The sequence below is a fragment of the Trachypithecus francoisi genome, unplaced genomic scaffold, assembly GCF_009764315.1.
Source record: "Trachypithecus francoisi isolate TF-2019V2 unplaced genomic scaffold, Tfra_2.0 Lachesis_group11, whole genome shotgun sequence".
In the NCBI taxonomy this organism is placed as follows: Eukaryota; Metazoa; Chordata; class Mammalia; order Primates; family Cercopithecidae; genus Trachypithecus; species Trachypithecus francoisi.
The window spans coordinates 31,043,179-31,331,536 of NW_022681456.1; the positions used below are offsets into that span (position 1 = coordinate 31,043,179).

At 37.8% G+C, this 288,358-nt stretch overlaps 4 protein-coding genes across 9 annotated transcripts; 3 read left to right on the forward strand and 1 right to left on the reverse strand.

The window, feature by feature from the left end:
- The first annotated feature begins 12,290 nt into the window (after positions 1–12,290).
- Positions 12,291–13,659, forward strand: PMCH (pro-melanin concentrating hormone). The gene is made up of 3 exons (XM_033220879.1): positions 12,291–12,602; positions 12,952–13,150; positions 13,420–13,659. The coding sequence occupies exons 1-3, from the start codon at positions 12,354–12,356 to the stop codon at positions 13,467–13,469; spliced, it is 498 nt and encodes a 165-aa protein (XP_033076770.1). The 5' UTR covers positions 12,291–12,353; the 3' UTR covers positions 13,470–13,659.
- On the reverse strand, positions 12,604–93,942 carry PARPBP (PARP1 binding protein). The gene is given in 13 exon segments (XM_033220880.1): positions 12,604–14,170; positions 14,680–14,815; positions 36,533–36,611; positions 39,878–40,056; positions 42,977–43,160; positions 52,417–52,571; positions 54,017–54,187; positions 64,355–64,460; positions 66,808–66,846; positions 66,848–67,041; positions 70,138–70,371; positions 90,109–90,264; positions 93,832–93,942. Coding segments are annotated over 12 exon segments (1,971 nt in total). The 5' UTR covers positions 90,262–90,264; positions 93,832–93,942; the 3' UTR covers positions 12,604–13,829.
- A 26-nt stretch (positions 93,943–93,968) lies between these two features.
- On the forward strand, positions 93,969–141,430 carry NUP37 (nucleoporin 37). 2 transcript variants are annotated; one of them, XM_033220877.1, is made up of 10 exons: positions 93,969–94,058; positions 95,536–95,756; positions 101,846–101,970; positions 112,935–113,007; positions 114,881–114,975; positions 128,741–128,831; positions 137,449–137,630; positions 138,104–138,154; positions 140,486–140,579; positions 141,152–141,430. In XM_033220877.1, the coding sequence occupies exons 2-10, from the start codon at positions 95,601–95,603 to the stop codon at positions 141,263–141,265; spliced, it is 981 nt and encodes a 326-aa protein (XP_033076768.1). In that variant the 5' UTR covers positions 93,969–94,058; positions 95,536–95,600; the 3' UTR covers positions 141,266–141,430. The 2 variants fall into 2 exon arrangements, with proteins under 2 accessions (XP_033076768.1, XP_033076769.1); XM_033220878.1 differs by lacking the exon at positions 95,536–95,756 and having other exon boundaries at positions 93,987–94,058.
- A 12,146-nt stretch (positions 141,431–153,576) lies between these two features.
- WASHC3 (WASH complex subunit 3) lies at positions 153,577–200,629 on the forward strand. Of its 5 annotated transcripts, none has more exons than XR_004439648.1 (7): positions 153,577–153,694; positions 154,440–154,538; positions 167,157–167,222; positions 169,041–169,148; positions 173,272–173,382; positions 187,607–187,671; positions 200,379–200,628. XR_004439648.1 is itself a non-coding variant. In XM_033220883.1 (7 exons), the coding sequence occupies exons 1-7, from the start codon at positions 153,838–153,840 to the stop codon at positions 200,461–200,463; spliced, it is 585 nt and encodes a 194-aa protein (XP_033076774.1). In that variant the 5' UTR covers positions 153,676–153,837; the 3' UTR covers positions 200,464–200,629. The 5 variants fall into 5 exon arrangements, 4 of the variants coding, with proteins under 4 accessions (XP_033076774.1, XP_033076775.1, XP_033076772.1 ...); XM_033220883.1 differs by having other exon boundaries at positions 153,676–153,888; positions 200,379–200,629; XM_033220884.1 differs by having other exon boundaries at positions 153,676–153,888; positions 173,275–173,382; positions 200,379–200,629.
- The last annotated feature ends 87,729 nt before the right edge of the window (positions 200,630–288,358 follow it).

Below are 288,358 nucleotides of genomic sequence, written 5' to 3' on the forward strand. Positions count from 1 at the left end.
ACCTAAATGTACCACTTCTTAACTCTATAGTAGTATAATGTCTTAGGCCTTCATATTTACTCACCACTCACTCACTGACACTGAGAGCAACGTCCAGTCCTGCAAGCTCCATTCTCAGAAGTGGAAATTATATGTCATACCCCCTTCCATGTTAAAGAACTGCTAGGGCTTAACAGCATAAGCAAGACTTGATGATGTGAAAAGAGAAACAAAATCAAAATAATAATGGTAAAGTGCCAATCTTCATGGTTTATCTTCTGCAACTTTCTATGGAATGTCATCAGCAACATCAGTAGCAACAACATGAAAACACTTATTAGGCATCTGTATAACTTCAGATTATACAGGGATAACTACTGCTTGAATGAATTTGACAGCCTGATCGTTGCTTTTTAGGGAACACTCATATGTGCTCATGTCACAACGTATGAAGGACTTAAAGACAAAAAGATTGTCATCAACAAGAAAAACATAATTTTTGGCAACTTAACAGGACACATCATTTCTTTCCATCATTGGCAAGACCTTGGCTGAAATTCTTTTGGATCAGCTACTACTCAATGATGGCAACTGTGCTTCTTGAATAACTGTGGCTTTAAACCACAGGGCAACTGACATAATCTTTGCTCTATGTCAAAAATAAGAAAAATACCAAAAACAGTCTGAACAGAACTAAATTTATTGACTGCACTGAAATTTTAATGTTGCCTGCAGACCTGAACTATAAATTACTACCTAACTTTTTGTTCCTACGATTTGTCAGTCTTTAAGAAGATGGGACTGTACACGTTAGTCAATTAATCAACAGTCATTTAAACATCTACTATACAACCAGCACTATAGAGACTATAGTTATTTGTATGATTATCTACTTAATGACTGCTCTTCCATTAGAATACAAGCTCCATATAGAAAGGTGTTAGGCCATCGTGTTTATCCCTGAATCCCCAGTGCCTAGTAGAGTGCCTGGTATATATTATTAGAGGCAAAACAAACATCTGTTGAGCAAATAAAGGTACAGTATAAGAGAATTACAAGACACAATTCCTTACATTTCCCCACTGTGGATACAAAACATAAAATGATTATATCTTATTATCTAGCTCAATGTTCAGAGTTCCTACTGCTTGGAGCAGTGCTGTATAATAGAACTTTCTGTAATGATGAAAATGTTCTATATCTACACTGTCCAATATGGTAGCTACTAACCACATGTGGCACTGGAGCACTTGAAATGTGGCTAGTGCAACTACTCCATGCTACCCCATTCTTATCTTTTTCTACAAAGCCTCTGTTAATTTTTATTAAAAATTCAGTTAAAAATTTCTAGAGTTTCAAGTAGAGAATGGGGCCCTAACTTAGGTTTTGCCATTAAAATGTCCCTTTTCCCCACTACTCCCAAAATATACACAAATAAAAGATATTCAGTAAAGATGGTCAATAGGTTGCTTGCATGGAAATGCCACTTCTCTAAGTTGTAGTTAAAGAAGGGCAGAAGAGAGTTTAGCCATCTTTGGCTATCTAGAAAATCAACAGCATTTGAAGTACACAATATTAAAAGTTAGGATTATAAACTCAATCACTAATAATACAAATAAATCCATAGAAATATCTCCATAATAGTGAGACAAGCAGGCCACACTGCATCCCAAGCAATGCTATATAGCTAACGGGACTGTTACATTGCGGAACATTCATTCAATTATTCAATACTTTTTTTTGAAGACAGAGTCTCGCTCTGTCACCCAGGCTGGAGTGCAATGGCCTGATCACGACTCACTGCAACCTCCGCCTCCTGGATTCTAGTGATCCTCCTGCCACAGCCTATGAGTAGCTGGGACTACATGCGCATGCTACCATGACTGGCTGATTTTGGTCTTTTTAGTAGAGATGGGGTTTTGTCCTGCTGGCCAGACTGGTCTTGAATTCCTGACCTCAGGTGATCCACCTGCCTCAGCCTCCCAAAGTGCTGGGATTACAGGCGTGAGCCACCGTGTCCAGCCCAATACATATCTATTGAATGCTTACTGTGTGCTAAATACTGTTTAAAGCACTAGAGGTATAGCAATGAACAAACTGATATTAATAAAATTCCTGTCCTCATGGAGCTTACATTTTGGTGGATGGAGACAGCCAATGAACCAAGAAATAAGTAAAATATATAGCACACGGGGGATAAAAGTTATATGGATAAGTAAAAATCAATTGGTGGAGAGCAGGATGTAGTGAGGGAAAGGGCTGGTCAAGCAAGGCCTCACTGAAAAGATGACATTTGAGACAAGACTGGGAGGTTAAGAGGAACGCCAGGCAGATATCTGAGGAAAGAGAGTTTCGGGCAAGGAAACAGCAAGTTCAAGGAATTCGCATGTTCAGGCAACAGCAAATATGCCAATGTACCTCGGACTGAGTAAGCAAGTATAGGAGTGTTAAAGAAGAGATTAGAGATGGAAAGAGGGTACCAGATCAAGGAGAGGCTTGGAGATTACTGCATAAGGACGTTAAATGTAATCCTAAGAATAATGTGAAACCTGCTGAAGGTTTTTAATGAACAAATGAAGTGATCTGATTTGCGTTGTCAAAAGTCTACTCTGGATGCTAAATTTAAAAGAAACTATTGACAGTGGATGGCAAAGGTGGTGAGGGAATAAATGGAATAAAACAGAAAAAAAATACCCTGCCCTCAGCTTACATTCCAATTTTACATTTCAATGACCTGAAGCAGATACTGAATCTTACAAAGGTTTTTCTTAATTCAGTTAGTTATAAAATTACATACAACTCATTAACAGCTAATCTCACAGAGACCTGCAATGACAGCAAACAGTAGATAAGCAGGTGCTTCTGGTGGATATACACCAAGTTCATTCTGCATCGAGCAAGGTGAGAAACAGGAAGAGGCACACTAACTGGTTCTACTCACTTAAATCTCCAAAGAAGGGTGGATGTCTCTACAATCTGTTCAAGCAATTCTTGTGCCATTTCAAAGGTCTTGAGACTAATAAATCACTCTATCAACAAATGGAAGTCATGTTAATACAAGGCTATAGATTCATGATTTCTTCTCTGCGATTCACGTCACACAGAAACCTCTGGTTTTCCCAAAAATGTTAATAGAAATTTCACAGCAATTATTTTATTTTTTTTGAGACAGGGTCTTGATCTGCTGCCAAGGCTGGAATACATTAGTGTAATCATGGCTCACTACAACCTCAACCTCCTGGGCTCAAGTGATCCTCCCAGATCAGCCTCCCAAGTAGCTGGGACCACAGGTGCACATCAGTAGGCCTGCCATTTAAAAAAATTTTTTTTGTAAAGATGGGGCCTCACTTTATTGCCCAGGTTGGTCTTGAACTCCTGGACTGAAGTGGTCCTCCAGCCTCAGCCTCCCAAAGTGCTGGGACTACAGGCATGAGACCCTGCACCTGGCCCTGAAGCAATTACTATTATTATTATTAATTGAGACAGGGTCTTGCTCTGTTGCCCAGGTTGGAGTGCAGTGACACAGTCATGTCTTACCGCAGTCTTGACCTCCTGAGCTCAAGCGATCCTTCTGCCTCAGCTTCCTAAGTAGCTGGGACCACAGGCACGTGACACCATATCTGGCTTTTTTTTTTTTTTTTTTTTTTTTTGTAGAGACAGGGTCTCACCATGTTGCTGAAGCTGGTCTCAAACTCCTAGACTCAAGCAATTCTCCTGCCTAAGCCTCCCAAAGTCTTGGGATTACAGGTGTGAGCCACCACACCCAGCCTAGAGCAATTATTTTAAAACAACAGTAGCATCATTCAGAAAGGCCACATCTGGATTGGTTAAGAGCACAGACTCCTGGAACAGAGTGTCTGGGTTTCAATCTCACCACCACTTACTAGGTATATGACCTTGAGCAAGTGACAGTCTATACTCATAGGATTGTTGTGAGGACTAAGTTGGCTAAGGCACGACATGTGCTTGAGACAAAGCTTGGCACATAGAAAATGTTCAGTAGGCATTGCTTAACAAGTGTAATGATATTTATTGAATACTAATGTCATAGAAACTACTGGGTACTAACACCAATCCTCATAACAACCTTTGGAAATAGGTACTATTGGTATCTGCGCTTTTCAGGAGAGGAAGTAGGCACAGAGAGCTTAAACAGCATGATATATAGCATATAATACTGTTTTGCCTATCACATACTAGAGTTGATAATGTTTATACTTCTGGCAGGCCAAAAAATGGCCCCCAAAAGTATTCACACTGAATCCCTGGAAGCTGTGAATGCTACCTTTTAAAAAATATCTTACTATTTTTATAATTTCAACTTTTTAGATTCAGGGCATGCATGTGCATATTTATTACTTGAGTCACTCAAGTACTGAGCATAGTACCCAACAATTTTTCAGCCCCTACCCCCTGCCTCCCTTGCTCCCTCCTCTAGTAGTCCCCAGAGTCTACTGTTAGCACCTTTATGTCCACAAGTACCTGTTTCAAGCCCACTTATAAATGAGAACATGTGGTATTTGGTTTTGTTCCTGTGTTAATTTGCTTAGGATAATGGCTTCCAGCTGTATCCATGTTGCTAAAAAGGACATAATTTTGTTTCTTTCTATGGGTGCATAGTATTCCATGGTGTATAATACCACATTTTCTTTTTCCAGTCTGTTATTGATGGGCACCTAGATGATTCCATGTCTTTATTATGATGAATAGCGTTGTGATGAACACATGAGTACAGTCTTTTTAGTAGAACAATTTATTTTCTTTTGGATACATACCCAGTAATAGGATTGCTAGGTCAAATGGTAGTTCTGTTCCAAGTTCTTTGAGAAATCTGCAAACTGCTTTCCACAGGGGCTAAACTAATTTATATTCCCACCAACAGTGTATAAGCGTTCCTTTTTCTCTATAGCCTTGCCGGTATCTGTTGGTTTTTGACTTTTTAATAATACCCATTTTAACTGGTATAAGATGGCATGTCATTGTGGTTTTGATTTGCATTTCTCTAGTGATGTTGAGCATTTTTAAATGTTTGTTGGCTGCTTGTATGTCTTCTTTTGTGAAGTGTCTGTTCATGTATTTTGTCCACTTTTTAATGGGGCTGTTTGTTTTTTGCTTGTTCAACTGTTTTAAGTTTCTTATATATTCTGGATGTTAGAGCTTTGTTGGATGCATAGTTTGTGAATATTTTCTCCCATTTTGTAGGCTGTTTATTCTGTTGATAGTTTATTTTGCTGTGCAGAAGCTCTTTAGTTTAAGCAGGTCACACTTATCAATTTTTGGCTTTGCTGCAATTGCTTTTGAGGACTTAGTAATATGTTCTCTCCTAAGGCCAATCTCCAGAATGATGTTTCCTAGGTTTTCTTCTAGAATTCTTTTAATTTGAGGTCTTACACTTTAATACCTCTTGGGTTAATTTTTGTATATGGTGAAATATAGGGGTCTGGTTTCATTCTTTTGCATGTGACCAGTCAGCTATCCCAGAACCATTTATAGAATAAGAAGTCATTTTCCCATTGCCTATTTTTGTCAACTTTGATGAAGGTCAGGTGGCTGTAGGTGTGCAGCTTTATTTCTGGGTTCTCTGTGCTGTTCCATGGGTCTATGTGTTTCCGTTTTTGCACCAGTACCATGCTGTTTTGGTTACTGTAGCCTTATAGTATAGTTTGAAGTCAGGTAATTTGATGCTTCCAGCTTTGTTCTTTTGCTTAGGATTGCTTTGGCTATTTGGGCTTTTTGTTGTTGTTGTTGTTCCATATAAATTTTAGAAGTCTTTTCTAGTTTTGTGAAAAATGATATTGATAGCTTGATAGGAATAGCATTGGACTTGTAGATAGCTTTGGACAGTATGGCTATTTTAATGATATTGATTCTTCCAATCTATGAGCATGGAATAGTTTTCCATTGTGTCATCTAGGATTTCCTTCAGCAGTGTTTTGTAGTTCTCCTTGAGGAGATCTTTTACCTCTTTTGTTATATGTATCCTAGGTGTGTGTGTGTATCCGTGTCTATTGTAAATGGAATTGCATTCTTGATTTAGCTTTCAGCTTGAATGTTACTGGTGTATAGAAATGCCACAAACTACTCTATGTTAATTTTGTATCCTCATACTTTACTGAAGCTGCTTGAGTTTCAGGAGCCTTTTGTCAGAGTCTTTAGTTTCCTAAGTATCAAGTTATATCACCAGTGAAGACAGTTTGACTTTTTCTCCTATTTGCATGCCTTTTCTTTCTTTCTCTTGCCTGATTGCACTGGCAAGGACTTCCAGTACTATTTTGAACAGAAGTGGTGAGGGTGGGCATCCTTGTCTTATTCCAATCTCAAGGGGGATGATTCCAGTTATTGTCCATTCAATATGATGTTGTCTGTAGGTTTGTCAGATATGGCTCTTGTTTTTTGAGGTATGTATCTTCAATGCCTAGTTTTTTGAGGGTTTTTATCATGAAGGGATGTTGGGCTTTACTGAAAGCTTTTCCCGTGTCTATTGAGATGATCATATGGTTTTTATTCTTAATTCTGTGTATGTGGTGAATCATATTTATTGATTTGCATATGTCGAACCAACCTGCATCTCAGAAATGACACTTACTTGATCATGGTGAAGCAACTTTTCGATGTGCTGCTGGATTTGGTCTGCTAGTATTTTGTTGAGGGGTTTTGCATCTGTGTTCATCAGGGATATTGTCCTGTAGTTTTCTTTATTCAGTTTGAATGGTACCCTTAAAAGACTCTTAGCAGATGTGACTAAGGATCTTGAGACGAGGAGATAATCCTGGTGGGCCCTAAATGCCATCACATGAATCCTTATAAGAGAGGGGCAGAGGAATACTAGGAACAGATACAAGGAAGAGAAGGTCATTGAAGACAGAGTAGAGGATGCTAACACAAGAAAGTGAATGAGGAAGGGCTCTCCCCTAGAGCCTCTGGAGGAAGCACAGCCCTGTCCACACATTGATTTTGGGCTTTTGGTTTCCAGAACAATGAAAAATAAACTTCTGTTGCCTTAAGTCATCAAGTTTGTGGTAATCTGTCACAGCAGACCTAGGTAACAAATAAATACTCTATCATATTCTAGAACCTATCATACTTTCTACCATCTGTTCTCTTAATGAAAAAATAATTCATACATGTATTACATGTTTATTGAAAGGCTACTATGTGCCAGACTCTGTTCTTGATACTCTGTTCTTGATACAATCTCCCTCATTGGCATTAGGGCAGATGGACAATAAGCATGTAAACAAGATAATTTTAGACAGAAGCCCAGTGAGGAAAATAAAGGAGTGAAAGGAATAGGGAAAGAATGAGCAGGAAGGGGGCTCCTTTAGCTCATGGGGTCAAGGAAGCACTCTCAGAAACCATGATATTTGAGCTGAGCCTCACGATAATGAGTGATAAATGCTTAGATAAATAACAGGAGAAAGATGCTCCTGACACAGAATATCAAGGAAAAAGTCTTGAGTCAGAAATGATCTTGGCATATCATAAAAACAGAAGGCTGTATACAACTATTAAATTCCAGTGATCCTATTAAATTCCAGTTAATGATATGTATGTTGAAGTATTTAGTGAAAAGCATACTGATATATGCAGTATACTTTTAAATGAATTAAAAGAATAAGATGATTAATAAAGGGATGGAAGGATAGAAGTGAAACGTTAATGGTAAACTCTAGGTGAAAGTGTATGGGTTGTGTACTATAGAAATCTGAGAAGGAGTTTTAACTTTTCTTACATCTTTTGATAATTTATATAAGTGAGCAATCTTGGCTTTTACACTCATACAATTAGCCACTAAGAAATGATGATTCTCAGTAAGCCAATGGCCAATTGACATTTAATTTACCAGCGACACATAGCAAAGATGTGTTAATTGGAGCAAAGAGAACTTTAATAAAGTGACTTACAAATACGTAGTGTCAGCAGTAGTTCTACAGAAAAAGAAGATCATATTTGATATAAGCCTTTTGCCTTTGCAAGGTTTACTGAACCACCCAAACCTATCTAGCAATAGTTTTACCTCTCCAAAGTTCCCTTCTACTACTTGGGGACATTCCATTTTCAGCATCAATGAAAAAGAAGTCTGCTATGCTCCACTGCACATCACAGTAACCAATTTTTGTTTTTTTAAAAGTTATCATTAAAAAAATCGGAAACTATCTCCATAATTAAATGGTTATGGCAAAACCTCATAATGTTCAGAGGCTATGACAGTTTAAACAAAATAAAGCATTAACTTTTCTAAACCATCAAAATCATTTGGATTTGGTCCCAATTTTGAGTGAAGATCAGTCAAGCCAATTCCTCCGGCGGAAATGTAAAACAAAATACATAATTATTAATATTTATTACCCTCCCAGAACAAGGACTTTTTTTTTTTTTTTAGACAGTCTTGCTCCGTTGTCTAGGCTGGAGTGCAATGGCACTGTGTTGGCTCACTGCAACCTCCATCTCCCAGGTTCAAGCAATTCTCCTGCCTGAGCCTCTTAAGTAGCTAGGATTACAGGTGCCCACAACCATGCCAGGCTAATTTTTATATTTTTAGTAGAGATGGGGTTTCACCATGTTGGCCAGGCCGGTCACAAACTCCTGACCTCAGGTGATCCACCCACCTCGGCCTCCCAAAGTGCTGGGATTACAGGTGTGAGCCACTGCGTCCAGCCTAACAAGGACTTTTATAGATTAAACAGGCACATCCAAACCAGGTTCAAACCAAGGGAAACAAAGTAGGGCACAACTAACAATATTAAAAAGATAAGGAAGCTCTAAGATCAAAAAAGTCAAGGGATGTCAGAGTCCTTTGTTTATAATTATACTCACAAAACATTTACTGAGAAAGATCTTAATAGTCCCCGAGAAAATCAACAGTTAAGTCTACCTCAGATAAAATGTACTTAAGTGAAATAGAAATATTATACAATAATGTAAATTCCTAAAACAAACTAAAAAAGAAACAGAGAAGCTAAATGTTCCTACAGCTACTGAAGAAAGTAAATTAATTCTTAACAACAAAAATCCTACCAAGAAAACACCAAACCCAAAGTCTAACAAGAGAGAAAAGAAAGAAGGATAAATCTTGCCTCAAATGTATGAAATTAGTACAACTTTAATATCAAACCAGTCAATATAAAAAAGGAAAATTACAAATCAATCTTTCTTATTCATAAAAACGTAAAATGTACTAAATCAAATATTGCCAAACTGAAATCAATAATTTTTTTTTTTTTTTTGAGATGGAGTCTCGTTCTGTTGCCCAGGCTGGAGCACAGTAGCACGATCTCGGCTCACTGCAAGCTCTGCCTCCCGGGTTCAAGCCATTCTCCTGCCTCAGTCTCCCGAGTAGCTGGGACTGCAGGTGCCCGCCACCATGCCCGGCTAATTTTTTTTTGTATTTTTAGTAGGGATGGGGTTTCACCATGTTAGCCAGGATGGTCTTGATCTCCTGACCTTGTGACCCACCCACCTCCGCCTCCCGAAGTGCTAGGATTACAGACGTGAGCCACTACGCCCAGCCGAATCCAATAATTTAAAGGTTTCTTTCATGAACACATGGTTAGTTTAACATTAGAAAAATCTGTTAATATTTCTAAAGCCTGAAGGAGAAAATGATCTGGTCATCTCAATATATGCAAAAAATAGCATTCAATAATATTCAACAATTCATGATAAAAACTATTAGTAAGCCAGAAATAGAAAAGAACATCCTGTACTTTATAACAAGTATCTATAAGAAACCTACATCAAACATTATGCTCCATGGTGAAGCATTAAAATCATTACCTGTAAAATCAGTAACACTGCAAGGATATCTCTTATCTCCATTTTCAGTATTTACTGGAGGCTTTGGCCAGTGTGTATGAACACACGAACAGACACATAGACATGTAATCACAATATAGATGAACGGAGGAGAAAGAGATAAAATGCCATTATTATATCATTTATATCAATTGTCTTCATACAAAATTCCAAAGAATCTATACATTTATAAACTATTAAAAAGAAAAAAAAAAAGAGTTTGGAAAGTTTTTTCTGTTATCAAACTACTATGCAAAAGCCAAATGCACATGCACATACCAGCAATAATGTAAGAAATATCATTTTAAAAAATACAATTTATAATAACCAAAAATAAGAAATTCAATTAAAATGATAAAGAATTACAATTCTCTCAACAAAGGTATGCAAGACTTTTATGAAGAAAAGAAAATGTCATTAAAAGATTAGAGAAGAAAAAAAAGATTAAAGAAGATCCAAGCAAATATAGAAAAATGCCATGCTCATAGATAATAAATTACCTTCAGGATATCAATCCTTCTTCAAAATTAATCTTTAAAACCAATGTGATTATAGGTTGAGCATCCCAAATCTGAAAACCCCAAATCCAAAAATGCTCCAAAATCTGAAACTTCTTGAGCATTAACAATATGCTAAAAAAATTTATATTCACTGAAGCATTTCAGATTTCAGATTTTGGGATGCTTAACTGATATAATGCAAATGTTCCAAATTCTGAAAAAAAATCCCAAAATCCAAAAATACTTCTGGTCCTAAGTGTTTCAGATAAGGGATACCTAACTTGAACCTTAATATCCTGTCAAGTGTTCTTACAGAACTTGAAAAGCTGATTTTAAGATTTATATGGAAAATAAATGACTAAGAATACCTAAGGAACTGCTGAAAAAGAAAAACATGTGGGTGAGTAGAGGGCTGGGAAATTTGACCTACCAAGTATTAAAAATTATTTTAAAGTTATATTAATACTGTAGATTTGGCTGTGGAATAGAACATTCTGAAAGAAGCCCACACATATATAGAAATCTGATATACTGCAGAGATGGCACTGTAGATTAGTGCGGACAGGATGAATTCTTCGAGAAATACATAAGGACATTGGAAAAAGTAAAATTACATCTCTATCTTACATCATACACAAAATTACAGATGAATTACAAACCTAAACATGAAAGTCAAAATATTTAAACTTTTAGAAGAAAACATATGAAAACACATTAATAATCTAAGGATTGAGAAGGATTTCTTAAAAACAACACATTAAAAGTAGTTGCCATAAAGAAAAAAGAAAAAAATTTAACATCAAAATTAATCAGTTTGGTTCACCAAAAGACACCATAGAGGGGTTGAAAATATGTCACAAACCGAGAAAATAATTGCAATATATATAACTAACAATTAATATCCAGAATATATAAAGAACTCCCATAAATATATTAGAAAAAGGCAACCCAATAGAAAAATGGACAAAGCGAAAAAAAAAAAAAAAGCATTTAACATAAGAGGAAACATAAATGGCTCATAAACATATAGGAAGACACTTGACCTCTTTGGTAATTACGAAAATACAAATTAAAAGGACAATGAGATGCCTAAGAGTCAGCTAGGACATAGAACAATGGAAATTCTCATACCCTGTTTATCGGAGGCACAAATCGCACAAAACTATGTGGGAAAACATTTTGGCATTAGTAAAGCTGAACATATACATACTCCATGACTCAGCAATTCCATACTGAGAAATATACTCTAGAAAAATTCTTACATATATGTACCAGAAGACATATAAAAGAATGTATTATCTTACTTATTGGGGTCAAAATTAGAAATTAACTCTGAAATGTTTAATTAAAAGTCATACAATATACACTCATCATCCAAAAGTAATGTTTATGGGCACACAAATATTATTTTCATGGACTTATTCATTAATTGCTAAATTCATTAATAAATATTTGTACCTATTATTCTTTTGTAAATGCAGAGATAAAATACACCTGACAGGTCAATTTTTGATATAGCATGAATGGCTTTTTGTTCACACTGACAGGCATATGTACCTTAATCACCAAAGACTATATCAAGTATTTATAAAAGAAAATCCCTTTTGAGGATTATTTCAGTTTAATCAGGATTAAAAGGAAATAAAACTTTATCCTTATCATCCTTGAGTGAAATAACTTGAGTTTTAATATCTTTACTTAATCAGAAAATACATGGAAGGAAACAATAATATAGAGAGAGCCTGATGTCCTGTGGTCTTCTTTAATAACAACCCATTTTCAAGAGACTATAATCTACTCAACAGAAAGCATTCTACCAAGGATCTTAATCAGATGCTGAGAAAATTCACACTCAAAATAATGTGCCACTAAAACCAAAACAATAGGTATTAGCAGCTGCATAAAGGTTAGCCTCAATCTGTTGAGTCATTTCTAAAATGATGAAAAGTATAATTCTTTGAAGTACTTTTTATTCAAGCTGGAAAATATATAAAGATACAGAATCGTTTGCCAACCAGGCTGACTGAGAAATTTTTCATTTTCTTTCTTGTTTGACTGTATGCGAACATCAAACTAAGAATGGCAAAAATGAATCTTTCTTCCTACATATTAATACTAACTTTTTCTTTGTTTTCTCAAGGTATTTTACTTTCAGCATCCAAGTCCATAAGAAATTTAGACGATGACATGGTATTTAATACATTCAGCTTGGGGAAAGCCTTTCAGAAGGAAGACACTGCAGAAGAATCAGTTATTGCTCCTTCCCTGGAACAATATAAAAACGATGAGAGCAGTTTCATGAACGAAGAGGAAAACAAAATTTCAAAGGTAAGTGGCAATGTGACTTGTCATTTATTTCAATGAAAATTTAAATGATTCTTACAAATTCTCTGAAAAGTAAAACTAATACTTTTATAAACAGAAGTATATGCAGTCACAATATGCATTAGGACAACTGATGACATTTCTTACATGCCAGGTAGTTCTTCCATCCTGGAAAACCCTCTTATCTGAAAGTTTTTTTTTTTTCTCCTATAAATTTGCATCTAAGGTATTTTTAAAGAGTCAAAAACAGTGCAGAGCATCTTTGGATTGATCAACAAGAATATTATACAGTTGTATTAAAGTTCCACTCTGAATACGATAGCTAAAAAACAAATCAACCTTCTCTTTACAGAACACAGGCTCCAAACATAATTTCTTAAATCATGGTCTGCCACTGAATCTGGCTATAAAACCTTATCTTGCACTAAAAGGATCTGTAGCTTTTCCAGCTGAAAATGGAGTTCAGAATACTGAATCAACACAAGAAAAGAGAGAAATTGGGGATGAAGAAAACTCAGCTAAATTTCCTATAGGAAGGAGAGATTTTGACAGTGAGTAGTCTTTTCAAAATTCAATTCTACGTCCTACCACCATTAAACAGAACTCTGAGTTAAAGCGAATTTGGATGCAATCATAACAAAATCAAACAAGACCATGGCTCAATTACACCTGCCAAAAATGTGGGATTGAATAGCAATAATTAATTATTATCATTTTGGTTTACTCAGAATTAGTTATGCTAGATTCATTCTTTTTTCTTAATAAATTTTGTGTGATAATCATAGTCCTTTAAACAATTTAAACTTTCTTCTTCCTTCAGTGCTCAGATGTATGCTGGGAAGAGTCTACCGACCTTGTTGGCAAGTCTGATACCTGTTGGTCCACATCATCTTTTCAGAAGAAAATAAAAGCATTTAATTGTCAATGGGAGGAGAAGCCCCTAATGCTACTATAACTTGTCCATGTTAAATGTCTGTTTTAAAAGAAAGTAGTGTTAAGATGTATCAGTAACTGAAATGATATGCTTTTACTGTGCATTAAACTTTGTGAAAATTCTGCATAATTATGACTTACTAGTATTTTTAAACAATGCTTAACATACTAACCTTACATACACTGTAGACCAAAATAATAAATCATCATAATGTACACCTTGATCTCTTAAAAATTAAGCATGTCTTTGGTGAATGGTTTATAGATACATAAACCTAAAGCATAGAAGACACAAATTTATAGTCTAAAAAACTGAGTTAACTTTGCCTGGCCAGGAATCAACTTGTCCTTGGCAGTACATTTATTACTTTTTGCTACTTTAGCTAGTTTGCTGTACAATTTATTCTGTGAATCATTTGATTTCTTACGTATTTTAACATTTTTATATTGAGGTGGTTCATTTCCATTATCACAGAGAATATTTTCACCATCCAAATCCACCTGTTTCCTTTTTGAGCTTTTATTTCCTGTCTGACTAGTTGATTTTCTTGATACTTTTTCATTTTTACTTCTGTCCAGATGAACATTTCCAAAACTCTTTCCAATTGTTGATCTTCCAACAGATGAATTTACACCCTCTGTTATGCAAGATAAAAAGCGGAAAGGAATTATATAATATTTAGTATTAATATTCACGAGAAATTTACAATAAACTTTAAAAATGGCTAAAGAATATTCAAATGTTTATTTTTAAAGTAAAATAATGCTATAAATTATATGATTAACAAATACAGCTACATTACTATCCCATTACTTTTCATTTTACCATAGCACCTCTGAGTTAACCTTGGCCAGTAATCAACTTGTCAGCCCTACTAACAAATATTTGTTTGAATGCATGACATTTAATCCTTAAACATATGCTACAAATTACTTCTTAAATACATTTAGTTAAATCAAACTATGTCCTATTCCTATCCATAAATTTGTACTTAGATTTAACTTTTTAAATAAACTGAGGTCTTTACAAATATAACCTTTCACATTTCACAGTACTTTGCAAAAATAATCTAATCTTACTTAAGTTAAAACTAATTAGTAGACTAGAATTAAATTGTTATTTAATTGCATAAATAAGGTCAATTACCAGAAAGGTCATTTTCCATGTGAAGCACACACAAAGGCTTTGATGCTAAATTAACATTATTCCAATTATCCTTGCTTATTATGTAGTCATCTTTGTAAGTACAAGCAAATTGGGATCTAATTAAAGTTTGCTTCAGCTGGTAACAGAAAGAAAATATGCAATTTATTCATTATTTTATTTCTTCATCTAGATGGACACACACTCTATAGTAATCAAGGTATAAAAATTTCCCTTAGAAATTCTATTACTCATTGAGAACCTCTAACCTTTTATATTTCATAGTTTGCAAACTCATTCATTGCTATGGCTAGCATTTTTGTTCTTTTCCAAAATACTAGCTTTATGTATTTTTTTATTTTTATTTTTTGGTAACAGTTACAAAACAATCAATTTTAGACTCTCTGCAGGGCTTTGTTACACATTCCTGTGTCAGCGCTGCTTTGGAGCATCTTATTGTAAGTAAAATAACAATACAGGTGATACACATAATCATAGAAAAATACAAGTTCTTCATCCTAAGAAGAACACAACTCTTGGAAAAAATAGCATAAAATTCAGGAAATTAGGGAGGGAAGAAATGCTAAAACGAAGAAAAGAACTAGGTGAGGTCAATCAAAAACAGGAAACTAGCAAAGAAATAAACTACAAGATAAAACAAAATGATATAGGAAAGACATTATTTCTCGGGCATTTAGGAAAACAAGAAAGAGGATTCAATATATCATTCTAGAAAGATTTGACCAAGTGACTTAATGGTCAGAAATTCAAAATATACTCTTGCATTTATCTTCAAACATCAAATAGGAGGGCCTAACTTTCTACATAAATAGGAGAAAATTACAAAGATAAACTTAATTCTTGACCATTGAAAAGGATGCCAAAAAAAGTAGTTTTGGAAATGTATTCCACAAACATAAATCAGTGAGCTATTGGGGGATAGAAATTAATTTTAGAACAAAGTAGCTTATATAAATAATACCAATTTCAACAGTTACAGATGGTGTGTAATACCGTTCAGGTTTAATGGAGAGATGTCTCCAAATAGAAGTCGCCTGAAATCGTTTTATGAAATAGACAAAAGTTTCAAATACATAATTCAATAAAGATGACTTCAATAATTCAAAAATTTAACACTTCGAATGTAACTACATTACCCTGATTACCACTTACAGAGTATTTGTTGATACAGTCATGAAATCTAAAACAGCATGACTTTACATTATACATTCAGTAGTTGTATATTATGTTATATACTCAGAGATTGATGCATTAATTCACTCAGATGTTTGTAAAGATAATGGCAGTGAAATCTACTGACTACAGCTTAGAAAAGGTCAGAATAATCGCTTGTCCAGCTGCTTCATAAAAGCAAGTTTTATTAGGATGACACATTTTGTTTCTGACTAATGAGGTCTGTGACAGTCTCCATCTCCCAGATCACTAAAAATTATGTTTCATGTGCTTACATGAAGCATTAGACAATTGGAGTTTTACCTTCCATTTAAGCATAAAAATGTACAAAACTGAAAATAAACGTGAAAATATACAAGATCAAAAACTATTTTTTAAAAAGTTGAACAGAATGGACTCTCAAAAATGAATGGGACTACAACCCACTACCTTAATGAATCCCTATGAATGCAACACTTATTATATAGCTTCTGCCACAAGATGCCCTATATACAACTGAAGATTTTAGTTCTTTCTGGACTTTATTAATCCTATAACTACAGATTTAAAGCACTTGATAAACCTATTTAAATAAGTTTTATTAATAAAATTGACTCTATGTTATACTACATAATAGTAGCATTATCCATGAACTTTTATTTCCATCTGCAATACCAGTACTAACTGTTGACATTATCTTTTTACACGTTATTTTCACTTCACAAAAGTTATGGCTTATAGAGAATTATAAACTTATTGCTTATAAAGAGTTATAAAGAATATAGTAAGACCACGCAGGCAAATAGATGCTGAGTGGCTGGCTTGGATCACTCTTTGTACCCCAGTAGTGCTAGAGTTAGCTTGGGAGATGTTAGCTTCTCACTGCAAAACCTTCATGAGCACCACCCATAAAACATGCTAAATAAAAATATAATACTAAATAATAATTATATTATTTAGTACAGAAAACTAATGCTTCTTCAATCTCATGTTTAGCATGAATAAAAATTTCTTTAGAATGTTTCGTTACTTTTGTTAATTTTTAACATATAGTCTAGGTAAAAAAATCTTTGCTTGCTGTGCAAATAGTCACAAAATAAGTGTGATAGCTCTCCTTACAACTAGATTTCCTCATTTCAGGCTCCTCCATAGACAAATTCTAGAATCCTCAGTGACCACAGTAAAATTTCAGAAAACTACCATCACAGGCAATGGATTCCTGAAGTACTGAAAACAAATTCAGATGTAAAAGAAAAATAATTAATGACTTTTTCTACCATGAAAAATATTATTTATAAATGTATTAAAATATGAGAAATAAACACAACAGAATTCCCCCCTTTGTATATTGAGGGTTTTTTCTTTTCATAAATGATTATATGCAGATTTCCTTTTCCCTGTCCTGTAAAAAAATCACTTTTTTTTTAACCAATTACCACTTATTAAGTTCCAACTATGTGATAAGCACAGCGTATACTAGAAATTACTAGGATGGCTTCTACAACTTCAAAGACATTCTACTTATAAAATTTGCTATTGACAAACAGCTGGAAGGAATAACAAATAAATTGGATAATAGAATCAAGATTGAAAATATTTCAAAAGGCTAGAACCATAAGTAGAAAATAATAAGATGAAAATGGATGGAGATAAACAAAGTTCAGTATTTAAGTTCAAAAATATCAATTACAGATGTATAGGATGAGGAGAACCTGACTTAAAAACAACATATGTAAAAGACCTAGAGATTTAAATAGATACAAACTTGACGGAGCCAACAGTGTGATGTCCAACTAAGAAAACAGCACAAAAAGGTAAGATGACGTGACGGGAAAAGCGTCAGATTTGCAGTCAGAAGACCTGGCTTCTAATACTGGCCCTATTACTTATTAACTAGATAACTTTGGGGAAACCATTATACCTCTCACTTATCCACATACAATGGGAATATTTACCTCACAGAATTATCAGAATTGGATGCAGTTAACTTATGTCAAGGTTATATAGACTCCAGAAATCTATGCAGACACTATATCACTATCATCGTAATAACATGTAGGAAGAGGGTATTCTTGTAAGAAAAAGATCTGTTCAATTAGGTGTCTCAGAACCAGGCCAATTCTAAAATGATTCTAGGAATGCAGCTCAAGAAAATGAACTTACAAACAGCTTCTTCATTTTAATTATTTAAACAATGCAACCTATATTGGCTGATATTTATAACTTAAAAGAGACTGCTTTTCCTTTGTTCATAAATGCTGAATTTTTCTACACAAGATTAGTGGCTACATAGAACTGAGATTACTTCCTGTTGCAAATCTTCCAAATCTCTCTGTGTATTTGATCTGAAATCACGAATAAGCAAAACAATTCCCTCTTGAAAGTGCTTTTGAAGTACTAAACAACTAAGAATAATGTCCAGATTGACACATGGCTGTTAAAATCATTTCGTGTTCAAGTCACATGAGAGAAATGGATTGAAAGTGTGCCTTTGTAGAGTGATTTCCCCCCTTTGGAAAGATTTCTATCCACAGCATAATTGCAATGAACTTCACACTTGCCAAGAATTGGAAAAGTCCTTTTGCCACAAGCTCTTTTTAATTTGAAATTATTAGTAAGTTCCCCGTTTGAGGAAAATAGTACTTCACATAGGAAAGCCTGACTCCAGTTAAATTAAAATGAATGAGTCAAAACACTGAAAAGTCATAGACACTCTCAGAGTTAGCTGCACCAACAAGAAAATGAAAGTTCTGTACCCCCATTATATGATAAATAAATTAGCAAGTTTGAAAAAGGAAATTATTCAACATACCTAGTAAATATGTAACTAAAAATATTCTAAATTATCTTATTTTTACATTATCACATTTTCAAAAGAACAGAGATTTTATATCCTTAATGACATATTAATTTGTATATAAATCAAATAATCCATTTCTTCATTGGTGAAATTCCATTTACCCTGCTAAATAGCAGAAAAAGAATCTTTTTGACCTAAGTAGTAACATTATCGTTTTATGACCCTTCATCATAATTGCCATGCCTTTATTTACTCTTTGAAGATAGCATAAACACTGAAGTCTGACACCTGACTATAAACCCTTGCGCTGTTACTTACTAGCTGTATGGTCTGCAAAATGATGACTTCTAGAGTTGAGCAAGGATTAATTGGGATGAGGGATATAAAATATCTAGTATAAACATCAGACACTTAGTAGGTACTCAATAAATCCTGATCCCATTATTTCAGCTAAAACAAATTCAATTTTAATTCAGTTTAATACAAACATTCCTTTTTCATTCTAATGGAAAATGTTGTTCACTCCCTTACAGACTTTGCTGAATGTCACCTTCTCAAGGAGACTCCTACTTATGGCTATTTAAAACCTAAACACACACAAAGGAACCCCACTTTCCTTAGCCCCTGCCCCAGTTTTATTTCACTCCACAGCACTGATAACCTTCAAATATACCATATAATCCACTTGTTTGTTTTGTTTATTGTCTGCTTCTCCCAACTAAAATATAAACTCCATCAGCAGTAAAACCCTTACAGTTTGACAACTGATGGCCAGCTGTGGTCCTCCGGTTGCCATCCCCTCCTTACAAGGTGAGGAGTCCCCAGGGCTTCAGACATGCTCACCAGGAAACCATGACCGCCTTTATAGTTCCTGTTTCAGGGACCCCTCGGCACTGGGCTGGCACTGGCCTCTTCCTTTAGGTTCAAGAGCTGACTGTTTATGGCAAGCGTGATGGGCTGTGGGGTATATATACCTACTGGGAGAGTGTCCTTCAAAGTATGAAACAAAATCAGGGTTGAAGGGGCTTCAGGGTAGGCCAGTGGCTTCCATTTAGATTCTTGTATCTCAGCTGTACAAACATTTAGGGAAGTCTTGTCCTTTAGGGCAGGAAGCTTTATCTGTTTTTTTTTTTTTTCACTGATATATCTCCAGTGCCTAGGAGTGAACTTGGTATCCAGGAGGTACTTATTGTTTTTTGAATGAATTAATTAATGAAGTAAAATTACAACAGACTATAACAAGTATATGCAAGCAGAGCTATGAGGGAACAGAAGCCATGAGCAAGCAAAAGTTTGGAGGCGGAAAAAGAGAATAAACTCTATAAGGTAACCACATGATAATTGTGTGCTTGTATCAAAATACCACACGTAGCCCATAAAAATGTACTACTAGTATGTATCCAAAATAATTTTTAAAAAAGTAAGTAGACTTGAAAAGAACAGCTATATCACCCTAGGAACACAAGCTTTGAGGTAGAAAAATATGTTCAGAGTAAACTCTACTCTGTTCAATAGGGTAAAGAAACCAGTTGGTACAGAAACAAGAGAGAAATATATATGCAGAGAAAACCTAAATCACATTTAAGTACAAAGAACTATGCAGCTGAATTCCTTAAGCTGCTTAATATCCACCGTTTACTTTTGAGTTCTTAAATATTCTGCCTTTCTCTCTCATATACACATCCTTAAAATAAACTCCTACAAAAAAAATTACCCTATTCCTCCTACCATAAAAGGCATACTGTCCTTAATCTTCCCTGACATTATTTATTCACTGTTGTTCTTTTTTCGCAACTACCCTATACACATTCTCCTTTTTTTTTTTTTTTTTGAGACGGAGTCTCACTCTGTCACCCAAGCTGGAGTGCACTGGCCAGATCTCAGCTCACTGCAAGCTCCGCCTCCCAGGTTCACGCCATTCTCCTGCCTCAGCCTCCTGAGTAGCTGGGACTACAGGCGCCCGCCACCTCGCCCGGCTAGATTTTTTTTTTGTATTTTTTAGTAGAGACGGGGTTTCACCGTGTTAGCCAGGATGGTCTCGATCTCCTGACCTCGTGATCCGCCCGCCTCGGCCTCCCAAAGTGCTGGGATTACAGGCTTGAGCCACCGCGCCCGGCCTATACACATTCTCTTTACAACATCAAGGCAATTTAATACTTTCATCATCGGTTGTTTGAAATGCTCTATTTCATTCTCTCTGCCTATTCAAATCCTACTTATTCTAATCTCTTATTATTTCCTCCACTTAATATGGGTCTCTAGTTATTTCATTTAAGTATATCTTTAATCCATTAGAACTGCATTGTTTAATGTGCTAGCCATGTGTGGTTAATTAATTACAATTAAATAAAATTTAAAACCTAGTTCTTCAGTTGCAGTGGCCACATTTCAAGTGCTCAATGGCCACATGTGACTAGGACCTTCAGTAACGAACAGTACAAACACAGATCATTTCCATCACCACAGAAAGTTCTACTGGAGAGCACTGCTCTAGAACAAAGCTTTACAGTCTATATGCCCTGTGGCATATTCATGTGCTGCAGATGGATTCTCAAAGGACTCTGGGACATTTTGTAGTTTGCTGGGTCCACACATTTGGAACCCATATGCAACTTTATACTTGTAAAGGAAACCCTGCATTGGTTCACCCTCTCTTCTAAATGCTAGGTAGTAATCTGATGTGAACTGAGCTTTGGAAAGAATTATGATCAATATATCTTCAAATATTGTTTCTACCTTATTTTCTCCTCTCATTCTGGGACTCCAATTAGGCAAACGTTAGACTTTTTATCTGTGTCCTGCTCTTCTATTTTGCTTTTTTTTTCTCTCTTTTCTCTCCAGTTTGGATATCTTTTTTAACGTACCATCTTCAAGTCCACTTATCCTACCTAATGCTGTGTCTGGTTTTCTACTAACCACATCTAACAAGGTCTTAATTTTAGATGTTTTTACAATTCTGGAAAAACATTGTCTTTTTGTTCTATGTCATCGATTCTAATTCTCTGTTGGAATTCTCCATTTTTTCATATATTTTGACCATCTTTTCCTCCAATTAATTTTATAGGTTAATTTCTTTTGATTCCTTGCCAGTAAATTTCAATATCTGGATCATTTGTGGGTCTCCCTCTATTGTTAAATGTTTTCTCTTTATTAAAGAACAAATCATCTTGCCATTTCTCATGTCCAGTATAGTTTATTTCATGCTGGATATTGTACATAAAGGAACTCTAAAAGCTAACAGATGACCTCTTCCAGCAAGAAGAGTTCTCCTTTTCACTGTTAGGCAGACACAGTGAAAGACTGATAACCTCAATACAATCAAGGAATGAGCTGTTTCAGAGCTGGGTTGCACTTTTCATTAACTCACATTTGACTTCTGTTTTTTACCTTTTCCTCAGGTGTGTTCCTTCTAAGCTTTCAACTGAGAGCCTTGTAGGGATCTCTATCACCTCTGGCCTAAAATCTGGGGGATTCAGTCTGTTTTTCAGGGGTTTTCGCACTGTGTTCTGTGATCACCCACCCCACTTTATTTCCAAATATGGCAAATACCTTGAAAAAAAAGACCAGCCATGTGTCTGAGGCAGGTCCCACTTCTCAAGTGGAATCAAGGTGGTTTTAGTCTATTGTATTAACGCTCCCTACCCCCCACATAACTACAAAATCCAGAGTGTGTGTCCTAGGTAAAAATAACTGCATTTAGGACTCCTGAAGTTTCCAATTTGTTGACAGCCCCTCAAGACACCCAAACACTTTGGTGGTTTCTCTGTTCCTCAATAGAGTTCCTTTACATGGGCCAACACCAATCCTCAGCTCATATTCAAAAGTAGCAACAAATCCCAGGGAAGAAAATAGCTGACAATAGACTTCTCACATCAGAAGGATGTTATCCTGTCCAGATTTTTAATTTTTAAAAAATTATTTGATTATATAGCTCTCCTATATCTTTAAAATATATTTTTCCCAACTTACCTGCCTTTTATTGTTTTGCTGTTGTAGCGAGAATGGTGTTCTACCATGACGTACTATATCTTCAGTAAAAAAAGAAGTCTCCATGTCACAACTTGATTCTGTTCCTTCCTTATCTGACAGCATTTTATTTTCTCCTCAGAGTTACATTTTGAAAGTTGCATTTTTTTCTGTTATCCCTCACTTTTCCATAGCTTGAGGAACAGTAGAGGTAGAAGTTGAACTCATCTGAGGAGACAGGTAGTCTATGAAAATTTCTGGGTTCTGCACCCTAGGAGTTTATTAGGTATTGTATATACCAAAGGAAGTTTCACTTCATCTCACTAGGAGTGTATTTCAATCAAGTGGAAGGAAAACATTTGGATAATTTCCCCAATTCAGTAGGTAGAACTAGCGCCTTTATTTCTCCAGTGTGTAAATCCCAGGGTTCATTTTCCACATTTTGTCTATATTTCTCTTCCATTGCCACTTCTACTATTTCTCTAACGAATAAGAAAAAAAAAGAAGAAGAAGAAAGCACACCTTAGTTCTCAGTTTTGGAAATATTAGTGGTAATCCTCAGAATTTTGCTAATTCACTAGCTCTGTATCCGGGGACTAGGACTAAATAAACTTGCTAAATCATTCAATGCCTCTTCACTCTGAAATCTTCAGTTTCTTTCCCTGACCATCATCTTTTAAGCTTATTGCATCTGATTACATTATTCTTTCTTACTTGGTGCTGATTATTTTTATTAGTTTTTATTATTTTGTACTCATTTCAAGTATCAGGGGAAGAAAATTCTATTAGTTAAACTCAATCCATAATTTTAATTTAGATGTACTCAGAGTTTTCAAATACCATAGGGCTTAAGTTTGAATTTTCTAATACCATGGGGTTAAATAAAATAATTTTCTAATACCATGGGCATTGGACTACGACCTGGGTGTCTATGAAAATAAGTGAGTTCTAGCCAGTCCAGTTTTTTATACCAAGTCCTGACTTTCACTGTCCCAACTGTTCCATGTTAAAGGTACAGTATTTTCTTGATTAGCACACTTAAGTTATTGACTGGCTAAATGATGATTACTCAGACATTCATATAATATGCCGTAAACATTAGACTCAGAATAAGGCAAAGACCTGTATATATGACTTTTCATTTGTGCCTGATGTGCAAAATACTGCTAAACCAAGTTGTAAAGAATAAAACCAATTAATTTACAGGGATTTAAGGAAGTATCTCCTTGAAATCATTTAATAAAAAGGTATAAGGGTACTTATAATGACTTACTTAAAGTGCTTAATAAATTAAAAAGGAAATTAAAAAATTTCTTGAGGAGGGGGGCGGAGCAAGATGGCCGAATAGGAACAGCTCCAGTCTCCAACTCCCAGCGCGAGCGACACAGAAGACCGGTGATTTCTGCATTTTCAACTGAGGTACTGGGGTCATCTCTCTAGGGAGTGCCGGACAATCGTGCTGGTCAGCTGCTGCAGCCTGACCAACGTGAGCTGAAGCAGGGCGAGGCATCGCCTCACCTGGAAGCGCAAGGGGGAAGGGAATCCCTTTTCCTAGCCAGGGGAACTGAGACACACAACACCTGGAAAATCGGGTAACTCCCACCCCAATACTGCGCTTTAAGGAAACAGGCACACCAGGAGAATATATCCCACACCTGGCCGGGAGGGTCCCACGCCCACGGAGCCTCCCTCACTGCTAACACAGCAGTCTGCCGCGATCTATCCGCAAGGCAGCAGCGAGGCTGGGGGAGGGGCGCCCGCCATTGCTGAGGCTTAAGTAGGTAAACAAAGCCGCTGGGAAGCTCGAACTGGGTGGAGCTCACAGCAGCTCAAGGAAGGCTGCCTGTCTCTGTAGATTCTACCTCTGCGGACAGCGCACAGCTGCAGTCCATTAGGGGAAAGAGCGGGGGCGGTGCAGACGCGAACGACTCTGTCTGACAGCTTTGGGGAGAGCCGTGGATCTCCTAACGCGGAGGTTGAGATCTGAGAACGGACAGACTGCCTGCTCAGGTGGGTCCCTGACCCCTGAGTAGCCTAGCTGGGAGACATCCCCCACTAGGGGCAGTCTGACACCCCACACCCACACAGGGTGGCGTCACCCCTGAGAGGAAACTTCCAAAGAAAGAATCAGACAGGTACACTCGCTGTTCAGCAATATTCTATCTTCAGCAACCTCTGCTGCTGACACCCAGGCAAACAGGGTCTGGAGTGGACCTCAAGCAATCTCCAACAGACCAACAAGACAGTCCTTCTGACTGTCAGACGGAAAACTATCAAACAGGAAGGACACCTATACCAAAACCCCATCAGTACGTCACCATCATCAAAGTACAGAGACAGATAAAACCACAAAGATGGGGAAGAAGCAGGGCAGAAAAGCTGGAAATTCAAAAATAAGAGCGCATCTCCCCTGCAAAGGAGCGCAGCTCATCGCCAGCAACGGATCAAAGCTGGTCAGAGAATGACTTTGACGAGATGAGAGAAGAAGGCTTCAGTCCATCAAACCTCTCAGAGCTAAAGGAGGAATTACGTACCCAGCGCAAAGAAACTAAAAATCTGAAAAAAAAGTGGAAGAATTGACAGCTAGACTAATTAATGCAGAGAAGATCATAAACGAAATGACAGAGATGAAAACCATGACACGAGAAATACGTGACAAATGCACAAGCTTCAGTAACCGACTCGATCAACTGGAAGAAAGAGTATCAGCGATTGAGGATCAAATGAATGAAATGAAGCGAGAAGAGAAACCAAAAGAAAAAGAGAAAAAGAAATGAACAAAGCCTGCAAGAAGTATGGGATTATGTAAAAAGACCAAATCTACGTCTGATTGGGGTGCCTGAAAGTGAGGGGGAAAATGGAACCAAGTTGGAAAACACTCTTCAGGATATCATCCAGGAGAACTTCCCCAACCTAGTAGGGCAGGCCAACATTCAAATTCAGGAAATACAGAGAACGCCACAAAGATACTCCTCCAGAAGAGCAACTCCAAGACACATAATTGCCAGATTCACCAAAGTTGAAATGAAGGAAAAAATCTTAAGGGCAGCCAGAGAGAAAGGTCGGGTTACCCACAAAGGGAAGCCCATCAGAATAACAGCAGACCTCTCGGCAGAAACTCTACAAGCCAGAAGAGAGTGGGGGCCAATATTCAACGTTCTTAAAGAAAAGAATTTTCAACCAAGAATTTCATATCCAGCCAAACTAAGCTTCATCAGTGAAGGAGAAATAAAATCCTTTACAGATAAGCAAATGCTTAGAGATTTTGTCACCACCAGGCCTGCCTTACAAGAGACCCTGAAGGAAGCCCTAAACATGGAGAGGAACAACCGGTACCAGCCATTGCAAAAACATGCCAAAATGTAAAGACCATCGAGGCTAGGAAGAAACTGCATCAACTAACGAGCAAAAAACCAGTTAATATCATAATGACAGGATCAAGTTCACACATAACAATATTAACCTTAAATGTTAATGGACTAAATGCTCCAATTAAAAGACACAGACTGGCAAACTGGATAAAGAGTCAAGACCCATCAGTCTGCTGTATTCAGGAGACCCATCTCACATGCAGAGACATACATAGGCTCAAAATAAAGGGATGGAGGAAGATCTACCAAGCAAATGGAGAACAAAAAAAAGCAGGGGTTGCAATCCTAGTCTCTGATAAAACAGACTTTAAACCATCAAAGATCAAAAGAGACAAAGAAGGCCATTACATAATGGTAAAGGGATCAATTCAACAGGAAGAGCTAACTCTCCTAAATATATATGCACCCAATACAGGAGCACCCAGATTCATAAAGCAAGTCCTTAGAGACCTACAAAGAGACTTAGACTCCCATACAATAATAATGGGAGACTTCAACACTCCACTGTCAACATTAGACAGATCAACGAGACAGAAAGTTAACAAGGATATCCAGGAATTGAACTCATCTCTGCACCAAGCGGACCTAATAGACATCTATAGAACTCTCCACCCCAAATCAACAGAATACACATTCTTCTCAGCACCACATCGCACTTATTCCAAAATTGACCACATAATTGGAAGTAAAGCACTCCTCAGCAAATGTACAAGAACAGAAATTATAACAAACTGTCTCTCAGACCACAGTGCAATCAAACTAGAACTCAGGACTAAGAAACTCAATCAAAACCGCTCAACTACATGGAAACTGAACAACCTGCTCCTGAATGACTACTGGGTACATAACGAAATGAAAGCAGAAATAAAGATGTTCTTTGAAACCAATGAGAACAAAGATACAACATACCAGAATCTCTGGGACACATTTAAAGCAGTGTGTAGAGGGAAATTTACAGCACTAAATGCCCACAAGAGAAAGCAGGAGAGATCTAAAATTGACACTCTAACATCACAATTAAAAGAACTAGAGAGGCAAGAGCAAACACATTCAAAAGCTAGCAGAAGGCAAGAAATAACTAAGATCAGAGCAGAACTGAAGGAGATAGAGACACAAAAAACCCTCCAAAAAATCAATGAATCCAGGAGTTGTTTTTTGAAAAGATCAACAAAATTGACAGACCGCTAGCTAGACTAATAAAGAAGAAAAGAGAGAGGAATCAAATAGATGCAATAAAAAATGATAAAGGGGATATCACCACCGACCCCACAGAAATACAAACAACCATCAGAGAATACTATAAATGCCTCTACGCAAATCAACTAGAAAATCTAGAAGAAATGGATAATTTCCTGGACACTTACACTCTCCCAAGACTAAACCAGGAAGAAGTTGAATTCCTGAATAGACCAATAGCAGGCTCTGAAATTGAGGCAACAATTAATAGCCTACCCACCAAAAAAAGTCCAGGACCAGATGGATTCACAGCTGAATTCTACCAGAGGTACAAGGAGGAGCTGGTACCATTCCTTCTGAAACTATTCCAATCAATAGAAAAAGAGGGAATCCTCCCTAACTCTTTTTATGAGGCCAACATCATCCTGATACCAAAGCCTGGCAGAGACACAACAAAAAAAGAGAATTTTAGACCAATATCCCTGATGAACATCGATGCAAAAATCCTCAATAAAATACTGGCAAACCGGATTCAGCAGCACATCAAAAAGCTTATCCACCATGATCAAGTGGGCTTCATCCCTGGGATGCAAGGCTGGTTCAACATTCGCAAATCAATAAACGTAATCCAGCATATAAACAGAACCAAAGACAAGAACCACATGATTATCTCAATAGATGCAGAAAAGGCTTTTGACAAAATTCAACAGCCCTTTATGCTAAAAACGCTCAATAAATTTGGTATTGATGGAATGTACCTCAAAATAATAAGAGCTATTTATGACAAACCCACAGCTAATATCATACTGAATGGGCAAAAACTGGAAAAATTCCCTTTGAAAACTGGCACAAGACAGGGATGCCCTCTCTCCCCACTCCTATTCAACATAGTGTTGGAAGTTCTGGCTAGGGCAATCAGGCAAGAGAAAGAAATCAAGGGTATCCAGTTAGGAAAAGAAGAAGTCAAATTGTCCCTGTTTGCAGATGACATGATTGTATATTTAGAAAACCCCATTGTCTCAGCCCAAAATCTCCTTAAGCTGATAAGCAACTTCAGCAAAGTCTCAGGATACAAAATTAATGTGCAAAAATCACAAGCATTCTTATACACCAGTAACAGACAAGCAGAGAGCCAAATCAGGAATGAACTTCCATTCACAATTGCTTCAAAGAGAATAAAATACCTAGGAATCCAGCTTACAAGGGATGTAAAGGACCTCTTCAAGGAGAACTACAAACCAATGCTCAGTGAAATCAAAGAGGACACAAACAAATGGAAGAACATACCATGCTCATGGATAGGAAGAATCAATATTGTGAAAATGGCCATACTGCCCAAGGTGATTTATAGATTCAATGCCATCCCCATCAAGCTACCAATGACTTTCTTCACAGAATTGGAAAAAACGGCTTTAAAGTTCATATGGAACCAAAAAAGAGCCCGCATTGCCAAGACAATCCTAAGTCAAAGGGACAAAGCTGGAGGCATCATGCTACCTGACTTCAAACTATACTACAAGGCTACAGTAACCAAAACAGCATGGTACTGGTACCACAACAGAGATATAGACCAATGGAACAGAACAGAGTCCTCAGAAATAATACCACACATCTACAGCCATCTGATTTTTGACAAACCTGAGAGAAACAAGAAATGGGGAAAGGATTCCCTATTTAATAAATGGTGCTGGGAAAATTGGCTAGCCATAAGTAGAAAGCTGAAACTGGATCCTTTCCTTACCCCTTATACGAAAATTAATTCAAGATGGATTAGAGACTTAAATGTTAGACCTAATACCATAAAAACCCTAGAAGAAAATCTAGGTAGTACCATTCAGGACATAGGCATGGGCAAGGACTTCATGTCTAAAACACCAAAAGCAACGGCAGCAAAAGCAAAAATTGACACATGGGATCTAATTAAACTAAAGAGCTTTTGCACAGCTAAAGAAACTACCATCAGAGTGAACAGGCAACCTACAGAATGGGAGAAAATTTTTGCAACCTACTCATCTGACAAAGGGCTAATATCCAGAATCTACAAAGAACTCAAACAAATATACAAGAAAAAAACAAACAACCCCATCAAAAAGGGGAAAGGATATGAACAGACATTTCTCAAAAGAAGACATCCATACCGCCAACAGACACATGAAAAAATGCTCATCATCACTGGCCATCAGAGAAATGCAAATCAAAACCACAATGAGATACCATCTCACACCAGTTAGAATGGCAATCATTAAGAAGTCAGGAAACAACAGGTGTTGGAGAGGATGTGGAGAAATAGGAACACTTTTACACTGTTGGTGGGATTGTAAACTAGTTCAACCATTATGGAAAACAGTATGGCGATTCCTCAAGGATCTAGAACTAGATGTACCATATGACCCAGCCATCCCACTACTGGGTATATACCCAAAGGATTATAAATTACTCTACTACAAAGACACATGCACACGTATGTTTATTGCGGCACTATTCACAATAGCAAAGACTTGGAATCAACCCAAATGTCCATCTGTGACAGACTGGATTAAGAAAATGTGGCACATATACACCATGGAATACTATGCAGCCATCAAAAAGGATGAGTTTGCGTCCTTTGTAGGGACATGGATGCAGCTGGAAACCATCATTCTTAGCAAACTATCACAAGAGAGAAACCAAACACCGCATGTTCTCACTCATAGGTGGGAACTGAACAATGAGATCACTTGGACTTGGGAAGGGGAACATCACACACTGGGGCCTATCATGGGGAGGGGGGAGGAGGGAGGGATTGCATTGGGGAGTTATACATGATATAAACATCATGCACATGTACCCTAGAACTTAAAGTATAATAAAAAAATTAAAAATAAAAAATAAGAAAATTTCTTGAAACAAACGAAAATGGAAAGATAACATACCAAAACCTATGAGATACAGCAAAAGCAGTACTGAGAGAAAATTTTATAGCAATGAGCACCTACATCCAAAAACTAGAAAAACTTCAAATAAGCAACATAAATATGCATCTTATGGGATTAGAAAAGCAAGAGTAAACCAAAATTAAAATTAGTAGAAGAAAAGAAAAGGATTAAAAAAGATTAGAGCAGAAATAAATGAAATTGAAACCAGGAAACTACAAAATATCAAGGAAATGAAAAGTTAATTCTTTGAAAAGATAAACAAAATCAACAAACCTTTAGCTAGGCTAAGAAAAAAAGAGAGATGACTCAAATAAATAAAATCAGAAATTTTTTTATAAAGGAGATGTTACAACTAATATTGCAGAAATTCAAAGGGTCATTAGAGACCACTATGACCAACAAATGCCAATAAATTGGAAAACGTAGAAAAAATGGATAAATTCCTAGATGCATATATATAATCTACCAAGATTGAACCACAAAGAAATAAAAAACCTGAATAGATCAATAACAAGTAATGAGATAGAAGCTGTAATAAAAAATCTCCCAGCAGCTGGGCCCAGTGGCTCACACCTGTAATCCCAGCATTTGGGAGGCCGAGGTGGTTGGATCATTTGAGGTCAGGAGTTGGAGACTAGCCTGGCCAACATGGTGAAACCCCATCTCTACTAAAAATACAAAAACTAGCTGGGCGTGGTGATGGGTGCCTGTAATCCCAGTTACTTGGGAGGCTGAGACAGCAGGATCACTCAAACCCAGGAAGTTGCAGGGAGGCGAGATCACGCCACTGTACTCCAGCCTGGGCGAGAAAGGGAGACTCTATCTCAAAAAAGAAAGTATCCCAGCAAAGAAAAGCCCAGGGCCCAATGGCTTCAGTACTGAATTTTAGCAAACATTTAAAGAGAACTAATAGCAATCCTACTAAAACTATTCCAAAAATAGATAAGGAGAGACACTTTCAAACTCATTCTACAAGGACAGTATTACCAATACCAAAACCAAACAAAGAAAACTGTAGGCCAATATCTGTAATGAAAATTGATGCACACATCCTCTACAAAATACCAGCAAACCAAATTCAACAACATATTAAAAAGATCATTCACCACGACAAAGTAGGATTTATCCTAAGGATATAAGAATGGTTCAACATATGCAAATCAATCAATGTGATACATTATATCAACAGAATGATGGACAAAAATCATATGATCATTTCAACTGATGCTTACAAAGCATCTGATAAAATTCAACACCCCTTCATGATAAAAACCCTCGAAAGACTGGGTTTGGAAGAAACATATCTCAACACAATAAAGGCCAAATATGACAGACCCACAGTTACTATCATTCTGAATGGGGAAAAAAACCAGAAAGCCTTTCCTCTAAAATTGGGAACAACACAAGGATGTCTACTTTCACAAGTTGCTCAACATAGTACTGGAAGTCCTAGCTAGAGTAATCAGACAAGAGAAAGAAATAAAAGGCATCCAGATTAAAAAGGAAAAAGTCAAATTATCCTTGTTTGCAGATGATATGACCTTTAAATGGAGAAACCTAAAGACTCCACCAAAAAAACTATTAGAACTGATAAACAAATTCACTGAAGTTGCAGAATACAAAATCAACATACAAAAATCAGTAGCATTTATACATGCCAACAGCAAACACTCTGAAAAAGATATCACTCTGAAAATGATACCATTTACGGTAACAACAAATAAAATAAAATACCTAGAAAGAAACTTAAAGAAGTGAAAGATCTCTACAATGAAAACTATAAAACACTGATGCAAGAAATTGAAGTGGACACAAAAAATGGAAAGATTCCATGTTTACTGATTGGAAGAACCAATATTGTTAAAATATCCAGACTACCCAAAGCAATTTACAGACTCAACACAATCCCTATCAAAATACTAATAACATTCTTCACAGAAATAGAAAAAAAAAAATCCTAAAATTTACATGGAACCACAAAAGAGCCAGAATAGCCAAAGTCATCCTGATCAAAGAGAACAAAATTGGAGGAATCACACTTGAATTGTACTACAGAGCTACTGTAACCAAAACAGCATGATATTGGCAAAAAACCAGACACACAGAGAGCAATGAAACAGAAAAGAGAACTAGAACCAAAAAACTAAATCCACACATGTACAGTGAACTCACTTTCAACAAAGATTCCAAGAACACACAGTGAGGACAGGACAGTCTTAATAAATGGTGCTGGGAAAACTGGATATCCAAGTGCAGAAGAATGAAACTAGACCCCTATCACTCTCCACATATAAAAATCAAATCAAAATGGATTACTCTATAGATGTATAGACTCTATAAGTCTTAAATCTAAGACCTCAAGCTAGGAAACTACTAAAAGAAAACACTGAAGAAATTCTATAGGACATTGGTCTGGGCGAAGATTTCTTGAGTAATACCCCACAGGCAGTACCAACTAGAGCAAAAATGGACAAACGGGATCACATCAAGTTAAAAATCTTCTGCACAGCAAAAGAAACAGTGAACAAAGTGAAGAGACAACCTACGGAAGGGGAGAAAATATTTGTAAACTATCCCCCTTCACTGATCATCAGAGGAATCCAAAATAAAAAACTACAATGATATATCATCTCACCCCAGTTAAATTGGCTTATCTCTAAAAGACAGGCAATAACAAATGCTGTCAAAAATGTGGAGAAAAGGGAACCCTCGTACACTGTTGGTGGGAATGTAAGTCAATAAAACCACTATGGAGGAAAGTTTGGAGGTTCCTCAAAAACCTAAAAATAGAGCTACTATGCAATCCAGCAATCCCACTGCTGGGTGTATACCCAAAAGAAAGGAACTAACACATCAAAGAGATCTGCACTGCCATGTTTACTGCAGCACTGTTCACAATAGCCAAGACTTGGAAACAACCTAAGTGTCCATCAACTGAAGAATGGATAAAAAAATGTAGGCCACCTGTAATCCCAATACTCTGGGAAGCTGAGGTGGGTGGATCTCCTGAGCCCAGGAATTCATGAACAGGCTGGGCAACATAGTGAAACTCCATCTCTAGAAAAAAATACAAAAAATTAGTCGAGCATGGTGGTGCACACCTGTGGTCTCAGCTACTTGGGAGGCTGAGGTGGGACCAGTTGAGCTTGACAGTTCAAGGCTTCACTGAGCCATGATTGTGCCACTGCATGCCAGCCTGGGCGACAGAGTGAGAATCTGTCTCAAAAAAAAAAAAAAAAAAGTGGTACATATAAAAAATAGAGTAAAAAAAATAATGAAAAAACATAAATAAAAAGATCCTGTCATTTGCAACAACATGCAGCGAACTGGAGGACATTATGTTAAGTGAAATAAGCCAGTCACAAAAAGATAAACTTCCCATGTTCTCACTCATTTGTGGGAGCTAAAAATTAAAAACCTGAAATCATGGAGACAGAGTAGAATGATGGTTACCACAGGCTGGGAAAGGCATAGGGTTGGGAAGAGTGAGGATAGCTAATGGGTACAAAAATATAGATAGAATGAATAAAATCTAGTATTTCATAGCACAACAGGGTGACTATAATCAACAATAATTTATTATACATTTTTATAGAGTATAATTGGAATGCTCATAACATAAAGAAATGATAAATACTTGAAGTCATGGATATCCCATATAGCCTGATGTGATTATTACACATTCTACGCCTGTTATCAAAATATCTCATGTACCATAATATACACACCTATTATGTACCCATAAGAATTTTTAAAAATAAATAAAGTGCTTACAAATTGGGATAAGAAAGTGGCAGAAAACATTCGCTAAAGGGTCCTAACAAAACCAACAAAATCATGAAGGTTCAGGAAGAACCTCTGGTTTCCTTTGTGGGAAATTTATTTGACCATCATAAACAAGACTCCTGATACATTACAGTAGGAAATAAAAGTTGAGGACCTAAAATGAGTGTGTTCATGAACCATTTTCAAATTGGTTTCATAGACTTTTGTGATCATAGGAGCATCTATTTCTATTTAAGAATGAGGAAACTAAAATCTGAGTTAATTTACTCTGTATAATAATGACATGGATATTTCATAAGCAAGTACATCAAAATTCTAAGTTCTCTAATATTTTCTACCTTTGAAATGCTCATTTCAAGATATTTCCAGTGTAGATCACATATTCTTTCTGTGACTAAAAACCACTATATGACAAAAAAGCAAAAGTAACAGAGTAATAAGGTAATCAGCTGCTAAACTACTTTTCCATAAGAACTTTGGTAGTAAATATTGGCAGCATTTTTTGTTGTTCCAACAAATACTCTACATGGCTATGGTTCAGTTGTATACCTGGTTAAACTAATCATTTTCATACTTCATTTTATAAAGAGTATCGTAAAACATAAGCAATGCTTTCCTTTCTTGATTGCCATTTATTAATAGATTCAGAGCTGTACAGACTAAGCCAGCTCTACTGTTAAGTAATGGAAGCAATGCAATTATAACCTCATTAGTATTTAACCATGGTTTTCCAAACTGTTATAAAATATTTCATGGTAGTTATGAGATCTTGGATAAGTTGCCTTCTTACAATTTTGGTTTCTACATCTGTAAATGAGACTGCATTAGATGATCTCTGTTCTATTTCCCAAAACTTTCTGAATTCGTCTATACATTTCGTAGTAATTAGTTGAGCCTTAACATTTTCTTTAAAAAAAACTATCATTTCTCAGATAGTTTTTTTTCATTTTGATTTAATTTTAAGAAAATCCAATTGGATTGTTTATAACACCAAGGATAAAATGCTTGAGAGAATGGATACCCCATTCTCCATGATGTGATTATTATGCAATGCATGCTTATTTATGTATCCTATAAACATATACACCTACTATGTACCCACAGAAGTTACAAACAACAAAATTTAAAATAATAAAAGTAAATAAAAGAAAATAAAACTCTAAGCCCTTTCCTGGTAATATTTAACGTACTTCACTGTCAGTGATTTTTCCTTATGTGATGTCTTACATTCTTTTTTTTTTCAGATAGAGTCTCATTTTGTCGCCCAGGCTGGAGTGAAGTGGTGTGATCTCCACCTCCCAGGTTCAAGCGATTCTCTTGCCTCAGCTTCCCGAGTAGCTGGGATTACAGGTGCACGCCACCATGGCCGGCTAATTTCTGTATTTTTAGTAGAGATGGGGTTTCACCATGTTGGCCAGGCTGGTCTCAAACTACTGATCTCAAGTAACCTGCCTGCCTTGGCTTCCCAAAGTGCTGGGATTACAGGCGTGAGCCACCATGCCTGACCCACTTTCTTATTCTATTTGAAATGGAGACAGAGAAATTGAGTCCCCCAAAATATGACTTATTTTTAAATCAAAATATTAAAGTTTGTTAGTATCCCTAGCAAGAAAAAAAATTTTTTGATATGTTACATTTCTGTTTCTACCCAAGTCCAAAGGATAGATTTTAAAAATCTTATCCCTTGATTGCAAATACTTATATTAATATGACAAAGAATGGACAAATCTTATTCACAGGAAAATTTTATGAAACTCGATGTATTCCACAAGCATTAATTGCTAACAATTACTAATAACCAATAGAAAGAAAAGGTATTAATGAATAAACTAAACGGGTGTAGGGTATGTAGATGAAATAGGTATTAATTAAAAGCTTTGCTAATTTGAACTAAATTTCCAAACGAAAAAATAAAGGGCATACAAATTACCGTTCTCTTTTTTGTTGTATCAAGATGAATATTTGACAATTTAAGGATGATTATGTTTATATAAAAATTTTATTTAATGAATTAATGAATTCCCAACCATACCATAGTGTCTGGATCATAGTAGATACCCAATAAAAGTATGCTAAACAAATGAGTTAAAGCCAAATTTCCTTTTGAAAAATAAGGCCAATAAAAATTGCTTGAAAACCCATTATTGATTACTTACAGGCACAGATGTTTCATATGAGGACAAGAAAACTTAGTTCAAACTAAATGAAGAAAGAACAGGAACAGTTCTAGTCAAGAGCAATGTAAAATGCTCTCAGCTCAATCTATAATTAATTATATTCTGCATTATATCTTCAGACAGAGGCAATTTTAAAATCGCATATCTTGAGATTCAGTTTAAGATATAGAAATGTAAATGAGAAAGCCTTATCTTCTTTATTTTCCACATCACTCATTCAACAGATATTTATTCAACACTTACAATAGCAAGTGCTTATTTCTTTCCCTTTTTTAGGTCCAGTGATTAAGCAAACCAGAAACAGATTAGTGAAGACTGTATAAAAGGAAAGTCGCTGTATGTCAACTGTCATAACTCATTTTCCATTTAATTCCTATTGTGTCATGTACAATGTTTACAATATTTACAATACCCAGCTCAGCTGTAAATGTATTTATTTCTTCTAAAAATAAAACAGTGTTTGCTATTTTCATGCCATGCACTAAATTGTACCTTAATTTTTTTCTCTTGCATTGACTTACAGATGCGTTCTCTTAGGGGTTTTATCGAATTATTCACTTGTGTGGGAGACCTATGCCAAAAAAAAAAAAACAGCAAAAATTTATTGCTTTGTTTGGAATGTTTGTTTCCCTCCAAAATTCACAGTGAAACTTAATTCCCAATACAATATAGTTTTTCCTCAACTTATGATGGGGTTACCTCCAGATAAACTCATCACAAATTGAAAATACCATTAAGTCAAAAGTGCATTTAATACACCCAATCCACTGAATACCATAGCTTAGCCTAGCCTATCTTAAACATGGAATTAACTGGAATTAGTACATTGCAATATCTGTTGGGCAAAATCATCAGGCAACACAGTAGAGTATCAGTTGTTTACCATCATGATCATGTGGCTGAGTACTGTGGTTCACTGCTGCTTCCCAGAATCATGAGAGAATATTGGTCCGCATATTGCTAGCTCAGGAAAAGATCCAAATTCAAAATTAGAGGCCCAGTTTCTACTGCGTGTGTATAACTTTCACACAGTTGTAAAGTTGTGTGAATGTAAATCACAAGTCAAACCATCATAAGTTTGGGACCATCCATGGTGTTAAGAGGTGGGGCCTCAGGGTGATTAAATCATGAGGACTCTGCCTTCATGAACGGGATCAGTGCCCTTATGAAAGGGTTTGTGGGAGCAATTTTGCCCTTCAGTCTTCCCAGCCACATGAAAACCCAGCAAGAAAATACCATCTATGGTGCAGAGGCCCGCATCAGACACCAAATCTGCTGGTGCCTTGATCTTAGACTTGGGAAACAAATTTCAGTTATTTACAAACTATCTAGTCTGGAGTGTTTTGTTATAACAGCCTGAACAGATGAAGACACTTACAAACAAAAGTGGCTTTTAAACTACTACCTGCCCCTCCTCTACCCAAAAGCACAGTTATAGGATAAAGGACAACTAAATCTACTTGTTTATAATACAGCCATGTGCTGCATAACAACATTTTGGTCAACAACATGCCACATATTTGACAGTGATGCCATAACATTATAATGAAGGTCAAAAATTCCTATCACGTAAATACTTACTTTATGTTACTATTTCCTTATACTATTTAGTACAATAACATACTGTACAGGTTTGTAGCCTAGGTGTGTAATAGGCTATACCATCTAGGTTTGTGTAAGTACACTCTATAATGTTCACATGACAAAACTACCTAACGATGCCTTTATCAGAATGTATCCCCATCATTAAACAGTGCATAACTGTACTTTATAAAAGTGTCAGTATTTCTATTCTGAGAATCCTAAATATTAATGGTTTGCTTAGTTACTTAATCCAGTAACTAAACGTTACATGAGCTTCTACTATTTGTAAGGCACTATTTAAGATATTGTGAAGAATAGAAAGTTGACTCATTTATTGACCCTATATTCAGGCATCCTGAAGTCTAAGTAAGGAACATAAGAAATCCACATAACTGAAATTCAAAATAGTGCGGGAATTCAAGAGAAAAACATAGAAATAGGAAGGTCAGAGAAGGTAAAATGGAGGAGACCCACCCTATAGTTTTGGATTCAGACCAATTTGAATACCTTAATAAATTAATCCCTTTTGGCTTAACAGAGTCAGAGTTAGAACCCCCTTGACTCAAATGACTACTAAGCAAGAATAAAAGATTGGCTACCCTAAAAAAGAATAGTTGACAACCTTAAATTGATATACCTCATTGTCCTTAATTTTATCATTTCAGTGTAGACCACTGAAAATTTACTTTACCACAGACCAGTGTGCACAATGACAATTAGAAATGCGAATGCAGAATCCAAACTGCAAACAATAGCAATGTGTTCAGTGACATGATTAATTATAGAAAACTTTTTCTTTTCTTTCTTTTTTTTTTTTTTTTTTTTTAAGAGAACAGGGTCTTGCTCTGTCGCCCAGGAGAGAGTGCAGTGGTGCAATCATAGTTCACTGTGGCTTCGAGCAATCCTGGGCTCCCAAGTAGCTGGGACTACAAGTGTGCACCACCACACTGGATAATTCTTTTTTATTTTTGCAGAGATAGGATACTGAGGCATAGGAGAGAGTACATGAAGCAATCATGAAGCCAGATTTCAATAAAATAGCTCCAGTAGAAAATAGAAGAGATCAAACAGTAGGATAAGTTTGCGACAATTCTCTACAGTGTACTAAATACAATTTAAAATGGTTGTTCTAAAAATTTTAATGTTTCTCAAAGTGAACGTCCACTCAATTAAAAATATCAACAACCTACTCAATGACTGACCTAATCATTAAAACTGGAGAGCATCTGCTATAGATGAAACTGCATCACCCATATGTGTGTGTGTGTGTGTGTGTGTATGTGTATAATATATTATACACATACATATAGAAGCCTTAACTCCCAAATGTGACTGTATTTGGAGATATGGCTTTTAGGAGGTAATTAAGATTAAATGAGGTCACATGAGTGGGATCCGAATCTAATAGGACTGATGGCCTTATAAGAAGATGACAAAGAGATCTCTCTCCATGTGCTTCTACTAAGGAAGGACATGTAAGCACACAGCAAAAAGGCAGTCATCTGCAACCCAAGGGGAAAGCCCTCACCAGTCCTGACCATGCTGGCACCCTGATCTCCAGCTTCCAGCCCAAAGAGAAAATAGGTTTCTGTTGTTTAAGCTACCCAGTCTATAGTATTTTGTTATGCCAGCCTCAGTAGACGAAGACAGCATCAATGTCTTACACATAATACCAGCATTAATTTGGTAAATATTTTTCTTCATAATTTGAGGGAGAACCAGGAGCTGTCAATTCCAGTGTAAGTTTGGTGTATGTGCTCTCTCTTATTCTAGGCAGACTAGCAGTCCTGGGAGCATAGGCCTCAGGCTTTAGGAAAGACAGCCTTGCTAATTGCTAACATACCTCACTTGGGCAAATTACTTAATATCTCCCAAGTCTCTAATTCTTCACTTATAAAGTGGAGCCTCTAATTCTTCACTTAAGAACATGGTGGTTGGGAAGGCTAAAATAATTTAACTGAAAACATTTAGCAAAATTCTTGACACATAGCAAAGGAAATAAATATTTTTTCAAAGCAAAACAAGAACTAAAAACATTGAAACCAAAGACATCTCTCATGCTGTACTCTCATAAAATACTACTTATTTTATATATAACCTCTTTGAATTCAAATGTTCAATCTCTCTTTAATTAACTTTTATTTTCTTTCTTCACAATGTCTGTAGTTTCTAAGTTTCCTACCATAACCATATATTTCTTTTATAATTCTCCAGAGTTAACATTTATAATACAATAACTTCCACATTACTTACCTAAAAAGGGTAAGAATAGAAGTTCCATTATGATGAATTGTGTTTTCCTCATCATATAAAAGCTCTGCTTTGTTTTTGGTAGGAGCACTAGCTGCTTCTTCATCCAAAAGAACTAATAAGGTTTTCACAGTATCTCTGCCACAGTATGCAGTGCCATGGTTTATGGCATGAGATTTCGGCTAAGAAAAAAAATAATTTTAAGTAAATGTAATAATCACCCCAGCTGGGTGAATGGCCATACTTTTCAATTCCCTGTGGCACTGGCCTCTTTCATCTATTGTTAAAGTAATAAAACATCAGCTATAAGAAGTGGCTGTAAGACATGTGACCGTTTTTCCTTAAGCCATGCTATAATCAACTTTACCAATTCCAGATGCACAAAAATAATATCATCATCAGAAGACATTAGGTTCTGGTCAAAATAACATTAGGCTTCGAGTCAGAAAAATTTAGCCACTATCTAGCTATGTGACATCACCCCATGGCTCAACATCTCTATTTTTTCTCTCTTATGCCAAAGAAGTATGAGGTTTTGGCCATCTGAATACAGGCCTCATGGATGACTGTAAAGATCAAATGCAAAAATGAAAAGCTAGTTGACATTCATTCATTCAATAATCATTGATAAGTATATATTATGCCCCAAGCACTGTGTTTACAGCTAAGGCTCCAAAGGTGACAATTACTGCCTTCAAGGAACCCATAGTTTCCTTGATAAGATAAATAAGTAACTGACAATTGCATTACAGAGTGCTAAGTGCTATTTCCAATAAGTGTATGCACAGTGCAGTACGAGTACAAAAGAAGTGACCAATGTACCCTGGCATCAAAGATGATTCCATAGAGGAGGAGGCACTCAGAGTAAGAAGAGAGCATGGTACTTTCAGGGACCAGGTAGCATGGCATGGCTGAAGAATAAGGTAAAAGGGAGGAAGTGATATGAGATGAGCCTGGGAAACTTTGTATATCATGCTAAGAAGTTACAAGCCAGTCTGTTACAGAGGAAAAATCTCTTGCTTTATTAAGCAAGGAAGTAAAATGATCCTATTTAGATTTTAAAGAATCAACAATGGCAATGTGTAAAACATATTGTGAGATATGAATGTTATCAAATCTGGAGACAGGTCACAAATTAAAGACTACAGTAGACCAGTTTAGAAGTAGAGAGTTCTGAACTAAGATAGTAGTAATAGAGATAAAGCAGATTAAAAAGGGAAAGTTGAAAAAAACTTCATGACTAGATAGAATAAAATAAAATACATAATAATAAAATATTATCTATAGATATATGTAAGCACAAACTCTGAAGGCATTTCTGGCTGGATTTGATACCACCTTCTTAGTCATATATCCTGTATAGCTCTGGAGAAGGTGCTTGACCTCTCTACTTAAACTCCCTGACGAAATAGAGGCAATGATAATGCCTAACCCAGAGGGCTGGTGGACATTATACCTAGATATCAAAGCTACATCTTCTGGGACATCTGTTGGAAGCTGTGCCAGTTTCTTTGGCTTTCATCAGTATCGTCTTGGCCTTCTTTCTCTCTTGGCAGACTCGGGCTACCAGGTGAACTATAATGTATATAGCTCCACTGGAATTATAACAAATTGCCTATCACAATCTGGTGCTTCACACATATTTTTCATTAGTACCAGAGAATTCCGTATTGCTTAATAGTAACTTCATGAGTACTATTTGATCATATTTTTCAAAGATCTCTGATTTGGTTGAAAACACGAAATTAAGAACAAGACTTTTGGTATCTTTATTTCTTCTGCCAAGAAATGGAAACAATTGATGTTGTCAATTATTTGAGCTGACAGATCCTGATTGATATTTATAGTAATAACCTGGTTGTCATTTGAGCCAAACTATTCACCGGGAAGTGTTAACACCCATGAAACACACAGGGCAACAACCCTGAATCTACCCCACCTTCAAAGTAAATCTAAAAACAAGCATTGTTATAGAAAAATAGCTAAAAGTGGTCCTAGAGGGCTGTGAGTGAATGAATGAATGAATGATAAATAATAAAAATTAAGCAAAAGTCTTTCTTCATATACTGGCTACCATAATCACACCTAATAAAAAGGGGCTGTCAGAAAAATTGAAGAAACTGCAATAAATGAACTATACTACTCTAAAATTCTGTTCTAAAAACACAGTAGTCAATTTCTCTTATAATTCTGTGGGTTAGAATCTATTCTATTTAATTATCTGTGTAAAAAAATTAAGAATAAGTAAATGTTCTGGGAATATATGGTTTAAAAATTGCCAGGTACAGGTTTCAGTAGGCTGAGAATGGAGGTAGAAAATAAGGAGACAGAGATTTATAAAAGAAAAGTAAACTGCTGAATGGAAGCAATTTCTAACAGGACTGCTGTCCTAATACAAGGCTTGGTATTAAAGTCAGAAACAGAAAAAAAAGGCTCTTATTTTATGTCTGAGTAAATGGGAAAGTAATTGTTTATAAGAATATTTCGGCCAGGCGTGGTGGCTCACGCCTATAATCCCAGCACTTTGGGAGGCTGAGGTGGGCAGATCATGAGGTCAGGAGTTTGAGACTAGCCTGGCCAACATAGTGAAACCCCATCTCTACTAAAAATACAAAAAATTAGCCGGGCATGGTGGCAGGCGCCTGTAATTCCACCTACTCCGGAAGCTGAGGTGAGAGAATCGCTTGAACCCAGGAGGTGGAGGTTGCAGTGAGCTGAGATCGTGCCACTGCACTACAGCATGGGTTACAAGAGTGAAACTCCGTCTCAAAAAAGAAAAACAAGAATATTTATAGAAAAACACCATAAAACACCTTAATATCCATTAAGAATTATAAGTTTTTAGTACTAAAAGGGATACCAGAGATTACCCTATGCCTTATTTTAACAAATTCAGAAATTCAGCCCAAATATGTGATAATTTACCCAAGTTGAACATATAATCCTACATAATCCTATTGAGAAACTTACATTTTCAACATCATTTTAGAACACAGGAAACACACTCTTCTGACTTAAGTAGCAATAATAAACCATTTCTACAATAAATAGAAGAGATGATGATTTGTAAAAAAGGATAATGAAAAATAAAAAGCTCATTACCCGAGCAGGACTGATGTCAGTGGTGCTAACAGCTACAACACCTTCTTGAGAATTGATAATATTTTTAATCCTCAAATCCAAATCCTGAGCAACTTCCTCTATTGCTTTGTAAAAAGGATCCCTGCTGTTCCGGCCTTTAATCAGCTGCATTTTTATCACTGACAGTATTTGCCCCCCTGCAATGCTGAAAGTAGAAATAAGATTGCCTCTATAAAAGTATTGCAAATGACAATATGCTTACAGACTTGAAAATATAATTTTCAGACTTTATCAACCCTTTTCAAAGAATATAGCTTTGATCTTATAAATCAAACAGTTAAAGCATTTAAGAAAAAGATGAGGACCATTAGAAACAAAATTTAAAAGTTTGTCTAAAAGCAAGTAATTTCAATAAGTTTCTTCTTCCTTGATTTGAAAGCTGAAGGGAAATAATTTAGTTATATGTGAAATATAACAGGTTTGGAAGTGGTTGTATACATTCAAAATATTTAAAATACATACCTTTAGATACAACTAAAATAACAAAAACAGTTACCTCTCATCGAATACCTAGACTCTTACATTCATTTAATCTTAAAACCAATTCAGTAAGTTGGTATTATTATCCCTAAATCACAAATGAGAAAATTGAGTCCCATAAAGGTTAAATGGTTTGTCCAAGAACACATGGTGTTCTGTGTGAGGGAAGAGACAAGGAGGAAGGAAACTGATCTGAAAAAACATGATATTGCGTTCTAATAAGTAAAAGCTTATTATATGGAAGAGGAAACTAAGCAAGTTAGTACTGACCTAAAGCAAACAAGAAACTGGATCAACTATGGCCAATAGATAAGTATTTTTAAAAACCAGAAATTGATACTTCTTTATACCACACCTAAACCTGAGTTTGGGTTGCAGCTTCTGCTCTAAAGGACAAATGTGAGAAACATATAAGAGGAAGGATTCTGGTCCATTTTAAGGAAGAAATTAGGTGTGTCCAATAGAAGAGGATTCTCTTTTAAAGCCAGGCAATCCCATCCCTAGAGGTATCACTGGAAAGGCTGCACAATGCCAAATGAGAAACTGGTGTAGTCTGACTACAGACCTTGAAGTCAGGCTGCCTGAGCCCACATCACAGCTCTGCCACTTTCAACCTTGGGTATGCTATTGAACTTCTCTTTTGTAGAGGCATAAAGGAAATTATGAAATGAAGTTTTCACTCTCGCTGCCTTATTGCCAGATTGTATGTTTTACAGAAATGCCAGGTTCCCTAACAAGCTAGAAATATTTAAATAGCTGGTCCAGATAGAAGAGGAAAGTTAGAAGAAAACTGCAGAGAGACTTAGTGTATGATGACAATGTATTTTCCTGATCATCAGACTCATATCCAGCATTTGTTTAAAACATCAACTCCAGATCCCATCCTATGGAATTACAATCTCCAGAGAAGAGCACTGAATGTTTGCATTGTTTTAAAAGTACCACAGGTGATTCTTATGATTAGGCAAGGGTAAGAAAAAAGTCATGAAAAAATCAGCTCCTTGAGAAAGCAATCATATTTTACTAATCTTCATACTGTCAGTTTACATTTGGCACACAGAAGAGATGATTGATGTATGTTTGTTGAATAAATGAATACTATCACATGCAACAATCTAAAGTTTTTAATAGTAAGAGAAATGATATATATTTTACTATTCATATTATTATCTGCAATACAAAAGTACGTAGGCGGTGTCTACTTACACAATGGCATACTAGATACCCTGAAGAACATATCACTGAATAGACAAAAATCTTCAAGTACCACCCAATCTCTCCCTCAAAAAGAAACCAACCAGACCTGGCATGGTGAGTTGAAAGCTGTGCATAGTAAGCCGGCAGGATATCATCCTGAGGACAAACATCTCTAGTAACACTGTGATCAGGATACAAAGCTCGGGGCTAGCAGCAAGGTGGAATAGGACAAGCAGGGACTTTCACGTTCAGTCTGAACCTTTCAAGGGAGAATAAGCTCATATGGTTTTTACTAGATTTATTCTATGTATTTTATATTTTTGAAGCTTTTTTAAAAAAAATCCTTCTGTTTAGTAATGATACAGAAATCCAACTGCATTTTGTTTATTGGCCTTGTGTCCAGCAACTCTTACACTGTACTGCCAATTGTAATGATTTGCCTTTAGATTCTTGGAGTTTTCTATATAATTAGTCATATTATCATCAAATAGAATTTTATCTTTTCAATTGTTATATCTATTTCTTTTTGTCTTACTACACTGAATTGGACATCTCATGCTATGTTGAAAAGAAATGATGACAGCAGGTACTCTTGTCTTATTCTTAAGCAGAATGCTAAAACATTTTGACATTAACTAGGTTTTTATAGAAACACTTTTGTCAAATTAAAGCCCTTATTCTTAGTTTATTTTTACACTGAGGGATTCACCCTGTAGAGTGGGTATGTGTTTCCTATTTATCTCCCCATGCTGGCCAGTTTCTGGGCTAAAAGCTGGCTTCCCTTCTTGACTTGCCTCTTTGGCTTTCCTCCTTCACCTATTTTTGACCTGTATTTTCATTACATTTGCCTACTTACCAATGCATTTAAGAAGCATTTTTGAAATATACTATCCAACATTATTAATTATTTTCAATGGAAGAATCAATCTGGGGGCCTAGTCTGCCATACTTCTGTAATCAGAAGTCTGAGTAGACCCTAGGAATTCTTTCACATATATGAGGACTTCCTTTTTCAGCTGTGAACTGGATGAAATGTAGCCAAAATGAAAACATAATTAACATTATATGTTTTTCCTGGGAATTAACCTCTAATAGAAAAGAGTTTTGGGAAAGATTCAAATGGTTAATAAAATCTGCAAGTGTCTTAGTGCCAATTATAAGAGGAAAAAATATGCTTCAAATGATATTAGGAAAGTCACCTTTGACCTCTTTTTCTCATTCCTTCTACAAGACAAAAATGCTAAATTTTAAAGATGATGTAATTCACTGGCTGAATTGTATTTAGGAAAAAATAAGACTTGTATTTCAGAGACTTGCCAAGGTCAACATTTTGAACCCATGGCAAAATACCCCAAACAGTAGTGCTCTGACTATTACTATATACTCACTTCTAGAGCCACCATTAGGTTGGCTTCTAATATCTGTTCAGCAACACAGTGGCTTAATTCAAATCCTTGCTTCTAGAGCCTAGAAATTCCAGAAGTTTTAACTAAAATGACATGAGGATATTTATGCTGTTCACTGGCAATAAAAAATGAATAAAATCTTTCTCTTTAAGAGCTCACAAGTGATTATGGTACAATGAACTACTGAAAGTATAGACAAGTTTGAGTGGGGAAGTAGACAGAAGGAGGAGGTATTCAGGAGTGCTTCCCAGAAGATATATTATGGTGATTCTGGATAAACATTAATAGGAGAATTTAGATGAGAAAGAGGCAAACTGAGCTCCTAACTCCTAACTGCATCACACCAGTGCCCTAGGGCAGGAAGAGAAACACGAGGCTGCTGACGAAAAGCACAACCGAATCCCCAAGCTTGTACCAAAATAAAGTAACTGGAAGAGAACACTAAGCAATAATACAGGCAAATGATTGGTAATACTTTAATGTAATTACTGACTATCTTCAATTTCCTAAATAAAGTGACTACTTTTTCCATACCACACTCAAGAATTTGATAACTATTTGTTGAAGTAAATTTCACCTTTAAAAATTAAATGTAATTAAAGGTGCCACATAAAATGTATGAAAAGTATTTCTTAAATATTTTAAACAACAAAAATGTTAACATTAGGAGATTAGACTGAATAATTTCAATGAGATTTAACACTCCATACATGTATATTTAGTCCAATATAGTTATGTGCTGTATAATAACATTATGGTTAGCAACAGACCACATATACGATGGTAGTCCCATAATATTATAATGGAGCTGAAAAATTCCTATCGCCTAGTGATGTAACATCGTAGCATCATAGCTCAACATATCACTCACATGTTTGTGGTGATACCTGTGTAAACAAACCTACCGTGCTCCCAATCATATAATAGTATATAGTGCATATAATTATGTTTAATATGTAATACTTGGTCATTATAATAAATGACTATCTTACTGGTTTATGTATTTGCTATACCTTTTATCATTATTTTAGAGTGTACTCCTTCTACTTATTAAGAAAAAAAAAACACTAACTGTGAAATAGCCTCAGGCAGGTCCTTCAGGAGGTATTCCTGAAGAAGGTGTTGTGACTACAGGAGATGACACCTCCAGGGGTGTTATTGCTCCTGAAGATCTTCCAGTGGGACAAGATGTGGAGGTGGAAGACAGTCATATTGATAATCCTGACCCTGTATAGACCTAGGCTAATGTGTATGTTTGTGTCTTAATTTTAAACAAAAAAGTTTAAAAAGCAAAAAAAAAAAAAAAAAAAAATTTAAAGAGAGAAAAGCATATAGAATAAGGATACAGAGAAAAAACATTGTACAGCTGGACAATGTATTTGTGTTTTAAGCTAAGTGTTATTACAAGAGTCAAAAAAAGTTTCAAAATTTTAAAAAATTCAGTCAAAAAAGTTTAAAGTTCACAAAGTTAGAGCAAGCTAAGAGTAATTTATTCTTGAAGAAAGAAAAATTTGCTCTGTAAATTTAGTGTGGTCTAGGTTTATACTGTGTATAAAGTCTACAAGACTCAACTCATCCAGAGCAACTTCAAGTGCTGCAAACTCCAGTCATGCCAAGTACCCTATGCGTATCTATGTTTATGTTTTATACTGCATTCTGAACAGGACCTTTTCAATGTTTAGATATGCTTAGCCACACAAATACCATTGTGTTATAATTGTCTACAGTATCTGATACAGTTAACAGGCCATACAGGTTTGTAGCCTAGCAGCAACAGGCTATGCCAGATAGCCTGTGTGTGTGGCAAGCTATACCATCCAGGTTTGTGTAAGCACAGGCTATGATATTTGTACAATGATTAAATTGCCTAACAATGCATTTCTCAGAGCATATTCTCGTCGTGGTGCATGACAGTATAATGTAAATGTGCATTTGAAAGTTGTGTGATAAATGTGAAATACAGAATTTTCAACTTCTAAACAACAGGGAACTATTAATTGATATAACTTGAAACATCTCATTCAAGACATCTTTCAGGTGAAAGTACACTATGCATTTTATGGTGTCACCTACTGGCAAAGTGTAGAAATGCAGCCACCTATACCTAAGATGGCCTCATGAAAAGTTGGCAGTGGGGCGATGAGTGTAAGAATCAATTCTTTTTCTTTATTTCTTCCCAGTCTGTCTATCCCACCCTTCCTTGGGCTCAAAGATTACTGTAATTTTTCTATTTTAAAATAAGTAGTATAAACTTTTCCTTAGATACAAGAGCTAAATACATTTTTATCTCTAAGTTTTAAGGTTGAGAGAGACGAGGAGGATAAAGAGGCCAGAGTGAGAGATGGACAGGAGTGAGAGCATAGACAGTTTTGTGTATTATATTGAGGTTCCTGGAGTTTTATCCTGTACCAAATATGGAATCACTGAAAAGTTTTAATTATGGGAATAACATTTGCTGTTTCAGAAAAATCACTCTGGCAGCAATGAGGACGACAGGACAGGGCAACTTAAGACTGGAGGCAGAATAGACAACTCGGTGGCATATGAAAAGGTCCAGGCAACAAAGGATGAAAGTCTGAAACAGTGAACACTGGAAATAAAATAGTAGCTATAGGAAGAGATGAGGAGAAAGAACATAAAATATGTGAAGTAAGAAAAAGTGACGGATCTTACTGAGTGAATGCATTTAGGATATGCCCCAGATTCTTGTTTGGGAGCTGGAGAGAGACAGGCTTCATCACTTCAGGAGGAGAAGCAGTTTTGCAGAGAAAGATGAAAATTTAGTTTAGGATATATGAGTTGCCTGTGAGGCACCATCTTAAAGATAGCTGAGGATATGTTTCTGAAACTCAGGAAAGAGTTTCAAATTTCACTGAAATATAGATTTAGAAGAATTTGCATATATATAGTAGAAGAGGTCGGTGGAAAATAAGAGAATGACATCTCAGAAGTTATAGGAAAAAAAGAGTTCCAGTAGGAAATGACTAAATTTGGAGACTCAAAAGAGACCACAGACTATGACAATTAGAAGATCACAAGTGACCACTGGCAGAATAGCTTCAGTAGAGGGAAAAAGTGAAGGAGTATAAATCAGTCAAGTACAGACAATCAAATAAATATTGACTGTCTATTCTGGCAAAAATTGTGCTAGGCCTAGGGAATATTAGTGAAGAAAACCAATAAACTCTCACTGAGTTTACTGTCTATTGAGAAATATACATTAAATAATTACAAAGAGGGAATCAGAAAAATGGAAAGTATTTTCTTTAAGAATTTGAGCTGTAAATGGAAGGAGAAGGAACTGGAAGAAACAGAGAAGACAGTTTATTGTTTTTTTCTTATAAGCTTATAGACTGTGGCTAAAGTACTAGTAAACGGAGAGGTTGAAATTATAAGGTAAAATGAATAACCAGTGAAGCAATGTCCGAATGGGTTATCCACTTTCCCACCCACCATGTCTAGTTAACTCCTTCAAGTTCATCCTTCAAAATTAGGCTTAACTGTAACACCCATCCAGATAAGCATTCTTGACACCCTTATCCCTGGCTCCCACAAACCAGGTCAATTGCCCTTTCCTCTGTATACCTTCTATTAATATCTATTATGATATGCATAATGTATATGTTTTTAGTTTTTAATAATTTTACTTTTTTATTTATAGAATAAACCTATACCTACTACAGAACAAAAACAAATAAACAAATCACCACAAAAAAGAGAACAAAAATTGCTCAAGTGGACTATTCAGACACCCAATTGAAGACATTCACTATTTAGATACTCACTTCCTCAAGACCTTCTCTAAACGATACTTGTTCATTATAACCACATGGGATATCCAAAATAAACGGCTGCTAAGTTGAAGAAGTCTATTCCCTCACCCTGCATGCCTCTAAAATAAATATACTTCTACCCTGTTGACCACAACCAGAAATTCCTCCAAAAGGAATGTAATTATAACAAACCATATTGGATAGAACATACACATATATCTCTGCTCTTTCACGAAACTTCACTAAAATGACAAAAAAGCAAAAAACAAAAAAATTTCCATCTATGAAGAAAAAGAGAATGAGAGAGGAAACAACAGCTGATGAGAGTAGAGGCATTTCATGAAAGTACAAAAAAATGAAAACAGATGGTTGAGTCATAACTAACTACCCAGAATACAAAAGCTAAAACCTAAGTAACCGCTAAGAGGAACATCAGTAAGAAGTAAACTCAGAAATTAATCAGAAATTGAAGGCAGTACTGAAGGCTATGTAAAGATGGGGTTGAAAACAGAAAAGCTAGTTGACAGTCTCCATAAGGAATATTATACCCCCATTCTCTCTCTATTCTGAGCAGTCAGGCTAGCGCTTCTCTCCCACCTCAGCATGGGAAGCAGGACTGTTCTAAAGAAACTAAGAGAGGGTCCAGACCCAGGGGCAGCAGGACTAAAAACAAAGGAATTGAGTAAGTCTACATACGGAACCGTGAGACTCAGCATCAACCTGGACCTATCTCAAATCCCAGAATATTGCTAGCCAGATTTACAGCTTTCAGAGATTAAAAGATTCCTCTGTGGAAATTTTTGGGAAAGTTCCGAAGAAAAGATCTAAAGTTACTGACATTTGGAGAGTAAGTCCCCAACAAAAGAGCCAACTGGGCAGCATGCTATAAATAAGCCCACTATACAGAGCTACTAATCAGCTCTATACGGCCTCACTCTTAAATATGAAAGGACAGTTCAGAATCACCACACATTGTAGGAACACCTCTACCATGAAAGAGGGCAAAAGAAAGAAAGTAAAAAACAGAAAAGCATCCAATTTAGATAAAACAAAGACCATTCAGGAAGCAGATAACAATATTTTTACATTAAATATAATAATCTTAAGAGAAATAAATAAAACATGACATAAAATCATATACAATCAAATGTGAGACTAACATAAAAATATTTGCTTACCATTTACTTTTTCTGAGAAAGCTACTTGAGCAAAATAAGGGGTTTAACAATTAAAAGTAAAGTCATAAGAGTCAGGAAAGAGGCAGAGACTGTTTCACAAGGTGAGGATGAAGGTTCATGGTTGTCACTCTGACACAGGCCCAGCAAGCAAAAGCAAAGACTGAATAAAGACGACAGAGGATTCTCCAGAAGGAATATCTTCAAGGGCAAAAAACTGCAGATGACTGTAGTATCACTTGACTTTAACAAAATATATCTATATTGCCTTACCAAAAAAATTTTTTTAATTAAATATATAATATTTCAATAGAAATGGCCCCCAATATATTATCTGGAAGTTCAGAAGATGTCACTTATTTTGTCTCTAAGTTATTTTCAAAACCCTCTTCCAAGTTTACTTCTTTGTAATGGATATCCATATGAGAAGACAGAATGCAATTCAGAATAAAACCCTGAAAAAAATCCTTCTTAGAATCTTAGAATGGAATGAAGTTTCATGGAATAAGATATAGTCATTAACAGAATGGATGCCAGGGTCAGAACTGACTGTGTTCAGATCCCTACTCTGCTACTTAATATAACCTAGGGCAAATTACTCGATCCCTGTGTTTTAATTTCTTCACCTCTAAATTAGGGATAGTAATAGTATCTATCAAGTCAGGTTGTTGTAATGATCAAATGATAATCTAAGTAAAGAACTTAGCACAATGTCTGACATATAACAAGTGTTCAATAAATATCAGCTATTTTTATTATGTTTATTTATGTTACAGGATACCAACCAACTTGACAACGATCCACCATGATTGCTAGCAAATACAATCCACTTCTGCCCCCAAGACTTACTCACCACTTAATACACCAATATTATAAATGGGGGTCTATCAGATTTTTAAAAATCTCTTACCTCCAATGTCATATAAAAACAAATCCCAGCTGAACCAAAGATTTGCACATAAGAAAATGAAAAATAACAGAAAATAGAATAGGGATTTCATATCTTTGTTAATTTTCTTACTCATTCTTGATATCAGTTTCCTTTTTGGCTAAATACATACACAGAAATTATCTGTTTGCTCATTTCTAGTCTTCAAAAATCTATTTCATCTGATAAAAATAAATGCTAACTCTCTTCTCTAATCAATTTAGTATGGACATGACTTTTGACTTTGGCAGAAACTCAGAATCACGGGCAGAAATTTAGGAGGTAAGGTCATATGATTGTAATTTATTCATACAGATTTTGTTTCTTCTCCCCACCATTTGGTCTGATGCTTGGTCATTTCAATATCTCTTATTTCTACCCAATTCTATAAAGTTTTAAAGATAGATTAATAATATATTTGTAATATATCAAAAATCATTACCTTGGGTTTGGTATTTCTCCAAGAATCTCATCTAATTTGTCAATGAAATTAATAAAATTAGACAATCCCTTTACATGTGTCCTTAAAGGATCTGATGGTGGTGGTGCATAACCTTTCCCTCCAAGCTCTATTGTTCTAATAAATGACGTGGCCACCTACGAATTAAAACAAATGGATAAGTTATGTCCAGTGATTTATTAAATTAAAACTGTAATTTACTTCATAAAGCTAAGTAAATCTATATAATTCTGGGTATACAGTTAAAAGGGACGCACACTTTATGGCTCATGACACACGTTGAGTCAGAAGCAAATAACCAAAGAAACAAATGCCATGCAGAATTCATGCTAGCAAGTGTGGTGGCAATGACACCCAGCTACAGATTGAGACTGAGGAGCTGAGTTAGAGGACAAATTAAGAGTTAAAGTATATTGGCCGGGCGCGGTGGCTCAAGCCTGTAATCCCAGCACTTTGGGAGGCCGAGACGGGCGGATCACGAGGTCAGGAGATCGAGACCATCCTGGCTAACCCGGTGAAACCCCGTCTCTACTAAAAAATACAAAAAAATTAGCCGGGCGAGGTGGCGGACGCCTGTAGTCCCAGCTACTCGGGAGGCTGAGGCAGGAGAATGGCGTGAACCCGGGAGGCGGAGCTTGCAGTGAGCTGAGATCCGGCCACTGCACTCCAGCCTGGGCAACAGAGCGAGACTCTGTCTCAAAAAAAAAAAAAAAAAAGAGTTAAAGTATATTAATTACAATGTATTATTGACTATAAATAACTCATTTATGAATATATTCTAATATAGTTGACTACTAGCTATTGAAAATGTTATATGGAACAAGAGAATTTTTAGTGTCAACTGATCTGTTGTGTTAAACAGGTGAATTGTTTGGGCAATTTAACACTTCCAAACCTCAGCCTCTCTATTTGTAAAATAAAAATATAGATTAGATAATCACTAAGTCCTATCCAGCTTTCCCATCCTGGGATCATGTATAGTTCAAAAGGCTTGTCCTTACAATGATAAAAATACATATGTGATAGCTGTACATAAGAGTGTTTCAGTCAAAGATGAAATGTTCCAAGGTACATTTTAAGAAAGACAAATCCTGTGAAATGTCAGTAATTTAGGGGAAAGTTCCACGGTCAAATAAATTAGGAAACAACAGATTAAATAACAAGCTTAATTGGCTACAAGCAGATTTCTTTATGGCAGGACTTCCTCAGAGCTCTTATAGACAATCATGGACTATGTATAACGAACAAGGGTATATACTACTTCTAAACATTTTGCCCTTGGAAATATTTATTCAAAGAACATTTAACAGAAATGTTTTGACATTGGAAACATTTATTCACAGAGAATTTATCAGGGCCAGCACTATACATAACATATGTAAGGAAACACTGCTTTAGAGAAATTCTCCTTTACCAAACTTGAAGGATATGGTAAAAAATGAAAATACCATGGATTTTCAAATACAGAGGTAAAACATAAATTAACCACTTAAAAGTTGTTTCATCCTAGTTACAAGCATATTAGGATACATGGATCCACTGTGCAAGGAGTCTTAATTTTGAACCTGTCACACATCCATACCAAAAAGATAGACATTTGTTTCTCTCGAGCAGCATGTTTCAAATCAGTGAAGGCTTCTCTTCCTAGTCCTCTATCAGGAATATTGAGAATATGAGCCACAGCCAGGTCATTCTTTGAATTTACTAGCAGGTTTAAATATGAAAAGATGATTTTCCTTGCTAACAGCTGCACCTGTGCAATAAAATATTCAGTTAATTTCTTTATTGCAATTCTTCTAAATCCATAATCTTTTTCATATGCAGTAAAAATGTATATAATCATTCAATCACAATACCTCACTTAACTCTTTAGAAAAAGAGAACTGCCACATAAAAACAGGTTGGACAATCAATAAACTCCATCTCTCCCCAAATTCTTGACTGACTACCAAATTTGGCAGGCAGAGGGGAGACCTACAAAAATCCAGCTAAAAAAAAGCAGCAAAAGAAGACACAAGAACAGATATCAGCAATTGCATACCAACATAGAATGGAGAAAGAGTATTAAGTTGGAATTCAGGCAAGTCAGTTGCCCACTAGCACAAAAACACAATATTTCTCAGAAGAACATAAAGAAATCCAGTTGTTATAAAATATTACCTATAATATCCAGTTTTCATCCAAAAATCAATAAACGAAGAAAAAAGGTGTGACCCACTACTCAGGGTAAAAAGTAGTCAATAGAAATTGCCACTAAGAAGACCTAGATGCCGAGTTTAGCAGAAAAACATCAAGGCAGTTATTATGAATTATGTTCAAGATATTTAAAGGAAATATGTTCAATGAATTAAAAGAATATCTGTTATCAATAAATTAACAGAGGGAATGTCAACAGAAAAGTGGACAAAATAAATTCTGGAAATGAAAAGTACAATAAATAAAACAAAATTTGCTTGATGGGTTCAACGGCAACTTGGAGAGAGTAGAAGAAAGTACTGGTGAACTTATAGACAAACCAATAGCTATTACCAAATCTGAAAAACGAAAGAGAACAACAGCAACAAAAAAAGATGAAAGAACCAAAGGGATTTATGAGACAATTTAAGAAGTCAAATATACATGTAATTGGAATCCCTGAAGAGAAGTGAAAAGGGTAGAAAAACATATGAAGAAATTTTGTCCGAAAGCATCCCAAATTTAGTAGAAAACATTAATTTATAGATCGAATAAGCTATATAAGTAGGAAAACCAAACAACATGTATACAAACTCTGACAACCAAAAGTAAGAAAAAATCTTGAGTGCAGCCAGCACAAAATGACATATTACCTACAGAGGAACAATAATAAGGTTAACAAATCATCCAGAAGTATGTAGGCCAGATGATATTGGAACAGTATATTAAACATGCTGAGAAGCAATCTAAATTACTATACAATTACAATAATTAAGATACAGTAGTATTTACAAAAGAACACTCGGCTCAATGGAACAGAATAGGGTGCAGAAATAGACCAACATAAATAGAGCAATCTGATTTTTCACAAATGTGCAAAAGGAACAATGAAGAAAAGACAGTCTTTTCAATAATTGGTGTTGGAGCAATTGGTCATCCATATGCAAAACACATGAACTTCAACTTAAACTTCACACCTTTTATAAAAGTAAACTCAAAGTGGATCATAAGTCTATAAATGTATAATATAAACTATTAAACTTTTAAAAGAAAATGTAATAGAAATTATTCATGACCTGGAATAAGGCAGAGTTCTTACATAAGACATCAGAAGCACAATCAGAAAAGGAAAAAAAAAAAGATAAATTGGATTTCATCAAAATCAATTTCCTTTTTTTTTTGTTTTTGGAAACAGAGTCTTGCTGTTAGGCTGGAGTGCAGTAGCACAATCAGAGCACACTGCAACTTCAACCTCCCAGGCTTACGTGACTCTCCTGCTTCAGCCTCCCTAGTAGCTAGGATTACAGGCGTGTGCTATCGCAAGCAGCTAAACTTTTTTATTTTTTGTAGAGACAAGGTCCCACTATGCTGCCCAGGTTGGTGTTGAACTCCTGGGATCCAGTGATCCTTCCGCCTCGACCTCCCAAAGCACTGGGAATACAGGCGTGAGCCACCATGAGCAGCTCAAAATTAAATTTTTCGCATGGAATTTTCTTCCTATTTTTGCCTTCTCAACTACTTCCATCCCACCTTCTGCTCTAGAACCCTGTTTGTTTCTAATTCTTAAATGTTGTTCCCAAACTGTCCACTTGAAATCATCTTCTTGCCTACTCCTTCAGATAACAGACTCACAAACTCTAAACTCGATTCCTACCCAAAACACATGAAATTCAAAAATCCTTCAGTAATTTCAGTCACAACTAATGTCCCAGGAATTTATCATCTGTAAATGCTAAGAAAATATTTCTCTTATTAAAACTAAAATTTCATCATATTCAATCTAATCACATTTTAAATTTTTGAAGCATCAAAGAAACTAAAAAAGGCAGCAATAAAAAATTACAAACCCTTAGCAAGTCTCTTAAATAATTATTAAGCATATACATCTTAAAAGAAATTCAAAAGATAATATATTTTGACTATTTAAATTTCCATGTAGAAAACGATTCTTGAAACGTAGGAGGCAGTCAGGGTCAATTTAAAAGAAAAACTTCACTGGACAGGAAAGCATTGCTTTAAATATGGACTTGAGATAGAATTGAAGCAAAATTAATTACAAGAAAATAAAGTTTAAAGATTAACCATGAGAAAGATTTTTCCTTGCATATTAAGTATACTAACTCAATGTTTCCATTTCAGAGATGCTCCCTGATTCCCCAATCTAAAGTAGACATTCATGTATTCTCTTTCCAGCCATCCTGTGATAACTCTGCATATCACCCTATTATAATTCTCTGCATAGGTATTAACACTTCCTGATACTTTCCTTTTTAATATTTTTTTATGGAGACAATATTTCACTCTGTTGTCCAGGCTAATCTTGAACTCCTGGGCTCAAGTGACCCTCTTGCCTTGACCTCCCAAAGTGCTGGGATTACACGCATGAGCCACTGTGCCTAGCCACTTTCTGATAACGTTTCTTAATCCTCATATTACTTTATGAGTTCCATGAGAGCAAATCATGTGTCCTTAGATGCTAACGGAATGACTCGCATTATAGTAGGTAACCAATCTATTTTTGTTCTCAATGAGTTTTCATTCAATGAAACTCAATAGGTTCTCAATGAGTTTTCAATGATGAATGAAAGAAAAATCAATACATAAATTTGCCCTTTAAAAATTTCAAAATTAAAAATTTATTAAGAAAAACTTACCTAAGGCTGGGTGTGGTGGCTCACACCTGTAATCCCACCACACGGACACCAAGGCAGGTGGATAACTTGAGGCCAAGAGTTGAAGACCCACCTGGCCAACACAGCGAAACCCTGTCTCTGCTAAAAATACAAAATATTAGCTGAACGTGGTGGCACACACCTGTAATCCCAGCTACTCGGGAGGCTGTGGCACAAGAATCACTTGAACCTGGGAGGTGGAAGTTGCAGTGAGCCAAGATAGTGCTACTACACTCCAGCCTTGGTGACAGAATGAGACTGTTTCCAAAGGAAAAAAAAAACTTACCTGGGATAAAATAAATGCTTATATTTTTTATTATGGTGCCTTAAAAAGAAAGGTATTCTAAGGCACAACCAAATAAAAATAAGCTTTAAGGTTTCTCCTAAAATTTTATAAAATAAGGTATAATATAGTTTTCTGATTATATTTCTTTCTTTTTTTAATTTTTTTTATTTTGAGACGGTGTTTTGCTCTTGTTGCCCAGGCTGGAGTGCAATGACACGATCTCCGCTCACCACAATCTCAGCCTCCCAAGTTCAAGTGATTCTCCTGCCTCAGCCTCCCAAATAGCTGGGATTACAGGCATGTACCACCACGCCTGGCTAATTTTGTATTTTTAGTAGAGACGGGGTTTCTCCATGTTGGTCAGGCTGGTCTCAAACTCCCAAACTCAGGTGATCTGCCTGCCTTAGCCTCCCAAAATGCCGGGATTACAGGCATGAGCCACTGTGACCAGCCTCTGCTCATATTTCAAATGTCCTTTTATCTTTATTTTCACAGTAAATCACAATACAAGTAAATCAATTATACAAGTCTATAATATGAGTTTCCATTTTAACTTCACAGTGCAATAGTCTGTCTAAAACACAATTCTTTTTATTCCTTTGACATTTGGGAAGAATAACACAATTTACCAAAAATCAAAGCAGAGAAAAAGTGATATTCACACTGTAATCAGAAACTTTCCCTAAATTTAACTTAATGCAATCTCTATGTCACTGTGCTTCTGCTGTTCAAAAATAACAAGAACTTAACAAATATATATATACCTGATCCTAATTGGGTACAAAACCAGGGCTTAAGCTCTCACATCTACAACTTGCTCCTTAAGGTTAGCAAATTTTGTCCTTCTGATCTGTGATGTTAGGCAAACTTAAGGGAAAAACATCTTGGAGTCCTCACAGTTAGAGTGTTTCGTTTAACTCATGGCTGCAATTGGAAATCTATCCCTATCATTATGGTCAGATAACATGGTTGTTATGGTTTCCTTGCTCTTGTATTTACAAGTGAGTTTTAAAGAGGCTCCCTGGAAAAGCAGTCCACATAAGTACAGTTATGATGTCCAAGAGCAAGGGCCTAAATTGAAAAAATCCACAAGATTGAAGTCTTTACCAAGACACCAAAAATAAGGATACTGTTCTGTTTATTTGTTTAATAAACTGATTCTATCCATACCACAAAGTATTTGCAATGTTTGTTTAGAAGTTGGTCAATTTTATTTAAGCTTTCTGACAATTCCAAGTTTCTTTTCCTATCTCTTCTTACTGAGAGAGAGGCAGATATTCAACCTCAGTTTGAAGAAAGTCAGTTCTTCTAAGTTGAGAAGATTAACAATTTATACAGGGTCTTTTTTTAACTTTTGTTTGCCAATGCATAACTGCTTATATATACCGACAAAAAAAAAGTTGGACAAAAACTAAGATATTCAGATTTTTTTTTAAACTGATGATTTTCTTTTTTTTTTTTTTGGCCTTTATTCTATTATTCTCTTCATTACTTCAGAATTTTAAAAACAACGGTTTAGTACCTTAGGAAAAATAAAATGAAGTAAAATAAAATAAGGAAACAAAAATATTGTTTCTCAAATTCAATCCATTCACCTACTTGAAGACTCTGGTGTCGTATTAGTAAACACATTTGATGGTCAAAATATATCTTTGCAAGACTGCAGCCCAAAAATTCACATTAGGATTTTAATTAGAAATACATTGGCTACTGGCTGGACACGGTGGCTCATGCCTGTAATCTCAGCCTTTGGGAGGCCGAGGTGGGTGGACCACGAGTTCAGGAGTTCAAGACCAGCCTGGCCAACATGTGAAACCCCATCTGTACTAAAAATACAAAATTAGCCGGGCGTGGTGGCACGTGCCTGTAATCCCAGCTACTCAGAAGGCTAAGGCAGGAGAATTGCTTGAACCCAGGAGGTGGAGGTTGCAGTGAACTGAGAGCGCGTCACTGCACTCCAGCCTGGGCAACGGAGTGACGCTCTGTCTCGGAGAGGAAAAAAGAAATACATTGACTTCCAAAAAGACCTTGTAAAAAGAAAAATTAGAAACTGCAAGTAACAGAAGCATGGCTAAGAAGATGGCTGACAATTTAATACTCCTCAGAAAATCAAATCCATTAGTTGAACTAGTAGATAAAATTCTATTAGAAAATACAATCCAAGAAAGCAAAAGAGAGAAATTAGAGAATTAACACAATGAAACTATCAGTGTTGTTTAAATCAGGAAACTACATGCTTATAATCTTTAGTCACAGATATCCCTTTAAACTTTATAAGTTGAAGTTCCAAAAGCTTAATTCTTTTCATACATACAAATTAGTTCATTCCTCTTTAAGAAATACAGACATAACAACTATAATTTCCTCCCTATAGAACATACAGGATAGATCTTTAGCACATACAAGAGATCTTTAAGTGATCTACCCTCTTGATATACAAATGCACCGCTTAAGTGCCACTGAGAAAAGATCAGGCAATTTGGCAATCACTTTGTCAAGATTTGGGCATCGAGGGAAAAGAAAGGAAATGTAAGTGAAAAGTTAATTTCAAGCAAGAGAAATCTCTAAAAGGAACCAGGTCTGGGCAGGTGGGCTCGGATATTTTCTTGTACCAGAAAAGAGGAAAATGCTCGAAAAGTCTACTAGAGCATATAAAAAAGACACAAAAACCTGCTTGAAGCAGCTTCCTCTATTTTAGCATCAAAGATTAATAAGTGTAACTCATTTTATACTGAATAAATTCATGAATCCATATAATAGATACACAAAAGGGAATACTATAAAAGAATAAATATCTAATTTACTTATATTATATATAACTATTACACTAACCCCTAAACTGGTAGAGAATTAAGGAGTTACCCTGAGATTTTTAGAGAAGGAGTACTTCATCTCATTTGATAAGATAAAGTTTTACTGAGAAATGGCAATTAATTAATGTAAAGACATAACAGAATTAGAAGCTCACTATTCTATAAACACTACAGAAATAACTGATTCAAGCAGGGATCATCAATGCTTAAAACCATTAGATAAAAGGTTACTGGGAAACAGGATATTTATACAGTGCCAAAGTGTCACCTCACAGATCTTTGCTGACAGCAAAGGAAAAACTATATCTTTATACTGGAGAGACCTGGAAATTTAGGATAACCTGAGTTTGTTTCCCAATACGACAAAAAATGAAATACTCTGCATCAGTTAAGAAGTATTTCTTACGAAATACTAAACCAAAATCTAAGCAAGATTTTAGATGGCACTTCCAGTTTATTGGAAATACAGCAAATAGAGAAACAAGTTAAATAATACCACAAGGAATTAATCAGAAAATTTTTTTTAAAAAAGATTAGGGGAATTCTTCTAGAGTAAAAGAGTCTAAGGAGACATAAAACCATTTTGGGGACAAATGGAGAAATTTAAATATGGAAGTTAGTAAATGATATTTGAAAATACTTACTAAAGTTTTCTTATTTATTATAATTATATTGCAGTTGTCATTATTTTTAGGAAATGTATGCTAAGGAATTTTATGGATCCACATGTCAGCAACTTACTTTCAAATATGACAGAAAAAATATCAGATGCACATATAAAACACTTCATTAAATCTAGGAAGGAGACATACAGGTATTTGAGGGCACTGCTAAAATACATATTTTAAGTGCAATCTATTTAACATGGGACACATAGAGAATCTACCTCAGCAATGTTTGTCAAAAAATGAAGGCAATTCACCAAATGTTTTAACTTACTGGAGCAGGTGATTTTGGAAGTAAATGTATTCTAGACCTTTTATATATCATATTTCTAAAATATGTTGGCTGGGCACAGTGGCTCATGCCCATAATCCCAGCACTTTGGGAGACGGAGGCAGGAAGATCACCTGAGGTCAGGGGTTCAAAGTCAGCCTGGCCAACATGGTAAAACCTGGTCTCTACTAAAAATACAAAAATCAGCCAGGCGTGTGGCACACGCTTATAATTCCAGCTACTTGGGAGGCTGAGGTGGAAGGATCACTTGAACCCAGGAGGCAGAGGTTTCAGTGAGTGGAGATCATGCCACTGCACTTCAGCCTGGGCAACACAGTGAGCCTCTGCCTCAAAAAAGTAATAATAAGCAAAATAAATAAAATAAAAATAATTAAAATATGTTGAATATAATTTTACTTTTTTCAATACTCTTAAATTCTCATCTTGCCAATGTGATTTTATTAATCACAGAAACTTTGCCAGGAGTTAAACCCTGTAAAATATTTAAAAAGGTTTATTCTGAGCCAAATACGAGTGATCATGGTGTTACCGGCAGTCCTTGTTCTTAGAGCTCCCAAGATGGTGGTGGGCACTTCCAAGGTGGTGACAAGCCTCTTGTTCTCTGATCTGGGGTTCTTGGCCTCACAGATTCCAAGGAATGGAATCTTGGGCCATGCAGTGAGTGTTATAGCTCTATTAGAAGCCGTGGGTCACAGAAGAGAACCGTGGAACCCTGTGACTAGTGTTTAGCTCAATTGGGATGAACCTGGGTACTTAGCCATGCAGGAACAATGGCAAGCCTTTAGCCCAATCAGTAGCAGCAATGGGCGCCTTGCTAGATCAGGAGCACAGTGGACACCCTGCCAGATCCGGAGAGGTGGAAGTCAGCAACAGGTCTGCAACAGCGACAAACAGCAGTGGTGGATGGCGAGCAAAAGCTCAGCTCCAGCCATAACAAACATGGACCACAAGAGTGTGCAGTTGCAAGATTTAACAGAATGAATACAGAGCTCCCCTAAAATGGGAGGGGACCTAAAGGCGTTGCCGTTCCCTGCTTGAATGCCTGGGTTTATATTCCCATCTTGGTCCCTCCCACTGTGCTCTCAGGCTATAGATGATTGGCTATTTCTTTACCTCCTGTTTTAGCCTAATTAGCATTTTAGTGAGCTCCCTTTACTACCTGATTGGTCGAGTGTGAGCTAAGTTGCAAACCACGTGTTTAAAGGTGGATGTGGTCACATTCCCAGCTGGGCTTAGGAATTCTTAGTCGGCCTAGGAAATCCAGCTAGTCCTGTCTCTCAGTGGTCCGAGATGCAATCTCAAGAGATCTTGAGAACATGTGCCCAAGGTGGTTGGGTTATAGCTTGATTATATATGTTTTTTTGGTTTTTGTTTTTATTTTTGAGATGAGTCTTGCTCTGTCGCCCAGGCTGGAGTGCAGTGGTGTGATCTCAGCTCACTGTAACCTCCAGCTCCCTGGTGCAAGCAATTCCCCTGCCTCAGCCTCCTGAGTAGCTGGTGTTTGTATGTTTTAGAGAGACATAAGACATCAATCAGTACATGTGAGGTAAACATTGGTTCAGCCTGGAAAGGTGAGACAGCTTGAAATGGGGCTTACAGGTCATAGGTAGATTCAAAGATTTTCCGATTGGCAAGCAATTGGTTGAAAGAATTATTATCTAAAGACCTGGAATCAGTAGAAAGGAGTCGCTGGTTTAAGATATGGGATTGTAGGCCGGGCGTGGTGGCTCAAGCCTGTAATCCCAGCACTTTGGGAGGCTGAGACGGGCGGATCACGAGGTCAGGAGATCGAGACCATCCTGGCTAACATGATGAAACCCCGTCTCTACTAAAAAAATACAGAAAATTAGCCGGGCGAGGTGGCGGGCGCCTGTAGTCCCAGCTACTCGGGAGGCTGAGGCAGGAGAATGGCGTGAACCCGGGAGGCGGAGCTTGCAGTGAGCTGAGATCCGGCCACTGCACTCCAGCCTGGGTGACAGAGCGAGACTCTGTCTCAAAAAAAAAAAAAAAAAAAAGATATGGGATTGTGAAGACCAAGGTTCTTATTATGTAGATGAAGTCTCATAGATGGCCACCCTTAGAAACAATAGATGGCAAATGCTTCCTATTTAGACCTTTAAGAGGTGCCAGACTCTCAGTTATCTCTTCAGGATTTGGAGGGCCTGGAAGGGGAAAGATTTAGTTACATTAATAAAGATCCTTTACAAACGCAAATTTTCCTCCACAAAAGACAGCTTTGTAGGACCATTTCAAAATATGGCAAAGAAATGTATTTTGGGGTAAAATATTTTTATTTCCTTCTCTATCTGTCATGTGATATTATGCCAGAGTCAGGTTGGAAAGTAAACCACATTATAGAGGGTTAAATAAAACCCAACTGATGAGATGTCACAGTTTAGAAGGTATACTCCCCAGGCCCCTTAAATAGGAATTTGGGCAAGAGAGAAAAAAGTTCATAGTTTTGTTCCCATTTTGATAAGTACTACTACTACCGTTAGTGTGGTTACCACATATGATTAGGTACCCAGCATAGTGTTCAGTTGAAGGTAAATTATATTAAACCAAACTTGTATGTGGCACTACTTTTTGGTGGTTTATATGACAATCTCTATCATCCAAACTCCTGATATATGAGTTGTACTACAGCAAAGGGTATAGACCAGATTTTTCAGCTGAGCACATTCTCCCAAGGATCAACCATCTAAAAGAGTAAATGTGAAGTTTATCAAAGAGATTCAAAGAACTCTGACAAACTGGACCTTCAATTACTTTCCTGATACTTTGAATGATACCTATTTTTATTCAATGCCTGTTACTTTGGCCCCAAATCATAAAGACTCTTTTTTCACATTCTCACCAGCCTCCAATGTATTATTCTTTGTGAATACAGTTTTAAACAAATTAAAGATTTGTAAAAAAAAATTTTTACAAAGCATTAGTAACTTTTAGGTACTACCAAATTCAGTGATTTGAAAGGGATTATAGTCTGCTTGAATTTACTCACAGTTTATCAGTACCTTTTCATTATCCTGGTTGTATTTACTTGTTGGTGATGTTGGTATAGAAAGATCAGTTTCATCACCTACTGCATACTGTTTGCCAGACAGAAAATCCAGTAGTTGACTGTAGAAAATATAGGGTATTACTAATAAAATGCTGACTATAAAAATTACTTCACATAAAGCTCTACTCAGTGTCATTGATGTTTCAGTCCAGAGTATTACCTGACAATTGTTAGCAATCATTAGACATATAATTAAACTTCATAATGTAACTGTCCATGGGTTCTTCCTGTCTGCTATACAAATAAAGACCACATAACTGCAGCAAAGAAAAAGTTTAGGGTCAGGTACCATGGCTCACACCTGTAATCCTACCACTTTGTGAGGCCAAAGCAGGTGGATTGCTTGAGCCCAGGCGTTCAAGACCAGCCTGGGCAGCATGACGAAACTCTGTCTCTGCAAAAAATGCAAAAATTACAAAAATGTAGCTGGGCATGATGGCGTGTGCCTGTAGTCCCAGCTGCTTGAGAGGCTGAGGTGGGAGGATTACTTGAGCCCGGGAAGGCTGCAATGAGTTGTGACTGCACCGCTGCCCTCCAACCTGGGTGCTAGAGTGAGACCCTGTCTCAAAAAAAGAATTTAATAGGCACAAGGCTGGCCATGCCACGTGGGAGATAGAGTTAGTATTCAAACCAATCTCATCCAAAGCTCATAGGTTAGGGGGTTTTCAAAAGCAGTTTGGAAGAAGGGATGGGGGTGGCTAGGCTTGCTGCTGATTGGTTTGGGCAGAGAGGAAATAGGGGATCAAAGCTGTTGTCCTTCATGCTGAATTGCTTCTGGGTTGGTCCAGGTGGAGCCATGGGTGTCAGAAATGCAAAAAACCTGAAAAGATATCTCAAAAGGCCAACCTATCATAAAGGTGTTATCTGCTTTTGTTTCAGCTAAGGAAAATACGTCTTATAACAAATATATCTATATCAAATTATGTATTTAATTATAGCCTCATGCATCTGCTTCTGTTTAACCCCTGTTTTTTCTTTTTTTTTTTTTTTCACTGTTCTCCTACTTGGAAAATTACTAAGTACTTCATGATTTCTTTATCTAATATTTTTATTTGTGCTTTAAATATTTACTATGCTTAATTTTCAAGAGACTAATTTTGGTCTGAATTGGTCTACCATGTTGGGAACTTTTTAATTGCCATGAAAATGATTTGTTTTTAATAAATATCAGATGACATTACTCTGAAGTATTTATTTCAGTGTTATGCAATTACAAAGAAAAAAGTCCGCTTTTTATACTTTCATGTTGTATTTGAAAAATAAATTTCTTGGCCGGGCGCGGTGGCTCAAGCCTGTAATCCCAGCATTTTGGGAGGCCGAGACGGGCGGATCACGAGGTCAGGAGATCGAGACCATCCTGGCTAACACGGTGAAACTACTAAAAATACAAAAAAACTAGCCGGGCGAGGTGGCGGGCGCCTGTAGTCCCAGCTACTCGGGAGGCTGAGGCAGGAGAATGGCGTGAACCCGGGAGGCGGAGCTTGCAGTGAGCTGAGATCCGGCCACTGCACTCCAGCTCCGGCGACAGAGCGAGACTCCGTCTCAAAAAAAAAAAAAAAGAAAAAGAAATTTCTCTCATTTTTATCTGATAATTTTATAACCAGATAATAACTGTCACAGGAAAACAGTGAACAACTTGAATTGTCAGCTTATACAGGAGGAACTAGAACTAGCTCATAAAACTTACAAATGTTTAAACATACTACACAGTAAATAAATTCTTACCACATATGTAGAACATCAACAGATGAAATTTACAGTAACCGAGTAACTGCAACTACCAGCCTGCATCTCCTCCCTTTTGTGATTAATTTCATCATTACATCTCTGCTGGAAACCTTAAAAGAAATGTGGGTGCTCCCAGGGAGAACTGGAACCTTGATCTGGAATACTTTCCACCCATTCTGCAGTTTGAGAGTAACCTTATACCTGTCTCTTAAAACAGAAGATCCTAGACGGATTTAGACTATATCATGCCCTGCGTTTTTCAATCCAGTCTGAGTTTTCGAACAGGGGCTGACCTTTTTTATTCCACTCTAGCAATAAGCTTTCATCTGCATTCCTGAGAAGAGCCAGCACCTGCCCAACATCTAGGAAGAGGAGCAGGGAGACAGCAGAGCAAGGGATGCAGTTGGAAATAAAAGCATTCTTTGGTTTTTAGGAATAAAAAAGAAAGCTTTTTGATAAAGCAGGAGATGCAAATATTTACAAAAATAAAATCTAGCTCTGTATTTGGTAACCATGTGCCCACAAAAAAGGCATTTCTCTGAGATGCCTGGACTTCGGAGGTTTGCTGCTGGTTTTATATTAAACTGAAGCTCCTTGGGTCCCTGGTTCTTCTCAGCTTGGACAGTGAGTTGGTGCCAAGTGGCTTCTTCAGTGTTCTGAAGCAGGTGGCTTTCCCACTGTCTCAATTGCCCCATAGCAGCCGCCAGCTTCTTCAGGTTTCTTCTTCTGGACTGTGATGGGAATCCCAGGCAATCCCAAGTTTAGAGACCAGCTCCATGCTCAGAGGGATTCTCCCTTCTGTTGCTGCTGGGTCAATGAGGCTGACACTGGTGGATCTTCCCCAGGAACCAAGAGATCTGGCCTGGACAGCAGCAAGCTTCCTCTTTCCGAAGGTGGCTGTATAGTTGACCCCTGCCAGGTAGATCAGAAGGTCCAAAAAAGTGTGCAGGCATCGGGGACACACCTGCAGGACCCCATTCACTGATGTTGATGCATCTCCCAGCAGTTGCAGTCTCCAACTAAGGACCATTTCTGCAGAGGTGTTACATTTCATGAGCTTTCTCAAAGGTGGCCTTCTTATCACGAAAGAAGTTCAAGGTAAAAACCTACGCCTTCGGCTGCATTCTCCCCTGGGTGGTTGCAGCACCCTCTGCCATCCCCCCATCCCAGAGAGCCCAGCATCATGAAGCACCTGCGGCACCCCCACCCAGACCCAGGCCCATGCAGGTGCGCTGCCTTCTTCTTTTTTGTCACAGCCGTAGTTTTATGTTGAGGTGCTATTCTTGAATTTTCCCAAGTACCTAACATTTATATGTATTCAAGTTGCTGTCATTCCCCTCTAGTAGTTCTGTTCTGTTAGGCATGTGTGTTGTCAGTGAACTCACCCTTCTCTGGCTGCTGGAAACCCTTAAATCATGTGTTGTTTTCTTCATTAGCTTTTTGGGACTCAGATCTGACTGCTGAGGTAGCTTAAGTGGTGACCGTTCTACAAGTAATAGAAGTTGAAATGCTATCTATACTTACAGAGCTGCAGTGGACAAACAAATAGGCTACCAGTCATCTGCTGAGGCTAAGGAAGAGTCTTGTGTTCTCCTAAGCTTCACCAACAAGAAGTGAGCCCATCTATTCAGCTACCTCTTGGCCTGAGGGTCAGGAAATATGAGTGTACCCACAGAGGTCATTTGCTGACCTTCCCCCAAAAGACGTCCCACAGATCTCTGAGGCTAAGCTCTTTTCAGGATCAACCATTTCTGCTCCTCACCCCAGGTCTCTGATCCTGTCTTCCAGATACTTGCTCAGTTCAAGAGAAAGCAAGCCCTGTATCAAATCTCTCTGCTTAGACTCCAGTTACAATCTAAGGCCTTATATGCTCCAAGATGCCCATGGGCCCTGAATCCATTTTCCTTAGAAGAGGAATCATAAGTAGGGAGTGAAGAGGGCACACTGTTTAAGTGAACACATTCCCAAAATTGCCCTGACTTAGCTTTATCTTCATTCCTCATAATCCCTACCTTACTTCAGCTACAAATATGAAACAAAGAAACTTTATCAGGATTATGAAAATTCAGGATCATGACATTCAAAACTTTTGGAATATTCTAATATGTATCTTTAAGGACACTTTTAGCATAAATTGGGATTATATTTAGTACATTTTTGAGAAATCAATCTAGGGATATATTTTCCTGTCTACTTTTTCCCCACACTGGAAATTTCCCTAGAACAAACAATAGTATCAGAGATTAAGTTGTTGATCTTCCAGGGTTAAAATGCAGAACATTTTCTACTTCATCTACTACCATCTTAGCAGCTTCAATTTTACTCCTGGTGACATGATGACATTTGGAGAGAGTCTCCCGCATAGGCAACCTCGAACTTGTACCCTGATATATATCATACTATAACTTAACCTACTCAAATCAGGAAACTTATTAGAGGACTTAGACAAGGGCAAGGAATAGAAAGAAAACAATGAGTTCAAAGACCTCAGGTAGATTATGCTATCACTGGTTTTTAAGATCTTTGTTGTTCCTACAATCCAATACTGATATATGATTAAGCCTCTCTAAATCAACTATGTGAAAAACAGACAAAAATCATCTCTGTAAGCAAGCAAATAAGATACAGCTAAGGAAGAATTTTAAAAACTATCTTTACAAGTATCCTTACCATAGTGTGGTTGTACATGTGTGTGGATATGTTTTGAGGAAGCTATAACAAGGCAAAGGTTTTCATGATAGTTCAATAAGGCAAAGACAGCAAGCTGCCTGCCAATATCCACTCACCCTTTCTTCCCCAGTAACATAGCTTTTGTTTTTATTCTGGCAAGATATTACCCAGAATAAGATCTATATTCTCCGTCTTCCCTGCAGCTTGTTGCAGCCATGTGACTAACCTTTTGGCAATAAGATGAAAGAAAAAGCTATGTACCCTTAAGAGAAAAGCAAAGTGCTGTTCTTCCTTACTACTTCTTGGTGCAAGGAATACCAATATAATGAATATAATGGCTGGAGCTCCAACGTTCATCTTGGACCATAAAATGGTCTCGAGGGTAGGGACCAAGGACTAAAATGAGGGAGCAGAATGACAGAAAAAGTCCAGGTCTCAGATAACCATGGAGCTATCATATCAGTCCTGGTTGCGTATCTTTAGACATCTTACATAAAAGAGTTATACTTCTCTTTTCTCTAAATAACTATTGTAGTGGAGGTTTCTACTATAATCAGCTAAAACACTGTTCCCAAGTATTATATTGAAATATTTATAAAATAATTGAATATCTTATAAAATACAGTAAACATTTTCTTCTAATTCCAGCTACAGTTATTTATTGCCACTATTTATTACTTTATTGGCACTCAGTAAATATTCAAATAACCAAAAATATTTCCAACACTTTTAAAATAACTAGATATACCCAAATATATTCTAAAACAGTTTATAAAATCTAACATAGACAAAACCAAGCTGCAAGGGATACTACTCCATTTAATTATTAAATTTATACTCCATTTTAAAAAAATGCTTGTACAAAAACAGAATAGTCTATTATCTCATGCATATTGCATAATACTATTCTCATAAATGATACCTATATGTAGTAAAATAACATTATTAATCCATAGAAAAAGTCATACCAATCATTTACCCAACGTATGCCAAATGAACAGGTGCACATTAAATCAAGGAAGTGAAATACGAAAGCAATCTTTGACATGAATCAAAAAGAAATCATTTGGGACTAATTTCTTTGTTACAAATTTTTGGTCTAATTAGAAGCTATTCTTATAGCAACCAAATAACAATAACACAAGTCCAAGAAAATTTACCACCAAAATATTTCTTTCAAGTAATAAGTAGCTTTCAGGTAGCTAAATTTTCCCATTTCTAACATGATTCACAAAGCAAAAACATTACCAAGTTACTATAACTGGTGATACTATAATTCAAAATAAATAGAGCTAAATTTTAATTTGATTAAAATAGAATTGTTTAAAAAATACTTACAGGGCATATTGTGTTATTATTTTCACAATTAGAAGTCAAAATCCTACATTTTTTATAAACATCGATCAGATCTAACATATTACTATTCTCCAAGAAATCATCATAAATCTTCTTAATGTCCTCATAATGGTCAGTCACTTCCATATTTTCAACAGGTAAGTTCAATTTCTCATGGAGTAAGTATTTCCACGTCAATAAAACATCACTGAGAGAGACTGTAAATTCTCCACTGTGCTGAAAAAGATAATGCCAAAAAAAGAGATAAAGTTGGGTCCCAGAATATTCAATAACTTATAACTGCGATAAGAAATACAAACTAAATTTTGTTAAAGTCTACATTCAATTTTTGTGGGTTTGAAGAGAACACCCAAGTTGAACTATGAGACAATTTTGGAAACCAGATATAAAAGAAAAAGGTTTTCATGATTTTATAAAATATGAACAACTAAGGCAAGTTTGCACATGACAAAAATGGTAAATACATAGTCACTGTTATATTTCTTGAAATTCATCAACCTTCTTCTACCCATAGTGGATGGATAGGTGGGCAGTAAACTATACTTAAATAGTATTGATGGGGGAAAACTTTGTTTCTCTTTCGTTCCTTTTAGGTCTTTTGGCTAATCTATTTTTAATCTTGTATTTAAAATTCTCAGTGCCATAGTGAATTCCCACATAACATAATATTCCAAGGGTTTAGTCTTAAAATAAGGTCATAAAGATTAATTTTTTAAAATTATGTTTCATTACTATTACAAGGAAAGCAAAACATCAGTGCTAAAACTTTGAGCCATTGCTTCTCAGCCTTTTGGCTAAGACCAAGTGTAAAATCTTGAGCCACAGATTAATTTTGATTCTTCTCAGCTCATGGATACATGAAACTGTAACAAACAAGTGCTAAAAAGACACAGGTTTCTTTCTATAAGTTGTCAAGATGTTAGTAATTAGGCAAAATTATTCTTTCTTTCTCTTTTTTGACAGAGTTTCTGTTTTTCCCACAAGAAATAAAACAGATTATAACCTGGCTACAGTGACATATAGTTGCCTAAAGATCCACTAATGTTACCAACATGTTTGCATGCCAATATTTTATCTAACTATAAAGCTTTCTTTAAAGTCTTCAATATCTGCATAATAAGTTCTCTCAGTGAACAAGTTGAAGGGTTTTTTATTGATTCCATTCTGCTCCCTTATTAATGAAATTAATAATGATGCCATCCAAAAGCTGCCAGCCCTAATTCAGCAAAAATTAAATTCTAGCTACTCCTTTTATTTTTATTTATTTATCTTTTTTGAGACGGCGTATCACTCTGTCTCCCAGGCTGGAGTGCAGTAGTGCGACCTCAGCTCACTGCAAGCTCCGCCCCCCGGGTTGATGTCATTCGCCTACCTCAGCCTTCCAGTAGCTGGGACTACCAGGTGGCCCACCACTACGCCCTGCTAATTTTTTTGTATTTTTTTATTTTTATTTTTTATTATACTTTAAGTTCTAGGGTACATATGCATAACGTGCAGGTTTGTTATATATGTATACTTGTGCCATGTTGGTGTGCTGCACCCATCTACTCGTCAGCACCCATCAATTCACCATTTATATCATGTATAACTCCCAATGGAATCCCTCCCGCCTCCCCCCTCCCCATGATAGGCCCCAGTGTGTGATGTTCCCCTTCCCGAGTCCAAGTAATGTCATTGTTCAGTTCCCACCTATGAGTGAGAACATGCGGTGTTTGGTTTTCTCTTCTTGTGATAGTTTGCTAAGAATGATGGTTTCCAGCTGCATCCATGTCCCTACAAAGGACGCAAACTCATCCTTTTTTATGGCTGCATAGTATTCCATGGTGTATATGTGCCACATTTTCTTAATCCAGTCTGTCACAGATGGACATTTGGGTTGATTCCAAGTCTTTGCTATTGTGAATAGTGCCGCAATAAACATACGTGTGCATGTGTCTTTGTAGTAGAGTAATTTATAATCCTTTGGGTATATACCCAGTAGTGGGATGGCTGAGTCATATGGCACATCTAGTTCTAGATCCTTGAGGAATCGCCATACTGTTTTCCATAATGGTTGAACTAGTTTACAATCCCACCAACAGTGTAAAAGTGTTCCTATTTCTCCACATCCTCTCCAACACCTGTTGTTTCCTGACTTTTTAATGATTGCCATTCTAACTGGTGTGAGATGGTATCTCATTGTGGTTTTGATTTGCATTTCTCTGATGGCCAGTGATGATGAGCATTTTTTCATGTGTCTGTTGGCTGTATGGATGTCTTCTTTTGAGAAATGTCTGTTCAAGGCAACCTACAGAATGGGAGAAAATTTTTGCAACCTACTCATCTGACAAAGGGCTAATATCCAGAATCTACAAAGAACTCAAACAAATATACAAGAAAAAAACAACTCCATCAAAAAGTGGGGAAAGGATATGAACAGACATTTCTCAAAAGAAGACATCCATACAGCCAACAGACACATGAAAAAATGCTCATCATCACTCGCCATCAGAGAAATGCAAATCAAAACCACAATGAGACACCATCTCACACCAGTTAGAATGGCAATCATTAAGAAGTCAGGAAACAACAGGTGTTGGAGAGGATGTGGAGAAATAGGAACACTTTTACACTGTTGGTGGGATTGTAAACTAGTTCAACCATTATGGAAAACAGTATGGCGATTCCTTAAGGATCTAGAACTAGATGTGCCATATGACTCAGCCATCCCACTACTGGGTATATACCCAAAGGATTATAAATTACTCTACTACAAAGACACATGCACACGTAGGTTTATTGCGGCACTATTCACAATAGCAAAGACTTGGAATCAACCCAAATGTCCATCTCTGACAGACTGGATTAAGAAAATGTGGCACATATACACCATGGAATACTATGCAGCCATAAAAAAGGATGAGTTTGCGTCCTTTGTAGGGACATGGATGCAGCTGGAAACCATCATTCTTTTATTTTTTATTTTTTTTTTGAGACGGAGTCTCACTCTGTCGCCCAGGCTGGAGTGCAGTGGCCAGATCTCAGCTCACTGCAAGCTCCGCCGCCCGGGTTCACACCATTCTCCTGCCTCAGCCTCCCAAGTAGCTGGGACTACAGGCGCCCACCACCTCGCCTGGCTAGTTTTTTGTATTTTTTAGTAGAGACGGGGTTTCACAGTGTTAGCCAGGATAGTCTCGATCTCCTGACCTCGTGATCCACCCGTCTCGGCCTCCCAAAGTGCTGGGATTACAGGCTTGAGCCACCCCGCCCGGCCGAAACCATTATTCTTAGCAAACTATCACAAGAACAGAAAACCAAACACCGCATGTTCTCACTCATAGGTGGGAACTGAACAATGAGATCACTTGGACTCGGGAAGGGGAACATCACACACTGGGGCCTATCATGGGGAGGGGGGAGGAGGGAGGGATTGCATTGGGGAGTTATACATGATATAAACGTTATGCACATGTACCCTAGAACTTAAAGTATAATAAAAATAAATAAATAAATAAATAAATAAATAAATTTTAAAAAAGAGAAATGTCTGTTCATATCCTTTGTCCACTTTTTGATGGGGTTGTTTGTTTCTTGTAAATTTGTTTGAGTTCTTTGTAGATTCTGGATATGAGCCCTTTGTCAGATGAGTAGATTGCAAAAATTTTCTCCCATTCTGTAGGTTGCCTGTTCACTTTGATGGTAGTTTCTTTTGCTGTGCAGAAGCTCTTTAGTTTAATTAGATCCCATTTGTCAATTTTGGCTTTTGCTGCCATTGCTTTTGGTGTTTTAGACATGAAGTCCTTGCCCATGCCTATGTCCTGAATGGTACTACCTAGATTTTCTTCTAGGGTTTTGATGATATTAGGTCTAACATTTAAGTCTTTAATCCATCTTGAATTAATCTTCATATAAGGAGTAAGGAAAGGATCCAGTCTCAGCTTTCTACTTATGGCTAGCCAATTTTCCCAGCACCATTTATTAAATAGGGAATCCTTTCCCCATTTCTTGTTTCTCTCAGGTTTGTCAAAGATCAGATGGCTGTAGATGTGAGGTATTATTTCTGAGGACTCTGTTCTGTTCCATTGGTCTATATCTCTGTTTTGGTACCAGTACCATGCTGTTTTGGTTACTGTAGCCTTGTAGTATAGTTTGAAGTCAGGTAGCGTGATGCCTCCAGCTTTGTCCTTTTGACTTAGGATTGTCTTGGCAATGCGGGCTCTTTTTTGGTTCCATATGAACTTTAAAGCCGTTTTTTCCAATTCTGTGAAGAAAGTCATTGGTAGCTTGATGGGCATGGCATTGAATCTATAAATCACCTTGGGCAGTATGGCCATTTTCACGATATTGATTCTTCCTATCCATGAGCATGGTATGTTCTTCCATTTGTTTGTGTCCTCTTTGATTTCACTGAGCAGTGGTTTGTAGTTCTCCTTGAAGAGGTCCTTTACATCCCTTGTAAGTTGGATTCCTAGGTATTTTATTCTCTTTGAAGCAATTGTGAATGGAAGTTCATTCCTGATTTGGCTCTCTGTTTGTCTGTTACTGGTGTATAAGAATGCTTGTGATTTTTGCACATTAATTTTGTATCCTGAGACTTTGCTGAAGTTGCTTATCAGCTTAAGGAGATTTTGGGCTGAGACAATGGGGTTTTCTAAATATACAATCATGTCATCTGCAAACAGGGACAATTTGACTTCTTCTTTTCCTAACTGAATACCCTTGATTTCTTTCTCTTGCCTGATTGCCCTAGCCAGAACTTCCAACACTATGTTGAATAGGAGTGGTGAGAGAGGGCATCCCTGTCTTGTGCCAGTTTTCAAAGGGAATTTTTCCAGTTTTTGCCCATTCAGTATGATATTAGCTGTGGGTTTGTCATAAATAGCTCTCATTATTTTGAGGTACGTTCCATCAATACCGAATTTATTGAGCGTTTTTAGCATGAAGGGCTGTTGAATTTTGTCAAAAGCCTTTTCTGCATCTATTGAGATAATCATGTGGTTCTTGTCTTTGGTTCTGAACCCACAGAAATACAAACTACCATCAGAGAATACTGTAAACACCTCTACGCAAATCAACTAGAAAATCTAGAAGAAATGGATAATTTCCTGGACACTTACACTCTTCCAAGACTAAACCAGGAAGAAGTTGAATTCCTGAATAGACCAATTGCCTGAAATTGAGGCAACAATTAATAGCCTACCCACCAAAAAAAGTCCAGGACCAGATGGATTCACAGCTGAATTCTACCAGAGGTACAAGGAGGAGCTGGGACCATTCCTTCTGAAACTATTCCAATCAATTGAAAAAGAGGGAATCCTCCCTAACTCATTTTATGAGGCCAACATCATCCTGATACCAAAGCCTGGCAGAGACACAACAAAAAAAGAGAATTTTAGACCAATATCCCTGATGAACATCGATGCAAAAATCCTCAATAAAATACTGGCAAACCGGATTCAGCAGCACATCAAAAAGCTTATCCACCATGATCAAGTGGGCTTCATCCCTGGGATGCAAGGCTGGTTCAACATTCGCAAATCAATAAACGTAATCCAGCATATAAATTTTTTGTATTTTTTAGTAGAGACAGGATTTCACTGTGTTAGCCAGGATGGTCTTGATTTCCTGACCTCGCTATCCACCTGCCTCCACCTCCCAGAGTGCTGGGATTATAGGGTGAGCCACCGCGCCTGGCCAATTCTAACTACTTCTTTCTAATACACCATGAGTACTAAATATTTTTAAATATCTATATATGGTTTATGAAATGTAATACATTGCTGTCTTCCATAGTTAAGTTCCTTTAATATTTTAGTAGTTTCCACTAACACCAAGATCTATCCATTAATTGCATTTAAAGATGGGTGGGTATTGAACTGCGACTATAGTTCACTAGAACTAAACTACAATATAACCTTTACCCAACAAAAATAGAAAGAAATTAAGTACTCCTAAATATGATTTTCTATATATTTGACCCTTTTAAATCTGCATTTTTGTGCTTCCTATAATAATTAGCCACTGTTACTACTTACTATCCACATTTAAGACAAAGTGTCCAACTGCCTTAAAATAAGCAGCTCTCTACTCATCTATATAAACACAACTAAAAAAATTATCCTAATTGTCCTTAGTGCAGGGGCCTGTTGTGTCATATAAACGGAAATTAATTCTATTTCATGAAACTAGTTCAGTGAATAACCAAAAAAAAAAAAAAAAATCGGTAACTCTCAAACATTGGATCTACTCTCCAAATGTAGGACATATTTGTAATTTTCCAGCGTTGTAACAAAAACTGTACACTTATTCCCCAACCCCACAAAGGTTACACATCAGAAAATCTCCAAATGGTATTTAAATTAAATAAATCCAGTTATTTAGTTTTAAAACTAAACTGCTTTATCTCAAAAATTTCTAAAACTATTTTTAGTCTGACATCTTTCATGTTTAAAATAAGATTTTGTGTAATGTAAATGCACAACTTATTCTTACCCTTTTGACTATAACTAGTTAAAGTAAAACTATGCAAGCTCTTGATCTTGTGAGAAAAAGTTTTGACTAGATTAACAGTGTTTATACTGGGATTGTAAAAACATTTTAAATCCAAATAAAAATGCACTCCAGATATCAGTTTTCATGATCAGGTGCCCACCATGACAGCATATTCTATTATTCAAACCAGTAACAACTGATTGAGAGAGTCTGTGGTCAAATCAGAAAATATTTTGCTAGGAAAACATGCCAGCTGGCTAATATATGAAGGAAGTTCAAAATGTTCAGCACTTTAATTCTCTGATGGACATAAGGATTGTATTTCACAAGAATAAAATGAGAAAAGCAAGAGTTACACATTTTCCAAAGCATTTGTACTCTGTACATTATATCATATATTTCTAATAATTCAAAATTTTAAAACTTTACATTTTTAGTTGACTAGATGTTTTGTTGTCATTAGAGAAAAGATAGGTCTACTTAAGAGCACTAATGGGTTATGTGACCTTGGGTAAGATACTGAAACCCTTCAGTCAGTTTCCTTGGTTGTAAAATGAGATTACACAGATTAAATAACACCTGACAAATGACAGGTAATCAAAAATGTCAATTTCCTTTCTCTTCTCCTATTTAAAGTAAAATCATTGTTTTGAGGGGAAAGAGTGGTGATAAAATGTAATACAATTTTAAAAACCTGTTTCTTCTTGTTAGATCACAGTTACATCATTTTCAAATCTGACAGTCAATCACAGGTACTGTAACTGCTTTCCATAAAGGTATAAAATTAATACCTTCATCTGCTTTATGCAATGGAATATTGTAAGTTTCTCAATAAGACAATTTAAGGCAAAAAAAAAATAGCCTCTATTAACACAATTGTCAGTCAGATGAAAACTAAGAAGCTAATTCCAAAGAAAGCAAGCCAAAATATTACTTGCCACCTAACGAAGTCATATACATTTGCCATATAATGAAGTCAAAAGTCCTTAATGAATCTATAAAGGTTAAATCTTTAGGAGGAGGTTCCAAGATGGTGGAATAGGAACAGCTCCAGTCTACAGCTCCCAGCATGAGCAATGCAGAAGACGGGTGGTTTCTGCATTTCCAGCTGAGGTACCAGGTTCATCTCACTAGGGCTTGTTGGACAGTGGGTGCACAGCACAGAGTGTGAGCTGAAGCAGGGAGGGGCATCGCCTTACCCGGGAGGCGCAAGGGGTCGGGGAATTCCCTTTCTAGCCAAGGGAAGCCATGACAGAGGGTACCTGGAAAATTAGGACACTCTCACCCTAATACTGTGCTTTTCCAATGGTCTTAGCAAACTGCACACCAGGAGATTACATGCCACGCCTGGCTTGGAGGGTCCCAGGCCCACGAAGCCTCGCTCACTGCTAGCACATCAGTCTGAGATCGAACTGCAAGGCGGCAGCGAGAAATGGGCCGGGCGCGGTGGCTCAAGCCTGTAATCCCAGCACTTTGGGAGGCCGAGACGGGCGGATCACGAGGTCAGGAGATCGAAACCATCCTGGCTAACATGGTGAAACCCCGTCTCTACTAAAAAATACAAAAAACTAGCCGGGCGACATGGCGGGCGCCTGTAGTCCCAGCTGCTTGGGAGGCTGAGGCAGGAGAATGGCGTAAACCCAGGAGGCGGAGCTTGCAGTGAGCTGAGACCCGGCCACTGCACTCCAGCCTGGGCGGCAGAGCCAGACTCCGTCTCAAAAAAAAAAAAAAAAAAAAAAAAATTCCCGATTTAATAAATCGTGCTGGGAAAACTGGCTAGTCATATGTAGAAAGCTGAAACTGGATCCCTCCTTACACTTTATACAAAAATTAATTCAAGATGGATCAAAGACTTAAATGTTAGACCTAAAACCATAAAACCCCCAGAAGTAAACCTAGGCAATACTATTCAGGACATAGGCATGGGCAAGGACTTCATGACTAAAACACCAAAAGCAATGGCAACAAAAGCCAAAATTGACAAATGGGATTTAATTAAACTAAAGAGCTTCTGAACAGCAAAAGAAACTACCATCAGAGTGAACAAGCAACCTACAGAATGGGAGAAAATTTTTACAATCTACCCTTCTGACAACGGGCTAATATCCAGAATCTACAAAGAACTTAAACAAATTTACAAGAAAAAATCAAACAACCCCATCAAAAAGTGGGGAAAGGATATGAACAGACACTTTTCAAAAGAAGACATCCACGCAGCCAACAGACACATGGAAAAATGCTCATCATCACTGGTCATCAGAGAAATGCAAATCAAAACCACAATGAGATACCATCTCACACCAGTTAGAATGGCGATCATTAAAAAGTCAGGAAATAACAGGTGCTGGAGAGGATGTGGAGAAATAGGAACACTTTTACACTGTTGGTGGGACTGTAAACTATTTCAACCATTGTGGAAGACAGTGTGGCGATTCCTCAAGGATCTAGAACTAGAAATACCATTTGACCCAGCCATCCTATTACTGGGAATATACCCAAAGGATTATAAATCATGCTGCTATAAAGACACATGCACACATATGTTTATTGCAGCACTATTCACAATAGCAAAGACTTAGAACCAACCCAAATGTCCATCAATGATAGACTGGATTAAGAAAATGTGGACATATACACCATGGAATACTATGCAGCCATAAAAAAGGATGAGTTCATGCCCTTTGTAGGGACATGGATGAAGTTGGAAACCACTATTCTGAACAAACTATCGCAAGGACAAAAAACCAAACACTGCATGTTCTCACTCATAGGTGGGAACTGAACAATGAGAACACATGGACACAGGAAGGGGAACATCACAGACCGGGGCCTGTCATGGGGTAGGGGGATGGGGGAGGGATAGCATTAGGAGATGTACTTAATGTAAATGACAGTTAATGGGTACAGCATACCAACATGGCATATGTATACATATGTAACAAACCTACACATTGTGCACATGTACCCTAGAACTTAAAGTATAATAATAATAAAAAAAAATTAGCAGGCTAAAACTGCTAGAGAAGCACTGTATAATTCAAGCTAAAAAAATTTCCCCCTTAAAACACATGCTAAAAACCTAAAATGTAAAGGGTATTTTAATATATCTTTTCTTTTCTCCCACTTTAACAGTTAAGAAAAAACAAATATGCCATTAGATAGACTAACAACTCTACTAGGTATTCAAAAGCTTTACTGTAGTCAAATTCAGTTGTAAGAATTATACTTTAAGACTTATGTTCTTAAACTTCAGAGAATTAAAAACCTGTGTGGTGGCTCATGCCTGTAATCCCAGCACTTTGGGAGGCCAAGGCGGGTGGATTACGAGGTCAGGAGATGGAGACCATCCTGGCTAACACGGTGAAACCCCATCTCTACTAAAAATACAAAAAATTAGCCAGGCATGGTGGTGGGTACCTATAGTCCCAGCTACTCGGGAGGCTAAAGCAGGAGAATGGTGTCAACCCGGGAGGTGGAGTTTGTGGTGAGTGGAGATCGCGCCACTACACTCCAGCCTGGGCACAGAGCGAGACTCTGTCTCAAAAAAAAAAAAAAAAAAATGACAACAAAAGAGAAACCTAAATAGAGCTCAAACACAGGATAAAAAATATAAGCAATGGATATACACAACCAACTCTATCTACTTTTAACTACTATATGCTACTCATGAATGCACCTGCAGACATATACGTATGTTGTTTCATATCGTTGAGTGCTTGGAAGTCTGAGCACAGTTGAGGATGTCTAAGCTAACTCTATATGTGGAAAGTTGAAATAAAACTGAACTACAACCCACCACACCACTACACATGTGCACACACATAAAAGAACTGTGAAAAGCTCAGTTGCAACTCACCTCTTCTTTCCCACCCAGAGTCTGAACTTTCACACTGAATTAAGTGAATTAGCAAGTAGAAAATTAGCAAGTAGAGACACTGAGTGACTGCTACATAGACAAATCCTGAAGAAAAACTGATTTGGATTGAGTATTTCAGTATGTCAAAATTTCTACAATGAGGGTTAAATGTTTTTTCAGGGTATATTTCACTTAGCTTGTTGATATAATCTATTTATTTCTTTAGAAGTAATTCATAAATAAATGAAAGGAGGTGATTTGAATATAGTCTGATTCCAGAATAACAGCCTTCAATCACTATACAAGACTGATTCTGAAAAATGGCCTCAATTCCTCTCTCATTATTTTCCAGTGTATGGTCACCAAGGTTTAACCCTTAGCTAGTCTATTTATTCAATATTCTCAAACCCATCATTTATCTTAGCACTATTTCTTCACACTACTAAAGAAGAATGAATTAAAATAAAAATAGGCTATCTAGCTTAAGTGACTGAGTGAACAAGGCACATGCCAATACGACTAAGAGTATGAATGGGAAAGTAAGTTGAGAAAGCAAACAATGTGCTCTATTTAAAAACTGATGTGGGAGTGACTCTGTCTCAAAAAAAAAAATGATGTGGGAAACAGTACAGGGACATCAAGGTAAAGATGATCATACTAGATTTAAGACTCAGTAGAATGGTATCTCACATAAATGCAGGCAGAACAGTGTAAGGGAAATGCATCCAGTTAAAGTAGGTAAAATGGAGAAAAGGTAAAATTTGTAGGTAAAACTAGAAGATACTGAAAGAATTAAGATCACTCCAACCCCAAATTATGCCACCTGGTAAAATGAAAATCTAGGCTAAAAGTACTTGAAAAAACAGCAGGTGCAAAATGATCACTATGAACTTCCTTCTGTTTATTCAAAGCAGAAGACAAAATTCCCATGTGAAAGATATCCTCTTTATACAAGTAACAGTCTTATCATCAAGGAGTGTAAGCTGAGGTCCAGGGAAATCTATACAAACAAACATTATTAAACTAATCTTTATTTCCTGGCCACTATTACATCCAATTAAACACCCTAGGCCAAGTTCCTTTGCCTTGTCACATTTTCATTTTACTACTCTTTCTCTAATTCAGTATGTAAGTGCTCAACTCTAACTTGTCTTTTGGGCTTCATTTCCTTATGCATATTCCTGTGCCATGTAATACTCATATTAAATTTGTATGATTTTCTCCTGTTGATCTGTCTTATGTCAATTTAATTCTCAGGCCCAGCCAAAAAACCCTAAAAGGGTGGAGGTAAAATTTTGCCTCCCTTTGAGTACCAACAAAATTTATAACAAAGAGAATATCTAAACTACATATAGAAATATTCCAAATAAGAAAGAGGTCAGACACAGTGGCTCATGCCTGTAATTCCAGCACTTTGGGAGGCCGAGGTAGGCGGATCCCTTGGGCCCAGGAGTTCAAGACCAGCCTGGGCAACATGGAGAAACCCTGTCTCTATAAAAATAAAAGAATTAGCTGGGCATGGTGGTACATATCTGTAGTCTCAGCTCTTGGGAGGCTGAGGTAAAAGAATCACCTAAGCCTGGGGAGGTCGAGGTTGCAATGAACTATGATTGTGCCACTGCACTCCAGCCTGGGTGACAGAATGAGAGCCTACCTCACCACAAAAACAAAAACAAGAGACAAAAACAACTCAATAGTAAAATAAGAAAAGGATATGAACAGAAAATCTATGAGAATACCTACCTACTGGCCTCATAAAATGAGTTTGAAAGTGTTCCCTCTTCTGCATGCTTTTGGAATAGTTGAGAAGGATTGGTATTAGTTCTTTAAATGTTTGGTAGAATTCAGCAGTAAAGCCATTAGGTCCTGGGCTTTTCTTTAATAAAAGACTTCTTATTACTGATTCAATGTCCTTACTTTTTATTGGTCTATTCAGATTTCCTATTTCTTCATGATTTAGTCTTGGTAGATAGTACGTGTCAAGGAATTTATCCATCTCTTCTAGGTTATCCAATTTGTTGGCATACAAATTGTTCATAGCAGTCTTTTATGGCCTGTTTTATTTCTGTGGTATCAGTTATAATGTATCCTTTTTCATTTCTGATTTTTTTTTGTCTTGTCTTTTTTCTTCGTTTACCTAAAGGTTTGTTGATTTTGTTTATCTTGCAAAAAGCCAGCTCTTAGCTTCATTGATCTTTACTATTGGTTTTTTGGTCTCTATTTCATTTATTTCTGCTCTCATCTTTATTATTCCCTTCCTTCTGCTAAGTTTGGGCTTAGTGTATTGTTCTTTTCCTAGTTTCTTTTGGTTTAACATTAAGTTTATTAAAGATCTTTTTTTTTTTTTTAAATGTAGGTGTTTATTGCTGTAAGCTTTCCTCTTAGAATTGCTTTTGCTCCATCCCATAGGTTATGGTATGTTGTACTTCCATTTTTTTTAAGGTTTTTTAAATTTCCTTTTAATTCTTCGATTAAATGATTCTTCTTCGAATCATTGGTTAATTGCCACGTGTTTGTTAATTTTCCAAAATTCTTCCTGTTACAGATTTCTAGTTTCATACCACTGTAATCAGAATACTTGGTATGATTTCAATCTTCTTAAATTTGTTAAGACTTGTTTTGTGGGCTAACATATGATCTATCTTGAAGAATGTTCTGTGTGAACTAAGAACTCTTCCAAAAAAACGAAAAGGGAATACTTCCAAACTCATTTTATGAAACAAGCATGACCTGGATACCAAAGCCACACTAGGACACTATAAGAAAAAAAAAAAATTAGAGGACAATATCCATAATGAACACATGCAAAATTCCTCAACAAAATACTAGGAAGCCAAATTAAACAGCACATTAAAAGGATCACTCATGATGATAAAATCAGATTCATACCAGGGATGGTTCAACATACGCAAATCTATAAACAAAATATGGCACATAACAGAATGAAGGACCAAACACTATGATCATCTCAAAAGATACAGAAAAAAAATCTGACTAAATATCCTCTCATTATCAAAATTGTCAACACATTAGATATAAAAGAATATACTTCAACATGAGAAAGGCCATATATGACAAACTCACAGCTAACATCATACTTAATAGTGAAAAAGTTGAAAGCTTTCCCTCTAAGATCAGGAACAAGACAAGGATGCTTACTCTTCCCACTTCTATTCAACATAGTACTACAAGGTGTAGCCAGAGTGGTTAGGTAAGAAAAAGAAATAAAAGGCATCCAAGTTGGAAAGAAATAAGTGAAACTGTTCCCGTTTACAAATAACATGTTCTTATATATAGAAAACCATAAAGACTCCAACAAAAACTATAAGAATAAACAAATTGTGTAAAGTGGTAAGATAGAAAAATCAAAATACAAAAATCAGTATCACTTCAACACATTAAAAACAATCTGAAAAAGTAATCCAGAAAATCCCATTTACAATAGCTATAAAATACAAAATTTTTACAAATACATTTAACCAAGAAGATGAAAGATCTGCACACCGAAAACTATAAAACATGGATAAAATAAATTAAAGAAGATACAAATATATGGAAAGTTATCCCATATTGATGAACTGGAATAATCAACATTGTTAAAATGTCTATATTATCCAAAGCAATATACAGATTCAATGCAATTCCTATCAAAATTCCAATGCCATTTTTCACAGAAATAGAAAAAACAATTTTAAAATTTATATGGAACTACAACAGACCTCAAACAGTAAAAACATAGAAAAAACAATTTTAAAATTTATATGGAACTACAACAGACCCCAAACAGCAAAAACAATCTTGAGCAAAATGAAAAAAGCTGGAGGCATATACTACCTAACTTCAAAATATACTATAAAACTATGGTAATCCAAATAGCATGGTACTAGCATAAAAACATATGGCTAGACCAGTGGAAAAGAATTGAGAACCAAAATATATATCCACAGATTTACAGGCAATTGGTTTTCAAAAAAGGTACCAAGAACACCTAATGGGGAAAGAACAGTCTAATCAATAAATGTTGGACAACTGGGTATCTACCTGCAGAAGAATGAAATTAGACCTTTATCCCTTTTACAAAAATCAACTCAAAATGGATTTTTTCTTTTGAACTTTGAAATTCAGGAGTACATGTGCAGGTTTGTTATATAGGTAACTTCATGTCATAGGGGTTTCTTGTACAGATTTTTTTTTTTTTTTGAGACAGGGTCTCACTCTGTCACTATCTCCCAGGCTGGAATGCAATGGAGTGATTTCAGCTTACTGCAACCTCCACCTCCTGGGTTCAAATGATTCTTCCACCTCAGCCTCCCAAGTAGCTTGGATTACAGGCACATGCCATCATGGCCTGGCTAATTTGTATATTTTTAGTAGAGACGTGGGCTTCACCCTGTTGGCCAGGCTGGTCTCAAACTCCCGACCTCAGGCGATCTACCCCTCAGCCTCCCAAAGTGCTGGGATTACAGGTGCGAGCCACCGCGCCCAGCTGTAGATTAATTTGCCACCCAGGTATTAAGCCAAGTGCCCATTAGTTATTTTTCCTGATCCTCTCTCTTCTCTCACCCGTCACACTTCAGTAGGCCCCAGTACCTGTTATTCCCCTCTGTGTGTCCATTTGTTCTCATCATTTAGCTCCCACTTATAAATGAGAACATGTGGTATTTAGTTTTCTGTTCCTGCATTAGTTTGCTAAGGATAATGGTCTCTAGTTCCTTTTCCAACAAAGGACATGATCTCACTCCTTTTCACAGCTGCATAGTATTCCACGGTGTATATGTACCACATTTTCTTAACCCAGTCTATCATTAATGGTCATTTAGGTGGATTCCAAATCTTTGCTTCTGTCAATAGCACTGCAATAAACCTATGCATGCATATGTTTTTATGATAGAATGATTTATATTCCTTTGGGTTTATACCCAATAATGAGACTGCTAGGTTAAATGGTAGTTCCGTTTTTAGGTCTTCAAGGAATCCCCACACTGCGTTACACAATGGTTTAACTAATTTACACTCCCCCAACAGTGCATAAGTGTTCCTTTTTCTCCACAGTCTTGACGGTACCTGTTGTTTTTCTTTTGAGACAGAGTCTTGCTCCATCACACAGGCTGGAGTGCAGTGGTGCAATCTCAGCTCACTGCAACCTCTGCCTCCCGAGTTCCAGTGATTCTCATGCCTCAGCCTCCCAAGTAGCTGGGAATACAGGTGTATGCAACCACGCCCAGTTAAGTTTTGTATTTTTAGTAGAGATGGGGTTTCACCATGCTGGCCAGGCTCGTCTCAAACTCCTGACCTCAAGTGATTCGTCCACCTTGGCCTCCCAAACTGCTGGAATCATAGGCTTGAGCCACAGTGTCCAGTCACCTGTTACTTTTTGATTTTTTAATTATAGTCATTCGGCTGGTGTGAGATGCTATCTTATTGTGGTTTTCACTTGCATTTTTTTTAATGATCAGTGATATTTAGCTTTTTTCATATGCTTGTTTGCCACATGTATGTCTTCTTTTGAAAAGTGTCTGTTCATATCCTTTGCCCACTTCTTTTTTTTTATTTGTTTGTTTTTCCTGAGATGGAGTTTCATCCTCCTGTAGTCCCAGCTACTAGGGAGGCTGAGGTAGGAGAATGGCATGAACCCGACAGGCAGAGTTTGCAGTGAGCCAAGATCGATCTGCGCCACTGCACTCCAGCCTGGGAGACAGAGTGAGATACCATCTCAAAAAAATAAAAAGGGTGAACTCACAGAAGGAGAAAGACAATGATGGTTACTAGCTAATCTTCTGCCAATTTAAAAAACTACATTTTTAAAAAATTAAGTGATTTGTTTAAGGTCAGTCAGTCAAAAGGCTGAATTCGGCTGTGAACCCAAGCCAACTGACTCCCTAGCATTTACTCTTAGCCATAATACAAACTGCTCTGTTTTATTAACAACATATTTTGAATATTTTTCCATGTCAATAAATATACATGTACCTAAGCTATTTAATTATTGCACACTATTCTACTGGTGGTTTACAATGCTATATAGAACCAACCTTCAGGTGATATATGTATAGAATATTTCTAGTTTATTTCATTATTAAAAATGAATGTACTACAAAAAAAATACCTAAATGATCAAATAAGAATTTAAACAAATTTTTAAACATGGTAGCTGTCCAAAAAATAAAATGAAATACAATTTTTCTCTTTTATAATAAAATCTGACATCTAACATGGAAAGAGGGATAAAAAATGGCACCCTCTTCCATTGATGATATAAATGTAAATTCTTTTTTTTTTTTTCTCTTTTTTTGAGATAGGTTCTCACTCTGTTGCCCAGGCTAGAGTACACTGGCGTGATCTCAGCTCACGGCAAGCCTCAACCTCCCAGGCTCAAGTGATCTTCTCACCTCAGTCTACCAAGTAGCTGGGACTACAGACGCACTCCACCACATCTGGCTAATTTTTGTATTTTTTTGTAGACAGGAGGTTTTGCCATGTTGCCCAGGCTGGTCTTGAACTTCTGGGTTGAAGCGATCTGCCCATCCTGGACTCTCAGAGTGCTGTGATTACAGGTATGAGTCAGTGTGCCTAGCCCATAAATGTAAATTCTAACTGCCACATGCAAGATAAAAATGTGTCTATCATGTAACTACTTAAATAAGGAGCCTAAGGAACCTCTTGCTTGGTGCAAACATTTCATTTCAAGGCAAAACTGTTTGTAACACAAAAGAACTTCAGTCTAAAGATCCACCAATAAATAAAATGTAGCAGTCATATCAAAGGAACATGTGAGAGTGATAAAATAAATTAGATTAACTTTTCTGTCTATCAGTACCTGAAAAGATCTTGAAAATAATGTTGGATGAAATAAAGATACAGAAAGAACTGATACTGTTATAATTATATTTTATTTTATTTTTGAGGTGGAGTCTCACTCTGTAGGCCAGACTGGAGATACAGTGGCTCACTGCAACCTCTGCCTCCTGGGTGCAAGTGATAATCCTGCCTCAGCCTCCTGAGTAGCTGGGATTACAGGCGCCTGCCACTATGCCCGGCTAATTTTTGTATTTTTAGTAGAGACAAGGTTTCACCAAGTAGGCCAGGCTGGACTTGAACTCCTGACCTCACATGATCTGCCGGCCTCAGTCTCCCAAAGTGATGGGATTACAGGCGTGAGCCACCGCCCCCGGCCCCATCTGTTACAATTTTAAAACAGACACACCAACAGTGCAATATGGCTAACTTGATACACAGAAAAACTTCCTGATACAGAATACCTAAAATTACAGGAGAAAACAGAAAAATTTTTTAAAGCATGACTAAATAGTCTATAAAAGAGAAACTACAAAAGGTCAAAAACAAAGAGAAAGTGCCAATATAGAAGGGTAAGCAAAAGGTGGGGCTTGTGTTTGTTTCAAGGCATCTACTACTCCCTGGCACTCTAGAAACTGGTTTTCATAAACCCTGAGCGCAAAGTTTAAAGGACAAAGGAAAAGTCCAAGAAAGGTAGAAAGCTGAATCATAGACCCTTTCTGCTCACCCAGCCACATATAAGCCAAAGCCTTCTAAAGGCAACACTCTTAATATGTCTCCTAGAAAAACAATCTGCCCAGTGGAAGGCGTTGGTGAAGAGATTTGCCAATGAAGTGATTCTAGAAGTTATTCCAGTATTGCGCTTATCTCTCTGGGTCATCTTTGCTTTGATTTTTGCCTAATAATTAATTTCTGTTGAGGTAGGGGAGAATAATCATCTAACTTGGCAGAAAATTGAAGGTTCATTCCCTGGAGAGGGTGAAAAAGAGTCTCTAGATCAAAGAGTACAACTGAGGGGCTCAGCTTGATCTCTGATGAAGTCAACTGTCTGATGTCTGAGCATCATATTCTTCTTATGGCTATTAGTTTACATGTATTTGTATGATCCTCTACTTAATGTCTGCCTTATCTACTAGGTAATATGCTTCATGATGGCAGGAGTCAAGTCTGGTTTTGCTCATCGTTTTAACCCCAACACATATCACAATGCCTGGCATATAGTAGAAGTTCAAAAACAGAAAAAGAGAAAAAAGTAATTAGTGGAGGGAAGGAGATTAACATTTATTCAAACGGTTGTATTGGCCTTGTTACTGTTCCTGGAACATTACAGGCATAGTCCCACCTCAGGGCTGCTACACCTGCTCCTCCCTTTGCCTGAGATAGTCCCTTCCCATAAAAATCCCCATGGCTAATGACTTCCCCTCTTTCAAATCTTTGCTCAAATAGTACTTTCCAGGTAAGGCCTTCCCTGACCACCTTATTTCAAATTCCAACAACCCTTTCAGCCCAAACTCTGCATATTCCTTAGTTGTATCTGTTTTATTCTTTTCTGTATGTTTATTATGTACATATTAATAACACTATTATTAATAGCATTTATTATGTCCTAAAAGACTAAATATCTTACAGTACTAGCTATCTCTCCCTAGAAGGTTCACTCTATAAGAACAGAGACTTCTTTCATTACTGTATTCCCAATTTTTACAATGATGTCTAACACACAGTAAAAACTCAGTATTTGTTCAAAAAATGACTATATAAAGTAAAAAAACATTTTGTCATTGTTTCAGAGATTCAAAATTTATCTTAACATGCATTGTTTAAAATATGCAAAACTGCCAACTATTCTTGGGTAGAAAACACTATTCCTGTTTTAAGATTTTATACTTTTAAATTTTTAAGTGTTAAAATATTCTTCCTTTTTCAAAATGATGATCACAGTATATAGTAACTATTTTTTCTCAATGGCCTTATTTGCAAAAATGAGAAATGGTTAAAACCTGTCAGTGTCTAATAATTTTTTAGAAATTTTACTGGTCTATGGAATCTAAAAATCTGGAAACTACTGACATGTAAAATTAAAACAACTCATCAGAATATCATTTCAGTATCTAGTCCAACAGACCCCCTGAAACTAATTCTACCCTTCAAAAATCCTCTTCTCTAGTCAAGCCGGTATCTTTACCAATGTCAAACCATGACTTTGATTCCCCTGAACCCTTCTTCTGAACTGACTTTCCTCATCATGCCTCCTCTACAGCCTTCTCTTCCTTTATCTAAAATCCATCTAATATCACAAAGCCGTTCCTTACCACTCTATCCTACATTCATCCTTTTCTCATCTGAACACCTCCAACCCTTTAGCTAGGGCTTCATTCCAAACACTAGTCTGGCTCAAGCTACCTAAGTAAGAATCACTTTATGGAAATTTTTTAAAAGCAGTTTCCAGCATCTCAGTGCAGATCAGAATTTCCAGGATTGGGGTACAAGAGCCAATAGTTTTTAAAAGTTTAGGAAACAAAGAAAGTCTTATTAAATACAAATAATTTGACCACAATAATAGTTACATGTTTATCCTGTCTTCCTATTAAACAACAAATGTGCATGTCCCATGTATAATCATACATCATGAAGAGTCTAATTTTGAAATAATTCATTTCAAATTCAATTGTAACATTCTGACACAGATACACAGAGGCATTTGTGAAAATGGTGTATTATCATAGAAGGGCACATATTGTAAGGAAATTAATATTCTTAAGTTTATTCAAATGGGCAGCAATGAAATTTTGCTTTAAAAAAACAAGTTAACCTAAATATAGTTTACCAACCTGTTTGTTGTTCTCTGCCATAGAAAGCTGCAATGCCAAGAGCATGGAGTCTGCACCACATAACGTAGTTCTCTCAGAGTTACAAAGAGCACGCCAGTTCTTTCGAAACTCTTTAATCATATCCAGGACAGACTTCTGATTAAGCACAGCCATTATCTTAATGTAGGACAGAATACAAAGTTAAAGTATCTTATGTTAACTGGAAATTAACATTTAACATGTATAGGCAAGCACAGATAGAGAAAAATATATAGTGAATGAGAGGTCATTTGTATTTACCAAGATTGCTTTTAATTACATTTAGGAAAACAAAATAATACAATTTCTGCTCAATCATATTTCCCTTCCCTTTGGTTTCTTAAGCCAAACCTTTTGAAAGAACAAAATGCAGCCTTCAATTCTGAAAATTCACACAGACACAGACATGCAAATTTACTGCAAACTTATAATTACAAACATAACTAATTAAAGTTGTATTTAAATATATATATTTGTTTTGAGATAGGTAATATCTGATAAATTGGAAAAAAAAAAAAAAAAACCTAAAAAGCCAATTTCCTCCCATCTTACATTGTCCCAAAACAGGTGGCCTATTTTTCTACCTGTTTGAATCTGGACCAGCCTCGTGACTTGATTTAACCAATAGAATGTGGCAAGAATGACGCTGTGGGAGTTCTGAGCTTAGGCCTTAAGTGGTGTGTGCAGAAGTACTAATACAATAGGCCTGAATGCTATCCTTTGAAGCTGGAGTTCAGTCCGGGAACTTGGATTTCAGGAGCGTTTCCAGTAAGAATGGTTCACTGGGCTAAACTGTTCATTAAAACAATATAGTTTATGCTAAACACTTGCGAGTCTGGAATTTTGGTACATGTCAGACAGTGGATGCCTTTGCACTTAGCCCCCAATAAAAACCCTGGGCACGGAGTCTCTAATAAGCTTCCCTGGTAGATAATTCACATGTGTTGTCACAACCTGTTACTGGAGGAATTGTGTCCTGTGTGACCACCAGAGTATCACCTAGCAGTGTCCCACCCAAACTGCTGATCCACAGAATCAGAAGGAAAGGGTTATTTTAAAACCTTAACTTTTGAAATGGTTTGTTACACTATACTACATAAGCAATAAAATAACTAATATTTAGGAGCTTACTTGGTGGAGATACTTTTCAAAAGCTTAATATTGATTACCTCACTCAATTCTCACAAGTGTCCAATAAGACAGGTCTCTTATTATCCTCATTTTACCTAATATCCTCCATGTCACTCAGCTTGTAAATGGACAAACAGCATAAACTTAAGACGTCTAACTCTATAAGCTGTGTTCCTAAAGCATCATATTAAATAACTTCTCCTGATGCACACAAAAGCCTTTCAAAATAATTTGAGGCAGTGCCATTGTTTCATGTACCCAAGACTACACAAAGCATCCAATTCCTTTCTCTGAGTTTACAGACATGCCTGCTAAAAGTTTTTTTCCTACTTTAAGTACTCAAGTCTAGGCATACTCACATGCCCATCATCTTATTTTAGGCATTTTCCTGCACTCATTCCATTTCCTGACTTCTGCTATGCATTTCTTCTACTTTTATGTGGCATAAACAGAATCTTAGATGTTTACTGGCATCTTTGGTTTGTATAATCAAGAACAAAGACATATGCCACTTGCAAAATAATTGAATTATAGATACAATCTATGATGCAACTTAAAGATACAGGTAGAAAAATCAGAGATTAATTATTTACATAATGCAAATCCTAGTAAATAGCTAAGAGTTGTATTTCTCTTCAAAAAATCACCCTCATCTCTTGAAAGAAAAAAAAGTGAAGAAGTGTCAGCTTCAGTGACATGGTCACTTTGCCTGAAATAAATTTTTAGGAGTAAATTACTTACCGGTATTATCTAAAGGTCGTATTATGAGATTTGATTGCTATGAATGAAGACTCACTTGGGAATTAGACTATTCTGAAATGTGGCTCCACCACTTACTGGCTGCGAGATCTTGGCCAAGTTATATCACCTTTCCCTGTCTCAGCTTCCTCATAATGAAAATGAAAACCCTATCCCATAGGGTTTTATGACGAGTAAACAACATAAACACAAGTAAAGCTTTTAGAACAGTGCCTGGCATGTATAAAAGCACATTAACTATTATCACGCATTATGAGTTTCTAAGTTGTTTTGAGTTAAAAGTAAAAGAGCATTGGCCTGGCATGGTGGTTCACACCTGTAATCCCAGCACTTTGGGAAGCCGAGGCTCACCTGAGGTTAGGAATTTGAGACCAGGCTGGTCAACATGGTGAAACCATGTCTGCTAAAAATTAGTTGGGTGTGGTGGCACGTGCCCCAGCTACTCGGGAAGCTGAGACAGGAGAATTGCTTGAACCAGGGAAGCGGAGGTTGCAGTGAGCCAAGATAGCACTACTGCACTCCAGCCTAGGTGACAGAGTAAGACTCCGTCTTAAAAAAAAAAAGCATTACTATGGTGACAGAAAACCAAGAGTCTCATTCAGGGATCAGCTATTTCTAAAGGAACAAACAGTAAATATTTGAGGCAGGCACAACTACTCACTTTGAACTTCTAGTGTGAAAATAGCCACGGACATACATAAACAAGCAAATGAGCACAGCTGTGCTCCAATAAAACTTTTTTATGGACATTGAAATTTGAATTTCATGTAATTTTTACACATCACAAAACATTATTCATTTTTCCCCCAACCATATAAACATGTAAGACTCATTCTTAGCTAAGGAGCTGGCTGCACAAAAACAGGCAGCACAGCTAGTTTGCCAACCCCTGGTCTAGTCCCAGCTCTTCCTGTAGCTAGCTGGGTGAGGGAGCCTATGCGATAAGCCTTACACGTGATTGCCTAGGTCGAAGCATCATTACACAGAAATACTTGCCTTCCAGTCCCTTGTGAGGAGTCAATGAGACAATAAATATGCCAGCACTCTGAATGGCAGGCTGCACTATACAAGAAAAAAAAAACAGTAGCCAAAGGCAGCAGTGATAACACTTGTTTTTAAAAAACTGGATTCCAGCTGCTCTAGAGCAAAAACTGTGAGACAAAAAATTGTCACTGGGCAGGCAGTGTGAAATGGTTGAAAGAACTACATTTTCGAGTCAGATATCACTTCCAGGCTCCCCCATTTATGACCTGTAGTCCTTCGGTATTTAAAATCTCTAATGAGCATAAGTGTCTTCACCTGCAAAACCAGGAAGGGAATTCCTACCTCACAGAATGAGACGTCAGTGCAACGAGTACACAACCCACCTAGTGCCAGGCATTTAGTAGGTGCTCAATTAAAAAACTGCACTCAACATCATTATCAGTGTTAGAGTGCAAGTCCCAAAGGTTCCTTGGGAGGCTGTAACTAATCAGAAGTAGGAGAAAGTTGAGGTATTGGAGTCTGCGTGCATAGTGGGACTAGAATCCTGATTTCCTGTCGAACTAATGGAAGTTAAGCAGGCCTCTATGGGCCTGTCTTCCAAGCTGCAGACGAACCCTCAGGACCTTCCAGCTCCATCGCTAGATACTGTGAACTCCACCTACAGCCCCCAGGCCCAACCAGACTCGAGCGCGAAGTCACTGCACCATAATACTTCGGTCTCACAGCACTTTGCTACGACCGGGTATTATAGTGCAAAACACCCTCAAAAGCCACAGCCTGAAACATCACTTAAAAATGAGACAGTGCGGGTGGGGCAGACGCGAGATTTACCTGGTTGGGGTAGACCCGAAGACGTACGCTTCAGCTTGCAGAAAGCTCCCCCAAGGACTGCCCTCCCACGGCCGCCTCAGTCGCAGCCGAATACATTTCAAACCTCGCGGGAGACCTCGGGAGCCAATCGCTGCGCTCGCCCTCCGACCCGGAAGCAGAACCAGAGCGCGTCGCAGCAGCCCCCAACGAAGACCAGCTTGTCTCTGGTGGGTTCCCGGCGCTCTGCGGTGCGTATCGAGCGGGGAGCCCAAGAGGCCGCGATGCTTTTCTGCCGGCCGCCCAGCCCTACCTTTCTATCCCCGGAGTTTTTCCTTCCCACCTCGGGCCCCGGGAGGTGGGAGCGGGGTCTTGAGGAACTCGCCTGGTCCGGGGACAGGTGTCGGGGCTCATTGCAGGGAGTTATCTTGTTCTCTCCCTTCTTCTCTGCCCTTCTAGTTTTACAGGGGCAAGTCCTGCCGAACATGTATGGTGAGGCCCTGGGCACTGCTTTAATGAGCATTAGGTGTGGGAACTGCACAATATCCTGACCTCGAATCTCTTGCACTTCCTATACCTCTCTGCCTCCATGTCCATAACACTTGCTGGTCACCCTTAACGAGTCTCCAGTCCCGGATGTCCATTCCTAAGGTTACTAGTTTATAAGCGTCTCGAGGTGGGACTCATCTGATTCTCAGTAGATACTGTTAAGTTGCTTGATATGTTTGTTACTGAGCCCGTCTGTTTTCAGGACAACCCTTGTGTCGAATTTTTTAAAAAAACAAAAACTCTAAAACCCATAATTCTCCTGTGGGAATGCTACTTCCAGAGTGCACACTAGTCCTTGACGGTTAAAGTCTTGTGCCTAGTTTTAAGAATATTACTATTTTAAATTTTATTTTAAGTTCCAGGATACGTGTGCGGGACGTGTAGGTTTATTACAAAGGTAAACGTGTGCTATGGTGGTTTGCTACACTTGTCAACCCATCAGCTAAGTATTAAGCTCCACATGCATTAGCTCTTTATCCTGATGCTCTCCCTCCAGCCCCCCGAACATTTTTGTATCACAAATTTTGGCACTCCTTACAACAGATCGTGTATTTTGTATCTATTTATATTGTAGCCCTTTTCATGTTGAGTCATAACTATCGCTAAATTGTGGTCTCCTTTAAGCCAGAAGGCTGTTTTTTTCTTCATTAGCACTGGTTCTCCACACACAATGAAGTCTTCCAAATCCTGGCCCTGCTTACAAGCTTGGCAAGTTAGTTAACCTACTGAAGCTACAGTTTCTCCATCTGCAAAATGGAGACCAGAGGTAGTACCTGCCTTTAGATTTGCACAGATATTATATGTGGTCATGTCGGTAAAATCCTTAATGTGGCACCTACAAATAGTGGCTCATAAAAGTTACTCATTTTTATTAACATATTTGCTATTAAAATGATTCCATCTTCAGATGGAATACTTTTTGTTTTAGATAATCTAAACAGAACTTTATGGTGTTATTGTCTGCTAGAATCACAGATACGGGAAAAAGCTGTAGAGCCAATGTGAAACCATTAATAACTAGATTTAATATTTTTCCTTCAGTTTCTGTCCCTTGATAAGTACTTTAAATGTTTGTTTTGAGCTTTCTGTCTCATTGTAACACCACAACCTTATTTTGATGCATTTGCTTAATGACTAACACTTCGACCATTCTAATTGTACCTGTGCTGTAATCCACAGTTTCGTGACCTTGTCCAGTAGAAGGCTATTTAATTTTCACAACTGCTTGAATTTTGACATACAAGATGAAGCAAGATGCCTCAAGAAATGCTGCCTACACTGTGGATTGTGAAGATTATGTGCATGTGGTAGAATTTAATCCCTTTGAGAATGGGGATTCAGGAAACTTAATTGCATATGGTGGCAATAATTATGTGGTCATTGGCACGTGTACATTTCAGGTTAGTCTACAAAACCGCACCAAATGACAGTGAACATATTTCACTGATAAGAGAACTTACACAAACCAAATCTAAACTTTGAAACTGTATTGAGTTTGAATGTTAAAAAAAAAAAGATAACACCCATAGAGAAAGATGTTCCCAGTTATATGTGCCTGAGATTTATGTAAACATTATATAGATAGTGAAAAAGAATAGTATGAGACTTCTCTTTTGCTTCATGATCATTAAAGGAATATTCTGATAACTGAAGGCTATGATTAACTGAACAATGGTATGTACAGGAAAAAAAACAATATAAATGAGATCCAATTAATTACGGTTTTTCTACATCCTGCTTTGACATATGAAACCAGGTAATATTGAGAGCCTGGAAAATGATCTTCCAGGAGATTTTATAGCTTTTGTAATATTCAGCTTTCCTATTAGTATGCTGTCATACTTTTTGTGCATCTGACGTATGCAGAGTATGGAGTCTTATTAATTGAGAAGGCAGTTAAGCATAGCTATTAAGAGCGTGAATTCTAGAACTAGAATGCCTACATGTTTACTCCTGCTTTACTTACTTCTTACTAGCTATGAGACCTTGAATAAGATATTCAGCCTCTCCTGTAAACAAGAGGAAAACAATGCGCAAATTTTAGTATGTGTAAAATTCCGAGAGGGCATCTGACAACATTGTAATCCATATATGTGTTTTAGTTGTCATTGATATGGGCAGTGGTAACACTCTCAGATTTAATCACCAAAGTAACATTGCTTTGTGGTGAACATAAACCATGTTTTCTCAGAGGAAAACTAGTTTTACATGTAAGAGAGACTTTGAACAATGAAGGTTCAAGCGTCAGGACTATCTGGCTAATCCTTTGTCAGAATATTATTATTTTTATTATTATTATTATTATTATTATTTTTGAGACAGAGTCTTGCTTGGTTGCCCAGGCTGGAGTGCACTGGTGTGACCTCGGCTCACTACAGCCTTCATCTCCTGGGTTCAGTTGATTCTCCTGCCTCAGCCTCCTGAGTAGTTGGAATTACAGGCATGCGCCATCACACCCAGCTAATTTTTGTATTTTTAGTAGGGGCTTTCATGATGTTGGCCAGACTGGTCTCAAACTCCAGACCTCATGTCGTCCACCCACCTTGGCCTCCCAAAGTGCTGAGATTACAGGTGTGAGCCACCCTGCCTGGCCTATCAGAATATTATTAATAGAACTGTATTTCTCAAATTATAATTAATACGGTAATTTGGAAGTGTCCAATTTTCTAAGCTTTAAAGTAACTATCACTAAAGTGATATTATATCATTATAAATGTTATTTCCTCCTTTACTGAAAAGGCAATTCTGTATCTTTTGTTTTTTTTTTTTTGATTTGGAGTCTTGCTGTGTCACCCAGGTTGGAGTGCAGTGGTGTGATCTCTGCTCACTGCAACCTCTGCCTCCTGACTTCAAGCGATTATCCTGCCTCAGCCTCCTGAGTAGCTGGGATTACAGGCGCATGCCATCATGCCCAGCTAACTTTTTTGTATTTTTAGTAGAGACAGGGTTTCACCATGTTGGTCAGGCTGGTCTTGAACTCCTGACCTCATGATCTGCCTGCCTCAGCTTCCCAAAGTGCTGGGATTACAGGCGTGAGCCATCATGCCCAGCGGCAATTCTAAATCTTACAGTATTCTGACATCAGAAATGCAATTTGGCATTTTATAGCACAATAAATATATAAAGCTTTACAAATTGGAATATAGTCATATTTAAGAGGAAGTATGAATTAAAAGTTTCAGTTTGTTGCTGTCTGAGTAGAATATGACAGCTCCTAGGCTATTTCATACTGTCTCTTTGGGTGGGGGGTAGAAATTACTACCTTTTAGACTAAATATGACCCTCAGCCTCACTTACATGGACATGGTTTAGGATCATAAAAAGTTATATGATTAAAACAATGTTACATACTTGAAAAAGACTGAGGAAAAAGCATTTCTGTAATGCAGGCCACCAATGCACAAAAGAGTAAAGCAGCCTCCTACAGGTAAAACTAATTTTTACTTCATTACTTCTAAAGTTAATAACTGAACATAAAATTGTATTCAGAAACACTGAAAAATGTTTATCTCATTTATGATTAAGAAATGTTGAGAGAGAAAGTCAGTGGAGAACAAATTAGAAAAAGAGGCAAAGATGAGAGAGGGAGAAGATGGGAGAAAGAAGGAAAATGACAACGTGAGAAAAAAGAACTAGTATAAACATTTGTGTTCTGTTATGTTTTATGGTCACATGTATTGTCTCAGTTGACCCTCATACCTGAGAGATTAGCAATGTAGGTCTCATGCCCAAATTACTAAGGAAAAAATTAGATTTTTATTAATTTGGACAATAGTAAACACATTATATTCTGCACCAGACATTGGAAATACAATTAAGTAAGTCCATTTCAAAATAAATTATTGCTTTTCTTTGAAGTTATTTTTTATCTAGCTAAACACTGTTAAACATTATTACTATTCTGTTGTCATAGAACCTTCAAGTTCCATTGCACCCAGTTTCATGCCTCTTGTCTTGAGAGAAAACTAAGTAAAGGTAAATTAAGTGGAAAGATTTCCACATTCCTGTCAGAAAGATAATCCTTATTTTAAGGCTATTTAGAAAACGTTGTAGATACAGTGAATTTGAATTTCAGCAAAGCGTTTTTCAGAATCTCATGCGGTCCCTTTGATTATGATGGACGTATGAGCTTCTGCACGATAGTACTGTTAACTGGTGTCATGCATTTGTCAGATATTCCTTAAGTACATACTGGGTGCCAAGACATGAAAAAAGCAAGGACTGTATCCTTAAGGAAATATTTAAATATAAAGCAGAGCGATAAGAAAACTGCTATAAAAACCTTTGTTAAAGGGCAGAGGAGCATGAACATGTATGCTTGCCTAAATCAGTGTTCTCATCCAAGTTATACTAGAGGCTCAATTCACTAATGAAGACCCCTTGAATAGACTTAGAAATCTGCTATGTATTTTACACTTTTTAAAGTGTACACGTATCAAGTAGAACTAGCCACATTTCACGTGCTTCGTAAAGTCCTGTATGGCTAATGGCTACCATATCAGACAGCACAGTTCTCTCTGCATTTTCCTCTGTAAATTGACAATAATCTTTAATATAATATTCTTTAGTTCTCAGCAGTATATTATGATTCAGAGAAGATAATATATTTTAATACAAATTTCAGGGTAGTATCTAAATGTTTAAGACTGTGAAAGAGGTATTAGACTCAGAATGGTAAATGGATTTTATGTTATTTGTCACCTCTATTTGAGTGGACACAGTTGTTGCTTATAATGCTTTCAGGCTGAGGCTGAATCCGCTGCTTAGTGTGTCTTCACCTAGAGGAGATCAACTATGGCCAGATACTTGCCATCGTTAGTTTAGACTGACTTGGTGTGGTTCCAGAGATGGAACATGGAATAATGAGTAGAATTTACATGGAAACAGATTTTGGCTTAATGTGAAGAACTCTTCTAATAATTAAGAGTTATTCCGCAATTGAATAAACTTTCCAAAGAAGTAGCTAGTTCCCTCTCACTGGAAATGTTCAGAGAGAGAGGTTGTGTAAACTCAGATGCTTTCCTAGGGATTCAAGCATTGGGGGAAAGAATTGAACTAGAGAAACTTCACAGTCTTAACTTAACTGAAATTCTGTATTTGGCCTTAAATAGGTGTGGTAGGAGGGCCTGCCAGTTTCAAACCCTTATAATAGCACTTCCATCAACCTGGCTTTGCCCCAACCTCAAATATGCCGAAGCCTTGTATAATCATTTGTATTATAGCAAGTTTTCCAAAGTGTCTTAATTTCCTGCCTATACAATTCTGCTTACACCCCAAACTAAATCCAAAATAGCATTTGTCTCTGCCTATACCACACACACACCCTGGCCTTTTAGTTGGCTCAGTGGCAAACAGTGCTGCCAGGAAAAAAGGTTTCACTGGTAATACAAAAAGCCCAGGCTATACAGTCCCTGGGATTTCTTTATCCCCATGACCACCCAGTAATCCCGTATGTGATTTGGGTAACAAATTATAGGACCTGATTGTCAATAATATTATTACAGTAGCAAGATGATGTGTATTTACATGTAAAAACTTCATTTTTAAGAGACTGATTTGTCAAGTTTGGAAAAATAGATGTAATCCAAACTGTGAAATCAGCTATGATTAGGCTCCTAAACTTATTTTAAAATTGCTTAGTGGCTGCTGTCTTGGCATATCTGGCTGTTAGCTATACAACTATTATACACACAAATTACGAAGTAGTAAAATTTGACAATGTTTTTCTTTCCTTGATATGTGTATTGCTATTCTTTCATTTATGGAAAAACTTTTTGCTGTTAACTTTAAGTTCACCTGAAATTTGAAGTTATTTTCAAAGGGTATCTGAATTATATAGAGAAAGATGTGTAGTATATTTGTGAAATGACTTTACTAGGATCCCATAGTCTATCCTGGAAAAATCAGTGTATCTACTTGGATTTCATTCGAGTATACATTATAAAACTTTGCATTTAGATTCTGGGTGAATGGAATTCTTAGATCAGTAATTCCTATCAATATAGACATACGTATTTCATTAAATATCAAGTTTCACCTGCTAGATTTTTTTTCCCGATACTAAAAATAACTGTAGTTAACACACAAGATTTCTTGGACAAATTTGTCATGAAAATTTGGCGTTAGTCTCTAGACCCAATTCAGGTATTGATTTAAATAGCAGAACAATGATATACTTATTTTTAAAATTTCAAAAATTTTTTTATTTTTTTTCTTTTTTACCTTTCCTATGGTGCTGAGCAGTATTTTAATGCTTATAAAATATGTGTTATCCATAAAGGCATAAAGAATAATAAGATGAATCCCTATATACCTGCTGCCTATTTTAAGAAAAGGAACATTAGCAATTCTTTTGAGGCCCCCTAGGTATCCTTCCCTTACTCATGGTAGGTATTTTGCATGGCAGGGTTTTCTTTTTGTTTGTCTGTTTTTTCCTGCTTCCCCCTTAAGGGCCCTGGATCTATGCAGAGATCTCTGATCTGGCATCCTTCCTTGTCCTGGCACTAGGATTTGTCTCCTCTCTCTTGCAAACTGAAGCTTTAAATCATTGCATGTAGGCAGATGCCCTTATAACAGCTGCATACCTTGGTAGTTGTTTGCTTGTCTGTATTTGAATTTTTGCAGTGTTGTAATGGGAGAACTTTTCAGGTTATTGTCCCCATTGCCAGCAATGGATGGCTTGACTTTTAAAGTTGATTTTTTTTCTCACCTTCCCATGAAGATAAACTGAAATCATTTAAGTAGGGCTGAACTAGATAAATAAGCCAACTTTATTAAGCATTTATTCCCAGAATCAAATATCTAAAACTAACCAGATTATTTCTTACATATTCACTATTCATAGACTGTCCAGATGAATTATTTGTACCGTCTTACACACATATAATGCCACATGTAACACTACATGAACATTGTTGACTTTCATTGAGGTCTTTATGAGGTCCCAAAGTATTTTCCATGTAATCAAAATGTTCAGTGTATTTTTTTTAATATTGTCAGTAGATAATCCGGTTCTGGTAATTCATTTACCTAGAATATTTTGATTCTTTAGAGCATTCCATTTTCTTTGTTTTCTTTTTTTATAAAGTAGAGACAGGTCTCACTATGTTGCCCAGTCTGGTCTAAGACTCCTGAGCTCCAGCAATCCTTCCACCTCAGCCTCGCAAAGTGTTGGGATTATAGACGTGAGCCAACACGCCTGACCAAGCAGTCCCTTTTCATTGAACTTATTATGAAATGCCTCCTAAGATAAAGTAGAACATATTTACTGTTTGTTTCTAGTTGCCTTAGAGAGTTACTTTGTGAGGCTTAGACAACTTTGGATTTTTTTTTTTTAATTCAATGAACTAGTTAAATCTTAATACGTAATTTGCGTTTGAACTTTTCAAAAGCATAAACATAACCTTCTGATAAATTCATTATAATGAAATACAGAATATTATATTGTTTGTTCTCATTACTTACTAGAACATTTACTGTGTGTGCTTAGGAAGAAGAAGCAGACGTTGAAGGCATTCAGTATAAAACACTTCGAACATTTCACCATGGAGTCAGGGTCGATGGCATAGCTTGGAGCCCAGAGACTAGACTTGATTCACTGCCTCCAGTAATCAAGTAAGTTTAACAGTACCAAATGCATTCTTTACTAGTGTACTTTGATTGTGTTACATGATCTGAAGTCTGATGATAGATACTTTTTTCTCCATTTCCATTTTCCACAACCCAAGATATTAGATATTTTGATACTTGCTACTACTTAATAATTTAGGCTTATCATCTGAATTTGTAATTTAAAGATACAGCCATGACTGTGATTCTTTGACCATGTATTTGAGTCAAACTACAAAGCTTTTTACCTGAGATTCATCTGAATCAAGGTCTTTACAGATTGTTCACTGAATTTACAACTTAATTGAAAGTACAACTCTTAAAGTAACTAAATGTGGTTGAGATGTTAATGAGCTTTCCTTCCTCACACATAGGCCAAGATCACATTTTCTTGTCTAACAGTATGTAAATCTGTAGTTCTGGTCCTTGGACTTCAGTTTTTGTGAGTGTTTAAAAAGAATGATGGTTTTCTGAGAAAAAATCCTAGCAATGCCTGCTGAAACCCTCTTTACAGGGGCAAGAATATGTTAGGTTATTTAAGATTTGTTACAAAACACTAGCCTTGCCTCCTACAAATGTAAAATCTAAAAGATGTGTCTTTTTTTAGTAAACAGTACTTAGGAACTAAAAGTTATCAACTATTAAGCTAACTTCATTTTTTAAATTAAGGGATAATTTAGATACTCTGATATTCTTAGCTGTTAAGGGTACAGTTTGATCAGTTTTGACAAATGCATATTCTTGTATAACCCACACCCTATTCATGCACAGTGTTTCTGTCACCCAAGAAAGTTTCTTCATATTTCTTCCCAGTTAATCATTGTACCCCACTCCCTACAGAAGCAACCATTGATCCGATTTCTATTACCAGAAATCAGTTTTGCCTATTCTAGAACTTCATATAAGTGGAATCATACAGAATATTTTTTGTGTCTGGCTTGTTTTTGCAATTTTTCCACATTGTTATGTATACCAGTGCTTTTTAAGTAGTACTTCATTGCAGTGTATCAATAGACCATAGTCTGTTTATTCATTCTTCTATAAATGGGTACCAATATAGTTTCCAGACTTTATTTATTATTTTTTGCTGAATACTGCTTTGGGTGGTTATATGATTTAATTTATCTTAGGAGTAGAATTGCTGAGTCATAGGGTAGATATATGTTTAACATTTTAAGAAAGTGCCTGTTTCTAAAGTGGCTCTACCATTTTGTCTTTTCCCCAATAATCTAAGGGTGGTCTTCCTACTCTCCAACACTCATTCATTCATTTTGAGACAAGGTCTGGCTCTATTGCCCAGGCTGGAGTACAGTGGCACCATCTCCACTCACTGCAGTCTCTACCTCCCAGGCTCAAACCATCTTCCCACCTCAGCCTCCTCCTGAGTAGCTGGGACTATAGGTGCCCGTCATCATGCCTGGCTAATTTTGGTATTTTTTGTAGGGACAGGGATTTGCCTGTCCCTACAAACTGTTGCCCAGGCTGGCCTCAAACTCCTGAGCTCAGGCAATCCACCTGCCTCGGCCTCCCAAAGTGCTGGGATGATAGCGTCAACCACCATACCTGGCCTATTCTCCAATATTTACTATTGTAAATCTTTTTTTTTTTTTTAATACAGAGTCTCACTCTGTCACCCAGGCTGATAGCCAGACCCATGATCACAGCTCACTGCAGCCTCAACCTCCCTTGGCTCAGCCTCAACCCTCCCTCTTACCTCAGCCTCCCAAGTAGCTGGAACTACAGGCATGCACCACCACTCCCAGCTAAGTTTTTATGTTTTTTGCAGTGATGGGGTTTTGCCATGTTGCCCAGTCTGGTCTCGAGCACCCAGGCTTGAGCAGTTTACCCACCTTGACCTCCCAAAGTGTTAGGATTACAGGCATGAGCCACTGTGCCCAGCCTGTCTTTTTAATTTTAGCCATTCTAGTTGATGCCACAATGACATTTCCGTGATGACTGATGATGCTGACGCTTTTTTGGTGTATTCGTTTCTTCTATTAGAAATCATTGTGTGATTTCTTATAGGTTGTGAAGATGTTGCATGTTTTTCCCTAGAAGCCTGTACCAATATTTAGCTAACTTAGTTTTGAATAATCTACACAATAGCATTTGTCAGCATACGTAATGTCATTGCCAGCAGCTGGTGTGCTGTTAGTTTCCTTTTATATTAAAAGAAAGTGGTCACAATATCTAGACCTAAATGAGAACAAGTCTCTGATTCTTTAAATTTTGAAAGCTGTGGAAACAGTCTTTTTCCCTTGGTTTTAAGTTTTGTGATACTTTAACCTAGATATTCAGCTGTTGTATTCTATACTCTCCTTGTTGCTTGGTACTTGTTTTCCTGTCCTCTTTTTAGTGTATTTGCTGTGTTTCATCATTTCTGGTTGGTGTTTTTGTTTGGTTGGTTTTTTCTTATTTTTTGGTAAACTGTCTCAAGTCCTTTTTGGAACTATACAAATATCAGTAACAAATTCGAAAAACATTAGCAAGCCATTAATATTAGACTATTTTTAGAGCAAGATGACAGCACAATCTTGTTGTTTTCAAATAAATTATCTTTATTATAAAATAATAAATGCTCAATAGATAAAATTTAGAAAACACAGAAAATAAAAAGAAGAATGCCACCTGTACTCCCAGTACCCTTTTCATTTTTGTACATAATTGTACATAATTGTGATTATACTAGAGTAACTCTCTATACTTTTTTTACTTTACTTTTTTATAGTATTCTAAAATAAATAGTAGTCTGTCACTATGACTGAGGTATAACTCAGCATCTCTCTTATCATCATTAATTTTTATCTTACATTTAGAAACTCTTTATGATGGCTTATCATTAGCATGTAGTTGCCTTAAATTCTCTTTCTCCCTGCCTTTCTACTCTTTCCATCACTACTTGCTTTTCTTTTACAGTGGCCAGAGAATTCATTGTTCATCTTATTTCAGTTCTGTGAGATTTTCTGGTTCAGTTAAAGAAGGACTTAAATATCCCTAAAACAGCAAGGATTCAAAGAAAAGTGGAGCAACACAAGGCTGGCCATAAAGTTTTCTGGGTTTGTTTGTTTGGTTTTATTTAGATCCTACTAAGATTGTTAATTTTCTTTTTAAGTAAGTATTCTTTGATTACTGTAACTCCTCTGTTTGCTGACATTTTTACTGAACTTGGCCTCATTTTGCTATTAATACCTCTTTACAAACCCTCTTAGTTGGGATATTTCTTTTAACAACTTCCAAAATAGCTTTTATCTGTTTTAGAGATGACATTTTGAACAAAGTTTTGTTATAACTGAGGAAATCTACTGAAGGAGACCTCAACATGAGTGATATTATTGTGGCAAATTTGTGTAGAGTTTCCTATGAGCAAAGAAAGAATGAATTCCCAAAATATTAATGGGACAAATTCAAAGGAGAAGAATTAGGTAGAATAAGCTTTGTTTTACAGTTTTTTTCTTACCCTTTATTTGCATATATAAAATATAGCATACATGCTTAAACATACACATAGTATGTATTAGGGTTCTCTAGAGGGACAGAACGAATAGGATAGGTGTATATATGAAGGGGAGTTTATTAAGGAGTATTGATTCACATGATCACAAGATGAAGTCCCACAATAAGGCGTCTGCAAGCTGAGGAGCAAGGCAGCCAGTCGGAGTCCCAAAACCTCACAAGTAGGAAGACCAACAGTGCAGCCTTCAATTTGTGGCCTAAAGCCCAAGAGCCCCTGACAAACCACTGGTGTAAGCCTACGAGTCCAGAAGCTGAAGAACTTGAGTCTGATGTTCGAGGGCAGGAAGCATCCAACACAGGAGAAAGATGAAGGCTGGAAGACTTAAAACAAGTTAGCTCCATCCACCTCCATCTGTCTGTTTTTTCTAGTTGTGCTGGCAGCCAGTTGGATCATGCCCACCCACATTGTGGGTGTGTCTTTCTGAGGGTGGGTCTTCCCCTCCCACTCCACTGATTCAAATGTTAATCTCTTCTGGCAACACCCAGAAACACCCGGATACACCCAGAATCAGTACTTTGTATCCTTCAATCCGATCAAGTTGACACTTAATATTAACCAGCACAGAGTATATATGTGCATTGTAACATGTTTATTATAAACACTCATGTAATCATCACAGAGGTCAAGAGATAGGACGTTGCTAGCACTTGAGGTTGCCAGTGTGCCCTTCTCCAGTCAGCCTTCTTCTTTCCCCTTAAAGGCTATCAGTTTCATGTTTATTAGGATAATTATCTCCTTGCTTTTTTTTGTAGTTTTATCAGTTACTGATGCATCCCTAAGCAATATAGCTTAATTTTGCCTGCTTATGAACTTTCTTATGAATAGAATAATACTATATGTATTTTTTTGTCCTGCTTTGTTCACTTCATATTATATATATGAGAGTCATCCATGTTTCTACTTGTAGATCTAATTATTTATTACTATGTAGTATTTCATTGTGAGTCTATGACAGTTTATGCATTCTATTAATACTGTATTTCCCGTTTGGGGTTCTGAATGTGCTGTTTGAACATTACTGTGCATATATATCATAATGTACATGTGCACATTTTTTTTTTGAGACAGAGTCTACCCTTAATATACTTGAAACATACTTTTCCCCTAACAGCTGACACATATTTCTTCAGTGTTTCTTAGGCCTTTTGTTTCTCCTCCTTTTCTCCTTTTTTTTTCCTTGTCTTGTCTACTTGTGAAAGGTATGAAGAATGATTGGGGAGATGGACTGACAGGTCAACCAAAGGGAAGCTGACTAGCCTAGACAGGGGAATTTAAACTAAATTGGGCAAAGTTCTGATATCAAAGCTTGGGCATTAGCAACCTATCATACTATGTGTATACCAAATGCAGCATAGGAGGGGATTTAATTTTTTAGCGTGTTGCCATTGTTACCGAAACACAAGGGATTGGTCTAGGCCCTGTTGCGTACCACACAGAAAGCCAGTGACTAAGATAACGAGTATTGCAAGGGAAGAAGGCTTTATTCAGGTGCTGCAGTTGAGGAGACAGGAGATAAGTCTCAAATCCATCTCACTAACCCACTAAAATTAGGAATTTATACAGCAGGGAAGAAATGTAACTACATGTAGAAAGACAGGAATTGTAGGGTATAAGGAACCAATCATGACAAACGAGGGGTCTGGTGTCTCATTGTCCAGATGCAATGATCTGGTAAGTTTCAGCTCCTTTATACTATCTGGGAGGCCTGAAGGTCAGTTTCCTGAGAAAGGAACTCAGAGAAAACAAATAAAAGGCTTTAAGAACAGGAGAGTCAATCTCTGTAATTATCCCCAAACCGTAAACATTAGTTCTATGGGGAAGGTGGGCTAGTTTCACCATCAGGACCACAAAGTGGACCTGATTGGGTTTTGGCTCTCCCTGCTTTTTTTTGCTTTTTGCTGGACCTGTTATGTCCCAAATCAAAGCACCTATTTTTATAATGCGTTGTTAATTAAATATAGGTATTCATTAGGTTAAGTGACAGTAATGATAAGAGTGTACATTTGCATTTTAAAATGAGATTGATAGAGTTCTTTCATTTATTAATACAAAGGGCATTAGAAGTAAACTAATCCAGTCTCCTTTACTTTATTGAGGAGGAAACTGAGCCCTGAGTAGTTAAATGCCATCTTCAAGTTGCATAGCTAAAAAGTGGTAGAGCCACTACTAGGCTGACATGGTTAATCAAATGAAAATCTTGTTAAAATATGGCAGATTTTTAGGGGATAACTTGATACTCAACATCTGTTAAGCAATTTAATGAAACAGTCATCTATTTGTATACGATTTATGAGGGTGTATTTATTTCCCACTGTTGCCATAACAAATCACCACAAGCATGATAACTTAAAACAACAACAGAAATTTATTATCGCAGTTCTGGAGGCACATGTTCAAAATCACATTATCAGTGGGATTGGTTTATTAGGCTCTAAGGGAGAATTCATTCCATGCCTGCTTTCTAGATTCTGTTGGTGACCAGGAGTCCTTGACTTCCTTTGCCTTGTTGCATTTCTTTGCATTTCAATCTCTTACCCTTCATACCTCCTTCTCCTCTGTGTTTATCCTTTTTTGTGTTTCATTCATTGTTAAATTTAGGGCCCACCCTAGATCCAGGATGATCATCTCAGTATCCTTTAATTTAATCATGTTTGCAACACCGTATTTTCAAATAAAGCAGCACTTATAGTTACCAGGGGTTAGCACATAGACTTATCTTTTTGAGGACACTTTTTTTTTGTTTTTTTGTATTTTTGTTTTTTGAGAGGCAGTCTCGCTCTGTCACCCAGGCTGGAGTGCATTGGCGTGATCTCGGCTCACTGCAACCTCAACCTCCCAAGTTCAAGTGATTCTCCTGCCTCAGCCTCCAGAGTAGCTGGGATTACAGGTGCACATCACCATGCCCAGCTAACTTTTGTATTTTTAGTCGAGATGTGATTTCGCCATGTTGACCAGGCTGGTCTCAAACTGACCTCAAGTGATCTGCCCACCTCGGCCACCTGAAGTGCAAGGATTACAGGCGGGAGCCACTGTGCCCGGCCTGAGGGCACTTTTTAACCTGCTAAAGATAATATGGAATTCTTGCTGTTCAGACAGAGTTTCGCTCCTGTCACCCAGACTGGAGTGCAATGGCGTGATCTTGGCTCACTACAACCTCCGCCTCCCAGGCTCAAGAGATTTTCCTACCTCAGTCTCCCAAGTGGCTGGGACTACAGGCACACGCCACTGCACCCGGCTAATTGTTTTTTGTTTCTTTTTTTTTGTAGTGATGGAGTTTTGCCATGTTACCCAGGCTGGTCTGGAACACCTGGCTCAAGTAGTCTGCCCACTTTGGCCTCCCAAAGTGCTGGGATTACAGGCATAAGCCACTGTACCCGGCCATGGCATTCTTGTGCAATATATAAATATATAGAGGTGCAAAATAAACTGTATGCTAATGTAGTGCATGGTATCCCCTTTCATAAGAACCCTCACTAGACAACCAAGGAAACCAAAGACTGAAAACTACAAAACATTGCAGAAAGAAATGAAAGATACAAATAAATAGAAAGAAAACCTATGTTCATGGATTGAAAGATTTCATAGTGTTAAAGTGTCTATGCTACCCAAAGCTCTACAGAGTCAATGAAGTCCTTATCAATCTCTGTGGCACTTTTTACAGAAACAGAAAAACCATCCTACAATTCAAATGGAATCTCAAAGGATCCCAAATGACCAAAACAATCTTGAGAAAGCCGAAGGTCTCACACTTCTTTATTTCAAATCGTATTACAATGCTATACAGTAATCAAAACAGTATGGTACTGGCATAAAGATAAATATGCAGACCAATGGAACAGAGTGGAAAACTTAGGAAAAATACCTTCACATAGCCATCAAATGATCTTTGACAAAGGTTCCAAGACTACACAATGGGGAAAAGGATAGTCTCTTCAATAAATGCTGTTGAATAAACTGAGTATAATGCAGAATGATAAAATTGGACCTTGCACAAATGAGCTCAAAATGGGATCTAAACATAAGACCTGAAACTATAAAACTCCTAAAAGAAAAGATCTGGAAAAAGCTTTATGACCCTAGATTTGGCAGTTATTTCTTAGTTTTGATAACAAAAGTACAAGCAACAAAAGCAAAAATAGACAAATGAGACTAAATCAAACTTTAGTACATGGCAAGGGAAGTCAACAGAGTCAAAAGGTAACCCACAGAATGGGGTATTTGCAAGCCATATACCTAACAAGGGGTTAATATCCAGAATGTATACAAAAAACTGCCACAACTCAACCACAACAAAATAAATGATCCAATTTAGAAATGATTCAAAAAGACTTAAATAAACATTTCTCCAGAGAAGGTATATGAATGGCCAACAGGCATATGAAAAGATGTTCGACATCACTAATCATTAAAGAAATACAAATCAAAACCACATGAGAGGTTACCTCACATGTTAGGATTGCCACTACCAAAAAAGCAGAAAATAACAAATGCTGACCCAGGAAGTGGAGAAATTGGAACTCTTCTGTACTGTTGGTCAGTATGTAGCAATGGTGCAGCTGCTATGAAAAACATTCCAAAGGTTCCTCAGAAAATTAAAAATAGAATTACCTAATTACTCTGGCTAGGCTTCCAGTATTATTTTGAATATAAGTGGCAAAAATGGATGTCCTTTTCTTGTTTCTAGTCTTAAAAGAGAGACCACCATCTTTTCACCATTAAGAATGATGTTACTTGTGGGCTTGTCACAGGTGGCCTTTATTGTGATGCAGAATATTTTGTCTATACCTAATTTGTTGAGTTTTTATCAAGAAATAATGTTGTCTTTAGTCAAATTCCTTTTCTGCATCTGTTGCGATGATGTGGTTTTTGTCTTTCATCCTGTTAATAAAGTGAACCACATATATTTATTTGCATATGTTGAACATCGTTACATCCCAGGGATAAGTCCCACTTGATCATGGTGAATAATCTTTTTAATGTACTCTTGAATACAGTTTGCTAGTATTTTGCCAACATAGTACTTGAAGTCCTAGCCAGAGCAATTAGATATGAAAAAGAATTAAAAGGCATCCAAATAGGAAAGGAAGAAGTTAAATTGTCTGTTTCCTGATGCATGATCTTATATAGAGAAAAGCTAAAGACTCCACCAAAAAACTGTTAGAACTGATTAATGAATTCACTAAAGTTGCATGATACAAATCAACATTCAAAAATTGGTAACCTTTCTAATATACTAACAATGAACTATCTGAAAAAGAAATTAAGGTAATATGATTTACAAAAGCATCAAAATATCTTAGGAATAAATTTGAGGAGGTAAAAGATCTGTACACAGAAATGATAAACCATTGATGAAAGACATTGTTAAAAAGTTCTTACTCCTCAAAGCAATCCACAGATTCAATGCAGTGCCTACCTATCAAAACTCCAGTCATTCTTTACAGAAATAGAAAAATCAATTAAAAAATTTATGTGAAATCATAAAACACCCCAGATAGCCAAAGCAATTTTGAGCACAAAAGAACAAACCCGTAGGCATCACACTACCTGATTTCAAAATATATTGCAAAGCTGTGGTATTCAAGACAGCATAGTACTAACATAAAAAGAGATACCTCGACCAATAGAATAGGATAGAGAGCCCAGAAATAAATTCGTGCATTTATGGTCAATCAATTTTTTACAAAGATGCCAAGAACATACAATGAAGAAAGTACAGTGTCTTCAATGAATGATGTTGCAAAAAAATGGTACGTACACATGCAGAAGAATGAAATTAAACCGTTATCTCACCCCACGTGCAGAATCAACTGAAATTGGATTAAAGACTTAAACCTAAGACCTTAAACTGTAAAATGGCTAGAAGAAAACAGAAAAAGCTTCACAACATTAATCTCCACAACAGTGAATTTTTTGGATCTGACCCTAAAAGTACAGGAAACAAAAGCTAAACTAGGCAAGTCGAATTGTATTAAACTAAAGAGCTGCACAGCAAAGGAAACAACAGAGTGAAGATGCAACCTACAGATAGTGAGAAAATATTTGCAAATCATACATCTTGATAAGGGGCTAATATCAACAATATATAAGGAACTCAAATTACTCAATAACAAGAAAACAGTTATATTTAAAAATGGGCAAAGAACCTGAGTAGACATTTCTTGAAAGAAGACATGCTTTATTCCACTACCACTTTAATTTTTACCTCTGAGAAGACCTTGGACAAAGAATCATTCCCTGGTGGCTTTGATCTATTTTCTGTAACAACTCTTGACAAATTACTGGAAAGGGTGTAGTAGCAAAGGTCTACCAACACATCAGGATCTGTGGATTAAGAGCCTTTAGTTGAGAAAAAAATGGCTCACTGTAGTCAAACTAAAGAATGAATTTAGATCTGTGTATGATACTCTTTTTACCAAAGAATTGAAAATAAACTTTTGTTTTTCAGTATATAATTTGTATTTTTTTCTCAGCCATTGTCTCACATCCTGCGAATCTAGAAAATTTAGGATTAAAGGTAAACTAGTTTAAAAAGTGGTTATTGGCCGGGCGCAGTGGCTCATGCCTGTAATCCCAGCATTTTGGGAGGCCGAGGTGGGTGGATCACCTGAGGTCAGGAGTTTGAGACCAGCCTGGCCAACATGGTGAAACCCTGTCTCTACTAAAAATACAAAAACTAGCCATGTGTGGTGGAGGGCGCCTGTAATCCCAGCTACTTGGGAGGCTGAGGCAGGAGAATCTTTTGAACCTGGGAGGTGGAGGCTACAGTGAGCTGAGATCATACCACTGCACTCCAGCCTGGGCAACAAAGCAAGACTGTCAAAAAAAAAAAAAAAGGAGGGTTTGCTGCTTAGGTTTTGTTTTTTAATTTAATAATCCATTGATTAACTACTGAAAAACATGTTTTAAATGTTTAAAGTATACATAATACTCCAGCCTTTAGTAGGTATAAATGTATCAGCTTTTATAGTTATAAAAATAGTATACTTCATCTGATTTATTTGGAGGAATAGAAAAAACTAAGGATTAGGGATAACAGAAGAGGGCAAAGACTAAGGTAGATGTATAACAATATTTTTAATATCTCTTGTTGACCTGGCTAAAATGAAGATACTTTTTAAAATCCATCCTTTTTTGCTTTTAAGAAAACATTTAAAATTAAATTCAAGTGCTGATTTAATGTAAAATTCTATACTTTTATTATTGAAAAGGCAAATCCAGAATAGACTAACCTTTTGTATGTTCTCAAAATAAAATAATATGACTCCTACTTTCTGTGATGGCTGTATAATACTTTTTATAATAAAACCACAACAGTCTTCTTTCCCCCTCCATAAAAAGCATGATTATGAGTTATGATAAAAGCTTCAGTGACCTGGAGGGAAGGATGGGGGAGGGGGAGACCTTTCACTTACAAAGGCTGAAAATTGGTATATTTTTGTGTTTTTGCTTCCAGATTTTGTACTTCAGCTGCTGATATGAAAATTAGATTATTTACTTCAGATCTTCAAGATAAAAATGAATATAAGGTATGTTGACAACTGTCTAAATCTTTAGACTTTATTTTAAAACGTGTTTGTTTTTTGCTTTTTTAATTGGATTTATTCTAATTTAAAATGGCTTTTTATGGTCATCATTAAAGTATATAATTTAGGGTCTCATTTACTCTACTGTAGGTTATAGTAACTAGCTTACTATATTACTAAGAACTAGGTTCTTAATAATGACTGCAGGTTATAAATCTGATATCTCTTATTGAAATATTAGGTAGGAACAACAAATAAAGAACTAGAAACTTACAGTTGGATATAGTAGGAGTATGATAGACATGACCATTCATAGAGTAAGGGTTGAACTTCATGGGAACAAATGATCAGTACAGCATAGCACAGGCAGGATTCCAAAGTGGTTAAGAGCACAGACACAGAAGCCAGATTCCTTGCATTTAAACCCCAGTATTATTAATTAGTAATGTGTGACCTTGGTTGAGTAACCTAATCTCTTTGTGCTAATATCCTTACCTGTAAAATGTGGGTAATCATAGCAGCTGCCTTATAGGATTATGAGCATTGACTGAGCAAATTCATATAAAACGCTTAGAATAATGTTGGTACATAGTAAACGCCATATGTGTTTTCTGTTACTATAATAATGACCCTCAGATTGGGTTGAAATTGCATCATGTTTTCTTATAAGAATGGTATTGCCTTCTTGGCTTTCTAATAAGCCAAAATATGAATACTGTTATAAAACAAAGATAAATTATAAACCTTTCCAATCATTTAGAAAATAGTAAAAAAAAAAAATGCTGTAAGCTATTTACAATGGGCTTAATGTACTGTATGGATTGGTTAATTTAAGGCTGTACCAGAAATAACCAAGTATATAAATGGCACATAAAATTTTGACTTATCCATAGTTAATATGCTAGTTACAATACACATTAAACATTTACTATTAATTTAGTTCATCTTGTAGACTGTGACAGAAGCTTTGGAGAATGATTTGGAGGACCTGGGTTTGTTAAAGTTGCTCAGGAATGTTTGACCCAAATCCTTTTTTTCTTGTTTAATGTTATATTTCTACATAGTGAGCAGTACTATATATAACTGCTTTAATAACCTCAGAACTGAGATCAAATTTGAGTTTTTGGAAAGAAGGAAGGGTAGAAAGAATGATAACCATTAAAGTAATTATCTGACAGGCCTATTTAGCATTTCAACTGTGAAGATTTAGACAGATTGAGCCTTACCTGCTCACACAGTCCTCCACTGTGCAACTTCTCATTTGTTGCTTCTGTGTCAAGACGATTTTTTGTGTTTGTGATGACTATCAGCTTATAACAACCAGCTGTCTTCACTGCTGGCAGTCACATTGAGCGTGTAAATGAAGGCATTAGATGGGGAAGTCCATTCTGTGTATTTTTGTTAAGTAGTAGTGAGTATGCAGAACAACAGATAAAAGGTAAAAAGCCTAGAGGTACTCTACCTCAGTACCCTAAAAAGTACCCCTAAAGGTACCCTAAAAAAGTACCCCTCAGTACCCTAAAAAGTACCCCTAAAAAGTTTTCTAGCTCTAATTTTTATTTAGGCTTTATATAATAAGTGAGAAAGGAGGTGATATGAGGACAGGTACAATAAAAATGTGTGTGTGTTTTCGTAAGAAATGCATACTAGAAAAGAAAGACTAAGCTAATAGTGTGTTGAATGATCAATTTCTTTCCAAGATAAACCTTCCAGAAAAGTGGGTGTATAAATCATGCTTTAAAAATAGCAGATTGCTTAAGAAATATTTATAGAAAAACATGCAGTGAAAGCTTTTAAGGCAGTGAAGCAAAAATATTATGTAGGAATATTGTAGGTTATTTTTCTGTTTTCTTACTAAGCTTTATCTTTCTGTTAGGTTTTAGAGGGCCATACAGATTTCATTAATGGTTTGGTATTTGACCCCAAAGAAGGCCAAGAAATTGCAAGTGTGAGTGACGATCACTCCTGTAGGTATGTTGCTTATGTTACAACCACATTTTTAAATTGTCATTTTAATGAGAATTACATTTTTAAAATGAGAAAACAATGTGACTTTTATATAAACTCTGCAGAGTGTTGTAAAAGAAGCATACCTTATTTGAACTGTTGGTATGGCACACACATGAGTTTCAAAACCAGTGAGATGAGTCCTCATCGCCATTAATGAAAACTTCCCTTGCCTCCCATGGGTGTCTTTTATCTCTTATTTAAGATTTTCACATTTCTGAAATCCATATCTATATTGGGCTGGGCACAGTGCCACACGCCTATAATCCCAGCTCTTTGGGAGGCCAAGGTGGGAGGATCACCTGAGGTCAGGAGTTAACGACCAGCCTGACCAACATGGCAAAACTCCATTTCTACTAAACATACAAAAATTAGCCATGCATGGTAGTGCACACTTGTAATCCCAGCTACTTGAGGGGCTGAAGCAAGAGAATCGCTTGGGCCTGGGAGGCTGAGGTTGCAGTGAGCCAAGATTGTGCCACTGCACTCCAGCCTGGGTGACAGAGCGATACACCATCTCAAAAACACACACACACACACACACACACACACACACACAAACATATATTGGATCAAATTCTTCAATATTGGACAAGATGAGTAGGAGTAAAATGCAGTTGTCAAATTACTTCACAGATGTTGTATAAGTTAGTGTGTAATAATGAACTATGACTCTCATCTGCTTTGTAAGACTGATGGAAAATTTAGTGTTTTGATAAAATCAGTGGTTTCTACATAAGGTTTTTTTTTAGATACAATACATTTAACTATTATGTTCTTCTACCTCACCCTCTAATTTAGAACAGATGAGGTAGCTATAACATTTTAATAGTGCCTAAAGGTGGAGAATTTTACAAGTAAAGAACAAGATGAAAAGGAAGAATAGCAGGTGGAAATAAGCTGAGGAGTCAGGAGTGGAATGAGTGCATCAGTCATTGGAAGGGTGTCAGTTGCTTCATTTGCTTTAACAGCACTGAGGAAGAGAAAAACTGCTGCTCTGCTGTTTTGCATAATGTTTCATAAAACTCTGCCAAAATCCTTAGTATTTATTAGTACTTATGTACATATAAAACTATTAAATATGTATGAGTTCACATTAGAAGTAAAGCTGCTAGCTACTTTTTAAATTTTTAATCTTCTTAATATAGCTCATCTTTTTAAAGTGATAGAGTCATAGGCCATTATTCTTTATGTACTGTCTGTTAAAATTTTCATGTCAGAGATATGAAAGATTTATATGACATTAAGATTCTAGGGCCCCAAGTACTACAAAATCAAGTTTGTATAGTGACCTGAAGAGTAAATGGAATTGTTTTAAGATGAAAATTCAATCACTGGAAATAAATAATGGCATTTCAGCCCTTTAAAACGTAAGACTGTCCTAATCACAAGCATTTGGAATAATGAAACCTGCAAAGGGGGAAAATGAGTGTCTCTGCAAGCCAAGGAATCACCTCTGAATAGTGAACAAAAGCCAGAGAGACCTAGGATCACACTCAGCATCTATGTTTTTGTTGGTTTGTTTTCTTATGACTCAGTTTTTTTTGTACACTAGCAAAATTATCTAAAAATTTAGGGGACTCACATAGGGTGAATAACTTTTTATTTTGTGAAATATAATACTCTTTACTGCCTTCTACCATTATCATTTTATAAAAGAAAGGACATTATTACTCTAAAAAGTAGGAAAGGCATAACTAAAGAGTAAGTCTTTTCATTTAAATAAACTAATTTTTTAAAACCTCACTACATTGCTCCTAAGTTTCTCATTTTGCCAGACTGTGGTTGTTGATATTAGTGTTCAACAAATATTTGCTTTCCTTTCACCCTCCCATGAAAGGAGATTTTCCCACCTGATTGGCCCTACCTTTGTGAATTGTTTAGGCCAATGTAGCATTAACAGGTGTGACACAGCAGAAGCTTCAAATGTTTTGCCTGGCTTGACTTGACCTCCTGTGCTCTGTCATTTGCTATAAGATGAGCATGTCCTAGATAGCTACCGATCACAGAATGAGAAACACATGGAGCAGATATGGACCCATATGGCATTATGGAAACAGAGCTTCCCATAGACCCATGTGCAAGAAATGTATGCTTATTTTTGTAAACCACTGAGATTTTCGGGTTGATGCACATCAAAGTATTTTTAGATTTTACGGCTTAGTTCACCAACCAAAAATAAACAACTCTGATTGGTTATTAAAGCCAAACCTCTTAGGCCAAAACCTAAGCAATATAGGTAAGATTTTTTTAAAAAACGGAACACATATAAAAACAAATTTAAAATGAGAAAGAGTAGATAGTATCATACACTCTAATAACAAGAAAAGAAGGAATTCTGAGAGAACATATGTGATAATGTAAGATTCTTATAATATCACATATATTCTTACATTATCACATATGTGACAGACTATCATATGAGCAGTTCTACAACATGTATTCTGTACTGTAAAGAGCAGACTCAGTGCTTACTTAAAAAAAATTTAAATAACCTCAATATTTTGATCTATGCATGTTTTCTGATGTTTGACTTTGACATTTCAAAGAAAGACACGCTATTATAATCAGCTAGCAGAATTTTGCCCTAGGAACACTATTTTAAAACAATCTGTCACCTGAATAGGTTCATGAAATGTATGTGTTGTATTGAAAATTGCCAAATTATGAATCAAATAGAATAAAGAGTCATACTGTGAACCAAGGTACCTCTGATAATACAAAATGTTATTATGGAAGATGATAGATGACATTTTATCTAAGATTCCATCTAGTTTTACTAATCTGTCATCTGTGCAAGTTTATAAGAAAATTGAGTTCTCATTAAAGTCGGTCTTTATCAGTTCCAACGCTGCCTTTCTAACAAACGTTTTATATAATGCCTACCACACCTTTTTAAATGAAACTCACTGAAAATGTAGCCTTCCAAATATGTAAGTACAGAAAATTGTTATAGTCCCTTAATTTTATTATATATTTCTATAAAAGGAAAACCAATAGAATAATAATGCATTGTGTATAAGCTCAGATACAACTACATATGAAGACATAGTGAGGTAGTCTTTGTTATTCTTTACAACGAATAAGACTGAGTATCAGAAAAATTAGATAACACGAAAATGAAAGGCAGAGGCAAGGCAGTCAAGTTGCACAGTTGCAAGGATTTATGAGTTGTGTAGAGTATAATGTGAATAGTGCCACCTGGAGTTCTACAGTGTCATAGCCCTGAGCACATCTACAGTTGTAATAGAATGAAATTAAATCTCATAAGAGAAATAGGGAAATACAGGTAATCAAAATAGGAATAACATAGCAAGATAAATCATAGGATGTCAAGTTGGAAAAGTAAGGAAAGACAATATTCTTGCAAATCAGCTAGTTTTTATATGTACAGTATCAAAGTAATTCACTGTTATGCCATGGAATGAAATATTAATGAAGATTGCAGAAAATATCTCTTTTGAAATGTCCCTACTTTTTGGGATTTCTAAAGTTCACTCAGTCATTCAAAAGTCATATAAAATGACTAGCATCACTGGCTCTCATGTGCTAAATGTCTGTGGCACCCCAATAATTAGGACAACCAAAAATAGCCCCTTAGTTATTAGACCAACCCCTTGTTGAGGCACATTGGTTCAGATAATAATATGTGACCAGGCACTATCCTGAGCATTTTTTATGAATTTACTCATTTAATCCTCAAACACCTTATAGGATAGGTTATTTTAGTATTCCCCTTTTATAGCAGTCTGTCTCGTTAAGTACTGAAGTATACTGTTTCTACTTTAAGGTTCTCTAAGAGATTTTAGTCTTTTGGGGTTATTGAAAAAGCAAATGTTCCTATTACCTGTCCATTCTGATCAAAATCAAGCATTAGTTATGGCTTCATAAAATTGATAGAATTGTATTTAGAGTCATGTCTATAGAAGTGTTATCATCTTCTGCTGGTAAAGAATTTATCGCTTTTAAAGATACCTTTGACATCACACTCTAGTACCGATTCTTGAAATGAAGATGTTAGGTTCCTTCTTCATACCACATTAGCCCAGTTATTCAGATAAAAAAGAGGAGAAAATGCAGGCTGCCACAGAGAGCTGCATGGTATCAGTGATGCCTAAGTAACAGAGGGTTTGACTGCTGCTGAGAAACAGACTTTTCTGGAGGGTAGGGAAAGCTATTCTGGAGTAGGTTACTTTAAACTTTCACTAATAAGGTATTTTGTGGATTCGGCCATGCTTTGCTGCCGTAGAGGACATCACACAGCTTAGAAGAATGCTCTTCTGGTAGTAATAGAAGAGCCTAGAAGAATGCTCTTCTGGTAGTAAAAGAATGCTTTTCTGTGCCGGGTGCGGTGGCTCAAACCTGTAATCCCAGCACTTTGGGAGGCCGAGACGGGTGGATCACGAGGTCAGGAGGTCGAGACCATCCTGGCTAACATGGTGAAACCCCGTCTCTACAAAAAAATATAAAAAATTAGCCGGGCGAGGTGGCGGGCACCTGTAGTCCCAGCTACTCCGGAGGCTGAGGCAGGAGAATGGCGTAAACCCGGGAGGCGGAGCTTGCAGTGAGCTGAGATCCGGCCACTGCACTCCAACCTGGGCGACAGAGTGAGACTCCGTCTCAAAAAAAAAAAAAAAAAAAAAAAGAATGCTTTTCTGTATGAAAAGTATATATATACTTACTATTTCTGTAAGTATATATATTACAGAAAAGTATATATATACTTTTCTTACAGAAAAAGTAAGTATATATATACTTTTCTTACAGAAAAGTATATATATATACACACACTTACAGAAAAGTATATATCTTGATGAAGAAATATGTATCTTTATGAAAAAGGTGCCATTACTGAAACAAAAAGCAAGCGTCTGAGAGATGTGTTTAATAAAAGAAATTCCCAAGTAAAGCATGGAGTTTCTAGTCATTCAGCCTCATATTCTACACCATTTTCTTTATGATCCTTCATCATGTCTACCATATGCAAATGCACTCACATGCATATACATGTATATATAAAAATGTATATGTACACATATATACACAGGTTGATACAAATACTGATGCTTTATGTGTGTGTATGTGCATATGCACAGAAAAATATAAATACTTATGTTCATAGTTATGACCTAGTGCCATTGAAAGAAGGCTAAAATTATTATGGTATTTGAGAGGTAAAGAAGTGCATATTCATTTAGAAAAAATTATTATCTCTTCCTGCAAAAGAAGGTAAAAGTGTCATTTAAGTATTTAATGGGTTAAGCTTATTATTTTTTAAAACTCACTAATACAGAACATCTCATTTCCAGTCATTGCCAAATAACAGATGTTTTTGTATATTAGAAACAGTACCATTCTGTAAGAACAAGTCAGATCAACAAGTATTTATTAAACACATTTAGTATACCCAATATTTAGTACTTTGGGGGATACAAAAGAAATACAAGACCCAGCACTCACTGTAACTACAAAGGATATCAGGAGTAAATCCCATCCCTCCTCCTCATCCCTCAATAATCTTTTAAAATATTTGGTAAAAGTTTATGGTGAAAGAAAACTGATTTCTAGTAACCAGGGAATTTTTAGTTTAATAAAATATAGGTGTGCATATAATGTTCCATTCACTTTCCCTATAAGCCATGGAATATTTGTAGTTGTCATGTTCTAACTGGGATCACTTTTTAAAAGAATGAGAGAAGGGTGGCTTATAAAAAATAAAGAATAAGATAATAGGAATGTAACCAAATCACTGTATAAAGGAATACTAAATTACTTAAGCTATTCACTAAGCCAGTAAAATAGTTGTTTGAAAAATGTTACAAGAGGAAAAAGGATTTTTATCAAATTTGTTCAAGCTATGTGTTTTTCATATTACCTCTGTTTATGTACATTTGCAAGTCTTTAAGATCCGTAATTAAGGTGAAGTGTTCTTCCTCCACCCCTACCCCAATTGAGATCACAAAATATGCAATGTACTTAATAATAGTCCTTGTGGGAAACAGCAAAAAGGAAACTGAGAGCCTTCTGAAGGTAGGCCAGTGAAGCATTCTTTGGAAAGTAATCCACATCTCGGAGTGCATAAACCATGCCTGGGTACAAAGTATGATCAGAATAATTTACATGATTTATTATAGTGTTATAGTTAAAATTCAGGAAAAATTCCCTGCTTGTCTTCTAAAACTCACTCTAATTTTTTGTAACATTTTGAATCAAGATCAGTTATTGCATAGTTCTAACAAAAGCCTTGAGAAAGGGATAAAATGGACACTTTGTGTTGAGCGTGGTAATACTTTAGCTCCAGTGATAGAACATAGAGATTGTCTTTAAAAGAAGTCTCCAAAAATTATACTAAAACCTGTTTATCACTTTTGCAGACATTTTTAAATTCAATGCAATGAAATAGTGTGTTAATGAAAGACTGTAATAGAGTAGAAGTCAGTAAAGTGATGAAAAAGTTTTCTAAAACTTGACATGATCATTTACTGGTAAAATCACTCTCTAGTAGCCAATACTTTGTTCTTTTTTGTATGCCCTTGTAGATGAAATACAAAACAAGTACTTAATAAAATATACCACCAAATCAGTGACTATAGTAATTTAAGCTTGCTTTAGGTGGCCCTCATGTGGTTACAGTAAGTGGATTGTAAAATGGGAATCATATCCATAAACAGTTTCCAGATTTTGAAAGACCATTGATATGAATGATGGAGTACTTTCTCTTATTGATAGCTTTAGTATTCAGCATATAGTCAAATTTTAAGTTGTAAAGTTTATCAAAATTTTTCTTGGATAAAATGAAATGCTAATATTTCCTGGGTAGTGTTACTGTTGCTTGTGTTAAGGCTTATGTTAGTTAAAGAAAAAGCCCTTCTACTCTGAATTCCTTAAAGACGAAATCATTACACATGGTCTGTTTGAAAACTAACATATGGTATTTCTTTGCAGTTGAGTTTAATTTTTGAAGTTTATTTTTAAATGTGACAAAATTTCTCAATTTCCATCCTTCAAAAATTTATCTGTCTGTGTAAGTTAAATGAGATGTTAACAATTCTCCTCTGAGACAGCCTCAGTTTCTCACCTCTGTGATAATAAATTGTAGTTTCTGCTCAATTTGTTTACAATTACAAGAAATCAAAATGAAGAAACAGCATATAAATTGATAAGATTTTTACCCTCCCCAAAGCTTTGTGAAGATGTATAATAGATTAAATTTTGTGTGGTATAGTTTATTAGTGTTCTGTATGAAACAGGGCACCTCTTTCCTTCTCTCTCCACCCTCAAAGTACACACAACCTTTATTATCAACTCTGATTTTGACTTACTATTTTCAGTTATTGAGGGGTAAGATAATAAGCATGTACAATTATCTCATTTTCGCCCTCTTAAATCTTGCTCTGAAGTCAGTAAAACTTCTAATAATAATCTTTTATCATTAGTACTGCTAGTACATTAAAACTACTGCTACAGCTACTACTTGCTCAGTAGTCTCAGGTTTTAAAAAAAAAAAGAATTAATCTAATCTTATTTTCTAAATATATTTGGACACACATACTGAAAGTACCCTTTACAAAATTCTTACTTCCGACTATCCTGCTATTTTGTTGTCTCCACTTTTAAGGCTTTTGCCTAGCTGTCAAAGTTCTCCATAGTCTCAACCATAAACTGACAAAGTTTCTTTACCAGCTCTAACCTACCATACCCACCGTAAAGATTTGTCCATCTAATCTCTAGATGTGGGCTTTCACTTACATGGTTCCCCACCTCTGAACTCCTTTTGCACTTAAAATCTGATATTTTAGCACTTTGCAAAATGTTCCACTTTTCTTTCTAATTGTGTGCTCATTTACTAAGGAAACACACCATGGCTTCCCTACTTTGAATCATCTATAACCTGATTTACTTAGTAATTGATTGATTAGAACTAAGAGAAAATCCTAGTTTTGCTCAGTGAAAAATCTGTTTCTTGTCTAAGAATGTTGAGGATGCCTTTCCTGTACCAGTGACGTTGTAAAGTGCCTGCTAGTCCTTATAACTATATCTCTGTATTACTTTGTTCTTTCTTTCTTATTTAATTAATCAATACACAGATTCATGTGATCCAGTCATGTCTTTTAGAAAGATTATGGTTCATATTTTTTGCTTTACCAGTTAGGGCCAAATGGATACAGATGTGTCATTTAATGTCATCCGTTCCTTCTTTTGTGTTGTCAAAAACCATTTGGTAGTAGAAATTCCCTTCTGGAATGAATTCACTAGCAAACAATGAGCTGCCAAAAATGTTAAAAATGGAGAATGAACAATTAAACAGAGTATTACCCAGGAAATTTCCTTTTGAATCCTCAGACAGAACATCTTTCTTTACTAATGTCCATTTAAAAGACCTTTGAGAATATCTAGGATATCCCCAGTATGCCAACACCCAATTTATGGGACCTTTTTATTAATTAAATGGGACAATAACATTTAAATACCATATGGTAGAGATACTTAATCTTCTGCTGAAAAGCACTCGGCCTGAAATGGAGCAATAATTATAGCAATAAAATACTAAAAGTAAAATAATCGTAATTCATAATCTTAGATCTGGATAGCTCTCTATCCCATCATTTTACAGCTAAATCTAAGAGTTCTATTTAGGACCACAATGTTAGGAGGGATGGGGATGTTTATTATAATTATAGTTCAAATTAGATGAAAACTGTCATTTTATTTCACTTGAGGAGTGATGCTTTATTTACCTAGTTCCCATTTGATTTGGTCTGTATTGGCATCTTAATATGTCAGCACATAACTTTGCCATAAAAGCTTGTCCTTTTAAATTTCCCTTGCAAACATTTAAATATGTACATATGTATATTAATATAAATCCTAGGTTTTGTCTAAGGTAATTAAACCTGATAACATTTATTATGTACTTTTATACTTTGATAAGTGGTCTGTTATCTTTTCATATGCTTGATTATGTGTATTATGAAGGCTGTGGGGTTTTTTTTGGTTTTTGGTTTTTTTTTGAGACAGTCTCACTCTGTTTCCTGGGCTAGAGTATAGTGGCGAAATCTCAGCTTACTGCAACCTCTGCCTCCCAGATTCAAGCAATTCTCCTGCCTCAGCCTCCCGAGTAGTTGGGATTACAGGCGCCCACCAGCATGCCCAGCTAATTTTTGTATTTTTAGTAGAGACAGGGTTTCACCATATTGGTCAGACTGGTCTCGAACTCCTGACCTCAGGTGATCTGCCTGCCTCAGCCCCCCAAAGTGCTGGAATTACAGGTGTGAGCCACAGCGCCCGGCCGGCTGTGAGCTTTTAAAGCATTTCTCTTTCTGTGATGCACCACTTTCCTAAAAAGTGTGCTTCTGTGGTTATAACTGACTTTGCAATAGTAATAATTTTGGAAATATTAAAACCTGATTTTTCAGATTTTGAATTTTTTCTTTTATAGTAGAAATCCTGTTGTCTGACGTGGTCTAGACCAAAAGTTTCTTAGATAACAAAAAGTCAGTAAACTCAGGAAATCATTTTAAAAGAATGCCTGCTGCCTTATTTTAATATACGACCCATGTGTATTAAAAACCATTCGCCAGTCATTAGGCCAGTGCTTTTTTTCTTAGGTTATGAGTCCATTGATTGCCTTGGGACCACTTTTTTTGACATGAACCACAACCAAAATACAATGTCTTCAATGAAAATAACACTTAGAAAAGCAGTCTTAATTCAGAATACATCTAGATTTTTATTTTTATTATTTAATCTTTTCAAACTGTCACACATACCTAATTTGAGTGAGGTTTTTTTTTCTCTTTTAGAAACTTACCTTTAGTTGGCACTGACTTGGTTTCATTGAAATAGCTTTCACATTCATATTTTGTCAGTTTATATAAGATTATGTAATTACGTTAATAAGCATGGGTTTACATCACATACAACCAGTGGTTTGCTAAGCAAAGAAGCTATATTCCCTCTTCGTACACATATAACAAATGCACATGTGGGCATATTAGAAAATAGCCTTCTCATTCTTGTCACTTCTATAGAGGGAAAAAAAAAATCTGTCAGAGTCAGTTCAGAGAGATTCTACTGTAGACTGTGTTTACCACATTTTAAAACTTAGGCACATTTGTCCATACATAGATACATGAAAGTAAAATGCAAAAAAAAAGATGAGTTGAGAAATCTACCTTTCAAAATAAGACCACTTGAAAAGCTGTACCTGTTGCCATTCATACAAATAATTGTTTAAGACTGTTTTTGTCAGAGAATGAGAGAAAGTTTTGACTTTTTCCGCTGGTAATTGAATATGAGAGGGGAAAAGGAAATATGAGGTGCAGCCAACTTGGAAAGCTATTTGATGATAACTACCTGCTAAAGTTGAATGTATTTGTAAGCTGTGATCCAGCAATTCCATGCCTAGGTATATACCCAGCAAGTGTGTGTGTGTGTATGTGATCGTATGTGGGTATCTATATTCATTAAAAGACATGTGCAAGAAGGCTTATAGCAGCATTCTTGGTGATGACCAAAAATTGGAAACAACCTAAATGTCTGTCAGGAGTAGAATGAATACATACGTTGTTGTGTACTGCATTAATTGAAGACTGTATAAGGCATTAAGAAAAGACAAATTACAACAACATGCAACAAATGGTGGTAAATCTCACAAAACCTAATGATGAGTAAAAGAAATCAGACCAAGAAAACACGTAACATATGAATATGGACATCATTTTTATAATGTTCAAAAATAGGCAAAAGTAAGCACTAACATTTGAAGTCAGAAGAGTGGGTACCTTTTGTGAGAGAGCAAGGAAGTATGACTGGAAAGGGAGCACAAGACTTTTGGAGTCTTGGAAATACTCTGTTTCTTGATTTAGGTGCCATTCTTTTTGAGTGTCTTCTCTTCGAATTGTACATTTAAGATTTGTGTACTTTTATTATATATGATATACTTCAAAAATTTTATCCAAAGAAGTGACTATCTCATGTAAGTAATATTAACTGGATAAGGTATATAGTAAAGACACAGAAAAATGAGCTGAGCTCCACAAAACGATTTGAGAAGGGCTTAATTAAGGAATCTATCAAAAAGGAAAATAAGACTTAACAACTTAAATTGTCCCATCTGTAGCTAATTTAGTTAGGATAACTAGATTCAGCCCAGTTTGTTGTATTTTACATACTTAGTACTTGGATTGTGTAACCACTAAGAATTATTGAATAAGCATATAATTATAAACCATAAATCATTTTATCCCAATCCCTTGAAAACTAATCTCATTTTTAAGTCAGGTTTTTGTTTGTTTGTTTGTTTTCTTAAATGTCAGGCTTTGTTCAGGATAAAATACTGGTTAAAAATTAGGACGGGCGCGGTGGCTCATGCCTGTAATCCCAGCACTTTGGGAGGCTGAGGCGGGTGGATCACGAGGTCAGGAGATCGAGACCATCCTGGCTAACATGGTGAAACCCCATCTCTACTGAAAATACAAAAAAATTAGCCAGGTGTGGTGGCGGGCACCTGTAGTCTCAGCTACTCGGGAGGCTGAGGCAGAAAAATGGCATGAACCTGGGAGGTGAAGCTTGCAGTGAGCCGAGATCAGGCCACTACACTCCAGCCTGGGCGACAGAGCAAGACTCCGTCTCAAAAAAAAAAAAAAAAAAAATTAGGAAAACTTTGGTTCATTGGACAGGAATACACTTCATTAACTGACCAGTTTTTATTTAATATTTTTATCCATATTTTCTACCTCTTTTGTTTCCTTCATTTGGAAGAAAAAATCATGGAAATATTTTGGAATGTATTTACTCAATTTATATAATAGCCAACAAAACAAATACATATTAGAATAAGATCAAAAGAATGGAGGTTTTAAACCATCCTCTTATGTGACTTGCTGAATTTTCAAGACAAATTCCTACTATTTCAATAATGGTAAAATATATGCTAGCACAACACTTTATTTTGCAGAGGGCAATAGAGGAGAAATACTTAATCAGTTGCCATAATTAATAATATAATTCGTCGTGGGGAGTGAAACACAGTTGCATAAAGCCTTGCTAAATGTGATTTCTCTCTTCAATTAAATTGTAGTTGTTTCTCTTGTATAATAAATACAGATGAAAAGTATTGATTTGGCAAGAGAACAGTATGCTTCTAAATTGTTTAATCATTAAGATAATCATTTTGAAAAAATCTATGTTCGTTTATATGTAACTATGATATTTTAATATTCAGGGACCCAATAATTTCTACCAGGAAGAAGAGTATTTGAAGTAATGTGTTTTGGCACAGAATAGTAGCATTGTCCAATGTATATTCTGCTTTCTGTGAAATAAATTTTTGCCTACACGTTGAAAATAAATTCCTGAAATTGGCTAAACCTGTTTTATTGGTCTCTAATGAGATATGAACTATAAAACCTAGAAGAAAAATTCCAATGAATGAGTTCAGTTCTTTTTTTATTGTTGGTTTTTTGCTGTTGCTGTTGTTGTTGTTTTGAGACAGGGTCTCTGTCACCCAGGCTAGAGTGCAGAGGTGCAAACGTGGCACACTGCAGCCTCCACCTCCTGTGCTCAAGCAATCCTCCCACATCAGCCTGCCATTTCAGCCTCCCAAGTAATAGCTGGGGCTACAGGTGTGCACTACTGCGCCTGGCCAATTCTTGTGTGTTTTGTAGAGACGAAGTTTCACTGTATTTGCCAGGCTGGTCTTGAACTCCTGGGCTCAAGTGATCCTTCTGTCTCAGCCTCCCAAAGTGCTGGGATTACAGGCATGAGCCATGTTACTCAGTCAAGTTCAGTTCTTAAGGATCAGAATTATATGTGCACTTTGCCAGCCTCCCACCGACTTCTGTCGCCTGCTGTACTCTGTGCCACACTCTGTGCCAGTGCAAGGTTAACAGTAGCTGAGTATGGAGAATGAGCAGTGGGTGAGGGATAGCATTCTCATAACATAGTGCCATGACTGAGGATTCTGAGTCTTGATCTCCCTCTGCGATGGTAAAGCAATTGAAGTGGAGAGCCATGTTGGTGAGTAACCTGTTCCTTATTACTGTGAATTTGTTACTATTGAGGAAAGAGAGAACAGCAAGAACCAAATGCCTCTTCTTTCAACCCAGCTTTAATCATCAACCATGGCCAGCTTGGGGAGAGAAAACTGAAAAAATAAGCCAAATTACAAAAGGTATAAATAGGAAGTAGCCACTGGGTTGGAATCCTAAAGGTAGAAGGAATAAACAATATGGAAGATGGCCATGTTGCTACATTTACATAACTTCATATTAGCTTCTTTGTATGTTGTTTTGAAAATAAAAATACTCAGCATGCATGTGTGTGTGTTTGTAAGCACCTCAGTAGTAATTATCGTCAATTGAAATGACTACTGAAGTAGTCAACCTGATTAGTGACCTAGAAACCTCAAGATTTTGCCCACAAAATAAAGAGTATGTAAATAATTTAATTTGATTACCATGTAACAGTGTTGCTGTGATAGATGAATTAGAGGGAAAATGTGTGTTACTCTTTTGTCCATGATTGAGTATGGTAAAATTTAAATTCTTCATACTACTTTCATATTATTTAAAAGTGGTATTATAATTTTCTTTAAAAGATATACATTAAATTCAAATGTCTGTCTTATAATCTGTAGTTAATACCTTTGAATAAATTCATGGAAATTTAATTTTTTAGTAATGATATATCAAGAACAATTAACATTATACTGTTATTCTTCTATTAGGATTTGGAACTTGGAAGGCGTGCAAACAGCTCATTTTGTTCTACATTCTCCTGGCATGAGTGTATGCTGGCATCCTGAGGAGACTTTTAAGGTTATTGTTTATAATTTAACTCTCTTATCAAATTGAAAAGACATATAGAGATACAAGACATCACATACATCGAGGAGAAAGATCAATGATTTTTCCCATCTCAGAGGTACTAATCAGCACAAATGCATTTGGATTGTACTAATCAGCAAAAACGTATTTGGGTCAGTCTAGAAACCTGTACTGTAGAAGTTTCTCTATAATTGTTAAGATTTTTATTTGGCAGCCATCATCCATAATTGGCATTTATTCAAACTACACTTTTCCTGACCTTTAGTGGATTTCAGTGTAAAAACTGGTGTTCCAACAATCTAGTAGCAGTAGACAGGGATTTTTTTTGTTTTGGTTTTTCTTTTGTTTTTGCTTTTGTTTTTTTAAACAGGGTCTCTCTCTGTCACCCACGTTGGAGTGCAGTGGTGTGATCTTGGCTCATTGCAGCCTCTGCCTCCCAGACTCAAGCAATCCTCTTACCTCAGCCTCCCAAGTGGCTGGGACTATAGGCACGTACCACCACACCTGGCTAATTTTTTTGTATTTTTGGTAGGGCTGGGGTTTTGCCACGTTACCCAGGGTGCTCTCAAACTCCTGAGCTCAGATGATCCACTCACATCAGCCTCACAAAGTGCTGGGACTACAGGCATGAGCCACCATACCTGGCCCAGTAGGCAGTTTTTTTTTTTTTTTTAAGTTACATCATCCACCCTTGTGAGCCCTAGTGTGAACAAACATTAGTGGACGAAGGCAAATTTGTCTTAGCTACAGTAGTGTTCAATTCCTATTCAAGATAGAACTTTCTAAAATACTAAAAATATACTACAAGTTATTATTATCAACTACCCTTGATGCTGATTCATTGGGAAGATAGGAGCCATTAAACAAGAATTTTCTCATTTGCCAGTATCTTCTCTTCATCATCACTGTAGTTATTTTGTATGTTTCCCTAGAATCTGAGAAGTTACTACAGTCATCTTTCTTAAAGTTAATTCTTCATCTGTTCTCTAAAGTTCATGGCAGTTCTTTAGACTCCCATAGTCCTCTAATGTCTTCATTCTTCTTTTTTTTTTTTTTGAGACAGAGCCTGGCTGTCACCCATGCTGGAGTGCAGTGGCACAACCAACTGACCTTTAATCTGGTAGTTACCAAGCATGGCCAACTTGGGACCATGCTGGATATTTCATTTCCAGTAACTCTAGCATTCGTCATTCACTGCAACCTTCGTGTTGCGGACTCAGGTGATCCTCCCGTCTCAGCCTCCCGAAGTGCTGGAACTACAGGCATTCACCACTACACCCAGCTAATTTTTGTATTTTTTGTAGAAACAGAGTTTTACCATGTTACCCAAGCTGGTTTCAAACTCCTTGTCTCAAGCGATCTGCCCTCCTCAGCCTCCCAAATTGCTGGGACTACAGTTGTGAGCCACCACACTGGCCATCTTCATGCTTGTTCTCTGTCGACTCTGTTCTGTCCTCAAGTTTGCATGAGAAGATAAGTTTCACTAATCATAACAAGCACATAGTGCTTAAATATGACAGGTCCATAGTCAGCATTTCATTATGTTAGCTTATTTAGTCCTCATGGTAACATGAGATAAGCACTGTGATTATCCCCATTTTACAGATAAGGAAACTAAGGTGCAGAGAAATTAAATAAATTATCCAAGGTCACACAGCTAGTAAGTGGAAGAATTGGCATTTGAACTCATGCCTCCCAGCTCCATAGATCTTACTCTTAAAAATTCCCTTTTTCTACCTCCCCTTTAAATTTTAAACTATCTTACATCACACCTTTTATTTCTAAATGTTTGAATCCATCACTTGTACCTTTTAACTTCATTTCTTCTTTTCCCATCCTTTGGTCTAACACCGTAATCTCAGTCAGTCTCCACTATTCTCTCAGAAGGTACCAGGGATATTTTCAACACATCCCATGGCCTTTTCCTTCATTCTTATTCTCCAGCCAGTGTTTTACACTGCTGATCACCTCCTTCTTGAAATGCTAGTTTGATTTTTAAAGCCACATTATCTGAGTCCTTTTGAGCAACTTTGCATATATATTCCCTTTTTCTTTATACTCTGCCAACTTTTCTTTCACCATATATTTGTGAATTGCTTCAAGAGTTAATTCTCACTGCACTGTACCCTTTATTGTAATCGGGAATAAAAGAATGAATAAAGTCCCTGCTCTTAAGTTGTATACTGATGTATAAAGGAGAAAAACATGTAAATACAGCAACACAAATAAGTTTTAGAATAAAAAAATCTATTAAGTAGAATGATGACATAAAGAAGGATTAACCAAATCTTCTCACAGCTTTCACAGAGGAGATAATCCCCAGACTGTGTGTAAGTGTGTTCTCTGAACCCTGGGATTTCATGGAAATTTGTTTCAGGCCCATTGAGTCTTTTCATCAGTAGAATTATACTCTGCATATGTGCATGAGTGAAATGTTCTAACTTATTAAATTGATAGGTTTATTTCTGAGTCCAGTTCCTAAATTTTGTTTTATGCCTACATTGCTCCCCAAGAGCAGTCTACTTAAATTAAAACACAGTCTACTTAAATTAAAACACAGTCACAGTTTCTACCAAAATGTTAATATCACCATATATAACTACAATAAACTGCTTTGTAAAAACTATGACCTGCATGACAAATGAGAACATTTATTACAACTTCTATCCCAAAACTTACATCTTAATGCTTAATTTCTTGCTGTTATTTTTATCTCTTTCTTCCATATGCTTTAACTTAATTTCTGTTTTTCTCCTACTTATCACTGAAATTTCACCTTACCCCATCTCCTTTCTTTTATGATGTTTCCATGACTTCAGAATGTTTGAAAGTCCCTGTTCTAAATCACATAAACTCAGAATCCTAAAATCACCTTTAATTCCTTCTTTCCCTATACACAAACTATTCCAGGTCTTTTAATTTTTCCTTCATTTTTACTAACTCTAGCATTCTTCTCTTCATTAAGGTGCATTCTCCCACTTTCTGTTGTCACGCCTAACTTGCCAAGCCTTAGCTTGTTTCTAAAGTCTGTGGCTCTTTACTCTTTGATTCTTCTTGCCTACCGGACTAAGAGTCTTCGAATATCAGTTTCATCCTATCACTGCTAAACTCAGACACCTGGAATACAGAGACGTGGTTAAGAGTGTGGATTCTTCAGTTAACTGCCTGGAGTCAGATCCCAGTTTCACCACTTACTAGCTATGTGATCTCTGACAAGTTACTTAAACTTTCTCTTACTATCTTCACTTCATCTTATAAAATGGATATATAAGATTAAATGTGCTAACGTGTAAAATCCTTTAAAAAGCACATAGTAAGCACTCAGTCAATTTTAGCTACTGGTCATTGTTGATACTATCATTGCAGTGGTAACAAGCCCAATTGCTTTCAGTGCTCTGCCATTCGTTTTCAGTGCTCTACAATCGTTTCAGTGCTCTGCAAGCCCAGAATTGTTGGCCTCTTATGTTTGGCCTTGATGAAAATAAGGCAGCTAGAGAAGAGAGAGATGAGTTATTGATTACCTATCTCATAGAATGCTTATGAAAATCCCAAGAGATATAAACCACAAAAAAACCATAAAATCAGGAAAACACAAAACAAATGGCTAGAATTTAATAGTAAAATATACAAAAGTCAAGAGACCTCCAAAAACTAAGCTCCCAAATCCAATAAGCCTCAATAGGAGCTAGGATTTCAATGCATACTAATAACAGGACCAAGGATTTAGGATGTCACAGGATCAAATAATTGGGACTGAGGACATCTCAGTCTCTGCCCTAAGAAAAAAGAGGTTAAAGAGTAGCTAAATGTGACCAGGAGCAGTGGCTCACGCCAGTAATCCCAACACTTTGGGAGTCCGAGACAAGTGGATCACTTGAGCTCAGTAGTTGGAGACCAGCCTGGGCAACATGGTGAAACCTCATCTCTACTAAAAATGCAAACATTAGCCAGGTGTGGTGGTGCTCTACTGTAGCCTCAGCTACTCTGGAGGCTCAGGTGGGAGGATTGCTCATGCCAGGGAGGTCAAGGGTGCAGTGAGCACTTCAGCCTGGGCAACAGAATGAGACTCTATCTCAAAAAAAAAAAAAAAATGGCTACATGAAATAGATTTAACAACCAACATTTGTTGAATGCTTTCTATTTGCCAGGAACTGTACTAAGTACTTGACATGTATTCTCATTTAATCCCCACAAAACACTACAGGGACAGTACTAGTATTCTGTTTTGTAGATGAGAAAACCAAAGCACCAAAAGGTAAAGCATTTTGCCCAAGGTCACACAGTGACAGATTTGAACTCAATTTGGTTCAAATATGACAATGTTCTATGCCACTTAAAGTATTTCCCCCTTGGAAATTCACAGTGCATGGTGTTGTTTATAGTTCTGAAAATTCCTAAAGGAAAAATTCCCCATGTGCCATTTTTAGATTCAGCTACTCCCAAACTCACTTAATTTTTCTACCCTATCTGTTCTTTCACCCAAAAAAAGATTTATTGTCATAATTGAGCACAGTTATACAGACAGTAAATAACAAAAATTTTGTATTAGAAGTGAGTTTTTAATTTGACTTTAACCTGTAATAGCCAGTGTTTGTTGAGTGCCTGCTTTATGCCAAAACAGTTCTAAGTGCTTTATATTTACTAACTCCTGCCATTCTCCCAATAGTCCTATCAAGTAGATACTCTTATTAGCCCCTTCTTAGTGATAAGAACCTGAAACACAGAAAGGTAAGCAGTTTGCCCAAGATCTTACAGCTCCTGAAGGCAGAGCTGGGCCCCATCCAGGCAGTCTGGCTATAGAGGCTGCATACCTGCTTACCATGCTTTACTGCCCCTAGTACCTTCGGACCAGGCTCAGATAGTCTTAGCCCTTCCATAGTCCATGAGTTATACCTGAAATTCGCAAGATCTTTCAAGTCACTCTCAAAATATCAAATATTTTTACTAGGTCCTGGTAAATCTTCCTCATTCTCTTACCTTTTCTGATCCTTCCCCACTCCAGACCATAGCACACTAGACCACTCACCAGTCTTCAGCAGCCTAGCCTTGTAGCAAGGAACATGTGTGCACTGTAGTTAAACAGACCTGGATTCAAATCCAGGCTCCATCATGGGCTAGGGTTGATACCTTGAACAAGTCACATGAATCACTTTGAGCCTCGGTCTCATCTGAAAAATGGGATTAACGATAGTAATTTCCTCATACAGTGGCTTAGGGGATTAAATAAAGCAGACATGTAAAGCTCTTACCTCAGTGTTGTACTTGTTTTTGTTGTATGTTTGTCATTGACTTCATTGTATTTATTGTTAGTAGCATTAGTGTTATCTTAACATTTGCCTGTTCTTAAAGAATCATTTCTGTTTTCTGTTTGTTTTGTTTTTGAGGCAGGGTCTCACTCTGTGGCCCAGGCCGGAGGCAGCGGGACAATCATAGTTCACTGCAGTTTCTATTTCCCAGGCCCAAGTGATCCTCCTGCCTCAGCCTCCTGAGTGTCTGGGACTGCAAGCACTTGCCACCTCGCCTGGCTAATAAGAATAATTTCAAATTCCACTTCTTCTAAGACTACTGTAATTCCAAATCTTGTCTATATTCTGGAATAATTCCTTTTTGTACTCTAGAGCATTTTGCCTTAAATTATTGTCCGATTTTTTCATAATTCTCTTTTCTAGATAGAAAGTTTCTTGAGATCAAGGATTATGTCCTTTATCTTTGACTTCTGTTGGAATTAATACAGTGTTTTGTGTATGTTTGTATATAGTATATCGTCATTATTCACAGATTTTGCATTTTTGAATTTCCCTCCTCACTAAACTTTATTTGTAACCCCAAAATCAATACTGATAGCACTTCCTTAGTCGCAGACATACGCAGGGAGCACAGAACAACAAAAAGTTTGAGTCAGCTTATGTGCACTTGCTCAGCTTAGGTTGAACAAGGTGAACTCTGGCTTCTTATTTTAGCTTTCATACTGTAAATAGGTGTCTTTTCCTCATCAGTTTAGTGCCACATTTTTAACATTTTTGTACTTTTTGTAGGTAATTTTACTGTGTAAAATTTTGCTGTGTAAAATCATCCCCAAGCACAGTAATGTAGTGCTATCTAGTGTTCTAAGTGCAAGAAGGCTGTGATGTGCCTTATGAAGAAAATAAATGTGTTAGGTAAGGTTTGTTTAGGCATGAGTTATAGCGCTGTTCATGGTGAGGTTTATATTAATGAATCAGTTATATTAAGATATCTCTTTAAAAAGAAACACAGTTTTTAAAAGCTACATATTGATCAGTCGTCAAAAAGGTTGTGACCACAGGCTGGCAGGGAACCTAACTGTGTATTTCCCTAATGGTTCAGTATTCACTAATTGAGTGTTTGCAGCAACTTTATAACAACAAACTACCCTGAATAATTGACTATCCGTATGTGTGTTTAAAATAGATGCTCAGTAAAAGCCTGTTAGATGAATAGTAGAATAAATGATGTTTTATGTGTTTAGGAAAGTACAAAAGTACATTCTTTTTTTTTTTTTTTTTGAGACGGAGTCTTGCTCTGTCGCCCGGGCCGGAGTGCAGTGCCCGGACCTCAGCTCACTGCAAGCTCCGCCTCCCAGGTTCACGCCATTCTCCTGCCTCAGCCTCCCGAGTAGCTGGGACTACAGGCGCCTGCCACCTCGCCCGGCTAGTTTTTTGTATTTTTTAGTAGAGACGGGGTTTCACCGTGTTAGCCAGGATGGTCTCGATCTCCTGACCTCGTGATCCACCCGTCTCGGCCTCCCAAAGTGCTGGGATTACAGGCTTGAGCCACCGCGCCCGGCAAAAGTACATTCTTAAAGAACAATCACATTTTAGCGATACAGTAACTTTTTGACTCTGATATAATTATCCTCCATTTTACAGATAGGAAAGCTAACTCCAGGTTACTCAACAGATTAAAAGGTACAGCTCAGGATTTTTGATGCCAAATCCCACATTCTTACCAATCTACCATTACTACTTTACACCCTCAAGGATTTTTCAACTTAATAGAACCAGAATTAAAAGAACACTGTTTAAAAGTAAGAACTTGACAGAGATGTAGAGAGTGGAAAAGCATTTTATTCAGGCATCAACTACTCATGCACTTAGATACTTACAGCAATCTCATACCTTATCTCCCACAAATGGGTATACCAATGCCATGCTTCCTTGAGATTAAGAAAAATTTTTTCACATTTTATTGTTTTGTAAAATTGGAATTCACATTATAATTGTGCATTTGACAAAGTATTTCACACATAAAACTTATAAATGTATTAAACATCTTAAGTCAGTGGTATCTTAGAATAAAGGAAATAGTGAAGTAATAGCTACTATTTTTTTGAGTGGGTGGCTACTATTTGTCAAGCATTACATTGAGGTACTTTACACACATTACTATTTAATAATCACAACAATCCTGTAGCCATTCTTATCCTCCCATCTCCATTTTAGAAATGAGAAAGCTGCCAGTCACATGGCAGTCACTCAGCTTATAAGTGAAGGAAGCGGCCTGTCTGTGCTCTTTAACTCTGCTGCCCTGCCTTCCATTCTAGAAACAAACTTGAGTTGCGTAAGTATGCGTAACACATAAATGTCTGTCTCTCTTGAGAGATACATACTTAGGTATTCTTTCTAGACAACATAACTAACATACTTAAAAGTAACTTTTCCCAGAAGGAATTGTTAAATTGATCTCTTCTTAGTGACCATACATCATCACTTAAAATTCTACCAAATCTCAAACCTTCTTTTAAAAAAAAAAAAAAAAAAAAAGATGGAGTTTCGCTGTTGTTGCCCCGTCTGGAGTGCTGTGGCACGATCTCGGCTCACTGCAACCTCTGCCTCCCGGGTTCAAGCAGTTCTCCTGCCTCAGCCTCCTTAGTATCTAGGATTACAGACTCGTGCCACCCCACCCAGCTTTTTTTTTTTTTTTTTTTTTAGTGTAGGCGGGGTTTCACCATGTTGGCCAGGCTGATCTCAAACTCCTGACCTCAAGTGATCTGCCTGCCTCAGCCTCCCAAAGTGCTGGGATTATAGGTGTGAGCCACCACACCCAGCCAAATCTTGAATCATTTATCCTGCCAGTTTTCTCTAAGGTTTTTTATATTCTCTGGAGATTTTTACATAGCCTCTTACTTCCTTTATATTTGATCTGCCATCTGTAATATAGGTTGAGGATCCTTATCTGACATTCTTGGAACTAGAAGAGTTTCAGATTTTGGAATTTTTTGCATTTTGTAATATTTGCATATACATGAGAAATCTTGGGAATGGAACCCAAGTCTTGATATTCACTTATATTTCATGTATACCTTATACACATGACCTGAAGATAATTTTATATAACTTTTTAAAATAATTTTGTGCATGAAACAAAGTTTGTGTTAAGTGCTTATATGTGGAATTTTTCACTTGTGACATCATGTTGGCACTCAAAAAGTTTTAGTTTTTGGAGCATTGCAGATTTTCAGATGAGGAATGCTCAACCTGTATATTGCAAGTATTTACATTTTACCGTACAACAGTGAATCTCTGCTTACACTTCAGGTATAGTTAGTGAGTTGAGTGATTGAGTTTCTTTTTATTTTTCTGTCTTACAGCTAATGGTTGCAGAGAAGAATGGAACAATCCGATTTTATGATCTTTTGGCCCAACAGGCTATTTTATCTCTTGAATCAGAACAAGTGCCATTAATGTCAGCACACTGGTGCTTAAAAAACACCTTCAAAGTTGGAGCCGTTGCAGGAAATGATTGGTTAATTTGGGATATTACTCGGTCCAGGTACTTTCTTGATATGTTTGTCTATTACAAAAAAAAACAGGCATTAACTGTTGCTAAATGATCCACTCGTCCATCCTGTTATACCTGAGACTACACTGTCAAGCGAAAACAAGTCTCTCCTATAGAAGGCCAGAGCTATGGATTTTTATATAACATAAAGTTGCTATCCAGATTTACTCTGGGAGTAACCCAGAAAGGACAGTGCAAAAGAGGAAATCTTGGATCTGTGCAATGTTTACTTATATTGGAAAATAAGAAAAACACCGACCCTGTTGCATGATGGTTCCTTGCAGTGGTTCTAAGTCATGTCTTTATTGTATTTCATCTGTTTTAAGTGATTGCTTGTTTAGGATTTATTATAGTGTAAACACATTGGACATTCTGTCCTATAAAGAGAAAATACCATTTAAACCTTAAGTTCACCCACTTGAGTCTAACACATAATTCATAAAATGCAAAATATTATCTTTTAGTTATCCTCAAAATAAGAGACCTGTTCACATGGATCGAGCCTGCTTATTCAGGTAATGTACCATTTTTGTCAGAGCTGTGATTTGATCTTTTGACGTTGTTCTGTGCCACCACTGGGATACTTTTGTAGTTCTCTTCACTGAGTTTTTTTTTTCCCCTGATTGTTTTATAAGTGGTTATTTTACTTTCCCAACTAAGTCATCGATTGTGTCTTTTGGTCTAGACAAGGAGTTGATTTGTTTTCCAGATATTTTCTTTACACAGAAAAACATGTAATCACTCCACCACTACCACCCCAACAATTTGGAATATATTATGCTTCCTGATTGTTCTGTGCTGTTAAGGATGTAAATGTAGGGGAGCCCATGTTCATGTATATAAACTTTATTATTGTGTGTTAAATGAAACCATGCTAGATAGTATATCTCTGCGACGTGTTTTTGCTTTTCATTTAAATTAACATACATGTCTACCTTGTTCTTTTTCATAATACTCCATTGTATCGTGTGGTCATTAAGCTATTATTTCTGCTTTTTAAGGGACAGCAAAACCAAATGAGAGACTAAAACCAGTGAAATTTCATTATATGCTATATTCCAATATATTGGAGATATAAAATATCCCCAATGAAGTTGTAGAACTTAGAGATACCATTATTGAGAAGAAAATACATTCAACTAAATGTAAGAATGCCATGGATCATAAGATATAACCTGACTTCAGAGATGTGTGAACAAATATACACCAATGAGCAAGTGTACATCAATTTTAAAATCAATGAGCTATGGTACTTATAAGTCTAGAGGAGGTAGTCTCAGGGCTTGTTTAGCAGCTCATCACTGTCATCAAGAGCTCAGACCCTTTTCATCCTTTCCCTCTGCTATTCTCAATGGCAAGGAATTGGGACTTGTTGCTTCATACCTTCTCATAGCTATGAGAGTTCCAGGCATAAGAGATGTACTCCATTTGCCGAACAATTAAACAAAAAAAAGTAAGAGGAAAAGAAGGAACCCTATCCTTTTATGGGAGGTTGCTATGACTGCCTTAAACTAATTATGTCTAATCCCCTAGGGTTGGACACACTGTGCCCTGAACAAAGTTGGGGTTCAGTTAACATGGAAAATGGGCAGAATGGCTGTCGTATTTGATGCCTTATTTGTGTCTTATACCACACTGTTACCCCTTTGGTTGTGAAAAAAAGGATTGTATTAAGCTTGTGTAACTTTGGAACTTAATGAAATGACACAAAATAAGCACTTCATAAATACTAAAAGTATGAGAAAATATTAATGGAATATTTTCCTCGAATTCCCAGTCTGATTGTAAAAACATATTAACAAATTTAGGATTATTTAAATCACTGGTTTTATACAAAAAGAAACCTGTTTCTGGCTAGGTGCTATGGCTCACAACTATAATCCCAGCACTTCAGGAGACCAAGGCAGGAGGATCACTTGAGGCCAGGACTTTGAGATCTATCTGGGCGAGATAGCAAGACCCGATTGCTACAAAAAAAAAAAAAAAAAGCCGGGCGCGGTGGCTCACGCCTATAATCCCAGCACTTTGGGAGGCCGAGGCGGGCGGATCAGGAGGTCAGGAGATCGAGACCATCCTGGCTAACACAGTAAAACCCCGTCTCTACTGAAAAAAAAAATACAAAAAATTAGCCGGGCGTGGTGGCGGGTGCCTGTAGTCCCAGCTACTCGGGAGGCTGAGGCAGGAGAATGGCGTGAACCCGGGAGGCGGAGCTTGTAGTGAGCCAAGATCGCGCCACTGCACTCCAGCCTGGGCGACATAGCGAGACTCCATCTCAAAAAAAAAAAAAAAAAAGTTTCTGATTTATCTTGGCCGGGCGCGGTGGCTCAAGCCTGTAATCCCAGCACTTTGGGAAGCCGAGACGGGCGGATCACGAGGTCAGGAGATCGAGACCATCCTGGCTAATACGGTGAAACCCTGTCTCTACTTAAAAATACAAAAAACTAGCCGGGCGACGAGGCGGGCGCCTGTAGTCCCAGCTACTCAGGAGGCTGAGGCAGGAGAATGGCGTAAACCCGGGAGGCGGAGCTTGCAGTGAGCTGAGATCCGGCCACTGCACTCCAGCCTGGGTGGCAGAGCAAGACTCCGTCTCAAAAAAAATTAAAACTTACCTGGGCATCGTGGTACACACCTGTAGTCCCAACTACTAGGGAGGCTAAGGTGGGAAGATCACCTGAGCCCAGGAATTTGAGGCTACAGTGAGTTTTGTTAGCACTTCTGCACTCCAGCCTGGGTGACAGAGCAAGACCCTGTCTCTTAAAAAAAAGAAAAAGAAAAAACCCGCTTCGGAAAAGCTTGTCGTTATCTATAGGATACGATACTTAATTTTATGCTTCCTTGTTTCATAGGTGGTCCACAATTAGTGAAAATCTGTTTGCAACCACTGGTTATCCTGGCAAAATGGCAAGCCAGTTTCAAATTCATCATTTAGGACACCCTCAGGTAATGTGGAAATGTTTTGTAACATATGTGCTTTTCTTAATTTGTGTTTTTGACTTTTCCACTCATAGCCCCAAATTTGTAATTTGTTAACTAAAGACATTTATGTTTGTTATCTACTTAAATTGCAAAAAAAGGTGGTTCATTTGTTTTTGTTTTTTATGTGTGTGTGTTTTGTTTTGTTTTTTGTTTTTTGTTTTTGTTTTTTTTTTTTTTTGATGTTTGCATTACCAGTGACGACAGGTTTTTTTGGCCAATATTCATGTAAGAAGCTTTTTATTTCTTCTGTCACTTTTATATTTTCTTCTTTATTTAAATACATTAATTGTGCTTGTTTGGTTGGTGTACACTGCAAAAATGGAGTCTGGATTGTACCAGTTATTCATACATGGATTGTAGCCCATGTTCCAGCTGCATATCAATAATGTGTATTTCACCTGTAAGGGAGTATATTCTTAAATTTTGTTTCTGCTACAAAGATAAATTATCAATGCATTTTGTATTTTTGCAAGTCATTTTTATTTATTAATTTTGGGGACTTACTGTGCTTCTTTAATTCTTCACATATTTTATAGCCCATCCTCATGGGTTCTGTAGCCGTTGGATCTGGCCTGTCCTGGCATCGAACTCTTCCTCTGTGTGTAATTGGAGGAGACCACAAGCTGTTGTTTTGGGTGACTGAAGTATAAAGTTTTCTCTGTACCTTAGATTCACAAACTTTGTATTTTTAGTACATATTTTGAAGAATTTCTATAGTACATATTTTGAAGAATTTTTATATCAAATATACCATATACTTTAGAAAATGTCTCAGTTGCTTTTATTAAATAAAATGTGAATGATCTGAAAAATTATTTTTCTACTCTGTTTTGTGTGGGTGTGTATATATATATATATTTTTTTTAATAATCTTATAAAATCATATATTGACTCAGCAACTGACCTCCAGAGAAGAGATGACCAAGGAAAAATAATGCTTTTGAGTTTATCAGAAAAGGAGTATTTAAAGTGTACCTGTTTTCTGTACTTGGAGTGTATGCTGTTTTTCTAATTCTCAGGGACACATTTATCAAAAGAGAAAAAAAGGCCAGGTGCAGTGGCTCACACTTGTAATCCCAACTCTTTGGGAGGCCGAAGGGAGTGGATCACTTGAGGGCAGGAGTTCGAGACCAACCTGGCCAATATGGTGAAACCCTATCTCTACTAAAAAAATAAAAATAAAAAAATTAGCCAAGCATGGTTTGGAAGACTGAGGCAGGAGAATCACTAGAACCTGGAAGGCAGAGGTTACGGTGAGCCAAGATTGTGCCACTTCACTGCAGCCTAGGCAACAGAGCAAGACTATCTCAAAAGAAAACAAATCAAAGGAGAAAAAAATATCTTAGGGTACTCCGGAAGTGGTTGTTGAGTGTGTGTGTGTATATATATACGTGTGTGTGTGTATGTATACTCAATGTAAAATATGGTTTTCAGTTTCTTAAATATGTAATTGATTATATTACTTAACCCTGTTTATTATATGCAGATTCCTTTGGACTAGGTGTTTTAACAGTCTTAGAACATCTGGTATATGGGATAAAAATGACTTCTAGTGTATACCTTTAACAGCCTCCTTTTTATGAATCTTCACCGTTCTTACCAAGAAACAAGTGTTTTTGAGATGGGACCTATTGGCAATGAAACCGTGTTCACCCTGTCAAAGATCATTAAAATCAACATTATCTAAGACAGCTGTATCACATTTTTGGGATACATCATGGTACAATCAGAAGCATATAAAATTATGGTTCTGCTTGTCAGTCACATACAGAATTCAATACATTTTGACAAACTGCCCATTCGTGCAAGTTAATACCTTCTTTGAAGCTTCAATTCCTCTTGTAAAGTACCGATAGAAATCATTGTTTTGTGGAGTTGCTGTGAAGATTAAATAAAGGTGAATGAAAATACCTAGTATGTGTCTGTCACACGGTTCAGAGATGTATAGAAATTATTTATTTCAGAGATGAGTAGGTCTTATTTTTGAGGTTTTAGAGATTTATGTTTAATGCCGGTAAATATTTTTTACTGCAGTTTTCTATTCGTAAGGTGTCTTAAAATAATTATAGAATCAAGAGCATGATATTTTTAAGAGATAGGAGAATGTTCCAGGTAATTAAAAGAAAGAATTCAGTGAAATTTTATAATATGTAGATGTTTGGGTTCAACTTTTACATGCTTTAAAGTACAGATGAAAAATTTCATAGCACTTTCCTAGTCAATTTTTTAATACAGTTAAATATTATAACCAAATGATATAAATGGTTTTGTTTACCCCTTCATAATAAGATTTTGAACTAACAAAGTAAAAAGCAAAGAGCAAGGAATTTTGACATGGTTCTCTTTAAGAGTCTCTGTGATGGGGCAAGGATTCCTAAAAGCATCAGGATAGCCAAAGGGCTATCAATAGTGACTCTTACAAGAATTTGTCATTTCAGGATGTGTCCAAGAAATAAAAAAGTCACCTCTAAGGCCAGTGTATTCAAAAATTGTTGTCATATACTTAGAAAAATTGATGTATGAAGTGGGTGGGTTTTATTTAGGGATGGAAATTAGGGAGATGATTATGTTGGGCTTGGGTGTATAAGAAATGGATTCTCTGGAATAAGGGTTTAAGGGTTTAACCAAAATATAAAAGTTGTCTGATAAAATTACCCAGTAGGGCTGGGCGTGGTGGCTCATGCCTGTAATCCCAACACTTCGGGAGGCCGAGTCGGGCAGATCACTTAAGGTCAGAAGTTCAAAACCGGCCTGGCCAACATGGTGAAACCTCTACTGAAAATACAAAAACAAAATTAGCCAGACGTGGTGGTGCATGCCTGTAATCCCAGCTACTTGGGAGGCTGAGGCAGGAGAATTGCTTGAACCCTGGAGGCAGATGTGGTGGTGAGCCAAGATCACACCACTGCACTCTAGCCTGGGTGACAGAGCGAGACTCCATCTCAAAAAAAAAAAAAAAAAAAATACCCAATAGAACTTCTGTCTTTTAGTAGGGGAAGCTGTGTTAGAAAAAGAAACTCATGATGATTGTATACTGTTATGCCAAAAAGAGGCAGGAAATGTTATCCTCAAAGAGAAGAAAATGGTGATTCCATTTGTGGACTAATATAGTGACTAAGATAAGACATTCTCAAGAGAGGAGAGGGTTGCCTTTAACTGTTAGTTTCAGGAGTGAAATGTACTTTATCCTCCGTAAGCATTGAGAACTCTAACCTCTTTTTCTTTCTTTAGATCTTAATAGTAGGCTACAGGACCATGTTCCAACTTATACTTTGGTGTTAAATTTTATTGTGTTTAATTATTTTTAAATGTATAATGATTTTTTTTCTTAGTAAACTTTGTTCTTTGAAATATGTTTAAATTAGACTAAGACACGAGGAAGTATTTATGAGGAATTAGTTATTGGTCATCACTTCTAATTCCTGATGATAACATGAGATATTTCACATTGTATGTCCCAGTTTTAGTTTTTCCATGTTTGTTTATAAATATGTCCAAGAGGGTTTTTCTTCTGTTGCAATTTAAGTTTTCCTCAGGATTGCTTCACTTAAAACATCAAAGAGAAAAAAGTTGTACTTATGTTCTAAAACTTGTATTATTTAGGACTATTGAAGCAAAAGTCAGGATATCACAAATCTGCAAGATGTCAGAGCTAAATCCTACATTTTCAGAATGATGGGATCATAAGTCCCATTTCATTTTTATGATTTGGCTTCTACGTTTTGAGTATTTCAATATCTCTCCCATGCCAAAACACAAAATCACACACCCATGCACTCCAATTTGTTTCTTACGTTGGTAATTTGTGACTACATATTGACACTGACCTAGAAATGTTTCTGTTGCTGTTTTAAATCTCATGTCAGTGGAGAAGAAATTGAAATCTGGTTTGCACATTTGTGCCTGGTTTTCTGTAATTGTCTAAAATCTGACATTGTCCCAGAAATGTTGATTGGGAAGTTATGAGGCAGTATTGTGCCCAAGACTGATTTTAATAGTTTTTAGGAGAGAAAAAGTAGTCACTCTAGACTATTTTCCATGTTTTTCTATACCTCAAAAAGTTAAACTCAGTTTAACCCAACTTTATACCATACAAGTAATAATAGCTTTAGCTCTGAGCCTAAATAAAATTTGCCAAATAAAAATGATAATTATGATCCATTTCCACATATTCCTCATGAGAGCTGAGTCAAGTCCTCAGAAGCAGCATTGTGTTCCGATATATCTTTATCAAACTGTGTGCTCAGCAACAAGGACAGGAGAGAACACTCTTTATTTAATTTTAACACCTTGCTGATTCAAAAACATTTAACAGGCATTTGAAAAGAATTTCAAAACAATTAACATTTTTTTCTAATTATACATTAAAGAAATAATGCCCTTTAAAATGTAGGTAGAACTTTTTTTATTAACATGATTTTAATTTATAGCAACCATTTGTTACCTAATCACAGTAACACAACAAAATAATTAGTGTATCAGCTTTGAAGATCTCATTTCACAAAAGCTAAAAAACACACGTTATGATATATCCATTACTCAAAACTCATAAGCACTTCCTTTTGCATGCATTGGGCACAGATTTCATGGAAAATCAAAAGCATTTAATCTACTTTCTGACATTTTCATCTGTTCTTTGAACTACCTTAATAAAAAAAATTGTCCTTATGTCAGGTCAAGTGACGTTTGTTTGTCTGAAAATTTCCTTGGATCAGCTTATCTCTGTGTAATTTATGTCTCTATTATACAGCTATTTGCCTTTTAAACTAATTTCTAACAGGATACTCTACCTTGGGACTTGTAACACAATGTAAGCTTATAAAATCCACATGAACAATAGTAAGTAATGGGGAGACCACCGGGTTTCTCAGCCTTTACAAACAATTTGACTTAAAGATTTATGAAATATTCATTTCTACCAACTTCATTTATAATGCTGTAATGAGTTGAGTTTCTGTTTCTATGAAGTAAAAGACAATAAATGCTGCTGGTATCTGTGCTTCTAATGGTGGTTAAACATAAAACTTTGCTCTTATAAACACAGCTCTTGTCCTATAATTGAGCCAAATTCAGACAGGATTAAACCCTGTCCAAAATTAAGGTTAATCTCTGCAACCATCTCAAGTAAGAGCTTTCTAATACTGTTTTAGGAAATCTTTGTTTTTGAGACAGCATAAAAGGAAGTAAGTTCCAGACAACTGACTTCTAAAGTAAGCCAGACGCAACTAATGATAAATTATACCATAGTGATAAAGAAGATGGAAAGGTGGAAACTGTATAACCAAATAAGTTCATTTTGGTTCATTTTGACTTAGAAAGTCACTTCTTACCATAGTAGTCTTAGTTGACATTAAGTTTAAATCAGACCAATATAAGTTACTTTTTAATGAACTTCTTTCTACCATCTTAATGTTTCTTTGGTTAATTGCTAGTACTTTCTTCCACTAATAATAAAACTAGGTGTTTATTACAAATAGAATAACTTGATATATTTTATTGTAATTGTGTAATAGCTCATTTTGGTTTCCAGCCTACAAAAAAAAATTTTTTTTTCATTAATTATTAGACTTTCTGGAATTTTAAATACTTTGCCAAATGTTCTGTAGGGCTGATTCTCCTGAGATTTGGACACTAGCACCTCAAGCCGTGTTGTGAACAGCTAATAATGCATTTCTCTCCAAACTGCCTATTCCAAGAGAACATCTGTGGTAGTACCCCTCACCTGAAATCTGTAGAGCTCTAATATTGGATTGGTCTAATACGATTTTCCTGGCACTTGATTTTGAGCAAGTACAGGATGTGGTTATATAGACAGCTGCTTCAGAAGTCTCACCTCATCCTAGACTTAACCCACAAATACGTTAAACCCCAAGACAATGGAACAATTCCGGAATTCTGTCAAGTGTTTTTGACCTCTCTCTTCCCATGGTTATACTCACCTAACACAATAACTAAGATGTATTTTTATGTATACATAATTTTCATGTAACCCTGGGTCATTGCTCCCCAACCTTGGTGGTAAGTACCTGCGAGACTAGGGAACTATTGCAAGGGTTTCTCAAAATTATATTCATGCTACCATTAGCAAAATTCTCTTTTTTCTTAGAAGCCATGACCTCCTCGGGTCCTGAGATAATATAGACAGCCGCCAAATCAAACTTGCTCACATGTTCCTAACAGACTTTGACTTAAGGTGTCTTGCCATCTTCCACTTCCTCCCCAAAACACCATAACAGGAAGGAGGGGAATGACCCAGCCAAGGAGCTCTCCATTCCCATTCAGAGATAGTGGCTTTTGTAGATCTCACTCAGCAATCTTGAGAAGGTAAAAGTGTTCCCAGATATGTGGAGGTGTGTCTGTCAACTTGATAATCTACTACATGTCTTCAGATTTAGCTCTGGTGTTTGGAAATAAGCCAGTGTACTTCAACCATTCCTTCCTGTGTAATATACAGGAGGCAAGACTTTCTAAGGCAGGATGTATTACAGGAAAACTAATAGAACCTAGCCTGGAAAATGGAGAGAAATACTATCTTTGAATGAAAATTTGGGATTTTAAGATGAATTTCCCAATAGAGCTCACCTATATTCCTATTTTCAATTTCCCACAACAATGTCTATGTGTTTGTTCAGTGAATATTAGATGTCCAACCACAGTCATAATCAATGTTCTTCAGAATGTTTTGAATATTATTAAAAGGGCTTCTCATACTGGAAAACACCATGAACCATTTTCCTGGATTGACTGACTTTTAATTTGTGGCCCAGTTATTTTTTTAAAGTTGATAGTAAAGGCTCTAGCATGTGATCCTTTTGAACTCTAGAAACAAAGCTTCAGGAAGAAATGTTGGTGTTGAACTTCTGAGTAGTTTTAAGTGATTTTATATGGTTGTGATTCAAATAACCTGACCACTTTAAGAAATCCAGGTGCTGAGTCATTTACAGACACAGCCAGGGGAGGTTAATTAGAAGCAGCTGAGAGTGGCATCATTTGCTGCTTTAAAAAAAAAAAAACGGAGATGGTGATTCTATGAAGAGGATAGAGTGCTAACGAAAGTGTACAAAACTAAGCAAACATTCAGGACTGAGGTTTACCTAATTTCTACTGCACCAAAAGGGGAAAAATATCACTCAGTGAATTCAAGATAAAGTACCATAGCTCTATAAAAATGGTAATGGTTGCTCCTAAGAAGTTCCCTTGCTTCTGCCTCTTTCTCCTGACCAAACTCGTGTTTCCCCTGTGGCCTTCCACGGCATGGTGTGCCCTCTTGGGAACTGTAAGTACTAAATTCTTTCAATAGCATTGCCCTGTGTCATCACTTAGTTGTCTCCATAAGTAAAAGTCCTATGAGCACAAATGAGTACAGTGAGACCTTTTCCCAATCCCCTCAAAGAGGGCAGGATAATTTAGATTGTTTGCTCTTTCACTGGGGAATAGCTGACTATAAGTATCTTTAGGTCTCTTCTCTTGAGGGAGTTAGCTTTCCAACGTGGAATCAAGTCTCCTGCCTAGAGGATATAAGGTTACAACTCAGTTTTCTGTACGAAGTTTAGAAAGCCACAACAATTAAAAGGAATAATGGGAAACGTGAATTCTTAACACAATTGAAGTAACAAGGCTAGAATTCCTTCACTTAACCAAGTCTCAACAGATACTGGTATCACTCCTGAGAGATGGGATTGAGGAGGGAATAAGGATGGGAAACATTTAATTTTATTTTCCCACTATTATGAATCAACACCATGACTCTCTAACTGTTCCATCCTGAAGCAAAGCAGGGAGAAATTAAAAAAAAAAAATGGGGACCATTTTTTATTGTTTCCCCACCCAAGACTATACCCGTGATAACAGCAATTTTCTGGTAATTTTATGAAAACATTTCAAGACATTGAAAATTTCTTAGTTTTTTATAAAATGAATACATGGAGGTGGCACACATAGTCTTTGAAATCAGTATTCATTACAATCTATTTGGCCCCCAAAATTCACTACAGTAAATGAAATCTGGCAATACTTTCATTTTTACCAGTGCAAGAAAGCCTGAAGGAAAGAGTACATACTTCAAAGGTCATCTGGTGGTTGGCCAAGACTTCTAGGTATAGATTGTTTTTAATAGTCCTGGAAATCAGTTATTAAAATGTGAATGGCCCTGCTCTGAGGAGCTAAGGATGACTGATGAACAGTAATTATCAAAGATCCTAGGAGGCAAAGAAACTGCCACTCTAAAAACCAAACCATTTTACAAATTTTTTTTTGATAGTCTATTGCCCCTAGGCCACAAACCTGTACAGCATGTTACTGTACTAAATCCTATAGGGAATTGTAACACCATGGTGTTGGTGTATCTAAACATGGGAAAGGTGTAGTAAAAATACTATACCTTTTACTATAATAGGTCCACCCTCTAATATGTAGTCCATCACTGATGAAATGCTTTGTGGCCCATAACTGTGTATAGAACCATATCATATACATGTATATACACACATGCACATATATAAATGCCTGCTACTTATACATAACTGTAACCATAAAGTTGCTGTGTTGTTTTTGTTTGTTTGTTTGTTTGAATTTTTTCTCTTGGCTAGGAGTCTCTTTTGGCTCTAGAGAAGAAGGCTAGGCTGACGAGTGGGGAATTCTGCTCAGGGAGACTGATTGAGTACCCAGAGTTGTGAGTCCCACCTAAATCAAAGGTTAATGAAATACCAAGTAGGATGTGGAAGTACAAGGTCCATTAAGCCCAAATGTCACTCAGAAGATACTTAGCGTTTACTATAGGACAAACATTGGGCTAGGGCTTTAATAGTGAACTAACAGAGACTCTGCCCTAAATTGATAATATAGCAGGCTTTCAAGCAAACAGGCAATTATATGCTATGATAGAGTTAAGCAGAGAATGCTACAGAAGCATGTACGAACAGTTAATCTAATCTTTGTGGCTTCAGGAAAGCTCTAAGGATGGAATGTTAAGACTTCTGCTACTAGTTAGAATACAGAAAGATGCATGAAAGCCTTTTACATAGTGGTAATAAGAAACCAGATAAAAACCATACTTTTTATGGGGCTGTTGAAAAGCCATGTATGTAAGACCTTAATGAAATAAATTCTATAGTCATGCCTATGTTTGGAGGAACATAGTTGAGCAGAGAGCTGTGGCATTGCCATGCCCAGGGAGAAGGGTGTGGTCTGGATACAAGTAGATGGAAGAACAAGCCTACAACACTCTAGGAGACTTTGCAGAGTTAAGGAGAAAGTGGCTGAGACTTTGCCAATGGTATAAGCTGTGAGACAGACTTGGGTCTGGAAGGACCTCAATCATGAAAATAAATCACTTAGGCCTACATCCCACCCCCAAGATTGCTAAGAAAGCAGCAATGGAAGAAATGTTTTCAGTAAGTAGAGAGAATTCACTAAATCTTGCACATTCTTAAAGTGCTTGGATTCCTGAGCCCTGCTGAAGCTGAATCCGAAGGTGAACCAAATGATCTGAAACTATGGCCCATCCCTCTCTAACACAAACACTGACAAGATCCAAGAGCTCAGTCCTTTGCAGGAGGTTGAATTGAATTAACTGCAGGTGAACTTCATCTAAAGCTGCAGCCCAGCATCAGCTCAATTCAAAGTGTGAATGAATCTGAATGTTCCATTTCTCACTGAACTTTCCGTTCTTTTTTTCACAATGTTCATAATAAAATTAAAAAGTATAAGACATGCTAAAAAGCAGGAAACACAACCCACAATTAGGAAAAAGTTGTTAATAGAAGCAGGCACATAGATGAACCAGAAATTGGCATGATTAGATAAGGACTTTTTAAAAACTTATAAATTTGTTTTTTTTTAATATAGAGGAAAAGATGAATGAAGGGAATTTCAAGAGAAAAACAAACTCTAAAACATTTTTAGAACAAAAATATATCTGACATCAATTTATCAGATGTGTTTTGGAACTAAATTGGAAACTAGAAAATACTTGAAGATAGGTTGGTAAGAATAATCCACACTGAAACACAGGGAGAAAAGTAAATGTTTTAGGGGAAATGAGCAGAGCACCATGATCTGTGGGCAATATTAAGCAGTCTAACATACAAGTATTTTTGAAGTCCCAGAAAAAGAGAAAAATGACAAAAACGTTTTTTGAAGAATTAATGGTCAAAAATCTTTCTTCCAAATTTGATTTAGAACACCAACCCACAGATCTGAGCAGCTCAGCAAACCACAAGCAGGATAAATACAAAGAAAACCATACCCCACGCACATTATATTCAAACTTGAAAACCAAGGATAAAGGAGAGAAGAGATGTGAAGAATGAGTAGGAGTTAGCCAGGCAGGGGTTGCTGGAAAGCAAGGGAGATTGTTCCAGGCAGAGGGAAGACAACATCTTGAAAGACCCACACACAGCAAGCAATTCCAGGAATTGAAAGAAATTATTTGGGGCTAAGGAGAAAGTTATAACAGTGAGAGCTAAGGTTAAAGAAATGGCCAAGAGCCATAGAGAGGACCTGTGAGCATATTAAACTGAGGGAGATGGGGAATGAAATTATATCCTGGGTAATATAATCAGATTTGTCTTTTTAAAAATCACTGTGGCTACAATGTGTGGAATAGATTGGAGACACAAGATGGAGGCAGGAAGAAGCTATTGCAGTAACCCAGGCATAAAACTGTGTCGTACAGAACTTGAGATATGGCAGTAAGGCTGGAGAGTTACAGATTGATTCAAGAGCTACTTAGGAAATAGAAGAGGTAAGATTTGATGAATGACTAGATATAAAGGAGAATGGAGTAAAGAGTGACTGTTAGAGCTATGTAACCTTTCCAGGCTCAGCCACCTACCTTCAAGTCACATTCATTACCTTGTACCAAACAGAATGTCCCAAAATGCAATTCTGATCATGCCACCCCCTGCTTAAAAGCTCTTCAGTGGCTCCCATCATTTCTCTGCTCTGGATCTTTCCATGACTTCCCATCACACCCAAAGTGAAAGCCAAAGTCCTTATGATGTCCCATAAAGCTCTGCATGATCAGGTCTCCACATAACTTTTAGCCATTATGTCCTTCAGTTCCCCACCTTGCTCGCTCTGCTTCAGTTATACTGGCTTCCAATGTAAGATCTGGGTTAGATATATAAATGTGAGAAACTCTAGAGAATGGGGACATGCGAAGCAACCAGCAAAAGAAACTAAAAAGAAATGACCATAGTGATACAAAGAAAACCAGAGAAGATTTGCCTTCCTGAAAGAAAAATTAAGAAAGTTCAATCAGAAGGTGATCACTGTAAGGTTAAGCTGTGCAGTGTGCAACTTTAAGAAACAATACCCACACCCAAATAATTGCTACAGATGGCCTATGGATCACATTAGATAAACATGGACTATAGTATCAAATCTGGCATAAAAGGCCCTTAAATGAAATTTTTCTGGCTACGTCTCCTGAAGCAGAACAGGGTCTGGAGGCAGGGAACCTAAGACCGATTCACGCTGACTTCCTAGAGCGAAATCAAAAGGTAAACCCCAAATTTCCACATCTAAGTAACAAAAGGACCAGCGGCTACTCCCTTTGCAAATCCCCACCTTTTCTGACAGGCAGATGGAAACTGAAAGTACCTCACCCAATCAGACTGATTGCCGGCCAAATCTTCCTTTGCATAGAAGTGCAACTTAGTAACACCACTTTAGCCTCTGATTGGTTGCTTTCCACAACCAATCATACTGATTGTGGCCGCCACTTCATTTGCATGAGGAGCACACCAGTGGCCAATGGGAAATCTCTAGCGGGTATTTGGACCTAAGAAGATTCTGCATCTAGTACACTGTGGAGAGTACTTTGGTTTTTTTTTTTTTTTGAGACGGAGTCTCGCTCTGTCGCGGCCCAGGCTGGAGCGCAGTGGCCGGATCTCAGCTCACTGCAAGCTCCGCCTCCCGGGTTTACGCCATTCTCCTGCCTCAGCCTCCCGAGTAGCTGGGACTACAGGCGCCCGCCACCTCGCCCGGCTAGTTTTTTGTATTTTTTTTTTTTTTAGTAGAGACGGGGTTTCACCGTGTTAGCCAGGATGGTCTCGATCTCATGACCTCGTGATCCACCCGTCTCGGCCTCCCAAAGTGCTGGGATTACAGGCTTGAGCCACCGCGCCCGGCCAGTACTTTGGTTTTCAATAAATCTTTGCTTTTGTTGGTTCATTCTTTCCTTGCTTTGTGCATTTTGTCCAATTCTTTGTTCAAAACGTCAAGAACCTGGACACCCTCCACCGGTAGCACTCTTACCTCATTTCCTACTATTCTCCATTTATGGGATTATTTGCTTCAACCAAACCAACAGGGCCAGGTGCCAGTGGCTCACACCTATAATCCCAGTGCTTAGGGAGGCCAAGGCATGAGGATCATTTGAGCCAAGGGGTTTGAGACTACCGTGAGCTATGATCCTCGCTGCACACCAGACTGGGTTACACAGCGAGACCCCCATTTTAAAACAAAGCTGCCCACTTGGTCTTCATCTTTTCCATGCTCCCTGTAAATGGCAGTCACTTCCGTAGGTTTGTGCCTCACCTCTAGTAGTTAACATTTTATTTCATGTTTTAAAAACCTTTGGCAGGCCAGGCGGGTTGGCTCACGACTGTAATCCCAGCACTCTGGGAGGCTGAGGCAGGAGAATCGGTTGAGGTCAGGAGTTTGAGACCAGCCTGGGAACTGGTGTGTATATACACACACATCCTTTGGAAGTAGGTCTTATTTCTCATTCTTCAGAGCATAAACCTCCCCAGTGCAGCAATCAAATTCAATCTTTGTTTTCACAGTAAAAGCCTAGCAGAGTATATATGGCACTTAGGATTAAAAAAAAAAAAAAAAATTGTTGCTCAAGGAATGACGGAGCTGCTATATAACAGACAGGACTAAGTAGGGGTAACCTCAAAGGGACGCAACTTCTGGCTTTGTTTTGTTTTGTTTGCCTCCTTTCTAAGATTTTTACTGCTATAACTGCATCCTTGCACCATCCCGAAATTGACGTCACAATCTGAACTAAAACTACCAATCCCAGAATGCCGAGCGAGGAGGCGGGCTCTCCGGAAGTCGCCGAGTGATTAGTGAGCGGAGGCATTTTCTTCCGGCGGGAAGAGCCCCGGGGGCGGGGACTTAGGGGGAAAGTTGAGACGCGATTACCGGGTTGGGCGGGCCCCATCTGGGAGGGGTTTGTGGGTGAACTCGGGGTCTCCCGCCCGCAGAGGAGATGGATGAGGACGGGCTTCCTCTCATGGGGTCAGGCATAGACCTGACCAAGGTTTGTAAAAGACGATACTAAACTCCTCCTCCGGGAGGAGGATGGGGAAGACTCAGCTTCCCGGGGAGACTACACCTTCCGGGTCCCCACTCTGTCACGGCCCCGGGCCCTTCTGCCGGCCTCAGGAGGGAGAAATCCGCAGTCCACCTTCAAATGGGGTCCCTCCTGAACTGATTAAGGAGATGGTGTGCATCTCCCAACTTTCCCTTCCCATCTCTCGTGTCTCTGTGCCGCCGGCGACAGACGCCGGTTGTGATAGCTAGCCCTACCTCTTTTTCAGCCCCCAAGTTTTTGTGTGTGTTTATGTGTGTTGCTTCTGCCTGCCAAAATTCGTACCAGTGAGTCTAGAGCCTGTTCTCAAACTTTTATGCACCTCTGTCGTCTTCGGACACCCCACCCACAGTTTAGGAAAACAAGTTAATGACTATTTCCAGTCCTTCAAGAAATTCATATCACACAGCAAAGTGCCTCGTGATTATTTCCAAATATGAAAAGGTTTGCACTGTGTACGTTCCTCCTGTATGAACCATGTTTGTTTTTACGTAACACAGGTGCCAGCTATTCAACAGAAAAGAACGGTGGCTTTTCTAAACCAATTTGTGGTGCACACTGTACAGTTCCTCAACCGCTTTTCTACAGTTTGTGAGGAGGTAGGTCCTGTGATACTGGTTTATAGAGTCGCCTAGAAATCACCTTGCACTGCTGAGATTGACAAATGGAGTAAAACAAGAATTACAGTCTTTATTCATGTATCATGACCTCTCGTCACCCAATTGTGTTAACACACCTTAAGTTCTCTTTTACTCTGTTACAATCAATCTTGCCACCCTCCTCTACTGAATTAGTGTTCTGGAGGTCCTTGTGAGATAGTTCAGTCAGGCTTATTGCGATTAAAGAGAACAATAGGAAATCTAAAATTTCCTTTTTTTTTTTTTTTTTTTTAGACAGAGTCTAACTCTATCACCCAAGCTAGAGTGCAGTGGCGCGATCTCGGCTCACTGCAACCTCCACCTCCCGGGTTCAAGCGATTCTCCTGCCTCAGCCTCCTGAGTAGCTGGAATTACAGGCATGCGCCACCATGCCTGGCTAATTTTTTGTATTTAGTAGAAACGCGGTTTTACCATGTTGGTCAGGCTGGTCTCGAACTCCTGACCTCAGGCGATCTACCAACCTCGGCCTCCCAAAGTGCTGGGATTACAGGCCCGAGGCACCGTGCCCGACTTCTAAAATTAGTTGAAAATAGTTTTTATTTTGCTATTTGTTATTCGTTCTCGTACCCCAAAATAGTTTTTATTTTGCTATTTGTTATTCGTTCTCGTACCCCAAAACCACATTGTTTATATTAAATTTATTTTACATTCTGAATCTAAAAGATGGCTAGAGGAGATAGGCTGGAAACATAACTTTGGCATCAAATATGATTATAGAAATAAAAATATTTTCTGCAAATGACTTGTAAGGATTAATTATCCAACTAGGGACTAAGTGCCAGAGCTGGCACAGTAGTGTGCACCTGTAATCCCAGCTACTCGGGAGGCAGAGACAGGAGGATCACTTGCGCCCAGGAGTTTGAGACGAGCCTGGACAACATAGAGAAACTCAGTGTTTTGTTTTTGTTTTAAAAAAGAGGATAGGTACTAGATCCAGGATCCAGGGACTCCCTGTCTTTTAAAAAGCCAAAAAAGAGGATGGGGAGGACAATGGGAACCATGGGTTGAAATTGCCTTTAAGGAAAGAAAAGTAAATTATGGGGCTTAGATAATTCACAAGTAAGTCGAACATTCTGCCTTATGTAAGGTATAGCCTTAGCAATTAGAGTTTGTAGAGGATTTTTGCTTCTATGTTCATTGGGGATATTAACCTTTGGTTTTCTTTTCTTGTAGTGTATTTGTTTGGCTTTGGAATCAGGATAATGCTGGCCTCCTAAATTGAGTTTGAAAATTTTCCCTCCTCTTCAGTATTTTGGAAGAATTTGAGAAGGATTTGTATTAGTTCTTCTTTAAATGTTTGGTAGAATTCAATAGTGAAGCCATCACGTCCCGGGGGTTTTGTTTAGTGGGAGACTTAACTACTGATTTGATCTCTTATTATTGGTCTGTTCAGATTAACTATTTCTTTATGATTTGGTCTTAATAGGTTGTATGTGACTAGGAACTTATCCATTCTAGGTTATCCAATCTGTTGGCATATAATTGGTCATAGCAGTCTCTTATGAGCCTTCATATTTCTTTTAATTGTAAAGTCATGTTTATTTAAGTATGAGCTTATATTCACTAAAATTTACCGTTAAGTATGAGATTTGACAAATGCATAATCATAACATAATCAAGATGTAGAATAGTTGTAGAACAAGGTGTAGAATCACTCCAAAAATTCCCTCATGTTCCTTTGCAGTCACCCCTTTTTTATCCCTAGGAATCTGTTATTCTGTTTTCTGTCAAAAGGGTCAAATTTAATCACTACAGTGATCTCTAGTACTGTGGAAAAATTCCTGAGCACACAAAACACACAAACCAAATTTTTTTAAAAATGAGATACTTACAAAATTTCTTTAGCATACCAACCAAATGAAGGTAGCTTCATATTTTACTACAGATGCTCAGATATCTTAGGCAGAATTAAGTCCACCATTGCTGTATATATGCCTCAACAGTAATATTTAAGAGTAGACTGTAAAAATAAACTTAAAATCTTTAGAATCGTTGAAACAATGGGATTATTAAATGACCTTTGTAAGTTAAAGCAGAGTTTATAAAATTGTCTTACATAGTTGTAAAATAGCTAGTCTAGTTGGATAGAATTAATGTGTCCTAAAACTGACCTGCTTGAAGAACTACTCTAGGTCATGTCTTTGTAGGTAGAGTATGCTCTTTTGTGTTAACAGTGTCTCAAGTTTCAGACTGGGGCTGATTGATAGAAAAACTAGTTAAAAAAAAAAAGAAAAGAAAAAAGAAAAACTATTTTAAGTAATGGAATTGAATTTTATGGAAATTCTCTATGGCACCAACTCAACCACAGGACAGAAACAAAAAATTCTCATCTAAACATTCCTATACAAAATTGGATGCTGTAGCCAGCGAGTGATAACAGGCTTTAATCCAAAAAAAAAAAAATTGGGACCATCTCAGAATTCACCCCAGCTACCACCATGAAAGAGACAAAGAAAGCAAAAACTTCTGTTCTGAATATATCAGTGGTCCCATATTCAAATACTTCTTATCTACTTGAAAAGCTTTGATGGACTGGGCACAGTGGCCCACACCTGTAATCCCAGCACTTTGTGCGCAGGTGGGCAGATCACCTGAGGCTGAGTTCGAGACCAGCCTGGCCAACATGGTGGAACCCCATCTCCACTGAAAATACAAAAATTAACCGAGTGTAGTGGTACACGCCTGTATTCCCAGCTATTTGGGAGGCTGAGGCAGGAGAATCACTTGAACCTGGGAGCTGGAGGTTGCAGTGAGCCAAGATCGCACCATTGCACTCCAGCCTGGGTGACAGAGCAATACTCCATCTCAAAAAAACAAAACAAAAAAAAGAAAAGCTTCACTGATTCTTTCAAACACACACCAGACCTTAAGTTCATCAGCATTTTAACGTCCCTGAGCTGAGTTGCGCTCTGTGGCTGTAAAAGGCAATTCTTTGTATTTCTGTGATATCAGTTAAAATATCTCCTCTTTCATTTCTGATACCATTTGAATCTTCTCCTTTTCTTAATCTAGCTAAAAGTTTGTGGATTTGTTTATCTTTTCAAAAATCTAGCTTTTAGTTTCATTGATGTTTTCTATTGTTTTTCTAGTCTCTCATTTTTTTCTGTTCTGATCATTATTATTTTTTTCCTTCTACTAACTTTGGGTTTTATTTGTTCTTCTATTCCTTGAGTGTTTATTTTGGATCTTTCATCTTTTTTGTTATATGTCTTTATTGCTGAAACTTCCTTTCCTCTTAAAACTGCTTTTACCACCTTCCATAAGTATTGATGTGTTGTATGTCCATTTTCATTTGTCTCAAAATATTTTTTAATTTCCCTTTTAATTTATTTGACCTATTGGTTGTTTAGGAGCATGCTATTTAGTTTCTAGATATTTATGATTTTTTTTCAAGATTCCTTCTATTATTGATTTCTAGTTTCAAACCAGTATGGTCAGAAAAGATACTTGATATGATTTCAGTCTTCTTAAATGTATTAAAACTTGTTTTGTGGCATATCATATAACTTGGAGAATGTTCTGTGTGCCCTTGAGAAGACTGTGTATTCTGTTGCTGTTTTATTGAATTCTCTACATATGTCTGTTAGGGCCAGTGTTTCATTATTGATTTTCTGCCTGGATGATCTGTCTATGGTTGAAAGTAGGTTATTGATATCCCCCATTATTATTGTATTATAGTCTATCTCTTCAGATCTATTAATATTGTTAATATATTTAGGTGCTCCCATGTTGGATGCATATATGTTTACAATTGTTACATCTTCTTGATGAATTGTTCCCTGTACCATTATATAATGACCTTCTTTGACTCATTTTACAGCCTTTGACTTATAGTCTGTTTTATCTGAAAAGAGCAACTCCTGCTCTTTTTTGGTTTCTATTTACTTGAAATATTCTCTTCCATTCTTCTCTCTCTTTCTTTCTTTCCTTTCCTTCTCTCTCTTTCTTTCTTTCCTTCCCTCCCTCCCTGCCTCCCTCCCTTCCCTTCTCTTTTCCCTTCCCTTTCCCCTTCCCTTTCCTTCCCTTCCCTTTTTCAGGGTCTCCTTCTACATCCCATGCTGGAGTACAGTAGCGTGAACATGGCTCATTGTAGCCTCAACCTCCCAGGCTCCAGCTATCCTCCTATCTCAGCCTCCCATGTAGCTGTGACCACAGGCACACACCACCATGCCTAGCTAATTTTTTAATTGTTTGTAGAGACAGGGTCTCACCATGTTGCCCAGGCTGGTCTCAAACTCCTGAGTTCAGGGGATCCTCCTGCCTTGGCATCCCAGGATTACAAATGTGAGCCACTGTGCCCAGCTCTTTTCCATTCTTTCACTTCAATCTATGTGCGTCCATTTTTTAAAGGTGAAGTGAGTCTCTTGTACACAGCATGTAGTTGAGTCTTATTTTTGTATCTTATTCAGTCAACCTGTGTCTTTTGATCAGAGAATGTAGTCCATTTACATTCAAGGTAATTATTGATAGGTAAGGACTTACTGCTGCAATTTTGTTCATTGTTTTCTGGTTGCTTTATAGATCTTTTGTTCCTTTCTTCCATTCTTGCTGTCATCCTTAGTGATTAAATGATTGTCTCTAGTGATATACTGTGATTCCTTACTTTTTATCTTTTGTGTATTTACTATTAGGTTTTTGTTTTGTTGTTCACATGAGGCTCACATAAAACATGTTGTAACAGGCTATTTTAAACTGATAACATAACTGATAACATAAAAAACTTCTGCACTTTTACTCCACCTCTCCACATTTTGTTTTTGATTTTGCTGTGTGCATCTTTTTACACTGCATATCCCTTAAGTTATTTTAGCTATTATTATTTGTAATAGTTTTATCTGTTAACTTTCATACTAAAGATACAAATGATTTAATCACCATGACAGTATTAGAATATTCTGAATTTGACTGTATACATTTTTTTCAGCTCTAAAATTGCTGTTTGATTTTTTTTTTTAATAATTCCAATCTTTCTGTTACATTTCTCATTTTGGTCACTTACTGTTTTCTTGATTTCATTGAATTGTTTCTCTGAATTTTCCTGAAGTCCGCTGAGCTTCCCTAAAACAATAATTTTGAATTCGTTATGAAGAAGGGTCAGTTACTGGTGATTTATTTTGTTTCTTTGGTAGTGACGTGTTTCCCTGATTATTCTTGGTCTTTGTGGCCATGCGTTGGTATGTATGTGTTTGAAGAAGTAAGGGCTTATTCCAGTCTTTGCAGACTGACTTTTTCTGGGAAAGCCCGTCACCAGTCAGCCCATCCAGAAGTTCTAGACAGGCCATCTGGTGTGGTGCATGGCAGGCTTGCTGCTGGAGTCCTTGGGTAGGCTGGCCTGGTGCCTGGGGTCATAGGGTTGTTCCTGGAGCCTGATCCACTGGGATGGACCTGCTGATTAGCTCTATAGAGGTGGGCCTGGATCCTTAGGGTTCCGACTTGAAACCTAAGTCTGCAGGGGCTGGTCTGGCACTGGGGTGAGCCTTGAGCCTGAGTCTGCAGTGTCTGGCCAGGTTCCAAGGTGGGCCTGGTGCTTGGGACCTCTGGGATGGACCTGGAGCCAGAGTATGTGGAGGTGGGCCTGGGTCCTGGTTGTACTGTGACTAGCCTGGAGCCTGAGTCTGCAGAAGTGGTCCTGAAGCCTCAGTCCATGGGGGCCAGTCTGGCAATGGAATCTACTGAGGTAGACCGAGACTCCAGGTCTGCTGGAACATACCTAGATCCTGACTCACCACAGGGATTTGCCTGGGGCCAGCGTGGTGCTGGGGCAAGTGTGCAGCCTGGGGTCACAGGGGCCAGACTGGAGCCTGGGATTATAGGTGCTGGCCTGGTGATTTGGGCTACATGAGGCTGGCCGGGGTCCTAGGGCAATAGTGGCTAGCCTGGAACTTGAGTCCACAGGAATGGTCCTGGAGCCTGTGTCTATGGGTGCCAGCCCAACAGAAGGGCCTACTGGGATGGGCCTAAACCCTACTTCTACTGGGTGTGGGCTGCAGGAGCCAGACTGGGGCCACAGGAGCTGACCTGGCATTGGTCAGGCCTGGAACCTGTATCTGCAGGAGCTGGCCTGGTGCTGGGGTGGGCCTGAACCTTGGGCCCATGGAGGCCAGCCCTGTACTGGGAGTGGTCTAGAACCTAGGGCCACTGGGGCTGGCCTGCCCTTGGGGCAGACCTGGAGACAATCTACGCAGTCTTGCCTGGTGCTGGGGCTGTTCTGAGTCTTGAGCTGGTCTGGAGCCTGGGGTCCCAGTGGGACAAGCCTAGAACTCAGGACTGGGTGATCCAGCCTAGTACCAGGAGGGGCCTAAAGGCTTGCCTGCAGGTGTCAGCCTGGAGTCTGGGCTGAGGGGGCTTGCTCAGCACTGAGTTCTGCTGGGGTGGGCCTGGTGTTGTGGTCCAAGGCAAAGTCCTGTGCTCACTGCCTCTCCTTTGCCCACCTGGAGGGTATCTCTCTCCATGCTGTGCTGCCTGGAGTTGGGGGAAGGGTGACATGAGTTCTGTAAAACTGTCTTTCTTACCTTCAATGTGTTTTTTCTTACTTTTGTGCTACACCGAGTGCTATAATTTCTCACCTGATTTCCTTAGCTCTTGAGAAGGTATTTTCATGCATGAATAGTTTTTCAAATGGATGTTTCTGTGGGAGGATCAGTGCTGGAAAGTCCTGTTCCCCCATCTTGCTATTGTCCCACCTTTTTCTCCTTTATGTATGATAATCTAGGGTTGACTGTAACTGATTTTCTACAATATATATTTTAGCAATTTGGATATTCATGTCAGCTGGAGACTGCTCAATGAGATGACAACTAATATTTATTCTGTACTTACTCTGTGCTGGGCATCATACTAAGTGCTTTATGTGTATTTAATTATCGCAGTCAGCCCTTTGAGAGAGGCTTAGTTATCCCACTCATACAGATACAGAAACTAAGATGTAGAGGAGTTTAAATCATTTGCTTAGTCATTCATTCATTCAACATATTTTTGCATGCCCCCAGTAGTTGTAGCTGCATTAGCTGCACATACACAGAAAGTAGCAGAACTGGATTCCCACTGATTTTTTAACTGGAAAAGTCAATATCTCATTACTCTCTTACATTGCACTGACTTACCTGATTAAGAAGCATGCTTATGTCAGTTTCAAGTGAGTGTGCAGTACAAGTACCTTCTTATAGCTATATTAAAATCTATTTTTAGATTCATATTCACTTCTTTGCTATGCTATGTCTATTTGATGTAATATATTTTTATGTCAATTCCAAGAATATATGTATTCAAATGTAAGGTGCCATTTTCTCCCAAGTTAAAGTCACTTTGGTGTTTTGAAATGTTTTTGTTAATAGTACCTAATAGGCCTCTAGTCCTTATTTATTTAAAGCCTTAAACAAGAACCAACTGACTGTTTCTCTCAACAAAGGAGGAACCTCAACTGTTCATTTTTGAACTGAGAGTGAACTGGGAGGAAAAAGAAAACTTTTCCCCCCCCCCCCCCCCCGACAGGATCTGGTTTGAACCAAACCCAAACTTAAACAACTTCAGTCATAGATAAACCCTCAAGCCAGAATTAAGTTTGAAACAAATTGCTAGGCTTCTTTCTTCATCAGTGGCACTGTTTTTAGAGTTCTTCACTAAAGAGAAGAGTATAAAACTACATTCTGTGAAGAACTCAACTTTGCAAAAACTTTCTGCATATTAGGCTACTTTTGTAACTCTTCCAGTGATTGGCACCAGAGTAGAAGAGAGATTAGATGACAGAGAAAGTAGTAGAATCAGATCCACATTACAGAGGTACTTAGGGTCATCTCCTCTTCCATCACAAATCCCCAGTGAGCATTTTTATTCTTGCTTTAGTCAGCAAAATCTTATGGTCATCCATTGGGACTGCAAATTTTGAGGGATTGGCGGGAAGCAACATAAGATCTATGCATATTGCAGGTAAAATCTGAGCATTTAACCTTACAGTGAGTTTTAAAGTAGAGGTACTTTGTAAACAGGAGTGTCAAATGTGAACTTTGGGTTTTTTTTGTTTTTTTTTTTATAATTTTTTTTTCTTTTCCCCCAAGACGGGGTCTTGCTCTATCACCCAAGCTGGAGTGCAGTGGCGTGATCACAGCTCAGGGCAACCTCAACTTCCTGGGCTCAAGTGATCCTCCCACCTCAGCCTCCCTAGAAGCTTGGACTATAGGCATGTGTCACCACACCAGCCTAATTGTGTGTGTGTGTGGTGTGTGTGTGTGTGTTAGAGATGGCATCTCAATACATTATCTAGGCTGGTCTCCAACTCTTGGGCTTAAGTGATCCCTCGGCCTCGGCCTCCCAAGTGCTGGAATTATAGGCATGAGCCACTGTACCTGCCCAGAATGTTATTTTAATTCAAACTTTTGTTGTTGTTTTTTTGTAAGACAGGGTCTCACTTTGTCACCCAGGCTGGAGTGTAGTGGAGTGACCTTAGCTCACTGCAGCCTAGACCTCCTGCCTCAGTGCCCCAAGTAGCTGGAACTACAGGTGCATGCCACCACACCTGGCAAATTTTTTGTATTTGTAGAGACAGGGTTTCCATATGTTGCCCAGGCTGGTCTTGAACTCCTGAGCTCAAGCCATCTGCCTGCCTCAGCCTCCCAAAGTTCTAGGATTATAAGCGTCCTCAGCCAAACTCAGACTTACTACATGCCTAAGATATTGGATTTTTAAATAACGTTTTAATATTCTGAAATTTTTCTTTTTTCTAAAATCTTTAGGTACAAGCAAAAGTGCTGAGAATTGTCACATAACCTAAAAGTTTCTTTAGTGCTTATCTTCTACATTCATTTTTTTAGCCTGCCATTGGACTTAACTTTTAATCAGATAATGTTTTGCTTAAATCCTTATTTGCTCTTACATCTTTAACAACTGCTGGGCTTAAGTATCAGACACAACCTAATAAAACTATTGATTGCTTCCTTTTCTGGCTTCTGGGACACATACAACACAGTGGGGTATACCAAGAGATCCATTATCTTAAAATACTGTTTCTCTATTTTAGAGAAATGGATATATAAGCAAGATATTTTACAACCATGAAAAACCAGTGTTTTGTTTCCGTATTCAACTAGTAACTCCATATTTCCTTATTTTGTCCTTTTTTAAACTTCATAAAATGTACTGCCTTGGAAATAGATGGATAGTAAATCAAGCTTTCAGCTTATCTGACAAATATCAGGGACTTTATAAATTCCCCTGTTACCCAAACCATAGCATTTCAAGTTTGTTTTCAGTCTTCATAAAGACGATGGTTAAATGGATGATAAAGACTGTTACCTTCCCATTTCCTCTTGCTAAAACTTTCAGAGGTGAGAACAGCTACTGTCACCAATTATGTTATTTACGTTATATCCATAGTCATCCATAATTTAGAGCAGTGGCTCTCAACCAGGGTACATATGGCTATGTCTAGAGGTGTTTTTGATTGTAATAACTGGGAAGTGCTACTGACATTTAGGGGATAGAGACCAGAGATTCTGCTACCCATCTTGTAGTGTGCAGGACAGTCCCCTGCAACAAAGAATATTTCACCCACAAATGTCAATATAGCCAGCATTGAAAAACCTGTTTTATAGTGGTCTGGGAATTGTATGAGGAAAATACCACAAGCATAAACACCTTAGAAATGAACTTCAGCAACCCATAAATGAACCCAGGTATACCTTTTCACTTGACAATGGCTCTTTAAAAAGTATACATTCAGATATGTTATAGCAATAATTACATTGGAACATACAAAACCATTTATTAGACTCAATTATCTTTGAAAAGGAGTTCTTAGTCATGCCATGGATGCTTTGACATTCTAGTGAAACCAAATTAATGTTTTCAGGTGGATAAAATAAAATGCATAGGATTACAAAAGAAACCAGTTATATATTTAAGAAAATTTAAAACTATGTTATACTAGTAGGTTCTTTATTAAAGCATTAAATTATATTATCCTTTCGTATGTCTAATAACCATGATTTTGAAGTGTAAAGAAATCCACAGCAATTGTGATGTGATTTAAAAAAAAAACCTATGATTTCTATTGGTGACAGTCATAGATCCTAAAACCACTGTGATTTTTTTTCTTTTTCTTTTTTTTTTTTTTTTGAGACGGAGTCTCACTCATCGCCCAAGCTGGAGTGCAGTGGCGGGATCTCAGCTCACTGCAACCTCCGCTTTCCAGGTTCAAGCGATTCTCCTGCCTCAGCCTCCTCAGTAGCTGGGACTGCAGATGCACACCACCACACCTGGCTAATTTTTTTGTATTTTTAGTAGAGATGGGGGTTTCACCCTGTTGGTCAGGCTGGTCTCGAACTCCTGACCTCAGGTCATACACCTGCCTCGGCCTCCCAAAGTGCTGGCATGAGTCATTGTGCCCGACCTATGGTGATTTTTTTTTTTACTGTGTTTTTAAACAATGCCAAATTTAAGCTAGAAGTAGATAAAAATAAAGGTAGAAATTTTTTCTCTCATCCTAGTTCATGTACTGTAGTTCAGAACCACTTTGTAAGTGATCATCTTAGAATCAGAAGAGCAAAAGGCTTTTCCTCTTGGCACAGAATCATCTTAGTGAGAAACGAATTGATCATTTGTTAGCTTTGGATAACAAAAATTCTATGCAATACCCAATAATTTACCATTATGTTTTAACAATGTAAAATTCTCTCAAAAAATCTGATGAAGTGTATTGCCTCTGGAGTTGGAGGGTTTGAGTTCGGGATATTTAACTTCTATAAGACTCAATTTTCTCATCTTTAAAATTGGCATAATAGTTCCTACTTCATAGATTTGGTGTAAGATTTCAATTGATATGTTGCATATACAATGTGCCATATGTGGCAAGGTAAAGACTCAAATATTTACAATATTGATGATTATTGCTTAAAAGTAAATACTTCTATAGGTATAGTAAAACAGAAAAATTTTTAATTCAATTTTTTGTTTCCTTTTTTGTTTCCTTCAGTCAAACCAATACGTCCATTTTTTAAAAAGTTGGAAATTATCATTCACTTTACATATTAATTTGCTGTAGAATTTCTTCTCTAGTGAATTGAGACACTGATAAGATTTACCAAAATTAAATTTCCATGATTTTAAGGAATACACTTATAATTTGGAGAGGGATTCATCCATAATACATGTTATAAACCTGTATTGGTGTTTACCTAAAAGCCTTGTGTGAATGAATTCTAGAAGTCAAGGGTGAACTTAGCTTTGATACCGTGAAAACTAGATCCTAATACTTTATTTGAGGATTATATCTTTGGGGATATCAAGATGTTAACCTAAAAATAAGTAATCTGTAAAGAAGCTTTGTGGCCACTTTCAGTTTTTTGTCCCCTCTAATTGTGGGCAAAGTGACCATGTCACAGGATGATAAAGTTCTGCTTAAAAGTCAGGATCTTAATAATAGCCCAGAATACAGTCAGGATGCTGTGTATCTGCCAACTTGTAAACTGGCTAACTGCTCTTGGATTATGTGACTGAATGTAATGTTTAAGATTAGGAGGTTTTAAGTAAATGTTCTTACAGGTCATATTTTATGATGTTACCTTTCTTTGTGTAGGTGTATATTTACAAGGTATATTGATAATTTATATAGAGTAACAAGCATGAAAAGCTCTTCAATCTGGTTTACCTTGCATTTTGATGGTAGATTTTGTTTTAATACTCTAGTTTTTTCTCTTCTCTTTCCAAAATGAATTACTCATCTTCCAATTCCATCCCCCTTTATTTTTCAAACTATGGATGTTTAAATCTGGGACAAATTGTATATGCTTATGCATTTAAGTAATTTATAAAGGCAGACCTTGTTGCAGGATGTCTTTGAATAATTTTTATTCTTTTATTTTCTATGAAAAAATTTCTTCATTCATCAACACATAATTATTAAGCTCCTATTAAGTGTCAGGGTACTATTCTATAGGGCACTACAGGTACAGTAGTAAACAAAAGGCTCTGTCCTGGTTTGTTTATATTTCTGGTCTCAACAATTGTTTACTGCTCTGATAATGAGTTAGCAGAAAATGTCACTTTGTTATAAGTGAATATAATTTTATAAAATAACTGAGAAGCGACTGGGTGTGGTGGCTCACACCTGAATCCCAGCACTTTGGGAGGCCAAGGCGGGCAGATCACGAGGTCAAGAGATCGAGACCATCCTGACCAATATGGTGAAACAACATCTCTACTAAAAATAAAAAATTAGCTGGGCGTGGTGGCGCGTGCCTGTAGTCCCGGCTACTTGGGAGGCTGAGGCAGGAGAATCGCTTGAACCCAGGAGGCAGAGGTTGCAGGGAGCTGAGATCGCACCACTGCACTCCAGCCTGGTGACAGAGCAAGACTCCGTCCCAAAAAAAAACCAAAAACTGAGAAGCATTCTAATACAGGTAATAGAAGAGTTCTTATTCCCACTCATGTAAATAAGACAGTACTATATTAGAGTATGACAAATATTTAATGATTTTTAATATTTTCAAATCTGCCCTTAGTTGTTGTTAACAGTTTATTTTAATTAAAATCTTTATTTTTATGTCTCTAATTTTTCTTTTCCAGAAACTGGCAGACCTTTCGCTTCGTATCCAACAAATTGAAACAACTCTCAATATTTTAGATGCAAAGGTTAGTATTTCTGAATAATTTGTAGTATAAACTTTGCTGTACATATACCAGCTTTCTTAATCATACTTAACTTTCATTGCATTTGGGTGTGATTCCATTTAACTTCTATATCTATGAAGTGATACTGGTTGTGTTTTTAATTTTACTGCAGTTGCAAAGAAAATGGTGTTCATTATGAACCATTAATTCAAATGTACACATGGTTTGAGATTTCTTTCATTGTGCTAGGCAAATGCATAATGCGAGTAACATGTTAACAAGTTGAGCTGTTATCAAGCACACTTCATTTGATAGAAAATTCCAAATTTATTTTACTAGTTATTATTTGATAATACAATAATAGTTATATAAATCTTTAGATGTCTCAGAGCAAATTTTAGAGACACTATCATCTGTTTCTATTTGCGAATACCTTAAATGCTAATGAAGAATACAGTTTTGATGTCAGAAATTGCAAATGATAACTAAGAAAAACAGAAGACTGTTTTAGATTGAAAGCTTAAAGATTTTGATAACAGTGATGTGTTTAGTTTGGTTTCATTTTTAATATTTTTTACATGTGTTTTTTCTGTTTATAAAGTTATGGAGACACTAGTGTATTTTCATTACTAACTTTTCTGAAATTAATATTTTCTTTGTCCATTTACCAAAAAAAACCTAAGAAATATTCAGTGAATATTTATGAGGAAGAAAAAAATGATACCCCTTTTTAATATGACCAGAATGTCTAGTTTGTACTTACTACGTGTCTTTATGGATTTCAGCAACTGTGTTTCTCTTAGAACATTTCTCTTGTTTGGAAACCCGGCCTTGAACATGTTCAAGATATTCCTCTAGCAGCCATATCCACTTGAAACTATTTGGGCCGTAGCCACTGTGCTAACTATGGTTATCAGTCAACAGTTCTCAATGAGTATTGCTGCTTGAGATCTTATTACCATTGGGTTTTTTTTATTATTATTCTTTATTATGAATATGTGTCTTATTTTAGTGTTCAAGGAATTCTTAGGGAGTTAGAGTCCAAGGTCACACATTAAGTTACCATATGGACAAGTTAACCTTAGTTATTTCCATGGCCATAGAGTCATCCCCAAAATTAGCCAAACGTCTGACAAATGTGTGTCATTGATATCAGGATGAACTCAGAAAAGAAGGTTTTTATGGGTCTTGCAGATCTAACCTGAAATGCTAAACCATTTCAGGTTGAAATACCAACAATATGCCCATTTTTTTTTGCATACAAGAAACATATTTTAATAACGTTCAGTGGTGAATGTTCAAAGAAAGAAAAAAGAATGAGCTGTGTCATACATTAAAGTGTAAAGACAAGAGCGTTGGCATATCCTAGATAATTGAAACTCAAAATTTGCACAAAGCCCTTTTATTTCAAAGTATTATTAATAGAAATATTTTTACAACAGCTTTTCTAGGTACATTATCTCTATAGGTGAGATAATTGAGACATAGGGAGATTTGCACAAGATCACACAGCTTGTGAGTGGTAGAGCTAAAAGTGAAACCTAGACAGTCTGACTTCAAAGACCAGCTCTCAGTTGTTACACTAGGATTGCCTGTATTTTGAAAATAATGGTTATATAAACTAAATTAGATTTTTGAGAAGTTCTTCAAAATAATTTGTGACTGTCTTTCACTTTTAGTTTATGACATGGAAAATTAAAGACAAGATATTATGAACCTATTTGTATAGCCTTAAAACTTAAGACAGCTATTAAAAATATACAAACCTAGAAACTTATAGTGTTTATGCAGGTACTATCTTCATATTTCAATACCAATTTTCTTTTCATCTTTTTTCAGTTGTCATCTATCCCAGGCCTAGATGATGTCACAGTTGAAGTATCTCCTTTAAATGTCACCAGTGTCACAAATGGAGCACATCCTGAAGCCACTTCAGAGCAACCACAGGTAAGTGAGTTCTAAGAAATGAGCAGATGTTTTTGGTTGAAACTGATAGTGTTAAGCAGCAGGTTGGAAGGAAGAAAAATAAAAATGTAAAACTTCTAATAGTAAAATTTTAAAACCTTAACATAGAAAATGAAGTTTGGGAAAAACAAATTAGCTGTGTTATTTTGAAGGGCTTCCTTAAGTTAATACTTTCTTTGCCTATAAAAAAGAAAATCAGTCTATATAGGACTAGGAAAAATCTTCAAATAATTATTTTCTTCAAAATAATTAGAAATTTTTCTAAGTTCTTATAAGAAATGTACTTTTAAAATGTTTTATTGTAAAATTTTTAAACATAAACAAAAATAGACCTGAATTCACCAGTTATGATTTGTCACAATTGCTTTATCTATTTTCTTGGTCACGTGCTGAAATTAATCCCAGACATCTTATCATCTCACCCCTGCATAAATTTTTGAGCATCTCTGAAAAGTTTTGACATGTTCTTTTGTAACATTTTTCTTATATAAATGCCTTTATCATATACAATGTAATTAACAATAATTGGCCAGGTGCAGTCTTTCATGCCTGTAATCCTAGCACTTTGGGAGGCTGAGGCAGGTGGATTGCTTGAGCTCAGGAGTTTGAGATCAGCCTGGGCAACATGGTAAAACTCTGTCTCCACTAAAAATACAAAAATTAGCCAGGTGTGGTGGCACGCACCTGTGGTCTCAGCTACTCAGGAGGCTGAGGTGAGGGGATCACTTGAGCTCACGAGGCAGAGGTTGCAGTGAACTGAGATTGCACTACTGCACTCCAGCCTAGGTGACAGCGCAAGACCCTGCCTCAAAAATAAAAAAAAATAAAAATAAATGAACATTCGCTAGTATTGTCTAACCCCTTGTTACTCAAGTACACCCCATGGACCAACCCACATGGGCATCACCTGGCAGCTTGTTAGAATGAAGCATCTCAGGCTCCACCCCAAAACTGCTGAGAATCTACATTTTAACAAGACCCCTAGGTGATCTGTAGGCTCTTAAAATTTGAGAGCTACTGATCTTAGAAATACCAGTTGTCTAAAAACTGTGTTTCTGAAGTTGATTCGTTTGAATCAGCATTCTAATAAAAGCTATACTTTACATTTGGCTCTTAGATCTTAACATTTACTTATGCTTCTGTATGAATTTCAATTTTCTATTACTTTTTATTTCAAAAAATAAAAATTATTTGTTTTTTGAGAACAATCTCTAGTGTATCTCAGCGAGGTATTAAAATCTAAAACAAAATAATTATCAAAGTGGTGGCCTACCAAAGTAATAATAAGCAAATAAAACAAATAGACTTATAATGGAATTCTGCCTTTGTACCTGGAGGCACTTTTCACAGGATATTTTTTAGATCACGATGATGTTGACAATGATGATAACAGCTAACACTTCAAGAGTGCTTTCTGTGTACCAAGGCATGCACGTTTCTAAGTGCCTTTCATAAACTAATTTAATCTTTACAACAGCCCTATAATATAAGCACCATATTATCAATCTTACTTTATAGATGGGTCAAATGAGGTATATAGAGGTTAAGTAACTTGCTGAAGGTCGAAAAGTAATGTAAGAGTTAGAATTTTAACCCAGACAGTCTGGTGCCAAGAGCCCTAGCACTTACCTGCTACACTACACTATACTACACTACACTACTCTGTTTTCAGTACCTGTGTTCAATTTATTAAACATATTGAGGATGTGTGGTATGAGGCCCTGTAGGAAAAGCCATATATTTAGAATATAGTATATATTTGGGTAATAAATTAGATGATCATTTACTTAATTAGATATTATAAAATTTAACATCCATTTATTTAATATGGCAAATTTCATTATCCTGGCCACTCAAATATATAAAATGCAAGAGGATATCCAGATGTTATAGAGGAGTTTAACTTTATATTCTCTCAATTAAATATGACTATCCTCTTTCTAAAACAAAGCATCTATAAAAAATATCAAGAAAATATTTCCACTCTATCCAGTAGTTATTGTGTGGTGGATAGAGCAGTCATATATTTCTATAATATTTTTAAGTATACCTGTCTAACTTTGATTATTAATTTTTCCAGGTGCTATTATGAATGCCACCTATAATATGCCCTTTAAAATTTTTATGCAGTTGTGTTGGTCCTCACATATTTAATGTCCCAAAAAATTGATTACCAGTAATCACAGCTGAATTTCTTAATTTGCTTTGCAAATTCAGAATAACCTGGTATATCTCTGGCAGTTTTATTTTAAAATGTTTATGTATTTATTTAGAGGGTTTATGAAGTTCTTTTGGCTTCCAAAGTTTGAAATACTGTGATAAAGTTGTGTGTTGATTAGCTTAATAAAATAACTGCTCAGCATGTTCTTAATATTCACATCAACTTCTCATTTCTTCGTTGTTATCAACTGGTATATTTTATACAAAATATTTTGAAGTGGGCTTAAGTATTGCTTAATCCAGAGTTTTCATTGACATTATAGTTCACTTAATTATCAGATAAAGGGGAATAGTGCACTTTAAAAAAAAAATCATCTATTTATCACTCTCTCTAATCTATACATGAGTCAAAGACCCAAAGTTTGTGTACTGATTTTTCTGCAACTTTAATTTCATGGTTCAGATTTCATCATTATTCACAATAGAATATCCAATTGTGCAGAGTGAGTTTGATTTGAGAATAAATGAAGGACAGTTGAGAGATATGATAGAGGATTTAATGGATCATTCAAATAGCAAAGGTGTAATACATTTCATAATTAAACCTTGTTGAGGTCTTGGTTATTAGGCAAAAGTTAACGACTGAGAGTTGATATCTGGCCAGGATATAGTTCTCATTTGCACCATGTTGCTATTATGTGAGTTTAATTTCCATAAATTGTTAAAAAAAAAACTTGGTTATTGTTTTAATTTTTTATTTAATTAACAGTGTTTTGGAATTTTTGTATTTATGTATATTATAGATGAATATATATATATATACACACACACACACACACACACACCGACTTTTGTAAAACTTAGCAATATCATATAACAGAAGAAACCTAAAGGATTTTTGGATGTTTTATTTGGAGTTTTCGACAGATTTAATTTATATTTGAATTATCTGAGGAAAAAAATTTCAATATGTAATTCACATTCATAGTCTAAGAACTGTGAAGATATAAAGATATTGATTTATCTACATTTCAGCATGAACAATAGACATAAAATTGATTTCTTCTAAGGAAATTCTTCTTAATGCTTATATACAGATAATGAGAGAGATTCACAAAAGTAAGCTTTTTCTAAATGTTTGGTTTGATAGAAAAATCAAGTACTGTATACAGGCAGTTCTAGTTTTGCATTTAAGTAAGGATATGGTTCTGATATGCACAAGTTTCAGTAACATGGTACCATGCGAAGTGAAGACTGCCTGTATAACAATAGCATTTTTATCTAAAAAAACCATTCCCCAAGATTCTTTATTATAAGTTGTATTTAGTATGACTTTTAACCACTCTGTAGACAATGTTACCATTAATAGTTCCATCAGTCGCTGAAATATATAAAACCAGATAATTTTGTCTGACAAACTGGCTTCTCTTCTACAACTTCTCCAAAAATTGCTTTCTAAAAAGTTAGAAGAGCCATGTCCACTTAGAATAAAATGATTTACTAAATAAAGGGCTCAATTAGGTAGATTATAGATACCTAGGAAATCAATTCATCATTATCTCAATAAATGTATTATTAATTTATAAACAATTTATAGTTTTATTAGCTTTCTTAAAAGTTTTGTTAAAATAGTATAACCACCTATATATAATTCATGCTTTGTATCAGCACTCTGAGGACAAGTAAAGTAGAATTTTTATTTTAATGCATAAATATAGGAACCAATATAGTGTTGAAGTGTAACCTCCTCTGAAGTGATATTTAAATATTTGTAGATATTTGGAAACATATCTCATAATTAAATTATTGGTATTTAAATTTGGGGAGATGCTTTTTTTTCTGCAATTTATTGCCTTAGAATTATGGAAAGAAGCATTCCTTTTAAGTAACATGATGGACCCCTTTTGTAAATTGTCTAAAGATTTACACAAAATACTCTCTACAGCAGAGCAGTACACAAGACTCTGGACTACAGGAAAGTGAAGTATCAGCAGAAAATATCTTAACTGTAGCCAAGGATCCAAGATATGCCAGATATCTCAAAATGGTTCAAGTGGTAAGCTAATTTGGTCTGTCTTCTTTGTGTAGCAGCCTCATTTGAAATTCTTAACCCTGGAGGTTTTACTGTTATTTTTTTCAATTTGAGAAAACTGCTAAACCAAGTAACCAAGTTTTCTATTCTCTTACTTCCTTTCTATTTTAACTCTCTGATTTTAAAAAAAAAAAGAAGTCAAATCTTTGTAATTAGAATCGATCCCACACTTTAAATTAACACAGTTTAATATAGATGTATATAAATTTTTTTGCATTACACAAAGTTATCAATGCAAATCTTAGATACAGAAAGTAATGAAAGTAGACTATTCATTTGGTAAATCAGTTGATTCTAGCTTAATCCCCATATATTAGCACAAATAATATTTTTTAAAATTTTTGTGTTCATCTATCAATGATCTCTTGGCCATGTAAGGTAATGCTTTTGATATTATATGACTTCAGAATTCATATTTTTCCTGAGAAATCATAACATGGTATGGTACCAAAAATATCTGCAGTTGTCTGTAATAGCAGAAGTTAACATTTTTTATTCCTTTAGAAACTATTTCAATAGTTGAAGGAGTTAGTTGTCCCTCATTTTTCTGTTAATCAAACAGTTAAAGCCTGGCGCAGTGACACACACCTGTAATCCTAGCACTTTAGGAGGCTGAGGTGGGAGGATGACTTGAAGACAGGAGTTTGAGACCAGCCTGGGCAACAAAGCAAGACCCCCTACCTCTACATTTAAAAACAAAAAAACAAAAAAACTCCATATGATGGCATGCACCTGGTAGTCCCAGCTACTCAAGAGGCTGAGGTGGGAGGATTGCTTGAGCCCAGGAGTTCAAGGGTGCACTGGCTTACCTCAATGATTGTGCCACTGTACTTCAGTGTAGGTGACAGAGAGAGACCCTGTGTCAAAAATAATAATAATAATAATAATAATGCTTTTGTAAAATTCTATTACCAAGCAAAAGAGGCAGAATACTAATACTAAAGGACAGTTTTGTTTTGCTGTCCATGGGATAGTTTATCACCTAGTAATTTAAAAGCAAATTCTGACAACCAGAAAGAGTAGATTGGCTCTTTTGGAAGCTGCACTTTTCCTAGCTATCAGAAGTGGATTTTTCACTTCCACAGTTCCTTTTTTCTGAAGCCTAGAGCTCAGGATATTGGCGGTCAATTTAGAAAAAAAATAAACCAAACTTCGGGGTGAAAATAGATGAAGTTTTTTAATTAACAAGAATAAAACAAAGCCAGTTTAAGTATGAATCATGATGAACACAATTTTAAAACTAGAACCCAGAAAAGCCTAAGCTTAAAAGATAGACTTGTTAAAAAACAAAAACAAAACAAAAAAAACTGTTTCACTCTTTTAAACAAAAGGGAGACACTTCAAAATGACTCTGAAAGATTTTTTTATATTAGCCCCTTCTTGCCAAACCTATATAAAATAAGAAATAGGAAAATCTATTAGATGATACTCCGTAAAAATGCCCTGAAATCTTTTATGAAGGCTGCATCTTAGGATAATTGTTAAATTCTTGATACATTGCCTTCAATTTTATAAGAACTTCAAAAACTCTTTTTCTTTTTTCATTATAAATCCACCATCTGTTTATTTCACAAATATTTATCAAACACTTAATTTAAGCTAAGCTACTATATTAGGTACTGTCTAGATTTATTTAGCCAGCTAAGGTTTCCAGATACCACTTGCAATTTTTATTTTTGTTATTAATTACATGAACAAGTTTGATTGCTTTTCAGTCATAAATATACATATAAAATAAATGACCCAGGCTGGGCACGGTGGCTCACTCCTGTAATTCCAGCACTTTGGGAGGCCAAGGCAAGCAGATCATCTGAGGTCGGGAGTTTGAGACCAACCTGACCAACATGAAGAAACCTTGTCTCTACTGAAAATACAAAATTAGCTGGACATGGTGGCACATGCCTGTAATCCCAGCTACTCGGGAGGCTGAGGCAGGAGAATAGCTTGAACCAGGAGGTGAAGGTTGCGATGAGCCGAGATCATGCCATTGTACTCCAGCCTGGGCAACAAGAGTAAAACTCTGTCTAAAAAAAAAAAAAAAAAAAAACAACAAATAAATGACCCTTTAAATATTTACTTTTTTAATCATATGTCTTACCACCTCATAGGAATAAGAGCCCAGATCCTCCACAGGCCCATGAAATCCTATACAGTTTAGCTCCTCTGTTACCTTTATGATCTCATATCGTCGCTCACTCTTCTCCAGCTCTACTGGCCTCGTTTATGTCCCTTGAATAAAAATACATTGGCAGCCCCCTGTCTTGGGGCCTTTGCTTCAGCTATTCTCTCGGTCTGAAACACTTTTCCCCAGATACCTTCATGGTTTACTCCCTGACCTCCTTCAAATCTGTATTCAAAAACATTACCTTCTAAGTACAGCCTTCCTTGGCCACCCTGTTTTAAATTGCAGTGTCCTCTTACCTAATTCCCTTTACCCCTTCTCTGCTGTATTTTTCTTCTTATCGACTTCCAGCATTCTACATATTTTATATATTTACTCTCTCTCTTCCCTACAAAATTATAAACTCCAAAAGGACAGGAAATTGTTTTGTATACTACACTATTCCTCATTCCTGCAACAATACCTTGTACATAGTCCTGTGAATGAAAATGCTTATAATTTGTCCATACCATTTCACCTTTTGATAGATTTAGGTGATAGATTCCTTGTTCACACTAGCTCAGTAGTTTGATAAACTTCCAAAATATAAGTTCCTGGACCCTACCCTACAAAATTAGAATCTCTAAAATTGGTACTTGATACATAGAGCATATGTATTTTGGAAAAAAAAAAAAAAAACCCTGATTAAGGATTGCTTAAAAACATTTTAAACTATGTCTTAATATCATTTACATTTTTAAAACTTAAAAGCATTTAAGAAAATAAATAATTGTTTTATTTTTTCAAAACCTAAACTTTCTAGCAGTACTTGGGACTTAACTCCAGCCTATCCTTTTTGTTTGATGTCACTGGGTATGATTAGGGGTTCAATTTCTTCTGCCTCAGACTGTTTCTGATTTAAGACAAATTTTTCTGTTTTTAGCCCTTTGTCTCCTTTCTGTCTTTGGTGAGGGTATATTCTATTTCCTAAGCATTTTCAGCATTCTGGAAGTGCTGCTTCTTCCTGGCATGTCCTTCGTCAGGCACATGGACTTGACCTTTTGCTCTGCTGAGTCATCAATCATTCTTCTATCTGCTCTTAATTTTTATGTAATTGGTTCATATATGCCTCTTAGTCATTAAAGCTGGAGGTCATATTCTGTTTCAAATTGTTTAGGGGTGATTTTCAAGAAGAAAGGGGGGAGCTACATCAAACTGCCATCCTAAAACTAGAAGTTCATCCAAATTAAATTTAATTTATTGTTTTTAGTTTATTGTGCCAACCTGCATCCCAGAACCTTATTACCCAACTTTTATTTCCTATTGTTCCCTGTCCTGAATTTCTTTTGGTTTTTTTTTTTTTTGGTTTTTTTTTTGTTTTTTGAGACGGAGTCTTGCTGTTGTCGCCCAGGCTGGAGCACAGGGGCATGATCACGGCTCACTGCAACCTCTGCCCCCAGGTTCAAGCAGTTCTTCTGCCTCAGCCTCCTGAGTAGCTGGGATTACAGGTGCCCACCACCACGCCCAGCTAATTTGTGTACTTTTAGTAGAGACGGGGTTTCGCCATGTTGGCCAGGCTGGTGTTGAACTCCTGACCTCAGGTGATCCACCCGCCTCAGCCTCCCAAAGTGTTGGGATTACAGGAGTGAGCCACCGTGCCCGGCCCTGAATTCCATTCTTCAATCAGGCAAAACCACAAACTGTTCCCTATGTAAGCGCCATGCTTTTCCTTCTCTAAATCTAGATTATCCTTCTCTTTATTTTTTTTTTTTTTTTTTTTTTCCAGACGGAGTCTGGCTCTGTCTCCCAGGCTGGAGTGCAGTGGCCGGATCTCAGCTCACTGCAAGCTCCGCCTCCCGGGTTCACGCCATTCTCCTGCCTCAGCCTCCTGAGTAGCTGGGACTACAGGCGCCTGCCACCTCGCCCGGCTAGTTTTTTTTTGTATTTTTAGTAGAGATGGGGTTTCACCGTGTTAGCCAGGATGGTCTCGATCTCCTGACCTTGTGATCCGCCCGTCTCGGCCTCCCAAAGTGCTGGGATTACAGGCTTGAGCCACCGCGCCCGGCCTCCTTCTCTTTATTATTACATGTCCAAATTCTATTATCTAACATGTTCCTATGATTGTGTCCACTAAATCATTCCAGATTCTAAACCAACCAACACACATAAAGCTAGATAGAAGTAATAGCTCCTTTTGTTGACCTGTCCAATGACTTTACCGGTATTCTTTCTGGAGTTTGTCACTTAATACTTTGTTTTATGATTATCTGTACATATTTTTATATCTCCATTTGAAAATGGAATCATGAGAGGAAGAATGGTATCTTGATTAATCCATGTATTCATTTTAACACCTTACCCATAAAGGTGCTCAATCAATATTTGTTAATGGACTCTATATGTAATCCTGCATATGATCTCTCCTTCCTCACTTTGTGCTCCCTGGATATGTATAAATATGCTCTCATTTCTTCAAGTTATCAATTTAAAATGTTTCTCAGGACCATAACAAGAATAGACCCAGCAGAGGTCTTCCTCAAGGTTGACATGAAACTGCCAATCATTATTTTTTGGATGATGATTATTGAGCCATCTATCAATTCACTCCTTCTTCTGTTTTCTAAGTATATCATGAGTGACTGTCAAAATTTCCAACAACAGATGTAGGCCACACATTTGATAATGCCCAGGAATTTTCTTTCCTTGGCATGATTACTACCAGAATTCCTGTACTGCCAATCATTATTTTTTGGATGATGATTATTGAGCCGTCTATCAATTCACTCCTTCTTCTGTTTTCTAAGTATATCATGAGTGACTGTCAAAATTTCCAACAACAGATGTAGGCCACACATTTGATAATGCCCAGGAATTTTCTTTCCTTGGCATGATTACTACCAGAATTCCTGTCCCTTCTTCATTATCATTTATTTTGGCCTTTTTGTTCAAACTTTGGCACAAATAGTTGCATGTTTGCCTCATTGCTCCCTTTATCTATTGAGGAATAAAATTTTCAGTGAGGCAACTTAGGAATTTATCAGATATTCTAATATAGGCAAAATTAAGCTTCTAGTACCTGTAGATGGATAATAGCCCCCATCGTGTCTGGATCTTTCTGCTTGTTTACAGCGTTTTAAGAAAGCCTTATCTAAATCTTCCACCCGGCTAGGTAGCCAAAAAGTATGCTCCATCTGATAAAATTTTTGCCTTCTTTTAACCTCACTTAGGAGTTTCTTTATCTCATGTTCAAGAATTTCCATATATGTGTTTATATTTTGATTTATGGTTATTGTCCTCTTTCTGCTGGAAAACATTGTAAGACGTTTCTTTGAAATGCCAGTTCTCATACACAAGTTTCTTCCCATTAAGTGTTGGCAGTTCCCAAGATTTACTTATTTTGAAATTTCAGATTTGCTCTATTTACACACACACACAGACACTTTTTTTTTTTTAGGCTGTTGGATTTGTTTGCTGTTTACATTTTCCTCCTAATAATTTCCTGGCAGTTCTTCTACTGTTTTTTCCCCATTATATTGTTGTTATTCATAGCTCTAGTCTTAAAACTTTAATTGAGGATTTTTTAATCTTTTGATTTCAGTGTAAAGCTTCTTGAACATACCTGTGGGTATTGCTGAACATAATCTGTTGGTTCTTCCAAACCACTTAGCACTTTTCCAAGAGTACAGTCATTCTAATGTCATAAGTTATCACCTAAAATATTATTCTTCAGCAGTATCTGCGTAGCTAGTTGTGTTTCCTATATCCATTCCATTACCAAACTATAACTTTTAACTGGGAGAGCAGATAACAGTACCACTTTGCTTTAGAAAATGCCTCAGAGAAGTGGAGTGAAGAACAATCATTAGAGACCTATTATAATTTGTACCACTGAGCCATTCATTTTCTGTCATTGACGTGGAAAGAATACAGATAGCTTTGTATCTCTATACCTCAGGATGGTGATATGCCTTCCTATTTTCTGTGTTTGTCTTCTAATCGGTTGTTCGCTCTGAAAATGTGGTTCAGTTCTTTGAGTATAACTGAGAACAAACAGGGATATAGATAGAAAAGCAAATTTGACCACTGGCTATAAGGAGGAGCCTAACCCCAGCTAATTCTAGAGGGTGACTTCATTACAGACTACCTTATCATACTGAAAAGTGTTTCACTTTCCCAAGAAGATTTTAGATTTGCATTAAAATACCCAATTTTTCTCAACTTTAGGGGTGACTAGCGTTTGCTTACCCACCACTCAAAATTCAGTTTTAGTTCTTAATGCAGAGAAAGACCGATAACAACATAATTCTTTAAATGAGTTTTAATTTGTCTATTAGTATAACCTTGAGTAGTTTATATCCACTGTACACATGACTACAGGTTATAGAAACAGTTTTAGAAGCCTACATCTCAGCTTTTAGGGAATTGTTTATATTAACACAAAGGAAGATAGCATAGTCTCAAAAAAAAAAAAACCTCAAACAAAAACTGTTTCTGAAAAAAAAACTGTATTTATACCAACAATATCTAATCCTTTATACCAACAATTTCTGATCCTAAGATCCTAAAAATAACCATCTCTATACATTCAAAAGGGAATTAACAGTGCCACAAGTTCTTTCACCTTGTGAAAGGGTAATAATAGGATTTGTCTCTTTTTCAGTTGCCTTTATATTGTTGTCATTTAAAAATATGAGTTACTGCCCCATAAGAAGAGTCTTATACCTCTATTCCAATTATACTGTTTCTTTTTCCAAAGTGTAATATACTTCCACTCAGTATCATCTTGATACATAGCTCCTCAACAATCTTTTAACCATTTCTCCTAGTTTTTGAATTATTATTTAGAACGATTTTGTCTTCTGTAATATGACAGAATCGTGTTTTTCAAGCCCTTTCAGCTTCTTCTGTAGTATAGAAAGCTTTATTTTGCAGACTTCTGATGTGATCATTCACTTCAGATATGGCAGAAAGTCTTGTGGGTTACAAAAACAGATTATTCCTGATGTTAAGACTTCCTGGATATGAGGATGAACTACAGTCCCCTTTGGGTTCCTCCCTAAACTGCAGTGAAAACTTCCTCTTCCTGGGAACTAACTATCTCCTGGAATGCCTTGCTTTTCTATATGCCTTGCTTCACTTGCCATATACCTGTAAATCTATTTTACAGTCTAGATAATGAAAACTATTTAATTAATATAAACTCCTTTGAACAAAAACCAACACAGTCCTTCACTAATCACAAGTACCAGTTGACAGAGTAATAAGTAATACCTTACTTTTTGGTCTCCATGCCTTTTTCTGTCACTTCTGGATTACTACCCTCTGAAAGATAAAACAATGATTAGATTAAAACAATGAAAGAAAAGTTCTTTCTCTGGGAGAAAATTTCATTGCATAGGAGTACACCCAGATCTTTTCCCAGTACTTCTGAAATACAACATGGTATAGTTTCTTAGCTTTGCCATCACATCAGGTCATGTCACCTCTCAAGACTTCAGTTCTCTCACACATAAAATGAGATCGGAAATTCCTTTTAGATTTATGATCTATTAATTGATCCCCAAATTTGGATCTCATTACTAATGAATGTTCCTGGAACACCTGCTGGCATTTTCTGACTTTTTTTTCCTTTTTAAGCAAGTTTTATACAAGATTTTTCAGTGAGTAATACTGTTGTGTTCCAAATGTGGCAGATAATTGATTTTGATTTAATGTTTGTTGTCATAATAGTGCAGCACAAGCCTTTACTAAATTACATATTGCTTTTATAACTTAACTGGAATTGTGTACATAGATCACTTTTCCAACAATTCTCCCCTCTTTACTGGCAGATCTTGGTGAATCCTTTGCCAGTAATAAATTGTGCATTGGGCAAGTCCGACTTCCACATTAAGAAGCTAATGACTTGTATTTTTTGAAACCGTATTTGCCAAAACAGTCTCTTGGACACTTCGATTTTTTTTAAAGCTCTATTTTCTTTGGCTGGCTTAAAATGTGAATTGAATAATCTCTTTGGTTCTGGTGGTTCTGATGCATCCATTGCCAGCGGTAAATGTTGGCCTGAGGAAATGTGACTTCCATTACCTAAGGATGAAGAGGCTCTGAATGATTATTAAAGATGTTCATCAAGAAGTTATGCACTTTGGACCTTGTGAAACCCAATCAAGCATGAAATAGCATGTTCTTTAGATGACAAACAAGATGTAGTTATTGTAAGAGTAATTAAAGTCTTTAAAAACATTTTTTGGATATGACCCCAGTGTGGCTTTCCATGGTTCAGAGAACTCCAGGTAAGTTCCTCATCAGTGATCAACAATATAGTCAAAGTATAGTCAAAAAGGAGGAGCTACTGGTTCATATATAATCATAGCTGTGAACAGCACTGTTATAGATTTAGCTTAATAGCTGTGATTTATTTTTTCATTGTTTTCTAACTATAGGTATAATATTAATACATATTTCATTTCTTTTATGATACCTAAGGTTTACGAATCAATATCAAGATCAATATTTATTGAGTACATGAAGGTTTGTGGGATGGGGGAATAACTTTTGTGTTGTTTTAGCCTCATTCTGTTCATTGAAAAATAAAGCTTCATGTCCAATGACTTTGATTTGCCACACTTATGAATATAAAGAAAAGATACAAATGAACATTTGTCTGTTTAATTAATTGTATAATTTAGCCAACTTTGAAAATTTTGAGTAAAACTATTTTATTCTTCCCATAAACTAAATAAGTTAGGCAGGTCTGTGTGACTACAACTAAAAGAAAGAAACAAAGCTTAGCAAAATGGTAGACTATATGAGTAGTAATTTTGAGTTGGGATCAATGAAATTCAAGTGACCTCTGACATTTGTCCTCCTCCTTCTACTTTCTAGCTTATATCAAATGCAAGAAGGTTTGGATAGAGCTTTCCCTTAAGCAGAAAACTGTGACAGTTAGCCACCAACTGGAAGCCCCTGCCGTATTACCTATGCTTTGCCATGGCCCCAGTATGCAGAGGACCTAGAGAAAGATAACTTTTGTCATACTTCTGGCAAGAAATTACAAAGTTACTCTCTGCTAAAGTCAGTGAACTGACCTCAAAGGAAATCATATGTGAAGAATGATTATGCCAGTTTTACAGATTATGATTTTTCCATCATTTTAGCTGCCTTTTGAACCCTCCATGTTGCCTTGAAAGTTAGGGAGCTTAGAACCAGTCGTACTGTGTACGGATTTAATGTTGTTTCAAAACATAAATCTTTGTATTATGTATTTGCCCTTTTGCGTATTTTTAAATTTTCTTGTTATAAATGTGTGTTAGAGAGCAGTAAACAATGATACTGCTAAGTTCAGGTTTTAAATTTCTCGCTTTTTCTAATGCGTGATAAAGCTAGAATATGGAAGGAAGTACTTGCCATGTAGTGGGCAAATACTAAATAGTTATATGGTTGTCATGTCAGTACCTACTTGGTAATATCATATATGCCTCCCTCAATTCTCATGTGTTTATTCTTCACTGATACCACTGTTATCATAATCATATAGCTGAGAATATTTTAATACTAATATCACATTTTTTATAGCCATCCTTAGTGACATTTAATTGCTGTGAAAATGTTCATTTTTGAAGAATTTGTTTCCAGGAACTAGTTGTTTACCAAGTATTTTCTAGATCTGTGTAGGTCATTAGAAATAAAGTTTCTATTTTTTTAGATAGCCATATGCATTTTACGTGGTTAAGAAATTAAATTAATTGATATTCCTTCATTGAAAGCTTCGAAGAGAAAAGGTCATTGAGCGTTTGCTTTCTTTTGTGTTATGATTTGTTCAGTGAACAATAATCCATTATATGTAATATTTAATCTGAAAATTTTATCCTAAATGTACATCCTACTAATTTATTTCATAAAATACAGTAAATTTTTTTTTTTTTTTTTTGAGATGGAGTTTCACTCTTGTTGTCCAAGCTGGAGTGCAATGGTGCGATCTTGACTCACCGCAACCCCCGCCTTCCAGGTTCAAGCCATTCTCCTGCCTCAGCCTCCTGAGTAGCTGGGATTACAGGCATGCACCACCACGCCTAGCTAATTTTGTATTTTTAGTAGATGGGATTTCTCCATGTTGGTCAGGCTGGTCTCGAACTCCCGACCTCAGGTGATCCTCCCGCCTCAGCCTCCTAAAGTGCTGGGATTACAGGTGTGAGCCACTGTGCCCAGCCTCAATAAAATATTTTTTTAATAAGACTGTTGAAATTCAGAAGGCAAAGATATGATTGAGTCCATTTTATTAAATTTTAAGTAAAAGGACCCTGACTGGGGGACTGGCTGCCTTTTAACAACCTGTAGCATTTTTTCAAATTCTACTAGTTCCCGCTCTCTGCAAAGAAAAAGCTTTTTCCAACAACGTATTCAGTAGATCTATTTTTTATTGTTGCCTTAGGTGGGGAAGAAAACTTCATGTTTTTCATCTTTCATAACTGAATTGTTACAATTCACACTCTTAAACTAAGAGGAAAAACTCTAAAATATAAGGAGGATTTTTAGTTATTTTTAAACAAGGAAAGTCATTTATCTTAAATTGAGAACGAAGTTTTTTTTTCCCCTTCAATCTAAAACTTTAGGAAAATTTCCTAAAGTTTATAAAGGGATTTTGTAGTTTGACTTTCTTTAACACAATAAGAAATAAATGTAAATATTGACAGGCCTGTAAACCTCCAAACAGTTTTTTGTGATATAAGAAACTAGTATTTAACTATTAGTGTTGCCATCATAATTTCATTAGTGTGGCTTCTTTACACACTTTCTCCAGTGACGCAAATACAGACGTGATTTTTTGGAACATCAGACTTATGGCTGCCTTCTCTCTTCTTCATTACTTATGTTGGACACACTGTCATTTTCACTTGCCAAAAAAAATCCCACAGTTCAGTAGACTTCAGTTTTGAGGTCTTTCTTGTCCTTCTTAGACCACCAGTAGCTTTGTCTGTTGGCGATCAGAAATTGGACACTTCTTTTTGGTGTTTAACAAACCAGACTGTTACTTGACTTCTAAGGAAGAATATAGCAAAACAACAAATTTTCTAAGCAACGTCACTGGAAACAACAGCAAATCCCTTTGGAATGCATTCTTTGGAACACAGGCCAAATTATTCTTTTTTATCAAGCTTTATGAGATTTGTATTAAGGTAGTGATAATAAGTCTCAGACTCAAGTAAGATATTAGCAATTGTATATATTTTTCTTTACCCATATGCATATACGGAAATGACTAAAAATACCAAATTGTTTGTGTATCTGTGCTGTTCTGCTGTCAGCAGACCCCAGAAACTAAGGTTCACATTTGGAGCTTACAGGTTTAGGTTTCTATTATTCTTATACTATAATCAATTCCATGAAGCTAATGTTCAAATAGAGGGCTTATCTAATTCTACCAACTTCTCTGTTCCCCATTCCTCCCTTCCCACCCATTGCTTCCCCTCACCTCCACCCAATATACACTTTCTTTGCTATATTTTAGGAAATTTTTTTTCAACCTCATTCTCCTCCCTTCTCTTTTCTTGGCTTTGTAACTTATTTATGTAACCTTTCCAGTGATGTCCTGTGGATTATGCTAAAGTATAATAAATAAATCACATGCTTGAATTTGTAGAAAGACCTTATACTATCAAACCATAGTTAATAGAAGCCAAGAGGTCTTTTTAAAGAACTATGACATTAACTCTTCTCTTCTCTTTTTTTCCTAGCACTCATATTTTTTTTGTGGAATGTTTCAAACTCCTAACTTACCCCCTGTTATCGTAAATAATTGAATGGCATTTAATTATCAAGTTAAATTCCCAGCTATGTCATTCAAGTAATCAGCTTTCTCCTCTACTATTAAAATTAATTTTGTATTAAGTATGTTGTGTTTTTAAATATGTTTCATTCAAGTCTTAGTTTTAGATAATATATTCAAAAATGGTGTTAGTTTTAATTTCTTGCTTTCTTTATTCCAAACTTCAGTCTGTTCACATTGGATGCCCCTAGCAAGTGGACTTTTTCCTTTTTGTTTTTCTCTTTTTTGGTCATTAAACTTACCTTCCACCTTCTTTGACTTCGAAACCTATTATAATGCACTTTTCAGAATATCTTAAAAATTGCCTCATGGAACAATATTGCTTTCAGAGGTATGGTTTTGAAGAGAATTCGAAGATGGTGCTATTTATATTGATTCATGTAATATTTAGAATGCACTTAAGTATTCATTTTTACCTGAGTCTTAATAAGCTAAATTTTACTAATTTATAAGATAAAACACAACAGTTACCAAGATAAGTGTATAAATGGGCCTGCAAATGACCACCTTGCCTTTGCTACTTCTCATGAGAGTCTTCTTAGTAACCTGTAAACTCAAAACAAAGCCTCTGCTTTCCTAGCCTTATTTAACCTAGCAGGCTGTGAAAGGGGATGTAGGTATTTTCTCCTCCATAGCCAAAATAAGTGATTTTGACTCTTTCTATAGCTATCTTTTCTGGACAGTTTTTTTTAAAAGTAAATAAAAATTAAATTCTTTGACATAAAATTTTCTGATTTAAAAAAATGAGGATTAAATTTAATGATTTAACTTAATTTGGCAAGATCTGTGAGATACAAGATACTATGTTATATATAGTGTCCTTAACTTTGAAGACTTTTCATATTAAATTTGTAATAAATTTAGCTCTCACGTTTGTACATACGCATGCCTGGACTTAAACTCAGATTTTATTGGGAAATATAAAATCAGCATTTTGGAGGGGAAGGAGTATATCTGGACAAGTATATACTTAAAAGTTTGAGACAAGTGTACATATGATAGGCTATATAAAGATTTGTGTATATTTCTAAGTATTTGTGTTTTTCATTTTAGACAAACTTCTATCCCATCTTCAAGATGTATATTTCAAGATAGCTATGGGAGAGGAGTTTAAAAGTTCCTACCACAAAGAATAAATATTTGAGGTGATGGATATGCTAAATAGCCTAATTTGATTATTCTTCAATGTCTACATGTTTCAAAACAGCACATTATTCACAAAAACATGTATAATTATTATTTGGCAATTAAAAATAAAAGTAAAAAAAATGAACATCACAACTGGCTAATGATAAAGGAAAAGTGTACAACAGCAATAGAGAGGTGACTGGGCTTTTTCCTGAGTGTGCCTGGGTGTACTTTCCTTCTTATGCCACACGGGGTGAGAGAGAGGGTCCCAGGCCGTGACCCTGCGTCCTTTAAGGAGATAGAATCAAGGCCCTCAAATTGAACACATCAGTTAAGTATTTCTTATCCTTGGGGATGGTGTGGAGAGAGGGCAGTTGACAGAGATCTGATTACATCTTCTCCCCTTGGAGCTTCACCAAGTGAACTTGGAATAAATGTTTAATTATACATCAAGTCTCTTTCCTTTTCAAGTAAATATGTCTATTTCTGTCATATTCTTGTCTTACTGTTTTCATATTCTTAACCTGAACTCTGAGATTCACGTGTTTTTACTATTTTTGTAATGTATATACTTCTAAAATTGTCATTAGTTAGTGTTTGCACCGGTGTTGGGAAGATGTGTAATATAGTCCCAGGGAGGTTCTTGAATTAGATTTGATTTTTGTGTCTAAAGTGTTCAAATGGAATTGAACTGTTTGCTTATTAAAAGAACATTAATATAGCTATACTTAAGAGCGGAAGTCTCTGAAATCTTTGAAAAGATACCTATTCATATTGTTAACTATTCATTGTATCGCTTCAGCTGGTATTTTAATCATTTGAGTAATGTTTTCTTTCTTTTGGTGATATAAGAAGAATGAGAATATGATTTCTGTTCTCTATACAGCAGAATTAGTAATGAATAAGCTCAAATGATGTAGTTTGGGCTTATGTGGTATTGGATAAGACTAATTCTGTTAGGTCAATGTAAAATGGGTACTTCACTAGATTATTCAAGTGCTAGGCACATGTTAATTTAAAAGTAGAATAAGAACTCTTAAATAATGAGGCATCTAAAGGTCTTGTTTTAGATGATATGTGTAGACATATAAAGGAGGCATTTTTAATGATGAAATTATCTTATATCCTTTGCTTAGGGTGTACCAGTGATGGCAATAAGAAACAAAATGATATCAGAAGGACTAGACCCAGATCTTCTTGAGTAAGTAATTCTTCTAATATAATTATATTATTGCCAGGACATTGAATTTGTCAGTTATAATAAAAATATTTCAAATTCTCTATATTTTTATCCCTACAGTGTTTTATGGTTGAGGATATCATCTTTGTAAATAGTGTCTCTGTTATGTTACCAAAAAGAAAAATATCCTATTCTACTAAAACCAGCCTTTACACATTTTAGGAACAGTTTCAATAGATTAGTAATGATTCTAGATATCCAAAGGAGCTGGAATTTAATGACAGTTGTTTTTTTGTTTTGTTTGGTTTCCTTTTTGTACTACCTCTTGGTTTTTTGTTTGTTTGTTTGTCCTTTTTTGTTGGGGGGGGTGATTATTATCTACAGGGGGTAGGTGATTTCATTTAAGATCTCAGTGTGTAAGAAATTTAGTCTGCTATAATCTAGGTTAAGCCAGATTGAGAAATAAATAGGCTAAAGTTTCCCTATGTCTATGTTAATGGTTATTAAGAAACTAGATACTAATTTATGTGAGTTTTTTTAACCTGAAAGTATTTAATCCCTTATTGTGTGAATTTTATAAAATATTTTTGAGAAATGATAAAAAAATTGTGGCTCAGAAATTTGACAACAATTTATTTCATCCAAGCAAATCTGGCTGCATAGTTCACCTTGTATAAAATATATTGTAATAGATTCTTCAGAAGACTTCTGTTTTGCAAGTATCTAGGTACTTGTAAAGAATCTTTCCAGTTTGGGGTTGTAGTTCACCCCAATGTATTTAGCTGCACACTCCAACCATTCATTACTGTACTAGCAGAGTATACTTTGGAATTTTTCTTGGCTCTCAGTCCTCCAAGAAAAGGTGTACACTTTGGTGTTAAAACATTATGAAGTAGTCTTTGTCTCATATTTTATCTGCCAAAATATGAAATTTATGAATTCTTTTAAAGTCTACAAGAATAAATTTCAAACATATATCTACATTTGGTATACGTCCAAGTAGCAAACAGTTCAAGTACAATGGCATAGCTTGGCAACTTGAACTGAAGGATCTCTGAGATATTTGGCATTTGTTCTGGAAATTGTTTCTGACACATACATTGAAAGCCAGATGGATTGTGATATATATTTTAATGTGAATCAGACCTATAGGTTCAATCCATTTTGGTACTCATTGCAGTATATAGGTTGTAAATATATTTCACATTAACTATGACCTCCTTTTGCTTCTGGAAATACAGTTAGACCTCCTATAATAACAGAGAACTAAAATTACCTTTAAAATGATTATCTTTTTCTAGAGAAAATATAATAAATGGAAAACTAGCACCCTGTAAGCATCAGCATGTGCTGGATATCCAAGACTACTGGCTTCATTTCATCCCCTGCCCAGCCTAAACCTACTTCATAATCCTTTACTTCAACCAGCTACCTGCACTAGCAACTTGATAATCATCCTTGTTTCTGTCTTCTTGCTTACCCACTACATATGGGTAAGGAAAATGAGAACACATAGTCAATCACTATGTGTTCTCATTTTTAATATCTCTCACATCTCACCGTATACCTCCATATCCATTGCTGTTTAGTTCACGCCCTCATCATTTGTCATCTGAATTACTGTAGTAGCTACTGATTGGTTTTGCTGGTCTCTTTCAAGCCATCCACTAAAGCCTGAGTGGATCTCTTCATACTTCATTCTTGCTTCACATCTTCCTGTGACCCTCCACTGCCTTCAACATGTAGTCTCACATCTTAGTATTGCATAGAAATGCTTTTATCATCAATATGCAGATTCTCTCACTAGCGTCCTCTCTTGCGTTTCTTTCACATATGCCTATTTCATATAGCCATAGTGAACTACCTGCAGTTCTCTGAATGTATCATTTTCCTATTCCCTTTTGGTGTCTTTAAATGTTCTCCTTTCTCTCTGTGGAACTCCCTTCCCCCATCTTACTGGCCTGGCTAACCTATTATTCTTCAAGACTCCATCAGGTATCACCACCTGATAGAGTCCATAGGTAACTACCATGGGGGAAGATCCCAGGCCCTTCAACATTTCCTTGTGTCTCACTTGGCCAGTTTGAGGGTATTTCGTTGTCTATAAATGTTGAGAAACATTCAGTTGTGAGGTAGTGCCAAGTTTAAGGGTAGAATTCCAGTAACAATTAACATTGTCTTACAGAAAAGCTGCTCCTCAACCACAGCCTGGAGCCTGAATTCTGACCCATTACCTCATACGCACATGCCATTAGTCACCAGGGGCACTGGTTGGAGTGGGGATGACTCACTATAACCTATCACCATTACTAGCAACCCAGTTTCAACTGCATTTAGCTAGATATGATAAGTGCAATCAACTACTGTGTTAACAGAGGAATTATGGTGCTTTTGGAATCATGTTTACATAAAAGTTACAGAGCCTCACTTCAGGAGAGAAGTATGAGATGATGAAAGAGAAGAAAATGTGCCATCCAAGGGAAGAGTACACTTTTATTTAGAATCTTAGGTACATTTTAAGCCTCAGCCAAGAACTTTCAGTAAAGATTGTTCTGTGTTCTTTTTTCTTTTAAAGTATAAACATACACTTGATTTTTTATTAGCTTTAAGTAGTAAGACAAACTCATACAACTGTTGGAAGAAATGGCCTAGCTCTGTCTGCACTGAGCAAAGGGCAAAACTGAGGTTAATATAGAAATAAATACTGATCAGAAAATATATTGCTATTTGATTGGCTTATTTGTATGAAAAATTGGAAGCTAAGAGTACATAATTTTAAATCAAAAATATTTACATGATAAGAGAGAAGAGATCCTAGCAATTTTCCTAGGAAAATGACTATTACAGAATTTAGAAAGTCTATAAAACTGTAGAAAATGCCTGATAATTGCTAAGTAAATATTGGGTTTGATTCTTCTAAGTGATTGTTTTTAAAAATTAAAGTTTTTGAAAATGACAACCATTTATATATAACCAAGAATTAGTCCTGTTTAGCTTCTAAAAATTAGTTTCAGTACCAGTGAGATAAAAAGATATGTGAAAGAGTATTTGTCATCAAAATACTCAAAAGAGTTAAGGGAAAATGGAAAAATTTGATAGGTCTTTGGCCAAAGGTTAATACATTCAGAAATATACAGTGGCTAAGTCATGCCTTAAATATTCTTTCAATCACTGCCTAGATTTTCTTGCTTAGAAAAAAAGAAAAAAGTTTCACCCCATCCTGTTCTACACTCTTACATTTATGTCCCTGAACTAGCGTTACTATTGTTACCTAGTAATTGCTACTTTTACAATTCTAGGATAAACAGACTAGCTTCTGGACTTGCCCATCGGCAGGCCATGAAATTCATGATGGTTGAGGCTCAGGATGAGGCCGACTTTAGAGATGGTCTGCTTACTTGTATTCAGATTCTACCCTGCCACTTTCTAGTTGTATAACCCTGGTCTGATTACCGAACCTCTCTGTGCATCAGTTTCCTCATCAGTAAAATGGGAAATAGAAGAGTTCGCTCCTTATAGAGTTGTTCAGACTAGATAGATAATGATGTAAGCACTCAGCACACACAGCTCTGGATAAGCAGTAAATGTTTAATACATATTAGTTGTGATTTATGAATGTTTTAATCGAGGACTATGTAGCAAATTCTAGACAATGGATTTATCAGGCTTTGGATAACAACTTGTTTATAATCCTGTAGTTGCCTATATACTATTATGTTCTCAACAAAGACGTATTTAACATATACAGAGTAGTTATCTTTTTAAATATATTCTGTTTTCTCAAACTGAGAACCTATATTGTTAACTTTGCTTTAAAGAACAGATTTCTGAAATTGAAGTTCAATTGAACACACTCGTAACCTTAGTGGGAGGGTGCAATGTGCAGCTTATCGATTTGAGTAAAGAAAACATATAATTGTGCAGACTTTGAACAGAACCAGCTCAGTTGGCATTTCTCCTGGATATATCTATCCAAAAAACATTTATACCATTCTCCCAGACGGTGGAATGACCACTCTTATGGTTGCCAGAAATAAAAGTAGCCACCTTAGCCTACTTATCCCTGAGACAAGAGGGGATTTATTATTATTAAACAAAAGGATACTGGAAAGCAAGAAAACTTTTTTTACATGGCATGCCCAGCAGATTTTCCTGCCCTCTAAGATCATTCCTTATCTGCCAGGAGGATCTTTACCTCCTGCTATACAACAGCATAGTGGATTAAAGATTGAGTTTTGGCTGGCTGAGGATAGATTAGACCTCAGTTGCACAACTGGACATCCAAAAATAGGGTTTTTACTCTTTCCATTTTGTTAGTTTTTGCTGAGCTAGGTCCTCCATTTAATGTAATTACCAGTCCTCATTCATTAGCTGGCAGACACTAGCTAGAAAGTATAGGACAAACCATATTAAAAAATTGTAATTGGTCTACTTTTAGAGAACTTGATCATAAGAATGAGAGAGATAATAGATATATCAAAGAGGAGATGTTAGAAAGCAGTTGTGGGTCTGTGTGTGGCTAGCAAGCAAGTGGCAGAGGAGTTGCTGGGAAATAAAGGATCCCAAGACCAATAGCAAAAGTCCATCCTACCTAGAACAGCTGCTTTTCTTTTTCTTCATGATATTAGGCATTAAATTGTTTTCATGGTTGCAGGAGTCTACCTACTAAGACAAAGAACAGGATATACCTGTCTTGATGAGAATTCAAAAGAGAAAAGACCAAATTAATCTCACTAGCTGCTATAATTCAAAGTCAAAATTGTTACATTTTTAATTACCCAGAGGTCCTCATTAAGTCAATACAATCTAATTCAAGAATCTTAGTGTTTTGGGTCTTGTTTTTCTTTTCTTTTTTTTTTTTTTTTTGACACGGAATTTTGCTCTTGTCACCCAGGCTGGAGTTCAGTGGTGCAATCTCACCTCACTGCAACCTCTGCCTCCCAGGTTCAAGTGATTCTCCTGCCTCAGCCTCCCAAGTAGCTGGGATTACAGGCACATGCCACCATGCCTGGCTAATTTTTGTATTTTTAGTAGAGACAGGGTTTCACCATGTTGGCCAGGCTGGTCTCGAACTCCTGACCTCAGGTGATCTACCCACCTCAGTCTCCCAAAGTGCTGGGATTACAGGTGTGAGCCATGACACCTGGCTCTCTTAAGACCACCTATTGCCATTGCATAGCTCTGACAGACCATTAATGAACAGTACCATGTGACATTATAACTTTATGTGTGTGTAGTTGCCATTAGTGATTTGAATAATAACTACCTCATCATCTCCTACTCAGCAATGTTTTTACTGACAATGTTTTTGGTACTTAATCTGCTTTAAATTCAATGTTTTTAAGTGTCTAGAAATGAAAAATGTTTTTAAACTCTTTGTCTTACATGTTTTCCCAAAGAATGTTTGGTTTTTGTGTCCTTAAAGTAGCTAGTTTTAAACACAAATACAAATCTTCCTTTAATGAAAACAAATTAAACCAACAATATTGGTATTTTAGGACTCTCTTCGTATTTAGAATGGCAGAAAGCAACTCAAACTAGCTTATGTAAGAAGGGAAGTTATGGACTCTCATAGCTGAAAAATCTAGGTAAGGACAGGATCTAGGGACTCAGTGTCATCAGGGCTGGCTGACTGGCATTCTTCTCTCCCCACTTCATTCTACCTTTACTTCTTTGGTGTAATAATTCCGTGTCTCTCCTAGAGCTGATGAGTTTCCTCTCTGAAGCCTGGGAACATAGCCCCCCCAGAATATTGCTAGTTTTTCCAGTTGAACAGAGAGAGAGTTCCCTCTTCTCCATAACTCATAGCTCATTTATAAGGAAGCATTCTGACTGGCCCTGCTTGAATTGTGTGCCTTTCCTTGAATCCATCTCTCTCTCTCTCTGCAAGGGAATAGATTCCTGTGATTGGCCAGACCTAGACTGTGTGACTGAAACAAGGAAGTGGATAGGGAAAAGATGAGGACAGCGAGGATTCTAGTTGACAGCCTTCACTGATTCACATCAATGGGAGAAGAGTGGGTGTCAAAATTAGAATGTGCACAGCATCTGGTATGCTAAAAAGGGCAGATTTGTATATACTTCGTCCTTTCTCCTGCACCTTTCTATATTTTGGCTCATTTTTAGTTGAGGTCAACCTAGTAACTTCTTTGAAAACATATATTTTTAAGATAGTTTAGACTTAATAATTAGCTTAAACTTTTTAAAAATTTGCTTTTATTAAGAATTTTGCTGATAATTTTGATGTCACAAATATAAATGTGCTTATTAAAATGTACCACCAATTTAGTGTTTTTATTGTAACCACCAAAGATTGAAATTGTTTAAAAAAATACACATGATATTCATGATATATATTTTTCTGTATTTTGTTGATATAATCTTTTTTGGAAATTCACTTATATATTTAAAATAACAAGATACTATTATAAAGTTCCCATTTCCAAATTTTAGTAGCAAAGTGTGTTTTCTTTGAATTGGGAGAAGCTAAACTTTAGTAGTTTAAGGTAGCAACTTTTTCAAATATGTCTTTAAATTTCTTTCCATGAAAAACAACTTATAGGGTGAAGTAAGAACATTTATGATCATAATATGCAGAGCCAAATTTCTGTTCCCCTTGAAAATGCAAATATCCAGCCTGGAAATGATGGTATTGCTGTGAGTTTTATTATTACTAGTAATACTTAAAAGACTTTACAACTTACAAAATGCTTTCCTATCTTCATTTGATTCTGGTGCCTTGCTTTTCTTTTTCGTACCCAAAGAGAACTAGTATGTACTTTTTCTTTTGTTCTCCTGGCAATTCCAATTTCAAGTAGCATAAAATTTATTTTAACATGAATGAGGGGGCCAGGCACGGTGGCTCATGCCTGTAATCCCAGCACTTTGGGAGGCTGAAGCAAGCAGATCACCTGAGGTCAGGAATTCGAGACCAGCCTGGCCAACATGGTGAAACCCTATCTCTACTAAAAAAATACAAAAATTAGCTGTGTGGTGGCAGGCTTCTGTAATCCCAGCTACTTGGGAGGCGGAGGCAGGGAGAATTGCTTGAACCTGGGAGGTAGAGGTTGGAGTGAGCAAGATGGTGCCACTGCACTCCAGCCTCTCTAAATAAATAAATAAGTGAGACTTCATCTCTAAATAAATAAATAAATAATAAAATAAAATAAAATGAATGAGGAGCCAGGTGCAGTGGCTCATGCCTGTAATCTCAACACTTTGGGAGGACAAGGGTAGAGGATCACTTGAAGCCAGGAGTTCTAAACCAGATTGGGCAACAAAGTGAGACCTCATCTTTACAAAAAATTAAATTTGCCAGGCACAATGGTGTGTATCTGCAGTCCCAACTACTTGGGAGGCTAAGGCAGGAGGATCACTTGAGCCCAGGAGGCTGAGGCTACATTGAGCTCTGACTATGCCATTGCACTCCAGCCTGGGCAACAGAATGAGATGTCCCCGGTAAATAAACAAAGACAATAATAAGTATTGGTAAGGATATGAAGAAATTGGAGCCCCTGTGCATTGTTGGTGGGAATATAAAATGATGCAGCTGCTATAGAAAAGAGTATTGTGATCCTTCAAAAAATTAAAAATAGAATTATCATTCAGCACTTCCAATTTGGGGCATGTACCCAAAAGAATTGAAAGCAGAGTCTCAAAGAGATATTTGTATATGCATGTTCATAGCAGCATTTTTCACAATAGCCAAAAGATGGAAGCAATGCAAGTAACCATCAGTGGATGAATAGGAACAATTATGGTATATACTTACAGTGGAATATTATTCAGCCCTAAAAAGGAACGAAATTCTGACACATGCTACAACATAGATGGACTTTTAGGACATTATGCTAAATGAAATAAGCCTATCACAGAAGGACAAATATTGTATGATTCCACTTGCATGAGGTATCTAGTGTAGTCAAATTCATAGCGACAGAAAGAATAGTGATTGTCAGCAGCTGGAGGGAGAAGGGAATATTAATAAGTGAGTATGGTGATTCGGTTTTGCAAGATGAAGAGAGTTCTGGAGATGGATGGTGATGATGGCTGTACAACAGTGTGAATGTACTTAACACTACCATACACTTAAAAATGGTTATGATGTTAAATTTTATGTTATCTGTATTTTACCACAATAAGAAAAATTGAAAAAGAAAAAAATGAATAAGTACAGACAATAACAAGTGTTGCTGAGGGTGTGGAGAAATTGGAACCCTCATACATTGCAGGTACAAATGTAAAATGGTACAGCTGCTTCGGAAGTTTGGCAGTTCCTCGGAAGGTTAAACAGAGTTTCCACCTATTGCTCCTGCTAGATGTTCTAATCTCATCTAATGTTGCACCCTGGGGTACCTTACACTCTAACTACCAAATGACTTACAGTTTCTGAGTGCAGCCTGCTACACCATCCCATTTTATTCTTTACCCAGAACGCTGTCATTCTCTCTTATTTCCACCTTTTCTGTTTCTGGCAAAGTCTTACTCGAATCATAAAATTCTTCACAAGTATTTCCAATTCTTTGGAGTCTTCTCTGACCAACTTCAGCGACCATTTTTTCTGTTCAAACAAACAGTTCAGCCGTATTTGTATATATACAGCTGTGCATCGCTTAATGACAGGGATATGTTACAATAAATGCATTGTAGGTGATTTTGTCATTGTGCAAACATCATAGAGTGTACTTACACAAGCCTAAATGGTATAGCGTGCGACATACTTAGGCTATAAACCTGTACAGTATATTACTGTACCGAATACTGTAGGCAGTTGTAACACAATGACAAGTATTTGTGTATCTAAGCATATCTAAATATAGAAGTAAAAAGTGGTACTTACATAGGGCAGTTACCATGAATGGAGCTTTCAGGACTGGAGTTGCTCTGGGTGAGTCAGTGAGTGAATAGGGAGTGAGTATGAAGGCCTAAGACATTATTATACCAACTGTAAATTTCATAAACACTGTACACTTAGACTACACTAAATTTATTTTTAAAACTTTTTTCAATAATAAACCTTAGCTTAGTATAACTTTATCAACTTTTTTTACCTTTTTAACTATTTTGTAATACTACTTTACTTAGCTTAAAAGACAAGTCATACATTGTACAGCTATACAAAAATATTTTCTTTCTTTATATCTGTATTCTTTAAACTTTTTATTTTGACTTCTTAAACTTTTTTGCTAAAAACTAAAACACATACAAGGCCTACACATGTCAGGCTCATCAATATGACTGTTCTCCTCCATATCCTATCTGACTAGAAGGTCTTCAGGGGCAATAACACGCATAAATCTATTTTCTATTGTAACAATTCCTTCTTCTGGAATATCTCCTGAAGGACCTCACTGAGGCTGTTTAACGTTAACTTTTTTTTTCAAAAAGTAAGTAGAAGGAGTACCCTCTAAAATAACAACAGAGGCCAGGCACAGTGGCTAACACCTGTAATCCCAACACTTTGGGAGGCTGAGGCAGGTGCATCACCTGAGATCAGGAGTTCGAGACCAGTCTGGCCAACATGGAGAAACCTCATCACTACTAAAAATATAAAAATTAGCTGGGCATGGTGGTGCATGCCTGTAATCCCAGCTACTCAGGGAAGCTGATGCAGGAGAATGGCTTGAACCCCGGAGGCGGAGATTGCAGTGAGCCAATATTGCACCCCTGCACCCTAGCCTGACAGAGCAAGACTGTCTCAAAAAATGTAAAATAAAATGAAATAACAAGAGACACTGGGTGCTGTGGCTCACACCTGTAATTCCAGCACTTTGGGAGGCTGAGGCAGATGGATCAGTTGAGGTCAGGAGTTCAAGACCAGCCTGGCCAACATGGTGAAACCTACTGTCTACCAAAAATTAAAAAAAAATTAGCCAGGTGTGGTGGTGCATGCCTGTAGTCCCAGCTACTCGGGAGACTGAGGCAGGAGAATCTCTTGAACCCAGGAGGCAGAGGTTTCAGTGAGCCAAGATCATACCACTGCATTCCAGCCTGGACAACAGAGTGAGACTCCTTGTCAAATAAAATAAAATAACAGAAAGTACAGTATAGTAAATACTAGGCGATAGAGGTTTCTCAGCTCCATTATAATCTAATGGGACCACCATCATATGCAGTCCATCATTGACTGAAACATTATTATGTGGCACATGGCTGTATCACATTCTGTAACAATTTGTTTGCATGTCTGTCTCCCTCACAAAAAGATTTGCTGCTTCAGAGAAGGAACTACTTGTTATTCATCTCTGTATCTCCAGTACCTAACACATTTTCTAGCAAATAGTAGATGCAGATGATGAAAATAAATAATCATAGTAACAGCAGATATTTATTTGATACTATGTGCCAGATATTATCGAACACACTTTACATTTATTAATTAATTTAATCATCACAAAATCCAGTCAGTCACAAAGTAGTTAAACAGCTTCCCCAAAGTTGGCCAACAAGTAAGAAACAAGGATGGGATTTCAGCACAGACAGTCTGTACCCAGAGCCTATATTCTTAATTACTATGCAATATAGCATCACGTTTCAATAAATGGTTACACATGTAAATTAATGAATTTTATAGTTTCGGTTTCTTCTAGTCCTAAGCTTTTACCCTTTTCCTTTTTTTTTTTTTCTTGAGACAGGGTTTCACTCTGTTGCCCAGGCTGGAGTGCCCAGGCATGGTCACAGCTCACTGCAGCCTCTGCCCCCCCAGGCTCAAGCAATCTACCTCAGCCTCCAAAGTAGCTGGCACAATAGGCCACTACTGGCTAATTTCTCTGGTTTTTTTTTTGCAAAGGATGGGGTTTTGCGCTGTTGCCCAGGCTGGTCTTGAACTCCTGGGCTTAAGCAATCCACCCTCCTCGGCCTCCCAAAGTGCTAGGATTACAGGCATGAACCAACATCACTGACCTACCCTTTTCTAAAGTAGCATTTATTTTAGGAAGTTATGTACATTGTTGTATTTGTTTGAGTTGTCATAGATACTAATATAATTTTGATGTGGTATTAAAATAATTCCCACTGGTAATGTTTTCCTACTTAACAAAGTGTAGACAGTAAGAAATCAACTATATAGCAAAGAGAAATTTCCTGGGTAAAATGTGCCTAGTATTCATGCCCACTAGTTCTAGAGTTGTTGCTTCTAATGAAAAGCGATGACGGTGATGGTCCCGTGCTAGTATTTTAGGCAGATGGAGCATCAGTCAAATCCTGGAACCGCCATACCCAGCTTTAAAATTTTACTGTATTGAGTACATAAGGCTTCCTTGTAGATATAATCTAAAATTGTTCAGCAGAGCAAATGGGTTTATATTTGACAACTAGGGAGCAATGCCAGTATTTCTTTCTCTTTTGTAGTATGCCAAATATATTTAAAAATATAAGCCGTAATTTTAATACCTAAAGTAACTGTTAGACTGTGCGTTTTCTTATTTTAGTAATAGTAATTTCTGTTTGTGGTGAATAAGAGTTTTATTTTTAAGTGTCCTAAATGTTTAATAAGAGTCAAGAAGCCTGAGGGAGAAATCAGTCTGGTAGTTTTTAATTATTAAGATACAGCAGTTCTAGACCAGGCACGGTAGCTCACACCTATAATCCCAGCACTTTGGGAGGCCAGGGCGGGTGGATCACAAGGTCAGGAGATCAAGACCATCCTGGCCACCATGGTGAAACCCATCTCTACTAAAAATACAAAAATTAGCTGGGCGTGCTGGCGCACGCCTGTAGTTCCAGCTACTCAGGAGGCTGAGGCAAGAGAATGGCTTCAACCCGGGAGACAGAGGTTGCAGTGAGCCGAAATCACACCACTGCACTTCAGCCTGGCGACAGCGAGACTCCGTCTCAAAAAAAAAAAAAGATAAAGCAGTTATATTGTTACTCCTTTTCCTCTTGGTTCCCCCGCCCCTAAAAAATACTTTTCTTGCTTAATTTACTTTCTTGGTAAGAGTGAATAGAGGCTGAGTGATAGTGCCACTGCACTGATTAAATGATTTACTGGCACAAAACTATTGAGGCTTAACTAGTTGACTGTTTTAATAACATCATTAAAATTTCATTTAGGTTTATTAGAGCACATCCATGCAAAGTTGGAATCTAACCATTCTCATGTTTCCTTATTATGCCTAGGGGATCTTTGAAACAGTATTTTTGCCAACTCATACTTTCTATTTTCATTCTGTAAAGATAAAACATGTAAGTGAAAACGTTTAACAAACATTAAGAACCTTTTTTGACCAGGCACTCTCCTTCGCTACAGAATTTCCACATTACCTATTTTTTAATAGCCATTTTTGAACTCTCTTCCATTTCTAAGTTTCTCCCTGAAGCTTTCCTGAACATGAAGTGTTTCCTTTTCATTTCTAGCTTTCCTTTCTCTGTACCTCATGTACACTTGGAAGCTTCAGGGATTTAGCACTGGTCATGCTAGCCTCTACAGATCGCATCTCTGTCTATAGTTGGGTCTCCATGGTAATGAGAAGCAGAAAGTGCTGAAGCAGCGCACTATGTAAGGACTGGCAAGAGAAAATACTGCCGCGGCCTCTACAGGCATAGCATTGAATCCCCATGGTGCCGAAGAAGCCTGAGAGAAGCATGCTAGTGGGGTAGTGCGGGAGACTAAGGACACGGACTTGGCAGATTTATTAGCAGCAATATTCTAAGATGAACCAATTTTAAGAGTTTGTAAGTGTTCTTTTCAATTGGAAAAGACTTTTAAATTTTTTTTCCTTTTCTTTTAGGAGGCCAGATGCTCCAGTGCCTGATGGTGAAAGTCAAAAAACTGTAGAAGAAAGTTCAGATAGTGAATCTTCTTTTAGTGACTAAGCTTAATTTTGATAAGAATTACATATGCATGCATAGGGGTACATTTACATTCTGTAAGAGATTGAGCCTGAACTCTCTTAGTCGTAAGAACATCGAATGGCCACATGTCCACTACCAAGCTTCTTCTATGTTAAAAATAATAATAATAAAGCATTTTTAATCTGCCGGTGTGTCTTGTCGCTAAAATAAAGGGCCTCGAAATGAAAAATAGGATAACCTAAATAAAGTACAATTAGTGCTACAAATACTAAGATGGAATATTTTAGAGATGCAATGAACAATTACGGCCAGGCACAGTGGCTCACCCCTGTAATCCCAGCACTTTGGGAGGCCGAGGCAAGTGGATCACCTGAGGTCAGGAGTTCAAGACCAGCCTGGGCAACATGGTGAAACCCCATCTCTACTAAAAATACAAAAATTTAGCTGGGCGTGGTGACAAAAATTAGCTGGGCATGGTGGTGGCTGCCTATATTCCCAGCTATTTGGGAGGCTGAAGCAGGAGAATCACTTGAACCCGGGAGGTAAAGGTTGCAGTGAGCCGAGATTGAGTCATTGCACTCCAGCCATGGCGACAAGAGCGAATCTCCATCTCAAAAAAAAAAAAAAAAAAAAATGCGATGCAATGAACAATTTTAAATGAAGTCAGTGTGAGTTTAGTGATCAATAATAGACCCAATGCAAAAAAAAAAAAAAGTAAATTTGGCTAAGTGAATTATTCAATTTTTGTGAATATTTTGGTGTGAAAAGTATATGGATTCATATCATGAGTTGTTAAAGACATTTCTGGTAGAAAGTAATACTGGGTTGAAATTTTCTGTGACAACTTAAAACTCACATATCACATATGTTATGGGTATGGAACTTTTTGGTAGTATTTTTTAGCATACACAGCCTTTCACCACTTGGCCATTAGTTCATATGTTTTTTTTTTTTTTTTTTTTTTTTTTTCTAGTGCCATATTCGTTTTATAAAGAAAGTCTAAGGTATTGAATAGAAGATGGGAATTGAGAGTTGTTCAATATTACATTCTTTTGCACTCAATATAACAATATTGTAATTATTACAGAAGAAACTGAGGTGCATTTGTTGGCAAATAATCTAAACATAATTTAATACATTGTTATATTAAATGTATTCATTTGCCTATCCTAATACTCATATGTTATATTTTTTCTTGCTTATTTCTTTTTTTTTTTTTTTTTATTATACTTTAAGTTCTAGGGTACATGTGCATGACTTTTATATCATGTATAACTCCCCAATGCAATCCCTCCCTCCTCCCCCCTCCCCATGATAGGCCCCAGTGTGTGATGTTCCCCTTCCCGAGTCCAAGTGATCTCATTGTTCAGTTCCCACCTATGAGTGAGAACATGCGGTGTTTGGTTTCTCTTCTTGTGATAGTTTGCTAAGAATGATGGTTTCCAGCTGCATCCATGTCCCTACAAAGGATGCAAACTCATCCTTTTTTATGGCTGCATAGTATTCCATGGTGTATATGTGCCACATTTTCTTAATCCAGTCTGTCACAGATGGACATTTGGGTTGATTCCAAGTCTTTGCTATTGTGAATAGTGCCGCAATAAACATACGTGTGCATGTGTCTTTGTAGTAGAGTAATTTATAATCCTTTGGGTATATACCCAGTAGTGGGATGGCTGGGTCATATGGTACATCTAGTTCTAGATCCTTGAGGAATCGCCATACTGTTTTCCATAATGGTTGAACTAGTTTACAATCCCACCAACAGTGTAAAAGTGTTCCTATTTCTCCACATCCTCTCCAACACCTGTTGTTTCCTGACTTCTTAATGATTGCCATTCTAACTGGTGTGAGATGGTATCTCATTGTAGTTTTGATTTGCATTTCTCTGATGGCGAGTGATGATGAGCATTTTTTCATGTGTCTGTTGGCTGTATGGATGTCTTCTTTTGAGAAATGTCTGTTCATATCCTTTCCCCACTTTTTGATGGGGTTGTTTGTTTTTTTCTTGTATATTTGTTTGAGTTCTTTGTAGATTCTGGATATTAGCCCTTTGTCAGATGAGTAGGTTGCAAAAATTTTTTCCCATTCTGTAGGTTGCCTGTTCACTCTGATGGTAGTTTCTTTAGCTGTGCAAAAGCTCTTTAGTTTAATTAGATCCCATGTGTCAATTTTTGCTTTTGCTGCCGTTGCTTTTGGTGTTTTAGACATGAAGTCCTTGCCCATGCCTATGTCCTGAATGGTACTACCTAGATTTTCTTCTAGGGTTTTATGGTATTAGGTCTAACATTTAAGTCTCTAATCCATCTTGAATTAATTTTCGTATAAGGGGTAAGGAAAGGATCCAGTTTCAGCTTTCTACTTATGGCTAGCCAATTTTCCCAGCACCATTTATTAAATAGGGAATCCTTTCCCCATTTCTTGTTTCTCTCAGGTTTGTCAAAGATCAGATGGCTGTAGATGTGTGGTATTATTTCTGAGGACTCTGTTCTGTTCCATTGGTCTATATCTCTGTTGTGGTACCAGTACCATGCTGTTTTGGTTACTGTAGCCTTGTAGTATAGTTTGAAGTCAGGTAGCGTGACGCCTCCAGCTTTGTCCTTTTGACTTAGGATTGTCTTGGCAATGCAGGCTCTTTTTTGGTTCCATATGAACTTTAAAGCAGTTTTTTCCAATTCTGTGAAGAAAGTCATTGGTAGCTTGATGGGGATGGCATTGAATCTATAAATCACCTTGGGCAGTATGGCCATTTTCACGATATTGATTCTTCCTATCCATGAGCATGGTATGTTCTTCCATTTGTTTGTGTCCTCTTTGATTTCACTGAGCAGTGGTTTGTAGTTCTCCTTGAAGAGGTCCTTTACATCCCTTGTAAGCTGGATTCCTAGGTATTTTATTCTCTTTGAAGCAATTGTGAATGGAAGTTCATTCCTGATTTGGCTCTCTGCTTGTCTGTTACTGGTGTATAAGAATGCTTGTGATTTTTGCACATTAATTTTGTATCCTGAGACTTTGCTGAAGTTGCTTATCAGCTTAAGGAGATTTTGGGCTGAGACGATGGGGTTTTCTAAATATACAATCATGTCATCTGCAAACAGGGACAATTTGACTTCTTCTTTTCCTAACTGGATACCCTTGATTTCTTTCTCTTGCCTGATTGCCCTAGCCAGAACTTCCAACACTATGTTGAATAGGAGTGGTGAGAGAGGGCATCCCTGTCTTGTGCCAGTTTTCAAAGGGAATTTTTCCAGTTTTTGCCCATTCAGTATGATATTAGCTGTGGGTTTGTCATAAATAGCTCTTATTATTTTGAGGTACGTTCCATCAATACCAAATTTATTGAGCGTTTTTAGCATAAAGGGCTGTTGAATTTTGTCAAAAGCCTTTTCTGCATCTATTGAGATAATTATGTGGTTCTTGTCTTTGGTTCTGTTTATATGCTGGATTACGTTTATTGATTTGCGAATGTTGAACCAGCCTTGCATCCCAGGGATGAAGCCCACTTGATCATGGTGGATAAGCTTTTTGATGTGCTGCTGAATCCGGTTTGCCAGTATTTTATTGAGGATTTTTGCATCGATGTTCATCAGGGATATTGGTCTAAAATTCTCTTTTTTTGTTGTGTCTCTGCCAGGCTTTGGTATCAGGATGATGTTGGCCTCATAAAAAGAGTTAGGGAGGATTCCCTCTTTTTCTATTGATTGAAATAGTTTCAGAAGGAATGGTACCAGCTCCTCCTTGTACCTCTGGTAGAATTCAGCTGTGAATCCATCTGGTCCTGGACTTTTTTTGGTGGGTAGGCTATTAATTGTTGCCTCAATTTCAGAGCCTGCTATTGGTCTATTCAGGGATTCAACTTCTTCCTGGTTTAGTCTTGGGAGAGTGTAAGTGTCCAGGAAATTATCCATTTCTTCTAGATTTTCTAGTTGATTTGCGTAGAGGCATTTATAGTATTCTCTGATGGTTGTTTGTATTTCTGTGGGGTCGGTGGTGATATCCCCTTTATCATTTTTTATTGCGTCTATTTGATTCCTCTCTCTTTTCTTCTTTATTAGTCTAGCTAGCGGTCTGTCAATTTTGTTTATCTTTTCAAAAAACCAACTCCTGGATTCATTGATTTTTTGGAGGGTTTTTTGTGTCTCTATCTCCTTCAGTTCTGCTCTGATCTTAGTTATTTCTTGCCTTCTGCTAGCTTTTGAATGTGTTTGCTCTTGCCTCTCTAGTTCTTTTAATTGTGATGTTAGAGTGTCAATTTTAGATCTCTCCTGCTTTCTCTTGTGGGCATTTAGTGCTATAAATTTCCCTCTACACACTGCTTTAAATGTGTCCCAGAGATTCTGGTATGTTGTATCTTTGTTCTCATTGGTTTCAAAGAACATCTTTATTTCTGCTTTCATTTCGTTATGTACCCAGTAGTCATTCAGGAGCAGGTTGTTCAGTTTCCATGTAGTTGAGCGGTTTTGATTGAGTTTCTTAGTCCTGAGTTCTAGTTTGATTGCACTGTGGTCTGAGAGACAGTTTGTTATAATTTCTGTTCTTGTACATTTGCTGAGGAGTGCTTTACTTCCAATTATGTGGTCAATTTTGGAATAAGTGCGATGTGGTGCTGAGAAGAATGTATATTCTGTTGATTTGGGGTGGAGAGTTCTATAGATGTCTATTAGGTCCGCTTGGTGCAGAGATGAGTTCAATTCCTGGATATCCTTGTTAACTTTCTGTCTCGTTGATCTGTCTAATGTTGACAGTGGAGTGTTGAAGTCTCCCATTATTATTGTATGGGAGTCTAAGTCTCTTTGTAGGTCTCTAAGGACTTGCTTTATGAATCTGGGTGCTCCTGTATTGGGTGCATATATATTTAGGAGAGTTAGCTCTTCCTGTTGAATTGATCCCTTTACCATTATGTAATGGCCTTCTTTGTCTCTTTTGATCTTTGATGGTTTAAAGTCTGTTTTATCAGAGACTAGGATTGCAACCCCTGCTTTTTTTTGTTCTCCATTTGCTTGGTAGATCTTCCTCCATCCCTTTATTTTGAGCCTATGTATGTCTCTGCATGTGAGATGGGTCTCCTGAATACAGCAGACTGATGGGTCTTGACTCTTGATCCAGTTTGCCAGTCTGTGTCTTTTAATTGGAGCATTTAGTCCATTGACATTTAAGGTTAATATTGTTATGTGTGAACTTGATCCTGTCATTATGATATTAACTGGTTATTTTGCTCGTTAGTTGATGCAGTTTCTTCCTAGCCTCGATGGTCTTTACATTTTGGCATGTTTTTGCAATGGCTGGTACCGGTTGTTCCTTTCCATGTTTAGGGCTTCCTTCAGGGTCTCTTGTAAGGCAGGCCTGGTGGTGACAAAATCTCTAAGCATTTGCTTATCTGTAAAGGATTTTATTTCTCCTTCACTGATGAAGCTTAGTTTGGCTGGATATGAAATTCTCGGTTGAAAATTCTTTTCTTTAAGAACGTTGAATATTGGCCCCCACTCTCTTCTGGCTTGTAGAGTTTCTGCCGAGAGGTCTGCTGTTATTCTGATGGGCTTCCCTTTGTGGGTAACCCGACCTTTCTCTCTGGCTGCCCTTAAGATTTTTTCCTTCATTTCAACTTTGGTGAATCTGGCAATTATGTGTCTTGGAGTTGCTCTTCTGGAGGAGTATCTTTGTGGCGTTCTCTGTATTTCCTGAATTTGAATGTTGGCCTGCCCTACTAGGTTGGGGAAGTTCTCCTGGATGATATCCTGAAGAGTGTTTTCCAACTTGGTTCCATTTTCCCCCTCACTTTCAGGCACCCCAATCAGACGTAGATTTGGTCTTTTTACATAATCCCATACTTCTTGCAGGCTTTGTTCATTTCTTTTTCTTCTTTTTTCTTTTGGTTTCTCTTCTCGCTTCATTTCATTCATTTGATCCTCAATCGCTGATACTCTTTCCTCCAGTTGATCGAGTCGGTTACCGAAGCTTGTGCATTTGTCACGTATTTCTCGTGTCATGGTTTTCATCTCTGTCATTTCGTTTATGATCTTCTCTGCATTAATTAGTCTAGCTGTCAATTCTTCCACTTTTTTTTCAAGATTTTTAGTTTCTTTGCGCTGGGTACGTAATTCCTCCTTTAGCTCTGAGAGGTTTGATGGACTGAAGCCTTCTTCTCTCATCTCGTCAAAGTCATTCTCTGACCAGCTTTGATCCGTTGCTGGCGATGGCTGCGCTCCTTTGCAGGGGGAGATGCGCTCTTATTTTTTGAATTTCCAGCTTTTCTGCCCTGCTTCTTCCCCATCTTTGTGGTTTTATCTGTCTCTGGACTTTGATGATGGTGACGTACTGATGGGGTTTTGGTATAGGTGTCCTTCCTGTTTGATAGTTTTCCATCTGACAGTCAGAAGGACTGTCTGTTGGTCTCTTAGAGATTGCTTGAGGTCCACTCCAGACCCTGTTTGCCTGGGTATCAGCAGCAGAGGTTGCTGAAGATAGAATATTGCTGAACAGCGAGTGTACCTGTCTGATTCTTTCTTTGGAAGTTTCCTCTCAGGGGTGACGCCACCCTGTGAGGTGTGGGGTATCAGACTGCCCCTAGTGGGGGATGTCTCCCAGCTAGGCTACTCAGGGGTCAGGGACCCACCTGAGCAGGCAGTCTGTCCGTTCTCAGATCTCAACCTCCGCGTTAGGAGATCCACGGCTCTCCCCAAAGCCGTCAGACAGAGTCGTTCGGGTCTGCAGCGGCCCGCTCTTTCCCCTAATGGACTGCAGCTGTGCGCTGTCCGCAGCGGTAGAGTCTACAGAGACAGGCAGGCTTCCTTGAGCTGCTGTGAGCTCCACCCAGTTCGAGCTTCCCAGAGGCTTTGTTTACCTACTTAAGCCTCAGCAATGGCGGGCGCCCCTCCCCCAGCCTCGCTGCTGCCTTGCGGATAGATCGCCGCAGACGGCTGTGTTAGCAGTGAGGGAGGCTCCGTGGGCGTGGGACCCTCCCGCCAGGTGTGGGATATATTCTCCTGGTGTGCCTGTTTCCTTAAAGCGCAGTATTGGGGTGGGAGTTACCCGATTTTCCAGGTGGTGTGTGTCTCAGTTCCCCTGGCTAGGAAAAGGGATTCCTTCCCCCTTGCGCTTCCAGGTGAGGCGATGCCTCGCCCTGCTTCAGCTTACGCTGGTCAGGCTGCAGCAGCTGACCCGCACCGATTGTCCGGCACTCCCTAGAGAGATGACCCCAGTACCTCAGTTGAAAATGCAGAAATCACCGGTCTTCTGTGTCGCTCGCGCTGGGAGTTGGAGACTGGAGCTGTTCCTATTCGGCCATCTTGCTCCGCCCCCCAGTTCATATGTTTTTTAAGTCAGATATTCTTATACAGTCATGCATTGCTTAACAACAGGGATACATTCTGAGAAATGCGTCGTTAGGCGATTTTGTTGTGCAAACGTTGTGGATTTCGTCACAAATGTACTTAAACTATTGCTTCTAGGCTACACACAGCATGTTACTGTACTGAATACTGTAGGCGGTTGTAACACAATGGTATTTGTGTATCTAAATGTAGAAAAGGTGCAGTCAACGGTGGTTTTATAATCTTAGGGGATGTTGACCAAAACATTATGCAGCGCATGACTGTATTTATTAGCAGATGGAAATTGAAGGTCATTTCAGTGTGGTTCAGAATGAGTAACCATCATTGCCATCAACTCCTGTATTACCTAAACAAAAAAAATCTGTGCAGCAGGATTAAAATGTTCTCACCTCACCTTGCAAATAAGTAATTATTATTCATAGTTACTTACATACAGTCTAGAAAATTCCTAAAGTACTTATGTGAAAAAGTATATAAATGCATTTAACTAATTGTGCCTGTTTTAGTTTAGTTCACCTGAAAGTAGAGCCTGAGAAAAGGGCTTGTGTGTATAAGGTCATTTGTAAGGTGATCCCAGAAAACAGAAGTGAAAAAACAGGGAGTGGAAAAGGGAGAAAACCACTTAAAAGTATATTATCAGCCGGATGCAGTAGCTCATGCCTGTAATCCCAGCACTTTGGGACGCTGAGGCAGGCGGATCACTACCAGCCTGGTCAACATGGTGAAATCCCGTCTCTACTAAAAATACAAAATTTAGCCGGGCGTGGTGCGGGTTCCTGTAATCCCAGCTACTGGGAGGCTGAGGCAGGAGAAGCACTTGAACCCGGGAGGTGGAGGTTGCAGTGAGCCCAGATGGCACCAGTACACTCCAGCCTGGGTGATAGAGTGAGACTCTCAAAAATAATAACATTTAAAAAGTGTGTTATCAAGATTGCCAGTTGGGGTTTGAGTGCTCCAAGACCTTCTGAGGAACTTTCAGAATGCCTCCCAAAGTTTTTCAACTAATAGAACTGGGAACATTTATTAACCAGTTTCCAACCCCCGTTAGTTAAGAGTTGCCTCCAGGGTCGTTAATTATCCTTGCACTTCTGGGCTGTACTTCTATGTGGGAAAGCAGCACCCCAGTGTTGAAGAAAGACTTGGAACAGGAAGCAGAAAGATACATGGCTTTGACTTGCAGTGGGATTTCACCAACAGAAAGGACAAGTCCGAGCTTACTCACCTAGAACTATCCATGTAGCTGTGACTGATACCGGAAGTGGACGACGGAATGTGCAAAAGAGATATTTGCTGCAGTCTACCCAAAAGCAGTCAGTTCAGAACTGCTTGAGTCCCATGTTAAGTCTACTTTGTCACAAGGTGATAGCCAGCCACAGTCTTTCTAAAATCTACACAGGAATATTAGTGAGACAAGCCACAGTTACTATCACTACAACTGGACGCAAGGCCCAAACTGGTACTTAACATCTTCTTCCGCCACCCGTTTTACGTTTCTCCTGCTCTATATCAGAAATTCCACTGGTCTAGGCATTCCTATTTCTTTTCTCTTGGTTCCTGGATCCGTGAATCCTGGTAGTTGAGGACATGGCATCATATACTAGCCATTTTTGTAGTGCATTTACCACATCCTAGAGATTAGCACTTCAACCCTGCAGAATCTCTGAGATGGTGCCTACAGTGAGCCTGTAATAGACCATTTCATTGTTCTATTTGATTGATTTCTTCTGGATGTTGTATGCGGTAAGACCAGTGGATCCAACAATTCATGCACCTATTGTTACTCATTTGCTACAAAATAATCCGAAGATCTGAGGCAGTGTAATGCAAGATACCATGTTGGCAATAGGCATCCTGTAGGCTATCAGAGAGCAATGCTGGCAGAGGTGCCGCTGGAAGGAAAGGAAAGCCCCTGTTAAGAGTAGTAATTAATTACAATAAGAAAGAGTTACTCCTCTTCCAAGGTAGAAGGAATTTAATGCAAATAAATTGCTCCCAAGTGACTGGTTAATCTCTTCAAGGAATAGTACCAAATCATTGGTCTCTGCTGCTGACAAATAGGGTATTCAGCAGTAGCTGATCCTAGCTCATCTAGCTCATCACCAGATGACCACTAGTGTGGAAGCCCAAGCTATTGGGCCCAAGCATAGCCGGCATCTCTGCCACCATGATTACTCCACTTGTGGGCTCATTGTGTAACCTGGGGCAATCAAGGACAAGGCTAGCTGACATCTACTGGAGAAATCATCCTGTCCACCTGATTTTTGCCTCCTCAGGTGAGTGTTTTCTTTCTGACATTTCGTCCTACAAAAATCTTCACACTTTGTGCACATTCCTATAGTTTTGTCCACATTCTTCATCCTTAAATCTCGCTTTCTCTAATCTTCAATATTGCTCCCTCCTTATTCCCGACCAGCCAAGCCAGTTACCAAGATCAAAAGTCTATAGTACTTAACTCAGGCCACATGCTTCTTCAGCAACATCATGACAAAGTGTACTGTTTGAAGCTGTGTCCATCAGGAAGATTATTTTCCCCACCACTAATTGTTAGAGCCACCTCTGTCAGAGGCAGCAGTGTGGCAGCCAGCCATTTTTGCCCACACCAATATATCAAGCTTGTCCATGCATCAACAAGGTCCACTGCTTCCTGTCAGCTGGTGAGATAATATTGCAAAAGTAACTTCAATTATCCACTTTCTCCCTATTGCATGCCTTTTGCCATACGTTTGCATTGCCCTCCCCCTCTGAATAGAGCATTTGGCCTCAACTTTTGATTCTCAACTTAGCCAATGGAATATTAACAAATGTGATCCAAGCAGAGGCTTGACAAATACTTGGTTGGTCTTGCCTTTTCTTGTGGCTCTGTTATTGACATAAGAACATGACTTGGATAGTCTAATGAGGATGAAAGATGCATGGAGCAGAGATGAGTTGTTACGTTCATATATCAGCCAACTCAAGACATGAGCAAGACCAGCCAAGGTCAGAAAACCTACCTAGCCAATTCTCAGCTGGCTTTGGATGTGAATAACAAATACTCACTGTTGATTATCATACAGTTTTTTGTTGTTCTTGGTTGTTACCACATAATTGTAGCAATAAATAACTGATACAGTTGACCACTGAAGATTTTCCATGAGATCATACAAGTAAGTTGAAGAAAAGGCATTAGTGTAAGAGATGTAAATGATACGGAAAAAAAATGATAGGTCTACTATAAATACAAAAATTAGCCAGGCGTGGTGGTGCGTGCCTGTAGTCCCAGCTACTCAGGAGGCTGAGGCAGGAGAATCGCATGAACCCGGGAGGTGGAGGCTGCAGTGAGCCAAGATGGCACCGCTGCACTCCAGCCTGGGCGACAAGGACTCTGTCTCAAAAAAAAAAAAAAAAAAAAAAAGACTGCACTGTGAGAGAGAGCGGGAAAGCTAACATAGTTCTGGAGCAATCAAGTTAATCCATATTGCTATCCTTTCCATATAAATGTAAACACTTTTGATATTCCTAATGATTGAAAAAATGTTTGTCAGAACAAGAGCTACATATAATGCAGAGGCTGTGTTGATCTGTTCCAGGAAAGGTACCATACTTGACATGGTAGACATGATTGGCACTATCACTTTATTAAGTTGATAATATTCCCTTGTCTTCCACCATGGCAAATGCCATACAGGTAAATGCAGAGGATGCTACCTCTGCATCCTGTAAGTCTTTGGAAGTGGTGCTAATCTCCAAAATTCCACTCAGAATGCAGTATTGTTTCTGGTTTGCTGTCTTGGCTGGGATACGGAAGGTACAATTTTAGGGATTTTTCACTTGATCCTCCCTGCCACAATGGATTTTTTTTCCATAGGTCAGGAAACTAACAAGAAGCTATTAAGAATATTTATCAGGTATGCACTAGAGACCAGGGAAACAATCAGAGGAACCCCACTTGAGCAACTGAAAATACTGTGAAATAGACTGGAGCCCAAACTCCATCTATTCCCTGGTATCCACTCTATTTGGTGTGGTGTCCACTCTATTTGAGGGACAATGAGGACAATTTTAGATCACTTGATGTCAAGCAACTGAGCCCTGTATACAACAGCCTTTGCAAGGATTGAGTATTCCACTTGTTTCACTTTGCGAAGTGGTTTAAAGTCCTTTGAAGAAAGATTGGGCGAATGTTTACCGTATATACTCCTGGTGACATAGGTAGCATTTACTTCAGGCTTGCTGTCACTTTGCTGCTGATGGTTGAATGCCACTACTTGCCTCCTGCCATTAAAGAATCGTATCATCTCAATTAGTAGTAAAGAGCCTAATTCTACAGCATCATATCCTACTGTGAATCCTGGCCTGTAGGGTACAGCTTCTGATGATTTTATCAAAGATGTTGATGTCACCCTCAGTAACATCCTTTATTATCTTAGTCAAGAGAGTGTTCTCTGGGCCCTTCCTGGGAAAATGCTACCTTTGTTCTCTTGGCATTAAATAAATGCATTCAACATATCCACCTCTCTCTGCCTCTGACCTCTTCTTCACTTTGATAAGGCATTTCCAGCATTCCTGCCTCATTTAGTGTAGGCCATCATGACCAAGCCATCCCAACAGCCTGTTAAAACCAGCTCATGTGTCCTAAAGATGAGATACTATACCTTGAGTCATAAGAGAGTGCTCCTGTGTCAGTAAACTCTCCTCTATCCAGCCTTATATTCTGCCTCTCTGGTCCAGCCCACACAAGACTTATCTTCACTCATATTCTCCAACTTACTACCAGTACTTACTAACCACTACCTAAAATTCTTTCAGTAAATAAGCTATTTCTTCCCAGTTCAAGGACTGTATTTTTCTTCTCAGCTGAAATCTGAGATTAGTTAATCTAAAAGCAGTCAGGGAAGGCAGAATTAGATCTTGAAGACACAGGAGTCATTTAACAAGCCATCCACCTCAGACGAGCACTTCACAAGGTCTCCAGGTAAGGGGAGGTTGCTCTCCTGTGGGGGGGAGAAATACCTCCTTTGGCTGGCATGGAGGGTTCAGAGGAAATCAGGGACTCAAGATCCTCAAGCACATGCACGCAAATTGTCTCATCCCAGATCTCAGAGTCCCACTCCTTTGACATGAGGGCCCTGATTTTAGCAAAGGAGACTTGTTGAGGTGGCATCTTTTATCTCTTTGCCACTCTCCCATCCTTACAGTTACATTGTGTATCTGACTTTCAGCACAGCTTCCCTGTGGCTGAAGGGATAACAGCCTGTTTAAACACTGCCAAGGAGGACTTTTGGCTTTCACAGCATGCCCTAAGTTGATAATTGACTGATCTGGGCCTGCCAGTTATTTTTGTTGTTGTTGTTTTTTCAAGGCTTCCAAAGCAGTTGACAAATGTGAGCCAATTCCACAATCCTTTGTCTCCATACCATTGTAGTGACAGAGCTACCAGATAACCCACTTCTTCTCATGCCAATCCACCACAGGTAAGATTCATAGGAATTAGGATGCACACTAGGGGTTATCACCATCTCACTTATCCCAGCAATAAGGGTAAGTGATCCAGTTCCAGAATCCCATCCTAAGATTTGCCCTCAAGGGTCACGCCTCATATCAAAGTTTTACATTTCTCCTAAAGCAGAAAACCTAGGACAAACACTTGGGTGCAAGAAATTTATTTGGTAATCCCAGGAAGCAAGAGTGAGAGAACAGGAAGAATGAGAGAGAAGACAACCTAATAAGATGTATATTACTGTGACTGCCATTGTTGGTATGTGGGATTTGATTCCAGGACCAGAGACTCCTTAGAAATGAGCAGTGCTTTTAGAATTGTCCACTGGAAGGACTGGCGGCTGGAGCATTTGTCCACTAACCTGGACCCTCTGGTATGGGGCATTACTCCTCCATAATCACAGGATTACCCGCACACAGGTATCAAGGAAAAGAGTCAAAGTCTATAAAATATTTGAAGAGATTGATTATGAACCAAATACAAGTGACCAGAGGCCTGAGACACAGACTTCAGGAGATCCTGAGACCATATACCCATCGTGGTTGGGCCACAACTTGGTTTTATACATTTTACAGAGACAGAAGACATCAACCAATGTAAGATGTACATTGGTTCAGGATGAAAAGGCAGAACAACTGGAAGCAGGTGCTTTCAAGTCACAGGTGGATTCAAAGCTTTTCTGATCGACAATTGGTTGAAAGAGTTATTATCTAAAGACCTGGAATCAATAGAAAGGAACGTCTGGGTTATGGTAAGGGGTTGTGAAGTTTTATCACACAGATGAAGCCTCCAGGTAGCAGACTTCAGAGAGACTAGATTGTAAATGTTTCTTATCAGACTTAAAGAGTCTGGTCTATCAGTAATTCCAAAAGGGAGAAGGGCATGTCTGGCTTCCCCTTCCCATCATCCCCTAAACTAGTTTTTCAGGATAATGTTGGAATGCCCTTGACTGAGAGAAGGTGTCCATTCAGATGGCTGGGGGGCCTTGGAATTTTATTATTGTTTACATAGGCCTAGGGTGCTCCCATGACCTTGGAAAGGATACAAGATCAGAAAGTAGAGAAATGGGGCAATCATTTAAGATTGGTTGCTGTCACCAAAAAGTGAGTCTAAAATTGAGTGGAACTCTCCACTACAGCAGTGGCTGAAATCCAAGGTGGGCCTGGGGATATATTTCAGAATGCCACCAGAAGTATCAGCTACAGACAGTGCTGCTTCCAAAACACCAAATGGGCCTGAGATTACCTTTATTTAAAATGCACACTTTTCTTGTTGGATATAAAGACAAGTTGAATAGTAAGCCACATTCAAGATTTCCAGAACTTTTTATTAAAAATTTTAATTTTAAAACTCTTCCAAGAATGAGCAAAAGATAAACAATGACTAAATCTGTATCTTTATAGTCTGCTGTAATTTTAATACAATTTTTAAGTGTTTCCTTTTACACATACCCCACAGTGTTTTTCTGTGAAACTTTTACATCTGAACCAGAACATGGCTCCTGTTAAAGAATAAATTGTGTCCATGTGCTCTTGAAGACTGTCCAGACAGCACAATGTTCAGTCAAACTCTTTTGTTTCTGATCAAGTTCCTCACAAAAACAAGCTTGATTTCCAGGACTTATGAGGAGCTTAGATTCACACAATTTAATCCTCTACTTTAATAGCTGCTGCAACAGTGCCAAGGTGTCTTCTCAAAAACACTCACTTTTACCTTTTTTGTTGCTGAGATTAATAAATGAGAGGACTGACACCAAAGCAAGTCTCACTCTGACTTGGAATTTGGGCAGATTGCTTAAACAAGAGACATCTCTCTTCCTTTGGAACATGAAGTATAAAGATTTCATTTGTGACTCCATTTCCTCTATTCCCAAAACAATATTACTTTAGATTAGCAGTTTACAAGTAAATAAATGTGGGAAAAAACTCATTTTACAGTATCTATAAATTTTTTGCTAGGTATCCATATATACTTATGTTCTAATTGATATAATTATTTTAAAACACGTTAGAAGTAAACACTTTTTTTACAGTTAACATTGAAAACTTTGTTAAGAAGTTGAGGTCTAGAAGAAGTCTTAGCAAAAATCCAATCCTATTGACCCATTTTTACCAATGAATAAATTGAGGCCCAGAGAAGTTGAATGATTCCCCCAAGAAACGTGAGAAAGAAAAGTTTTATTATATAAACAAAAATATTTAATATACCAGTAGTATTCTTATAATAACTATTAATAATTTTAGTTATCTATACAAGACCAAATACTTAAAATTTTGGTAATCTTATTAAAAGTTCACATTGTAATCTGCAAAGCAAAGTTGTGAAATGTTTTTCTTATGTATCTTAAGTACATTTTAATATTGATCTCTCAATTTTTCACTTGCATTAAAAGATGTGACCCTACGGCAATCGAGTAAAGCCACTTCCACATTTTCTTAGGCACCTCTTAATCATATTGCTTTATACTTTGCTATACTGTCATTCTAGTTTTAGAAATAAAACCTTACAAAACTCTGAGACGCTGGAAGAATAGTTTTTATTTTGTATTTTAAAATATTTCATTGACAAAATTGTGTATATTCAAGGTGAACAGTGTGATGAGTTGGTATGAGTATACATTGTGTACTGATTACTACAGTAAAATTAATTAACACATCCATTGTCACCCTTCTTTTGCGTGTGCGTGTGTGGTGAGAATGCTTAAAATGGCCAGAATAAACACAGAATACCTAGATAGAAAAATTTAAAAACCTCCATGGCTAAAATCTGTGACAAAATTTCTTGAAGGACACGAACTATCAAAAATCACTCAAGATTAAATAGTTAATTTGAACAGCCTTATGTCTACAGAAGAAATTGAATGCAGAGTTTAAAACGTTCCCATAAAGAAAACCAGAAACGCACATGGTTTCAGGAGTAAATCCTACCAAACATTTAAGAAATAAATAATGCCACTTCGACACAAGCGCTTGCAGAAAACTGAATAAAGGAAACTACTTCCTGAGACATTTTATGAGACCAACATATGAAAGAAGACAAAGACATTACAAGAAAATAAAATTACAAACTAATATTCCTCATGAAAACAGGGATAAATATTCTTCAAAACATTTTAGTAAATCAAACCAATATTATAGAAGATATATAGATATCAACAAACATCTGAAAAGAAGCTCATTGTCATACAGCATTAGGGAATTATAAAGTAAAACAACAATGAGATACCATTACATATCTACTAGAAAGGTTAAAATCCAAAGCACTGACAACACCAAATACTGATGAGTGTGCAGAGAAATAGGAACACTCAATCATTGTGGTAGAAATGAAAAATAGTACAACCACTTGAAAAAATATTTTGGGGCCGGGCGCGGTGGCTCAAGCCTGTAATCCCAGCACTTTGGGAGGCCGAGACGGGCGGATCACGAGGTCAGGAGATCAAGACCATCCTGGCTAACACGGTGAAACCCCGTCTCTACTAAAAAAAAAAAATACAAAAACTAGCCGGGCGAGGTGGCGGGCGCCTGTAGTCCCAGCTACTCGGGAGGCTGAGGCAGGAGAATGGCGTAAACCCGGGAGGCGGAGCTTGCAGTGAGCTGAGATCTGGCCACTGCACTCCAGTCCGGGCGACAGAGCGAGACTCTGCCTCAAAAAAAAAAAAAAAAAAAAAAAAAAAAAAGAAAAAATATTTTGGCAGTTTTTTTACAAAGCTAAACATAATTTTGCCATGTTGCAATCACACTCCTAGGTATTTGACCAAAACTTATGTCTTCATAAGAACCTGCATGTGAATGTTTACAGCAGCATTGTTTATAAGTTTTATGAACTTTATTTGCTTATAGTTTTGCCAAAGCTAGGGACAACCAAAATGTCTTTCATTTTATTTTGTTTTTTATTTATTTATTTTGAGACAGAGTCTCACTCTGTAGCCCAAGCTGGAGTGCAGTGGTATGATCTCGGCTCACTGCAGCCTCCACCTCCCGGGCTCAAGCGATTCTTGTGCCTCAGCCTCCTGAGTAGTTGGGACTACAGGCATGCGCCACCATGCCCAGCTAATTTTTTGTATTTTAGTAGAGACAGGGTTTCACTATGTTGCCCAGGATGGTCTCGAACTCCTGAGCTCAGGTGATCCACCCACCTTGGCCTCCCAAGGTGATGGGATTACAGACGTGAGCCATGGCACCCAGTCCAAGATGTCTTTTAATAGGTAAATGGATAAAGAAACTCTGATAGATTTACACAATGGAATATTATTCAGCAATAAGAAGAAATGAATTATCAAGCAGTAGACACAGAAAAACCTTAAATGAATATTGCTAACTGAAAGAAGCCAGTCTGAAATAGTTACACATTTTAGGATTCCAACTATATGACATTTTGGAAAAGACTATAGAGGCAGTAAAAGATCAGTGGATGTGAAAGGAAGGAAAAGAGGAATGAATAGGTGAAGTATAGAGGATTCTTAGGAAGGTGAAACTATCCGGTATGAAATTATAATTATGGACACACCCCATTATACATTTGTCAAAACTGGTACAACTGTAAAACACAATGACTCTTAATGTAAACTATGGACTAATTCATAATAATGTATCAGCTGTTCATTATTTATAACAAATGTACCCTGGAAGCAAGATTTTAATAGTGGGAGGAACAGCCTGAAGTGGATTTATGAAACTACATATACTACCTGCTCAATTATTCTGTAAATTTACAACTGTACTAAAAACATAACTTATAATCTTTTAAAAATAATACATCATGTCCAGGTGGGGTTTATCCCAGCAATGCAAGAATGGATTGGCACTTGACAAATCAATCAATGTAATTTGTTATATCAACAAACTAACAAAAAAGTAAGACCATATGGCAGTCTCAATAGGCACAGAAAATACATCTGACAAAATCCAACAACCACTGCTGATTTTTTTTTTAATTCACAACAAACTGAAAACAGAAATGAACTTCCTCAACCTGATAAAGGGTGTCTTCAAAAATCCTAGACTTAACATCATACTTAATAGTGAAAGGCCAAATGCTTTTCCCCTAAGATCAGGAACAAGACAACAATGTCTGCTCCTACTATTTCTATTCAACACTACGTTGGAGATTCTAGCCAGTAAAATGAGCAAGAAGAGAAATAAACAGCATACAGATAGTGGGGAGGAAATAAAACTATCTTTACTCATAGATGACATTGTCATCTATATCTAAAATCTATTGTAATCTATTAAAAAGCTACTAGAACTAATAGGTAAGGTTAGATATATTTTTATATATTGATCTTGACCAGAAATGTGATCCATAAAAACTAAGGTGATAAATTGGAACACAAAAATTAAAAACTTCTCTTTGGAAGATACCATTTAAAAAATGGGCAAAAGGCCAGGTGTGGTGGGTTACACCTGTAATGCAGGCACTTTAGGAGGCCAATGTGAATGGATTGCTTGAGCCCAGGAGTTTGAGACCAGCTCCCATCTCTACCAAAAGTACAAAAATTAGCTGGGCATGGTGGCATGCACCTGTGGTCCCTGCTACTCAGGAGGCTGAAGTGGGAAGATCACTTGAGCCCAAGAGGTTTGGGCTGCAGTAAGCCAAGCTTGTGAAACTGCACTCTGGCCTACGTGATAGAGTAAGACTCTGTCTCAAACAAAAGGACAGAAGATTTAAATGGAAACTTTACCAAAGAAAATATACATACTACAAATAAACATATGAAAAGATGCTCAACATTATTAGTCATTAGGAAAATGCAGATTAAAACTATAATGAGATGTTAATTTATACTTACTGGAATGGCTAAAATTTAAACAACTGAACATACCAACTCTTGGCAATAATGCGGAGAATTTGAGATAAAGTTTATATATATACAAACTTTACATATATATTTATTATATATATGTATATATCAAAGAAGATTCTACATACGTGTAATAGGAGTTCATGAAGAAGAAAAAGAAAGCCATAAAATGTAACAAAATGTTAAAAGGTACAATTCAATAAAACTTTTCTAAAACAAAAATGATTACATACTGAGAAGGCACCGTGTGTATCTGGGAAAGTAGACCCAGAACAGCTAACATCAAGACATATTTTACTAAACCTATCAGGCAATAAGAAAAAAAAAATCTTTCAGGCATACAGGCAAAAAGACCAAGTCATTTCTAATTGAAATAACATTAGATCATCATCAAACTTTTTGGTAGTAAGTTTATGCTGAAAGATAATGGAGTAACATATTTAAGACACCCCAAGGAAAAAAATATGAGCTAAATATTTCATATCCAACCAAATTGAACTTCAAATATAAACATACAAACTGTTAATACTCCAGCTAAGCAAAAATAAACAAATAAACAACCCAATTTAAAAATGAACAAAGCACTTGGATAGTCATTTCTCAAAAAAAAAAAAACCAAGTATGTATATATATACAAATGGCCAAGAAGCACATGAAAAGATGGTCTATATATTAACCATTACGAAAATGCACATCAAAACCACAATGAGATACCACCACTCACCCATTAGGATGACTATTATCAAAAAATAAAACAAAAGACAGCAAGAGTTGGCAAGGATGCAGATAAATTAGAACCTTTGTGCATTGTAGGTAGGAATGTAAAATTGTGCAGCCACTGTGGAAAGCAGTAGATCAGTGCCTCAAAAAAATAAACGTAGAATTACTCTATGATCCAGCAATTTCACTTCTGGGTATATACTCAAACGGAGTGAAAGCAAAGGTATAAACAAATATTTGTCTACCCATGTTCAGAGCAGAAATATTCACAATAGCTCTAAGTTGGAGCCATCCTAAATGCCCACTGATGGATGAATGGATAAAAACAAAATCTGGTGTATACACACATTGGAATATTGTTCAGTCTTCAAAAGGAAGGCTTTATCATATATGCTACAACATGAGTGAACCCTGAGACGTTATGAAAAATAAAGTCAACCAGACACAAAAAGGACATTTTTTTTTTTTGACACAGAGTCTTGCTCTATTGCCTAGGCTGAAGTGCAGTGGCACGATCTCAGCTTACTGCAGCCTCCACCTCCTGGGTTCAGGTGATTCTCATGCCTCAGCCTCCCGAGTAGCTGGGATCACAAGTGTGCACCACCACGCCTGGCTAATTTTTTGTATTTTTAGTAGAGATGCAGTTGCACCATGTTGGTTAGACTGATCTCGAACTCTTGACCTCAAGTGATCCACCCACCTCGGCCTCCCAAAGTGCTGGGATTACAGACATGAGCCACCGTGCCCAGTCAAAGACAAATGTTTTATTACTCGACTTGTCTGGGGTACCTAGAGTAGCCAAATTCATGCAGACAGAAAGAATGGTGGTTGCCAGGGACTGAGGAAAGAGAGGAGTAGGGCGTTAGAGTTTAATGGGTACAGCATTTCAGTTAAAGAAGATGAAAAAGTTCTAGAGATAGATGGTGGTGATGGGTGCACAACAATGTGAATGTACCTAATGCCACTGAACAGCATACTTAATAATGATTAATGATCTAGGTATGGTGGTGTGCACCTGTAATCCTAGCTACTTGGGAGGCTGAAGCAGGAGGACCGCTTGAGCTCAGGAGTTTGACACCAGCCTGGGCAATATAGTGGACCTCATCCCAAAAAAACAAAACAAAACAACAACAACAACAAAAAAGAAATTAAGATGTTAACTTTTATTTTATGTGTATTTTACCACAATAAAATACTTATAAGAGCATGCAAGAACTTGATTATAGAATATTTTTCCCATAATATTTTGCTTAGGAATCCCATAGAGAATGAGCAGCAGGTCACCAAAATAACTGGAGAAACATGACAGGAAGAACTGCTGCCCTGGCCAGGTATGGTGGCTCACGCCTGTAATCCCAGTACTTTATGAAGCCAAAATGTAGTATCACTTGTACCCTACCAGGAGTTCAAGACCAGCCTGGACAACATGGTGAGACTGTGTCTCCATATAAACTTTTTAAAAGTTTAAAAAAGAAAGAACTGTTGCCCTTTGTGCTGAAATACCTAAAAATCATGATCAATTTAATATCAATGAGCATCCTTAGGTTCTGACTTTTGACTTTTTATCCTTTCTCATATAAGGAATCAAGTCTCCTAGGAAAAACAGTTGATTCTAAGCCCAGGATAGAAAATATACAATATGAACCTGGACAGGATGTTGTCATATCAGCAAGCGTGAAAGCTATTATAATGAAGCCAGGCTTGGCCGGGTTTGGTGGCTCATGCATGTAATCCTAGCACTTTGGGAGGCCGAGGTGGGTGGATCAGTTGTGCTCAGGAGTTCGAGACCAGTCAGGACAACATGGTGAAACCCCATCTCTACTAAAAATACAAAAATTGGTCAGGCGCAGTGGCTCATGCCTGTAATCCCAGCACTTTGGGAGGCCGAGGCATGTGGATCACCTGAGGTAAGGAGTTTGAGACCAGCCTGACCAACATGGAGAAACCCTGTCTCTACTAAAAATACAAAATAGGCCGGGATGGTGGAGGGCACCTGTAATCCCAGCTACTCGGGAGGCTGAGGCAGGAGAATCACTTGAACCGGGGAGGTGGAGATTACAGTGAGCTGAGATCACGCCATTGCACTCCAGCCTGGGCAACAAGAGTGAAACTCCATCTCAAAAAAATACAAAAATTAGCCAGGCGTGGTGGTGCATGCCTGTAATCCCAGCTACTTGGGAAGCTGAAGCAAGAGAATGCTTGGAAGGCTACTTGGGAGGCTGAAGATGAGAATCGTCGGAACTTGGGAGGCAGCGGTTGCAGTGAGCCAAGATCAGGCCACTGCACTCCAGCCTCCATGACAGAGGGAGACCCTGCCTCAAAAAAAAAAAAAAAGCCAACCTATCCAAGCACTGGTTTACATAGATTTCCACTGGCCAAATAAGACAATTTGAGGATCAATAAAGATAATAACTGCAATGACTTGAAAACACTTTAAATATGTTTAAATCCATTAGGTCACAAAAGTACAAAAAGTTAAAAACAAAACGTACTATTCTTCTTTGAAGAAAGGATGTGAACTAACTCATTACTTTGAAACAAAAAAAGAATTAATCTTATATTTTCTATACAAAATGTTCAAATAGTGAGTGAAAATGTGTTTTTTTAGAAACAGTCAAGCTTAGAAAAAATAATCGAGGCCGGGCGTGGTGGCTCAAGCCTGTAATCCCAGCACTTTGGGAGGCCGAGACGGGCGGATCACAAGGTCAGGAGATCGAGACCATCCTGGCTAACATGGTGAAACCCCGTCTCTACTAAAAAATACAAAAAACTAGCCGGGCGAGGTTGTGGGCGCCTGTAGTCCCAGCTACTCGGGAGGCTGAGGCAGGAGAATGGCGTGAACCCGGGAGGCGGAGCTTGCAGTGAGCTGAGATCCGCCCACTGCACTCCAGCCCGGGCGACAGAGCGAGACTCCCCGTCTCAAAAAAAAAAAAAAGAAAAGAAAAAAGAATCGAAATAAAATATCACCATTTTGTTACCTTTAATAAATTAGTAAATCTTTGTATTATTCAGATAAAGAAAATAATTTATGAAATAATCCCAATTTATTACACTCCTCCCATAAATTTTATTTTTTTAACAGTGTAAGCATCTAATTCCTAACCTGAAATAAGACCCCCAAGGTTGGGTTTCAAAAACTGATTTTGTGTATGTATAATGCTATTCACACACTCTGGTATTATGCTTCAATTTTATAAAGCATTTCTTTTGTGGCTTATGCTCAGCTTGCCATAAACACACATTCATCAGATATCTTTTATGTGGAAGGCAGTATTCCAGGTGTTGGGGGACCTCACACCTGCCCTGATGAATTTGCAGTATTGAAGAGATTTATTTATGCAGTATATATAGTATATGCCAAAAAAAAAAAAAAATGCTAAGCACTGGAGATACTAAGGTAAACAAAATACAGTCACCTTGAGGAGTTACACTCTCGTAGCAGGGACAGATGAGTAAACAAGGTTGCAGTAGAGTGTAGCAACCCATATTATGTGTTAGATACTGCTGTTAGTGCTCGGGGGAAGATTTATTTGTTTACATCACAAATGACTGCTGAGTGCTTACTATGTGCCAGACACTGTTGTAGTCTAGCTATCAAGGATATTGCAGTGAATATAACAGGTAAAATATCTCCACCTTCATGTATCTCATATTCTTTTTGAGGGATAGAGACAAACCTAGTATGACAGATGGCGATAAGTACTTGAAGAAATGCTAAGCCAGGGCAGAGGATAGACAGAACAGAGGGCAGGCAGGGACTCACAATCTAGTGAAGGAAAAGCCATGAACAGATACTTTTTAAAAATCAAAGTCAGTGCTTCACAAATAATACACATGGACTATTTTCTACATATACCAGGAGGGGTGCCCAATCTCAGCTTGGAAAAGGGGAATGTCAGGGAAGCTTCAGATGTAGAAGTGTCTGACCTGAGTCTTAAAGAATGCCATGAAGAGGTATTAGCAGGAGGGAGCAAGACCCAGCAGAAGGAACAGCACGTGGAAATACTGGGATCTATGAGATAGCATGGGGCATCCAGGAAACTGAGTAATTCAGTATGTGGTAAGAGATGAAGGTGGCAGGTTAGGGCACTCTGGGCCATGGTGGCGAACATAAGTTTTATCTGGAAGCCTACAGAGAATTGTTATTTTTTAAATTGTATGGAAACAATAATAATTGGATTGTATTAGGTTGGTGGTGCAAAAGTAATTGTGATTTTTGCCTGAAAAATGGCAAAAAAAAAAAAAAAATCACAATTACTTTTGCACCAACCTAATATTTCGGGAAGGTCCTTTTTTTGCTGTATGGGACTAACTGAAAGAAACCAAGGTCAGAAGCAAGGAGATAAGACTAGTAAGTCCAAAAGAAATGATAAGGTCTGAATTAAGTCACTGGCTGTAGGGGTAGAAAGGAGACCCATTTGAGAAACGCTTAAAACAAATAAACAAGTATCGGTGGTCAATGGCATGTGGGGTTTGAAGGAGAGAGAAATCAAGGATAATGGCAAGACTCAAGGCTGTGGTGAGTGGGTCCCATTCACTAGATTAAAGAGCTCAGAGGTGAACAGATTGAAGGGAAAGAAAAATCCCACTGGAGACTTGTTTCCTTTGGAGCACTTGTGGATATCCCAGTGAAGCTGTCCAGTAGATAGAGCAATTCTGGAACTTAGGAGAAAAATCTCAACCTGGCATATATATTTGGAAGTATCAGCCTAAAATGAACAGAAAAAACCATGGACATGGATGAAATCATGAAGGAAAACATAAGATATAAAGTGGGAAGAGGAGAAAGGATGGACCTGCCAGGGCCCATCAACTGCTGACTAAAGAGTCTTTGGGTCCTGAATAACCAGCAGAGATATCCAGGTAGTGAGCCATGAGCCTTGGGTAAGACTCAGAACGATGGTTTCAGGTGAGATTCAGTACATTCCCATCTGTTGTACTTACGGGGATAGACTCCTCCTGCATGAGAAAAGTGGAGGGAAAAGTAAAGGAGACTTGTTTTGCCCTTAAATATCAGCTCAGCCATATGGGCGTAGAGCATCAAGCAGGTTTTTGAGGTCCCCACTTCTTTTTTATTTTTATTTTTTTATTATACTTTAAGTTCTAGGATACATGTGCATGACGTTTATATCATGTATAACTCCCCAATGCAATCCCTCCCTCCTCCCCCCTCCCCATGATAGGCCCCAGTGTGTGATGTTCCCCTTCCCGAGTCCAAGTGATCTCATTGTTCAGTTCCCACCTATGAGTGAGAACATGCGGTGTTTGGTTTCTCTTCTTGTGATAGTTTGCTAAGAATGATGGTTTCCAGCTGCATCCATGTCCCTACAAAGGACGCAAACTCATCCTTTTTGATGGCTGCATAGTATTCCATGGTGTATATGTGCCACATTTTCTTAATCCAGTCTGTCACAGATGGACATTTGGGTTGATTCCAAGTCTTTGCTATTGTGAATAGTGCCGCAATAAACATACGTGTGCATGTGTCTTTGTAGTAGAGTAATTTATAATCCTTTGGGTATATACCCAGTAGTGGGATGGCTGGGTCATATGGTACATCTAGTTCTAGATCCTTGAGGAATCGCCATACTGTTTTCCATAATGGTTGAACTAGTTTACAATCCCACCAACAGTGTAAAAGTGTTCCTATTTCTCCACATCCTCTCCAACACCTGTTGTTTCCTGACTTCTTAATGATTGCCATTCTAACTGGTGTGAGATGGTATCTCATTGTGGTTTTGATTTGCATTTCTCTGATGGCGAGTGATGATGAGCATTTTTTCATGTGTCTGTTGGCTGTATGGATGTCTTCTTTTGAGAAATGTCTGTTCATATCCTTTCCCCACTTTTTGATGGGGTTGTTTGTTTTTTTCTTGTAAATTTGTTTGAGTTCTTTGTAGATTCTGGATATTAGCCCTTTGTCAGATGAGTAGGTTGCAAAAATTTTCTCCCATTCTGTAGGTTGCCTGTTCACTCTAATGGTAGTTTCTTTAGCTGTGCAAAAGCTCTTTAGTTTAATTAGATCCCATGTGTCAATTTTTGCTTTTGCTGCCGTTGCTTTTGGTGTTTTAGACATGAAGTCCTTGCCCATGCCTATGTCCTGAATGGTACTACCTAGGTTTTCTTCTAGGGTTGTGATGGTATTAGGTCTAACATTTAAGTCTCTAATCCATCTTGAATTAATTTTCATATAAGGGGTGAGGAAAGGATCCAGTTTCAGCTTTCTACTTATGGCTAGCCAACTTTCCCAGCACCATTTATTAAATAGGGAATCCTTTCCCCATTTCTTGTTTCTCTCAGGTTTGTCAAAGATCAGATGGCTGTAGATGTGTGGTATTATTTCTGAGGACTCTGTTCTGTTCCATTGGTCTATATCTCTGTTGTGGTACCAGTACCATGCTGTTTTGGTTACTGTAGCCTTGTAGTATAGTTTGAAGTCAGGTAGCGTGACGCCTCCAGCTTTGTCCTTTTGACTTAGGATTGTCTTGGCAATGCAGGCTCTTTTTTGGTTCCATATGAACTTTAAAGCAGTTTTTTCCAATTCTGTGAAGAAAGTCATTGGTAGCTTGATGGGGATGGCATTGAATCTATAAATCACCTTGGGCAGTATGGCCATTTTCACGATATTGATTCTTCCTATCCATGAGCATGGTATGTTCTTCCATTTGTTTGTGTCCTCTTTGATTTCACTGAGCAGTGGTTTGTAGTTCTCCTTGAAGAGGTCCTTTACATCCCTTGTAAGCTGGATTCCTAGGTATTTTATTCTCTTTGAAGCAATTGTGAATGGAAGTTCATTCCTGATTTGGCTCTCTGCTTGTCTGTTACTGGTGTATAAGAATGCTTGTGATTTTTGCACATTAATTTTGTATCCTGAGACTTTGCTGAAGTTGCTTATCAGCTTAAGGAGATTTTGGGCTGAGACAATGGGGTTTTCTAAATATACAATCATGTCATCTGCAAACAGGGACAATTTGACTTCTTCTTTTCCCAACTGGATACCCTTGATTTCTTTCTCTTGCCTGATTGCCCTAGCCAGAACTTCCAACACTATGTTGAATAGGAGTGGTGAGAGAGGGCATCCCTGTCTTGTGCCAGTTTTCAAAGGCAATTTTTCCGGTTTTTGCCCATTCAGTATGATATTAGCTGTGGGTTTGTCATAAATAGCTCTTATTATTTTGAGGTACGTTCCATCAATACCAAATTTATTGAGCGTTTTTAGCATAAAGGGCTGTTGAATTTTGTCAAAAGCCTTTTCTGCATCTATTGAGATAATCATGTGGTTCTTGTCTTTGGTTCTGTTTATATGCTGGATTACGTTTATTGATTTGCGAATGTTGAACCAGCCTTGCATCCCAGGGATGAAGCCCACTTGATCATGGTGGATAAGCTTTTTGATGTGCTGCTGAATCCGGTTTGCCAGTATTTTATTGAGGATTTTTGCATCGATGTTCATCAGGGATATTGGTCTAAAATTCTCTTTTTTTGTTGTGTCTCTGCCAGGCTTTGGTATCAGGATGATGTTGGCCTCATAAAAAGAGTTAGGGAGGATTCCCTCTTTTTCTATTGATTGAAATAGTTTCAGAAGGAATGGTACCAGCTCCTCCTTGTACCTCTGGTAGAATTCAGCTGTGAATCCATCTGGTCCTGGACTTTTTTTGGTGGGTAGGCTATTAATTGTTGCCTCAATTTCAGAGCCTGCTATTGGTCTATTCAGGGATTCAACTTCTTCCTGGTTTAGTCTTGGGAGAGTGTAAGTGTCCAGGAAATTATCCATTTCTTCTAGATTTTCTAGTTGATTTGCGTAGAGGCATTTATAGTATTCTCTGATGGTTGTTTGTATTTCTGTGGGGTCGGTGGTGATATCCCCTTTATCATTTTTTATTGCGTCTATTTGATTCCTCTCTCTTTTCTTCTTTATTAGTCTAGCTAGCGGTCTGTCAATTTTGTTTATCTTTTCAAAAAACCAACTCCTGGATTCATTGATTTTTTGGAGGGTTTTTTGTGTCTCTATCTCCTTCAGTTCTGCTCTGATCTTAGTTATTTCTTGCCTTCTGCTAGCTTTTGAATGTGTTTGCTCTTGCCACTCTAGTTCTTTTAATTGTGATGTTAGAGTGTCAATTTTAGATCTCTCCTGCTTTCTCTTGTGGGCATTTAGTGCTATAAATTTCCCTCTACACACTGCTTTAAATGTGTCCCAGAGATTCTGGTATGTTGTATCTTTGTTCTCATTGGTTTCAAAGAACATCTTTATTTCTGCCTTCATTTCGTTATGTACCCAGTAGTCATTCAGGAGCAGGTTGTTCAGTTTCCATGTAGTTGAGCGGTTTTGATTGAGTTTCTTAGTCCTGAGTTCTAGTTTGATTGCACTGTGGTCTGAGAGACAGTTTGTTATAATTTCTGTTCTTGTACATTTGCTGAGGAGTGCTTTACTTCCAATTATGTGGTCAATTGTGGAATAAGTGCGATGTGGTGCTGAGAAGAATGTATATTCTGTTGATTTGGGGTGGAGAGTTCTATAGATGTCTATTAGGTCCGCTTGGTGCAGAGATGAGTTCAATTCCTGGATATCCTTGTTAACTTTCTGTCTCGTTGATCTGTCTAATGTTGACAGTGGAGTGTTGAAGTCTCCCATTATTATTGTATGGGAGTCTAAGTCTCTTTGTAGGTCTCTAAGGACTTGCTTTATGAATCTGGGTGCTCCTGTATTGGGTGCATATATATTTAGGAGAGTTAGCTCTTCCTGTTGAATTGATCCCTTTACCATTATGTAATGGCCTTCTTTGTCTCTTTTGATCTTTGATGGTTTAAAGTCTGTTTTATCAGAGACTAGGATTGCAACCCCTGCTTTTTTTGTTCTCCATTTGCTTGGTAGATCTTCCTCCATCCCTTTATTTTGAGCCTATGTATGTCTCTGCATGTGAGATGGGTCTCCTGAATACAGCAGACTGATGGGTCTTGACTCTTGATCCAGTTTGCCAGTCTGTGTCTTTTAATTGGAGCATTTAGTCCATTGACATTTAAGGTTAATATTGTTATGTGTGAACTTGATCCTGTCATTATGATATTAACTGGTTATTTTGCTCGTTAGTTGATGCAGTTTCTTCCTAGCCTCGATGGTCTTTACATTTTGGCATGTTTTTGCAATGGCTGGTACCGGTTGTTCCTTTCCATGTTTAGGGCTTCCTTCAGGGTCTCTTGTAAGGCAGGCCTGGTGGTGACAAAATCTCTAAGCATTTGCTTATCTGTAAAGGATTTTATTTCTCCTTCACTGATGAAGCTTAGTTTGGCTGGATATGAAATTCTCGGTTGAAAATTCTTTTCTTTAAGAACGTTGAATATTGGCCCCCACTCTCTTCTGGCTTGTAGAGTTTCTGCCGAGAGGTCTGCTGTTATTCTGATGGGCTTCCCTTTGTGGGTAACCCGACCTTTCTCTCTGGCTGCCCTTAAGATTTTTTCCTTCATTTCAACTTTGGTGAATCTGGCAATTATGTGTCTTGGAGTTGCTCTTCTGGAGGAGAATCTTTGTGGTGTTCTCTGTATTTCCTGAATTTGAATGTTGGCCTGCCCTACTAGGTTGGGGAAGTTCTCCTGGATGATATCCTGAAGAGTGTTTTCCAACTTGGTTCCATTTTCCCCCTCACTTTCAGGCACCCCAATCAGACGTAGATTTGGTCTTTTTACATAATCCCATACTTCTTGCAGGCTTTGTTCATTTCTTTTTCTTCTTTTTTCTTTTGGTTTCTCTTCTCGCTTCATTTCATTCATTTGATCCTCAATCGCTGATACTCTTTCTTCCAGTTGATCGAGTCGGTTACTGAAGCTTGTGCATTTGTCATGTATTTCTCGTGTCATGGTTTTCATCTCTGTCATTTCGTTTATGATCTTCTCTGCATTAATTAGTCTAGCTGTCAATTCTTCCACTTTTTTTTCAAGATTTTTAGTTTCTTTGCGCTGGGTACGTAATTCCTCCTTTAGCTCTGAGAGGTTTGATGGACTGAAGCCTTCTTCTCTCATCTCGTCAAAGTCATTCTCTGACCAGCTTTGATCCGTTGCTGGCGATGGGCTGCGCTCCTTTGCAGGGGGAGATGCGCTCTTATTTTTTGAATTTCCAGCTTTTCTGCCCTGCTTCTTCCCCATCTTTGTGGTTTTATCTGTCTCTGGACTTTGATGATGGTGACGTACGGATGGGGTTTTGGTATAGGTGTCCTTCCTGTTTGATAGTTTTCCGTCTGACAGTCAGAAGGACTGTCTGTTGGTCTGTTGGAGATTGCTTGAGGTCCACTCCAGACCCTGTTTGCCTGGGTATCAGCAGCAGAGGTTGCCGAAGATAGAATATTGCTGAACAGCGAGTGTACCTGTCTGATTCTTTCTTTGGAAGTTTCCTCTCAGGGGTGACGCCACCCTGTGAGGTGTGGGGTGTCAGACTGCCCCTAGTGGGGGATGTCTCCCAGCTAGGCTACTCAGGGGTCAGGGACCCACCTGAGCAGGCAGTCTGTCCGTTCTCAGATCTCAACCTCCACGTTAGGAGATCCACGGCTCTCCCCAAAGCTGTCAGACAGAGTCGTTCGCGTCTGCACTGGCCCCCGCTCTTTCCCCTAATGGACTGCAGCTGTGCGCTGTCCGCAGAGGTAGAGTCTACAGAGACAGGCAGGCTTCCTTGAGCTGCTGTGAGCTCCACCCAGTTCGAGCTTCCCAGCGGCTTTGTTTACCTACTTAAGCCTCAGCAATGGCGGGCGCCCCTCCCCCAGCCTCGCTGCTGCCTTGCGGATAGATCGCCGCAGACGGCTGTGTTAGCAGTGAGGGAGGCTACGTGGGCGTGGGACCCTCCCGGCCAGGTGTGGGATATATTCTCCTGGTGTGCCTGTTTCCTTAAAGCGCAGTATTGGGGTGGGAGTTACCCGATTTTCCAGGTGTTGTGTGTCTCAGTTCCCCTGGCTAGGAAAAGGGATTCCCTTCCCCCTTGCGCTTCCAGGTGAGGCGATGCCTCGCCCTGCTTCAGTTCATGCTGGTCAGGCTGCAGCAGCTGACCAGCACCGATTGTCCGGCGCTCCCTAGAGAGATGACCCCAGTACCTCAGTTGAAAATGCAGAAATCACGGTCTTCTGTGTCGCTCGCGCTGGGAGTTGGAGACTGGAGCTGTTCCTATTCGGCCATCTTGCTCCGCCCCCCGAGGTCCCCACTTCTAAGACTTGGCTCTTGGATGGCATTTCTGGACCTGCTGTGGGCCAGCGGGTCCTCACCGTTCTGAAGGGTGAGTTCCAGGCCAGGCTGCATTTACCACAAGCTGACTGAAGAACCCTTGGGTCTTAAGGGAACATCAGTGGTAGCCTGGCAGTGTACCCTGTGGGCCTATGCTAGTGGTGGTCATGGAGTGAGGCTCCTCTGCCGGTAGAAATGGGAGGGGAAAATGGGAAGGACTGTGTCTTGTTGTTTGAATGCCAGTTCAGCTGCAGTACAATAGAACACCAAGTACACTTCTAAGGTTTTGGACTCCAATCCCTGGCTCTCAGACAGTACCTCTGGACCTGCCCAGGGACAGGGGGAGCTTGCTACCCTGAAGGGAAGGACACAAACCTGACTGGCTTCACCACCTGCTAATTAGAGAGCCCCAGGGCCTTGAGCAAACAAAGGTGATAGCCAGGTAGCAGTTACAGCAGGCCTTGGGCAAGTCTCAGTGATGTGCTGGCTTCAGGCCTGACCAAGCACAATGCCAGTGGTGGTGCCCACAGGGGTGCTTTTGTTGCCCTACGCCCAGGTCCAAGAACCTTACAACAGAGAGAGAGAAAGAGAGACTCTGTTTGGGAGAAAGTAGAAGAGAACAAGAATATCTGTCTGGTAATCCAGATAATTCTTCTAGATCGTATCCAAGACCACTAATGGTCTCTTCATGAGTCTGCAAGAACCACAGCATTACTGGGCTAGAAGTATCCCCTAATGCAGATAAGGCTTAGATAAAAAAAATTCCCAAGTCCTTTCAAATACCTGAAAATAGCTGTACCCAAGAAGGATGGGTACAACAAGCCCAGACTGTGAAGACTATAATAAATACCTAACTCTTTAATGCCCAGACACAGACAAACATCCACAAGCATCAAGACCATCGAGGGAAACATGACCTTACCAAATGAACTAAACGAGCCACCAGGAACCAATCCTGGAGAAGCAGAGATATGTGACCTTTCAGACAGATAATTCAAATAACTGTTTTGAGGAAACTCAAACAAATCCAAGAGAACAGAGAAAGAATTCAGAATTCTATCAGATAAATTTAATAAAGAGATTGAAATAATTAAAAAGAATCAAGCAGAAATTCTGCAGTTGAAAAATGCAGTTGACATACTAAAGAATGCATCAGAATCTTTTAATAGCAGAATTGATCAAACAGAAGAATTAGTGAGCTTCAAGACAGCCTATTTGAAAATACACAGTCAAGACAAAAGAAAAAAGAATGAAGCATGCCTACAAGATCTAGAAAGTAGCCTCAGAAGGGCAAATCTAAGAGTTATTGGCTCTAAAGAGGAGGTAGAGAAAGAGATGGGGATAGAAAGTTTATTCAAAGAGATCTTCCCAAACCTTGAGAAAGATATTAATATCCAAGTGAAAGAAGGTTATAGAATGCTTGTTAAAGCAAGTGTAGCCTGAAGCTACCTCCTTTAGACCCAACATTTTTTAAACTGGGCCTAAAGGCTTTTCTGTACATCATGAACTATCAGTGGAGGTGTAACCAGACTGTAGCCTACACTTGGGCCAATCACTGATTTTTGGCCAAACAAATGTAACCAACTGTTTGAACTGTGTTCAAATAAGGCAAACGCCAAGCTGTAACCAATCCAGCTGTTTCTGTGCCTCACTTACAGTTTCTGTACATCACTTCCTTTTTCATCCATCATGTGGCTGTTCTGGAATCTCCAAGTCAACTCTGGCTGGGAAGGCTGCCTGATTTGTGAATCATTTATTGCTCAATTAAACTCCTTTAAATTTAATTCAGCTGAAATTTTTCTTTTATCAACACCAAGCAGATTTAAACCAAATAAGACTACCTCAAGGCATTTAATAATCAAACTCCCAAAGGTCAAGGATAAGGAAAGGTTCCTAAAAGCAGCAAGAGAAAAGAAGCAAATAACATACAATGTTATCAGCTTAAAATGATGGGTTATAAGATAGTATTTTAAGCCTCATGGTAATCTCAAATCAAAAAACATAGAACAGATACACAAAAAGTAAAAAGCAAGAAATTAAATAATACCACCAGAGAAAATCACTTTACTAAAAGGAAGACAGGAAAAAAGACACGACCACAAAACAACTCGAAAACAAATCACAAAATGGCAAGAGTAAGTCCCTACTTATCAATATAACATTCAATGTAAATGGACTAACTCTCTAATCAAAAGACAGAGAGTGACTGAATGGATTAAAAAAACAAAACCCAATGATCTGTTGCCTATAGAAAACACACTTCACCTGTAAAGACATATAAAGACTGAAAATTAAGTGATGGAAAACGATATTCCGTACCAATGCAAACCAAAAAAGAGCCAGAGTCGTTACACTTATATCAGACAAAATAGATTTCAAGACAAAAACTATAAGAAGAGACAAAAAAAAAAAGTCACTGTATAAGGTAAAGGGATCAATTCAGTAGAAGGATATAACAATTTTAAATATATATGCACCCAGTACTGGAGCACCCAGATACATAAAGCAAATATTACTAGAGCTAAAGAAAGAGACAAATCCCAATACAATAATAGCTGGAGATTTCAACATCCCACTTTTAGCACTGGACAGATCTTTGAGACAGAAAATCAACAAAGAAACATCAGACTTCATTTACACCATAAACCAAGTGGATCTAATAGATATCTACAGAACATTCCATCCAACTACTGCAGAATATACATTGCTTTCTTCAGCACACGAATCAGTCTCAAGGATAGGCCATATGTTACCACAAAACAAGTCTTAAAACATTCATAAAATTGAAATAATATCAAGCATCTTCTCTGACCACAATGGAATAAAACTAGAAATCGACATCAAGAGGAATTTTGGAAACTATACAAACACATGGAAATTAAACAATATAATCCTGAATGACCAATGAATCAATGAGGAAATTAAAAAGGAAATCAAAAACTTCTTTAAACAACTGATAATGGAAATACAGTATAGCAAAACCTATAGGATACACTGAAAGCAGTACTAAGTGGGAAGTTCATAGCTATAAGCGGTTACATCAAAAAAGAAGAAAAACTTTAAATAAACAACTTAATGATTCATCTTAAACATAATTAAACTAGACAAAAGTAAACTAAACCCAAAATTAGTAGAAGAAAAGAAATAATAAAGATAAGAACAGAAATAAATATATTTGAAATGAAGAAAACAATACAAAAGACCAATGAAACAAAAATGGGTTTTTTGAAAGGATAAACAAAATTGACAAGACTTTAGCCAAACTATTAAAAAGAAAGAAAGAAGATCCAAACAAATAAAATCAGAGATGAAAAAGGAGACATTACAACTGATACCACAGAAATTCAAAGGATCATTAGTGGCTACTATGAGCAACTATATGTCAATAAATTAGAACACCTAGAAGACATGGATAAGTTCCTGGACACATGCAACCTACCAAGATTGAATCATGAAGAAATCCAAAACCCGAAGAGACCAATAACAAGTAATAAGATCAAAGCCATAATAAAAAATCTCCCAGCAAAGAAAAGCTCAAGACTTGATGGTTTCACTGTTGATTTCTGCCAAACACGTAAAGAAAGAATACCAATCCTACTTAAAACTATTCTGAAAAATAGAGGAGGGAATACTTCCAAACTCCTTCTATGAGGCCAGTATCACTCTGACACCAAAATCAGACAACGACGTATCAAAAAAAGAAAAATATAGGCCAATATCACTAATGAATATTAATGCAAAATCCTCAACAAAATACTAGCAAATCAAATTCAACAATATATCAAAAATATCAGTAATCATGACCAAGTGTAATATATCCCAGGGATACAAGAACAAAACCATATGATCATTTCAATTGATGCTGAAAAAGCATTTGATAAAATTCAACATCTCTTCATGATAAAAACTCTCAAAGAAATAGAAAGAACATACCTCAACATGATAAAAGACATAAGCAACAAACCCACAGCTAGTATCATACTGAATGGGGCAAACCTGAAAGCCTTTCCTTTAAGATCTGGAACAAGACAAGGATGACCACTTTTACCAGTTATTCAACATAGTACTAGAAGTCCTAGCAGAAGCAGTTAGAAAAAAGAAAGAAAAGAAATAAAGGGCATCCAAATTTGAAAGGAAGAAGTAAAATTATTAATGTTTGCAGATAGTATGATCTTATATTTAGAAAAACCTAAAGACTCTACCAAAAGTCTGTTAGAAATGATAAACAAATACAGTGACGTTTCAGGATACAAAATCAACATCCAAAAAGAGTAGCATTTCTATCTGCCAACAATGAACAATCTGAAAAAAGAATTTGAGAAAGTAATCCCATTTGCAATAGCTAAAATAAAATAAAATATCTGGGTATTAACTTAGCCAAAGAAGTGAAAAATCTTTACAATGAAAACTATAATTGATGCAAGAAATTGAAGAAAACACACACAAGAAATGGAACGATATTCCATGTTCATGGATTGGAAGAATCAATATTGTTAAAATGTCTGTATTATCCAAACCAATCTACAGATTTAATATGATCAATTCCTGTCAAAATACCAATGACATTCTACACAAAAATAGAAAAAAAAAATCCTAAAATTTATATGGAACCACAAAAGACTCAGAATATCCAAAGCTATTCTAAGCAAAAAGAACAAAACTGGAGGAATCACCATTACCTGATTTTAAATTATACTACAGAGTTACCTGTAGTAACCGAAATGGCATGGTACTGGCATAAAAAGAAACACGAAAATCAATAAGACACAATAGAGAACCCAGAAATAAATCCACAAATCTACAGTGAATTTACTTTTGACAAAAGTGCCAAGAACACACATTAGGGAAGGATAATCTCTTCAATAAGTGGTACTGGGGAAACTGGATAAAAACGTCAAAAAAAAAAAAAAAAAAACAAGAAAAGAAAAGAAACTAAATTGTTATCTCTCACCACATACAAAAATCAAATACAAATACATTAAAGACTTAGAAACTGATACCTGAAACTATGAAACAACTATAAGAAAACATTGGGGAAACTCCAGGACATTGGACTGGGCAAAGATTTCTCGAATAATACCCTACGAGCTTAGGCAACCAAAGTAAAAATGGACAAATGTGATAACATCAAGTTAAAAAGCTTTTGCACCCCAGCCTGGGCGACAGAGTGAGACCCTGTCTTAAAAAATAAAAAACAAACAAACAAACAAACAAAAAAGCTTTTGCGCAGCAAAGGAAGCAATCAACAAAGTGAAGAGACAACTCACACAATAGAAAGAATGGGAAAAAATATTTGCAACCTACCATCTGACAAGAGATTAATAACCAGAATATACAACGAGCTCAAGCAACTGTATAGGAACACATTTAATAATCTGATTTTAAAATGGACAAATGACCTGAGTAGATATTTCTCAGAAGAAGACAAACAAATGGCAAACAGGTGTGTGAAAAGGTGCTCAACATCATTGATGATCAGAGAAATGCAAATCAAAACTACAATGAGATATCATCTCATCCCAATTAAAATGGCTTTATCCAAAAGACAGGCAATAACAAATGCTGGTGAGGATGTGGAGAAAAAGAAACCCTTATACACTGTTGGTGGGAATGTAAATTAGTACAACCATTATGGAGAACAATATGAAAGTTTCTGAAAAAAGAAAAATAGAGGTATCATGTGATCCAGTAATCCCATTGCTAGGTATACTATATACCAAAAAGAAAGGAAATCAGTATATCAAAGAGATATCTTCACTCTCATGTTCGTTGTAGCACTATTCACAATAGCCAAGATTTGGAGGCAACCTCAGTGTCCATTAATAGGTTAATAGATAAAGAAAATGGGGCACTTACACTCTCATTAAAAGAAAATGAGATCCTGTCATTTGCAATAACATTGGTGGAACTGGTGGTCACTATGTTAAATGAAATAAGCCAAGCACAAAAAGACAAAGTTTACCTGCTCTCACTTATTTGTAGAAGCCAAAAATTAAAACAATTGAACTCATGGAGGTAGAGAATAGAATGATGATTACCAAAGGATGGGAAGGGTAGTAGGGATCAGGGGACGGGAGTGGGGATGGTTAAAGAGTACCAAGAAATAGAAAGAATAAGACCTAGTATTTGACAGCACCACAGGGTAAGTCTGAAGTAATTTAATTGTTCATTTTAAACTAACTAAAAGTATACTTGGATTGTTTATAACAGAGGATAAATGCTTGAGGTGATGGATACCCCATTCACCCTGATGTGATTATTATGCATTGCATGCCTGTATGAAAATATCTCATGTAATCTATAAATATATACACCTACTTTGTACCAACAAAAATTAAAAATAGGTGGGCGGAGCAAGATGGCCGAATAGGAACAGCTCCAGTCTCCAACTCCCAGCGCAAGGGACACAGAAGACCGGTGATTTCTGCATTTTCAACTGAGGTACTGGGGTCATCTCACTAGGGAGTGCTGGACAATCAGTGCTGGTCAGCTGCTGCAGCCCGACCAGCGAGAGCTGAAGCAGGGCGAGGCATCGCCTCACCTGGGAAGCACAAGGCAGGAGGGAATCCCTTTTCCTAGCCAGGGGAACTGAGACACACAACACCTGGAAAATTGGGTAACTCCCACGCCAATACTACGCTTTAAGCAAACGGGCACACCAGGAGATTATACCCACACCTGATCGGGAGCCTCCCTCATTGCTAGCACAGCAGTCTGCCATCTAACTGCAAGGCAGCAGCGAGGCTGGGGGAGGGGCGCCCGCCATTGCTGAGGCTTAAGTAGGTAAACAAAGCCCTGGAAGATCGAACTGGGTGGAGCTCACAACAGCTCAAGGAAACCTGCCTGTCTCTGTAGAATCCACCTCTGGGGACAGGGCACAGCTAAACAACAACAACAAAAAAGCAGCAGATACCTGTGCAGATGCAAACGACTGTCTGACAGCTTTGAAGAGAGCAGTGGATCTCCCAACACGGAGGTTGAGATCTGAGAACGGACAGACGACCTGCTCAAGTGGGTCCCTGACCCCTGAGTAGCCTAACTGGGAGACATCCCCCACTAGGGGCAGTCTGACACCCCACACCTCACAGAGAGGAGTACACCCCTGAGAGGAAGCTTCCAAAGAAAGAATCAGACAGGTACACTCGCTGTTCAGCAATATTCCATCTTCTGCAACCTCTGCTGCTGATACCCAGGCAAACAGGGTCTGGAGTGGACCTCAAGCAATCTCCAACAGACCTACAGCTGAGGGTCCTGACTATTAGAAGGAAAACTATCAAACAGGAACAACACCTATACCAAAACCCCATCAGTACATCACCATCATCAAATACCGGAGGCAGATAAAACCACAAAGATGGGGAAAAAGCAGGGCAGAAAAGCTGGAAATTCAAAAAATAAGAGCGCATCTCCCCCTGCAAAGGAGTGCAGCTCATCACCAGCAACGGATCAAAGCTGGTCAGAGAATGACTTTGACGAGATGAGAGAAGAAGGCTTCAGTCCATCAAACTCCTCAGAGCTAAAGGAGGAATTACGTACCCAGCACAACGAAACTAAAAATCTTGAAAAAAGAGTGGAAGAATTGATAGCTAGAATAATTAATGCAGAGAAGGTCATAAATGAAATGACAGAGATGAAAACCATGACACGAGAAATACGTGACAAATGCACAAGCTTCAGTAACCGACTCGATCAACTGGAAGAAAGAGTATCAGCGATTGAGGATCAAATGAATGAAATGAAGCAAGAAGAGAAACCAAAAGAAAAAAGAAGAAAAAGAAATGAACAAAGCCTGCAAGAAGTATGGGATTATGTAAAAAGACCAAATCTACGTCTGATTGGGGTGCCTGAAAGTGAGGGGGAAAATGGAACCAAGTTGGAAAACACTCTTCAGGATATCATCCAGGAGAACTTCCCCAACCTAGTAGGGCAGGCCAACATTCAAATTCAGGAAATACAGAGAACACCACAAAGATTCTCCTCCAGAAGAGCAACTCCAAGACACATAATTGCCAGATTCACCAAAGTTGAAATGAAGGAAAAAATCTTAAGGGCAGCCAGAGAGAAAGGTCGGGTTACCCACAAAGGGAAGCCCATCAGAATAACAGCAGACCTCTCGGCAGAAACTCTACAAGCCAGAAGAGAGTGGGGGCCAATATTCAACGTTCTTAAAGAAAAGAATTTTCAACCGAGAATTTCATATCCAGCCAAACTAAGCTTCATCAGTGAAGGAGAAATAAAATCCTTTACAGATAAGCAAATGCTTAGAGATTTTGTCACCACCAGGCCTGCCTTACAAGAGACCCTGAAGGAAGCCCTAAACATGGAAAGGAACAACCGGTACCAGCCATTGCAAAAACATGCCAAAATGTAAAGACCATCGAGGCTAGGAAGAAACTGCATCAACTAACGAGCAAAATAACCAGTTAATATCATAATGACAGGATCAAGTTCACACATAACAATATTAACCTTAAATGTCAATGGACTAAATGCTCCAATTAAAAGACACAGACTGGCAAACTGGATCAAGAGTCAAGACCCATCAGTCTGCTGTATTCAGGAGACCCATCTCACATGCAGAGACATACATAGGCTCAAAATAAAGGGATGGAGGAAGATCTACCAAGCAAATGGAGAACAAAAAAAGGCAGGGGTTGCAATCCTAGTCTCTGATAAAACAGACTTTAAACCATCAAAGATCAAAAGAGACAAAGAAGGCCATTACATAATGGTAAAGGGATCAATTCAATAGGAAGAGCTAACTCTCCTAAATATATATGCACCCAATACAGGAGCACCCAGATTCATAAAGCAAGTCCTTAGAGACTTACAAAGAGACTTAGACTCCCATACAATAATAATGGGAGACTTCAACACTCCACTGTCAACATTAAACAGATCAACAAGACAGAAAGTTAACAAGGATATCCAGGAATTGAACTCATCTCTGCAGCAAGCAGACCTAATAGACATCTATAGAACTCTCCACCCCAAATCAACAGAATATACATTCTTCTCAGCACCACATCTCACTTATTCCACAATTGACCACATAATTGGAAGTAAAGCACTCCTTAGCAAATGTAAAAGAACAGAAATTATAACAAACTGTCTCTCAGACCACAGTGCAATCAAACTAGAACTCAGGACTAAGAAACTCAATCAAAACCGCTCAACTACATGGAAACTGAACAACCTGCTCCTGAATGACTACTGGGTACATAACGAAATGAAGGCAGAAATAAAGATGTTCTTTGAAACCAATGAGAACAAAGATACAACATACCAGAATCTCTGGGACACATTTAAAGCAGTGTGTAGAGGGAAATTTATAGCACTAAATGCCCACAAGAGAAAGCTGGAAAGATCTAAAATTGACACTCTAACATCACAATTAAAAGAACTAGAGTGGCAAGAGCAAACACATTCAAAACCTAGCAGAAGGCAAGAAATAACTAAGATCAGAGCAGAACTGAAGGAGATAGAGACACAAAAAACCCTCCAAAAAATCAATGAATCCAGGAGTTGGTTTTTTGAAAAGATAAACAAAATTGACAGACCGCTAGCAAGACTAATAAAGAAGAAAAGAGAGAGGAATCAAATAGATGCAATAAAAAATGATAAAGGGGATATCACCACTGACCCCACAGAAATACAAACTACCATCAGAGAATACTATAAACACCTCTACGCAAATCAACTAGAAAATTTAGAATAAATGGATAATTTCCTGGACACTTACACTCTTCCAAGACTAAACTAGGAAGAAGTTGAATCCCTGAATAGACCAATAGCAGGCTCTGAAATTGAGGCAATAATTAATAGACTACCCACCAAAAAAAGTCCAGGACCAGATGGATTCACAGCTGAATTCTACCAGAGGTACAAGGAGGAGCTGGTACCATTCCTTCTGAAACTATTCCAATCAATTGAAAAAGAGGGAATCCTCCCTAACTCATTTTATGAGGCCAACATCATCCCGATACCAAAGCCTGGCAGAGACACAACAAAAAAAGAGAATTTTAGACCAATATCCCTGATGAACATCGATGCAAAAATCCTCAATAAAATACTGGCAAACCGGATTCAGCAGCATATCAAAAGGCTTATCCACCATGATCAAGTGGGCTTCATCCCTGGGATGCAAGGCTGGTTCAACATTCGCAAATCAATAAACGTAATCCAGCATATAAACAGAACCAAAGAGAAGAACCACATGATTATCTCAATAGATGCAGAAAAGGCTTTTGACAAAATTCAACAGCCCTTCATGCTATAAACGCTCAATAAATTCGGTATTCATGTAACATACCTCAAAATAATAAGAGCTATTTATGACAAACCCACAGCCAATATCATACTGAATGGGCAAAAACTGGAAAAATTCCCTTTGAAAACTGGCACAAGACAGGGATGCCCTCTCTCACCACTCCTATTCAACATAGTGTTGGAAGTTCTAGCTAGGGGAATCAGGCAAGAGAAAGAAATCAAGGGTATTCAGTTAGGAAAAGAAGAAGTCAAATTGTCCCTGTTTGCAGATGACATGATTGTATATTTAGAAAACCCCATTGTCTCAGCCCAAAATCTCCTTAAGCTGATAAGCAACTTCAGCAAAGTCTCAGGATACAAAATTAATGTGCAAAAATCACAAGCATTCTTATACACCAGTAACAGACAAACAGAGAGCCAAATCAGGAATGAACTTCCATTCACAATTGCTTCAAAGAGAATAAAATACCTAGGAATCCAACTTACAAGGGATGTAAAGGACCTCTTCAAGGAGAACTACAAACCACTGCTCAGTGAAATAAAAGAGGACACTAACAAATGGAAGAACATACCATGCTCATGGATAGGAAGAATCAATATCGTGAAAATGGCCATACTGCCCAAGGTGATTTATAGATTCAATGCCACCCCCATCAAGCTACCAATGACTTTCTTCACAGAATTGGAAAAAACTGCTTTAAAGTTCATATGGAACCAAAAAAGAGCCTGCATTGCCAAGACAATCCTAAGTCAAAAGAACAAAGCTGGAGGCATCATGCTACCTGACTTCAAACTATACTACAAGGCTACAGTAACTAAAACAGCATGGTACTGGTACCAAAACAGAGATATAGACCAATGGAACAGAACAGAGTCCTCAGAAATAATACCACACATCTACAGCCATCTGATCTTTGACAAACCTGAGAGAAACAAGAAATGGGGAAAGGATTCCCTATTTAATAAATGGTGCTGGGAAAGTTGGCTAGCCATAAGTAGAAAGCTGAAACTGGATCCTTTCCTTACCCCTTATACGAAAATTAATTCAAGATGGATTAGAGACTTAAATGTTAGACCTAATACCATCACAACCCTAGAAGAAAACCTAGGTAGTACCATTCAGGACATAGGCATGGGCAAGGACTTCATGTCTAAAACACCAAAAGCAACGGCAGCAAAAGCCAGAATTGACAAATGGGATCTAATTAAACTAAAGAGCTTCTGCACAGCAAAAGAAACTACCATCAAAGTGAACAGGCAACCTACAGAATGGGAGAAAATTTTTGCAATCTACTCATCTGACAAAGGGCTCATATCCAGAATCTACAAAGAACTCAAACAAATTTACAAGAAAAAAACAAACAACCCCATCAAAAAGTGGGCAAAGGATATGAACAGACATTTCTCAAAAGAAGACATTCATGCAGCCAACAGACACATGAAAAAATGCTCATCATCACTCGCCATCAGAGAAATGCAAATCAAAACCACAATTAGATACCATCTCACACCAGTTAGAATGGCAATCATTAAAAAGTCAGGAAACAACAGGTGCTGGAGAGGATGTGGAGAAATAGGAACACTTTTACACTGTTAGTGGGATTGTAAACTAGTTCAACCATTATGGAAAGCAGTATGGCAATTCCTCAAGGATCTAGAACTAGATGTACCATATGACCCAGCCATCCCACTACTGGGTATATACCCAAAGAATTATAAATCGTGCTGCTATGAAGACACATGCACACGTATGTTTATTGCGGCACTATTCACAATAGCAAAGACTTGGAATCAACCCAAATGTCCATCTGTGACAGACTGGATTAAGAAAATGTGGCACATATACACCATGGAATATTATGCAGCCATAAAAAAGGATGAGTTTGCGTCCTTTGTAGGGACATGGATGCAGCTGGAAACCATCATTCTTAGCAAACTATCACAAGAACAGAACACCAAACACCGCATGTTCTCACTCATAGGTGGGAACTGAACAATGACATCACTTGGACTCGGGAAGGGGAACATCACACATCGGGGCCTATCATGGGGAGGGGGGAGGGGGGAGGGATTGCATTGGGAGTTATACCTGATATAAATGACGAATTGATGGGTGCCGACGAGTTGATGGGTGCAGCACATCAACATGGCACAAGTATACATATGTAACAAACCTGCACATTATGCACATGTACCCTAGAACTTAAAGTATAATAAAAAATAAAAATAAATAAAAAAAATAAACCCTCACACAAATGCCAAAAAAAAAAAAAATTAAAAATAAAAAAAGAGGAGAAAAAACACAAAGATTAAGCTAAAAGAATACACTGGATTTGGTAGCAAATAGGTCACTGGTAACCTTGATGAGAAAAAATTCGGGGGAATGATGAAGATGGAAGCCATATGGTACAGCATGTTGTGGTATAAATGGGATATGAAAAAAATAGAGAAATCTTTTCAGAGGCTTGGTGTGGAGGGGAAAAGATAAAACAGCCACAAGTCAAGTGGGGTAGAAGGGTCATGGTAGGCTTTTGGGCCATTAAACCTTTTATATTTCAAAAGCTGGTAGAGATCTGAACAGGAATAGAAGAGAATTGAGGGAGAAAGTATGTTCTGAATGGAGAAGGAGACAGAATCCAAAGCCTGAGTGGAGGAAAGATACAAACATGGCAATAGTTGCATACAAATTAAAAAGTTAACTATAGAAACAAGTATTCATTGCAAATAAGAATTCAGGTATTCATTGAAACAAGTATTCATTGCATCTTGTCAAAAAGGTTCAGTGTACAGGAAAAGACTAAATCATTTGGATGGGTCTAGGAATGTTCCTTTGGAGGATGACTCTTAAAGTGTTTTAGATGGAGAAGGTGAAGAAACAGCGAGAGCATTCTAGGCGAAAGGACAACAGAAGTAGTGGTTTATGATGAGAAAAAGGCCCTGGATCTTTTAAGTCATGCTTCAAATTTATCAAATGTGGAAAATTTCAGCCACTGTTTCTTTAAATATTTTTTTCTTTCCCTGTCTTCCTCTTCTCATCCTTTGGAACTCCAATTACACTTGTTACGCTGCTTGGTGTTGCCCATAGCTTGTTCATTGATGTTCTATTCATTTTTTTCCTCAACTGTTTTATTGTTTGGTTGGTTTTGTTTGTTTGTTTGTTTTTAAGATAGGATCTCACTGTGTCACCCAGGCTGGAGTACAGTGGCATGATCTTAGCTCACCAGAGCTTCAGCTCCAGGGCTTAAGCAATCCTCCCACATCAGCCTCCCAAGTAGCTGGGACTACAGGTACACACCACCATGCCAAGCCAATATTTTTATTTTTTGTAGAGACAGGGTTTGACAGTGTTGCACAGGCTTTTCCCCAATGTTTTAGTCTCTGTGTTTCATTTTAGGTAGTTTCTTTCTTTCTTTCTTTTTTTTTTTTTTTTTTTTTTAGATCGTCTCACTCTGTCACTCAGGCTGGAGTGCAGTGGCTGTGATCTTGGCTCGCTGTTGCGTCTGCCTCCCAGGTTCAAGCTATTCTCTTGCCTCAGCCACGCAAGTAGCTGGGATTACAGGCATGCACCACCACATCTGGCTAATTTCTGTATTTTTAGTAGAGACAGGGTTTCACCATGTTGGCCAGACTGGTCTCAAACTCCTGACCTCAGATGATCCACCCACCTCAGCCTCCCAAAGTACTGGGATTACAGGCATGAGCCACCACACTCAGCCTTCATTTTAGGTAGTTTCTATTATGAACTTCTAGTCCATTGCTCTTTTCTTCTTGTGATGTCTGATCTGCTGTTAATTTCAGCTACATTCAGTGCACTTTTCAACTCTAGAGGTTTGATTTGGGTCTTTGTTCATAGCTTCCATTTCTCTTCTTCTCATGCTCATGCTTTCCTCATACACTTTAAACATATGGGATAAATTTATAATAGCTGTTTTAAGGTCGTTGTCTACTAATTCCATCATCTATGTCACTGAGTCTGCCCCTATTGATTTTCTTATCATGGATCTTATATTCCTGCTTCCATGCATGTCTGGTAATTTTTTGTTTAATGTCAGATATTGTAAACTTAATTTTTGAGGGATGCTGGATATGTTTGTAATCCTTTCAATATTTTTGGTCTTTGTACAATAATGCAGTTAAATTACTTGCAAACAGGCAAGTAATTTAGCAAGTAACCCCAGCACTTTGGGAGACCGAGGCAAGTGGATCACTTGAAGTCAGGAATTCGAGACCAGCCTGGCCAACATGGCGAAACCCTGTCTCTATTAAAAATACAAAAATTAGCCACTGGGCATGGTGGCACATGCCTGTAATCCCAGCTACTCAGGAGACTGGGGCACGAGAATCACTTGAACCCAGGAGGCAGAGGTTGCAGTAAGTTAAGATCACACCACTGCATTCCAGCTTGGGCAACAGAGCGAGACTCCATCTGAAAAAAACAAACAAACAAACAAACTTGAAAACAGTGTTATGTTTTCAAGGCTTGCTCTTAAGCTTCATTTGGTGGGTACAGAACAGCCTTTAGTCTAGGAATAATTTAACACTACTATTGAGGCAATACCCTTTGGAAGGCTCCACTTGGTCTCTTTTGTGTTAAGAAGTCTTTCTACTATAGCTCATGGGAATGTAAAGTATTCCCAGCCCTGTATATGCTCCAAGGATTGTTCCACCTGCTCCTTTCCAGTGGTTTCTTCTCGAGCTTGATAGTTTCCTCAAATTCATGCACTAACAATTACTCAGCTAACGACTCAAAGGGACCCTCTGTAGATACCTGGAGTGCTCTCTCTCTCTCCTTGAAGCTTCCTTCTATCCTGTACTTTGCCCCTCTATGAAGTCTGGCTGCCTTGGCCTCTCTGAACTCTGAACTCTGTCTCTTCAGCTCAGGGAGATCACCAAACTAGGCTAGGTTTCCATTTCTATGCAGTGGCCTGGAAATTCTTTAGCCAGTTATTTGGGTCATTCTTCAGGTTCATCCTGGCTTTTTTTTTTTCCTTTTGGGGAAATGCCTTTTTTCTAATGTCTGACAATCATTGTCTCATAGATTTTTGACCAATTTTTTTTTTTTTTTTTTTTTTTGAGACGGAGTCTGGCTCTATCGCCCAGGCTGGAGTGTGGTGGCCGGATCTCAGCTCACTGCAAGCTCCGCCTCCCGGGTTTACGCCATTCTCCTGCCTCCGCCTCCCAAGTAGCTGGGACTACAGGCGCCCGCCTCGTCGCCCGGCTAGTTTTTTGTATTCTTTAGTAGAGACGGGGTTTCACCGTATTAGCCAGGGTTGTCTCGATCTCCTGACCTTGTGATCCGCCCGTCTCGGCCTCCCAAAGTGCTGGGATTACAGGCTTGAGCCACCGCGCCCGGCCTTTTGACCAATTTTTTAATTTTTTAAAAAGGGACGGCAAATTTTGTTCTGGCTACTCTATTATGGCCATAAGTGAAACTTCAATGGTTTAACTTCAATTAGAGTCTTAAACTGAGATAGAATGTGAGCTCCTTGAAATTAAGCTAGCACCTAGAATAGAACTTGGCACATAGTAGACATTCATTAAATATGTTTTGAATGAATGAGGTCTGTTTCCTTCAGTATTGTCCTCAATACACTTTTTTCCTTTTAATTCTAACCATTTCTCTAATATACCAAGAACATTATCAGTTCCTATTTACTATCCTGAAATATTGACTTTCCTATATCCATCTTGGTGTGGTTAACATACTTCCATAAAATTTATTTTTTTTTCAGAGATGGGTCTCATTATGTTGCCCAGGCTGGTCTTGAACTCCTGGGCTCAAGTGATCCTCCCACCCTGGCCTTCCAAAGTTTTGGGATTACAGGCATAAGCCAATGCACCCCGCCTTCCATAGAACTTTTAAAACATTTAGAGGCCGGGCGCGGTGGCTCAAGCCTGTAATCCAGCACTTTGGGAGGCCGAGACGGGCGGATCACGAGGTCAGGAGATCGAGACCATCCTGGCTAACACAGTGAAACCCCGTCTCTACTAAAATACAAAAACTAGCCGGGCGAGGTGGCAGGCGCCTGTAGTCCCAGCTACTCGGGAGGCTGAGGCAGGAGAATGGCGTAAACCCGGGAGGCGGAGCTTGCAGTGAGCTGAGATCCGCCACTGCACTCCAGTCCGGGCGACAGAGCGAGACTCCGCCTCAAAACAAAAAAAAAAAAAAAAAAAAACATTTAGAAAAAAATTTCCAAGAGAGGACCTACATGAACTGTACATTCCTCTGGCTGACTTAATCTCCTGATATCTTTGTGAGCAGGATCTCTAATCAGTTGTGTACCCATCAAACAGTAGTCTAATCCAGTGGCCTAAATTTTCCTCAGAGGAAATGATTCGTATGTGTGATCTGCCAAAATAATTTAGTGTGGCCCTGCTCTCACATTATAATTTATGTTCTGAACACTAGAAAGTACTAGAGAATCGCTAGTATTGGCATACTGACTCTGTTTCTTCCATGCTACCAGGCTACCTGCTTTAAAAAAACAAAAAGTCTTGGGTAAAATTGTCTCTTAAATCAGAAGAATAAAGTAAATTCAGTTCAAAGTTAATAATTGTGTCAGCACATAGTAGGCATTTAGGCTCCCTCCATCCTCACTACAGCTATTCTTCTTTTATCCCTACTGGCATGTTTGTAATTTGAAACGAGAGTTGAACTGCATACATCATTCCAGCATTAAGAGAAAAAATAACACTTTATTTGGATTAAAAGAATCAGATGTGAATTAAATGAAAACAAATTTTTAAGTGAAAATAATTTCACTTAAATACATTCTCTTAACATATTCTCCTCAACTTAAAATGGAATTTAGTGAGAGTACCACCAGACAGCCACAGCATAAATGACTTATCACTGCTGCTTTTAAAGGGAGCATTTCCTGACGTATTGTTTTTGCTCTACATTTATTTTTTTACTTTAGAATAATAAATCTAGATCCTTAAGTCCTAGAAGGAATTGGCTTCACTTAGTAACTTGAATCATAGTCCCTAGACTCCGAGGGCTTATCACTAGCAAGATGGATCAGGACTGGAAGTATGATTTGTTTAGAGAGGTTTTTGGATATTTCTCTTCAGTTTTTGGTGAAGAAGAGCAATAAGTCTGCTTATTTGGGCTTACTGTTGAGTCAAAGTTAAGACACACAGCCTTTTTTTTTTTTTTTTTTCTGAGACATAGCATGTTAATAACTGAAAGTTTTCTTCTAGGTGAGATGCTCAAGTCACAATTTAGTTCTTATTATACATTGACCTCATAGTAACCATCCATCTCTGGAAGCGATCTCACTTGAAACAGTTGAAACTGATTGGAAATGAAAGGGATCTCTTAGAGTTTCTTACCTTTAAGTAAAAGAATGTAATTATTTCTCAACTTTAGAAACTACACTGCCCAAACAGGCTAGTAAAGCAATGATAGTAGTAGCAAAACAAAACTCTGTAAATTTAATTTATTAGCAGAAACTTAGTTTGCTTTTCCAGATGAAAAAGTGCTGAAACATTTCAAGCACAAAACTTCTAAGGTGCAGGTGGATGTCATCCATCACTTGGGGGTGGAAGGGCCAAGTTTAATTTATTTTTCCCTCCTTTTATTTGTGCTAATAATTTGAGGGCAGAGCTTTTCAATGTTGACTGTAATTATTAGGCCAAGAGATTTTAGTCCACAAGGTTACAACATTCAGTGCAGAGGAAAACCGGGACAAATCAAAGTCAAAATAAGTTTCTCCTTCTGGAACTATGACACGAGTGGGAACAGCTTGTTCATTAATTGCACAGATGAAGTCATTTTTGTTGTGCTGATATTAAAGGCTTGACATAAGAATCTTTCAGTCCCATCTCGCTCTGCAATATAACCCTGTTGACAGGTATTTAGGAACTGCCCGTTCTTCCAAAAGGTTCACTGTCTACCAAGTACTATCAGACTGTCCATATACATAGTTAAACTACTCCCAACTGTTTTAAAGCACCACAGACCTTCTGTGTGGTAGGCATGCCTCAGGTTGTAACTCTCCCCTTTGAACTGGATAGTCATTATTTAACTTTTGTTTTTTTTTTTTTTGCTTGCTTACACTTCAGAAACAGTGAATAATGCTTCGTTTTTTAAAAGAGACCACTTCTATATAAAAACAAACTTACTTCCTAAATGCAAAGAGCCTTGCAAAATGTAGTAAAATGCTTTACAGGATGTCTCAGACCCTTGCTTAAGTTTATTTTCATTGGTGGAGACTCCGTGGGGCTATTTCACATTCTGTTCAATGCTAACACATACCAAATTTGTAGAATCATGGAAGATTGTTGGTATGAAGCAGGAAGATTTGCAAAATTAAGAGAAATTAAGCTACATGTCAGTGTTATGATCAAACATTACAATTTCCACTAGTCCACAAGAAAATAATAATTGGAAGCCCTGCAGTTGAATCCACAAATGCCCTTTCTGAACAGTTGCTTGCTGTTTACCAATGTGAAAGCAAAACAATCTTTCAAGTACTGTTTCCTGAGAATTTGCTATTGTTATGTGATCTTCTAATAGAGATATTGGCTCCAATATCTCTTTGCAAGAGAGGAGTATTTTGCAATAACCTCTTCTTTAAAAAGGTTGACTTGATGTGAACATGTCAGACTACAACTTGCCTGACATGAAAGTCATTATTATGAGACCTTTTCCCCTCCTTGACTTTTTTGCTTTTTAATGTCCCCAAATAATAAAACATTTCAAATTTTGTGTTTAAATAATTTTTACAATATGCAAACTGTACTGGACACCATGGCTATCAAAACGAGCCTGCAGTTGCACTAATCTCCATGGAAACATTAAAATGCAGATAAACAATCCTAGACAATAGATAAGAATGCATTAACCTGTTTATTACAGTTTGAACTTCCTAGTACACATATTGGCAAGTTCCCTAAGAGGAAAATAGTTCAGAAAAATCAGAGGAAATAGAGCAATTTTATTATTGCAATATGAACTTTCTATAGAAGTTCTGACCAATAGTATAATAGGCCATAAAAGGTATTTTAATTTTTTCTAGAAGTCGTATTTTTCAAAGTAAAAAGAAACATTTATTTTAATAATATATTTTATTTAACCCAATATATCTGAAATTGTATTCAATATGCAGCTGGTACAAAAAGCAGTAATGAAACATTTTACCTTTTTTTCTCATATTAAGTCTTTGAAATATGGTAAACTGTATTTGATACTCACGGCGAATCTGAATTCAGACTAGTCACATTTCAGATGCTCAATAGCCACATGTGGCTAGTGCTACCATGTTGGGGAGAGCAATTCTACAGGATAGAATTGCTTGACATATCTATTGCATTTAAAAAAGAAATAGAGTCTCTTTGATGTACAGCCCTTGCAGTTTTCCCCTTGGTCTTGTTTAGAAACCATATTATGCCCCTCACTGACCCCCAAGGACCTGATATGTTCCTGTCCAGAATGATTATGTCGTAGGGGGCTATGCATGTTACAATATGGCATTTTGTTTCCCTTTGTCTTCTATATTAAAATTGTGTCCCAAGCCAAAAGTGAATCTTGGTTGCTGGCTGTAGTATTAATCTTCTAGAATCTTTCCCACTTCAAGGCCTCTGCCCCGCAACCTACTACTGAAGCTGATTTGAACTTAAGAGGAGGCTCATTCAATTCCGATGGGCCAAAAGCTGTTGTCAACATGAACAGCCTATCAGCGAGCACACATTCAGTGCCACTGCAGGCTGGTCAGTAGCTTTGTTCATAACCTCATTTGCTCAGATCCTCATTTGCGTTTAGCAGCCCATCAGTAGTGTAGTGTCCATCTAGTTCCCTAATTGTACAGCATCTCCCCCACGCTCTCTCTGCAGGTGCTCCAGCCACATGGAAATCGCTTCTTGCTAGTCTCTGACCATGGCTTATCATTCTTATTACACCAGGTTTATATACACAGCTCCCTTTGTCTAGAATGAACTTTTCCCTCTTATTTACAGGTCAAAATCCTACACATCCATTCTATGAAATCTAGTGCAGTGTCTTAGCTTCCCTACTTATTCCACAGTGAGTTGCCCTGCTAATCCAAAAACACCTTTGTTTCTGATGAGAGGATCTACAGCTACTTCCATGAGCTAGTCCAAAAATTGGACTAGCAAACTTTGAAGAGCATTAACGTTTCAGTCTTATCAAGAGTAGTCTCTTAGAAAAACGAGTAAAAGCTTTATTTTAAAGGTTCACTTGGAAACATTTGAAGAGAAGAATTAATACTTTCTAGCATAGTCATATCAAGAAGGGACTAAAAATGAGACGTGGACCTTCTAGTGCCCTTTTGTGGCCTGAATCCACATGAGCACTCATTTTGTGAGTACGAATTCTCTCTTTAGTATTTTTTAGTGCCGTTTTCCATTCATGTTTTTTATTATTTTATTTTATTTTTGAGATGGAGTCTCACTCTGTCACCCAGGCTGGAGTGCAGTGGCACAATCTCGACTCACTGCACCCTTTGCCTCCTGGGTTCAAGCGATTCTCCTGCCTCAGCCTCCCAAGTAGCTGGGATTATAGGCACCCACCACTACGCCCAGCTAATTTTTGTATTTTTAATAGAGATGGGGTTTCACCATGTTGGCAAGGCTGGTCTCGAACTCCTGACCTTAAATGATCCAGCCCACATGGGCCTCCCAAAGTGCTGGGATTACAGGTGTGAGCCACCAGGACTGGCCTATTTCATTTATTTTATTTTATTTTTAAGACAGAGTCTCACTCTTGTCACCCAGGCTGGAGTGCAATGGCATGATCTCAGCTCACTGCAACCTCCACCTCCTGGGTTCAAGCAATTCTCATGCCTCCGCCTCCTAAGTAGCTAGGATTACAGGCATGTTCCACCACACCCAGCTAATTTTGCATTTTTAATGGAGACAGGTTTCGTCATGTTGGCCAGGCTGGTCTTGAACTCCTGGCCTCAAGTGATTCGCCTGCCTCAGCCTCCCAAAGTGCTGGGATTACAGGCACAAGCCACCATGCCCAGCATTTATTCATGTTTTTATAGCAGAGGTATCAACAGTTCACTCTCATATCTAAGCATATTCCAGATCATCACCATCTCTCTAAAACCTGTTCTTGTGGACTCTCTGAGTTACCAAAAGGACATTACTTGGAATTACACTCAATGTGTCCCTCTTTGTCACTCCTGACAACAAACACATTGCCAAATTTTCTTATTCTACCTCTGCGGCATCGTTGGCATTTTTTCCTCCTTGCTGTTTCCACTGCCATATTCTAGTTCAGGGCCACATCACTTCTCACCTATACCCTTGAAATCACCTCTAGCCCTATTTCCCTTCAACTCCTAAATTTCAACTTCTACCAAGGTGATATTTCTAAGGCCCAGGTCTAAGCATGTTGCCTCCCAGCTCAAAAACCCTCAGCTCCTTCCCTTCACCTAATAAACAGTCCAAATTCTTTAGCCTGATAGTCGAGGCCCACCCATGCTCTGATCCCAATAAAACATTATAATGTGATCTCCTCCTACTCCCCTACAGGCTCTCCAGTCAAAATGTACTCATCAACTCCCAAATACACCCTACCCATTCTAGCATCTGGGTCTTGTCTGCAGTGTTCTTGTCCTTTCTCACTTCCCTAACTTCTCGCTGATTGAAATATGACACCATCCTTCAAGTCCCAGTCAAAGCTACTATCTCTTCCAGGCAGTCCTTCTGGATTTTTCACCAGAAAATAATCTTTTGGTCTTTAGTGTAGACTTTAGTTTTATCTCTATGATGACTCGCTCCGTAGTTTACATTGTAAGTTTGGTTGTGTGTGTGGTATGACAGTATCTCATCACTGTTCAAATTATAAGATTCATTTCATTTGTTCAACTAATGTTTATTGAGTATTTGTGCTGTGCTAATGCAATATAGAAAACAGTGAGCCAGACAGATATAGAATATTCATTTTAGAGGGTCATCATACAGTGCCTAGCATGCATCTTGTACTTTGTAAACACTCAATGATTATTTGTTGAATACCTGACTGAATTTATCTGGAACATATATATCCAGAAAGTTTTATTTTCAGAACAGAAAAGTAAGAACAGGAGATAAATTTAAAAGGCTTCGGAACAGCCAAACTCGGCGTTCACAACATAGATGTGTTTGACTCTTGCCCAGTTTGGCCGTGGACACTCTGGCAAGCCCTCACACAGAGAGCCCTTTTCTTTTCGTTTACACACATTTCTAACAATAATGATAATGACAACAACCACAGTGAGCTTGGGCATCTGATTTCCAACTCATTTTAGATGAGAAGCAGCAAATTAGGATCAGGGAATAGAAATGGCACAGTCACATGGACATCAGTGAGATGGACAGCGGCAAGGGAGGACTCAGAAGAGCCAAAAAAACAAAACAACAATAAAAAACACAGCAATCTGCAGCCATTTAGAATAGGGACAAACAGTTCTGCAGACCTCAGAGGGGCCTGAGGGCTTCTCAGTGTTATAGCCTTTAATTACAACCCTGAGTCCTCTGGCTGGATCATGTTCATAATGCACTATTTGAGAAGGTAGTTAAGGTTGCTGTATTGGAAATGTTTCCATCCAAGATAATTAAAAGTAAAACTTTTGATGTTTAAAAAGATAAATCCTCAGTCATCCATTAAACTCACTTATCCAGAACAACCCTCACCCCACCCTGCACCCACAGCCCCTGGAGTCAGGGTTTTATTGTGCTTCCCTGTACTACTTGATTCATTTGCCTTAGAGCATTTGTTGGCTCTTGGCATCCAGTTCAATTTTCATTCAATAAGTTTTATTCCCATTTTATTTGCACAATACTCTAAGAGAGCCAATGGAGGACACAAAAGATTTTAAAAATCTAGACCCTACGCTTGTCTTTGGAATGCTCAAGGTCTAGTTGAAGAGATAAGACCTACAGCCTTGAACCAACATAAGGACACAATACAGTGAGACAGACGTGAGCGCATGGTGAAACATAAAGTTTGTAATGAAGGATTGTTTAGGAAAGGACTAGGGCTAATCAGGAAAGATTTCTTAAAGATGAGCCTTGCAGCCAGAAGTGGAAGATTTGGGGAGGGCATTTTGGGTAAATAAAACAGCACAAGGAGGTGTATATAGTAGAGGCAAGAAAGAGCAAATTCTGTTTGGGCAATGGTAAAGAGCCAGCCTGGAAGACTGGGGCTGAGGGGCCCCATTTGGATATAATAAGAGATAAGTTTAGAGTGTTTCCATAATTTTGTACAAATCCCTGTGATCTTTCCAAGATCATGTCTTAGTTGGCTAGGGCTGCCATAACAAAATCCATAGACTGGGTGGCTTAAACCACAGACATTTATTTATCACCACTCTGGAGGCTGGGAAGTCCAAGATCAAGATGCCAACCAATTCAGCTTCTGGTGAGATCTCGATTCCTGGTTTGCAGATGGCAGACTTCTCACTATGTCCTCACGTGGTGGAGAGAGACAGAGCAAACTCTCTGGTGTTTCTTCTTATAAAGGTACTAATCTCATCATAAGGGCCCCAACCCTCATGATTTTGTCTAGCCCTAATTACCTACCAAAGGCCCCATTGCCAAATACCATCACATTAGGGGTTAGGGCTTCAACATATGCATTTTTAGAGAACACAAACATTCATTTCATAACAGATCATGTGAATGATGTAAATTCCTGCATTGTACGAAAATCCCCCCAAATCAAGTTTGAGGTGTAGACTGCTATTGTCTTCAATCATATCATTTTGCTAGAGAGTTTAAGTGACAGCTAATTGCAAATTACAGAGCTGACTTGATTTGCCATGTCTATGTTCATTTTACAAATACAACCATGGGAAATGTAAAGTTCTCCTTTGACTAGATACCCTGGAGGATACCACATCCAGAAGACACCACCCACTGAAGTCTGTGAAGTTTTGGGTGATGGTTAATAGATTCATGGGTAATTGGGTATGAACACAAACATTTTTCTAACACTTGTCAACTAATAAGGACTGGAGATTTATCAGCCTGTTAAAATGAGGTTCTAATAACTGTACTTTTACCTTTTTCACTAGACTATAGGCTGTGGGAGGATGAGGTGTTTTCCATAGTGTCTAGCCCAGTGCCTACCAGCAAGATGGGATTTAGTATTACATGAACAACTGAAAAAATGACTGAATGTAAAACTAATTTATTTATTAACACTTGACTGAAGTAAAATCATGTATTTCTCAAAATAAACTTGGTCTGAATTGGCTGAGACTTTCGTGACTGCTGGATCATGCTTTTTGAATGAATTAGAAATAAACCACAAAATCAGGGATTTAAAAGTAATTCTTCACAAACGTGTTCGTTATAAATCCAATTCACGTATCCTGTTGAATTGGCTGCTTTGTGTAATTGAGGGCCAATTTCCACGTTTGCATGACAGTGAAAATCTCAAGCTTAAATTTATTAATATGTTGCCTTGGCAGAACACCAGGCTTCTTAATAGCAAAATATGGAGAGAAAGGATATTAGTCTCCAAAGACTTGAGTTTGATTTTGAAAATAAACTGATGTTCATTTTTTAAAAATCATTCAGAAGAAAACATAACTGTGGAACTATAAAGTTATTTACATGGAAAATAATTTAAAGGACAGAACCAAACAAACTTTTAGTATGGTATTTAGTTGGAGTTCCTGTTTAAAGAGGGCCCAAAAATAAAAATATTTAAGTGTTTTGGGCCCTACCTGAGCAATTCAAGTCTTGAATAGCTGCTAGCTCACTAATCAGGTAACTCCTAATCTAGTCATAACTGACAAATAATTTGCCAAATACACCAGGATATGAAGCAGAAGCACTGCATGGTCAACCAGACAGATCCCAGCAAAAGAGATGACCATATTTCTAATAACTGTGGCTGTCATTTATTATCAGCACTATATCAAGTGCTGGACAGTCATTATTTTATTTAATACATACAAAACCCCTATTGAGCAGATGAGAAACAAAGGCTTAAAAATCGTTTAAATAAATTACCTCAAATCAACAAATCTTTAAACTAGAAAGCAGGATTTAACCCCATGATTGTTTAATGGCAAAGCCTTTGCTTTGACCACTCCATATTATTTTATGGTTTTTCAAAGGATGATAGTTGAATTGACAACGTCAGCATCAATGGAGAATCTATTCCGAAGTCCCAAATTCTACCCAGGCCTACTGAATCAGAATCTCCGGCTATGAGACCTACAAGTCTATTTTAAGCACCTCTCCAGGAGATTCTAAAGCTCACTAAAGTTTGAGAAGTACACCTCTACTCTATTTCTCCAAACTTAAGAAAATATATATAATATTTCACTTTGCCAGTGAAGATTCTTACAAAACCCAGAAAATGAATATCACATCCATTTCCTTGCTTAGGCTATGTGATCAATTGTCACTCTAATTCCTAAAAACAGAATATATAAAATGAGCTCCAAGGAAAATGACACAATAGCATTATTATCCACCTAAAATATGAACAAGGGCTACAATGATTGGAATTCTTTCAATACCTGACTACACATATGGATTTGGGATTAAAACAGTATCACTTAGCTGACTTTCTAAGTTTTCGCTCACTCTCTAAGCTTTAACACATAAAACAAATTTTTAATATAATCTGACAAATGAGTATCTTGCCAAGAAGGCAAGAAAAGTCAAGAGCAACCATCCAGTGTGCTGTGATGAAAGTGAAATGTATGAAAATGACAATCTGAATTTCAGTCTATTGCTATAAGTGGTTATCTTGCCAAATAATGAAATGTATTGACACTAATGCTGTGCTGCCATTGGCATGTATACAGACGTTGAAATTTTCTAAGCAAATTTGCTGGAGGTCATTCAAATATTTATAATGGTGTAATAGGTGAACTGAAGACTCTCTTTCAAAAAAATTTTCTTCCAAACTCCTCGATGAGAAAATATTTGGAATAAAGCAAAGTTTATATGCAAACTTATATGACTGAAATTGATTTTTGTTTCCCTGGGAATTTAAGAATCTTTTTAATTGTTGAGAGCTGGTGTACAGCTGCAAGAGGTCATCTTAATAAGAACTCAATATTTATGCTTTCTTGATAGAACAAATGAGAGTCAGTGCTCTGTTTTCTATCTTACTTACGCTGAAAGCCTGGCAACACTAGGATATAATACTTGCTCCTTCAAAATATTTCTAAATTGTTCACTGCTTTGTATTTCATCTCAGAGCTGCTTTATTTATAATGTTATTAAACCTCAAAGAAACCCATATGGTGGAAGAGAATGAACAACTTTTGTGATTTCACTGTTTTATTCCTTTTTAAAGTAATTGACTTGAAAGTGAAAATTGTTTAATCTGCTTTTAATTCACAAGGCCTGTGTCCCTGCTTTGCAATGGGATGGCTTAAACAGACAGGTAAATTATGTTACACAATAATTTTTTTGACTGATGTATAATTCTAGAGAAATTGTTCTCTAACAGGTATGTGAAAGTTTACGCCGATACTTGCTGTTTATACTTAAATAAAGCAAACCCAGCCTTGCAAAAACACAAACATTTTTGTCCAAATACAGACCAAGGAATATTGCTACCAGCAGCCCCACTCCTTAAAAATTTCTTGGTTCTTTCTAGCATTACATATTTATTCCTACTGCTTACCACTTTTTTCTACTATATTGAGGACCTATTAAGAGCCAGCATTTTTAAGCTAATTTATTTATTTTCATGAGTTCATAATTGTTATATGTATTTATGGGATGCATGAGATGTTTTGATACCAGCATATAATGTGTAATGATCAAATCAGGTAATCGGGGCACCCATCACCTCAGCTATCTATCATTTATGTGTGTTAGGAACATTCTAATTCCACTTTTTCAGTTATTTCTAAATATACAATAAATTATTGTTAACTATAGTCACCCTGTTGTGCTACTGAATACTAGCTCTTATTCATTTTATCTAAGTGTATTTTTGTATTTATTAACAAGTCCCATTTTATCCACCCTTACCTGCTACCTTTCCCAGCCTCTGGTAACCATCCTTCTACTCTCTATCTCCGTGAGTTGTCTTTTTTTTTTTTTTTAGCTCCCACGTATGAGTGAGGAAATGCAATATTTGTTTTTCTGTGCCTGGCTTATTTCACTTAACATAATGTCCTCTAGTTCCATCCATGTTGTTGCAAATGACAGGATCTTACTTTTTTTATGGCTGAGTAATATTCCGTTGCGTATAAGAATCATATTTTCTCTATCCATTCATTCACTGATGTACACTTAAGTTGATTCCATATCTTGGCTGTTGTGAATAGTGCTGAGAGTACAGATATCTCTTTGATATACTGATTTTCTTACTTTTGGATATATGGACAGAGTAGTGTGATTTTTGGGTCATATGGTAGTACTATTTTTATTTTTTTTAATGCTATACTGTTTTCTATAGTAGCTGTACTAATTTACATTTACACCGACAGTATACAAGAGTTCACCATTCTCCACATCTTCACCAACATTTGTTATAGCCTATCTTTTGGATAAAAGCCATTCATGGAGAGATGATATCACATTATAATTTCGATTTCAATTTCTCTGATATCTAGTCATGTTGAGCATTTTTTATTTACCTATTGGCCATTTGTATGTCTTGAGAAATGTTTATTCAGATCTTTTGCCTTTTTAAAAATGAATTATGGCCAGGTGCAGTGGCTCACGCCCATAATCCTAACACTTTTGGAGGCCAAGGCAGGTGGATCACCTGAGGTCAGGAGTTTAAGACAAGCCTGGCCAACATGGTGAAACCCTGTCTCTACTAAAAATACAAAATTTAGCAAAGTATGGTGGCATGCACCTACAGTCCCAGCTACTCAGGAGCCTGAGGCAGGAGAATCGGTTGAACCCAGGAGGTGGAGGTTGCAGTGAGCTGAGATTGAGCCACTTCACTCCAGCCCAGGTGAAAGAGCGAAACTCCATCTTGGAGGAAAAAAAAAAGAATTGTTTTATTTTATTTTATTTTTCCTATTGAGTTGTTTAAATTCCTCATATAGTCTGGTTATCAATCCCTTGTCAGATAGATAGTCTGCAACTATTTTCTCACATTCTGTGGGTTGTCTCTTCACTTTGTTGTTTCCTTTGGTGTGCACAAGCTTTTTAGTGTGATGTGATTCCATTTTTTTTTTTTTTTTTTTTTTTTTCTGCTTTGGTTAACTGTGCTTTTAAGGTACCAATGTCCTGAAGTGTTTCTCCAATGTTTTCTTCTAGTATTTTCAGTTTCAGGTCTTAGATTTAAGGCTTTAATCCATGTGATTTGATTTTTGTACATGGTAAGAGTTAGGAATCTAGTTTCATTCTTCTGCATATGGATATCCAGTTTTTCAAGCACCATTTATTGAAGATGCCATACTTTGCCCAGTGTATGTTCTTGACACTTTTGTTGCAAATGAGTTCACTGTAGATGTATGGATTTATTCCTGTGTTCTCTATTCAGCTCCATTGGTCTATTTGTCTGTTTTTATGCCAATACCACACTCTTTTGGTTACTATAACTTTGTAGTATAATTTACAGCCAGGTAACGTGATTCCTCCAATTCTGTTCTTTTTGCTCAGGATGGATTTGGCTATTCTGGGTCTTTTGTGGTTCCATACAAATTTTAGGATTTTTGTTGTTGTTGTTTCTGTGATGTACATCCTTGGTATTTTCATAGGGATTGCATTGAATCTATAGATTGCTTTGGGTAGTATGGACATTTTGACAATATTGGTTCTTCCAAACCATGAACATGGAATATCTTTTCCAGTTGTCTGTGTCCTCTTCAATTTCTTTTGTCAATATTTGATAGTTTTTATTGTAGAGATTTTTAACTTGTTTGATTAAAAAGGTATTTTACTACTAGGTATTTAATACTAGTTTTTTGGTTTTGTTTTGTTGCTGCTGTTGTTGTTGTTTTTGTTTTTTGAGATGGAGTCTCTCTCTGTTGTCCAGGCTGGAGTGCAGTGGTGTGATCTTGGCTCATTGCAACATCCATCTCCCAAGTTCAAGTGACTCTCCTGCCTCAGTCTCCCTAGCTGAGACTACAGGGACTACAGGCACACACCACCATGCCCAGCTAATTTATATATTTTTTAGTAGAGATGGGGGTTTCACCATGTTGGCCAGGTCGGCCTTGAACTCCTGACCTCAGGTGATCCACCTGCCTCAGCCTTCCAGAGTGTGGGATGACAGGCGTGAGCCACTGCCCCAGGCCTAATACTAGGTATTTTACTTTATTTGTAGCTATTGTAATTGAGATTACTTTCTTTGTTTCTTGTTCAGATTGTTACCTCTTGGCATATTGAAATGCTACTGATTTTCGTATGTTGATTTTGTATCCTGCAACTTCATTGAATTTGTTTATCATTTCTAATAGATTTCTTTAGTGGAGTCTTTAGGTTTTTCTAAATATAAGATTATATCGTCTGCAAACAATGATAATTTAACTTTTTCCTTTTCAATTTAAATGTCCTTTATTTCTTTATTTTGTCTAATTGCTCCCACTAGGACTTCCAGTACTATGTTGAATAACATTGGTAAAAGTGGGTATCCTTGTCTTGTTCTAGATCTCAGAGGAAAGGCTTTCAGCTTTTGCCCATTCAGTATGATACTAGCTATGGGTTTTTGCATGTCTTTTATCATGTTGAGGTATGCTCTTTCTTTGAGAAAGTTTTTATCATAAAGAGATGTTGGAGTTTATTGAATGCGTTTTTGGCATCAATTGAAATGATTATCTGGTTTTTGTCCTTTATTCTGTTGATATGATGTATCACATTAACTGATTTGCATATGTGGAATCACCCTTGCATTCCTGGGATGAATCTCACTTGATCAGGATGAATGATCTCTTAAATGTGTTGTTGAAATTAGTTTTCTAATATTTTGTTCAGGATTTTTGCCTCTATGTTTATCAGAGATATTGGCCTGTAGTTTTTCTCTCTTTTGTTGTGTCTTTGTTTGGTTTTGGTATCAGGGCAATACCAGCCTTATAGAATGAGTTTGGAAGTATTCCTTCATCCTTAATTTTTTGGAATAGTTTGAGTAGAATTAGTGTTAATTATTTAAATGTTTGACGGAATTCAGCAGTGAAACCATGAGGTCCTGGGCATTTCTTTGATAGGAGACTTTTTATTACTGCTTTTATCTCATTACATGTTATTGCTTTATTCAGGTCTTCAATGTCTTCATGGTTCAATATTGGTAGGTTGTATATATCCAGGAATTTATTCACTTATTCTATGTTTTCCGATTTACTGGCATATAGTTGCTCCTAATAGTCTCTAATGATCCTTTGAATTTCTGTGGTATCAGTTATAATGTCTCCTTTTTCATCGCTGATTTTGTTTATTTGGGTCTTTTCCCTTTTTTTCTTAGTCTGACTGAAGGTTTGTCAACTTTATCTTTTCAAATGACCAACTTTTGTTTCATTGATCTTTTGTGGGCCAGCATTATGCTGCATGCTTTACCTGAGGTCATATGTATAGGTGCAGAACTCTGACACATGGTAAGCACTCAACAAATGTTCTTATCTATAAAATAATATTTGTGCTCTCAGCAGATGTGCCTGTAGACAAAGTAATTTATGCTTCTCAGCAGCAGAGTTTTGACATAATGTGCATCACCTTTTTTTTTTTTTTTTTTTTTTTTTTGAGACAGAGTTTCACTCTGTCACCCAGGCTGGGGTGCAGTGGTGTGATCTTGGCTCACTGAAACCTCTGCCTCCTGAGTTCAAGCTATTCTCCTGCCTCAGCCTCCCAAGTAGCTGGGATTACAAGCATGTGCCACCATGCCCAGGTAATTTTTGTATTTTCAGTAGAGACGGGGTTTCGCCATGTTGGCCAAGCTGGTCTCCAACTCCTGACATCAAGTGAGCCACCTGCCTTGGCCTCCCAAAGTGCTGGGATTACAGGCGTGAGCCACCATGCCCATATGTGCATCATATTTTAACAAAAAGATTAAGAGCAGGAATTCAATCTGTTAGTATAATGTAGTGGCTAAGATCATGTGCATTGGTGTCAGATAGCCTTGGTGTCAGTTCTCGCTCTGCTGCTTACTACTTTTGTGATCTTGAACCAGCCACTTACCTTCCTGTGCCTCATTTCCAATCTCATAGGGTTGTGGTGAAGACTATCGAAGAGAGTGCTTAGAAAAGTGCCTGGCACAAGGTAGCTGGTTGATAGATGGTAGACATCATTATCATTCTCTTGGTCTCATTTTTATCACCTGTAAAATGGAACTAAGACCTCCAAAAAGGTCTATTCAGTGGCATCATGGAATAACTCCTTTCTTGACTAGAAAGTATTGGACTGGAAATCCAGATCAAGATTCAAGTCCTAGCTCAACTATTTCCTAGTTGTTGGCCTTAGACAAGTCATTTCACCTCTTTGAGTCTGTCACTTAGATTGTGAAATGATTCATTTGGGTTGAAAGGTCCTCTTCTGACTCTGGATCTCTACAATTTTAGAAAATATATCCTGATTTTGTTCCAGAACATATCAACAATTTTTATGATTTATCCTTCATATATGTAGCATACTTATCACACACACATGAATACACATACACAAATGTGTCTGTATGAGTCAACGGTGCCTGCTCAAAATTTTTTCACATGATATAAAAATGTTTCTTCTGAAACAATGAATTCCTTTCTCCTTTTATTCTTTGTTGGTGATACCTGCAGGAGAGTTGCCCATTTAGATCTGGCTTCCTTACTATATTAGAAATGATAAATGTTCTAAAAGGAAACCCTGTTCTTTATTCATCTATATCAGCCCAGTGTTATTCCCCTCCTCCACATTTGTCTATTATTTTTGTTTGTGCCAATTATTTGCCATTTCTCACATATTTAACTGATCGTGTGTGTGTGTGTATGTGTGTGCATGCACGTGTGCATATGTGTATGCTGTCTCCCTATATAAGAATAGCTATCACGAATTAAGCAGCCACTGTTTTCCAGGCACCATGCTATAAAATTTTCTAATTCTTATAATAATCCTGAAAAATTGCAATTAGGAAAACTGAATTTATGTGCTTAAGTAGGTACCCATGTTTAAACCATAGTCATTAATGGAGCCAGAATTTGAACCCAGGTCTGTCTCATAAAAGTCAATGTCCTGGCCGGGCGCGGTGGCTCAAGCCTGTAATCCCAGCACTTTGGGAGGCCGAGACGGGCGGATCACGAGGTCAGGAGATCGAGACCATCCTGGCTAATACGGTGAAACCCCGTCTCTACTAAAAATACAAAAACTAGCCGGGCGAGGTGGCGGGCGCCTGTAGTCCCAGCTACTTGGGAGGCTGAGGCAGGAGAATGGCGGAAACCCAGGAGGCGGAGCTTGCGTGAGCTGAGATCTGGCCACTGCACTCCAGTCCGGGCGACAGAGCGAGACTCCGCCTCAAAAAAAAAAAAAAAAAAAAAAAAAAAAAAAAAAAGTCATGTCCTTTCTACACTGTACTGTACTTTAAACAGCTGTTTGCTTTGCAAGTCTCAACAGCCTAAAATCTTCCCTGGAAGCAGCTCTGCTTATTATGTTTGTTTGAACTATTCCACCTCACACACCATGCACACACAGAGAAGTATACGTAGTGGGTGCCTAGTGAATGTATGTTGAGAAAGTACAAGAAGGGGCACAGTCAGCCTTCTACACTTTATGGCCTTGTTTTTCTCCTAGGAGCTCTTTTTGGGGATCAAAACAGGAAGTGGTAAGGTTGTGACATAAATACAAATCACAGAGTAGTGACAAGTGCCATACTGGTTCTAAGGCATCAAGGAAATCAAAGCTTGGTCCCTCTATTTCTTTTGCAACATTCAGCAGGCCTGAAGCTCAGTATCCCCATCTTATGACAACCTCTGTAAACAGCAGCCTGCTGTGGCGGGCTCGAGCACTGTCCTTACCAGTGACAGGGATCCCGGAGATCTTTTCATACTCTATGCCTAGTAGTTTTCTCTAGGTTCATTAAAGTGTCTCTTAAGAGAAATTGATCTTTTTGGGATATTATTACCACTCACATATTTTGAAGACTATAAATGTAAGCAATTGAACAAGGCTATTATTTCTAATCACAGAAATGAGAGAATTTATACTTAAATGGATTAATAAATACAGTTTTGGAATCTTTTTTATGGGGTACTTTTTTGAAAAGTAGCTAAGTATGATCAATCTAGGAAGGTTACATTAAACTTAGTACTTAGAATAGTCAAGATAAGGTAACATTTGTAAATTGTTACAAATTCAGAAATCCCAAATTCAGAGACTACATAATAGAATTTTATTTCTGACTCATGCAATAGTATCATGAAGGTGTTCTTAGTCAGCTATTAATCCCCCTAATAGCAACTCAGGGGCCTAGATTCCTTCTGTTTTGTAATTCTACCTCCTCTAGGTCTTCAGGGTCCTCTCCATTAAGCTATAGGATATAGAAAAAAACATAGATTAAGCAGAAGGTTTTTATAGGCCAGATACATATATATATAATATATATGTCATAATATATATTATGGAATAATACATATTCAGGAACTATTTTTTTTTTGAAGAAAGGAAATAATGTGAGCATACTCATGTTTTAGAAAGCTCACTCTGGCCATTGTGTGGAAGATGGACTAAAGAATACATAATATATAATATATATAAGCCATAATATATGATATATAATATATATGTCATAATATATGATATATATATATATTCTTATGGACAGGAAGTGATTGTATATAAATATATAATATAATATATAATATATATTATTATTAACAGAATATATGATATAATATATAATATGTATTACATATTCAATTATATATTTATATATATAATCACTTCCTGTCCACATTCCATTGGTCAGAACTTAGTTACATGATGACACCTAACAGCAAGGAAGGCTGGGAAATGTAGTCTAGCTGAATGGCCAATAAGAAAATGGAGTGGGGTTAGGTGAACACACAACAGCCTTTGCCAGAGCTCTAAATGTGTACTTCTCATCAGAGTTCACAATGTTCTATGTAAAAAGTCAATAAATGGTTACTCTTGTTACTATTTGTACATCTGAACCAATCCAATATCCATTATCTCAGCCCTGTATGGTGCACATTCTAGTGTTAACAGTGGGCTATGATAAATGAAACGTTACTCCTGCCTTTAAGAATTTTGCACTAAAATAGAGATCTCAACCAACACTGATATAGAGAAGATGAAAGTAAGGACAAAATAAAGGTGAAAGATTTTTGTAATATACATTCTATATGTGTATATATGTAACATACATGTGTATGTATATATGTAACTTACAGATGTCTATCTGCTCTAACTTTAACCTTCTTGAGGCCGAGACCTGATAATATTCATATTTGCGTCTGTGATCTTTTGTCATTGCCTAGCATATAGTGAGTGTTATAAATGTATGTTTAGGGAACAAAAAAAAGAACTGTATTGAAGGAGTACAGAGAACAAAATAATTACTTATGACTGGAGCTTATTATAAGTTGTACATTGTACAACTCTTGGAGGTGCAACTTGCATTGTAATTATGAATGGCTCTCCTTAGAGTTGTGTGGTACACACCTGCACAGGTATATGTGGCAGCCCTAGGGAAAAGAGCAATCAGAAAACACATCCAGGAAAACATGAAAATTGAACTGGGCTTTGAGATACTCAAAAAAATTCTACATGTGGAGAAAGAGTGCAGAGGCATTCCATACTGAGGGAAAAGTCTGTACAGAAGCCCAGAAAGGCAGCTAGTAGACCAGGTAGTTAAGAGCTATGTTGTGATAAGGAGGTAATGGATGACAGGTAGAGAAGTTACTTTGCCACTCAGTAATGGAGGACATTGCCTGCCATACTAAGTGTGAGATTTTCTTGGTGAGCATTCAGGAACTATTGTTGCTTTTGAAGAAGGGAAATAATATGAGCCAACTCATATTATTGTTGCTTTGAAGAAGGGAAATAATATGAGCCAACATATTTAGAAAGCTCACTCTGGCCATTGTGTGGGAGATGGACTAAAGAATAAAAGGCAGAGAGACCACTGCCGTAATGCAGCTGAGAGATGATAAAGTCATAATTACGATAATGAAAAAAAGGATAGAAAGAAGAAGACAAAAAGAACGTTGTGACTTATTGGCTGCTCTAGGTGAAAGAGAGGAAAAAAAAATTATTCCAAGGGTGACTTGGTAGACAATGGTACAATTAATTGCAAAAGGGGACAGGACTTTTAAAAAGGGAGCCGATGTGTTCAGTTTAGAACAAATGTATTACATTTGAAGTACCAACAGGATGTCTACACAAATACCTGGTGCAGAGCTCAGAAACCAGGTAAGATTAAGATTTCTGAAGTATTGGCTCATGGAGGGTGGCTTAATCCATACAGGCCAGGTGGGCAGCAGTTTAGGATGTTACTGGTTCTTAACAGGGTTAAGGCCAGGTAGACAATATAGGTTCTTCAGTGGTTCTATTTTTTTTTTTTTTTTTTTTTTCAGATGGAGTATTGCTCTGTTGCCCAGGCTGGAGTGCAGTGGCACAATCTCAGCTCACTGCAACCTCCACCTCCCGGGTTTAAGAGATTCTCCTGCATCAGCCTCCAGAGTAGCTGGGATTACAGGCACATGCCACCACGGCTAACTAATTTTGTATTTTTACTAGAAACGGGGTTTCACCATGTTGGCCAGGCTGGTCTCGAACTCCTGACCTCAGGTGATCTGCCCTCCTCAGCCTCCCAAAGTGCTGGGATTACAGGCCTGAGCCACTGCACCTGGCCAGGTTCATCAATGATTCTTAACAGGATTGTATGTGTGTATAGGTAAAGAGGGTTGGTCTAGTTTACCTATTGTTGAGTAACAAACTACTCCAGAGTTTAATGACATAACATAACCATTTATTTTGTTTATGATTTTGTGGGTCAGGCATTTGGAAAGGGTATAGCTAGTTTTTTTCCACATGATAGTGGCTGGGCCTGAAGGATCCATCTCCCAGATGAATTCTCCACTCACACATGGGATCTCATCCTTTGCAGCTGCTTCATATGGCTTGGCTTTCTCATACCATGGTTGTCTCAAGATAATCACACTTCTTACAAGAGTTAGGAGATGAAAGCTACCAGACCAATAAAGGGCTATGTCTAGAAGTAGCACAGTCACTTCTATCACATTCTATTGGCCAAAGATGTCACAGGGCCCCACTATATTCAAGAGGTTGAGAAATAGACTTCATCTCTCTCTCTCTCTCTTTTTTCCCAGATTAAGCATCTGTCTTATTTAAACCTAGGTAAGTCAGGAACTTTAGGCAGCCTGTTTTGCAGGAGATTTACTGTTGGAGTATCTTCCTACCTCACACTCCCAAGAACCTGCTCCTGCAGATGAAACCTCAGAACCCTTCCTTCTTGTCAAAAAGGGGCTGGTCTTCAGGCTTGAAGTATAGGTTGGGGCTGCCAAACTCATTGAGAATTGTCTGAGCCCTGTAGCTGACAGTAGGGTATTTGGCTTTGTACATGCTAGTGAAGATATCATCTGCAGACTCCAACTTCTTGGCTATGAGACCTGTGGTATGTCACAGGTAAGGTCTACATGATCCAAGGACATCTTGGCTACCCCTCTAGTGGAGTCCTTCCTGGTCAAGGCATTGTAGGGGGTTCTTTGTCTGTAAAACCCCTTTCCAGAGGTGACATCAAGCCCCCCTCCCTTAACTGCCAAATAGATGGACTGATCCTCCTCCTGCCATAGTGAACCAGCCCCCCAGGCTAGTACCAGGATCAGGACTAGCACTGCCAGCTGCTGCAGCCACTGCCCTGGCACGGGACCCACCACAGTGAGCACGTGTGCAGAGCAAGGGCAGCCTGGCCAGCCTAGACTTTATCTCTCTTGATTCTCTTGATGTGGGAGTGGCACAGTCACACTGAAGAAGGGCATGTGGGATAGGAGATATTTTGGAGCCATATTTGAAAAATACTGTCTGCCACAGAAGTGTTCACCAAAGTCACTGAGGAGCTTTTGCAAATTATAGCAATTATGCTTCAAAGTTTTAAGGAAATTACACAGAGGCTTCTGACACATATGCCTGACCAAGACCCACTAGAAAAAGTGGCTCAGGACTGAAATGTGTAAGGAGGGGAGCAGCTTTGAATACGCAGCTCTTACTACAGACCAGAGATGAAAGAAATGAACTGCCAAAGCAGAGGAGAATTTCAAGCAGGCTGAGGTCAGAAGCACTAACTGTGATGGAGACAGTGAGGATAAGGAGAACTAAGCAGAAGCTGATTAATTTGGCTTTAAAAACTCTCCAGGAATCTTTGAAATCTGTTTCGATGGAGTTGAAATCAGAATTTAGAAGCTTGCAAACTGAGTTTACAACCAAAATAAGTTTTTTTTCCACTAGAAGTGTGGCTAGCCTCATTAAAATCTTATTTTTAAAGACTGAAATAGCAGTTCTATGACAACAATATACCCAGTCTGCAAACAAAGTATTGTAAAGGCAGCTGAGGTGTAAACTTCAAGCAAATGGAGATATTTTCCTCTTGCTACTCCCTTTTATCTTTGCAAATGCATTGCTTGGTATTAACTTTGATGTTTTTTTTTTTTATTTAGGATATCAATTCAGAATCATGTATCAGTTAGTTCTTGTTATATAACCAGTCACCCAACTGGTTGTATAACCAGTTGACCCCTCAATGCCTTAAAATCTGGGGTCAGAAAATGATAGCCTGTGGTCCAGATGCCAGTTTTTGTGAATACAGTTTATTTGGACACTGCCATGTCTGCTCATTTACACATGATCTATGGCTATTTTTTGGCACTACAATAGCAGAGGAGAGTTACAACACAAGCCATGCTGCACGAACCTATATTATGTACTATAGGGTCCTTTAAAAGTAAAGGTTTGCCGAATTCTACTTAAAACAATGAGTATTTGTGACTACTCATGAGTCAGCTGGGCAGTTTTTCTAGTCTCAGCTGTGCTCACTCAAGCCTCACTCATGGTCATCTGTAAGCTCTGGCAATGTGGGGTAAGCTCTCTCATCTGTGGTGGTTGACTGGTTGTTGGCTAGTTTAGGATGGCTTTGACTGGAATCACTGAGATCTTCTCCATTACTTTTTATCTTCTAAGTATAGCCTAGTGCTATGTCCTCAATGTGTCCTCCAACAATCCATATGTTGAAATTTAGTCACCAATGTGACAATATTAAGAGGTGGAGCCTTTAGGAGGTGATTAAGTCATAAAGGCACAGCCCTCATGAATGGGATTAATTACCTTATAAAGGAAGTGCAAGGGAGCTGTTTGCCCCTTTTCCCCTCCATGTTTCTATTTCACCATGTAGGGACACAGCATTCATCCCATTTGAGGGAAGCAGTGTTCAAGGCACCATCCTGGAAGCAGAGACTGGGCCATCACCAGGCACCAAACCAGCTGGCACCTTGGTCTTGGACTTCCCAACCCCCAGAACTGTGAGAAATAAATTTCTATTAATTATAACTTATCCAGTATCAGGCATTTTCCATAGCAGGAGGAATAGACTAAGGCACCTAGACTTGACCATGTAGTGGTAGTAAGTTTATAGCAAGCAGAAGCTCACAGGTCTCTTGGGGCCTATGCTCAGAAGTGGTGTACCATCATTTCCACCACATTTCACTGGCCAAAGCAAATCACAAGGCCATCCCAGGTTCAACAAGTGGGAAAATAGTCTACTTTGAGATGAAAGGAACTGCAAAGTCATATTGCAAAGGATGTGGATATGGAGAGACCCAAAGGATATGGGGATGGCCATCTTTGCATTTATCTGGAGTAGTGCATTCTGGAGTACAAAAAGTACACCAGACTGGGACTTGAGAGAACTGAGGTCAGATTCCGACATGGATGCAAACTCACTCTGTGACCTTATACACATCACTCATCTCTGAGCCTCAGACTCCTTAACTCTAAATTAATATTTTTGAATGCCATACTCTGTTCTTGTTTGCATTCAACAAATGTTTATTTTCTTGAAATATCTTTTAACAACTCTTGAAAATACTCTCTATTTTCTAATGTGGTATTACTTGGGGCCAACATAAAGGAAAACATCTGCTTTTTTTTCACTCCTTTGACAAGGATTCTAAATATTTGTAATTTACGTGAAAAAATTACAACAGTCATACTGGATTTCTTTCAAATGTGAAGAAAGAGCAAAGCTTTTTCAAATGAGAATGATAGAAGCCACCTTCATGGGAAAATATTCTGAAGATGGTATTTGCTCAGAATGGCTCAAGTCTTTGCCTTCCTCAGGCAGTATTGGAAGAGTGGTAATACAAGAGAGATTTAGGTTAATGAACTCTCTAGAGTATTCTATAATAAGAGTTATAATGACTGGGTTTTGTCATATGCTTATCAATCCATTTCCAAATTAAACTAGAAAGATAGTGGTGTGAACCTGGTCCTTCCTAGACCTGCCATCAGGGTGATCTTCAAGCAGCATCCTCCCCACCCAGCCCCTGAAAAGGATCTCCAGCAACCACCTTCAGCAAGACCAAGTCTTGAAACAGAGTTTGCATAGTTGGGCTGGTGTCATGTGGATCTTCATTCTTTGTATTCAGGTTACCAGTGCTACTTTGGGATATTTATAAAGATGGTGAACCAGTGGGGTGCCATGGCTCACACTTGTAATCTCAGCACTTTGGGAGGCCAAAGTGGGTGGATCACTTGAGCTCAGGAGTTTGAGATCAACCTGGGAAACATGGTGAAACATGTTTCTCTACAAAAAATACAAAAACAGCTGGGCACAGTGGCATGCACTTGTGGTCCCAGCTACTCGGGAGGCTGAAGTAGGAGATAAGAAAATCGCTCAAGCTGAGGCAGAGGTTGCAGTGAGCCGAGATCAAGCCACTATACTCCAGCTTGGGTGACAAAGTGAGACCCTGTCTCAAATTTTAAAAAAAAAGGGAAACCAATTTACCTTCAATAATCAATTGAGTTATTAATCAGCCCTACTGTTTCCAAATCACTTCAGCCTTGTTCCTTCATCCATCCCTTAGCTACTACTTCCTGCTGATTCTTGTTCATATTTTATCTTCCTCCCCTTTCTTTGTCTCTTTCTCTTATTCAAATCCTAATCAGACTTCAGAGCCCAGCTAAATTCTGCTTCTCCCTGGAAGCTTCCCTTAACAATTACAGGTCTCTCTGACATCTTCCATACAAGCATGGGTTACCCAATAGGGCGAATGAGTATGTGTTCAAGAAGTAACATTTATTCTGCATTATATGGGGAGAAAGGACAAAAAAAGTGTATGTTTTTTAGTTTCTGGCCTTTAAAGCTCTTAATTTTGTTCTGATCTTTCGTCTGAAATTATATTTTACTTGTGTTTTCCACACATACAGGCATGTAATTTTATATTGTCTTGTGTATGTGTATGGCCTAGTGGTTGAGAATATGTATTCTGAAGTTTGATTTGTGTGGTTGGAATCTTAACTCTGACACTTGACTAGTTCTGTGATTTTGGCAAAGCATTTGTGGTAGATAGTCTCCAATTATGGCTGTCATCAACTCCTTCCCTCCTATACATTCACACCACTTTTCCACTGAAAGGTAAAATTTGTTTCCCCTTCTCTTAAGTCTTGGTGGGCCTGTGACTGCTTTGATCACTAGATAGTGGCAGAAGTGACATACTGAGATTTCTGAGCCCAAGTGTTAAGAGAACTAGAAGCTTACATGTCTTTTCTCTTGGAATGCCCCCTTTTGGAACACAGCTGCCATCCTATGAGAGGTACATGGAGAAGCATGGGTTTGTGCCCTTATGGACGGTCCCAGCTGTGCTCCCAGCTGAAAACCAACATCAACTGCCAGCCATACAAGGGAGCCATCTTGCATGTTCCAGTCCAGTTGAGCCTTCAGATAAATGCAGCCCCAGACAACACCAGGTAGGGCAGAAGAACCACCCAACCGAGCCCAGTGAACTCACAGAATCATGAGATATAAAATGGTGGTGGTTTCAAGCCACTACGTTCTGGGGATCGTTTGTTATGCAGCATAGATAACTTCCATCTTAAACAGTATTTAAACTCACTAAGATTTGTAAAATTGGGTCAAAAATGGTACCTCTCTCATAGAATTGTTTTGAGGATAAACCAAGTTATATGTATGGTAAGTGCTTAGGGCTAGTATGTTACTTATTTATATAAGGGAGAAAATGAGTGGAGCTAACATTTATTGGACAGCTAGTAGGTTGGTGCAAAAATAATTGTAGTTTTTGCCATTACTTTTAGTTTTTTAAATCTTTTTTTTTTTTTTGAGACAGAATCTCACTCTGTAGCCCAGGCTGGAGTGCAGTGGTGCAATCTTGGCTCACCACAACCTCCACCTCCTGGGTTCAAGTGATTCTCCTGCTTCAGACTCCCAAGTAGCTGAGATTACAAGCACCCGCCACTGAGCCCAGCAAATTTTTGTATTTTTAGTAGAGACAGGGTTTCACCATGTTGGCCAGGCTTGTCTTGAACTTCTGACCTTATGTGATCCACCTGCCTTGGCCTCCCAAAGTGCTGGGATTACAGGCATGAGCCACTGCACCTGACCTGTCATTACTTTAAAATGACAAAAACCACAGTTACCTTTGCACTAACCTAATACTACTGGTACTACTACTATGTGCCAGGTCCTATGCTACATTTTTACACACATGATCTCTCTTGCTCTTCACAAAAACTTTGTTAGGCACATATTTTTGTCCTCAGCATTGAGCTGAGATTCAGAGAGGTGAAGTGGTTTACCCAAGATCTTACAGCCAGAAGGTAGTGCAAGTAGGCTTCAAACCCCTGGCTGTCTGACTGCAGAGTCCATTCCTTTTCTTCTACGTTTCCACACACTTTGGATAGAGGGCCTTCCTGAAATCTTCCAGAGTATAATAATTCTTTTAGTGAAACATTACATAATCAGTCAGATCCTATGCAACCCAACCAATATTCTGCTTCTGACACGAATACTAAGGAAAACTTAAAAACATTCCCCAAAGCATTTCACTTCCACTAAGAAAAGTATTTGCAAATCTAGTAACAAAGAATCTAGATAAATCTTTCATGGAACTAGTTACTTTCAGCTTATGTCACTTCTCTGGGAAGCAATTTCCAGGCATCTAAAGTGGTATTTCCTTTTATTTTCTCAAAATATTATCTTAAACCCTCCAGGAAAGGCTGCCCCCTCATGCGTGTATACATTGCTATTTAATTTATAAATGGGAAGTTAATTTACCTTTTCTCACAGAGATAGTTTGTTTGGTAAGGTCAACACGAAGCTGACAAGAAAACCTAAACTAGGTCCCCCATACAAGGCCTCCAACATCCTGGCTTCAAGCTCACCAGAGATCTGTGTCCAATAATAAAATCCTCCTCAAATCTGGGAGCACTCAGCTTATTCCTGCCTTCTCAGTCTTTTAAGTGCCTCCTTCCCATGCTCCTTCTTTTCCTTTCCCCAGTCTCTTGCAAAATCTTGTTCCAAAATGTCAGTCAACCATCAGCTAATGGGATCAGAAGTTGCCTCACAATCACAAAAACCTCCTGGTCCCAGCCAAGGGCCCCCCATCACATCCAGTGTCCCAAGGTGAACTCCCAGCCTCCATGACGTAAGAAGACATTTCAGAGAAGCTTTATAAATAGAGAAACTCATTCGTTATTTTTTCGAAAGACCAAGGAAAGAAAATGTTATGAACAAGGAAATTGTTGGTGGGTCATTGGCTGGGACACTGACATCCGAACATTGAACAATTAATTTGAGGATAATATAAACAGGTTTCATTATACCGATTTTAGGAATATGATATGAATAGTCTGTTGTTTTGAATTCTAGGATGTCCCTCCCCCTACCACACACTGTCTCCCTTCCTACTGGCCCCCTTACTACGAGCTGGCACTTCTCACTACTCTCTCTCCTGCTGGTTGTTTTCTCCATCCACATCTGCTGTTAGAGTACAAATGAACTCACTCTGTGACTGGCTTCATGTGGTTGCCTTGCCTACATTTATTCTGGTTTTCTATTGTGTTCCTGACACATTTTAAGAGTTCCACTATGTTGGAGCTTTTTTTTTTTTTCCTACTCTCTTCAGAAAAAACAAATGACTTTTCAAAAGGAACATCTTTTAAAAAAAATGTTTTTGTTTAAGAAATAAGGTTCCCTTTAGTTCTTTGTGCTCTTTCACAATTACAGCCATGTAATCCATAAGGAATCCATTAATGTGTAAGAGGCTTTGAAGCTACCACGTGTGTGTGAGCGCGTGTGTGTATGTGTGTGCATGCGCACGCTCTGTTTTTTCTTTTTCTCTTTCTTTCAGAATATTGCTGCTGCCAACCACTGATTTTGGAATGTTTAGAGGAATATGCCAACTCAATAATCAAAATCATTTTGGTACTGGGAACCCAACCACAGTCTCTGTAGACCAGTGGAATTTATTGCTTGCTCCAGTTTATTAAGTAATAGTACCAACAGCATTTTGAATAAAGAAGAGTCTGATAAGATGTGATAGAATGTCAGGATAATTCATTTTGATCATAAAACAATGCTTATTTTGAATCTGAAATGTTAAAAGCACAAACAGTCTGATGATCACGTTTTCCATCCCTTGACCTAGTATGGGAATATGATTCATAACTCTCTTCAGGAAAGAAGCTCAGTATAAACTGAAGGTTTTCTGCTACACACACATCCCTGTTTTTATTCCACAAATACATATCTAATACCTATTGGGAACCAAGCACTGTACTCGGCATTGGGACCACAGTGGTAAAAAGAATAAACACAATTCTTGCCACATGGCACTCACCGAGGGAAGCTATCTTGGCTGCATCAATTACTTAAGACATTTGAGATGCACACAAAACACAGTAATGCTGAGGCTTGTGGACTCTGGAATCCAACATAACTGTGTTCTGTTCCAGGCTAGACCACTCCAAGCTATTTTATCTTGAACAATTTATGCAGCCTTGCTAAGCTTCAGATTCCTAAATTGCAGTACTTACTTCATAAGGTTATTTCTAGGATTAAGTGGAAAAATGCTTGTACAGCTTTTAGCACAGTACCTCGTTAGACAGTAATAGTAGTAGCACTAGTAATCGTAGTAGTAGTAGTAGATGGGCCATATCTGGGGTCCCTAAGCCCCAGGTCACAGACCAGTACCGGTCTGTGGCCTGTTAGGAACTGTGCCACATTGCAGAAGGTGAGTGGCAGGCGAGTGACAGAAGCTTCATCTGTGTTTATAGCCACTCTCCATCACTCCCATTACTGCCTGAGCTCTGCCTCCTGTCAGATCAGCAGCAGGATTACATTCTCATAGGACCGCGAACCCTATTGTGAACTGTACATGTGAGGGATCTAGGTTGTCAGCTCCTTATGAGAATCTAATGCTTGATGATCTGTCACTGTCTCCCATCAGCCCCAGAAGGGACCATCTAGTTGTAGGAAAACAACCTCAGGGCTCCCACTGATTCTACATTATGGTGAGCTGTATAATCATTTCATTATATATTGCAATGTAATAATAATGGAAATAAAGTGCACAATAAATGTGAGGTGGTTGAATCAGCCTGAAATCACCCCTCTCCCAACACTGGTCCGTGAAAAAATTGTCTTCCATGAAACTGGTCCCTGGGCACCAAAATGGTTGGGGACCACTGGGCCATATGAACCTTCAGTACAACAGGCTGTTTCCTTATCCTTGGTATTTCAAATTCATAGGTCCACCTGTCATCAGGAGGTCACAGATCCATCCTACCCTGGGATTCTGTTCCATTTGAGGGAGAGAAAAAAAAGGCTTGCCCAATGCTCCGAAACACATTTTCTGCATTCTCTTGCAGTGCCTCCTCTTGCCCATGGAAGGACATGCAGCAGGGGCATCCTCTGCTGCCCAGTACAGTTTAGTGGCTGGCTGCTCCACGGCTAGCATCCTTCACGCTACCTGAGACCTGATGTCTCTGGCTCCAAAGGACACAGCTCTGCTCATTCCCCCGTGAGACCTGTCATGAGTTGCTGTGGCTGTGGAAGCCTGCCATCCTGGGATGGAGACTTTTCCCACCGCCCTGTCCCTTTGATTTCAGCAGGCACATCATCCCGCTTCATGTGGATCCACAGAGCAGCAGATCTGGAACCTCCTGTGATGCTGAGGCCTTCAGGGACCACAAGAAACCCATCTTATTGATAAATCCTGAACTTTTTTTCCCCCTTGGAACAGTCCTGGTTTCACACATTTACCTCTGAAAGAGCACTCAACAGCTGCCACGTGGTGACCCTGAGGTTTGGGTTGAAACAACATGACCACCATAGCCACCCAGACCCCTCCCAAGAATGGTCTCAAGGTTCTCTTTGGCACAGTGGGGTACGATGGGCTACTCTGCCCAAACTGTGTGCTCTCCTTGGGCTACTCTGCCCAAACTGTGTGCCCTCCTTAGGCTACTCTGCCCAAACTGTGATTTGGGGCATATAGCTATGCCTTGTCTTGTTCCTCTGTACCCAGGTCTCCAATGGCTACCTCTTCTACTCAGCAGGACAGAGAAGTTCTCTTGGTTTTTATTCTAAGGATCCCAGTGCAACAAACAAACAAACAAACAAATAAACAAACAAACAAACTAAAAACCTCATGGTAGCTAATCTGCCCCTTTCCTTCTCTATGAAATGGGCAGCAGGAGAAAATCCCCCTCGACCCTGCCTAGCCTGTCCATCCCTAAGAGACCTTACTATAGCCAGCTTGTGAAAGGAGAGCAAATTTAAATGAAATAAATATGAATTTCCTCCTAACAATAATAGTTCTATTCATACAACACTTACTGAGTGCCCAGTTACCTACTAAGTACTAGAGGACAGATAAATCCCAGCAGCCTTCTTGGTAGTGTAGCAAGGAGATGGCTGAGCAGGTCTGTGTTCGTTCAAGGGAACAACAGGCTGATGCCAGAGGCTAAACTCTAGAAACTGTGTCTTCTAACAAGGCCGCTTCCTCAACCAAGAAGTTCCCAATATCTGCAGTGTGCTAGATGTCATTGCCATCATTTCCTATAAATACATAGAGCAGTAAGGGGCAGGGTTCTTTCCCAGGAGCCACTGCCGGGAAGCCAGCATCCAGCTCTGGCTGACCAAGCACACAGCTTTCTGTCGATGATTACAGCCAGGGTACTATGCATTCTGCTGCCACTCCACATCGAAGCATCCCCAGTAAACCATGTTTCACTCTCTGCTACGTGTCACTTGTCAGTTGTGTATCTGTGCCACCTTGGCATGACAACACGAGACCCCAGCAGATTAGCCATGCAAGTGTGAACTCAAGGTCCTCATGCATAAAATATTCATAGTCTTGTGGAAAAGAAATCAAAGACAATAATAGATGCAAATACATTTATAAACATTTCTTATTTTAAAAAATGATTTTAACAGGCTGTTACTCCAACCTCACTCCATGCAACAAATGTACTATGTGAAGTGATTGTAATCTTAACTAAAATGCATATTTCTGCCTGCTTAGCAAAGTCCTGTAGGACTACTCCTTTGAGAAACATAAAGAGACCAGAACTGGTTCCTGGACCCTCACTTTCACTCTCCAGGTATTAAAACAAACAAAAACTCCACTACAGAAAACTTTATTCTATCAAGAACTTCCACTAGGAAGAAACTCCAAAGGAGGATGCTATGGTCTTAATGTTTATGTCCCCCCTAAATTCATATATTGAAATCCTAACCCCCAAGGTGATGGCGGTGGGGCCTTTGAGAGGCGATGAAGTCATGGGGATGGGATTAGTGCCCTCATAAAAGAGACCTGAAAGAGTTCCCTTGTCCTTTCCAACATGTGAGTTACAGCAGAAGGCACCGCTTGTGAATCAGGAAGTAGGCTTTCACTAGACATTGAATATGCCAGACCTTGATCTTGAACTTCCCAGCCTCTAGAACTGTGGGAAATAAGTTTCTCCTGTTTCTAAGCCACCCAACTTATGGTATACTATCATTAAAGCTTGAATGGACTAAGACAGAGGGGATCTTCACTAAAAGGGAACTAATTTTGGTGGAGAATGGACCACTAACTCAAGTATACTAACTCTTTTTTTTTTTTTTTTTTGAGACAGAGTTTTGCTCTATCGCCCAGGCTGGAGTGCAGTGGCGCTATCTTGGCTCACTGCAACCTCCGCCTCCTGGATTCAAGCGATTCTCCTGCCTCAGCCTCCCAAGTAGCTAGGATTACAGGCACATGCCACCATGCCCGGCTAATTTTTGTATTTTTAGTAGAGACGGGGTTTTACCATATTGGCCAGGCTGATCTCAAACTCCCGACCTCAGGTGATCTGCCTGCCTCGGCCTCCCAAAGTGCTGGGATTACAGGTGTGAGCCACCGCGCATGACCTTAACTCTTTACTTACATTGACTCATTTAAGAAATTTAACAGAAAATACTAAGTTTTTGCTACACCCACAGATAATGTTTCCACATGAGCAGACACTCCAGTGGGGACGAAAATATGGTAGTTGGCCCTTTGAAATGAGATGGCAAACCTAGGAAAATGCTCAGGCCTGGGCTACTGCATTCAGGTTATGCCTTATAGAAGAGAGAGGGACTGAGGGGAAGAAAGAGGCTGAAATTGACTCTTCTCTTAGCTTGTGTGGCTGAAGCATCGAGTGGAAGGGGTACCATGCTTTTATTTCGCACAAAGACACTACCACCCACCAAGCCTAGAGAAGCCCTTTTTTTCTAATTCATCTGCCCAGAGGCTTTCCTTTTTATAATTGGTGTAATTTGTATGTGCTAACAGGTGCTCCAACTTCCTTCAAAGCTTTCTGAACTTGATGGTTCTGAGGGCAAGTGGGGGATCCAACTACTAATTTGAAGCATCCACCCTTCACATGAAAATGGCATCTTCTTCAAGGCCTCAGACTTACTTTGGACTCTGGTCTTCTACCAGGGGGTAACCAGGGAGCTTTCAAAAATGATGGGCTCTGTTCATTTAGGAACTTTTTAAAAAATTATTATTAAACTTTTTATTGTCAGATCACTGTAAATTCATAGGCAGTTGTAAGAAGTAATACAGAGAGATCCCATGCATACTTTACCCAAGGTTTATTTTTTAATTTTTTAAATTTTATATTTATTTTTTGAGATGGAGTCTTGCTCTGTTGCCCAGGCTGGAGTGCAGTGGCACTCCAGTCGACCTCGACTCACAGCAAGCTCCGCCTCCCGGGTTCAAGTGATTCTCCTGCCTCAGCCTCCTGAGTAGCTGGGACTGCAGGTGCATGCCACCATGCTCAGCTAATTTTTCGTATTTTTAGTAGAGACAGGGAGGGTTTCACCATATTAGCCAGGATGGTCTTGATCTCCTCAGCTCACGATCTGCCCGCCTCGGCCTCCCAAAGTGCTAAGATTCCAGGCGTGAGCCACCGCGCCTGGCCCAAAGTTTATTTTTGCAAACCAACATTTGTTGAGCATTTTTCTGTATCAGGCATTAGGAAAACAAAGATGCTTTAGATGAAACCCTGGCCCCTTAGGACCTTCTGTTCTCATGATGAAGACAGACACAGAAGGTCTTTTTGATGAAGTTCATCATGCAAAGTGCCCAGAGTGAAGCGAACATTCAGAGAAAGAGTCCTGGGCAGTGTCTTAGGGGATGAGCAGAAGTTTTCCAAGAGCAGTGGATGTTGGAAGGGCAGTCTGGGCAGAGAAAACAGCATGGACCAAGGCTCAGAAGTAGGAAGTAACATGGAGTGTGCTGGGGGCCATTCAAGAAATTCAGCATGAATTGGAGCAAAACATTCAAGGATCGGAGCTCAGAGGCATCCTGAGAACAACAAAGGAATGTTGTGTGATCCTGACCTCCCATGTTCTATGCCGGGGAAATGATAAGCAGATGAGATTTATGCTCCCAAATATGACTAGAGAATGACTCTCAGAGTCTGTTCAGATCTGAAGAGCCTGTAGAGCCCTCACTTGCAACCACTGGGATAATAGGGCCCAACTTCCTTCTGTGACCTTCACCCAAAGCTAAGGACAGGAAGTCTAGCTCACATCCTTCCAGCAAAACAGAAAATTCTTCTCCTGTAGAAGGGCAGCAATTGGAACAAAACAGAGTGCCCCCTCTACCAATCTGGGCTGCTAAGCCCAGCTGTCCTTGGCTCTCACGTGGTGTGGAAGGTGTCCTAAAGTCCTTCAAGGGCCCAGTGAAAGATAAAGAAGGTAGATGGTGTGCTGGCAAGCTCAGCAGAGGGTTATCAAAGTGGGAGCTTGTGGGCAGACCACCTGGGCAGGTGATTGAATGGGAATCCTCACAACTTGAAAGAAATACACAACCTCAGAGAGCTGAGATGAGGCAAGTTCACCAGGAGGCTCCCAAACCCTGGCTGAGCTGAGAGACAGCAGACCGAGAGTATGATTGTAGCCACAGATATTTGTAGAAGGTGCCGGCAGAGTGAGGAGTGACAGGGTAGACAGGGAAATCATTTCCTCAAAACGCTGGCATGAGATCAGCACAAAGATTGGAGTTCCACCCACCCATCACCACAGCCACACAATCAGCAAACCCTAACAAGCCACTTGGGGCAGAAGACAGAGGGGACACCGAAATACTTAAATCTAAGTTTCCTTGTTACTCAGCAGGATGGAGCTTATAGGAGGATTAGGTAATTTATAGAAAAATAAGAAGCTTCATTTTCTTTGAATAAATGAGCATTTTGTGTATAAATGATCAACCTTCCATATATTTTAAGAAATCACTGGCGAGATTTTGAAAGAAACAAGCCTACTTTAATTCAGAATAAGGGTTCTATGCTGGTTAATGACTTCTGAATGATGCCATACTCCCTGCCAGTGTTAAAATATTCTCTATTTTCTGATGGACAGGGATGAGTAATACTCTTTTTTTTTTTTTTCCTCGAGACAGAGTCTCACTCTGTCACCCAGGCTGGAGTGCAGTGGCACAATCTTAGCTCAGTGCAACTGCTACCTCCTGGGTTCAAGCAATTCTCCTGTCTCAGCCTCTTGAGTAGCTGGGATTACAGGAATGCGCCACAATGTCCAGCTAATTTTTGTATTTTTAGTAGAGATGGGTTTTAACATGTTGGCCAGACTGGTCTCGAACTCCTGACCTCAAGTGATCTACCTGCCTCGGCCTTCCAAACTGCTGGGATTACAGGAGTGAGCCACTGCGCTCGGCCAAGTAATACTTTTATAGGGACGGGCTAGGGAGAAATTGAAAAAATATAATTTACCCATGATAATACAAACTTATTATCAAAAATTTGGAAAATATGGAGAAGAGAAAAATAATAATTATCTGTAACCTACTGTTAACATTTTGATATATTTCCTTTCAGTATATATGTGTGTATGTGTTTGCAAATACAAATGCAAATTTGGGATTATATAACATATACAAGTATGTATCTGTTTCATAGGCTGCTTGTTTATATGGAGTTTTATTATTGAATTCTTTCCCACATAATTATTTTCTAAAAATATCATTTTAGTCCCTGCATAATTTTTGTACTACTGTAGACAAAGTAGGTTTCGTAGCAATAACAAAAAATTCTCAATGTGGCTATGTGACTTCATTCAGCAAAAGTTTGTTTCTGATTCAAGCCACATGTCCAGTGAGGGACAGCATTTTGATCACTTTGAAACAAAGCCAAATGAGCAGCTGCTATTTCAAATGTATCTGATCATCGAGCAAGAGGAAAGGAGAATATAGAAAAGTATACATATTTTATTAGCCAAAGCAAGTTACTTGATGTGAAATAAATATATATATATGTAATTTTAATTTTTTTCTTTTTTTTTTTTTTTTTGAGACAGAGTCTTTCTCTGTCGCCCAGGCTAGAGTGCAGTGGTGCAATCTTGGCTCACTGCAACCTCCACTTCCCGGGTTCAAATGATTCTCATACCTCAGTCTCCCAAGTAGCTGGGATTACAGGCATACACCACACACCTGGCTAATTTTTGTATTTTTGGTAGAGACAGGGTTTCACCATGTTGGCCAGGCTGGTCTCGAACTCCTGGCCTCAAGTGATCTGCCTGCCTTGGTCTCCCAAAATGCTGGGATTATAGGCATCAGTCCAGTCAATATGTGTGTGTGTGTGTGTGTGTGTGTATACACACTACAATATTTTGCGGATCCTCCAATCAAGAGGTTGAGTGTATTTCTCCACCTGTTGACTCTGGGCTTGGCCATGTGACTTACTTTGGCTAATGGGACATGAGCAAATGTAACATGAGCAGAAGCTTGACACATGCTTGTGCCTTGGAGCTTTTCTCTCTTCATGCTTTTAGAATAGCCTAAGATTGACCTAGAGGGTGAAAGACCACATGGAGAGAGAGGCTGAGCCGTCCTGGCTGTCCCATACATGCCACCAGCTCCAGCTGAGCCAGCTCAGACCTAAAGATTCATCCAGCCAAGCATTTTGACAGTGTCTTAAGCCACTGAATTTTGGGGTGTTTTCTTATGTGGCAAGAGCTGGCTTATATACATGTTCATTTTTAACTTAATCTGGGAGGGAGCCATATGAGTTTTGAAGGACCTTAATGTCTACCTCAATATTAAATTGTATGGATGTGCCATCATTTATTTAACCATTTTTCATTATTCAAATCACACTTTTAACATCACATTTATTAGAACTATAAATAACGCTCCCATGAACAACTTTGTTTATAAATTTTTATCCAAGTTTCTGATTATTTCACAATAATAACAACTTCCACAAATAATAGACTGGTGGTAAAAGAATTACTAGGTCGAAATTTAAGGCTGTTATTATTTATCAAATTATGTGCCAAAAGGATATATCTTTGCCAAAAGATATATAATTTGTGCCAAATTTATATATCTAATGGAAATGTGTAAGCATGATCATTTCTCCATACCCTCACTTACCATCGTTAGCTGTGAGTTTTTAAAAATATCTTTGTTGCCCCTGAGACTGAAATATTTTATATATATATATATAATATATATATATATATATATTTGTTAATCTTTTGTGTTTTTTTTTTTGAGATGAAGTCTCACTCTGTTGCTGGGGCTGGAGTGCAGTGGCGTGATCTTGACTCACTGCAACCTCCATCTAATTTTATTATTTTTAGTAGAGACAGGATTTCACCATGTTGGCCAGGCTGATCTTGAACTACTGACCTTAAATGATCGGCCTGCCTCGGCCTCCCAAAGTGCTGGGATTACAGGCGTGAGCCACCACACCCGGTCTATATATGTTAATCTAATGGAGAAAATTTTCTGATTTAAATATTAATATCTTTGCAAATTGAGATTGATTTTTTATATATTGTTAACAGTTAAGAATTTTTACACAACACTCATAGAGTGTATGATGAGTATTTCTTTATTTTGCTATACTGAATTAAATCCAGCTTGAGTGTCCCACAGGACAAAATTGGCAGGAAGCTCAATATCAGATCTCTTTCCCAGTTTTCTTTCTCTCTCTTAGACAGTGGGGATCCTGGACCCCGCATGGCTATGTGAAAGCGCGGAGCTCTGTTCTGTTGCCTCATCCCTCCAAGGGAGGCATAGGGAAAACTTTGTAAAGGGGAAACTTCCCCTGGGTTCCCGCAGCATTGAAGGCAGTGTCTGGTTCTCACACTTCCACAATGCCTTATATCTACCTCAAAGACAATGGAGTGGGTACAGGGCCCCTTCCTGCTCAAATCTTTAACCACCTGTTGCTTAGCCATTGTCACCTTCTCTCAGCACCACAGGAAGAAACCTGCAGTTCCCATTACTTGGAAGAGTTATAATTTGAAACACTTAAGTGTGGCATGCTAGGCTTGTTGCTGGTTGTAAAATTAAACAAATAGGCTGGGTCCGGTGGCTCACGCCTGTAATCCCAGCACTTTGGGAGGTCAAGGCGGGAGGATCACCTGAGGTCAGGAGTTCGAGACCAGCCTGGCCAACGTGGTGAAACCCCATATCTACTAAAAATACAACAACAACAATGAATAGCCGGGCATGGTGGTGGGTACCTGTAATCCTGGTTACTCGGGAGGCTGAGAGGCAAGAGAGTCGCTTGAACTCAGAAGGTGGAGGTTGCAGTGAGCCGAGATCACACCATTGTACTCCAACCTGGGCAACAAGAGTGAAACTCTGTCTCAATAAATAAATAAATAAATAAATAATAAATAAATAAATAAGTATGGCATGCAGGGTGTGGGGAGGTAAAGGGAAATGAATGGCTGGGGTCACAGAGGTTACATGTATTCCAAAATGCTTTTCCCGGTGGAATGAGCAGATATTTCAGAAGACAAAAGTTTTCACTGTCAGAAGTGTGATATAAATGTCACAGGTCTAAGAAATCAGATATTGAAGTATTGACTATGAGCCTATTTCCTTTGTAACCAAGAAAATAAGTCACATCATGTTTATTGAGCTAGACTATAAATACAAAGTCAGACTGAACAGCACTTCACAGACACACTTACTACCAAGGCCTTCTGTATTCCCGTCTCCCACAGCCACTAGCTTTTCATACCCTGCTCTTTGAAAAAGCTTCACTTCCAAAAAGTGTCACAGGATGTACCTTCTGCTGGCCAATGAATTGACTACTGGTCTCATCACTTGGGGTGACGGGACAGATGCAAAAACCCAGTCATATTTGCTTGCACCCAAGGAACATAAAGTCCTGCTTTTAACTCTTCTTTCAAGGCAAGTAGCTGACTGAAAAACCAAGTCCTCGTGAAACCCACTGCCAACTATCCAAACCTGCCCGTGTTAGACAGTGCAGGGGCCAGCCTGTGTCTAAGACAGAGGAAGAACTAGCCAGACACCACCTGAAGGCTACTAATACCAAACACGTTATGAGACAACACATGCCAGTGCAATCTGTGTGTATTATGTCTTCCCTAAAGGTATGTCAACAAAGGAAGGAAACAGAAACTATTCCCCATGGGGGCAACTCCCCTCCACCGCACGTGCAAGAGCCGGGGCAGTGGATGCAAAAGAGGGCCAAGGAATGAGGGCCCCTAAAAAAGTAGATCAGATAAGGGCTCAGCTCTTGTACTTTGAATTTGTTGATGGATAAGAGAGGGGTTTTTAGAGCTGTTTCACTCTTCTGGGTCTATGCGAGGTCCCTTGGATGTAGTTACGCCACCACAAAATCTCACATCTCCTTAAAGTTCAGTTCAGCCCTGAAGTAATAATGCCTCTTTGGAAAGAACAGAAGAGCCCAGAAGCCTCTGGGTTCAAAAGGGCACAGTTTAAACTGACAGCCTGCTTGCCAGCCTCAGAGATGATAAAACTTCTCAGACTGGGAGAGAAATCCACTGTCAAGAATGTCTGCTGAGGAGAGCTCGCTCTGATTGCCCCCATCCCCATAAACAAAAACAGATGTGTGCTCATGAGGAGAGTAAATATTCAAGGTCAATATATGCTCCTCTCCGCCAATCTAGTTTGGCACCTCAATGCGAGCAAATAGTCTGTGAAGCAGAGTGGAACTTTTCTATAACGTGGGTGGTGTCAAGTGACAGGGCTCACATCTGTGTATTAGGTTACTTGTTATATGAAAAAATCTATAGAATAGCCTTTCTGTTTCCCAGGGAATTATTTGAGTTATGGTAAATCTATTGCAATGGAATAAATAGTTGCTCCATATAAAAGGAACAAAAGAGCATCATACTGAAGAGCATGAGTTTGAATCCTGGTTCTACCACTTACTGTTTGTGTAACCTTGGGCAAGTCATTTAACCCCAGTGTGTAACATCTGTACAATGAGTTTTAATAGTACTTATCTCTTATCTTGTGGGTAGTAAACATAATAAAATGTGAGCTCCTTCTAGGATTCTTCCATGGCACTAGAAGAAGTAGGATCTAAAAGTCTGAATGTCTCAGCTTGTCTGTATTCATCCTTTCAACAAACATGTATTGGGTATCTACAGTGTGCCAGGTACAGAGACATAGCAGTGACCATGACAGGCATAACTCAAAGGGACAGGATAGAAAAGGGATGAAACACATGCCTGCTGTTTACTGTGGACACTACCTGGATGCAGCCAGGTAGCATTTCTGCTTACATCCCACTGATCATAGCAGCAAGAGGGCTGGGCTAGTCATTATTCTAGACGGCTTTGTGACTGGTTATAAATTAGAGTATTTTGGCCGGGCATGGTGGTTCACGCTTGTAATCTCAGCACTTTGGGAGGCTGAGGCAGGCAGATCACGAGGTCAGGAGTTCGAGACCAGCCTGGCCAACATGGTGAAACTCTGTGTCTACTAAAAATATAAAAATTAGCTGGGCATGGTGGTGGGCGCCTGTAATCCCAGTTACTTGGGAGGCTGAGGCAGGAGAATTGTTTGAACCCAGGAGGCGGAGGTTGAAGTGAGCCGAGATTATGCCATTGCACTCCAGCCTGGGCGACAGTGCGAGACTACGTCTCAAAACAAAACGAAAATAAATTAGAGCATTTTATTCATCACAGAGTCCACAGTCTTGTGATTTATCTGCCCCCTAAGATGTGGCCCTCCTATATCACTTGCCACCCTGAACTTGGTGTTTCCCAAAGTTAGTTAAACATAAGAGTCCCCTGGCACCTCTGTGAAAAGACAGATTCTAAGACCTCACCTCATCCTACTGAAAATCACAAGGGGATTCTGACTCCTTTTTTCCTCACTGGCAAAACAGGGAGCAGAGGAAGCCCTATCACTATTTTGTATGTTTCAAGGGAAATAGCATACGCAAAAGAGCTTTGGAAACCATGAAGTTACTCTCTTGGCTGGTATCCAGGCTCACTCTGGAGGTTCAGAGGCAAAAGCCACTCTGAGGCTGTGGCCCATCACAGTGTCCTCCTTCCCACGTCACCTTCCCTTTCTGGGCTTTCTGGTGACACTGATCAGATGCCACCCACCTCCATTTGAACCCAATGAAATGATGGTCCCAGGCTGGAACCTGCCTAAAGTTCATCACCAAGGTGGACACCTGAGTTGTGTTCTAGGAGTGCTGATTACAAAGCTTCAGAGGGTCAGTCAGTGGCCAAAACTGATGGTTTTCAAGGGATGGCCCTGCCTTCCCTTGGTACCTGCTGGAATGGAAAATGAACCCAAAGATTAGAAGAGCGGAAATGTAGGGTCTTGGTAAGTTCTCATCACCCAGGCCCTGCCCCCTTCTCCAGCTACATCTGCCCCTACCCCTCCATATACCCAACAAGCCACTGATTACTCCTCTCCTTCTTTCAGTAATAAAATCCTCTAATTTATAACCAGTCACAAAGCCACCTAGAATAACAACTACCCCCAGCCCTCTTGCTAATATGATCAGTGGGATGTAAGCAGAAATGTCACATGGCTGCATCCAGAAACAGTCCATAGTAAACAACTGGCATGTGTTTCGTCCCTTTTCTATCCTGTCCCTTCTTTTATCCTGCTGCTTGGAATACTGATGGAATGGCTGAAGGTCTAGCATCTATTTTGGATGTTGGGGATAAAACTACACATTAGGAGTACTAGAATAGAGAAGGAGCCTGGAGCCCTGAGCACTGTGTGGAGTCGAGCTTCTAGTCTAGTTTTGGACTATCTAGTTTGGACTAACCTCTGGACTTTTACCGAAGAGAAATAAACTTCCATTTAATTTAAACCATTGTTGTTTCGGGTTCTGTTACTCACAGCCAAAATGAATACTAACAGAGTGCTCAGGAGCATGTGTTCTGGAAATTGGATTGGCTAGGTTCAGTCACTTATTACCTGGCAGCCTTAGGTAATTTGCTTCCCTTCTTTGCCTCAGTTGTAAAATCAAAATGCTCCAGCCTGGCCAACATGGTGAAACCCCATCTCTACCAAAAAACACAAAAATTAGGCAGGCATGGTGGCACACACCTACAGTCCTATCTACTTGGGAGGCTGAGGTGAACAGCTTGAACCTGGGAGACAGAGGTTGCAATGAGCCAAGATTGCGCCACTGAACGCCAGCCTGGGCAACAGAGTGAGACCCCTGTCTCACAAAAAAAAAAAAAAAAAAAGAAAATGCTAAAGACAGCATCTACTTCTTGGAATTGCTAAGAATGAGCTAAAACATGTAAAGCTTAAAACATGGAAAGCCCAGCACATAGTAAACACTCACTGAACATGAGCTATTATTAAAATAAGCTATTAAATACATAAAGAGTAAAGATGTGCCCCTAAAGGAGCAAGATTGAAGGTTATTCTCTTTTTTTTTTTTTTTTTTGAGACGGAGTCTTGCTCT

What these genes read in the sequence shown, in the direction of transcription:
- PMCH (XM_033220879.1), top strand. Translation starts at nt 12,354, where the DNA reads ATGGCAAAAATGAATCTTTCTTCCTACATATTAATACTAACTTTTTCT. An exon ending in AGGAAAACAAAATTTCAAAG is followed by an intron (nt 12,603 to 12,951) that starts GTAAGTGGCAAT and finishes TTCTCTTTACAG; the next exon opens with AACACAGGCTCCAAACATAA. An exon ending in AGGAAGGAGAGATTTTGACA is followed by an intron (nt 13,151 to 13,419) that starts GTGAGTAGTCTT and finishes TTCTTCCTTCAG; the next exon opens with TGCTCAGATGTATGCTGGGA.
- NUP37 (XM_033220877.1), top strand. Translation starts at nt 95,601, where the DNA reads ATGAAGCAAGATGCCTCAAGAAATGCTGCCTACACTGTGGATTGTGAA. An exon ending in ATCCTGAGGAGACTTTTAAG is followed by an intron (nt 128,832 to 137,448) that starts GTTATTGTTTAT and finishes TCTGTCTTACAG; the next exon opens with CTAATGGTTGCAGAGAAGAA. An exon ending in TGGGATATTACTCGGTCCAG is followed by an intron (nt 137,631 to 138,103) that starts GTACTTTCTTGA and finishes ATTATCTTTTAG; the next exon opens with TTATCCTCAAAATAAGAGAC.
- WASHC3 (XM_033220881.1), top strand. Translation starts at nt 153,930, where the DNA reads ATGGGGAAGACTCAGCTTCCCGGGGAGACTACACCTTCCGGGTCCCCA. An exon ending in CTGAACTGATTAAGGAGATG is followed by an intron (nt 154,074 to 154,439) that starts GTGTGCATCTCC and finishes TACGTAACACAG; the next exon opens with GTGCCAGCTATTCAACAGAA. An exon ending in ATCTCAAAATGGTTCAAGTG is followed by an intron (nt 173,383 to 187,606) that starts GTAAGCTAATTT and finishes TCCTTTGCTTAG; the next exon opens with GGTGTACCAGTGATGGCAAT.